The sequence below is a fragment of the Mercenaria mercenaria genome, chromosome 19 (assembly GCF_021730395.1).
Source record: "Mercenaria mercenaria strain notata chromosome 19, MADL_Memer_1, whole genome shotgun sequence".
Classification (NCBI taxonomy): Eukaryota; Metazoa; Mollusca; class Bivalvia; order Venerida; family Veneridae; genus Mercenaria; species Mercenaria mercenaria.
Window position 1 is genome coordinate 18,741,037 of NC_069379.1, and position 288,358 is coordinate 19,029,394.

Consider the following 288,358-nt stretch of genomic DNA (forward strand, 5'->3'; position numbering starts at 1 on the left):
TTATATGTTCTGTATATGTACTTTGTATATGTTGTCATTAAAAGGAAGGAATAAAATATGTTTAAATCAAATCAAATCAATAATGTTGAGTAAGTTGTGATCTTGGGATGTTCTTTTCCTATTGATAAAGCATGATGTTATCATTAGTCATTCTCAAAGTATTAGATAAAACTTTATACTTGCTATAAATTTATATGGACCAGTGACACTTTAAACAATTATAACAACGGATGATATATTGGTAACACTATATAGAGCCTGTCAAAATGTTTTTCTGTTACATGAGTCTGTGTGTTAACGGCTACGTATTACGTTAAACGTTGTGTTTTGTGTTTATTAACAAACACATAGCAGATTGTGTTGATCCTGTTTGGATAAGTCAGAGAGAATTTCTATTGTTCCACACATAATTAATCATTTGTTTTGTTTCTATTTTAAGTAAATAAATGGATTTAGGAATTTTTCAGGGAAACATAGTTGAATTATGCTTTTAGCAATTAGTATCGGTGGGTTGTCCGGCGTCCATCGTCCGTCGTCCATTGCGCATCGTCCATCATCAACATTTCATATAGATGGCTTCTTCTCAGAAACTACATATCAGATATCCACCAAACTTGGTCTGTAGCATCCTTACATTGACTTCTTTCAAAAAGCAGGAAATGGTTTTGGCCCACTGCACACATGGAACACTGTTACTAAAAATAGATATACATTTAAATGGCTTCTTCTCAGGAACCAATGTTTGCACTGTATGCAAACTAGGTCTGTATCATCTTTCAAACATCAGGAGATAGTTCCGTGCCAATGCACATAGGGACTGTTGTTACTAAGTTTTAAAAGTAGACAAACCGTTGAATAACTTCTAATGAGGAACCAGTGTATGCATTGTCTCCAAACTTTGTCTGAGGCTTCACAACATTGACCTCTGTCTAAAAACAGGAAATAATTCATTGCACACTTAAGTACAATACTGTACTACAGTACTTCAGTAAATACAGTTGCCATTGTATGCTATGGTGCATACAGTATACTACAGTAGAATAACGAAGATCCCTAACTCAATGGTCGAGGTCACACTTGGAGGTCAAAGGTCAGTAGTGTTTTTTTTCTGTATGATCAATAACTAGATGAAGGGATTCTAATATCACTTAGCACTCATGTTTTCCATAATGAGACAACTTAGGTTTAAAAATATCAACTTCTTTATCACTGTTGAATGAAATTTACATGGAAATTTAGGTTGTAAAATACAGAAAATCATGAGAGGTAATTTATGCTTAAGATCTGACATTTACCTCAATAACTCAAACATTTGTAAAAAGATGATGTATATGAAAATTTTAGATTTCAACAGGAAATATCCTTTGCTTCTCTTAATATCATTGACATAAGAGTTAATGTTTTAAAAGATGATAGTGTTTATTTTAGAAATGGTCCCATGTAATTCAGTTTTGAAAGTCTCTGTGCATTTAAAACTATTTTATTATATAATTGGTGGGACGTAAATGAATAAATAAATCTTCTAATAGTTAATAGTAAAATTTTGATACTTAATAATTAAGTTAAAGTTTTTAACATTTTAGTACTAAATTTTAAAATTTAACATTAGAATGTTCAGATTTAGATTTTAATATTTAATATCTAAATTCTAAGAGTTCATTATTAAATTTTAATATTTAAGATTTAAATTTGGCGATTTAAAAGACTTTACTTATAAGGTTGATACATTCATTAAGGGGCACTCCTGCAGATGCTAAATGCGAAGAAAAACAACACGAACAAACATGGTTGTAAACGGTATTGCGTTTTAGCTCAACCTCAAGTCCTCCCGGTGTGCTTTAAGGGTAATAATTGATTGTCGTCGTTCAAAGCCAGTCAGTTGGTTCGTGAACTTTTTCTATGAACATTTTTTTTTCTCTCGTCAATGTCAGGTTTAAACATTACGTATTAACACATATTGATCAATATATGATAAAAATATCTGTAAAAAGACCCTTTGGAAGCAAATAATGCGACTAAGTATTAGTACATGTTAAGCAGGGGGTGATTTGTATGATCTTCGTGAATTGCAGATAAATGATTTATATTTGACTTTGCAAATATATTACAGACATACAGTGCAACAAGAAAGAGGCCAGAAAAAAAGAGTATAAGACACAAGTTAAATGATTGACATACAGAGATGGAAAGTAAAGTACCATGTAGGTATAAAGGCAACGAAGACGAAAGTGGAGTGATTTCGACATTAAAATGTAGAGAGCAGAAGGACTCAAACTGCTGCTTACTGTTTCCAGATGACAAACATTTTCAGTGGATTTAAAGATGACATATGTTTGACTTTAGACTGAAACATGTTTTATTATCTATAAAGTGCCATGGAAACCATATTCTCCGGGAGAACTACGTTCCAACGTAAGTCAAGTCTCATCGATATCATGTGACATACCTCAACGATGAAGCTACGGTATCGCTTCGAATGACCTTGTTGATTCACTTATTATGTGTAATTAAGCATATATTTTACGTTTTCATAACTGAAAAGATAAGTTTGATGTGTAGAAGATATATTAGCTATTTGCAGCATTTTGCAAGACATAGTTACAAATACACTTATGTAAGCTACATAAATGTTGCAAGGCCGCAACGATAACATACATTATGTGACAACGTCTCACATACAGTGTTGCAAAGTCTCAGCATCATAATTACCATTTGAACTTGTAGAATATTTATTACACTTATTGGATAGCACGTACATGCGTACGCCGGTAATCAATACTGTATAGATAATCAGGATCGTATAGCATTACTTCAAGAACTTTCCACATAAATTAGCTATTTCGTAACAAATGTTTTCGACACCATGTGCAGGCGTATTGCTCATTTGTTCGCATATAATAATTATTATTACGCCGTGCAAATGTATGCCTATAAGGAACCTGAGACGTCATAACTCGTAACCATACAAGGCGCAAGTGCCCTCAGGACGGATATTCCTGTTGAGTTCGTAAACACATAACTGATTTTTTTCTTGCATATCGTATAAAAAATAGCGTTTCATTCTGACAGATCATTTTTGTTGCATGCCGTATTTTACAAATAACAACAGAAATTTAAAAGCAATTAGAAACACTTTATTTGCAGTACTCATTCTTATGGCAGAGAATGCACCCACAGCGCGGGAAATGAACGTCCGTAAGCCGAAGTTACATTCAAGTGAAGCACAATAACAAAGTTCCACTTTAGTTTTATCGTTTAAAGCGTAACGGTATGTTCTTTCCGTAAAATAACGTATTTCAGACCGACAAAAATACTACATGTAAATAGGACGAAGAGAAGGTCTTAAGGTACATGATATTGTCTAAGTTCACATATACAATACCATATAATATCAAAGCAGCACAAGTTGTCATAACCAGCGCGAGAGCCATCGCATGGGGTGCCAGATGGGTTTTGCAGGCATTGGTAAAGTAGACGGAAAGGCCAGTCCGGTGTATTTTTCCTTATTACGTATCTGAAATTATTTCAATTGAGTTTCAATGGACTGCGATCGTGCAATATTTTTCCTTACTATATACGTTACTATAAATATTAACAAAAGGCCGTTTAAAACGGTCATTACGGCTTCTGTTTATGTATCCATAATGGCGCAGTGCGCCTCTAGCGCCATAACCATAACGGCCCCGGGTAACCAGAACGTCAACGCGTTTTGTTGTTGAGGCCATGAAGCAACATTATTTATGGCGATTGAAAGGTCGCTGAATCAGATCGATTGTCAAATATTGATGGCATTGTTGATAAAAAAGCAAAACAAATAATTCTTTCAGGTGATTGGAAAATATATAAAATGAAAATACCAAAATAGATATGAAGTGAACGTATATGATAAAAAAATAACGGCTGGTTGTGCCTTCTAGCCGCAATGACACACCTAGTTTCATAATGGTCCTCGGAATAAAGCCCTTGGGCGATTATAACACTAGACGTGCCATTATGGCAAGAAAGCACAACCCAGACGTATATTAACTTCGTAGCAATTCTTCATGAAATGATTTTCTTTTCAACCCTAAATTATGCTTTATGTAAGAAAGTACAGCTATCAAGGCATTTGATTTTATACAACATGTAGCCTTTTATCCAAATGGTATAGAAACAGAAAAACCCCAGTAAATGCTTGAACAAATGAAAAATGCACTTTAAACTTTTCTTACACGATTATATGTGTAATAAACAGGTAAATAGATGGGAGAACGGTGTCTTTTAGTGATAATGGCCCTAAAAGAAAATAATAGCCCTCGGGCTATTATCACCTTGGCAGGGCCATTATTACTGAAAGGCACCACTCTCCCATATATTAAAACTGTACATATTGCGGACAACGCTTTCATATCGGAGAGTAATGTTTTCTAAACGTTTAAATGGAAAGAATTGCGTGATGTCCATGACGTCAACGCGCACGTTGCGACGTCTATTTGACGTTTCAACTTGCGGAAAATATGAATGCGCGTCAGCTTGATTTATTTATTAGATTTTCGGAGAAATTCTTCTCGTAGTTTTCCTGTTTTTCGTACCAGAAAGAAAATTTAGACATAAAGTAATTACTTGATAGTAGGTACGTAATAAAAACGTTATCAATTTTGTATGTGGATACATGTATATGCACTCGTTCTTTCGCGGATAATATTGCTGCTGCAGAACAAGTCCATTATATCCACATACAAAGTCAATAACCTATAAATATTGACGTTTTAGTTTTATTTCGGGTGCGTGTCTTCAATTGTGACGTCTGTTTGAATAATACACACGTAGTAATTATATATATTTTTTTAGATTTACATCGATAAATAAGCATTCATTCTTCATAAAGTCGCGCAATATTTTTCTATTTCCGCCGCAGGACGCGTGCATATACCTAGATACAAATCTAATAACCTACGATTACATGCTTACTTGAGGTTTCTTAGTTGCGTCCTGTGCTTCAAAAGAATCTTTTTACAGACCTAATAATAATTAAGGTGTGCGCATGCAATAGTATAAGTCAACTCCGCGCTACCCCGTACATATTGCTAGTAAGATGTCTTGGGGAAACCGTCAAATGATAACATGTAAAAGAAACGGATAAAAAATACTAGTAGATATATACATACTTTGAACCAAATCTGATTTTCAGTCATAGACTTACTGGTACATTTCACTCGAATATAAGTAATGTTTAGCCGCAAGACTTCGATGAGTGTCAGTAACGCTTACCAATGTCGCGTTTAGAGTTAGTATCATCATCGGTTAGAATGAGGAACATGATATTAAATAAATATTGCCTGTTTATGATAAAGCAGTTGCAGTAATATATTTCTAAGATTATAACTGGCATTGCCTTTAATCGATCATAGTTTATTTAGTTTATTGTCTCATCCAATATACATGTTAACATCACAATATACAACTATGGCACATATTATATTACATGTTAATGGCTGTTCAATACTGAACTATATGAGACAGTAATAAAAAAAAAAAATAACAAATTAAAAGTCTATATATATCACAAAATTATATATATTATTATTATCTATTACATTCATGATGATGACCAGAACCATATCAGGCACCCAACTGGCAACCGAAAATGTATAGTATTAAAACATTATCAAATGAGGTGTCCTGATACAGACCTGGCCAGCATCCTAAATGTAAAGGTGTATTTAGCATGAGATCATTACAAAAATTGAAACAAAATTGCAAATTTACAAAATAAAAGTTATCATTGACTGTCAGTAAGTATTGCTGTTGAAAAATGTAGTATATTTGTTTTATTCTGGAAAATAGCAAAATGCTTCTATTTTCTAAATAACAGACAATTGTTTTTAAAATTTAAATGTTTTGATAAATTTATGCAATTACTTTTAGAATCTGAATACATGTTCAAGTCAAGACATAAGTAAATATCATAAAAGTAATTGCTATATATGAAAATAATATAAGCCGTGTCATATTGAGCGATACGGTAACCAGAAGTCGTTGAGATATGTCACATGATATCGTGGAGACATGACTTACGTTGGAACGTAGTTCTCCCGGAGTGTTTCATGCCTAAAACACGCAGTTCAGTAAATGTGTACCATTGATATTAAATAAGTGTTAATTTATCTTCCATTGTGTATCAGTCACATTTTTTCAAAACATCTTATCTTAGAAAAACAACGTGTAGTTTATAGTTATTTCAACGTTACACAAAAAGCCTGGTGAAGTTCCGTTTAGATTATAAAACCATTCTGATTGGCTGTTGTGAAAATGTATGTCAATCGACGTGTTCGCTAAAATGTGAAAATGTAGCATAAATGTGTAAAATGAATAAAATAAACAGAACAAATACAGACCGATGTACGATTTCAAATTAAAGATCATATACAAGATGAATTTCATTCATCATTTCGAGTTTTAGTGTAAAATTGTGATTTTTTTTTTTAATTCTGTTTTTGTTTGTTTACATTTCGCCAAACATGTGCACACTGTCGTGACCTCTAGGCCGGATGTTCATTAGGGAAGGTCAAGCAAGTTTTTTTCTGTAACGCTGACGAAAGCATAAACTATGTTGATAATCTCAGCAATATGGAATATTGAGACAATATGACTGGTGCACGATGGAAGATAAATTATCGCTTGTTCAATATACTAGGTACCCATCCGCCGAACTGCGCGTTGAAGTTGAGAATTGTACGGTTGAAGCGGGTTAGAATACTTTCCTGTTCATGACCATGGTTCTTATAGAATACCTAGGGGTAAGGTATAACACGTACGGAGGCATTTTCTTTCTGATCTGGTGCCAGTGGGTAAGCCTTAGACCAACAGTCCTAAAATTTGGTATGGATATTCTTCATCACTAGTAAACCGTTCATGTTTAGCTTAGGGTTAGGAGATAAATGTTCATTATGAATTTACATATTAGAAGATCCTTGCCCGTCCAATTACCAGACAATGTTTTTGTTTAAAAAATGATAAAAAAGAGATTCCATACACACAAGAGGTTTAACCAGTTATGGCAATAAATTGATAAGATTATTATTATTGAGGTCAGACTTTGTAACTGTTTAACAGTACTTCAAGCCTATAATCAGTTCCGGTCTTGTGCTCCTGTTCTCTTGCTTCCAGTTCAGTATCCTCAACAACGTTATATCCGCTGGTTTTATGGTACTTTTTCAATACAAGAAACTGTCCAACCCAACCATGATTATGTCTAAAAATGTTGTAGAATGTATGTGTTTACACTTTCTCTTCCGCGATCTGTGCACCATACTCCGGTGATAAACTGTAACTTGAAACCATGTCAATGTAACACTTGCTATCGTCTTCGGGTTATTTTAGTAGAACCAACAACATTGCTATAAGCTTTTCTTAATTCTATACTTTCTGGGTTAAGCTTTTTTCAGCAGCTTCTCGCCATGCGATATGTTTCGGTATCCTTAGTCTTTTGTGATTAACTGTTATTCTTTCTCTGTGGCGTTTTCCGCATGGTCTAATGTACTATATGTGACTTAGCTCCGAATGAAGATGTTATCTCTCTGTATATGCTTAACTAACAAAGATCTTAACAGAGGTTATGCCGGCAGAGTAGAAGTTAAACTCTTTCTGCATGTTCAAGCCTTCATGAAAGTAACTCATGATCAGTTCCAGTCTTGTGTTTTCGTTCTCTTGCTGAACTGGCGGTAGCAAAAATTCTTACAAGAGAGTCACTTTAACTGGATGGTCCAAGTCGATGGTAGCAACTTCTAAATAAACTAGTTCGTTAATATCGCTTGCAGTTGCCCCTAGAAACTTGGAAATAACAAATAAGTGATAACAAATAAGTAATAACAACTAGATGCCCACGGGCAACATGTCGAGCCCGCCAGCTGTCAAAAGACTAGGAGTTGCACATGACACCCTGTCTCATTGAGGAAAACATTTATGCCAAATGAAAAATGATTGCAAAAAGTTACAATAAAAGTTATTTATAGTAACAACAAAGGGAAGTAAATCTTTAAAAAAATCTAAGTCCACACAAAAATCCTTAGCAATAGAGATAGGTCAAAATACACCTCAAAATTGGATGTAACATGCATATTGTACTACAGAAAAGTGATCTTTTTTCCCCTACGATCAGTGATAAAAAAGTTACAATATAAGCTATTTGTAGTAACAACAGAGGGAAGTAATTCTAGGTTTCTGCACATGACAATCCGTCTCATGATGGTGAACAACTGTGCCAAGTTACATACCCCCCCCCCCCACCTGCATGAAAAAGAAATGCTCTGGACAAAGTCATTTTTGTATCTGATATTTGACCTCTAAGTGTGACCTTGACCTTAGATCTAGGGTACTGGTTCTTGCGTATGACACTCCGTCACATGGTTGTAAATATTTGTGCCAAGTTACATCAAAGTCCCTCCATGCATAAAGAAGAAATGCTCCGGATAAAGTCATTATTGATTTTAACCTTCGACTTCCAAGTGTGACCTTGACCTTTGAGAAAGGAACCTGCGGATTGCGCATGACACTCCGTCTCACTGAGGTTAACATTCATGCCAAATATAAACAAATATAAACGAGATTCCTAATGCATGTCAAAGTCATGGTCCGGACAAACAAATCCAGACGGACGGACAGACGCACGGACGCACGCAGCCCTGTGGACAACTATGTCTTCGCTTCCGCAAGAGGGCTCGACAAAAATGTCAAAAAAAGTAATTAAATGTCCATGAAGGGCTTCCATACTAGTAGTACATACTCTGACTTTATGGTTATGTTTGTCCATATGAAACGCATTTCAGCATAGTACGAAGCAAGCAGTGTTAGACATTTCATTGCTTACGAGGGATGTTCGAAATGAATTGCTTATTTCTATCTGGAGACTTCAAATTTCAAGTTAGCTCAAAAGGGCTCATTTGATGCCCTCGAAGTACTCCCCGTGGCTAGAAATGCAAAGTTTCAGCCGATGTATCCACTTTTTGAAGGCGTCACGGTACGCTGATTTGGGCACAGTAATAAGGTACTGATGAATGGCAGATCCAAGTGCCTATCGGGACTGGTATTTCCGCCCAGCAAGGAATGATTTCAATTTCGGAAACAAAAAGAAATCACATGGGGCAAGGTCTGGGGAATACGGGGGCTGAGGCAAAACAGTTACTTCTTCTTTATTCAAAAACGCCGTAACTATTGCGGAGGTATGAGCGGGGGCATCTTAATTTTTGTCGTATTTTTATGCATTTGTAAAACGCCATTGAATATGTTTTGCGTAAAAATAGGCGTTTAATCAAATAAAACAGTTTCAGTTTTTTTTATTGTCATGTAGAAGACGGACATGTTTAAAACCAGTGGCAGGGCGTCGTTTCTGATAATACTTTTTCAGTTTTTTTCAGTACTACGTCTTTGTAGTACTTTCCGGTGATGCTTTTGCCCTTTTTCACCTGCACTTTTATTGCGACTCCTTCACCAGAGAAGAAGATTGCATACAAAACCTTCTTTGCACTCAAAGAACGTTTGGCAATTATTGGGCGTTTGCTGTGTTTAGTGGCCCAGATCTTATTGCTAACCTTTCTGACGGGCTCAAAATAATGGACCCAGGTTTCATCACCTGTGACGACATTGGCAAACTGCTTTTTGTCATATTTTGGAAACATTTGAAGCAGCTTTTTGGCCACTTTAACCCGTTGCCTCTTTTGCTCATCAGTCAACAGATGTGGCACCCATCTAGCAGAAATCTTTCTGACTTTCAAATGCTTCTTCAAAATAAGGTGAACCGTTGATAGTGATATGCCTACCTTTCGTGCAATATCACGAACTGTAAATCTGGCATCTCCTTCAATGATTTCCTTTATTTTGGAAACGATTTCTTTACGAGATGCAGATTTTGGCCTACCTGATTTCGGTGCATTTTTGATGGACTCTACACCAGACTCAAATTTCTTTTTCCACCGCCGAACTGTGTCATAAGACACACAAGAAGGTCCATAAGCAGTAGAAAGTTCAGTCATCAGCTGCTTCAAAGAACAACCAAGTTTTGAGCGAGCTTTGATGTAAGCCCGTATTTCATCTTTCTTGTCGACACTTCTACCAACCATTTTTACTACTGTAGTCAATGATTGCGTGTATTCAAACGGCAAATTTTATGTCTTACACTTAGTCTAACATGTACATTTATACACCTTTGTGTAGGTATTGAATAACCCTATACAGGTAGGTATTGGTTTTTATCGTGCCCCACGTGGATATCGAGCTAGAGGACAAAAAGCAATTCATATCGAACACTCCTCGTAAAGTGGGCCAAAAAATTAAATGACTGCTGTCATTACATTACACTGCAGAAAAATAGATAGTAGATATAATTACTACAGTAATAATTCAATGCATTTGTACTAATTGTCTTCAATCTGATAACCTGAAGCTACTTTATCAATTACTTGCGACTCCAATAGCAGTCGATGTGGTTGTTTGACAATAGTTACGTTCGTGTCGGCTCCCACAAGGTATTTAAAAGTAGATAGTAATCTGCAATAAGATATGTTGGAGACATAGCAAGAAAAAAATCAAAGCAAGATTTCGCAGTAGGGGAATTTTTGACATTCAAACTATTGAATACCATACAAAAATCAAATTGTTACACTCAGATGTCTGTGTAAAGCTTGATTCGCTCACAATGTCATTTTGATATGAATTAAAAATAACAATAACCCCCACTTCCCCGCAAAAAAGAACACATGTTTATATAGACATATGTATGAGACCCTAAATGTACACAAACACACATAAATTCCTTTCTTTAAATGATGACTTATAGAGCTAGAATAGAATATAAAAAAGTAAAACTAGATTTACCATAACGACCGTCACGTTGCATGACGTGAAATCTAAAATTGAGTGTTTATGATTGTTTTCCATTAATATTTAATGTATAGACGGCATTGCATTAGCATCAAGTACGATTCTACCTGGCTTTTGCTTTATGTCGTTGTACCATCCTCATATCATAGGCATGTAAAAGTATGAGAAATGTATAATATGCAATTCCGACATTTCCTGTATGCATACACTCAACATTTTTTAATTGTTCACTTTGTTTTTGTTTATACCACAGTCACACATACGGCGCGGATAGCTACGTTTAGATACGGATAGAAACGTAGTAATCCGTATCGACCCGTGCCTGAGCCGTACCGATTGGTACGGACTGATACGGATTACTACATTAAGGTACGGCTCAGGTACGGATCGATACGAATCGATACGGGTTACTACGTTTTTCTACCCGTGGCTAGACGTAGCTATCCGCGCCGTATGTGTGACTGGGGTATTACACAACAGCGGAAAAAATAATTCTTCCGATAATAAAAACTGTTATTCACTTTAGAGAATGTTGCTTACTATTCGATGTTGGATATCAAATTTTGCTTATTGGGTCTGATTGCGACAATGTTCAGTTGAGCTTAAAAGTTAAGATTTTCAAATCGTACCTTATAAATGTGCATGCACTGAGATTGTAGTGACAGACTTAAAAGTTTCCGGCATACTAAAAGATAGTTGGGAAATATTTATATGAAACCATTTGTTTAACCGTTTGTTGTTAAATATTTTGGAAATACCTGGACATGCATTTACTTGTTTTCTTCATTTGGAGTGTTATGCCTCCTTTGATCCAAGCATCATGCAATACACAGAGCAGCTGTGAAAGGTGTGTAACAACGAGATCAGGATCAGGGTCATGCCGATGGTGTCCGGACACTAACACATGTCATACCCGTAGTTCAACACGTAATAACTGTAAAGAATGTTATTCTTACACAATATCAAATTTGTGTAACATCAAAGTTTTTTCGAGATGCAGTCGAAATCTGAAGCAATCAAACCGTGGGTTTAATGTGACAGAAGCGTACAACGCGTTGCTATTCTCAGCTGTTGCCTATACAGATGATCCGAAAGCTTGCATTAACAAACTGTTTCCTTCAAATGACCTACGACTTACTGAAATCGTAGGAACAATATCAGTTGAATGTGCTTGGTATTTCAAATACAAGGAGTGTTTCGCATACGTAGCCGTATCAAAAACGTTCAAGAGTATCATTGTTGCATTCCGAGGGACATCTAACTCTACCCAGTTGGTCGAAGAATTTGCCTCAACTTTTACTTTTAAAGTTTCATCTAAAATAGGTGGGTCAATTCTAAGTTACTTCAACAAAGTAAACACACTGATGTATGGTTGTTTGAAAAAATCTGTCGAAGATGCTTTAAGGAAACTACCTGGCTATAAAGTGTACATTGTCGGACATTCCCTTGGCGGTGCCTTGGCTTCGGTTGCCTCAGGAGAACTCCGTTATGACGGGGTTATAACTAATGCACAGATGACACTCTTCACTTTTGGCATGCCTCGGACTGGAAACGAGATATATGCTAAAAGGCATGACACTATATTATCGAAAAGTTTCAGAGTCGTTCACTACAACGATATCGTTAGTAGACTACCACTAATGAAATTAGGATATTTTCACCACCAGTTGGAAATATATTATAGAAAAGACATGAAACGGACATCTTCTTATATCGTATGTAATGACTATGAGGACATGGAATGTGTAAATAGTGTCTCTGCGTCATGGTCGTCAATAGAATATCATAAACATTACTACGGAATAGATGTTGGTTCGCACTGTGATTCTATAACAAAAAAACGTCGCAAAAGGTCCGACGAAGATTCCGACTTGAGACATCTTTTCAGGTCTGACAGATGTACCCGGATTAAAAGTGAAGATATTCCGGTAAGCAATGCAAAACCGCCCAGTAACATGACCGAACATATTCTGATGATTCTTTTAATGTTGCTGATTAAAAGCCAATAAAATTAATTTTGTTGGTGTGTGATGGGATCCTTAAGCAACATATTACGACATTGCCGAAAGGCAGAATATGGGGTGAATGATTTTGGGGGGAAAACAGATACGTTTCAAGATTTGAAACATGTTTTAGTGGCCCTTAAAGGTAAGGTAAATTGTCGACGTAAAGATTTTCAACAATGGCGTAAGAAATTATGAAATATATGCATACCATTTTCAAACTTTATTATAAGGACACCAAGATTTCTATAGAGAATACTATACGGTTCCATTCATATTATATTACGCAAATGATAATCATTTGTTTATTATTCTATGATAAAATATTTGATATTTACTACATAATTTTATGATCTTTTGGGTGAATGGAATACTAATTCAACCAGGTTTTCTTTCCTATTGAACACAGAAGATTAAAGCCTATTGCAATTAGAGAAACTGTTGAAGAATAGCATGGATCCTGACCAGACTGCGCAGGCTGGTCTGGATCCATGCTGGTCGCAAAGCCGCTATGTTGGTTATCCCATGGCACGGCTCATCTCTTAAATAAGCCTCGAAAAACTTGAAATTTGATTTGGAAATTGATCAGTTAAAACCGTTGACTGTACAATCATATTCTCAAGTTATTATAAAGTATTATGATGTTTGGGAAATATCTCCGTCAAGGTTTGAGAAATTATAGACTTCTCTATTATCCTATACCTTTTGTTTACATTGTTTAATTAATCTCCAGACTTGACGTTTCGTGTGAAAAAAAAAAAAACAACCAAAAAAAAAAAACAAAACATAATTTATAGTCTAAGTTTCATAGGTTGATAAATGTGCATAATAAAACACAACAATAGTCAGTTTGTTTGTAACAGAGGTGTTTGTCTCTTTTGTATGATTGTTTTTCTCTTAAATGGCTCCAAGTTATTGCTATTTTAAAATGTTTTGTTACATTTATTATATGCCTCGTTAGTGTTATTCAATGTTTCGTTATTTTTATTGTAAAAAGCATAATTGGTATTCGATATTGTTTTGTTATTGCTGTGATAAAGTTTACACTATTGATATAAAAAACCTTGAACATACAATAGTATAATATGGATATATATATTAGGCTAGCATGACATAGTCAATTGTACAATTGTACGAATTTGGCTGCAATACGTTTTGTATAATGTTGTTCTTTTGTTTCAATGTTTGAATTGTCAATACAATTGCGAATATAAATTTTGTGACATTAATTTTTATTACATTTAAAGAGGATCTCTATTTTTACATTTTAGCATCTTTCATTTTTTCGGAAATATCATCATTTTCAGGCTGTATGATATAGAATATGTGAGATCTTAAATTCTATACAAAATAGGCAGTGTAAAAATCTTTTTTTTTGTCAAATTCCAAATGTCGAAAAATTTTGGTGTTCGTGGCAACTGTAGCTACAATTTTTAGTCAATGTTAATTCTTTTCTCAAATAATATGGATCTTTCAATATATTTTAATTCTTCAAAGGGTAACCGAGTTATTATTGAACAGTTTATATGTAACATTGGGCATATTTCGATTGCCATAAGCATGGGAGTCTCTTGCAGTGCGCGGATACCAGCGTCTGTGTGCATGGGGTTTCATGGGATACATAAAATACATATAATGTATTGCCGGTCTTCCTTAGAAAAAAAAATGCAGTACATGAAAGAAAGTGTGCACTTAGTTATATATTTTTTCTCGGTTATTTTCATGTAAACTTATAATGTTTGGTACCAAAATTTAAATCAGTTCGTAAACAAATTGGTGTGCATTTTAGATTTTGAGTTATACCTGAGAGTTAATGTATGAAAAAATGAAACGAAAACGTCGGGTAATTTTTTGAAATATTTAAACTTTAAACACTTTCTTTTGGAACTGAGTATACTTTTGCATTAATTTTACTTTTTCACATTTAGTCCCATATCATTTACTAAATAATTGTCAATGTTTCGTTATTTTTATTGTAAAAAGCATAATTGGTATTCGATATTGTTTTGTTATTGCTGTGATAAAGTTTACACTATTGATATAAACAAAAACACGAACATACAATAATATAATATGAATATATATATATTAGGCTAGCATGACATGGTCAGTTGTACAATTGTACGAATTTGGCTGCAATACGTTTTGTATAATGTTGTTCTTTTGTTTCAATGTTTGAATTGTCAATACAATTGCGAATATAAATTTTGTGACATTAATTTTTATTATATTTAAAGAGGATCTCTATTTTTACATTTTAGCATCTTTCATTTTTCCGAAATATCATTATTTTCAGGCTGTATGATATAGAGATCGTTGTGCTATATTAAGAAGGATGACATTATTCAGTAATTTGCGTAACCAGATCCCTTCATAAATTGTAGTATTTTTGCATTTTTACTTTTTCACATTTAGTTCCATATCATTTACTAAATAATTGTTATACCATATTAACAAAATAAAGTAGCAGAAATGCTTAATGTATTTTTTTATCTATTACCCCTTTTACAGATGTACCTTTTCGTGTTTATCTGATCAAATTGACTCGTCTGTCGAATAGGGAAATCAGCATGGTTTTCTTTGTCTTATTTAGGCTGAAACCACTATCATACTGAATGACACTACCTAAAGACGGACTGTTCTATTACGAAAACATTGCTGACCTGGAAAGAAACCGAAATATACCAAAATCTCGGAATTGGTTCATGCAGTCGCCTTTGTCGTGGATTTTTGACGTTTGGGAAAACCGACAAAAATACTATAATTTCAATTTCTCGTTCTAAAAATTAGGTTTTGGTATTCGAAAAAAAACGTCAGCGAAATAGAATTTAAATATAACGATTGCTGTTTGCATAGTCTGAAATTGTAAATAAAAGGTATATGCTTGCAACTCCATGGAAGGTAATATAAGTTAAATGGTAAAAATGTGTAAGTGATTTTCACAAAGTCACCAGATAACGCCATTGTTTTTTGTTGCATTCTGTGTCGTTTACAACCGGAAAAATTTGAGTCTAGGTTAAGATTGTTACCATTCTTACCCGGGCTGCATTGTCTTATTTGGTTTTCAACTACCGTACTTACTCTAGTATAGACAATAGTGTTAGCTTAACCACTGGCATCAGACCAGAAAGTAAATGCCACTGTTCATGTTATACCCTAACCCTAGCATGTAAAATGACTCCATAATACGATAATTATGGCATGTAAAATGATTCCACAATTTACGATATCAATGACATGTAAATTGACTCCACAATACGATATTAATGGCATGTAAAACGACTCCATGATACGATATTAATGGCGTGTAAAACCACTCCAAAATACGATATTAATGGCATGTAAAACAACTCCACAATACGATATCAAATGCATGTAAAACGACTCCATAATACGATATCAATGGCATGTAAAATGTCTCCATAATACGATATTACTGGCATGTAAAACAAATCCACAATACGATATCAATGACATTTAAAACTACTCCATAATACAATATCTATGGCATGTAAAACGAGTCCATAATACAAAATTAATGTCAAGTAAATCGACTTCGTCATACGGTATTAACGCATGTTAAACGACTCCATTGATTGAAAACCCCATGATTCAATATAAATGGCATGTAAAACAAATACGATTTTAATGTAAGATACGATATTAATGACATATGAAACGACCTCATGTTAAACGACTCCAATATATACAATATAAGTCATATAAAGAGAAATTAAAAACTTTAAGAAGAAGAAATAACACGAATTTAATTTTTGAAAATAGTTTTATTGGTGGACAAAAGTAATTCTAGTTCATCAAAATTCTTTGTAATAACTCATCCCTTCGCATTCTCGTCTGGAAAGCAAAAATAAACAACATATATTACATGTAATTGAATTATGAACAAACGCACGGACACCTGTAAAAACAAAAACGAAAAGAAAAAAAAAGCAAAGGAAGAATTTAGTTTCGAGCTGTTTCAGGTCTAGAGTGTTTGTTACATTTTTCGATGAAGACAATTTCTCGTTTTTTTGAAGGAATTTCGCTTTTTCACAAGTGTGGCAACGTTAAATGTCGCAACGCCGCTAAATGTCGCAACCACCGTTAAATGTCGCAAGGTTGACGTTAAATGTCGCAACTACCGCTAAATGTCGCAAAATCGTCTGCCGATAAATGTCGCACCCTTAACGTTAAATGTCGCAAAAATTTGCCCACCGTTATATGTCGCAACACCAACCCTAAATGTCGCAATTCCTATTTGACACTATGACTATCAATTCCTTGTGTATATTTACTTTTTGGAGGGAAGAAAAATTAGCAGGTTTATGTAATACATATAATTATCTTAATGATAAGTGCTGTTACATATAGCAACAAGAGGGCTTTGTCGGTCCTAGATCGCTCACCTGAGTTCCACACCTTGCTTGAACAGTCACACAAGAAAAATATTTGTGAAATTATTTTGTAATAGGGCCAGTATTTTAGGACAGAAATATTCTGAAGTTTTTTCTAACTAAATACGATTTGGTAATAGTATTGTATGTTTGTGGGGGTTGGGTATGGGTGGGGAACGGGGTAAATAACGACACAGAAATCTAAGACAAGACACAAACACACAGCACCAAGACAATTAATAGAACATATAAATATTTACATGTTTGAAGGGTCGTGGGGTGGGGGGGGGGCGTGAGTGGGGGTTATGTGTGGGTAGGCGGAAAAGTAGGATAATGAGGGGAATGAGACTAAACCAAACAATTTTAAGAGACTAAAAGTAAAAAAAATATCAAAATTCCCGCTTTACCTGAAAGAATGTACAGAGGGACACATAGGATCTTTCTCCGCCATTGAAGCTTGATAGTCACCTTATGGTTTTAAATGTAATCCTCAAAACAAAGAAAGAGAACCCATGGCTGATTAATAGAAAATCTTCGTTTTCTACAGCTAGTACAAAACACAGTCTTCGTGTCGCGTAAACATCCTGTTGTGTAACAGGCCTGGATTGTTGCCCGAGCCGATTCCTCCACCCCAAACCCGACATTTGTTGGCTTACTAGTGACTTATACTCATCAAAGTTGCACCCAACTATTTTGGAAATAATATTTTCTCAAAATGTAGACCCAAAACGCCCCAGAGGCGAACATTTTATACTTATATTTCAAAATTCCCCAGGGGAAGAACCCTTGACCCCTTAATATGGGGGGAGTATCCCTCCAGGATCTTAAAATTAAGAAAAAATGCACCAGAGGCAACCAGTTTATACATGTTTTTCAAACTTTCCCGGGGAGAGACCCTGAGCCCTCGAAAATGACAGGGATAACCCCTCCCATACACCGAAATTTTGAACAAAAAATGCAATAAAAGTCCTCATTCTATACTTGTATTTCAAAATTGTCCATGGGAAAAGACCCTAACCACCTAAAATAAGGGGAGTGCCCCTCAAGTACGTACCTAAAAATAGACAAAAATATACCAACATTTCATACCTGTATATAAAAACACTTTCCCACAAATACGGACAGAGGAACCCCGTACCTACCGCACGTCGCCGGTGACGCTTTAGTTTAAAACTGGTGCCCTCTCTCCCCCCCCCCCCCCCCCCCCCCCCCCCCCCCCCCCAATCCCCACCTCCTATCCTCGATCAAAAATTTCTGGCCTCCGGCCTGTTGTGTAACGAAATTCAGGTCGACTAAAGACATGCGATACAATGCGCGACAATACGGAGCCCGAGCTTAATGTCCATGAGCTAAACAGGACTCCATAGAATTGCATAGTTCAGCCCTGAAATAAATCTAGTACTGTGGCGAGTACCACGTTAGTGCTTAAACCTTTACATATGAAATATAACGTATGTATGGTGCGGTGCCACTGAAAAGCAAACGTGCAGATTAGAGTGAAAGGTCAAATCAGCCCTTCCCAAATCAAGCATGCATTACCCAGTCTTATCTCTAAGTTGTAAAGACTGTTTAACTTATCTTATTTTGCTGTGCGACATTTAGCGTTGGTGTTGCGACATATAACGGTGGGCAAACTTTTGCGACATTTAACGTTAAAGATGCGACATTTAGCGGCAGACGATTTTGCGACATTTAGCGGTGGTTGCGACATTTAACGTCAACCCTACGACATTTAATGGTGGTTGCGAAATTTAGCGGCGTTGCGACATTTAACGTTGCCACAACGAGTTCCATTGTATAGATGATAGCTGGTAATTTTTTACGCATTTTTACAATGTGGTCTTTGGCCGAGCCAGCTTAATAGAGATTTGAGTCAAAGCACATTCTGTTTACGGCTATCATTCAAACAGAAACTGACATTGACTGAAAACAAAATTAGTGCGTTACGTTATTACCAAACGCCACGGTCCATTGCATATCAAATACGTAATATGCTAATATAATTAGATATAAACAAACATATTTGACATACAGTTTTGATCAATGAGGTAAACACAATATCACGAAAACATTTGCTTCTTATTAACATTTAGCATGCTGGCGGCAACTGATTCTGCCTTTGAGACCAGTGCAGACCATGATCAGACTGCACGAATGTTTGCTATTCAGTCAGTATATTTTCAGTGAACACCCCTTCAAATAATAAAAGGTATTGCCCGAATTGAATGATGGACCAGTCCATTTTAGAAATTTAACGGGCTAAAGATTAAAGGGACAACATTCAATGAACATTAACATTTCATATTTGTTTAAAACAGAAAGCAATTGATTTTTTAAGCAGATATTTTTACGTGTGTCATATTCAATACAGTTAAATTTCTTATAACCAATCATATTACATTTGTGCCTTTCCACATTGAATTATTAAACTCAGTTGTAAAAAATAATAAAATGCCTGACAATGCCTCTGTTGCATTTTATTATTTGATCCGCACCATGAGAAAACCAACATAGTGCATTTGCGACCAGCATGGATCCAAACCAGACTGCGTGGATCAGGATTCATGCTGTTCGCTTTCAAAGCCTATTGCAATGAGAGAAACCATTAGCGAACAGCATGGATCCTGAACAGACTGCGCGGATGCACAGCCTGGTCTGGATCCATGCTGGTCGCAGAGCTACTATGTTTGTTTTCTCATGGCGCGTATAATAAATTCAATATGAAAACACACAAAATGTATCCTCTATTTACTATTTTATAAATATAACTGATACTTTCACTGTGGAATTGACGTAAACCTTCATTCATCATGATTGAAAAAAACAACAACAACAACAACAAAACAACAACATGTAGTAATAGTACTAAAAACTCACCGCAGTGGTAGATATTGGGCTACAGGTTGGTAGACTAGACACCTTTGTGGTACATTTATCATTACAGAAGTTCTGGCATAAATCCTTCACTGAAGGGTCATTGCAAATGCAGATTTCTGTATGCAATAGCTCACATATCATTTCATTGGCCACAGGATCGCCACATTGGTTAACCGTGACGGGCGATGGTTTATCTGTATGACAAAATTCACAGAAAAGCAGTGACGGGCAATAGTTTGTCTGTATGTTAGAATGTACAGTTAAGCAGTGACGGACAATAGTTTGTCTGAATGTTAGAATGTACAATCAAGCAGTGACGGGCAATAGTTTTTCTGAATGTTAGAATGTGCAGTTTAGCAGTGACGGGCGATAGTTTGTCTGAATGATAATATGCAAAGATTAGCAGTGACGGGCAATTATTTGTCTGAATGTTAGAATGCACAGTTTAGCAGTGACGGGCAATAATTTGTGTGAATGATACAAAACACATATTATAAATGACGGGAAATAGTTTTGATAAAGTACATTGGTTAAACGTGGTGAGAACTGTTTATTTCTTAACTATAAAACACGTCGGCTGAACGTGACGGACATTGTATTGATTCAACAATAGAACATTGTCAAGTATGAACGCTGTCTTGTTAGATCTCTGTCAAGCATGAACGTTGCCAAGTATGAAAACTGTTAAGTAAGAAGGCAGTCAAGATTGAAGGCTCTCAAGTATGAACGCTGTCATGTTAGTACTCTGTCAAGATTTAGTATAAACGTTGTCAGTCTTTTTATTTGACAACATTTTTACTTGACAGCGTGCTTATTTAGCAACATTAATGCTCGAAAACGTTCTTATTTGACAGCTTTCTTATATGATAGCGTTCTTATCTGACAGCGTTCATATTTGACAACTATCTTATCCGACAATTATTCGCACGACATAGTTGAGTATCTTACTGGATAATTATTCGCACGAAAGATACTTTTATCACAAAATAAAACTTTAATTTGCACAAAAAGTAATGAGATTAAAAAAATACTCACGCGCACATTTCCCACATGTTTTTCTACAATACTGAATTGCATAACCTTCCCGTCCACAAAACAGCTTTTGTGCTTCTGGACTTGTACAATTCAAGTAGTCCCAACAGGTGTCTTAATAAAACAAGCGTTAGATGTATCAATGTATCATCGATACAGTTTGTTTCATGTTAGATTTAAAATATCATATAAAATTGTGAAATGTGTCAATACAGTTTAACGTTGATAAACAGCCCATACTCTCCGATCCTGCAGTTGGTTTGTCAAAAACAAGGTAACAAAAGAAGCATCAACAGATTATAATACTCAGCATTATCATTATTATCGTTATCAGCAGCATTTTCACCAGCGTCACACTAGCATCAGCAGCATGAGTATCACCAGCAGCAGCAACAGAAACTTCATCATCATCTCTATCTTCAGTATTGTCAAAACTTTGTTATCATCATCATCATCATCATCATCTTCGTTTTCTTCTTCGTCGTCGTTGTCATCAGCATCACCATCATCATCATCATCATCATCTCCATCATCACTATCATCATCTTCATCTTCAACTGCATCATGAGCAAGACCAATCGCAATATCGAGAAAAAACACTAAACAATTAAAACAACAACTTACCACACATATTGCATGACCTTGGACAAAATCTCCACGCAAATTTGTTGTCGTGACAAAGTGCCTTGAGTATTGTAGGGTCGATACAGGCCCTGGAAGCTACATCATCCTGACAACTATCTGTGAATATTGACAAATAATTAGCCCGACTGATTAGCCCGCCTTCTCCCCTCCCCACACTCCGCCCCGCACCCACCCACACCCAAAGTATTGACGCTAGCCGAGCATCTTTCTTTATTGTTGTACAGCTGTTGCTGTAGCAATGAAATTGACTGACCCTAAAGCGCAATATTCTAATCTCATAATGTAGCATTGGCTACGATTGTTACATTCGTCATGTATTTATTGAATATTCGCACTTTACCGGACATTGCTGAACATTGAAAGCGCGACTTTTAACGTTTGCTACGCCAACACCGCCGTTAATTAATTTTTTTAGTTTCATATATAAACAACTTCAAGTATGCAAATGCCCCTGTCTGTAAGGTCATTCTCATACTAAGGATTCAAACATCGTCTCAAATCGTTTCAACTTTGATTTGTATGGAGCTTATTTAACTGGCTGAAATGTTTACTGTTTACAAGTTTATGTGTACCCTATTTTTCGTGTCTATGGGGTCGCTGTTTTACCTCCTTATGCGTTCACTGTTTACCTATCTATGTGTACACTATTTTACATGTTTATGTGTTCACTGTTTTATCTGCTTATGTGTTCGCTGTTTTACCTAGTTTACGTGTATAGGTGTTCACAAACTTACCTGTACGAGTTGTCGTGGCAATCATTGGTGTAGTATGTACACTAAGCTGATCTACAAAATACATTATATAGTTCAAACAGGATATGAGTCAACAAACCGGTAACACTAAATTGGCAGCCATTCTGTCGAATAAACAAAAACTTTGTGAATAAAGTATGAAGATAAACCTTTACATGAATAAGTTATGCAATTAAGCTTTCACGTTATTAGTTGTATGCTATTATATAGTTGCGAAGAGACCGCATTCATAAATATAAAAAGCCGGATCATATCTCTTTTAATGAAGAAAGTCGCATACACGTACACCACTGTCCTCAGTAAATGTACACCACTTTCCTCAGTACAAGTGCACCGCTTTCCTCAGTACTCACCACAAAGACCACATGACCTCGGACAGATAGTCAAAGCTGTTTGCCGATCTCTGCAAACCTCCCTCAGTATGTCCGGGTCCAAACAACCTACCGCCTGCGGCTCATCTTGACACGAACCTTAGTGTGATACTTTCGAGAATTATTCAATAACTTATGTAAGTTAAATAAGAGCCAACACAAGTGATATAGTGTTAGTAATCCAATTAATAACCTTGGTGAAATAAACGTTACGTAGCATTATTAGGTAGCAGAGCCGTAATGCCAATTTCCACATTATGTTTCCTTTGATTGCGATTTCGGCATTCTCTGGATGTTATGGTTGAGCTGTATTTACTTCCAAAACATTCCGAATGTGTATAATGATTCATCAAGAGAAATGCATCTGTACCAAAATAAGTCGAACAGTTTGAGTGGTTATTACATTGTCAAACTCTTACGCAGTCATCCCCATTGCCGATACGCTCAATGAGAGAGTAGTGACAATGGAGGTCACATTGAAGGAGTTTACAATGAGATCGTAGCGGCAAGGGAGATCACTACGTATGAGTCTGCAATGAGAGCGAAACGGCAAGGGAGATCACTACGTGGGAGTTTGCAACGAGGGCGAAACGGCAAGAGATCACTACGTAGGAGTCTGCGATGAGAGCGTAGCGGTAAGGATGGTCACAGCGTAGGAGTCTGCGATGAGGACGTAGCGGCAAGCGTGGTCACTGCGTAGGCGTCTGCGATGAGAGCATAGCGGCAAGCGTGGCCACTGCGAGGAGTCTGCAATGAGAGCGTAGCGGCAAGCGCGGTTACTGCGTAGGAGTCTGCGATGAGAGCGTAGCGGCAAGGGTGGTCACTACGTAGGAGTAAACGATGAGAATGTAGCTGCAAGGGCGGTCACTGCGCAGGAGTTTGCAATGAGAGCGTAGCGGCATGCGCGGTCACTACGCAGGAGTCTGCGATGAGAGTGTAGCTGCAAGGGCGGTCACTGCGTAGGAGTTTGCTATGAGAGCGTAGCGGCAAGAGCGGTCACTGTGTAGAAGTCTGCAATGGGGCGTAGCGGCAAGGGCAGTCACTAAGTAGGAGTCTACAATGAGAGCATAGCGGCAAGGGAGATCAATGCGTAGGAGACTGCTATAAGAGCAAAACGGCAAGGACGGTCACTGTGTAGGAGTCTGCGATGATAGCGTAGCAGCAAGGGCGGTCACTACGTAGGAGTCTACACTGAGAGCGTAGCGGCAAGGGTAGTTACAGCGCAGGAGTTTGTGATGAGAGCGTAGCGATAACAGCGATCACTGCGTAGGAGTTTGCAATGAAAGCGTAGCAGCAAGGGAGATCACTGCATAGAGTGCAGTGGCAAGGGAGATAACTGCATAAGAGTTTGCAATGAGAGCATAGCGAAAAGGGAGATCACAGCGTACTAGTCTGATTCATTGATATCATACGTCTTACATGAAATTATGAGCTTCCGTCAACCCGCATAAAAGAATCAGATAATATCAGATCGTATTCATATACTGGGGAAGCTTGAACACTGTTCATTATGAAGTGTTACACCCGCAATAAAATGTATAAAACTTGCTTCTTCCGATAACCTGTCTTAACCGACATCTTCACTTAATACATGTCGATGACGGTTAACACGAGTTCTACTGTAGTACCTTGGGGTGTTGTGGAGACAGGCATAATTGTTGTTGTTGTTGTTGCTGCTGCTGTGAAAAAAAAATGAAATACAGATAAACAAGGCTGATCATGAAAGAAAATAATAGGACCATAACCTACGTAATATTTTCATAGTTATACAAAGCGCACGCAATACATAACATACAATTTTAGCATCCCATGACATACTTATGTAAACATATATTCTAAAAATTCCGTGACTATCATGTTTACCTTGACATGTCCCCAGACGTGTCTTTAAGATACTCCAAGGCAAGTTCTTACAAATCGCGTCTGTTCCTGTCTGACAGCAAGCCTCGGCCAGTTTCTCGTATCCTGTAACGCACGTGATGAAGCATGCGGCAAATTGCTCCAGAGAAATCCATGCTGTTGTCATAAATTTTAAACAATATACATGTATATCAATTTTCAAATGTCGACGTAGCCCAGTCGGCATACATTTATTTGGTAGAGTGGGTTCAATATGTCAATGCCAGATAGACAACTGAAAAGAGTAAATATCCTAAATATTTATTATAGATGCAAATAATGTTAGCTCAGTAACATGTAACTAAATCACTACAATGACCAGGTATCATGTGTAATGAAGCGTTACACATAGTATCCGAGCATTGGAGATTTAGTTACGGGTGACAGGTTAGTAATTGTTAATGATGAATAGGAGACCAAAGAGCAAGGTTTTGAGAAAATAATGGACCGACATATAGGGCAAGTATAGGATTTAAACTGTTATTCGTGATTTTAGACTATTGGTTTATCATTGGTGATTACACGTTGATATAGAACGCTGATAATAACAAAATATCAGTTAAGTGGGTGTACTGTTAAAATGGCGTCCTATGACACAAACTCGAACTCTTTTAAAGTCAAATGTACGCTTAATGTACGCAGTTGTTTATAAGAACTTTCCAATAACTCGAAACATTGAGATACATAACTTTAGGTACCTTATACGTAACACTTATAGTAAAAATTACGTCACATTACAAGTAGAAATTGTAAAAAGCTTCGGGCGTTTGTCGTATAAGTATTTCGTTCAGAATTCAGAAAGCAAAGTAAATACTCATGCATGCATTTCATTTCCACATGAAGTCTGTTTGTTTGTTTTGGGTTTAACGCCGTTATCATCAGTATTTCAGTATTATCATGTGTAACGGCGGGCAGTTAACCCAATCAGTGTTCCAGGATTCTGTACCAGTACAAACCTGTTCTCCACAAGTAACTACCAACTTCCCCACATGAACCAGAGGTGGAGGACGAATGATTTCAGACACAATGTCTTTTATCAAATCGTCATGGAGAACATACGCCTCGTACAAGGCCTGAACTCACGACCCCGAGATCCATAGATATGCGCTCTCCAGCAGGCGGGCTATTCACATGAAGAGTTACTTATGACTGAATCATTTACCTGACTTTGAAACCCCTGTTGACGCCGAATCTGGAAAGATTGAAATACACATGTACGTACAGTGTAAACGTCACTCATATATTTAGATTTTCAGAGAATAAGAGCGCAATAAAATCCTCTGATCCACACTTTGAACAAAGCCTCTACACGACCTATATTAAAGACCCGAGTATATCAGCCGACCATTAGCAATTTTAGCATATCAGTTTAACGTTTTACATATAAATTTCTAAATATGTATACTCGACGTAAAGTTAATTTCTTTTATAAATTAACTGGCTTCTTATCGAATTTTACATTGGCTCTTTCTTAAAACACTTTCTATAAAATTAAGTACATATTCAAGTGAACGTAGAGATACCGTTACAAGTTCCTAGCTGTATTTTCAACGTGTCCCACGGTAGATTGGCACATACCGCATCTAAACCGGTATCACAGCACACCTGTGTCAGTTTCTCGTACCCTGGCACACATGTCAATGCACAGGCTGAAAACTGCTCTAACGTTCCCCAGCCTGAAAAGTGACACAACATATAGACCTAATAGATGTACAGCGTTTTGGTTTTCATAGAAATGTTTGCCAATGCAAATGGCAGAATTACTTAGTAGCCGGACTATGACATAAAGGGGAAGAACTCTATACATTAGTTAAACTCACGTACCACAAACTTTAATGAAGAAAAAAAACCCATATATTCTAATATGCTTGTCTCTGTTAAAACACTCTTACGCTAGAATGACGTGACGTTAACGTGCGATGACGTCAAAGTTTTGTTGCGACCCAAGAAAGAGCGTTTCTATATTTTATCTACTGTTTCGGATTAAGGGCATATTAGAATCGAAACAATTATAGCAAAACCGTGTTTTAATGCTATTTATACACTCGGGAGGTAATACGTCGTACAAATAATTTCACTCGGGCTGCGCCCTCGTGAAATTATTACGCCCGACGTATAACCGCCCATCATGCATAAATAGTGTTAAAACACTCTTTTGCTATACATTATTTCTTAATTAAATATAAAAATCTATAGAATAATTATAATACAATTTTTTCTTAATTCATTCAAATTTATTATTGCTATTATAATTACTTATTTTTATTATTATCAAAATAGCTTCTTAGAAAAAATACTTTACCGTCAAAATAATAATAAACTACATAATTTCTTCCTCCGTGCGAAAACACATCAACTTATTCTATTTCAGCATCCTTCGGCATTCTTGCTTATTCATACCAACCGGAGAGTACGAAATTGAACGGAAAATGCCGAGAGTCATTACGGGTCTAATACTTATACTTACTCTTTGGGGAGCTTGGATCCATTATAAAGCGCTTTTTAGGCAAGTCTTGTCTATTTTCTATAAAATACAAAAACTATATGTGATTCTCTTGGGGATTTAAGTCACGTCAAAAACATCTGAGCCAAAAACTATGACAACAGTCCAGCTTTACGTACACAGGAAGTCCCTGGATGAAACCCACCCACTGGACATTATTTACAGCATGGACGCTTACCTCGGTAGAACCACCGAATTTTCAACATAAAAATCATAATTACATAACTAAAAGTAATAGTAATCAAATGTTATTAGTACAATGAAGATAATGATAAATACTTTCACTAGAAATGAGCAGAAATGTGCACCTTTCACTAGAAATATTCCGAAATGTGCACCTTTCACTAGAAATGTTCTACTTTAACAAGAAATGTTCACCTTCCACTAGAAATATTTTACAATTACGTAGATCTTTTCGAAATGTTCACCTTTCACTAGAAATGTTCTACTATAACTAGAAATGTGCACCTTTCACTAGAAATGTTCACATTTCACTAGAAATGTTCTACTATAACAAGAAATGTTTACCTTTCACTAGAAATGTTCTACTATAACTAGAAATGTTAACCTTTCACTAGAAATGTTCTACTATAACAAGAAATGTTCACCTTTCACTAGAAACATTTTACAAAAACGTAGATCTTTTCGAAATGTTCACCTTTCACTAGAAATGTTCTACTATAATTAGAAATGTTCACCTTTAACGTACAAATGTTCACCGTTCACTAGAAATATAGAATATTTTTCACTTTGTTTTTCATTTCAAAAATCTTAACATATCCGCTTCCAGTACAGTAGAAATTCGAAAATTCTAGTAAAAAGGTGATTATTTCTAGTTATAGTACAATATTTCTAGTGAACGTTGAACATTTGTACGTTAAAGTGGAATATTTCTAGTTACAGTAGAACATTTCTAGTGAAAAGGTGATCATTTCTAGTTATAGTACAATTAAGTATTTACTTAAGTAATTATTGTCTGTGTAAAGGTAAAGAGATCTAATTTAGGTCATAAATGTTGACGGTTACCATAGCGATTTTTCAGATGTCCGCTAGTTTCCGCAGCTGCTATTACAAGCACAACGATGGAAAGTGTAAAGAAGTTTGCAGTAAAAATGTTGGATTTTGGAGACATACTGTAGTTTTTTCTGATGATAAATCTGTAAATGAGAATTAGAAAGGGGCCGTTTCATTAGAAAGCCTGTATAAATGATTACAAATAAAAACAATTTTAATAACTTAATATCAACTGAAAATGTCGCGGAATTGTCGCATGTCGGGGTAATTTATTTAGGGCGACACACGACATTAAACGCGACGCACGACAACGAGCAACGACACACGGCAGTCTATCGTGCAAATGTCGCGGAATGTCGAAATGTTGCATGGCCAGGTATGTTCATTGTCGAGTGTCGTGTCGTGTGTCGCGTTGAAAATCGTGTGTTGTGTCGTGTGTTGCGTTGATTGTCGTGTGTCGCTCTCAGTAAATAACCTCGACAATTCCGCGACATTTGCGCGATAGACTGTCGTGTCGTTGCTCGTTGTCGTATGTCGCGTTGAATGTCGTGTGTCTTGGTTAAGCAATTTAAGTCGACAGTTCCACGACATTTGCGCGATATAATGTCGAGTGTCGTTGTACATTATCGTGTGTCGCGTTCTCAGTGCGACACACGACACAACACACGGCATACAACGAGACACACGACATGACACACGACATTCAACGCGACACTCGATAATCAACAACGACACTCAATTTTTACTGCAATATGTTTTGCCAAAACGTACCGCGACAATGAGACATTCAAATGTTAAAATGCCGTGTGTCGCTGTACATTGTCGTCCGTAGCGTTGCAATGTCGTGCATCGTGTCGTGTGTAGCACTGACATTCATTGTGGCACTAACCGGATTCCGTAGAAAGCAGTTATCGAACGTACATTGTATAACAAATCCCCATATAAAATAAATGCGTTGAATTTACACAGTAGCAGCAGCAATACAACAAAAGCTTGTAATACCTTTACTTTAAACAAAGACATGTTTAATGAACTATTCAAATAGAACTTGCCTTTCAATAAATTGCTGTTCCATTCCAAATAGATAAACAGTAAATGTGATATGATAAGATTTATAGCCATGTATGTATATTTCGTGTTCAGATAAGACTTTATACATTTATATGAAAGTTGAAAAGGAAAAAAATCTCTCTAAGCAGTGAAGAGAACCGGTGTTACAAACGAAAACATATATCCGAAAAGACCTCTGAATATCCGAGGCAAAATAACACAACACAACACAACAAAACAAAACAACAACTGTTTTTTTACAACAATAAAAAAACAACACAGCAACAACAACAGAGTTTAACAGGACTTTTCCGCCTCATTACATATTACAAAGTATGGAAGCAACATCTCGCCTCATTACATGTTACAAAGTATGGAAGCAACATTTCGCCTCATTACATGTTACAAAGCATGGAAGCAACATTCCGCCTCATTACATGTTACAAAGTATGGAAGCAAGATCTCGCCTCATTACATGTTACAAAGTATGGAAGCAAGATCTCGCCTCATTACATGTTACAAAGCATGGAAGCAACATTCCGCCTCATTACATGTTACAAAGCATGGAAGCAACATTCCGCCTCATTACATGTTACAAAGCATGGAAGTAACATCACGCCTCATTACATGTTACAAAGCATGGAAGCAACATTCCGCCTCATTACATGTTACAAAGTATGGAAGCAAGATCTCGCCATTTTACATGTTACAAAGTATGGAAGTAACATCACGCTTCATTACATTTTACAAAGTATGGAAGCAACATCTCGCCTCATTACATGTTACAAAACATGGAAGCAACATTCCGCCTCAATACATGTTACAAAGTATGGAAGCAACATCTCATCTCATTACATGTTACAAAGTATGGAAACAACATTCCGCCTCATTACATGTTACAAAGTATGGAATAACATTTCGCCTCATTACATGTTACAAAGTATGGAAGCAACATCTCGCCTCATTACATGTTACAAAGCATGGAAGCAACATTCCGCCTCATTACATGTTACAAAGTATGGAAGCAAGATCTCGCCATTTTACATGTTACAAAGTATGGAAGTAACATCACGCTTCATTACATTTTACAAAGTATGGAAGCAACATCTCGCCTCATTACATGTTACAAAGTATGGAATAACATTTCGCCATTTCTTTTATATTGGCTTGATAGATCGTCAAAGCAATTGTAAGCTTGTTAGACGTATACAAGAAATCACATATTCTTGCTACTTGCCTTGAAATTGTTTCATTCACGAAGTATAAGACTTTACAGAAAGTATTTTCTTTTTCCAGTACATTTGTATCTTTATGCCTACGGGACCAAATGTTTATTCACGAAGTTTAACCTTGCTTACAACTCATTAATTTATTGATAGATCATTCATTACTCTTAGTCACCATTAATTTACATTGATGTTTACTGAGATATTTCACCTTGACCTTCAAACACTCTGCACCAAATTTTCCAATTTTGAACATAACGATTTCATTTCTTTATGGATCCCTTTTTATAACAACATGCCTTCAAATTCATATTTTTCGAAGATAAACCCTTACCAAATTTATACATTAAGGTATTAAACACATAATAGAGTACCTCCTTTTGAAGAATATTCAATTCCTACCATAAACCTACTATGACCGAAAATTTTCAGGTGTGTGTGTGTTGTGGGGGGGGGGGGGAGGTAGTTGAAAATTCCGGCTCTCCCAAAGGTATTGTCAAGTCCCGTCCCGAAAACACGTGAACGAAATATCATCATAAGTCGAGAATTCGAGATAGTGGGCTATTTCTTGTTATTCTATACCTATTTTATCTATCCAATCGCGAACGTTTATTTGCAACACGTGACCGTACAATATATTACGGTATTTGGATGCACGTGCGTACAAAAATCCTGTATTTTCTGTATTTGGACGCACGCGCGTACAAAAAATCCTGTATTTTCTGTATTTGGACGGTTCAGCAGTCCCATGTTAAACATACGATAAAGCCCGAAACGTGTGAAAATGTTCCGAATGTAAATCGGATGAAGTAGACGCTCTATGTACAGAGTTTGATTATGCGTCTTGAAATCTGGATTTAATTTGAGGTTTTTTTTTGTTTACAACACACAAAAACGATTCAAGGGATAACAATGCTATCTGATTTAGATATTAAAACGTTCGTTAATAATCAAAAACTTAAAAATACAGTAAAAAGGATCATCAGATGTTGGAATATTTGAAAAGTCGCTTAAAGTATACGTTCCGGACGAAACCTAGAAATTGGTATCAGCCCTGACTGTCTGAATAGCTACCTCAGCAGTTTTTATTTAACGGTTAAGAAACAAAATGGAGAAGATTATGAATGGCTACGGACAGGCGGTCAGCATCCAAAACATGTCTGCTCTATAATTCAGTTTTCGTCGGATCTTCACCAAACTTGCTGACATTACATGTGGGCATTACATCTCGGCCAGTTTCGATAACCAGCCAAATTGTACCAGACACTCTTTGATTATAGTCCTTGAATCACTCGTAAAACGGGGAATTTAGCCTTGTCCGCTCTTTTAAGTCGAACAGTTTTCATCCGATCTTCATCAAACTTGCTGACAATATTTGTGGGCATAATATCTCGGCCAAGTATTATTATCACCTAAATCGCCAAATGGCTGTTGTAGGGAGGTTGCACCATATACTTTTTTAATGATGATACGCAGAAAAAACAACATTCAATGAATTGCGTATATTACGTATGAAGTGAAATAAATATAGAATAAAAAGGTTATTTAAGGCCTAACATTGTTCTGTATAATATATATTTGCACTCATACCAAGCTGGGAAAAACTAGAACATTGAAATAAAGGGCAAAAAATGCAGATTACTTCACGAGGTTATAAAATTTCGTTAAATAACGATAAAAATACGTTTTTAATGTTTGAAATATGTTTTCCTATACAAATCTATAGTAAAACTGTTGATCGATAAACGTTATCGGGTCCGCGATCCGTGTATATTCAAGGGAGACTACTTTTGCCGAAACAACTGGTCAATGTATTGGAATGTCGGCCATGAAGGCAGGAATACAATATTCAGTAGAACATTTTTAATTTAAACTATTATTATAGTAAGATAAAATAGATATAGAATAAAAAGGTTATTTAACATTGTACTGTACAATACGAGATATATTTGGACTCGTACCCAGCTGAGAAAACCATATTGAACTCGCCTAGCGGCTCGTCCAATATGGTTTTCTCAGCTGGGTACTCGTCCAAATATATCTCCGTATTGTACAGAACAATGTTAAACAAGGCAATTCATTGATGCAAGCATCAAAGACGCCGCCAAGTGTTGTGTCTGAAGTACATTTATTGCAATATGAGAAATCACCTAATCATTACTTTATTAGTCTGACTGGCTACAAGTTATCAACATTAGCACATAAAACAATATATGTTATAAACTGTTTAAAACATGAAGAATAAACATGATAGAAAAGTTTTACCATGCAATACAAATCCTCTACCTGCAATGACATTAACATTGCGAGTAGGTGGTCCCTTTACATACAAAATTAAAGTAATTATTTCACTAACTAAGGTCATCTCCTGTGAAAAGTTCTTATATGCAGGAGCGTGTGTATGAAGTTTCACAGAAATGCAGTTTGTTGGGAAATGAGGAAATGTTGAAATTATTTCAAAGTTGTGGTTCACAGAAACCATTATTTTTATTATCATGTAATGTAATGAGTGTTTTCTATTTACTGATGAAGTTTTATGGACCTTAGTCACCTACATTATAGATTTCAGAATGCAGATTATACACAGCAATTTACTGTTTCCCTTGACAAAAACAATCAAAAAATTTGTCCAAGAAAAGAATGATATAACATAAATAATCTCTATATTGCCCCTATTCACAAAGCATGAATCTTTCTTATATACTTTTGAATATCATAGAATTCATTTTTTTTTTCGGACGAACGATAAACTTGAAGTCCTCGTTGAACTGTAAGGTTACTAGGAGTATGTCAGTGTCTAGTTCAAATCTAATATTACAAGAAATTTAGAAAGCATAATAACCCACTGCCAAAGTGTAGAAAATATTTTAATGAAAATGTTTTTTTTTTTATTTTTATTTTTTTGTCAGGAATGGACAAATACAAAAACTATCTATTAAATTAAAAACAAAAAAGGAAAAAAAGAAGCAAGTAACAAGATATAATAAAACCAGAGCAACTGACTAGTCATATAAGATCAATGAACATATAAATTCAACAAGGAATTCTATTTTAAAGTCACTGATGCTTTGATAAGTTATGGTCCCATGGCTTTTGATATTTCGATCTAACCACATTTAAAGAAGTATTAACTTGTCACTGACAAATTCGGCCAAGTGCTCTTTAGCCTATTGCACACCTTAGTTGACAGTGTATATCTGTAAACAATGAGTAGATCTATATGACACATAAGAGAAAAAAAAGAAAGAAAAAAGAAAAAAAAATAGAAATAGGAATTTGCAAAAGTGTGCGCATTCTGAAATTACATCAATGCACCTATCAACAAAGAAAATAAGACAAAAAGGTTAAAAATAAGTTAACAGCGGCACTTCCTTCGTTCATTTCAACATATCTATGCTTATTGATTCCTTTATTTACTTTGTAAATACGTTTTTTTTCCAAGGAATTTTTATGCAGGCAATTGTAATTTTCCATAATTTTTTTTTAATATTCTCTTCGAAGTTGTAAAATACACGAACGCTCCCTTGTCCAGGCGATTCACGCTTTACAGTATGGTATATCTCCGGTGTGTTCTATTTATAGAAAATGAGATAGGTAAGTAGGTCATGCTAAGAATAGAAATAGAAAACTTGACTTACAGAGTAACCTCCCTTATCAATAAATCGGATCAACATTTTTGACGAAATTGTAAATAAAAAAATATGTTCTGCTCTACAAATAAGGAGAGGAAAGACAGATAGCATTGTTTTAAATAACATAATAAGTTGCATTACATACATTTTTTATGTTTTCTTTTTGCCATTTTTTGTTTATTCACTAAAATGTATTGTGCAATATCGTTGATCCTTTTACAAACTATTCACTGTGTTCAGTTTATCACTCCAAAACTATTCATTACCATCTTTACAGGGTCCGAAATAAAAGTGTATCCCATATACTCGACACCGCCTTCAGGGCGGCGTCGAATAACCTAATATTAATGAACACAGTGGTCTATATGAAAGAAGTGATCAATCCTGTTCTGTTTGTACATTTAACAATTTACTGTAACAATTATAATTATATCAATAAAATACTGTTTAAACCAAGTGATGAATTCTGCATGGAAACAAGCTAATATTTGTCACAATGAAGAGATAAAAATATGATATATCTCATTTAGAATTTACCACACACACTATTATATCTGGATAATATATTTTACCAAATATATTACAATCATTACACAATTTCAGTGAAGCAGAACTTGACTGAGAAATGCGTCCCTTCTCTTTCGCCTCTGAAAAATAGAACAACACGTAGAATATAGACTGGATATACATTGTATATGTGTATTGGATGATATTATGTTATGTAATTACCAGGCTCCAGTGAAGCCCATAATTTTCATTTTCACTATAGCCCTGAGGCGTTGGCAGTGACAGGTTACATATTTAAGGAGTATTATATATAATTATTATTAAATCTATATTTACGGTCTTTTCCATTGGTCTAGATGTAGTCACATGATCAATGATAAAAAGTCGTACTGACACAAAGGCGTAGCCAAATACACGTATTGACCTCCAGCTGTGACGTCATAAATTTTTGACATCAAAACAATGCGACGTCAAACACAATAGACTACGAAAAATGATATAGATATTTGTATTGAATTTTTTTACTTACAAGTAGGCTGGATTTAATTATAAAATAATTGTTGACTTTTAGGTTCGGTCTAGGTCGATAAAAGCGATATCGACCGAGGCTGCGCCCTCGGTCGATATCGCTTTTATCAGGTCGATAAATCCACATATCGACCGAACCAAAAGCAGTAATTGTACAATATCTGATTTATTGATATAAATATTTATATAAACATTACATATAAAGTCAAAGTTATATAGCAAGACCACGTTACTGAGAGCCAAGAAGTTGTACTTATAGAGTGTGATCTTTATATGCAAGTAAAAGTGGTCTTTGTATGAAAGCGGCCTTTTTATGCAAGCGGTCTTTGTATGAAAGTGGTCTTTGTATGAAAGCGGCCTTTTTATGCAAGCGGTCTTTGTATGAAAGCGGCCTTTTTATGCCAGCCGTCTTTGTATGCAAGTAGCCTTTACAGCAAATGGCTTTTTTATGCAAACGGTCCTTGTACGAAAGAGATATTTTTTTATGACAGTAGTTTTTTATGCAAGCGGTCCTTGTATAAAATTGGTATTTTTATGACAGTGGTCTTTTGATGCAAGAGGTCTTTGTATGAAAAAGGTCTTTATAGCAAGTGGTCATTTTATGCAAGCGGTCTTTGTATGAAAGTGTTCTTTATATCAAGTTGCTTTTGATGCAAGCGGTCTTTGTATGAAAGTGTTCTTTATATCAAGTTGCTTTTGATGCAAGCGGTCTTTGTATGAAAGTGTTCTTTATATCAAGTTGCTTTTGATGCAAGCGGTCTTTGTATGAAAGTGTTCTTTATATCAAGTTGCTTTTGATGCAAGCGGTCTTTGTATGAAAGTGTTCTTTATATCAAGTTGCTTTTGATGCAAGCGGTCTTTGTATGAAAGTGTTCTTTATAGCAAGTGGCCCTTTTATGCAAGCGGTCCTTGTATGAAAGTGGTCTTTGTATGTCAGAAGTCTTTTCATGCAAGCGGTCTTTGTATGAAGGTGGTCTTTATAGCTTGTGGTCTTTTTAAGCAAGAGGTCTTTACATGCAATAGTATTGGGCGTGGGCAGTGTTGCATATTCCATTACTGCTCGCGAACAGACGCAATTAAACCGAGTCTGCAATTTTCACTGTTTGCCTGTCCTCGATGCTTCCGAGAGATCTATTTTCCAGATTTTATTTACATGCAAAAGGTCTTTACATGTAGGCGATCTTTTTATGCAAATGATCTTTATTGACAGGTTCATACATATGAACTCGTATGAATTGGTTTACTTTCAGGTAGTGTTGAACACAAAAATGACAAGGATTTCATTCATGCGTGGACGAGTTTGCTTGAATTATCAGATATTGGAACTATTTAAATACAATGTATAAGCGATTTTATAGAAAGACCAATAGTAGTACTAGCAATGTGGCACTCACAGCCGGTATGCAGTTGGAACCAGCAAAGGGATGGTGCGCGCACTTGTTGTCACAATAGTTTCTACAGATAGGTCGCACATCCGGGTCATTACAAACACATATTTCTGTCTGCAAAAGTTCACAGACAAGCTCACTTGCCACTGGATCTCCGCATCTGTTGTGCTGTACATCCACAGGATTATCTGAAATAAGGAAATAATATTTCAAACTAAAGTTTCTGAGTCATCTTCAGTCTATCTTTTTGATTTTGCTGCTTCGCTCTTCATTCAGGTATCATAGGCTGGATTCCCGCCAGACTGTAATGAAAGTCAAATGTACCGTATATTTTCGCTTATAAGACGTACTCGCTTATAAGACGTCGGACATGCAATCTGGGGTTTCATTTTCTTTTAATTTCCCTGTAGTACACACTTATAAGATGCTCCCCCTCTCTGAACAGGAAATATGACTCCTAATAATGCGTCTTATAAGCGAAAATATACGGTAAAGGTTGGGAGCAGGTAATTCCTGTTATACGGAGATGAGATATAAGTAAAAAATTTCATTAAAGTCTTAAACTTTAAGATAAAAGTAAAAGTAAAAGCAAAACAAAACAGTTGTTACACAGTATCAATATCAGTAGTTAGGCTCTCGTTCATCTGCAAGCCCAATGGCAGTCACTTTGTCTGCCTGTCCGTGTCCGAACACCCTATATTTCCGAACTCTAATTTTGTAACGCCTGAATTAATTTTATTTTAACTTGGCACAGACACTTATCATAACATTGCCAGCAGCAGTTCATCTTATCTTTAAGTTGATGTCAAGATCAGACGGGGTAAATAAGATCATAAAATATGGTCACATTTGATCTATTTGCCCTGATCTGATTTTATTTACTAACATGGCATATAAATAATCAAACATATAACATAACATTGTGATGTTCAGATTTCAGAATCGGTTTTCCAGTAAAGGCTGGAAAAAAGGCCAGAGGAATCTACACCTTTTTGGACACCTTCCAGTTCGGACCATAACTTTGTTACCCCTATTCTAAAATAGGTACTTTCTACCTTTATTTGAAGAGTACTCGGGGGCGATAAGTTCAATGTACAAAGCCTTATTCTGTCTTTAACCTCAAGGTCAGGACGGGTTATAACAGGCTTTCTTTATTACTTTTTCTTGTCCAGGTCATGACTTTGTTTTTACCTAAATTTTGTATATCATTGTCGTGGCAATGCATATAATTCATTGATCCTTAAGGTCAAGGTCAGGAAGGATTAAAATAGATTTTGAAATATTGCATAATACTGAGTAACTTTCGTATCCTTTAAGGGTTTTGTTTACACTTGTAAGAAGTATTCGTCAAAATATTGTGGTATGTATTGCATCGAATCCGTCCTGTTGACTTCAGAGTCAACGTCGAGTCATAGATACTGCACTTTTTTGTCTGGACCATAATTTTGCTACCCCTATACTTATTTTAAACACAGTACATAATTGACAACATTATGATGTGTGACACCTAGAGCTTTTCTATCTTTAGAGTACTCTATCCTAACTATACGTTAGATGCGAGATATTTTAATTGAATTCCACGGTCAAGATATTGTCCCAATTTTCCACATAATAATCGTTATTTAGACGGTTTGTTGTCGGCAAACAGCAGTATCTGGGAGGTGACAAGGCTAAACTCCACTAAATCCTGCTGTTCTTTATTTCATATAAAATCCACTTACTTTATAACGGTTTTTCGACATTTTCTATTTTTTAGATTTTCACAGATTATATTCCCAGAAAGAACTACTTCAGAAAAACAAAAAGAAAAGGGGGTGTTAACTTTTATATAAGAAGACTACAGTTCGTTAAATACAACCCGCTGAATTTACTCCTTTTCGCTTCTTTAAATTTCTCTTTCCGAGACATCAAATTTTTACGCCGCCAGTTTTTACCTAGCAAGCGATGGGAACATGCCGTTTTCGATAGATTGCTAAGTGATAAATAATGAAACGCGGTAGAGTAAAAGGAAACACGATGCTATTGAGAAAGGGCACGAGGAAATTGAGAAAGATTAGCACTGTTTGTATTTGGATACATTTGATTTGGTAGTGATCTGCCACAAGAGACAGGGAAGGCGAAAACTCAACTTTAAAAGAAGACTTAACTAACGGTCACATTTCCCACATGTCTTCCTGCAATACTGTATAGCGTATTCCTCTCTTCCACAGAAAAGCGTCTGCGCTCCATGTGTGGTGCAGTTGAGGTAGTCCCAACAAGTGTCTGAAAAGAACAGAAATCCACAGCATCAAAACTAAAACGATAAAATTATATCCACAGAAAGTGTTCAACAAAACAAAACAACACAACTGGCCCTGTGTTCACAAACATAAAATTTTTAAGACTATTCCTGGACCTTTGGTGGCGTGGTGTCTTTTTAATGGTTTACAAGAGATCCAGCTTATGTTGGCGTTTGTGAGCGTTACACGTGTTGCATGATTCATTTCCTACCGTGAACAGACTCAAAAGAAATCAAATCCTAACCTTTTCAAACTGATAGAATGGTAAAGAGTGCTTTTTCCCTTTATCGGCCCAGTATATTGAACACAGTATTTTGAAGATCTACATTATCAATTATGCACAAGGGCGCTCAGGTAAAGAAAACTACGCTAAGTTTTTTTTTCATAAATGGCTTGAAAACTTTTAGAAAAAGATATGGAAGTATATTCACTGGAGTCCTGTTTTAGTTTGCGCATGCGCATCAATACCCACCACACAGACCACATGACCTCCGACCTAGACTCCATGCCATTGTTTTCTCCTTACAGACTTCCCGCAGAGTGTACTGGTCTCCACATCCAATTCCATTAACATCATCCTGGCATGTATCTGCGAAATGCAATATCAAGCCGTGCAATATTTGATGCAATATGTAATCTTCTAGCGACATTGGCATAAGAATTAAATGATAACGTATGCATATACTTAATGTACTGGACCCGTGATGAGAATCGGCATTTTCCGGTTGTTACGAATTCTCCGTATGCTATTTCGGCATTTTCCGTCCGATAACGAATTATCGGTTTGCTATTTCGGCATTTTCCAGTTCATTACGAATTCTCCGTATGCTATTTCGGCATTTTCCGCTTGATTACGAATTCTCCGTATGCTATTTTGGCATTTTTTGTTTGATTACGAAATTCTCCCTATGCTATTTCGGCATTTCCCGTTTGATTACGAATTCTCCGTATGTTTCTTTTTTCGGCATTTTCCGGTTGTTACGAATACACAATATTCCGTTACGTAAAGGCCGAAGGATGCTCAGATAGCATACGAGGAAATGTCATCACTCTGAAATGTACGAATGTGATAATGGGTCTGCTACCTTAAACAAGTAAGAGCGTTAAATTAAATGTATATTACAGTAAAAATTGCTGATCTTTCTGCAGGTTTTCGTGCTAAAAATAGTGCTAATATACTGTGTGACGAATGTAAAAAGTCTCCCTATATATTTAGTCAATATTTCCATAAAAATTGTTTTCTAGGGTATCACTTATGGGAGAAGTTACTTTAAATGTATACTTAATTGATCTTTTCCCTTGTTTTTATGCTCACACTACTAGTGAGCGAGTCAGTTGACTGCTGTAAAACGTTACTCTGTAATTCAATCAATATTGTTATAGTTTCACCATAACAGATTCTTGTCCAGGCGTTTAATTTCCTGCAACATTGCTAATCTTATTGGTTCTTTTCCGATGCTTTTATGCTCAAAATAGTGTTATTTGTGCCGTGCGGCGTTTGTAAAATTATGACGTGTTTATGCTCACTGAAGTATTATTTTATGCTCATAGTAGATTTGGTTTATGCCCACTATAGTATTGTTTATGCTCACTGAAATATTATTTTATGCTCACAGTAGATTTTGTTTATGCTCAGAATAGTATTATTTTATGCTCACAGTAGATTTGGTTTATGCCCACTATAGTATTGTTTATGCTCACAGTAGATTTTGTTTATGCTCAGAATAGTTTTATTTTATGCTCACAGTAGATTTTGTTTATGCTCAGAATAGTATTATTTTAAGCTCACAGTAGATTTGGTTTATGCCCACTATAGTATTGTTTATGCTCACAGTAGATTTGGTTAATGCCCACTATAGTATTGTTTATGCTCACTGAAGGATTGTTTATGCTCACTGAAGGATGGGTTTATGCTCACAAAAGTATCGTTTTATGCTCACAATAGTATTGATTTATGCTCACATTAATATTGTTTGAGGTCAGTAGTATAATGCATAAGGTTTGAAATAGCACACACTTAATACATAGTATACTATAGCAACAAAAATTGGAAGTCTTTTAACAATCGATCATTTTATGAATTAATGACAACCAGTGAGTTAATTTATCAAAATGCCACCGTTACTATATTTCTAAAGTTAAAATATAATATTAAAAAATATGACACGTTAAATAATTCAAAATACTGTCTCAAAATTAGCGTGAAATATTCGGTTCATTTCAATCATGGTCAAGTATCTCAAAAATAAGCACACGGACCTATACATTTTATATCACCACATTATAGGTCATATGTTTATTTACAACTTTGAGAAGTTTTATCAAAATCTACATTGTAGAAAAGATTCGTATTCAGGAAAATATTATGAAAATGATGATTTCCCCATAGACTCCCATTATGAAAAATTGCGTGAGGTCCAAATTTTTCAAATCAGTCTAGCAAATAATCAAGCACACGACCCTATCTTTTTTATTTGCTGAATGTTCTAGGTATATTCTGAAGTTTTGAAAAATCGGAGTTTTATCAAATTTTACATTGCAGAAAAAATTTCAATCCAAACGTGCAGAACTGCCTTAAATTACGAATGTAACTGTATAAACAATAAGAATTTATAAACTTAGTAAAAACAAATACATCTGATGAGGATTTTTAACATCTGAAGCAAGTACAGTTGGAAGTTGGTATCTCATGCAGATTCCAAGGGATGAAACGTCTTACATCTAGATAAAGGACTTGAAAATGTCCTTGAGATAGCCAGAATTTTGAACAAAATATTTAATATAAGTGCGTCAAATTTAAAAAAAAAAACGCCTTCAAAATTCGGATATCCAAACATACTTTTATATTCAGGTTATAACATTGTCTTCATTGATCTATACCGCTTAAAGCTGCTCGCCCTCAGTTTGGTCGAAAAATAAAAAAAATTCTCAAAAGCAACATTTTTGTAATAAGAATATAAAACAAGAGCTGTCCGTAGACAGCGCGCTCGACTTTTCTCAGCGCTTGACTCTGAATTTGAGCTTTGCCAGTAAAAAAAATTACCAAGTTAAAAAGGGGCATAACTCTGTTAAAATTCAAACTAAAGTTATGAGAACTGTATCTCCTGGTGAGGACTTTGATAGTAAATAACTATTTTGAGTTTCAAGTCAAAAGCTTTAATAGTAACAGAGATATCTGACTTTATCAAAAACTTTAACCAAAAATTCTAAGTTAAAAAGGGGCATAATTCTGTCAAAATTCAAATCAGAGTTATGGGAATTGTTTCTCCTGGTGTAGACTTTGATAGTAAATAACTATTTTAAGTTTCAAGTCAATAGATTTGACAGTAACAGAGATATTTGACTTTATCAAAAACTTTAACAAAAAATTCTTAGTTAAAAAGGGGCATAATTCTGTCAAAATTCAAACAGAGTTATGGGGATTGTTTCTCCTGGTGTAGACTTTGATAGTAAATAACTATTTTAAGTTTCAAGTCAATAGCTTTGATAGTAACAGAGATATTTGACTTTATCAAAAACTTTAACAAAAAATTCTAAGTTAAAAAGGGGCATAATTCTGTCAAAATTCAATCAGAGTTATGGGGATTATTTCTTCTGGTGTAGACTTTGATAGTAAATAACTACTTTAAGTTTCAAGTCAATAGCTTTGATAGTATCAGAGATATTTGACTTTATCAAAAACTTTAACCAACGCCGACGCCGACACCGACGCCGACGCCGACGCTGGGGCGAGTGCAATAGCTCTACATTTTCTTCGAAAAGTCGAGCTAATAAAAAGGTATAATCAACAAATTAAGCGAAAATCTACGTATCGTTTTGAGAAAATGGTTCATGAAAACAAGTTTATGGATTCACAGCACTATATGGCTATATTGAAAAATAATAAACCGTTTGCAACGCTTTACTTTTTCCTACATAACCGTATAGTGTAGTAAATCCATAAACCTTTGTGCGGGTGAGCAGCTTTAAAGGCTGACAAGAAGACTTAACCTAATTATAACCACGAACAAATGATTTGCAGTTGAACCTGCCTTGGTGGTCACCTGTAATAAGCGACAACTTGCCTCAAAGAGCCAGCCAGATAACTTCCCGAATTCACTTTGTTTTCTAATTTGAACTTGTCTTAAGTTATTCGTTTAATTCAATGTTTTACATTAACTTGTCCGTTAAATGATCTTTTCCCTCCTTATGTTATCATAAAATCGACTTTAAGATATCTAACAATATGCCGTATCTTTGGCATTTAATGATATCATAAATTCGAATTTAAGATCTGCTAAATTAAATGACATAAAAAAACCTCAATTAACTCAATTTAGTGATATCGAATTATGATGTTCATATTTTTAATTAATGGCCGTTAAAATTCGTTTTGAAATATTAAAATAACACTATTGATAACAGGTACTTGAATAAAGACTCCTAAAATTCATTTTGAAATATAAAAACACTATTGATATCATGTTATTCAATTAAAGATATAATTATGTGGTATCTTTAGATGCAAATAATGATATCCACAAACAATTAAATATCAAATAAGATTTTACGATATTCACAAAATAAAGTAATAATATATAGATGTGTGATTATCCTTATAATATATGAATTTAGGATATTACGAAACAGTATTTAAATAGTAATACGGCACCCGATGAAGAAATCATCGATAGAAATATTCGTACCTCTTTTAATTAAAGGGAAAGGCTATGTCGTTCTTATGTTAATTCCGTCTGCTAGAATACCTTGAGTCATTTAAAGAAGTGAAAGAATTTTCAAAATTGGCTTTAAAATTAGAAAGTTATGAGCATTTAAATATTTAATCAAATTGGCGGCCATTTTGTTTCCATGGCAACAAAAACAAAATGTCGGATTTATTAAATTTCTAAATACATATCTGAACTCTGTTTACTTATCATAACACAATAATACATGTTTTTACCGGGACATGAAACTTCCGTACAGAGTCCAACGTTATACCCAATTCCACCTTGACTGGTCATACAATCTTGCTCTAGTCCTGTTGAGCAGTTCCTCACACGCCTCTGAAAACATGAACCACCCTGTACGTTGCATTCCCAAACACCCCATTGCATCCAGTATGGTGCTGACGTTGATGATGTTGTTATTGTTGACGTCATTGTAAATAACGGGATTGGTGAAGTCATTTTAACTGAATCTGGAAAATACATTTTTCGTTCAGTTCGTTAAGAAATGAAATTGGTGATGCCATCACTAACGTTGATCAAAATTAAGTAGATTTTTCTAACGTTTCCCGAGATTATTCTTAAAGTAATCAAATTCGTATCGAAGCAGGCATAGCTGCTATCAAAATTTCCTCTTCTCTGAAGCTAGAACAGTTTTGAACAAACTGAAATGTTAAATAAAAGTGTACATTGACTTGTTCCAAACAAAACTTGAAAAGTCAAAGAAATGTCAACGCACAGTATAACAACAAATGTATAAATGTACTCCGACAAGTTCCGCGTCGTTTACATACCGTGACATGTTCCTAAATGATTTTTTAATAAAGCCCACGGCAAGTTTGAACAGACCACGTCCATGCCTGTCTGACAACACACCTCAGTCAACTTCTCATATCCAGGCACACACGTGAGAGAACAGGCAGCAAACTGTTCTAAAGAAGTCCACACTGTAATCAAAACATTCATTTAAGCACTTAAGAAAGCGGACCAGTATTGACATTCTGATCTTCCCGTATAACTACGTAATTCCGCTACGCAAAGGAGCAGTCTTCGTAGGCAAATGTAGCAGAAAGCGCACACGACTCTCCGCCAAATCCGGACAATGCCGAAATCGCTTACGGAGAATACGGAAATTGCCGAACGTCATTACGAGTCCACTACCTTACTAGCTATAGACGGCTGTTGTTGTGCTGATATTTCAAATTTAGCATATTCAGCTTTGGACAGAACAAATGGCAAATCGTTATTTAAGTTTTTCGAACAAATTAAGAACCTTTTTTGTGGCTATATTCTCTAAAACATTTCAGTTTTCATTTGATCATTTATTTCAGCTCATTTACATTTAAAAATTGAATACTGCTTAAACCGGTGCTAGGGAGCGTGGGCAGTGTTGCGTTTTCCAATACTGCTTATAAACAGACTCATTCAAACCGAGTCTGCAATTTTCACTCTTTGTCTTGTTCTCGGTGCTTCCGAGGGATCTACTTCTCAGACTTTATTTACTTCACAATAGCGGGTATTAAGTGTTGTGTGGCTGCCTTAAAAAGTCGCCCCGACTGCATCTCAGTGTTGTTATATTTTCTGGTCCTTCGGGATCATATATGTTAACCCATTTAGATTTGAAGATGGTTCCATTACTGCTCATGAAGAGACTCAATCAAACCGAGTCTGCAATTTTCACTGTTTGCCTTTTTCTCGGTGCTTCCGAGGGGTCTGTTTTTCAGATTTTATGCATTCCGTGTTGTGAATTTTAGGAAACATCTTGATGGGGATAAAGGGTGAGGTTGGAACTTCCCACAGGGTTTTTGTCAATAGCCGCTCCTAGGCGGTGCCCTAATTAAAAGTAAAGTAAAGTAAATTGTTTGTTTATGATTGTTTCAACCCTACTGAAAGGGCCTGTCAAGTTGGCTCATGAGAAACCTATACATTGAACAGCATTACTTCCCGATTCCTGTTTTTTAATGGCAAGAACCAGGCAGGTAGGCAATCGGTAACCATTACTTAACTAGCTGGTGGTCTCTCTTCAGTATCAAGACTTAGATTTAAGATTTATTTATAATTTATGGCATCTAATATGCATGTGGATAAAACAAAGTGAAATAATGAAACAGTCACAAATCAATATTGTACAAAATACCCGGTATTGTGCAAAATGTTGTACAAAATGCGGTACAATGTCTGACTAAGAAAAAATGAATTGGACCAACCACTAAAATAACTAAAGATGAATGGGAGACAACTCAAAAACTACTTATGCAGAAATAATGACAGAGTATACTCCCCCAAATATTGCCTATTAATTAACCTAATTAATATTTTCTATTGGCAACAAATGGTTCATAGTTCTAAATTTACACAAAAAACAAAGACAAATATCAAACAGGGAATGCCACGTACCAAAATCGCAGCCTCCCAAAAACGAAACCTACAGCACGCAGACGTGCACACCACAAACACACACACACATACACGTGCACACACACAAAGCCAACACAAAAAGCCAACAAACGAGGACAAAACGAACAAACAAACGAACACACACACATACACAAAGCCTACACAAGAGGACAAAACGAACAAACAAAGGAACACAGTGGGGCACCGCCTTGGAACGGTCAGTGGCAAAAACACCACTGGGGAGCTTAAACCGGTTTATGGTGCGCACCCAACCTCACTCTTACCCCCACCATGTTCCAAAGACACGGGGCAGTGTAAATAAAAGTAATCCCCTCCAGGTGAATCTCTAACACACGTAATGGAAACAAAAAGGCATGGCATGTAAAACACAAAAATGCTCGTGTATAAAAATATAAAAAGCAAACCTTTAGAACCAAAAACGTATGTACTCAATGCCTTTTCAGAAGACAGAGCAACAAGAGAAACACCCTTAAGGGCCCGACGAAACAGGCCAGAAGACAGATATCAAAACAGTTCAGTCCTGGTAGGATTTAAAAACTGCTTATCATAGAGTCCTCCCCCTCTTTCGTCACCCACAATCAAAGAGGGAAGCGTAGTATCCAACTGTAAACGGGTTGAACACTAAACATGCGGTATGTCTCAAAACAGTTGGGTCGTAACCTCTTTTAATAAAACGTTTTATAATTTTACCAAATACATTTGGAAAATTACCATGACCCAAGATCTTACGAAGTTTGTAAACCACATCCCCATAAAAAAACGGGTTTAGAAATACCTTCTCGCAGAAGTGTCTTTAAATTACTATTGAATTTTAAAACTAAATCAGAATTACGATAGTAAAATTTAGCAAAATATTTACGCAATTTGTAATAATGGTAGCCTTGCTGAAGAAGTTTACTTGTAATATATAGATTACGTTCATTGAAATGCTTGACATGACTACACGCTCTGGCAAACCGAATTAATTGAGAAATATATACCCCATAAGATGTAGCCTGAGGTACATCCCCATCCAATAAAAAGGAAAGGGCTTTACAAACTTCGTCACAGGTCTACTTGTATGATGTTTAATAATATTGCTAGTAAAAAAGCTTTATCAAAACTGCAAGCGAGAAATGTAGCATTCTCTCTGGCAAAAGTCTTTTGAATTAGGGCAGTTAGTTTGTCATTTATTAAGTTATGTGGTAAAGTGGTATACAAAGTAGAAAAATCGTATGTACGGACTGTAGATACCTTGTAAGTATTAATTTTAAACTTATCCAGGATTTCGCCAGAATTTTTAATCGACCAAAATAAATGTTTACCAGAGTTTTCATATACTTTGTCGCAGTATCTTTCCACGTGGGCTTTCACAGCAGTTAGACATGATGTTAATAGTTTTGAAATATTTGTAGTTGTACAAGAGCTTGAATTAGCGACGAAGCGGGCTTTATATGGTTGTTTATGCAATTTAGGAATCCAGTACATGGTTGGTAGTTTAATTTGTTGATCGTCTATACAAACTTAAATTAGAAACTTCAGTGATGTGATCAGTGACTAAATTATTTTCAACAGAAGGACTCAATGTATAAGTTTTAGTGCTATTTAGTTCGTTTTGTAAAACATTAATATAATGTAGGCGTCAAATGATGATAATATTGTTGGCCGCCTTGTCTGCTGGAACTAAGACATACTTAGAATGAAATTCTTGGATTTCCTTTTTCAAATGTCTTAAAGTAAACTTGGGTTTTGGTGGAAGTAGGTGTTCATTAGTTTGATAAAATTTTATTCGAGAATCAACAATGTTAAAAATATTTCGTTTCCAAGACGTTTAAGCATTGGGATCAGCATACTTACTTAAATTAGAAGGTAATATATCAAGATACTCCTCAAAACCAAATTCTTTTTTATAAGTACGATAGACTAAACATTTTGGCGAAGTGACAACACTATCATGCCAATTTTGCAAAAAGTGATCTTTTAACCTACTTTTCACAGTTGTTTTGAAACAATTAATATCTATGTACCTAGCATGAAAATATTCAGACATTCCAAGTTCATCAAGTGTATCTTTTACAAACGAAATCCAAGAAGAAGTGTGAGTACCATTCATATGCAAATAGAAAACTGTATCGTACAACAATTTACAAATCTTGTCACTACCTGAATTAATTACTTTACACCAATATCAAAATACACGAGCCTTAGCTTGTAATGCTAAATGCTGTAAACCCAGCTCGCCATAAATCATACAGTTAGGAGTTGTAGCCGAAGTTGAAATTACTCTATAATACTTATCCGCTCCGTACCCCAAACCTCACTACCGTATAATAGTATTGGAACAACAACAGTATTAAACAAATGTATCTGAATTGAAACAGGCAAGCCGAGTTTGCGGCTTTTCTGGATAACTGAAAACATGGCTCTACGTGCCTGATCGACTAGCTCGCATCCCGATTGCGGGACAGAGGCCATTAGGCCACCACAGCTCGGTGTAGCTCAGTACAAGTAATGACGTACCTTTAAATAGATTCAGTCATTTAAAAGGAATGAAAAAAAAGAGTATTGTGTACTGCTACAAAAATCCGTTCACTGTTATATTTTTTTTATGACACAAAATTTCTTTACAAATATACTGTAAGTGTTAATATACCTGCAGGAGCTGGGGTCACAAGTAAACCTGAAGAAAAGTCGAAATGAACAATATACAGTCAAACTCGCTTTATACGAACTCATCCGGACCTAAGAAATATGTTCGTATCAAACGAAATTCGTATTAATGAATGTATGACCAGATAATTTGTCCGAGCAATTTGGGTAGTATCACCGGTATCATCGGTGAATAGATTCCAATATTATGATACATGAAAGATGTTAATAGTTTTAAACTGATTAAGTTAATTCATTCAGATAACATTGAAATTACTCAAGAAAAGTCATACTTAAACAGGTAAAACTGTATTAATTTAAATTTTAATGTGCGGTCGAGGTCAAGAGCACCAAATTATATCCACCGCCAACATTGAAGCTTGTACTATATAACAAGCATTCTAAGAGTTATAAAAGTTTGTATATTTTGGAAGACACATCCTACCTGTATCGACAAGAGAACGTCAATAATGTGTTTAAAATTATTTACACCTCTTTAAATCTTGACCTGTTAATTGATTAAATTATTTTATATTGACATGATACATAAAGGACCGAGTGTTTGTTTGTGAATAGGTGTGAACTACTCCATTGTCCAATTACCAAGCGGCACACGCTTGACCATATTATTATTTTCAACACATTTTATAACGGCCCTGACTTCTAAAATTAATTCGCATCAAAAGATGGAAAAGTATAATATTTAAGCTTATTGGGACTTCCAAAATGTGTTCGTATCTACCGATTATTCGTATCAAGCGAGTTCGCTATTACCGAAATGCTTTTACAAAGAAAATAGAAGGACTCGGCCGGGGAATTCGGACTTTGTTCGTTTAATCCGAAAATTCGTATCAAGCGAGTTCGTATTAAGTGGACTCGACTGTATGTTTTGTAGTTTAATCAAGATAAATGGTTTAAGTATTAAAAGGCTCAAAATCAGAATATTTTACAAAACATATCTTAAAGGTATTTTATCAAAAGTGCATACTTTAAACTGTTCATATGTTTATGCGCATATAAATAAAAAAGTATGTTCTCGCTTTTTAATTTATTATTAATTACCTCAAAGCAAGCTGTAACACGACCAGTAACGCAAGATAAAATTTTTGACCGGAAATGTTGGATTCTTCTCCGCTTGTATAGTGGGTGACATTTCAATCATAGTGATTGGCTTAAACTGAATAGACAAATCAAAGGAGATCAATTTGTAAATTCCCCGCGAAATTAATGGTTTCTTCCGTAATAAATAGTATAAGACAGAAAGGAACCCTAATACCTGGGCATGACCCAAGGCGGGGTTTCAGCAGATTCCATGGTAAGTTTAAACAAACTGCGTCAATGCCTGTCTTACAACATGTTTCCGCCAGTTTTTCAAATCCGGATACACAAGTGAGATAACATGAGGCAAATTGTTCTAATGATATATTTGCTGAAATACAAACTAATGGATTATTATTATTAATCAAATTGACATCAGCTACAAAACACAGTAATTTAGCAAAGTCGAAATATACAAACCTTTGGGTAAAGTACAATATATACAGTAGAATCAACTGTTTTGCGTAACATGCGTATATATAAATCATAATTAAAATCTGTAATATACTTTCCTGTTTTTGCGTGAGAGGACCCCCCTCCCACCCCCCCACCCCTCGCACCCAGCCTCACTTTGTACAGCTAAAACTAGACAACACTTATTACATGCATATAAAGTTATTGTAAAAAGACATCATATATTAACGGTTAGCCCCACATTTGAGGAACAAAAATTAAACACCAAATCATAGTATTATTATATATAAGTCCTTCGCATGTATATCTCAAAAATACCTTTTTCTTTTACTCAATGACAGGTCATTGAGATATACCAGTATTATTTTTAAATGAGAAACGTTCAAATAAAGATATACATATGAAAGAACCTGTATTTATTTACGAGAAGAAAATAAAACAATTACAAGTATACTTATGAAACAATGATATCACATTCATACATTATAAGAAAACAATAAAAGAGCTTACAAGCAGACGATGTTTGGTCTAGTAGGAAACGTCTCTCAAACGAAATCTTACCATCTAAAACAGAAAATTCTCCCAAAATTATTAGACATTCGCATGGAAATTTTATTATTTTGAGGTAATGCTAAAATCATCAAGTGAAAATTTTGCTGACACAGAATTCGATATCAATTTATGTTTGAAAATGAACGGAAAAAAACAACAAAACAAACAAAAACAGTTAAAAATGTCACGGAATTGAAGAAAGATGACTTTGACTTTATATCAGCATTGTCACAGATATTTTTATTTTCTCATTTGATCATTTACTGAGCTACTTTACAAAATATACATGTCAAAAGGGTTTCACCATTGACCACACTCTCAAAACTCAGCTCCAACACATTTTGATAAGAACTTAATATTCAACCCGAAGTGTAAACTAATTTTTAAGGTCATCTATTAAGGTCGCCTATATCTTAAGTCGTTTTTAATCGACCGAAGTCGGTTTTCATCGATTCATGTCGAACAAACTTGCGCCAGAGACAATATGGACGGGGCAGTTAAATATTAAAAAAGAAAGAAACTGAGAGACATACCGTATATCTTCGCTTATTAGACGCACTCGCTTATAAGACGTCGGGTTTCTTTTTCATTTAATTTCCTTGTAGTATACGCTTATAAGATACTCCCCACTCTCTGAACTGGAAATATGACTCCAAATAATGCGTCTTATAAGCAAAAATATACGGTACACAAACAAACTAAGGAAAAAGGGTAAGATTTTACCTTCAGTTTTTGGTACAATTTGCGCAACATTTTGAACAGCCAGAATGTATAGTAGAATCCACACATCTAAATACACAGTTAAAACACTGATTTTATTTGGTCACAACAATAATAAGAAAAGTCGCAGAAAAAAGTTTTTCTTAATATATTTATTCGAAACGCTTATCTAGTAAATTTGATAAAACTTCTATTAGAAGTCACCAAGTGACTCAGTTATTATATCTGGTCCATTTAGAGCACTGAATACACAGTTCCACCTCAGTAGACTATTGGGACGTGAGGATTGTTGCAAATTTCATTTAAATAGTCAACAGTCCAGTAAAAATTTAAGGAAAAATAAAAATTCAAGATACATTTAATTAGCAGGTTTATCAAAATCACGCTTTTTGTTTTCTTACAAATGTACCAAATAGTAAACAAAGGTTTAACATGGTTCGAACCTATATATGCAGGCGGTAACCCTCAAGAGTCTTGTATGCATTATTCACGCCAAGAATACACTTATAAATTTGAATATTTTCCACAAAACTATAAGTGTCCCTTTCCCTTGAAATCTAGGCTGTTTAGACAAGAAAAATTTGAGCGCCGCTGTGCGAAAACCAGCATTGAGACCAGTACGGATCCACATCAGCCTGAACATTCATGCTGTCTCATCTTGAAAAAAATATTACCACCGTTGGAGTTCTTTGCAATGATGTATAACATTCATGGTATTGTCTTAATATTTACAAAAGACGAAGAATTGTTACAGTAAAAATAGTTCACACAATAATTGCATATTACATTTGATTGAGACATTATCTCAAGGTCATATCAAAGATATTTAATCGAAATAGAAGAATAAATGTTACACAATACCTCTGCTCCATATATAGGCCATTATTAAATCTATTCTTCTACTCGTTAAACTCTATACGCAATTTTTTGCATATAATGATAAGATTTAATAGTGTTCTAACTTATATGTACTTTGATATACGTATGTACATGCATATTGTGTACTACAACTGATTACTCATTTGTACACAATCTATTCGTCTTGTTACGCATGTTTGAAGCAAGGAATAGATTCTACAAGTACGAAAGTTGCTCATACTGAAGAATTGGATAAAAATCGATACTGGTTTATTAAGATTAACGCTATACACTGTTGTCTCCCTTCAACCGTCTAGGCCGAACACCACTAAATGCACCCCCTATATAATTCTATATAAACCACACTTCAAAACCAGCTTTGCAAATCTATTTTCTGAAATATCAGGTCTTGGCAGCCTACCATCTTTCAAAAGCTAAATGTTAGTGCAACAAAAAATCAAAAGAAAATATGGTGTTAACTTTTATATAAGAAAACTGTGACCAGCTGAAAACTCACCATCCAAAATACAGCAACTTTTACACCGGTTCCAGCTTGTTGACAGTGGTATTCCTGCACCACTTCCTGTTTTCATAATGGACAATTAAACTTACCCAAAGTGAATTTATGTCATCTACACAACCTATATTACTTGTAACAATCAACATCAGTGGCATCAATCAATGTCCAATGAAAATAATTAAAAACATTTCACTATATTTTAATTGGGTCTACTTGTGACTAGACACTGTATTTGGTAGTGATCAGCCTCTGGTGCAAGATGCATCTGAAGGAAACTCCGTGCCAAACAAAGCAGTGTATGTAGTACTGATAGAATAGGTGCTGGTGTCTTTGCTGTAGATCCCAGGCAAACAGACAGTATGATGGGGTTTCATGTCAGGGTTTGATATCTTATTCGTGTGTTTGTAAAAGTTACAATTTCTGTTTTTGAATGTTAAACTATAAAGACATTAAAAAATTAAGAATTATAAGTATTTATAAAATACACGTCCTAGGATGACGATAAGTTACTCCAAAAACGAATTTTAAAGAAATAGTATGTAAATTACCAAGGACGTAAATATCTTTTCAAAAAACTGCAAAAGTATATGGATCACCATTTTTATTATTTAATGTAATGTACACGTAAAACAGAACGGCTCGGACAATTTACGCCTTCAAGCATCCCAGGTTTTTGTCATTTGTACCATTAAACAATTTCATATGAAAGGTCCTCTTATGAAATTTTGTTGGAAGATAAAATCAGTATGTCCTAAATCACAAATTGGTTGCGCGATTACAAAACGCGTCAAACATTTGCGCAGCTACTGCCAATATCATTACGCAAATTACGCAAAGGGTAATTATTGCAACACACTAAACAAATTATTTGGATACGCTTACATTTAAAACAATAATGGTAAGCTATCAATACGTGCTTTAGAAATGCACATTCACATGTTTTAGAGTTTATAGATCTCTCTGGCGCATTCCTCAAACAAGTGATGCCTGACAAACATTGCTCTTATGAACCTTAATTTTCTCGTTGTTTATTTAAATTTGATGTCTTTATTATGTGCCAGGCCAGACAAAAAGATGAAAATTAAAAATTTCGCAATTCGAAAGCACAACATCATCGTTTACGATATACATTGCACTGACTATAGGTTTACAACACACTAAATATCTGTTCCTTTTTTATTCTGTATATTTCCAAAGGCCGCTGAACACAACAGAATCCATTTTAAATGCATGTAACTTGTATTTTCTTGAAGAATATTGCCAGTACTGAATACAAATCGAAAGTTAGAGTCATGTTTGATGTAAGAAAAATATTTTTCAGTCAAACTGTAAAATAAGCTAAAATTGAGATCCCAAATTGTAGTGGTGGTGTATGCTATTATTTCACTATGGAAACGATGGGTTTTATGTGATTTTAGCAAAAAATGCAAAGAAAATAAGTGAAATAGCAGACAAAAAACAAAAACAAAAAAAAACTGAGGACTACTATTTTTTGCGCCATTTTCCTGTTTCGTGTTTGTATGCCAAAAGTGCACCAACGAAATACTCAGAGCGGAGAATAAAGTGCAAATTCATAGCTTTCAAGTTTTCTATATGCCATTCAGTGTATCCTGAGAACATTTTACAAGGGGATATCTGTTTCCGTGTAATGGCGAAATAATCAAGACGTTATATTTTCACGACCACGCTGAAAGTTGAACGGTGTTGAAATCACGAAATTGTGATGAGGAAATTCTGAATGGTGAAAGTCGAAATCACGATGGTGAAAATACGAAGCTAAGGTAATGAAAACACGAAATCGCGAAACCACGATGGAGAAAACGCGATATCATTTCTCGTTTTCACCACATTGTGGTGTTTCGTATTGTACCATTGCACATCGAAAGTTGGACTTTTGCCTTTCTGTTTCGCATGTGAGATGCAATTTCAATACAACAAACGGGATACTCATACAAAGAAATTATGGTGATGGTTTATGTATCAATGGGTATTGACTATATGTAGATTTTATGCGAAATATGTAGTCGAAAGTCGAAGCTGCAATGATAAAAGTCGAAAATACTGGATGAGATTCGAAAGCACGATCATTCTCGATATCGACATTATGGATAAAATCCCGTTTTCCGGTATTAACCACCAATAAACGCCCGTTCCCGGTTTTACGGTGAGGGGGTATCAGCCATTACGTTATATGGCGGGAGTGTTTAGATTATCCTTTTTTTTCAAGTTTTAAACAAAGAAAATGAATAAAAAAGTGTTGCAGATTATCATTAAACATTGTTGTAATTAAGATGTAGCTAAAAATATCCTCAAAGTTTACTTTATTTTTGAAATTTTATCTTTTATTTTACACTGCCGCTTCCCGGCTCGATACCGAAAGTGTGTAATTATTCGCATTTTTCAAGGTAAACAGATTATTTTTGAAAAAAAAGATGTTGCCGATGTCGTAAAATAGTATTTCCGCTGTGAGAAAGTAAGAATTTTCCTAAATCCTTATCTTCTGGCAAAAATAATCGCTAATATTTTACTCGGTCTTTATATCGGTTAATCTCGCCAGCCCCACTGACCCTATTTACGGAAATACCGGAAAACGGGATTTATCCTTAATGTCGATATGGTCAATTGTGGAAGTTGAAAGCATGATGCTGATAAGTCGAAACTACATAATTAAAAGTCGAAACTGCGATATGAAGGTAGAAAGCATGATAATGGTAAAAGTGCAGAATTTGTCGTAATTTATTGTCGTAGATTCTCGATTTCAACATAATAATTTTGCCTTTCACTATCGTGATTTTAACATCATCGTAGATTCGTGGATCACCATGATAGTAATTTTGCCTTTCACTATCGTAATTTTTACATCGTCGTAGATTCGTGGATCACCATTGTAATTTTGCCTTTCTTTATCGCGAGTTGAATAACGTCTTAGATTTAAGAAATAATTTAAACGGTAATAGGTCTTGCCGCAGAGTTCAGTTCGGGCGTAAATTATTGCGAATTATTCAGCAAAGCGAATAACTAACTCAGTATGTGTGTAAACTAATCAACACGTTTGTGCAATGTGACATTTCGTTTAAAAGTTGTTGTAAAGAAAAATATTTCATGAAATTTGAAAGCGCTATTTCTTAATGCGTACATGACGCTAAATATTACGTTGACTAGTTTTTCTAAGCATAGCCACGAAGAGAGAGTGAATTATTCACAAACCATGTCTATGGTATTTATTTGTAAGAATAAGATTTACATTTTGATGCCGTATGTTTGTTTTTCTATCATTAGAATGTAAAATTGTTGATTACTGTTTTCAGTTATAAGAAAGGTATTTTATATACTAATAACTTAAATGTTCTGTTAATAATATTTCTCTCTTTTTAGCCATCGCTGGGGATGGATAATTGAGCCGTGTCATGGGAAAACCAACATAGTGACTTTGCGACCAGCATGGATCCAGACCAGCCTGCGCATCCGCAGATCCATGCTGGTCGCAAAGCCACTATGTTGGTTTTCCCATGGTACGTCTCAATTTTTCTTTCGATGGAATCAAACTTTACCTTATATAGTTTATTTCTTTGCAGTTTTCGGCGGGGCAAATGAAATTAGGTTATTTCCAATACACATGTTAAGCTGTTGTTATAGTATATGCATTTTAAACATTATCTTACATTGCCATGACAAATCTTTGAACAAAGTCGCGACCTTTTCTCACTAAACTGTGTTGTAGTTTTCATTTATACTGATAATTTGGTTGTAGTGGGTGTAACAGACAAAATATGGTCGGACAGTAGTATAAGAAACGGGGGTTCTGGGACAGTTTAACAACATTTTTGACCCTCACCCTCAGTCCAAACCAACCAATGCCGACCAATTAAAAAACTAAAAGAACAAAACAAAAAACAACAGGTTTGATAGTACTTTATGAAAACCTTTAGTAAAATATAATCAAACACTTCTGCCAAATTTCTGCCAAAATCCTGCCATGAAGGCAGCAAAGTGGCAGTTGCTGCCACCTTGGCAAACTTTTGGCAAAACTTTGGCAAAGTTATTTAATATATTTAAATTTGATAAAATACTTATATTTAAATTTCTGCCAAATTTCTTCCACGAAGGCAACAATGTGGCAGTGCCTGCCAACTTGACAAACTTTTGGCAAACTTTTGACAGATTATTTTAATTGATAAAATGTAAAGATATTTAAAATTATTTAAAATTATTTTTAATTATTTTCAATTAGTAACTACATTATTAGTCTTTAAATAATTTGAAAAAAAAACAACATATAATATATACATGAGTTTACAGAATAAAATATATTGTTTGAAAGAAAGAAAATTTACTGATAATAATGGCCGCCAATTTTAATTTGCCACGCCAATATGTGGCAAAAACAGCAAGTACTTCTGTACATGCTATCTTAATTTTTTTTTCGCAACAGTAAAGAACTTCAAATTCTCATGCACGCCATACTTTTCAAATTGATTTTATGTCACCAACAAAGCAGCAGTCAACGTAAAATACTTAAATTTCCCATGGGAACATGTGATAAATTTTCCCATGGGAAGGTGGATTTCCCATGGGAAATATATCCGTTTCTTAAAATGATAAACCATTATCTTTGAAACTTATTCTACACCAGGCACATCATAACATGACTTTGGAAAAAGTTATTTGTCATTTTATTATTTTACAGATTTTCCCATGGGAAACTGTTCCCATATTTTGGCCATGGGAGGAAGTTCCTACGGGAATAATTTCCTATGGGAAGACTTTTAAATTATTCCCATGGGAAATGTTTCCTACGGGATATATTTCCCATGGGAAGTATTTCCAACGGAAATGAATTCCGGTGGGAATATTTAATATAAAATCAGTCATGTGTATAATTTTCAACAGAAAAATACTCAATAAGAATCTGAATATTCTAAACTGAATAATACCTTTTTAGATATGGAAGTCGTCGATAATATCGTTTAGATTGGCATCAAATGGGAAATAGAGTATATCAAATGGGAAATAGAGTATGGTCATCGTTCTGTCTCATGACGCTACTTGATCAAATAGCTCCTGCAATAGCTCCTGCGATGGTACTAGAGTGTTTTTCTAATCATATTCATTATGCATATTTCCTATAACCCCTTTTTGTATTTAGCATACAATAGAAACACTGTGAAACTACAGAAAAAAAAAACATCAACAACAAAAAACAACTAACATAGGCTCTGTTGAGTATTAACCTTCATAAACTCTTGTTCAAATTATTTTGATCGTAATAGTGGCGGAGTCTGCACTGTGACAGGGTCATGCAACAGCACAATCAGTCACGATTAAAACAAATCCACATTAATGTTGGTTTGCTGTCATTATCACATATCAAAATATAAGTATTTATATTTATACGCAGATGGTGTACTGAATTAAATCTAAAAAGAAATTGCTAATTTAAAATCTTCTATTAAATATGTATTGCTATTATAATCTGATACATACTTATTTCGTTCGTAAAAGTACTACGTTTGTAGTGTGCGGTCAGTTATTTTTTTATCTCTAAATACCACGGAGTACTTTTTTCTGAGATTCAAATTATTATTTGTATCGAAAATAATTCTAATTCTAAATATTTACACTCAATAAAGAATCAATGTATTCCTAACATCGAGGCTTCCGAATCAGTCTTGAGTTCTTACATATTTATAAGAAACGAAGCTCAGCAAATTCGGCCGAGTTTTGGTAGCGACAAAATGCGTTGCAAGGGTACATATGATAAGTTAAGGATCATGGGGTTAAACGTATTTTGGTAGTTTTTTTTTTACAACAGGGGCTGTGCTCATTTTTACATAATGAACAAAAGAGAGAGATAAAAGGAGGGAATGTCTTCTATAAAAATGGTGGGGGAGGGGATTTGGAGTTCCCTGCCGAGATATAATTTTCGTATAAAAACAGCCAAAATGTAGATTCCTGGGCGTTTGAAATGGGCCTCATACGACGCTTCCTATGCAATAACATTGTATTATTTTGTTGTTTTAATGTGCTATTGTTGTCGGAGGGATAACCCACCGAGAGTTTTAAAGCACAAAAATGTTGAATTCCGTAAAACGAAGTATAACTGTGAGAATGGCATGTGGGTCCTCCACCTAGGTTTGGTTTTTAAAACATCCCACATAAACATAAATGGTGAATTCTGTGCGTGTTTTATGGGTCTTAGATAAATATTTCTTACACACCGGACTGGCGTTTCCGGTGATTTCACCCATGCCGGCAAAACCTATCTGGCACCCCCATGCCAGATGAGTCTCGTGCTGTTAATGACAACCAGTGGTTGATAATATATTGTTTATGTAAAATACGAAAAAAGCAGGTACCTTGATAGTTTCTCTCCATTCCTAAGAACTTTTGCGGAAAGCTCATTATTCATACTTTGATAAAACGTCGGACTATATGAAATGTCAAAATCGTAAAATATTGAAGTCCGACGTTTATTTATAGACCATTTTCTCCAGCTGTCCGATTCCAACTACGCTTTCAGTGAAAAATTATGCTAATCCGCCATACCCTTGTAAATTTAACACAAAGAAGGTTTCCTTATATACACTTAAATAAAAATATCATAATCACTTTACCCTTGCCATGAATTAAAATAAATCCATTTTTTTTTGTTTCTTAAATGTCACAAAATATCTTTCCTCCCTCCGCCACTCATGAGAATACCACTGCTTATTCCGTACATGTGTAAACACAATTAATAGTATCACGAGAATCCCGGGCTAACGAAAGTCCATTATTACGAAGGCGAGAAACCCGAGAAAAACGCAGTCGTGCATTATGAGAAATCTTAGAAAAACTGTTTCAACACTTTCAGTGAAAGCTAGGGCTTAAAAATATCTGATCTTGAACAGGGACGAATACCCGGTCAACCAAGGGCAAATAACTGTGGTCTTGTGCTTTTTTTACACCATTATGGCCCTGAAATAAATTAAACTTGACGGCAGAAATATGTTAAAACAACAAAGATACGGTAATGGGAAGGGTGGGAGGGAATTTATGTAAACGATCTGTCCTCTACGGATTTCAGATAAAGAATGTACTTGTCACTGCACTAAATTTGCCCATGAAAAACCCGTGGGATTAAAACTTGTCAGACTAGTATTTAAAGTGATACGGCTATAAATACAAATACAGGTGTAGATAAGCAGTGAGGCGTTATGTTAAGCAAGACAATACCCACCAAAATTAAAAGTATTTATTTCTTAAGAGAAGATAAATTTACTTGATTTCTTGATAGCTCGCTTTGTAACTCACAATCGCCATTAATTTACATTGGTGTATACCGAGATATTACCTTGACCATCAAACACTCTGTACCAAAATTTCCAGTGTTGAACATAACGATTTCATTTCTTTATGGATCCCTTTCATAAGAACAAGCCTTCAAAGTTTTTCTAGGTTAAACACTTACCAAATTTATCCATTAAGGTATTAGACCAATAATAAAATACCTCCTTTTGAAGTGTATTCAATTTCTACTACCTACTTAGACTGAAATTTTTCAGGGTTGTGGGGGTGGGGGGGGGGGGGGGGGGTGTAGGCATAGGTTCAAAATCCTGGCTCTTTCGAAGATACTGTCAAGCACCGTCCCTAAAACATGTGAACGAAATATCATTTTAAGTCAAATTTCGGTATTCTCGAAGTTAAACGCCCGACCCCTTAGAATTTTAGATAGTGGGGTATTTCTTGTTATTAATGAACACAGTGGTCTATATGAAACACGCTAATATATGTCACAATGAAGAGATGGTACCATGGTTACCTTTTTAGGTTGTACCACACACACACACTATCATATCTGGATAATATATTTTACCAAGAATGTAAATATGGTACAATCAATGCACAATTTCAGTGAAGCAGAACTTGACTGAGGAATGCGTCCCTTCTCTTCCGCTTCTGAAAAGTAGAATAACATGCAGAATATAGACTGGATATATGGGCCGCGCCATGAGAAAACTAACTTAATGCATTTGGATCAGGATCCTTGCTGTTCGCTTTCAAAGCCTATTGCAATTAGAGAAACCGTCAGCATGGATCCTGTCCAGACTGCGCGGATGGTCGCAAAGTCACTGTGCTGGTTTTCACATGGCACAGCTCATATATATTAGATGATAATATGCCATGTAATTACCAGGCTCTAGTTAAGCCTATTATTTTGCATTTTCACTAAAGCCCTGATGCGTTGGCAGTGACAGGTTACATAATTACGAACTATTATATATAAATACCAGATTCATTGATAGAAATGTTTATAAAAACACCACATATATAATGGAATCTCTATAGGAAAAACACGTTATTCAGAGCCAAAAAGTTGTACTTATAGCATGTGATCTTTATAACATATGCAACTGGTGTTTGCATGCAAGCATTTTTATATGCAAGCAATCTTTGTATGAAAGCGGTATTTTTATGCAAGCGGTCCTTGCATGAAAGTTGTCTTTTTATGGCAATGTTTTTTATGCAAGCAGTCTTTGTATGAAAGTGGTCTTATTATGACAGTAGTCTTCTTTATGCAAGAGGTCTTTGTATGAACGTTGTCCTTACAGCAAGTGGCAATTTTATGCAAACGGTGTTTGAATAAAAGTGGTCTTTGCATGAAATCTGCCTTTTAATGCAAGCGGTCTTTGTATGAAAGTGGACTTTGTATGAAACCGACCTTTTAATGCAAGCGGTCCTTGTAGAAAGTAATCTTTTTATGACAGTTTTCTTTTTATGCAAATGGTACATGAAAGTGGACTTTTTATGACAGAGTTCTTTTTATGTAACAGATATTTGTTTGAAAGTGGACTTTTTATGCAGGTCTTTGTATGAGAGTGGTCTTTATAGCAAGTGGTCATTTTATGCGAGATGTCATTGCATGTAAGTAGTCTTTATATAACAAGTGACCTTTTTATGCAAGCGGTCCTTGTATGAAAGTTGTCTTTATAGCAAGTGACCTTTTTATGCAAGCGATCTTTGTATGAAAGTTGTCTTTATAGCAAGTGACTTTTTTATGCAAGTGATCTTTGTATGAAAGTTGTCTTTATAGCAAGTGACCTTTTTATGTAAGCGATCTTTGTATGAAAGCTGTCTTTATAGCAAACGAGCTTTTTACGCAAGTGGTTTTTACATGCAAATGGTACTTATTGAGAGGTTCATACATAATTATGTACTCGCACGGATTAGTTTACTTTCAGGTAGTGTTGAACACAAAAAAAAAATGACAAGGATTTCATTCAGGCGTGAACGAGTTTGCTTGAATTATCAGATATTGGAACTATTTAGATATAAGCGGCTTTATAGAAAAACCAGTAGTAGTCTAATACACTAAAACTAGTAATGTGACACTCACAGCCGGTATGCAGTCTGAACCAGCAAAGGGATGGTCCGCGCACTTGTTGTCGCAATAGTTTCTACAGACAGGCCGCACATCAAGGTCATTACAAACACATATTTCTGCCTGCAAAAGTTCACATACAAGCTCACTTGCCACTGGATCTCCGCATTTGTTCAGATGTACATCCACAGGCTTATCTGAAATAAGCAAATAATATTCCAAACTAAAGTTTCTGTGACATCTTCAATTTATCCTTTTGACTTTACTGCTTCTTTTTTCATTCAAGTATAATACGCTGGATCCCCACTCCATCGACTGTAATGAAAGTCAAGCGCAAAGGCTGGAAACATGTACTTCCGGTTATACGGAGATGAGCTATAAGTAAACAAAATCTTTAAAATCTTTTAAAAGCTTTAAGACATAAGTAAAAGCAAAACAAAACAGTTGTATCAGTATTAGTAGTAAGGCCCTCTCTCATCGGCAAGCCCTATAGTAGTCATTTTGTCTGCCTGTCCGTGTTCGAGCACCCTATTTTTTCGAACTCTAATTTTGTAACGCATGAATTGATTTTATTCTAACTTGGCACAGATACTTATCATAACACTGACAGCAGCAGTTCATCTTGTCTTTAAGTTGATGTAAAGATCAGGCTGGGTAAAAAAGATAATAAATTATGGTCACATTTGATCTATTTGCCCTGATCTATTTTTATTTAAACATAGTATATAAATAATCAAATATATAACATAACATTGTGATGTTCATATTTCAGAATCGGTGTTCCAATTAAAGGCCAGGAGAGAGGCAAGAGGATTCTACCAATCTGCACCTTTTCGGACACTTCCAGTTCTTAAGTTGATATCAAGATCAGGCGGGGTAAAAAGTTAAAATTTTAAATATGGTCACATTTGATCTATTTGCCCTGATCTGATTTTATTTACACTTGGTATATAAATTAAGCATACTAGTAACATGTTCAGATTTCAGAATACGGTTTCCAGTAAAGGCCAGAAGAAAGGTCAGAGGAATCTACCAATCTGCACCTTTTCGGACACCTTCCAGTTTGGACCAAACCTTTTATACTCCTATTCTATAATACACCGGAAATGCTGATAGCGTATTTTATACCTTTATTTGAAGAGTACTCGCAGGCGATAAGTTCAGTTCTGTCTTCAGCTTCTATCTTTATTACTTTTTCTTGTCCAGGTCATGACTTTGTTTTTATCTAAATTTTGTGAGCCCGCCCGCTTAGCTCAGTAGGTAAGAGCGTTGGTCTACGGACCGCGGGGTCGCGAGTTCGATCCTCGGGCTGGGCGTATGTTCTTCGTGACTATTTGATAAACGACATTGTGTCTGAAATCATTAGTCCTCCACCTCTGATAATTCATGTGGGGAAGTTGGCAGTTACTTGCGGAGAACAGGTTTGTACTGGTACAGAATCCAGGAACACTGGTTAGGTTAACTGCCCGCCGTTACATGACTGAAATACTGTTGAAAAACGGCGTTAAACCCAAAACAAACAAACAAACAAAATCTAAATTTTGTATAGCATTGCCTTGGCAATGCAAATAATTCATTGATCCTTAAGGTCAAAGTCAGAAAGGATTAAAACCGCCTCGATAGCCTAGTGGCTGAGCGTCCGCTTGGAGTGCAGGAGGTCGTGGGTTCGATCTATCTTTCGAGCCCACTATCCTAACTACGTTAGATGAGAAATATTTTAACTAAATTCCACGGTCATGATATTGTCCTAATTTTCTACCACTTGATAAACATTAGGTCGATGGCTGTGTCTTCGATAAACAGCTGTACCTGAGAGATGACAAGACAAACTAAATCCGATTGTTCTTTATTTCATATAAAAACCACTTTCTTTATAATGGTTTTTCGACATTTTCTATTTTTTTCCAGATTTTCAGGGACTCATTTTCCCATTAAGAACTATACCGCTACTTTAGAAAAACAAAAAAGAAAAGGGGGTCTTAAATTTTATATAAGAAAACTACAGTTCATTAAATACAACCAAATAAATCTACTTCTTTTCGCTTTTTTCAATTTCTCTTTCCGAGACATCAAATTCTTACGCCGCCATTTTTTTATCAGCATGCGATAGGACCATGCCGTTTTCGAAAAAAATGCTAAATGACAAATACTAAAACGCGATAGAGTTAAAGAAAATAAGATGCTATTGAGAAAGGGCAGGAGGAAATGGAGAAAGATTAGCACCAATCATTTTGGACTACATTTGATTTGGTATTGTTCTGCCATAAGTGACAGAGAAGATGAAAATTCAACGTAATAGGAACCCAGCCTGCATTCTATATAGGCCCGATATCAAACCGACGTCGTTGTCTATAACGGCCCGATATCGGCTTCAATTTCGGCTGAAAATAGGAATGATGTCGGCCCGACGTCGGCAGACGATATCGGGCCAACATCATAACGACATCGGTCCGACATCGGCAAACGATATTTGGCCAAAATCAAAATGATATCGGCCCGATATTGGCAGATCATATCGTTGTCGCGAAATAGTGTGACACGCAGTGCTTCATCAGTTTTCTTCAAAATATACACCATAAATTCTCAGAGTAATTTACTTGAGAACAGATGTGTCATGCATCATGTGTATGATGGTTATTTGATTTTATTGAAATAATATTTTTCACAACTATTATACTACATGTTTCATAGTGTTACGTAATTTTTCTGTATATTCTTAACACCATTAAAATTGTTCAGTTAGAATTTTAAACATATTTATATTTTCAGTTTTTTTTGTAAATATAAATATTCCTACGGCGGCATTCTACATAAAATAAAAATGCATCTTAATTATAACCTCACTTTATTACGTACAAAATTTTGATAAATACCGTCTACAAATTTTGTTTTAGAACCTAGTTTGATTAATTCTAGCATACATCATATTTGTTTAATGAATTAGCACACATGAACAAGTAGATTACTTTTTCACGTTTATCAATAATATTTTGAAAAATATAGCTATATTAGAGAATCCAATATCGGCCCGATATCAATCCGACCTAAGAAATAGTTACACTGATTGATGTCGATCTACCGATATCAATATTTTGCGGCAGTTCAACGGTCCGATCTCGGCGATCTATGATCATTTTGTGTCGATTCGCCGTAAAACCTAACTCACTCACTCACAACGGCCCGACTTCGGCCCTACATCGGCACATTTTGCCGACATTATACCTATATCGGGCCGATATAGTCATGCTGGCTGGGAAGATATGACTTACGATCACATTTTCCACATGTCTGTCTGCAATACTGTACTGCGTATTCCTCTCTTCCACAGAAAAGCTTCTGTGCTCCAGGTGTAGAGCAGTTGAGGTAGTCCCAACAAGTGTCTGAAAAGACAGAAAAGTTACAGCATCAAAACTAAACGTAACAAGAGTGCCAAAATGTCACAATATACGCCCGTCACAGCAAATTTCTTTACACTAGCACCTGTATTTGCAAATGGAATTTTAATTTTGTGGTAGCAATTATTGTAATTCTTTTGTTTTTCTAAATCCAAATAAAAACTCCTTACCAGGTAGAGATACCTTAAAATACACCTAAAATTTGGAAGTAGCATATATGTTGTACCACAGAAAAGTGGTCTTGGTTTTTCCCTACGGTCAATTATAAAAAGTTACAATATAAGTTATTTATAGTAACAACTATGGGAAGTTAATCTTCACCCCCCCCCCCCCCCCCCCCCACCCCACCAAAAAAAAAATTGTAAGTCCACACAAAAATCCTTACCAGGTAGAGGTAGGTCAAAATACACCTCAGAATTGGATGCAACATGCATGTTGTACTACAGAAAAGTGGTCTCGGTTTTTCCCTACGACTAGTAATGAAAAAGTTACAAGACAGGGTATTTATAATAACAACAAAGGGAAGTAATTTTAAAGAAGGGACCTCTGTGCATGACACTTCGTCTCATGGTAGTGTACAATTGTGCCAAGTTACATCAAAATCCCTCCATGCATGAAGAAGAAATGCTTCGGACAAAGTAATTCTTGTATCTGACCTTTGGCCCCTAAATGTGACCTTGACCTTAGACCTAGGGACCTGGTTCTTGCGCAAGACACTCCATCCCCTGGTGGTGAACATGTGTGCCAAGTTATATCAAAATCCCTCCATGCATGAAGAAGAAATGCTCCGGACAAAGTTTTCATTCTTGTATCCTTTGACCTCTAAGCGTGACATTGACCTTAGACCTAGGGACATTGTTCTTACGCATGACACTCCGTCTCATGATGGTGAACAATTGTGACAAGTTAAATCAAAATCTCTCCATGCATGAAGAAGATATGCTCCGGACAAATTCATTCTTTAATTTGACATTTGATCTCTAAGTGCGACCTTGACCTTAGACCTAGGGACCTGGTTTCTGCGCATGACACTCTGTCTCATGATGGTGAACAACTGTGCCAAGTTTCATCAAAATCCCTCCATGCATAAGGAAAATATGCTCCGGACAAAGTCATTCTTGAATTTGACCTTTGATCTCAAAGTGTGACCTTGACCTTAGACCTAGGGACCTGGTTCTTGCGCATGACACTCCGTCTCATGATGGTGAACAACTGTGCCAAGTTTCATCAAAGTCCCTCCATGCATGAAGAAGAAATGCTCCGGACAAAGTCTGTGGACGCCGCCCGCCCGCCAGGGGCGTTCCCATAATACGTCCCGTTTTTCAAACGGGCGTATAAAAATTCTAAAATTATATCCACCGAAACAACACGAGTTCCAGCTTATGTCGGTGTTCGTGAGCGTAACATGTGTTGCAGGATTCATTTCCTACCGTGAACAGACACAAAAGAAATCAAGTCCAAATATTTCTAACTGAAAGAATGGTTTAAATAGAGTGTTTTTCCCTTTATCGGTCTGGTATATTGAACACGGTATTTTCAAGATCTACATTATCAATTATGTACCAAGACGCTCAGGTAAAGAAAACTACACCATTATCTTTTTCATGAATGGTTTGGAAGCTTTAAGGGAAAGATATGGAAGTATAGAGTCCTGTTTTAATCTGCGCATGCGGTATCAATACCCACCACAAAGACCGCAAGACCTCCTACATAAACTCCATGCTGCTGTCTTCTCCCTACAGATTTCAGTAAGAATGTCCTTATCTCCACATCCAACGGAATTATGGTTATCCTGGCACGTATCTGCGAAATACAATATCAAGCCATGCAATATTTGATGCAATATGTATACATGATACAGCGCGTGTAAATATTTTATGTACTGTGCCCAAATTGAGACTTGATTACAATTTTTTCCGTTTACTATTTCGGCATTTTCTGGGTGAATTTTCCGTATGCTATTTCGGTATTTTTTTTTGTTGATTGCGAATTTACCGTATGCTATTTCGGTATTTTTCTTGTTGATTGCGATTTATCCGTATGTTATTTCGGTATTTTTCTTGTTGATTGCAAATTTTCCGTATGCTATTTTGGTATTTTTCTTGTTGATTACGAATTTTCCGTATGCTATTTCGGTACTTTTCTTGTTGATTGCGAATTTTCCGTATGCTATTTCTTTATTTTCCGGTTGATTGCGAATGCTATTTCGGTATTTTTCTTGTTGATTACGAATTTTCCGTATGTTATGTCGGTACTTTTTCTTGTTGATTGCGAATTTTCCTTATGCTATTTCGGTATTTTCCGGTTGATTGCGAATTTTCCGTATGCTATTTCGGTATTTTTCTTGTCGATTGCAAATTTTCCGTATGCTATTTCGGTATTTTTCTTGTTGATCGCGAATTTTCCGTATGCTATTTCAGTATTTTTCTTGTTGATTGCGAATTTTCCGTATGCTATTTTGGTATTTTTCTTGTTGATTGCGAATTTTCAGTATGCTATTTCGCTATTTTCCGGTTGATTAGTAATTCTCCGTATGCTTCTTATGCATTTGTCGCTTGTTACGAACTCTCTGTATGTTATTGTGGTATTTTCCGGATGTTACAAATTCTCCGTATGCTTTTTCGGCATTTTCCGTTCGATTACGACTTCTCCGTATCCTATTTCGGTATTCTTCCGGTTGTTACGAAGTCTCCGTATGGTATTTTGGTATTTTCCGGTTGTAACGAAATATCCGTATGCTATTTTGGCATTCTTCCGGTTGTTACGAAGTCTCCGTATGGTATTTTGGTACTTTCCGGTTATTACGAATTATCCGTATGCTATTTTGGTATTCTTCCGGTTGTTACGATGTCTCTGTGTGCTATTTCGATATTCTTCCGGTCGTTACGAACCTCCGTATGCTCTTTCGGCATTTTCCGCTTGTTACGAATATACAATCTTCTATTAAAATAGCATATGAGGAAATGTTATCACACAGAGCGTTCAATTAAATGTATATTTCAGTAAACATTGCTGTCGGATCTCTCTTAAAAATAGTGCTAATATACTGTGCGACGAATGTAAAAAGCCTCTCTATATATTTAGTCAATATTCTTTTAATAACCGTTTTCTAGGGTATTGTTTAACCATCTTGATGTATTCTTAATCGATCTTTTTCTTTGTGTTCAGGCTCACAATAGTAGCGAGTGTGCAATCAGACTGCTGTACAATGTCAATCCGAAATTCAATTAGTATTGTTATAGTTTCGCCATAACAGATTCTAGGAATTTAGTTCTAATTCAGCCAGGCATCGTTCCTGTATAGCAGCTATTCTTATTGGTTCTTTGCCCTTGCCTTTATGCTCAAAACAGTGTTATTTGTGCCGTGCGGCGATTGTAAAAAGTAAAGCATGTTTTTAAGGGTTTCTTTACAAGAGGTTATGTTCCTGGACAATTGCTATATCTGCTGGATCTTAATCCTTGTGTTATGGTCACAGTAGAATTGATTTATGCTCGCCGAAGGATTGTTTTATGCTCGCTGAAGTATTGTTTATGCTCACAGTAAAATTTTCTATGCGCGCTGAAGGATTGTTTTATGCTCGCTTAAGTATTGTTTATGCTCACAGTAAATTTTTTTTATGCTCGCTGAAGTATTGCTTTATGCTCAGAATAGTATTATTTTGTGCTCACTATAGTATTGTTTATGCTCACTGAAGGATTGTCTTATGTTTACAGTTGCATTGTGTAAGTCGTATGACACCTGTAGAAGTATTCCCGTTTTATTCAAACAATATAATTATTATAGTTCCATCATTTACTTAACAAATCATCAAGGCCTTCGAATGGTTTATCGCCTTATTTACAACAGTTCACAGTTTAGATGCGTAGGAATTGAAGCACGAGGGCGTTAGCCCGAGTGGTTAAATACTGAAGCATCTGAACGATAAACCGTGGTAAATTAGATAAAGAAGAAGGCCTTGATTGTTTTCATTCTGACATACTCATTGATATACGGTATTTTTATAAATATTATGCTGGACGCGAGGAATAATGCATTTGACGTCATGCGGCAATTTGACGTCATAACTGACGTTATATTGCGCTCTTACCAGTCCGCGCGTCAACCGTTGTTTTTCACAGAATATACATTGCTTTATTTTCTTCTTTGTTTAACTGGAAATCAAACTGAGCCATGTTAGAATGCTGGTTTTCAAGGGTTTCAGTTTTTGGAAAACAATTCAAACTAATATCTATTCTGCCATGACCCCATTTATTTACGTTAGAATGACGTCACGTTAACGTGCGGTGACGTCACTGTTTTTGTTGCGACCAAGAAAGCGTACTGTAATACGTCGTACAAATAATTTCACTCGGGCTACGCCCTTGTGAAATTATTAAGCCCGACGTATAACCAACCATCGTGCATAAATAGTGTTAAAACACTCTTTTGCTTTAAATTATTTCTTAAACAAAAGATATCAGGGATCAGTAATTCAAAACAGTACAACTATATCGTATACCTAGGAATAAGGTTAGGTTTAGTGCAAAAGGTTTGAAATAGTACACACTTTATACACAGTCTAATGTATACTATCAAGAATGGAAATCTTTTAACAATCAGTTTTATTTAATTTACGAATGCAACTGTATAAACAATAAGAATTTATAAACGTTGTAAATTCAAATACATTTGAAGAGGAGTTTCAACATCTGAAGTAAATACAGTTGAATCTCGTATCTTGATTTTCAAGCGATCGAGCCTGTTACTTCGTGATAGCCGAAATTCGACTTAAAATAAATGTTTGTACCTGTTTTCGGGACGGAACTTGAAAATGTTTTTAGATAGCTAGAATTTTTAGATAAGCGATTTTGAGATATCGAGTTCCAACGTTATCTAAAGACAAAACATTTAATTGAAGGATAGGCATCGGATATTTTAGACGAGAGTAAATCGCCTTACCTGTTAGTGTCGTAGATTGCACTGTTACAGTCGTTGTTGTAAAAAAATCTGTAATAAGAAATTTGTCGTTAACTAGTGCTGTTATTAATGTAAAATTTTGGGTAAAACATCATTCAAATGTTTTGCTTGATTCTCATAAAAATATTTACAAAAGCTGTGTCAAGATTTTAATCGCCATACAAATATCATATGATTTTCCCTTCATTTGAGATGTTATCATGAAATCGAATTCAAGATGTATAATAATAGGCCTTACTTTTTACCTTTAATGATATCATAAATTTGAATCTAAGATCTGAAAAATTGATTAAATAACATAAAAAACTCGATTTAGTGATATAGAGAATAATAGGTTAGTGCCGTAGATGAGAAAGTTTATCTGACGAGGTGGAGGAGGTTATCGGGTGAGCCGAAGGCACTAACCTATTATTCTATTTATCTTGTCATTACTTCATTTTCCGATATTTGGCAATTTATTTTACAAAAATAAGTGTGCGACAACCGCTTTAATGACGTCATATTGGTAATGACGTCACTTATATAATGACGTGATTACCGGCAAAATCGCAATAACTTCTTCGTTTTTGAATAAAAACTCATTATTTGACCACTCATTTTCTTAGTTCGGACATTTCCAACACAATGATGATGGTTTCGTTGCAAAATTTCTTATGACAACAATATCGATCATAAGGTCACATGATCAACTGACCGTATATCACTGGTCACATGATCAACTGACGGTATATCAAGAAAGATATACGGCACCCTGATATCGGGTCGAAAATACTGCAAGTGACAGGATAAATCGCAATATCGATTTATTTTATGATATCCATATGTTTAATTAATGATCGCTAAAATTCGTTATGAAACATAAAACTCACTATTGATATTATGTAATTGAATACTTAAATTCACTCTGAAGTAAAAAAAAAAACACTATTGATGTCATATAATTTAAAGCAACATGCCTCCAGATTGTTCGACAACCAAAAAAAAAAATTTTTTTTTTTTAAATAGATCTATCTTGAATTAAATGCTATATTTCTTAAGAAGGCTTTTAAACTTAATTACTGACAAACTTTATGTTACGGAAACACATGAGAATTTGCTGTTATTACTACTTTTTACGATGAAAATTGAAAAGCGTTTGTCACGCTTTTACTCCTGGTAAACTGTCTCGATTATAAATATCTATATTTTTGGGTATTTACCGGGACATGAAACTTCTGTACAGAGTCCAACGTTATACCCAATTCCACCTTGACTGTTCTTACAATCTTGCTCTAACCCTGTTGAACAGTTCCTCTCACGCTTCTGAAAACATGAACCACTCTGTTCTTTGCATTCCCAAACACCCCATTGCATCCAGTATGGTGATGGCGTTGATGACGTTGTTATTGTTGACGTCATAGTAAATAACGGGATAGGTGAAGTCATTTTAGCTGAATCTGGAAAATAGACATTTCGTCCAGTTTGTTAAGAAATGAAATTGATGATGCAACCACTTCTGTTGATCAAAATTAAGTAGACTGTTCTAACGTCTTTCGAGATTATTCTTAAAGTAATCAAATTCGTATCGATGCATGCATTGCTGCTATCAAAATTTTCTCTACTCTAAGGCTAGAACAGTTTTCAACAAACTGAAATGTTAGCCTGTGACTAAATACAGAGTTGGTGCGCCTGTGATATATTACAGACTCCGATTAACTAAATTTGAACAAAAATATCTTAAATGTATATATTTTGTAACTATGGTGATACTACCCCTAACCTTTAGTCATTATATTATGCATATCATACACTAAATGCATGCGACATGCAAAACAAATAAAAAAAAATTGTAATTTTGCCGCGCGCTCCAATTGATAATATGCACCAGCTCTGCAATGAGAAACACCCGAAATGTTAACATAAAAGTGTACGTTGACGTGTTCCAAACAGAACTTAAGAAGTCAAAGAAATGCCAACACACTGTATAGCAACCTTATGTATAAATGTACCCCGACAAGTTTCGCGTCGTTTAGATACCGTGACATGTTCCTAAATAATAAGAATTATTCTCCATTAAAGAATAGTCGACCTACTGTATAATAACCTTATGTATAAATAATATTCCGACAAGTTCGGCGTCGTTTACATACCGTGACATGTTCCTAAATGATTCTTCAACAAGGCCCACGGCAAGTTTGAACAGACCACGTCCATGCCTGTCTGACAACACACCTCAGTCAACTTCTCATATCCAGGCACACACGTGAGAGAACAGGCAGCAAATTGCTCTAGAGAAGTCCATACTGTAATAAGATATACTTTGAGGACTAGTATTGACATTCGGAATTTTTCGTGACATTCGGAACTTTCCGTATAACTACGTATTTCTGCTACGTAAAGGAGCAGTCTTCGTAGGCAAATGTAGTAGAAAGCGCACACGACTTTCCGCCAAATCCGGACAATGACGAAATCGTTTACGGATAATACGTAAATTGCCGAATGTAATTACGGGTCCACTACCTTAATAACTATAGTCGGCTGTTGTTGTGCTGATGTTTCAAATTTAGCATTTTCAGTTTTGGGCAGAACAAACGGCAAATCGTTATGGAAGTTTTTCGAACAACTTAAGAAGCTTTTGTGGTTATATTCTCTAAAACATTTCAGTGTTCATTTGATCATTTATTTCAGCTCATTTACATTTGAAGATTGAATACTGCTTAATCCGGTGCTAGGAGGCGTGGGCAGTGTTGCATTTTCCATTACTGCTCATGAACAGACTCGATCAAACTGATTCTACTATTTTCACTGTTTGCCTTGTTCTCGGTGCTTCCGAGAGATCTACTTTTCAGATCTTAAGCATTTCGTCTTGTGAATTTTAGGAAAGATCTTGATGGGGATAAAGTAGGTCAGTAGGCCAAGGTCACAGTCAAATGACCCCTAATCACTTGGGATCATCATGTAATTATAATTAAGCAGTCTAGGAAATATGATCTGATAATATTTGAAGTATTTATTCCTATATAAGTTTTTAGACCTACTGACCCAGTTTCAAACTTGACCTAGATATCATCAAGGTGAACATTCTGACCAATATTCATGAAGATCCATTTAAAAGTATAGCCTCTAGAGAGGTCAAAAGGTTTCCCTATTTTAGACCTACTGACCTAGTTTTTGACCGCATGTAACCTAGATTCAAACTTGACCTAGATATCATCAAGGTTAACATTTTGACCAATTTTCATGAAGATCCATTGACAAATATGGCCTCTAGGGAGGTCACAAGTATTTTCTATTTTTAGAACTACTGACCTAGTTTTGGACCGCACATGATCCAGTTTCTAACTTGACCTAGATATCATCAAGATAAACATTCTGACCAAATTTCATAAAGATCCCATGAAAAATGTGACCTCTAGAGTGGTCACAAGTACAAGTTTACGCACGGACGACGGACGCCGCGCGATTACAAAAGCTCACCTTGTCACTTTGTGAAAAATAGTTCCCTGTTTTATGACACAAAATCTCTTTATAAATATACTGTAAGTGTTAATATACCTGCAGGAGCTGGGGCTACAAGCAAACCTGAAGAAAAGTCGAAATGAACAATATATGTTTGTATTTTTATCAAGAAATATGCTTTAAGTATTAAAAGGCTTAAAATCAGAATATTTTACAAAACATATCTTAAAGGTACTTTATCAAGATTGCATACTTAGAAATATTCATATGATTATGTGCATATAAATAAAGAAGTATGTTCTCGCTTTTTAATCTATTAATAATTACCTGAAAGCAGTAATACGACCAATAACACACGATACAATTTTTGACCGGAAGTGTTAGGTTCTTCTCGGCTTGTGTAGTGGGCGACATTTCAATCATAGCGATTGGCTTAAACTGAATAGACAAATTTTTAAATTCCCACGAAGTCAATGGTTTCCTCCGTAATAAAAATAATACAAAACAAAAAGAAAACCTAATACCTGGGCATGACCCAAGACGAGGTTTCAGCAGATTCCATGGTAAGTTTAAACAAACTGCGTCAATGCCTGTCTTACAACATGTTTCCGCCAGTTTTTCAAATCCGGATACACAAGTGAGATAACATGAGGCAAATTGTTCTAATGACATATTTGCTGAAACATATTTTACAAACTAATGTATTATTATTAATAATCAAATTGACATCAGCTACAAAACACATATATTTAGCAAAGTCGAAATATACAAACCTTTGGGCAAAGTACAGTATATGTAGTGGAATAAACTGTTTTGCGTAACATGCGTATATGTATATAAAGCATAATTAAAATCTGTAATGTATATTCCTGTTTTTGTGTGAGAGGAACCCCCTCGCACCAACTCTCACTTTGTACAGCTAAAACTAGACAATACTTATTACATGCATAAAGTTTTTGTAAAAAGACATCATACATTAACGGTTAGCCCCACATTTGAGAAAAAAATCAAACAACACCAAATCATAGCATTATTATATATACGTCCTTCGCATGTGAATCTCCACAATACCCCTTTTCTATTCAACGACAGGTCATTGAGATATACCAGTATTATCTTTAATTGAGAAACGTTCAAGTAAAGATATAGATATGAAAGAACTTGCATTTACTTGTGTGAAGAAAATAAAACAATTACAAGTATTTGAATCAATGATATTACATTCATACATTTTAAGAATACAATAAAAGAACTTACAAGCAGATGAAGTTTGGTCTAGTAGGAAACGTCTCTCAAACAAAATCTTACCACCTAAAACAGAAAATTCTCCCAAAATTATCGGACATACGACGAATGCTGGCATGAAAATTTTATTATTTTGATGTAATGCTAAAATCATTGAGTGAAAATTTTATTGACACAGAATTCGATATCAATTTATGTTTGAAAATGAACGAAAAAACAAACAAACAACAAAAACAAAACACTAAAAACAAACAAAAGCAGTGAAACATGTCACTGCATTGAATAAAGATGACTTTAAGGTATTAAATCACTAAAAGTAATGTTTACAAAATGGCCTTTGCTTGGTATATTCTGAAAGGTAATCGTGTTTTGCACTATTTTGCAGTTTTTAAACAACTTTTACCGTTCCGTTTTTTTAATATAAATTTTGTATAACTTATTGTATCTCCTCAAGCTCAAGTAGAGACAAATTTCAAAGTGATAGCCACTATCCAAAACGTTTGCAGAGAACTCATTCTACCATTAATTTTAATAAAAGAAACATCACAAACTATTGGTAAACACTTATAAAACACAAAACAAAAATGTCAATACCATTTTTTCTATGTCGCCTCAAGTAAACGGATTTAACGAGACAGAATTCATACTTCAACATTGAAAAAATAAGGTCGAATGCTTTGTTTCTGTTTTGACCACACTCTCAAAACACAGTTCTAACACATTTTGATAGGGATTAACATTCAACCCGAAGTGTAAACTAACTTTTAAGGTCATTTATTAAAATCACTTATATCTTCTGTCGCTTTTAATCGACTGAAATCGGTTTTCATCGATTCATGTCGAACAAACTTACGCAAGAGACAATGGACGGGGCAGTTAAATATAAAAAAGAAAGAAACAGATAGACTTACTGTATATCTTCGCTTATTAGATGCACTCGCTTATAAGACGTCGCGTTTCTTTTTCTTTTCATTTCCTTATAGTATACGCTTATATGATACTCCCCACTCTCTGAACTGGAAATATGACTCCAAATAATGCGTCTTATTAGCGAAAATATACGGTGCTCAAATAATCTAAGGAAAAGAGTAAGATTTTACCTTCAGTTTCTGGTACCATTTGCGCAACATTTTGAACAGCCAGACTGCACAGTAGAATCCACAGATCTAAATACAGTTAAAACACTGATTTTACTTGGAAAAAAACAATAATAAAAAAGTCGCAGAAAAAACGTTTTCTTAATATATTTATTCAAAAGGCTTATCTAGTAAATTTGGTAAAACTTCCATTAGAAGTCGCCAAGTGACTCAGTTATTATAACTGGTCCACTGGGAGCACTGAATACACAGTTCCGCCTAAGTCAACAGGTCAAGTAAACATTTTCAGGAAAAATAAAAATTCAAGATACATTTAATTAGCAGTTTAGTCAAAATCACGCGTTTCGTCCCCCTTACAAATGTCCCAAATGGTAAACAAAGGTTTCCAGTTGTTTAAACAGTCTGGGTGGGGAATGGTTTCACCCTTAGGTGTACAAAATTTATCCCATTGACGCTGCTCGAATTCTTCATTGTCCTGGATTTTTTTGCGAACTTAAATCTCCAGGTCCAAGCTTAAATGTCCCTTTCACACGCTCTATCAACTCGGATTTAACTCCAGACACATTCTGTCGGTGATTTACTAAACAACGTTTCAACTCAATGACTTTAAATTGTCCCAAGCTGTCACTTTTTTGCACATACTTCATTGATATCTTTGTTGATGTCCGACATTTTGAACTGGTTTAATCCTCGAAAGTAACAGGTGCTCGTTTTTGCGAAGGGAGGTAATTCAGTTATCGTAAAGGACATTATATGCAACCTCAGATGTTGTTTTCTATTCGTATATATACAATTGAAAGTAAGTATCTCAAATTTTAAGGGATCGAGTGGTTTACTTCGAGATAACCGAAATTCAACTTAAAATGATACTTTGTTCACGTGGTTTCGAAACATTACTTGGAAAAGTCTTCAAGATAGCCGGAATGTTTGAATAAGCGAGTTCGAGGTATCGAGTTTAAACAGTATTCCTATCCCTAAATACCAACAAAGGATTGTTTTGCATGATGAACCAGAAGGTAACCCTCAGTTGTCATATATGCATTATTCGAGCCTAAACATACATATCAATTGGAATATTTTCCACAAGACTAGGTGTCCTTTTTCCTCGAAATCTAGGCTTTATAGACAAAGAACATCTGAGCGCCGCTGTGCGAAAACCAGCATTGGGACCAGTACGGATCCACATCAGCCTGCATATCCATGCCATCTAATCTTGATCCATATTGTTCGCTTTTCAGTTATTGAAAATTTAAAAATATTCTTATCACCACCGTTGGAGTTCTTTGCAATGATGTTTAACATTCATAGTGTTGTCTAATATTAACAAAAGACAAAGAATTGTTATAGTAAAGATGGTTCACACAGTAACTGCATATTACATTTGACTGAGACATATTCTAAAGGTCATGTCAAACATATTTTAATCGAAATAGAACTAACGTTACACAATACCTCTGCTCCAGATATAGGCCATTATTAAATCTATTTTTCCACTCGTTAAACTCTATACGCAATTTTTGGCATATAATGATAAGATTTAATAATGTTCTAACGTATATGTACCTTGATAAACGTATGAGCCGCGCCATGAGAAAACCAACATATTGCATTTGCAACCAACATGGATCCATGCTGTTCGCTATCGGTTTCTCTAATCGCATTAGGCTTTGAGAGCGATGTACAGCCTGGACTGGATCCATGCTGGTCTCAAATGCACTATGTTGGTTTTCTCATGGTGCGACTCGTATGTATATTGTACACTACAACTGATTACACAGTTGTATACAATCTATTTGTCTTGTTACGCATGTTTGAATTGTTTTGTGTTGGGTTTAACGCCGTTTTTCTACAACATTTCAATCATGTAACGGCGGGCAATTAACCTAACCAGTGTTCCTAGATTCTGTACCAGTACAAACCTGTTCTCCGCAAGTAACTGCCAACTTCCCCTCATGAATCAGAGGTGGAGGACTAATGATTTTAGACACAATATCGTTTACCAAATAGTCACGCCCTGCCCGAGGATCAAACTCACGGCCCCGTATCTTTTTAAAAACTGCAAAAATGTATGGGCCATCTTTTTTATTATTTAATGATATATATACACGCAAAACAGAACGGCTTGGAAAATTTACGCCTTCAAGCATGCCAAAATTTTGTTACTTATACCATTAAACAATTTTATATGAAAGATCATCTTACGAAATTTTGTTGGAAGATAAAATCACAAATTGGTTATTTGCGCTATTCGAGATTGGTTATTTGCGCTATTTGAGATTGGTTATATGCGCTATACCAGATTGGTTATTTGCGTCAAATATTTGCACAGATACTGCCAATATCGTTACACAAACTAGAGAAGCTTTTGAGAAAAGCGCATGTCTCCCACAACTGCCACTATGAAAAATGTCTAGTTTCTCTAGATGGTTTAGACGAGTGGATCCAATTAGATGGTCTGGACGAGTGGATCCAATCAGTAATTCAAGGGCCATTAATCGAAAGTGCCTGGATGGATTTGTCTAGTTATCAAACTTGGCTAAGGTCTTATGGCCAAACATATTTTGTTCAAGTTTGGTGAAGAAGATCGGATGAAAAATGACCGACTTAGAGAGCGGACAAGAGTAAAAATGCGGATTTTTCGGTAATTCAAGGGCCATAACTCCAGAATGCCTAGACTGATTTGGTTAGTTATCGGACTTGGCCGAGGTCTTACGGTCAAACACATTTTGTTAAAGTTTGATGAAGATCGGATGAGAAATCTTCGACTTAGAGAGAGGACAAGAGTAAAAAGGCGAATTTCGTAATTCAAGAGCCGTAACTCAAAAATGCCTTAACCGATTTGGCTAGTTAACGAACTTGGCCGAGGTCACATAGTCAAACACATTTTGCTCAAGTTTTGTAAAGATCGGATGAGAAATGATTGACTTAGAGTGCGGACAAGAGTAAAATGGCCAATATTTTGGTAATTCAAGGGCCATAACCCCAATACGCCTGGACCGATTTGGCTAGTTATCGAACTTGGTCAAGGTCTTATGGTCAGACATATTTTATTTAAGTAATATAAGTTTGGTGAAAATCGGATTAGAAATGTTCGACTTAGAGTGCGGACAAGCTTTGTGACACACACACACACACACACGCACACACACACACACATACGCACACACACACAGACTGGAGTACATCAATATATCTCCCACACCACTGTGTTGTGGCAGACATAATTACGCAAAGGGTAATTATTGCAAAACAAAGAAAATATTTGGATACGCTTATATTTAAAACAATAATGGTAAGCCATCAATACGTGCTTTATAAATGCACATTCACAAGTATTAGATTTATTGATCTTTCTGGTGCATTCATGAAACAAATGATGCCTGACAAAAATTGCTTGCTTTTCTGCTCTTATGAAACTTGACTTTTCTCGTTTGTGTGTGTGTGTGTGTGTTTTATTACAAAACACCAGGGTAAAAGTATAAAAGGCAGACAAGCTCAGAAAATGTCTACTTTTCAGCTGAACACAGTGCTGTGAACAACAGAAAACTGATACATTTTTTCTAAATATCTCTACTTTTATTGAACTTTTTTTATTTTTTGAAATTTGGAACATATGTTCTCTAGTATGACAGAATTCAGTATGTAAAATTTTGTAAATTTTTATCAAGTAATTACTGCCTTTCTGAAAAAAAGTTTTTTGTTGTCTGCTAGAAATTCAAATTTACATCTACTTGCTAAAGCCAGCCCACATAAAGGTTATGACCTCCTTTTCAGCCAATAACAGAATAGGGAAGTTTACATGAGTAACATCTTTATCTGACAGATGGCGGGAGATGAAAAAAATAACTCCATTCAGCATTTAGATAAAGAAAAGAAATAAAATCTTCTGCTTTTTCTATAAACAAGCTAGATTTACTCCATAAATGATAATTCACTTTCTGATTTAACCTTCAAAATGTTGAGCACATATTATATCACATTGTTCACATATTCTACATTTGTTCCACTCAATTATTAAGAGTTATAATCCCCAGCATCCCTGTATTGCACACATTACAGTAATTAGCTACGCCACCTGAAAGCTGTAGATAAAAGTGATTTATATCTAGTTCCCAAAACATTGGTTGACCCATTAGGTTAGAAGGTTATTTGACTTCCTTCAGTATTAACCTACTTCAAACAAATGAACAGCAACTGTATAATTTGAAACTGTTACAGTTAAAATATATAGCTCTTACAACCAGATGAGTATTTTTGGTATACTGAAATAAGTACTAGTAAAATTAGCAGGTCTGATTACTCTGAGTACCCTACTTTATAAAATGGGTGTATTCTGGTCAATGTGATAAGCTGAACTAAAACATTCCTAGGATATTTAGTCACCAGGTGTATGTGTTTAGTGCAGTTTGTTAGTATTTACATGCATATTAAATATGGATATCAGAGCCAGTAGTTTCAAAATTCAATTTCTGGGAGACGTAAAAACAAATATTCAAACATTCATTATGTAATACACATACTAACATATATTGTTATAACTCTGAGAGATTCAAAAATTCTATGGAATATGTTTCAAAGAATTGTGTAAGTAAGCAAAAATATTTCCACTGAAATGCTAATTCCTGTGTACCATTGCTCTGATACTGATACAAAAGCAAAGTTAAGTTTAAACGTCTTAGCTTCATCCAGTCATGTAAATTATTAGTATTTCAACAATGGAAAATATTTGTAGATACCCTTGTAGATACATAGGCTTTTTAATTTGTAGATGAGTATTTACTACAATTTATTCAGATCTGAAAAATATACAAAAGCACACGTGGCTCTGTTTACTAGAGATAAAGTTTCAGTGTTATCGCCCATCATCTGTCAGATAAGCCCAGCCTACTCTCTAAATATGCTTAATGGCTTTACCACCGCAATATCAGCCAGGTAGGACCCGGCGTTTAAGTTGATGCCATTATTATGTGGGAGGCCAGACATTAAAATGAAAATTTGAAATTTTGCAAAACGAAAGGACAAAATCGTCATTTACGACATACATTGCACTGACTATAGATTACAACACACTAAAATCTGTTCTTCTTTATTCTGTATAAAACTGACATACATGTTGTATTTCCAATGACAGCAGCACACACAGGACCCATTTTAAATTGCTGTAACTTATATTTTCTTGAAGAATATTGTCAGTGCTGAATAAAAATCAAAAGTAAAGTTGGAGTCTGTTTGATGCAAGAAAAATATTTTCAGTCAAACAAACAAACTGCAAAATAAGCCAAACAAGAGGGCCAAAATGACCCTAGGTTGCTCACATGAGAAGCACACCATAACAGGGTAAACACGTTTGACCTAGTGATTTCATGAAAACAAATATTCTGACCAATTTTTATTAAGATTAAACCAAAAATATGGTCTCATGAGTGTACACAGGTATTTTCTTTTAATTGACTTAGTGACCTAGTTTTTGAACCAACATGACCCAAATTTGTGCTTGTTCATGATTCTATAAAAACAAACAATCTGATTAAGTTTGGGGAATATTTATGCAAACAGGTGGCTTCTAAAGTGTATGCAAGCTTTCCATTTAATTTGATTTAGTGACCTAGTTTTTGGCCCTACGTGACCTATATTCGAAATCACGTCTAAGACTTTATGACAGAAAACATTCTGACCAAATTTTATGAAGATAGAATAAAAAATGTTAGCTTATTTTTTGATCTGCCTGGTGACCTAGTTTTAAACCCACATGACCCAGATAAAAATTATTCTGAGATTTCATGCAGACAAACATTCTGACAAAGTTTCATGCACTTATAATGAAAAATGCAGCCCTTATTGCCTACACAAGGATTTTCTTTTATTTTAACGGGTGACCTATTTCTTTTTTACCCCGGATGACACAGATTCGAAATTGGGCAAAATATCATCGTAATAAACATTTTGACCAAATTTCATGAAGATATTGTCATAAACATAGCCTGTAAAGTGTTATCAATCTTTCTATTTGATAAGACTGGATGACCTTTTTCGTGGCCCAACATGACCCACATTCAAATCTGACATAGAGGTCATCAAGATAAACATTATGATCAAATGTCATGGAAATCCAGCGTAAAATGAAGTCTTTAATGCAAATACACGGTTTTCTTTGATTTGACCTTGCGACTTAGTTTTTGACCCCAGAATACCCATATTCGAACTTGACCTAGATTTTGTCAAAACAATCATTCCGACTAAATTTTATGAATATCCACTGTAAAATGCAGCCCCTATTGCGTACACAAGCTTTTTCTTTAATTTGATTGTGACCTAGTTTTTGATCCCAGATAACCCATATTCAAACTGGATCTGGATTTCATCCAGAAAAACATTCTGATCAAATATAATGTTGATCTTGTGTAACATGCAATCCCGATTGCATACACAAGGTTTTTCTTTGATTTGATCTAACGACCTATGTTTTGACCCCAGATAACCCTTATTCAAACTTGACCTAGATTTTATCAAGGCAATCATTCTGACCAAATTTCATGAAGATCAATTAAAAAGTACAGCCTCGATCGAATACACAAGCTAAATGTTGACAGACAACAGACAGATGACAAGCGCCGGCCATCGAGCGATCACAATACCGCTAAAATGAGACCTAAATTATAGTGGTGGTGTATGATCTTAGTTTCCATGAAACGTTCTGTCATGTGGTTATTTCATTAAGAAAACGCTGATTTAAATGTGATTTTAGCATAAAAATTCCAAAGAAAATAAGGACAATTGCTCTACAGAGAAAATAAAAAGACTGAGGACTACCATTTTTCTATTTAGTGTCTGTATGCCAAAAGCGCATCACAAATACTCCGCGCTTGCGGGCGCGGAGAATAAAGTATAATTTCATAAAGCTAAAGTTTTCTATATGCCATTCTGTGAATTCAGAAAACATTTTACAAGAGTTTTCTATATGTCATTCAGTGAATTCAGAGAAAAGTTTTATAAGAGTTTTCTATATGTCATTCAGTGAATTCAGAGAACATTTTAAATGAGTTTTCTATACGCCATTCAGTGAATTCAGAGAACATTTTAAAAGAGTTTTCTATATGAGATTCAGTAAATTCAGAGAATATTTTACAAGAGTTTTCTATATGCCATTCAGTGAATTCAGAGAACATTTTACAAGAGTTTTCTATATGCCATTCAGTGAATTCAGAGAACATTTTACGAGAATTTCTATATGTCATTCAATGAATTTAGAGAACATTTTACAAGAGTTTTCTATATGAGATTCAGTGAATTCAGAGAACATTTTACAAGAGTTTTCTATATGCCATTCAGTGAAATCAGAGAACATTTTACAAAAGTTTTCTACATGCCAGTCAGTGAATTCAGAGAACATTTTAAAAGATTTTTTATATATGAGATTCAGTGAATTCAGAGAACATTTTCAAGAGTTTTCTATATGCATTCAGTGAATTCAGAGAACATTTTACAAGAGTTTTCTATATGAGATTCAATGAATTCAGAGAACATTTTACAAAAGTTTTTTTTTATATGCCATTTAGTGAATTCAGAGAACATTTTACAAGAGTTTACTATATGAGATTCAGTGAATTCAGAGAACATTTTACAAGAGGATAACTGTTTCTGTGTAAGGTCGAAATATGCAAGATGTTATATTTTCACGACCATGCTGAAAGTTGAACGGTGTTGAAATTACGAAACTGCGATGAGGAAATTCGAAATGGTGAAAGTCGAAATCACGATGGTGAAATTACGAAGCTACGGTGATGAAAACACAAAATCACGAAACTACGATGGAGAAAAACGCGGTATAATTTCTCGTTTTCACCATGGTGTTCCGATTTTAATCATTGCACATCGCAAGTTCGACTTTAATCATTGTGGTTTTGTCTTCCTGTTGCGCATGTATGATGCGATTTCAATACAATAAAGGAGATACTCATACACAGAAATTATGGTGATGGTATATGTATCAATGGGAATTGATCATATGTAGATTTTATGCGAAATAATTAGTCAAAAGTCCAAGCCACGATGATAAATATCGAAACAACATGATGAGGGTCGAAACTACTTGATGCGATTCGAAAGCACGATCATGGTGAAAGTTGAAACCATAATGATGAAAGTTGAAACTACATGATTAAAAGTCAAAACAGCGATATGAAGGCCGAAAGCACGATCACGGTAAAAGTACAAAATTTGTCGTGATTTATTGTCGCAGTTTCTTGGTTTCACCATCATAATTTTGCCTTTCACAAACGCGATTTGGACAACGTCGTAGATTCGTGGATCACCATCGTATGCCTTTCCCTATCGTAATTTTAACATCGTCGTAGATCTGTGGATTACGATCGTATGCCTTTCACTATTAAGATTTTAACAGCGTCGTAGATTCGTGGATCACCATAGTAATTTTGTCTTTTACTATCGCGATTTGGACATCGTCGTAGATTCGTGGTTTCACCATCGTATGCCTTTCACTATCGCCAAACATTATTCACATTCAATGTTTATGGTATTTTTTGTTAGAATATGAACTACCTGGTAGCGACAGTCTTTTCGTTGTTTTTGTTTTGGTTTGTGGCCGCAACAGACGATCTCTATATTTCTAATAAGAGTCAAACTCCAGGTTCGAAAACTACTTTTCCGTCTCAGATTAGTCTGAAATTGAATTTTTAAAACAATTTTTACTAAATTTCAAGTCTGAATTTGAATTCAGGCTAGCCGCCAAGACTAAAGAGTCACCTCAAATTAGTCACTGACTTAACATAAAATTTTAAACATTCAGTTTAGATATACATTAATTTTGTACATGACAAATTCGTTATCAAATTCAGCTGAGATTGAACATGTTTTGCGAACATGAGGCTAGATCGTTAGTTTCTTTAAAAATGCCCATTATTTTGTATCTTCACAAACATACTAGCACCGAGAGAAAGCGTGGTGTAGGAAGCTGATGGATTATGGAAACAACCAGTAGCATTAGAAAGTTTACTGATACTGATTAATAATGAGGATAACAGTGATTCTAAATTGGCCAGCAACATCACGTTAACAAGTTCAGTGATAGCATAATACCGGACATTTTTTGTTGGATTTAACGTCGCACCGACACATGATAGGTCATATGGCGACTTTCCAACTGTAATGGTGAAGGAAGACACGAGGTGCCCCTCCGTTCATTATTTCATCACGAGCGGGCACCATGGTAGAACCACCTACCTTCCGTATGCCAGCTGGATGGCTTCCTCACATGAAGAATTACAGGTGACCACAAGAAATATATAATAAATACAAATAAGTTCAATTAAATAACTAAAAAAAGCCACACCTAACACCATTACTATCATAGCTTGGAAATATCTTTTACTAAATTGATTACAATAATTACACAATTTCAGTGAAGCACAACTTGACTGAGAAATGCGTCCCTTCTCTTCCGCCCCTGAAAGTAGAAACCTGGCTAGATAACACACTTCCTAATACGAAATGATAAGTCTTGAACTGGAAATATGACTCCTAATAATGCGTCTTATAAGCGAAAATATACAGCAGCAAGTCATTAATGCAGACCAAGGTCAGCCTGTACGTCCGTGCATACTGATTATGGTCTGCACCGTTCGTTATTCATTCAGTAAGTTTTTAGTGAATACCTCTTTGAATAATAAATGTGGTACAGCACAAGATGAATGGTGGATCAGTTCATTTAAGAAATTTAGCAGGGTAAAGATTTAATACTTTCAAAAAGTTTTCTAGCTTTCGTATCTTTGGGTAGTGACTTTTATTGTGCAATGTAATTGATTTCTGCCAGCGACAACAATAAAAGGCCAATTACTCCGGGAAAATACAGATACTAAATGGGAAATGGCGCGAAATAAAAGAAGTCGCAAAATGGTGGATTCAAACAGTTCTCGGTCTTTTTGCTGAACTAGTAAAAAATCTCTTCACTAAAATGTCAAATGAATTAATACAGTTGTATAAACAATTACAAAGGGACAATATTAAAAATGATTTAGTTCTAGTACTTTCCTCTCCTGTTATCTTAACGGAGGTAACCAATTACACCAAAACACTACTGATTCGAAAAATCGAAAAACACACATAGCGGAAAGTGAAGTTTCAATCCATTCCCTTTGGTTGTTACTGAGATACCAGATTACGTGCGAAAAATAAAAACAATTACCTTTTCGGAAATAGGACGTACAGAACTTTGTAAAAGTGCAATACAGAGTTATGGAACTTTTGTGTTGCATATCTGATCATCAAGGTAAACACATGTTTGAGGATTTAGTGATAACAGGCCTATCAGCTTACATACAAAACATAACTTTCAGAAGCACCTTCGTTCGAGGATTAAAATACACGTACAATTTGATGATCTCAAGCCTTGTGTTCTGGTGTTATTATGCGGAAATTATCTTGCTTACAGATGGACCATTATGTCCATCTTTGCACTTAGTACGACAGTGACCATGACCTTTAACCATGAAAGGTCGAAATCAAGGGGTTCATAATGGTGAATGTGCACTGTGCACTAACGGTCACTGTGATCTTACCCGTTGACCTAAATAGCCTTATAAGGTAGATAATCTCCAATGTTATTGGGTTCAATCAGTCAAAGTTCAAGGTAACAGTGGCCTGAACCTTTAAAACGATTTAGGCCAATAACAAGAGAACCACTTGACCCAGAACTTTACAGCATAATTAGGACAATGAAGTAGATGACTCCTTTTGTTTAATAGGCCAATCTGCAAGGTCACAGGGGTCTGAACTTTGAAAATGATCTTCACTGAATAAACTGAAAATCACGTGACAAAGAACCGTCATACGTAATAGCATGCAAAGGAAGTAAATGAACCTTATTGTTTCTGGGATCTTTAAGTCAAAATTCAAGGGCGCATGCATCTGAACACTGAAAACTATTATTCACGGTGCATTTATTTGAGAACAACCTGTAGAGTTTATACAGCATGATTGGGCTAATGAAGTCTATGGTCCCTATTATTTTCAAATAAATGGAAGGAAACGGTTTGATAAACCGAACGGAACGACGGACCAACCGACCGACCGAACGACCGAGGCGAAAGACAGGTGCAAAGTAATATACCTCCGCTTCTCCGAAGGGGGGGGGGGGGGGGGGGGGGGGCATTGTAAATGTTATCTTACAGTTAATTTCTGTATCCGAATAGCATGAGAAATCCATCCTGTTGTTTCAGACACCTGACCCTAATAAGGGCCATTTACACCGTTGTTATTAGCCGAGGATTTTTCCAATGAGCATAATTGCGCATACCAAAATTTTACATATTTTAAGTAATGCTAGATTATTTCATCCGTGACCGATCGTTTAACCGATAATAATTATTTTCAACTCAAATTAATAAGTTAAATATTTGTTTTACGTAAAATTAACTAAGTCGACTGAAACTCACAGCAGGTATGCAGTCGGAACCAGCATAGGGATGGTCCTTGCACTTGTTGTCGCAATAACTTCCGCAGAGTGCTCGAACATCCGGGTCGTTACAAATGCATATTTCCGTCTGTAAAAGTTCACAAAACAGTTCACTGACAACAGGATCTCCGCATTTGTTTAACTGTACATCAACTGGCTTGTCTGAAATCAATAAAGAAACAAGGTTAAGTAAAGGAAATAGTCCATTAAGTTGCAGACTTTGTTTGGATCGTAAATAAACATGTGAAATACATACAATATATACAAAAGGCAAAAGTAACTAATGCACTAGTATGTTAAAGGCAAAGACACCAAGAAAGGCATTTAAAGATATCCAGTCTTATACATTTGTACTTTTTTAAAATTGCATTTGCCACCAGTATACTGATATTTATCATACGTAAAAAGTGCTCCCTTTCACCATATTAGATTTCAAGTTTCTATGGCAACCATTAATTTGAGAAAAAAAAACAGTAACCTTACGTAATGCCCATTATATCAGATTATGACATGGTTTGATTTTATCGCCAGTTTAACAAAGAAGATCAATCTCTGTATATTCTACGATAAACAACGGTTGACGCGCAGACCGGTAAGAGAGCAGTTTGATGTCAATTATGACCTCTAAATGCCACATGACGTCCTATTCATTACAACTCAAATAAAAGAAGCTTAGAAACAATTTAAAGATAAATTTCACATAACATTTAAGAATGAAAATAATTAATGCTTTCTGTGATTTGTCATCTAATTTACCACGGTTCATCGTTCAGACGCTTAGATATTAAAGCACTCGGGCTAACGCTATCGTGGTTTAATTCTTGCGCATCTGAACTCTGAATAGTGTGAATTTGACAACAGACTTCTCGAAGGCCTTGATACATAGTTAAACAGAATATCTGATTACTTACGATCACATTTCCCACATGTCTGTCTGCAATACTGTAGAGCATATTCGTCTCTACCACAGAACAACTGCTGTGCTCCTGGTGTGGAACAGTTGAGGTAGTCCCAACAAGTGTCTGAAAAGAAAAGAAATCAACAGTATCAAAACTGAAACGATGAAATTATATCCACCAAAAGTACAACTAGTCACAAACATATTTAAGACAATTCCTAGACATTTGGTGGCATGGGGTCCATTTAATGTTTAAGAGTTCCAGCTTATGTCGGTGTTAGTGAGTGTCACATGTGTTGCATGATTCATTTCCTACAGGGACACATCTGTGCGCATGCGCAAATATTGTTTTGCTCCAGCGCTTTCTATATTTCCAACGGATCTTTCATGAAATTAAAAAGGTGAAAAAATGCACAAAAACGTATAGCCTGTCACAGTATCAGCAAGTACAAAGGAATCTAAACTAACATTTTATGCTTAGATTCTGAAGTAGGCAATCATGACTGCTGAGCATAATCAATGATACAGTTCTGGTCACTGGCACCAGACAAGAAAGAATTTGCAATTGTACAATTTATACCATACCCGTAGGTTCTCTGTGGGAACCACTGTACCGTATGCGAAAATATACTAGTCCATTTAAACCGCGCATTCCTAACCTTAAACGCGCAGTTCGGAAAATAGATACTATGCACATTCAACAATTGGTAATTTATCTTATACAGTGCACCAGTCATATGCTCTTTATGTCTTGTATCTGAAACGATATTTCAATGTAATTCCCAACTTTTTAAATCTGAACTTGAAGAATTGATACAGAATGTTTCTTCCCATTATTGGCTCAGTATATTGACGATCTACAGCAGGACGCTTAGGTAAAGAAAGCTACACCATTAGTTTTCATAAATGGTTTGCAAAAACTATGGAAGTATAGTCACTTTGGAGGTCTGTTTTAATTTGCGCATACGCAACAATACATACCACACAGACCGCATGACCTCCGACATAGACTCCATGCCGCTGGTTTCGCCTTATAGACCTCCCACAGAACGTCGTGGTCACCACATCCAGTCGATGTAGGATCATCGTGACATTTATCTGCGAAATACAAATGCGAGCCTTGCAATATTTGTTGTAATATGCAACATTATACGGTTTTGCACATTAGAGTTTAACTGATAAATTATGCATATATTTAATATATTGGACCAATAATGCTAATCTGCATTTTTCGTTCGATTACGAATTCTCGTTATTTCGGCATTTTCCGGCTGGTAACAAATTCTCCGTATGTTATTTCGGCCCGTATGTTATTTCGGCATTTTCCAGTTTAGTTTAAACATATCTTATTTTTTTCTAATTAGATGAAGTTACATAGTCAAATACATGTGAAAAATACATTTGTGAAACGTTGGATTGGAGAACAGGTAAATGCTTATATTAATTTCTTTCCATGGTGGGGTTGGCCTAACTATCATTGCACTTTTTCGACCAGAAAGTAATGTAAGTTAGTGAAAGTAGTTATTGATTGAAACCTTCGCAAAAAAGATTTATACCATTACGTTTACCGCAACAACTATTATAATAAATTTATCATTGTTATTCAATTCTGTAAGGTAGACTAGGAGACTAGGAGATAAAAAGAAACAAAATAGTGCGATTTTGTATGGGTCATGATGTCACGCAAAGGACAAAGGGAATGCAGAAACCACCAAATATGTCCCCGTCATGTGTCACATCTTTTAGTTGCCGCTATGTAGCTTTGACACGTAGGAAGATTACTTTGTTGGTTTCGTATGCAAGATGCTCGTCTCCATGAAGAAGATTATTGAGTGTGATACCACATGGGAGGTCAGATAAGTACCGTTGACATGGGAGGTGAAACCTCGGACACTAAAGGAGAAAATGAAGCGGAGTTCGACTGCACCACGTTCACAGAGAGGTGATTCAACAATATTCTATGATGAAGCTCAAAGTTTAGAGAACTGCATCCGAGTCGTAAGCGAGTATGCTGAATTTGGTACTTATGTACCCCGATGTTAAAGAGTGATTTGGAGCTATTCTTACAAATGGAAAGTTTGTTTTTAAATTCAGAAAAAGAGGAGGCGTTTTGGACATCAGAAGAGAGCGCGTTCCACTGACGGATTGTTGTGGGCAAAAGAGAACTGGGTGTTTGTATGGATCAAAGGTATGCTGTGAATCGAACAGAGATGGTAAAATTGAATATTATGGCTAGGAATGAGATTTCGTAGATACATAGGAGTGAAGTTGTTTTTCATCTTATAAAACTGTATTAGCCGATATTTTCTTCTCCGTTCAGACAAAGTTTCCCAGTTTAATTCTTTCAAGAGACGTTCTGAGTTGCAATATTGCGCATCCAGTTTGATTACGAATTCTCCGTATGCTATATTTCGGCATTTTCCAGTTTATTTCGAAGTTTTCGTATGCTCTTTCGGCATTTTCCGGTTCATTATTAATTCTCCGTATGCTGTTTCCCTATTTCCCTGTTGATACGAACTCTTCATATGCTATTTCGGCATTCTCCAGTTTGATTACGAATTCTCCGTATGCTATTTTGGCATTTTCCGGCTGTTAGGAATTCTCCGTAATACTACGCTAATTTTGGCATTTTCCGGCTGTTACGAATTCTCCATATGCTATTTCGCCTTTTTGCGGTTAGTAACGAATTCTTCGTATTTCAGCCTTTTGCAGTTTATTACGAATAAACCATGTTTTTTTTCGGCATTTTCAGGCCGTTAGGAATTCTCCGTATGTTATCTTTGGCATTTTCCGGCCGGCGTTAGGAATTCTCCGTATATTATTTTCGGCATTTTCCGGCTGTTAGGAATTTTCCGTATGCTATTTTCGGCATTTTCCGGCTGTTACGAATTCTCCGTATACTACGTCGGCACTTTCCAGTTGATTACGAATTTTCCGTATGTTATTTCGGCATTTTGCAGTTTATTACGACTTCTCCGTATACCATTTCGGCTTTTTCCGGTTGTTAGGAATTCTCCGTATGTCATTTCGGCATTTTGCAGTTTATTACGAATTCTCCGTATGCTATGTTGGCATTCTCCGGTCAGTAACGAATTCTCCATATGTTTTTTCGGCCTTTAACAGTTGATTACGAATTCTCCGTATGCTATTTCGGCATTTTGCAGTTGATTACGATATCTCTGTATGTTATTTCTAAATTTTTCGGTTGTTACGAATTTTCCGTATGCTATTTCGGCATTTTCCGGTGAGTAACGAATTTTCGGCATTTTTCAGTTGATTACGATATCTCTGTAAGCTATTTCGGCTTTTTCCGGCTGTTAGGAATTCTCCGTACGTTATTTTCGGCATTGTCCGGCTGTTACAAATTCTCTGTATGCTATTTTGATACTTCCGGTTAGTAACGAATTTTCCGTATGCTATTTCGGCCTTCAGCAGTTTATTACGAATTCTCCGTGTGCTATTTCGGCATTTTCCGGTAAGTAACGAATTCTCCATATGTTATTTCGGGCTTTTGCAGTTTATTACGAGATCTTTGTATGCTATTTCGGCATTTTCCCGTTATTACGAATTCTCCGTTTGTTATTTCGAACTTTTGCTGTTTATTACAAATTCTTCGTATGCTATTTCGGCATTTTCCGGTTATTACGAATTCTCCGTTTGTTATTTCGGCCTTTTGCAGTTTATTACGAATTCTTCGTATGTTATTTCAGCATTTTCCGGCTTTTACGAATTCTCCGTATATCATTTCGGCCTTTTGCAGTTTATTACGAATTCTCCGTATGCTATTTCGGCATTTTCCGGTTAGTAACGAATTCTCCGTATGTTCTTTCGGCATTTTGCAGTTGATTGCGAATTCATCGTATGCTATTTCGGCATTTTCCGGTTGTTACGAAGTCTCCGTATGCTATCTCGGCATTTTCCGCTTGTTACGAATATACAATCTTCTACTGAAATAGCAAAGAAGGCGTTTAATTAAAAGTATATTAGAGTAAACATACTGTATGATCTTTCTGCATGTTTTCATGCTAAAAATAGTGCTAACATACTGTGTGACGAATGTAAAAAGCCTCTACGTATAATTAGTAAATATGCTTTTTAAAACTGTTTTCTAGGGATTGTTTAGAGGTTTTGTTCTTGATCTATAATTAATCGATACCTAATCGATCTTTTTCTTTGTGTTTATGCTCACAATGGTAGTGAGTGAGCAATCAGACGGCTGTACAATGTCACTCCGTAATTCAATTAGTGTTGTTATAGTTTCGCCATAACAGATTCTCTTCCCAGGATTTTAGTTCTAATTCAGCAAGGCACCGTTCTTGCATAGTGGCTTCTCTTATGCTCACAGTAGTATGGCTATATGCTCAGAATAGTATTTGTTTATGCTCACTATAGCATTGTTTATGCTCACTGAAGGATTGTCTTATTTCACAGTTGTATTGTGTAAGTCGTATGACAGCTGTAGAAGTATCCCCATTTTATTCAAACAATATTGTTAAAGTTCCATCATTTACTGCTGGTTTTCAGTTTTTGGAAAACAATTCAAACCCTTAAATCTATTCTACCATTTATTTTCCTATTAAACAAAGAAGACTGAATCTGTGTGTTATTATGCATTCTAATATGAGCCGCGCCATAAGAAAACCAACATAATGCGTTTGCGACCAGCATGGATCCAGACCTGCCTGTGCAGTCTGGTCAGGATCCATGCTGTTCGTTTTCAAAGCCTATTGCAATTAGAGAAACTGTTAGCGAACAGCATGGATCCTGACCAGACTGCACGGATGCAAAACCACTATGTTGGTTTTCTCACGGTGCGGCTCATATGTTTTTCTCTATTAAGACACTCCTACGCTAGAATGACGTCACATATATTTTATCTAAAGTTTTAGATTAAGGGCATATTAGAATCAAAATAATGTATCGAAAAAGACTGTAATACGTCGTACAAATAATTGTGTGCCTTCGTGAAATTATTACGCCCAACATATAACCGCCCATCGTGCATAAATAGTGTTAAACATTCCTTTGCTTTAAATTTTTTCTTAAACAAAAGATATCAGGGATCAGAAATTCAAAACAGTACAAGTATATCGTATACCTGAGAATAAGGTTATGTTTAGTGCATACGGTTTGAAATAATAGACCCAGTGATTTTTGTTTTGAAAAAGTAAAGATGCCTACGCCCGCTGAATTGGGAAAATAAGCGCGATAATACCCTAAAATAGGAAAATCAGAAATGTGTTTAATTTCAATACTAACTGATATAAACCTATACAGTACTACCTGAATGTTTTTGAAAGGTTAACATTTTTTTTTCAAAAACCACATTTGGATTTAAAAACATGAAACTTAAGGTTGGTAAAATTAATTAAGACACCAGTACAAATTATAAAATTTGTGTATTCTTCAATGTTCAGTTCATTCCCTTGAGATTTGAAAACGTCCGAAATTTGTACTATCCGAAAATAGGTACATTCGCGCCAATTTTGATCTCCAATTTTTCAAAAACTAGAAATGAATGAAATGATAAACTGACATAATGAAACATGTTTAAACAGATTTAAGTCCATATTTCTCTTTAAAATGTTTTGTTTGTCATGTGTTTTCGCGACGGTAACCTTGATGCAATTTAGATCTCAAAAAGGACGTTTCTGTTGCAATTTCTGCCAATTTCATATTAGATATCGCGGATCTAACACCCGTCTATAAGCTCTTAAATTTTGGAAGTAAATTTCTTCGATTTGAGGGGGAAAACACCTGTTTTAGGGGAAAATGACGGTTTTGTTTTGGGAAAAATAGCCTATTTTGGCAAGGAAAACTGCCGAAATTCGACAAAGAAAAATCACTGAAGCCTACACACTTAATACACAGTATAATGTGTACTAGCCCTACAAAAAATGGAAGTATTTTAACAATCAGCTTTAATTTACGAGTGTAATTGTATAAACAATAAGAATTTATAAACGTAGTGAATTCAATTACATCTGAAGAGGAGTTTCAACATCAGAAGCAAATACAGTTGAAAACTCGGTATCTCGATTTCCAAGGGATCGAACCTTTTACCTCGTGATAACTGAAATTCGACTTAAAATGATAATGTTTGCACCTGTTTTGTGACCGAACTTAAACATGTTTTGAGATAGCGAGTGTTTTTAGATAAGCGATTTGGAGTTTCAGCATTATCAAAATATTTCAGTGAAGGATATGCATTGGATGTTATTAGACGAGAGTAAATCGCCTTACCTGTTGGTGTCGTAGATTGCACTGTTACAGTCGTTGTTGTGAAAAGATCTGTAATAAGAAATTTGTCGTAAACTAGTGTTCTTATTAATGTAAAATTTAGGTAAAACATCATTCAAATGTTTTGCATGGTTCTCATATAAATATTTACAAAAGCTGTGTCAAGATTTTAGTCGCCATACTAACATTAATCAAACTTTAAGATACAAATTTTATTTAAAGTCGGTGTTAAATATACAGACAACATTAGCTATGTATAGCTATTGACCGACCGACTTTAGTCATATGATTTTCCCTTCTATTGTTATCATTATATCGAATTTAAGATGTCTAATAATAGGTCTTACTTTTTTACCTTTTAATGATATCATAAATTTAAATCTAAGATCTGCAAAATTGATTAAATAACATAAAAAAATCGCTATCAAAATGATGAAATATGGATGCCTGGTAAGTACATATATTTTTTGTATCATTTGAAAGTGTCTGTTGATTAAAATCAAGTAGACTGTTCTAACGTCTTTCGAGATTTTTCTTAAAGTTAATTAATCAAATTCGTATCGATGCATGCATTGCTGCTATCAAACTTTCCTCTGCTCTAAAGCCAAAAAAGTCAAAGAAATGAAGACGCTCTGTATAACAACCTTATGTATAAATGTACTGCGACAAGTTCCGCGTCGTTTACATACCGTGACATGTTCCTAAATGATTCTTTAACAAAGCCCACGGCAAATTTGAACAGATCGCGTCCATGCCTGTCTGACAACACACCTCAGTCAACTTCTCATATCCAGGCACACACGTGAGAGAACAGGCAGCAAATTGTTCCAGAGAGGTCCACACTGTAATAAAATATCTCAAGTAAGTGGACCAGTATTAACATACGGAACTTTTCGTATAAGGTCTAAAAAGTACTTTGTTTCCGGTAACATGCTAAAACTATTAGGGTAAGTAGGTCGGATTTTTTTTGATATTTGTTTTTATTATGTGAGACTTTTCGGAAATTATTTTTGTGTCAAAAAATGAAAACAAAAAGGGGGTTATGCCTTTAGAGCATCAGTTAGTTGATTTCTAACGTCACTTACAATGTTTAAAGCTTTACACATTTTTGTTAAAATATTCTCCAAGGTATATTCAGCTTTGGACAGAACAAATGGCGAATTATTATTGAAGATTTTCGAACAACTTATGATCCTTTCTGTGGTTAAGTTCTTATATATATATTCTCTTAAGCATTTCGTGTTGTGTATTTTAGGAAACGTCTTGCATTGATAACTCTTGTAACTTTAGAATTTGATGGGGATAAAGGGTGAGGTTGGAACTTCCCACTGAGGGTTTTTGTCGATAGCCGTTCCAAAGAAGTGCCATAATATGTTCCTTGTGTCATCTACGACTTCTTTCTATTTTGCGTCCATATCTACCATGTGTGCATCTTTACATACATTATTATATGGTCCGGTATACACGAGGAGGCTTCTTCTTTAGATTGAGACGTATATTGGAACTTTGTTTTCGTTTTTAATTATACTGATGAAACACTGTCGCATGCGGACATCGACCTAACACAGCCAATGGGTATATGGATACCTCCCCACTCACCTCGGACAATACCCACCCCTGCTGAATTTGGCCAAGGTGGACAAAATCCCCCGTCCCTTTTCTTGTTTCCAAATTATATTAAAATTTTTGCTTATACCGTTTATAATTGATAATCAACATCTTAAATATGGTATTTGTTTTATTTTTGTTCATTTTTGTTTAATCTTGAAGTGTTAATCAACCAAATTAACGGGGTCTTTTGTCCGCCTCGGTCACATTGAACAAGGAGGATTTTGGCCTGCGGAATTTTGTTCCACATTCTAGCCAATGTTAATATCTCTGCAAAATGTAATTGTGTAGCTCAATACAAGCAATGACAAAACGTACAAAACGTACCTTTAAATAGAATCAGTCATTTTCAAAAGGAATGAAAAAAAGTGTATTGTGTACTGCTACAAAAACTCTTTATAAAAATACTGTAAGTGTTAATATACCTGCAGGAGCTGGAGTTACTAGCATACCTGAAGAAAAGTCGAAAAGAACAATATATGTTTGTAGTTTAATCGAGAAAGATGCGTTATGTATTTTCAGTGCATGAAACTGTGATCCAAGTCCTAAAATCAGCATAATTTTACCAAACATATCATAAACTTTCAGGTACTTCATCAAAAGTACATACTGTTAAATATCCATATGATGTTTCTGAACCTATACATAAAGAAGTTCTGTTCTCGCTTTTTGATTTATCATTAATTACATCAAAGCAGTAACACGACCAATAACACAAGATACAATTTTTGACCGGAAATTTTGGATTCTTCTACTCTTGTCTAGTGGGCGACATTTCCATCAGAGTGGTTGGCTTAAACTAAATAGACATATCAAAGGAGATAAATTTGTAAATCCCCGCGAAATCAATAGTTTTCTCCGTAATGAAATATAAGACAGAAAGAAAACCTAATACCTGGGCATGACCCAAGACGAGGTTTCAGCAAATTCCATGGTAAGTTTGAACAAACTGAAATGAATACTCAACACAGTGCCAGCTGGACATTTACCTCTGGCTGGATATTCTTCTTATAAATTTGAATATCCAACTCAGTGCAAGCTGGATATTTACCACTGGCTAGATATTCGTCTTATAAATTTGAATACCAAACTCAGAGCTAGCTAAATAAATAGATAAATTTGTAAATCCCCGCGAAATCAATAGTTTTCTCCGTAATGAAATATAAGACAGAAAGAAAACTATAATACCTGGGCATGACCCAAGACGAGGTTTCAGCAGATTCCATGGTAAGTTTGAACAAACTGCGTCAATGCCTGTCTTACAACATGTTTCCGTCAGTTTTTTAAAGCCAGATACACACGTGAGATAACATGAGGCAAATTGTTCTAATGATATGTTTGCTGAAATATGAATTAAGCATTATTGATCAAATCGACATTACAACAAAAGCCTCTATTTTGCAAAAACGACATATACAAGCCTTTGTCAATAAACAATATATAAAAATCCTCTGGCTGGATATTCGTGTTTCATATTTGAATACCCAGCTCAGAGCTAGCTGGGTATACAATGCTGGCTGTGTATTCAGTTTATTTATGTGTCGTAAATACCCAACTCATAGATATCTGTGTACTCACCTCTGGCTGGGTATTCATCTTTTGTAATTTGAATACACAACTCAGAGCTAGCTGTATATTTACGTCTGGCTATTTATTCGTCTTTTGTAATATGAATACCAAACTCAGAGCTATCTGTGTATTCACCTCTGGCTGGGTATCCGTCTTTTGTAATTTGAATACCCAACTCAGAGCTAGCTGTGTATTTACCTCTGGCTGGGTATCCGTCTTTTGTAATTTGAATACCCAACTCAGAGCCAGCTGTGTATTTACCTCTGGCTGGATATTCGTCTTAGGTAGTTTGAATACCAAACTCAGAGCCAGCTGTGTATTTACCTCTGGCTGGGTATTTGAATACCCAACTCAGAGCTAGCTGTGTATTTACCTTTGGCTGGGTATTCGTCTTAGACAATCTGAATACTCAACACAGTGCCAGCTGGACATTTACCTCTGGCTGGATATTCTTCTTATTAATTTGAATATCCAACTCAGTGCAAGCTGGATATTTACCACTGGCTAGATATTCGTCTTATAAATTTGAATACCCAACTCAGAGCTAGCTTGGTATTCTATCCTAGCTGTGTATTCAATTTCTTATGTGTCGTGAATATCCAACTCAGAGCTAGCTGTGTATTTACCTCTGACTGGATATTGATCTTTGGTAATTTGAATGCTCAACTCAGAGCTAGTCGGATATTCACCTCTGGCTTGATACTTGTCTTATACATTTGAAAATCCAACTCAGAGCTAACTGGGTATTGAATAATGGCTGTGTATTCAGTTTTCTTATGTGTTGTGAATACTCAACTTACAGCTAGCTGGATATTCTTAGGCTGGATATTCGTCTTATATATTTGTATACTCAACTCAGAGCTAGCTTGGTACTCAATGCTTGCTGTGTATTCAGTTTCCTTATGTGTTTGAATATCCAACTCAGAGCTTGCTGTGTATTCACCTCTTGCTGGATATTCGTCTTAGGTAATTTGAATACGCAAATCAGAGCTAGCTGTGTATTTTTTCCTGTCTGTATTTTCAGTTTTCCTATGTGTCCTGAATATCCAAGCAAGCTGTGGCTGGAAGATGGGTATTGGAAGTTGGATATTCCATATCTACTTATGTTCTAATTCCCAGCCAGCTGTCAGTTGGGTATTCAAACTATTAAACGCTAGAACCAAATCAGAGGTGAATATCCAGCCAGCATAAAATACCCAGCTAGTTCTGAGCTGGATATTCACGACACATAAGGACACAAATTATACAGCCAGGATTGAATACCCTGCTAGCTCTGAGTTGGATATTTAAATATTAAAGACGAACATTCAACTAGAGGTGAATATCCAACTAGCACTGAGTTGGGTATTCAAATATAAAAGACGAATATCTTACCAGAGGTGAATATCCAGCTTGCACTGAGATGGGAATTCAAATATAAAAGACGAATGTCCAACCATCAGTGAATATCCAGCTAGCACTGAGTTGGATATTCAAATATAAATGACGAATATCCAGTCATTGGTAAATACCCAGCTAGCTCTGAGTTGGGTATTCAAATATAAAAGACGAATATCCATTCAGATGTAAATACACAGCTAGCTCTGAGCTGTATATTCACGACACATAAGGAAATTTTAATACAGCCAGGACTGAATACACAGCTACCACTGAGTCGGGTATTCAAATATAAAAGACGAATACCCAGCTAATGGTGAATACTCAACTAGCTCTGAGTTGAATATTCATGACACATAAGGAAACTGAGTATACAGCTAAGGTTGAATACCCAGCTAGCTTTGAGCTGGATATTCAAATATAAAAGACGAATATCCAGCAATAGGTGAATACACAGCTAGCTCTGCGTTGGATATTCAGAACACATAAAGAAACTGAAATATACAGCCAGGATTGAATACCCAGCTAGGTCTGAGTTGGGTATTCAAATATAAAAGACGAATATCTAGTCGTAGGTGAATATCCAGCTAGCTCTCAGTTGGGTTTCAAATATTAAAGACGAATATCCAGCCAGAGGTGAATATCTAGCAAGCTCTGAGTTGGGTATTCAAATTACTTAAGACGAATATCCAGCGAGAGATGAATAAACATCTAGCTCTGAGATGGATATTCAAGGCACATAAGAAAAGTGAATACACAACCAGGATTGAATACCCAGTTAGCTCTGATTTGGGTATTTAAATAAAAAGGACGAATATCCAGCCAGAAGCGAATACCCAACTAGATCTGAGTTGGACATTCACGACACAATAGAAAACTGAATACATAGCCAGCATTGAGCTAATTCTGTGTTGTGTATTTAAATTACTTCAGACGAACATCAAGCCAGAGGTAAATACCAAGCTAGATCTGAGCTGGATATTCACGACATATAAGAAAACTGAATACACAGCCAGAATTAAATACTCAGTTAATTCTGAGTTGTGTATTCAAATTACTTCAGACGAATATCCGACCAGAGGCGAATGCACCACTAGTTCTGAGTTGGAAATTCAAATTACCTGAGACGAATATCCAGCCAGAGAAGAATACACAGCTAGCTCTGAGTTTGATATTCACGACAAATAAGGAAACTGAACACACAGCCAGGGTTGAATACCCAGCTAGCTCTGAGTAAGTTTTTTGAGACGAACATCCACCCAGAGGTATATATCCAGCTAGCAATGAGTTGGGAATTCAAATATATCAGCCGAATATCCAGCAAGAGGTGAACACCCAGATAGTATTCTGAGCTAGCTGGATATTCACCTTTGGCTGGATATTCATCTTTTATATTTGAATACCCTACTCAGAGCTAGCTAGATATCACCTCTGGCTAGATATTCGTCTTTTATATTTGAATGCTAGCTGGGTAATCAATGCTGGCTGGATATTCGTTTTTGTAATTTGAATACCCAACTCAGAGCTAGCTGGGTATTAAATCCTGGCTGTGTTTCAGTTTTGTAATGCGTTTTGAATATCCAATTTAGAGCTAGCTGGGTATTCACCTCTGGCTTGATGTTCGTCTGAAGTAATTATAAAAACCAACTCACAGCTAGCTAGATATTCACCTCTGGCTGGATATTCGTCTTATTTATTTAAATACAATACTCAGAGCTTGCTGGATATTCACCTATGGCTGGAGTTTCGTCTCATATTTGAATACCCAACTCAGTACTAGCTGATATTCACCTCTGGTTGGATATTCGTCTTATTTATTTGAACACCAAGCTAAGAGCTAGCTGTGCATTCAGTCCTGGCTGTGTATCCAGTTTCCTTATGTGTCGTGAATAGCTAACTCAGAGCTAGCTGAGTATTCTCCTCTGGCTGTAAATTCGTCTTTTATATTTGAATACCCAACTCAGAGCTGGATGGATATTCACCTATGGCTAGAGGTTCGTCTCATATTTAAACACACAACTCAGTACTAGCTGAATATTCACCTCCAGTTGGATATTCGTCTTATTTATTTGAATACCCAACTTAGAGCTGGCTGGATATTCACCTTTGGCCTGACATTCGTCTTTTATATTTGAATATCCAACTCAGAGCTAGCTCGGTATTCAATCCTGGTTGTATATTCAGTTTCCTTATGTATGGTGAATATCCAGCTCAGTGCTAGCTATGCATATACCTATAGCTGGATATTCGTTTTAGGTTTTTTGAATATCCAACTCAGAGTTAGCAGGATATTTAGTCCTGGCTGTGTATTCATCTTAGGTAACTTGAATTTCTAGCTCAAAGCTAGCTGGATATTCACCTCTAGCTGGATATTCGTCTTTTATATTTGAATACCCAACTCAAGGCTAGCCGGATATTCATCTCTGGCTGGATATTCGTTTTTATACTTGAATACCCAACTCAGAGCTTGCTGGATATTCCTCTCTGGCTGGATATTCGTCTTTTATATTTGAATATGCAACTCTAGGCTAGCTGGTTAGTCCTGGCTGTATATTCAGTTTCCTTATGTGTCATGAATATCCAACTCAGAGCTAGCTGGGTATTCAATGCTGGGTGGATATTCGTCTTAGGTAATTTAAATACCCAACTCAGAGCTAAATGTGTATCCACCTGTGACTGGATATTAGCGTTAGATTGTATGAATACCCATCTCAGAGCTGGCTGGGCATTTGAGCGTAACTAGATATTGAATATCCAACTCCCAATATCCATCTTCGAGCCAACTTCACAGACCTCGTACATTATACCTTCACTTTCTGATAAAATTTGCGCAACATTTTGACCAGCCAGAAAGCATAGTAGAATCCACACATCTAAAACACAGTTAGAACACTAATTTCACTTCAACAAAACAAGAATTAGAAAAGTCACGTAGAACAGTAGACTTTATATACTGTATAAGTGGGTATTCTCGCGGGTCAAAAAGTTTCGCGAGCGGAAATATTCGCGTATCGCCGAAAATTGAAATGTTAAAGCCAAATTTGTTCATCTTTACTTGACTATAATGACGTACCTTGGTGAACGTGGAAATTTAGGATTGCTGACATTTTCACGAACTTCTTGAATTCGCGGATATTTCCACGTCGTGAAGTTTTCCGCTCATACACTACTTATTCCAAATGATTATTCAAAAGATTAGATTAACCCTTTGTTAGAAGTCGCCCAGTGACTCAGTTGTTATATCTAGTCCACTGGGAGTACCGAGTCCGCACGCCCGCACAGTTCAGCGTAAGTTGATTCTTGGCACGTGAGAATTGTTGCACATTGAACAGATCATATCTAAATTTTCAAGAAAAATAAAAACTCAAGATACATTTATTCAACAGTTTCATGTCTTTATGAACGTAAAAATATATGGCAAAAATTCAGTTTTCCCATTGTAAAAATCAAGGGAATTCACAATTTTGAAAATTATTTCAATTTTGGAATTTTATAATTGTTCTGAATGTGTTACGTGTAAGGGTTACAATTGCTTGTTACTTAAAATACTTACGGTAACAGAAAAACAAACCAGCAACTATTAACAAAACCAAACTTTATTATGAGTAGTAACAATTCAAATACATGTGCATCTAAAACCTTGAGAATGCTTACTATCCGTAAAGTTCTATTTTGATATACAAGAAAAGTTCAAATCTTGTCCTGGTCAAACACATTCCAATTAGTATTGATTTCAAATTTCTCTCACAATCGAAACTGTACTTAGTATATCTAAAGAATATAAATACTCCCTTTAAAGATGTTATTTTATAAATCCACAATGTTAATGTATATCCATCAAATATTTAAAATCCAAACTGCTACCAAGAAATACAGGTAAGTTTTTTTTTATTAGACTTTATTGTAGGTTCTACCCTGCCCTCACACACCATTCTGTTTAAAGCATCATGGAAGGTTGTAGCGCTTGTATGTATCACCAAGATTAAAAGTGAAGATTCTGGAAGAACCAAGAATATCCCATGCTTTAAAATAACTTTAACATCCTGTTGATGGAACCATCATAGAATATAAATAATTAATTGATATACATGATGTCTCAAAACCAGCTTTGCAGTAAACAATTAGTTATCAGCATAAAAAAAAATATCCGCAAATTCAAGAAATTCGAGAAAATATCAGCCAGCCTAAATTTCCACGTTCACCAAGGCACGTCATGTACATAACAGTTGGAAAATTTCAGCGTAACTGAGACTGCTGAAAGACCTGTGAGGTACATATACTGGTTTACTATCGTCCAATAATTTAAAAATGAAACGTCTTTCATTTAAATTGCGTCTCTTTGGGTTCATAGATTGCAAAAAGCTGGTTTTCAGCTTGTTAATGTATTTGCAATTTCCTGTACAAAAACCAAGGTAAAAACCTACATGGGAGTCAAAAGCTTCTGTCTTTTTCGTTGATTTAACCTTTACCCTGCTAAATTTCTAAAATGGACTGGTCCGTCATTCAGTTTGGGCAGTATTATTTGAAGGGGTGTTCACTGAAAATTTACTGACTGAATAGCGAACAGTGCATACCATGATCAGACTGCACGGATGTGCAGGCTAATCTTGGTCTGCACTGGACGCAAAGGCAGAATCACTTGCCGCCAGCAGGCTAAAGATTAAACATAAATTCTATGGTTAAATGTTGTTATTGAATAGTTGCTTTGGGCTGGTTGAAAAAATATGTAGGTAAACCCGTAAGATTCAATGACACATCAGCTGACTGATTGGTGAAAAATACGTTGCCTTGGGTCATGAAAATATCTTTAAAATCTTAAAATATAGTGCTTTTTGTGCAGTATGTGGTATCTTTTAGCAGTCCTGGTAAATGTTTGATTTTAATGTTTCAAATTAGTTAAAGGTCCAATACTAAGGAAAGTGAACATTTTAATTTCTTTTAAAAAGCACAGAACTATTTCATTTTATTGGAAAATGAAAGTTGGTATGTAGAAATTCGAAATAAATCGCAGTATATGTACAATTATTTTTCTATGAAGTATGAAGAAAGTTAAAAAGACCTTGGGGTCATTCTGTCGATTCATTGAAATTTCAACATAATACACATACATTTCTTTGAGTTCCAAAGACCTTCTGTAAATTTTGACCTGCCAATCTTCATTATTTAGTGTCGTGCAGAAGTCTATGCACTGGCTATGAAAAAATTGCTAACTCACTTTCCCTTAGTAATGGACCTTGAAATACGTATAAGTTGGAATTTCATCACTAAATGCAATGCACAATTAAGGGCAGAAAACTGCTGTCGAGGAATATTTCAAAGTATAAAAAGAATGAATCGACTATACCCATACTGAAACGGTATTTTTGTGTCTGAAAAGCTATTCAAGAGGAAAAATGATACATCATGGGTCAATAGATATTACAAGGACGTCCTATAAAGTTATTTCTTACAATGTACGCTAATGGGAAATTCAATAAAAGAGTCTGACCCTTCCGTAATACCGAGTGTTTAGGGGATCCGGGGTATGTACCTGGAAACTTTTTAGTAAGTGGCAAATATACCTCAAATGGTGCAACTTGGTGTATATTTGGTATATTAATACAACTGATAGTTTTCCAATCGGAGCTTGCCAAACATTTTGACCAAAATGACTGCTGTCACGAATGTCAAAAATGAATAGTTGCTAGACACTTTTAGAGGTAGGGGCACCAATTGCGCCACCCCTTTGACCCCTTGAAACTATACATATAGCATATCGTGCGCTATTCAAAGAATGTACTGTTTTAGCATGAAAAGTGTACGGTAGCTAAAGGGAGCCATAATGCAGACATCTTCGTTTTCTTTATTACCTTGTGTTTTCGTAGATACCGTCGTGGTTGTTGTGAAAAATTCTGAAATAAGACAAAAATTCTAAGGAAGCTGACCCATAATGGCAATCGACAATTTACATGAGATAACGTGAGATTACGGAACCTCCTTACAATATTTTGGTTTTCTCCGACAGGAAAATGCCAAAGTTGCATACGGAAAATTTATTATCGCATGGAAACTGCCAACATTCATTACGGCTCATTACCTTAAACAAGTTGAATAAACGATTAAAATTGTTGGAAAAAATATTCATGCACATTCTCATCATAGTTTACTTCATTTGAGATAAAAATCTGCCAACTTATCAAAAATATTTTATAAAAATCATTACTATATATCCTTTAATTAGTGAAAACATCGAAAGGCTTTTCAATGAATCACGATCAAAGAGTACCCAATTTATTCTTAGCTACTCGTTTGAAGATAAACACGTTTATTCTCAATTATATCTTATTTGCTATGACATTGACTTAATCTTAAAACATGTTTGAAGACAGATCATAGAAGAACTGTTGATCAATACATCATAATAATATAAAATGTTGACTTTACCAATATTCAAAAGCATTTTATTTCCAAACGCGTACTTCATACACTTTCCGCACTACGACCCGAGTATCGTTACAAAGTCATGTATATTCTCTGGTCCTTTTAGGATCACGGGTTCCACTTTTATAAGAGCCATTGCTAGGGCCGTGACGGATGCAATTTTCATAACATCTCATGAACAGACCGAGCATTTTATTTCCAAACGCGTACTTCATACACTTTCCGCACTAGGACCCGAGTATCGTTACAAAGTCATATGTATTCTCTGGTCACGGATCACGGGGTCTATTTAACATTAGCTATTTATCGAAGAATAGAGTTCCACTTTTAAAAAAGCCATTGCCAGGGCCATGACGGATGCAACTTTCATAACATCTCATGAACAGACCGAGATAAACCGTTTCTGCTATTATTTTACTGCTCCTGAAGATTTTGTAGATTTTATACCTTATTTAATTCATATAATGAAACTCAGTTTTGCCGCTTGCCTCTGCAGAATTGCTGAATGGTTTAAAATTTGGAAGTCTGTATAGATATATTTAGGAAGGTAAACTACAATTCTCGATACTCTTCATACAGACATCCGATTTACACATGACTGCAGTCATGAACAGCTTCGATTTTTAGACGTTCTTGTGAAGGTCGTGGTTCAAAAATTAGAAACCGACAAATTTAGTTTATCCTACGGATAGCAAACAGTATCTACTTTTTACATCGTGTCACCCGAAGCACACAAAGCTTAACATTCCATTCTGTATGGCCAGGAGATTGTGTACAATAATTTCAAGAGACGAGTTATTACACGAACGACTCGGTGAATTAAAGGATGTTCTACTTCACCAGAAGTACCCTGAAACAGTTACCGACGTAGGAATATCTAAAGCTCTATAAATTGATAAAACTGATCTAAGATTCAACAAGGAGAGGAGGACAGACGATAATATCATTCCTTACGTCTCCACTTTCAATCCTCACAATCCTGAAATGCTCACAGTCATAATGAATAACCTCCCTGTTTTAAAGGCAGACAACAGACTCAGAGAAATATTCAATCAGTTTAAATTCATTAAAAGTAAACGACAACCGTTGAATTTGAAAAAAGTTCTCACAAAAGCGCACTTTGAAGAACAGCCAACCGTACCTAGCATAAAAAATGTCAAAGACCAAAATGCGGTCTCTGCAGATATATTAACGAAGGAAACGAATTTTCTTTCAACAATGGGAAAGTATTCAAAACAAGATTAAGTGCATCATGTACTGTGAAAAATGTGGGTTATGTTATGAAATGCAGTGGCTGCGGGCTGGAGTATATAAGCGAAACAGGAGATAACTTGCGACACCGAATAACTGTTCATAATCAACAGATCAAAGAGTCGCGATTGCGATTGCGATTTTTAAATGTTAGTTAACATTTGGCCACCTGTCCTAAAGTCGAGCCGAAATATTCTATTTTCCCTCTTTATAAAATGCAGACAGAAAACACAAATTTAAAGAGATTGGAAGAACAATATTTTATAAGGATATTTAATCCCGTACCGAACAGAAGCAGATAACGTTACGTTTACAACAGTCTCGTTTTAGACGTCACTGATTGGACGTCCGATTTAACGTCAAAGAGTAACGTCGCCTTATTTTGTCAAGTAACCAAGCAACGTCATTCTTGAGAATCACTTACGGGTGAAACCGGTCGAATGACTTTCTCTATTTATCTACTTATTTTGAGATCAATTACAAGAAAATTAAATTCACGATAATTCAAAGACATTATTCCTAACATTCTTTCAACCGTTTCTCCGTGGTTGCGATAATATTTACTTTGGATATGAATGTACTTACCTGGACATGAAACTTCCGTACAGAGTCCAACGTTATACCCAATTCCACCTTGACTGGTCTTACAATCTTGCTCTAATCCCGTTGAGCAGTTCCTTAAGCGTTTCTGAAAGCAGGATCCGCTCTGTTCCTTGCATCCCCAAACACCCCATGGTAACCAGTAAGGTGAAGGTGTGGTTGTTGGCGTCGTAGTGGTTGGAGTCGTGGAAGGCGGTGTCGTGGTTGACGGTGTTGATGTTGTTGCAGCAGATGTCATTGGTGACGTCATAGTAGGTGACGTAATTGTAGTTTGAATTGTTGTCTGTGTTGTTTGTATAGGAGTAGCTATTGCTTGTACTGTGGACGTGGCAGGACCAACAGTTGTACGACTATACAGTAAACCTTAGAAAACGGAATGAAATATAAAGTCCACAGTCTGATTTATGCAACAGTTTTGGAAATCTGAAAAACTATATACTAGAGCTATTAAATCTATTTCTTTCTCGTTAGAAACACTTAATACTTTTTATTGTTTATTGTACGTTACGTATGTCTAGCCGCTTAACACTCACATGAGATCAAATTCAGTCATTGACAAATAATGTTTAACCTCATATGAAACAGATACACCCTTTGCTATTGAATATATTCTGTGAAAGAGTACAGCAATGAAGCACGGTTGCTTTTTTTTCTAGATTACTCGGGAGTATTTTTACCTTTTTCTTACGCTTAGTCACTGATATCAACATTCATTTTTTCGATAATTATCTATATTTGAACCTGTTCTGTGAAAATGACGGGCAAGGAATGCCTGGTAACAGGTTGGTTATATATGAAAGCCATGATCAAGCCTTTCATAACGCTGAACGTACATTTAAAATCGGACCGATATTGAAAAATATATGTTTGAAATTTTACAAAGACAATGGCTGATCATGAAAGCAGCCACATAAGTGTGTGTATGACGTTATTTACACTGACGAATTCAATATTAATTTTAGCAAATAACCTTTTATATAAATTAATTTCCTAGTGTTCCTTCAGTTTAAAATGTAAAACTTGGTAGATCCATTCATAATATTTGGAAAAATAAGAACAATTATTTTACAGAATAAGGTATTAAATAATGTCAATAAATGTCCAGAAACTTAAAAGTACCCCATTTTGTTTAACGTTTCCATGGAAACAAAATGGCTGCCATTTTAATCAAATATTGAAGTATTCATAACCTTATCATTTTTAGCCGATTTTGAAAATTATTTCACTTACTGGACTGACCTTAGACGTTCTAGCAGGCAGAATTTACATAACAACAACGTTACCTTAACTTTAACTTCTAACTTTCTGGCGGCAAGTGATTCTACCTTAGCGACCAGTGCAGACCAAGATCAGCCGGCACTGCTGATCATGGTCTGCAATGTTCGCTATTCAGTCAGTAAGTTTTCAGTAAACACCCTTTGAATAATGAATGGTACTTCCCAAACTGAATGATAGTCCATTTTAGAAATTTAGCAAGGTTAAGGTTAGGATTTACTTACTGCATAACTGACATGTTTTAGGGCATAGATTTAGAGCGCCATCAGTGTCAGCACATATAATAAATTGAAGTATGTCACAGTTTGCATCCGGGTTGTCAACGCAAATGTCTGAAAATTCGTCAAGGTATTAGTAACAGTGACATCACAGATAACGGTCTAATATTTGGTTATTTACAGATGACTTAAAGATTATCATAAAGTCAACAGACTAAAGTGTACATTCGGCGTACATAAATGTCTGAAAATTATGTTATGTAAGTAGCAACAATGACGTTACAGATAACTGACACTTATGTAGCATCCAACAAGGAATTTCACGCCAAAGCCAAGCTATCATGTAACATTTATAAGCCACAATGACAACACAGATAGTGGACAACTACATATATGTATTTTGTTTTGATTATAAAACGCATTATTAGGAGTTATATTTCCAGTTCAAGACTGGGGAGCATCTTATAAGCGTGTTCTACAAGGAAATTTAAAGGAAAAGAAACCCCATACAGCATGACCGATTTTGAGGTGCGTCTGCTAAGCGAGTGCGTCTTATAAGCGAATGTATATGCATTCAATTAAGACTTAATAAAAATATCTGAAAATAAAGCTGTAATATAAACACTGATGACGACATAGATAATGAACAGATATGCTAGTATGTCGCTGAGATGTTTACACAAATATATGAAATAGATGTGTTGTAAAATAGACAGCAATGACGTTATAGATAGTAGAGATATTTCAGTTTGCATCCAGTATATCAATACAAATAGCTGTAAATTATGTTGAAATATAGATATCAGTGACATCGTAGATAAAGAAAATAATAATCTGACACTGGGTTTAGATGCAAATGGGAGTATCCGGTACAAGGGTTACTGTTTTTGGTGGTAAAGAGGCCCTGTCGCGTTACCATTATAACAGTTATCAAAGAACATCAATGACGTCATATATAGTAAAGATATACTCCAGTCTGAATCCAAGATATTAGCACACAATAGTGCTGAAACATAGACACCAGTGACGTCACTGATGAAGAATATAAAAATCTGACACTGGCTGTAGATGCAAATAGGAATATCCGGTACGAGGGTTTCTGTTTAAGGTGGTAACGAGACTCTGCTGAGTTGCCGCTAAAACAGATATCCGAGGTTCGGATATTTTATATATAAATTTTTATATTGATTCAATTCAGTTATTTAAATATGTATACACTACCTGCAGGAGGATCCACACTTTTAGGGGGAAGCAGTCCAAATTCTGAAAAAATACATTAGTATATCCACGTTGTAATGCTAAAATGTCCATGTAGAGTATACGATTGGATATAACATCTATAAATGTTTGTTTGTCGTTTATTTCAATCCACGTATTAATTGCACACAAACAATCATGGCTTTCCATAGAATGCAGTTTTCAAAATATCTGTTTTGTTATAATTCACGCTCTGTGGCAAGAGTCACTTTTTACATCTCAGTTATTATACTGCCTGTAAATAAATAAAAAATCAATTCTTAAAATAAATTCGGTGTTATAGTATAATGCTACCAATTTTCTCATATTTTCTCTGCTGACTTTGGAATTGGAAAAATCTTTTTCGTACGACATGCGCGATTTATCTAATATTGTGTCCAATATTGCACAGCTGAATAAATACTATAATGTCTTGTTAATACGTACTCCATATATTAAAGTGTATGAAACAAAAGTTCTGTGCACGTTTTGTTAACACTAACTTCACACAATAAGGTGTTTGAAACATAATGTACTGTGCACATTACTTGTTCTTCTTACAAAGTCACTGCGTTTATTACTTGTTTTTGTTTTATACTTACTGCACATATTACATGTTTTTGGACACAAGGTGGCGCTAGTGTACTCGTACTTGCACACATACTGCTGTACTAAAGCACAGCTTGTCTCCGGATCATCCCTACAGTCATCTAAAATTACATACAAAGGATTTATTTTTTCCTGCATTTAGAAATAATAATTTCACCTAAAAGCTCATAACGCATTATTGTTCCTTCTCTTGAGAAGGAATATCTTAATTCGGCAAGTCACACTTGTCTGAGCTATTGATATCGAAAGCTGTAGTAATTACAAGCTGGTCATTAAACTTCGTGACCTTAGAAATAACCTCTGACGTTAAACTATTCTTTCTCATTTGAGGCTCTGAATGAACGCGTTCCATGGATTGCATAATACTTAACCTGAGGATACGGTGCCCCTAAAGTGACATGTTACACACTTTTTTTCCAATTAGGTAATGTGACACTTTTTTTATTTCGTTTAAACGAAATGATTTCGTTTAAACGAAATAACTTATTTCATTTAAACGAAATAACTTATTTCGTTTAAACGAAATCATTTCGTTTAAACGAAATAATCATTTATATCAATAATTAATAATAAATTAATAATCAAATAATTAAACGAAATGATTTCGTTTAAACGAAATGATTTCGTTGAAACGAAATGATTTCGTTGAAACGAAATAAGTTATTTCGTTTAAACGAAATGATTTCGTTTAAACGAAATAACTTATTTCGTTTTAACGAAATGATTATTTCGTTTAAACGAAATAACTATTTCGTTTAAACGAAATGATTTCGTTTAAACGAAATAACTTATTTCGTTTAAACGAAATGATTTCGTTTAAAGGAAATAAAAAAGTGTCACATTACCTAATTGGAAAAAAAGTGTGTAACATGTCACTTTAGGGGCACCGTACGAGGATGACTGATTGATTTTTTATTTCCTCCATTCTTGAAGAACATAACATATGTACATTCAGTCGACCAGATAGACATATATCAGCAAATTTAAATGTAAACAACCAAATATTATCGTTACCTTCAAATGCATGGTTAATATGTGAAAACAAACCCCATTGCGACCCTCTAATTATGCGCAACAAATTCACACATCGAATCATAATGGACTGACCGGGTCAGTGTCTTATTGCCTTATTTACTCGACTGAAAGGGGTAACAGATTTAATTTGTTGTTGGATTTAACAATTTATGTTAGATAACTAGCGTAAATACTTACCTGACATTTTTTTGGCAGTATAAAAAGAGACATTGCAACCAAAATTTTACAAGATGATCATTTTATATTTATATAGATGTGCCCTAGAAGGAACTTTTGCTATGCTTTAATTTGTTTAATATGTGGCTTCCACACGTTTGTTACGAACATATATGTCTATTTGCTAAATCCTATTTTCTATAATTGTATTCTCATAATTATTATACATAATTATTATTATGTATTTGCCAGAGGGTTAAATATTGACTAACATGGCATAAATTGTTATTGAATCCATTGTTTATGATATTAAACATAATATGAAATAAGGCAAAGCCTCAAAACGAGCTCGAAGAAATCAGATTTAGCTAAAAATATATGCATCATTTATATGTAACAAAGAAACTATTCATTACTTAAAAGAATTCGCGAGAACCTTAGGCTATTCACTTGAAAATAGTCTACATTTAGTGTCATCATACCTGTAACAGCGAATATCATACGTTGCAAAATTTATGGGATGCCGGTGTCACGGTGACGTCATTACCTATTTGCCGCGTTCCCGTGGCTTTATGCTTATTAATGAAAATGTTCTTTTTTTCAAACAACTGGAAATCTTTCTTGCATTATTTTTGAGTGATAAATAATTTTCAGCAATCGAATGAAGTTCTGTATTCACTGCGGAATGAAGTATTTCCTGTGATCACCTGTCCGCTAGGGTACGCTTTTTAGCAACTTCCGATGAAACTTTTCAAATCAGTCACCAAGTGTGAAAGTATACTTGTGTTACCGTTAAGCTCGAATCTCGAGCAGGCCCTTCGTCTCTGCTCTTCGAGCTCGCTATTAAGAATATGAAGATATTTGTGAAGATGTTACTTACGCGTGCACTGCGGTACATCACAATTTTGCAGCACACCATTTACATAACACTGTGGTGTACCGGAATCTTTCGGGTCGCGGCAATAGTTTTTAGCATCTGCTACAGTTTCATTCAGAAATTTGACGAGAGTGTCTCCGGTTTGAGAAACGTAGTCTGTCCATGACGAGCACGTGTTATTATCTTTATCAATAGCAACGTACCCTGCATATTGTACACTCTGGCTCGGATAAAAACATTCTGAAAAAAAAAACAAACAAACAAAAAAAAAACAACAAAAAACAAACAAACGAAAAACGATTCAAAGAAAAATTAAACTCTTCCTTATCGTTTTGAAAGACGTAATGTAGCGGACCCCTATAATGACACTCGGCAATTTCCGTGAGATTACGTACTCTCGTTAGGCCACTCAGCATTCTTCAGACGTAAAATGCTGAGAAAGCCAAAACTGTATGTGGAGCACACGTCATTTCCCCACTGTCATTACAGGTCCACCTTAACAAGCCATGACTTTATCAATAAAACTAAAAAAACAAAAAAAAAAAAAAAAAGAAAAAAAATTTGGGTCAAACAATGAAAGAAACATATATTATTTTATGCTTTTCAATGAAATACTGAAATTTATCGGTGAAATAAAATTGATTTATTTTATGTTTTTCGGTGGTTTATCGAAATATAACGGTGAATTATATCCTGATAAACTCACTGGCCACTCAGTGAAAATTATCAAATCTGATACCCGGATCAACGTCAAAAAGTTTACCGAGCGTACTGAAAGCCGGAAACAATATGACGATGACGTCGTTAAAATGACGTCATCTTTGCGATGCTTCCTGATAAAATTTCCCGCAAATTTCGACATTTTATTGAAATAAACACAACAAAAGTAGAGTTTTAGACATAAAATAAACAGAAAAATTGTTGGTATCGATGTAATATCACGGTAATTTCACTCGTGAACACCAAAAGTTGTTATTTTCACTCGTGGCTGCACCACTCGTGAAAATATCACTTTTGGTGCCCACTCGGTGAAATTATAACGTGATATTACACCGAAACCAACAATTATCCTCTATATGTTCACTGTTTCAAACAGTGAAAATATCATTTTTATTTTTCACTGGTACGGAAACTACACTTGAATGCGAAAGAATATGAATTAGAATCTATAAATAATGGAAAACTTCATGAAAAATATACTTCAGTAAAGACAAAGATATAAATTAATATTTACAGGATCATGAAGATATACCTTCCATCATTAAATAATCTAAAAGAAGCCTGGAAACGTCATAGGACTATTTGAAAGTTATACGCTATAGATATCGTGACGTCATGAAATTATGACGTCATGATGCGATGCACTTGACGCTGCGCGGGTAAAATTGACATAATTTGTTTAAAACCATTGAAAATACATAAAATAAAAAGAAAATTTGTTTGTTTGAATGTAAGATTGAAATATATTTCACTCGTGAACACAATAATTTACATTTTCACTCGTGGCTGCGCCACTCGTGAAAATATTTAATTATAGTGTTCACTCGGTGAAATATATTTCGATCTTACACTGAAACAAACAAATATCCTCTATATACATATGGGTTGTTCCATGAGATATCTTGTATTTGTGACATGATATAGATATATCAAGTACATGTAATATAAAATACTGGAAAATCATTGTTTTTCTTATGTTCATACAGAAACTAAAAACAAATATATCGTAATACAAGTATCTAAGGTAAATTAAATTCTACCATAGTTTACAAATAAATGTTATTTGTGTTGTCATTGCAACGGAAATTCCAAATCATTGTAATTTTTGAAATAGAGATTTAGTATATACATAATTTATTTAAGGTCGATTGTGAAGGAAGTTCTACATGTTATATTGATCACTCTCGACGCCTCATTCGTGATACAATCCATCGCCATGAGGGCATGAGAGAAGAGGCCAGTTTCCCTTTTAATGCTGAGCGCAAGCAAGTAAGCTACTGGTACCATTTTTTCACGTCTTTGGTATGACGCGGTCAGGGATCGAACCCACGACCTCCCGCACTTGAAGCGGATGCAATACCACTAAGTTATCGAAGCGGTTAAAATAGAGAGGATTATTACTTCAGATTTGAAAGGTAAAAGAATGTTCTTTATGAATATTTTGTTGTTTCAATTTTGATTTCTTGTCACTAATACAGGTTTTCCCGTGGAATGGCCCTATTATATGAAACAACCTTTAAATAACTTAAAGTAAAATATCATGACATGTATTGTTTCATAAATATATAAATTTGCTAAACAATATTCATCACGCTGAAGTGATTATGTCACAACACCGTTTAAAGGTTTCGCAGTATATAACAAATTCTAACACGATCCGATTCATTTTCCTGTTTAACAAAGAAGGCTGGAAACAGTAAATTATTATACAACAATTCACTGTTCTGACGCCACAATAATTACGTCATAGCGTCAAGCGGCATAGCGGCGCGCTGGAAAAGAAACCGATTAAAAACGGGCAAACATTTAATGAATGCCGTCAAGGATGTACTTTAAATTCCTTGGTAACGTGTTAGAATCGAAATAATATATCTAATTTAGTGATTTGCTATTGAATAAAATCATTGTTTGTCGTTCAGATGCGTATCATTAGATCTATATCGCTCGGGCTGCGTCTTCGTGATATAATTCCTTCGCATCTAAACTGCAAACTATGATTTATTCAGCGACAAATCACTAAATGAGATATATTATTTCTTAAACAACATATTGTTTTTGTAAATAAACAGCATCTTGACCAACAAATAATCTGTCCAATATATGTTTTATCATTCTGTCCAACATAGTTCACCGGGTCCAATCGTTACCTTGAAAAACCGGATCAGTAACGTTTGATCTCGGATCGAATGGAGCGGTTTTGGTGATTTTGGGTAAGAAAATTATATTTTTCTGTTATTTGAAAATCATTGTCAAGGACGGCACAAAGCGCAAGATGTGCTCCGAGTATTACGAAATACTCGTTGCTATTCATTTTCCGGCAGATCTAAGCACTTTTTTCAATTACCTTTGAAAACCATACGAAAATAGCAGGTAAACAATGCCGCAACTCAGAAAAGGCATTATTTCAGTACGTTCTTCAGCAAAAACTCTAAATTACCACTTCCGCGATATCACTGACACATTCCTGTATCATGTTTTATCATAAATGATGAATTATATCTCTTGAATGACCAGTATAAGGCGATTCATGACCGTGCCGGTCAGTAACGCAGAAGACACAAGATCAGCGACTGCAAAATACAGTAACATAGGAGCTTCGGAGTTTTCTCATGTGTTCATTTTTATTTATTTACAAGGGAAACAAACCTTTATTCATTGTATTTATCTATCAAAACAGTGATAACTAGTGGCAACACTAAGAAGAATAACACGATCAAAAAGATGTTTGATGTTTCACCCTTATAAGAGTCATGTCACCATATGTTGCTACCAAATTGAAGTATATGGAAATTGAATAGATGAACAAACAGGATGTCTCCAATTTATGCAGTACTGATTTTTATGGTATACAATTATGCTGGTTCTAATAAAAAAGCTGCAGTATGATTTATTACGTCTGTTACACTGGAGAGTTTTGTCTTTGTGTCTTTTCATATGTCCCTTCAGGTTTGATTTTGTTAAGCATGTTTGATACCATACTATGTAGCATGAAGCCTTAATAAAGAAAGGATAATGCAACGACTCAGCCTATTTCTTTGCTTGCATTTAGAACCCTATAGTTCCGGTAATTATAACCCTACCACGGATATCATTAACTCTTTTTCAATTCACCTTTACCTGCTATTTTCGTATGGTTTTCCGAAGTAACTGAGAAATGTGCTTAGATTTGCTAGAAAACAAATAGCAATGAGTGTTCCATAATGTTCAAGGCTCATCTTGCACTGTATTCCGTCTCTGACAATAATTTCTAAATAACTGAAAAAGACAATTTTCTTACCAAAACCGCTCCATTTGATCCGAGATCATGCGTTACTGATCCGGTTTTTCAAGATAACAATTGGACTCGGTGGAGTTGAATACTTAAAATATTCTAAATGAGTTGTCCCCTTTTAAATAAGAATGCCATTTGTAGAGAACTGAAGGTAAACAATTGTCAAAAACGATGTTATACCTAGTTATGTAAAGTCTAAATAATCGAACGATTTAAAAATGGTGAGTTTTTAAACGCGCTGAACTGTCCAGAAGTGTGGCTCCTTCATGCAATCCCTTTCCGGAATTCAATAAATATATGCGTATATACTGACAATGGTTTGTAGAATAATATAGGCCCTAAATGTTTTATATGCTGTTAAGCAATGCTTTTTTTCTATGATCTGATGACGTTCGAACATTTTTCTCCGAAACATGGACCTATATCTTGTATCATTTGGTAAAACATCTTGAGCATAGCTGAATTACTAAAACGGTGTTTCAGTAAAAGTAACAAGGCATGATTAACCGGGAAAAACGTGCAAAAAAATTTATTCACGTCTCATACCTTGGCAATATGGAACAGGACAAAATTCCCAGTCAAAAGTATTCGATGTAAAACACCATGGGAAACCACGACCTGAAGTGGAAAATGAATTTTTAATTTGGAGAATTTAAAACGTACGTAGATCTAGCAGTCCGTCAATAATTTAGTCACAACATTCAATGCATTTATTTTATACAATAATATACTGTATTTAAAAAATGAAATAAATAAATACCGTCCAGGTCCCTGCACATGTTCCTGGCAACAGTGATAGAGATGTCTGGGAATCCTTGGAGACTCGGGTCTAAGTCAACCCAATTCTTACATGTTTTACCAGTAACAGTGGTAGCGAAAGAACCCATGTACTTTGTACTATCGTAGAAACAATCTAAAAATAGATGGAATATCACGTGACCAGAATAATCTCTAAACATGAAAAAATATAATAACGTTTTACAAAATATCTTAAAATTGCTAACTTCTGTAAATTTTAAGAGAGTGGGAGAAAATCATGCAGCGCTAATCTGGTAGGCAATATTTTAAAAACAAGAGGGCCATGAAGGCCCTGTATTGCTCACCTGACCTATTGACTTAAAGATCATCAAGATAGTTTCATTAAGATATGGTCATAAATGTGGCCTCTAAAGTGTTAACTAACTTTTCCTTTGATTTGACCCGGTGACCTAGGTTTTGACCACACGTAACCCAAATTCAAACCTGACCTAAATATCATCAAGATTAACATTCTGACTAAGTTTCATGAAGATACAGTTATAAATGTGGCCTCTAGAGTGTTAACAAGCTTTTCCTTTAATTTGACCCGGTGACCTAGTTTTTTACCTCACCTGACCCAGATTTGAACATGACCTACAAATCATCAAGATTAACATTCTGACCAAGCTTCATTAAGATATGGTCATAAATGTGGCCTCTAGTGTGTTAACTAGCTTTTCATTTGATTTGACCCGGTGACTTAGTTTTTGACCCTACATAAACCAGATTTAATTCGGACTTTGAGATCATCATGATTAATATTCTGACAAAGTTTCATGAAGATACAGTCATAAATGTCGCCTCTACAGTGCTTACAAGCTTTTCCTTTGATTTGACCTGGTGACCTAGTTTTTGGCTCCAGATGACCCAATATCGAACACATCCAAAATTTTATTGAGGGTAGCATTCTGACCTAATGAGCTAATAATTAAAGAATGCCATTGTTAAAGTATATTTTCATTAAATCGGATTAATCAAAACATGTGTAATAAAGACAGCAAGCTATAATTAGGTTAAAATAATCCACTTAAAAATAATTACAATTACATCTGAGTTTTCCCTATAACATGGCTACGCATCTGTACCGCAAACATTACGCGAGACGACATATGTATCGTATCTGTACTCCAGGTCTAACACGCCTAAATGTTAATTTCATATATTCTTTATAAAATTGACAAAGTTTACAGAGCTGCCATAATCCGTTAGACCCATTTCAGAGGGAAAAATATCTTACCTCATTTTAAATAATTATCCTATTAGAGTAAACTGACTTAAAAGTAGGGGTCATGAATGTTCTGAGGAAGATCGAAACTGGCACATTTGCTAACTGTAAAATCACACCAAAGTCACACCGCTGGTATAAGAATTTATACTTAAACTGAGTTTTGCTTCACCAGCTAAATCTTTATCATTCTTTTTTGTTCTGAGAAAATGTAAAAATACTTCCAGAATGAAATTTAAACAAAAATAGTCTTAATTTAGGTCGCTGTAGCCAGCCCGAGTGCAAAATTAGCGTTCAATAATCTATCCACCATATTACAAGATGGCTCCTGCACTTGTTCCTTGAGTATAGTTAGGCCTCAACCTTGGCCTTTCCAAAGTTCGGAAAAATGCTGTTTTCTACTACTACTAAAACAAAAAACCAGGAAAATTTGCCGTTTTTCAAACGAAAGATTTGATCACATAGCTTTTATATAGGTATAGAAGTCTGAGTAACAGTGCATGCCATTTTCGGTGTGTATGTGCATGCAGTTTGCGGTCCAGGTGCGTAGCAAAAAGAATCGAGTACAGATGTTGCGTGTTTGCCGATAAAATCAAATCATTATGTTTGAAACAAAAAAGAAAACAAACAAACAAACAAACAACCCCCACCCACCAAAAAAAAAAAAAAAAAAAAAAAAAAAAAAAAACCCAACAACATTTGTCTGATATATGTACCTGTTGATTGAACTTGAGGTGTTGTCACTTTAGTTGGCGTCGGCACTGATGTATCTGGAGTTTGATGTTTTAAAATTACACATTAAGAAAAGGATCTTACATTTTTTGCAAATAACCGAGATCGACAAAAAAAGTGGAGGTGTATAATAAAAGGGTCATTATAACAGTAGCTAGATCTGGGATTTTGTATTCTGCTCTTGTTGATTTTGTTAAGTTGGATCATGTAATCCTAGATCAAGCCACTATTATAACAACCATATTGTGATGTAGACAAAGACTTTTAGTGCATGCGTCTATCCACTGATATAATTGAGCCGTGCCACGAGAAAACCAACATAGTGGCTTTGCGACCAGCATGGATCCAGACCAGCCTGCGCATCCGCGCAGTCTGGTCAGGATCCATACTGTTCGCTAACAGTTTCTCCAATTCCAATAGGCTTTAAAAGCGAACAGCATGGAGCCTGACCAGACTGCGCGGATGCGCAGGCTGGTCTGGATCCATGCTGGTCGCAAACCCACTATGTTGGTTTTCTCATGGCACGGCTCATATAAGCTATCTGACTATATTTGAATATGTACTTAGCAATAGGCAATTGAAATATATTGTTTAGCAGTTCGCATTTAACAATTTGCATTATTTTATGATTTTCAAGGAAATACTGAAATTTATCAGGGAAATAAAATTGATATTTTCACTGTTTCAAACAGTAAAAATATCATTTTTATTTTTCGCTGGTGCGGAACTACACTTGAATGCGAAAGAATATGAATTATGAATAATAGAAAATTCCATGCAAAATATACTTCAGTAAAGATATAGATGTACATAAATATTTACAGGATCATAAAGACATAAATTCCATTATTACAGAATCTAAAAGAAGTCTAAAAATGTCATAGAACTGTTTGACAGTTATACACCATAATTATGACGTCCTGATTCTATGCACGTGACGCTGCGCGGGTGAAATGACAAACCATTGAAAATACATAAAATAAAAAGAAAATTTGTTTGTTTCAATGTAAGATCGAAACATATTTCACTCGTGAACACTATAATTTACATTTTTCATCTCATTATAGTGTTCAGTCGGTGAAATATATTTCGATCTTACACTGAAACAAACAAATATCCTCTATTTCTCTTACCTAATGCAAATGCGTTTGACATTGTACATAAGCGTTTGGCAAAAAGCATTTGGCACTACCTATATGTAATTAAGCATTTTGCAATTAACATAGCGCAGAGACCTTCAATCGAAAACAGATCCTTTATAAATCACGTCGGACAAAGAAATTCACGTGATTGTAGAAATTCACGTGATTGTTTTTAAACCTTAAAGGTACTTTGAAAGTGTACAGCACAACCAAACAAAATGATAATGGACTTTGTCAACTTTTCAGCGTGTTTTTTTTTTTTTTTGTGCAGAACGGTTGCTTTACACACTTTTCGCTGCTAGCATGCGTTCTACATGAAGTATTATTTTTTAATGTTGACATAAGCAAGGTTGGTGGCAAAGATCGCAGATGGCACAAGAGCACAGTTATTTGCCTTTAGTTGACGATGTTGAAGCGGTTACGCATAAAATAGTTCCTCTGTTTGATGGTGAATATTAATGAAGTTTTGAGCGAAAGACCTGCAATAAATGGCATAATTGAATAGCGGACATATGAAATAGTAGGTACATATACAATATCACAGAATGAGAATGATATAATATGCATAACATGACTTTTTGATAGGTTTAATTTTGCCTATTTGCGGCAATTTAGAGAGTGTTCTTCACACGCATGTAATTTAAAATTGGTTCAAGATGGTGGAAAAAAGAGCCGGTGTGGGGTGAAATAAGTGGATCCATAAAAAAGGTTGACAGAAGGTCATGTGCGCATGCGCAAACCTATATATATAGCTAATTGGCGGAGCGCTTAATATAGCCTGAGGGTACATCTCAAAATCTAAATTGACTATTTCACGATTGATAAAACGGCCAGTAGCTAATAAATCTCCCCTGGATTCATGACAGTTGTTTAAGCTTCAGTGTAAAAATTGGACTAATATACTAAGTATGACTGACTAAAACCCAAAGGTGGAAGTAGGCTGAAATATCTGAAGATATCCTCGTAATGTCTAAAAAGGTTTCTGGGTTTTCCAGGTTATATATTACCAATATAGACATTTTTCGACATTGTATTTTACATACGTCTTTGTGGCTGAGTGGTCTAGGAGGCTGGCATTTTGCATGGAATTTATAGCAGATTTGATATCAAACAATGGTGAGTTTGCTCAGTGGGTATTAATTGTCCATTAAGAGCTATATTGGAAAGTATTTAAATGTCATTTCTTTTTATTGTCTGAGAATGGCATTCGGCTGGAATATACAAGTACAAATAATATACATGTACACACATAAGAGGACGAAAGATTTCAGACACAATGTCTTTTATCAAATCGTCACGGAGAACATACGCCTCCGTGGGCCCGAACTCACGACCCCGAGCTGAGGAATGGGTAGATATAAAATGAATCTTCTGGGAAATTAGTGGAGATGATATATTTTAGACACAGCTGGGAAATCGATATACATAGCATGAATCTCATGGAGAATAATGGACACAGTATATATGAAACAAAGCTGAGGATATGGTAGACTTAATTAGAATCTTCTTGGAAATAAGCGGACATGATATATATGAGACACGGCTGAATAAATGGTAGATAAACATGTAATAAGAATCTCGTGGGAAATAAGTGGACACTATCTTTATATGACACAGCTGAGGAATTGGTAGATAAATTTAAGAATCATACGAGAAATAAGTGGGCAGAATTCATATGAGACACAGCTGACGAAATGGTAGACATAGTAAGAATCCTCAAGGAAAGAAGTGGACATATAAGGAAATGGTAACATAATAAGACCCACCTTTGAAATAAGCGGACATATATGTGAGCTGACGAATTGGTAGACATAATAAGAATCCACTAGGAAATAATTGGACAAGAGATATTTGAGAAACAACCGGCGAATTGGTAGACATGATAAGAATCACCTGGGGTATAAGTGGGCATATGAGACACAGCTGAGGAATTGGTAGACATACTAGTAATAAGAATCTTCTGGGAAATAACTGGACGTGATATATATGAGACACCGCTGGGAAATTGGTAGAGTCTGACATAGTAAGAATCTCCTTGGGGTTAAGTGGACACAATATATTTGAAACACAGCTGAGGAAATGGTAGACAAAAATGAGAATCTACTGAGAAATAAATGGATACGATATATATGAGACACGGCTAAGTCATTGTAAACAGACATCATATATTAATGGTTAGCCCCACATTTGAGAAAAAATATCAAACAATACCAAATCATAGTATTATTATATATAAGTCCTTCGCATGTATATATCTCCAAAATACCTTTTTTTACTCAACGACAGGTCATTGGGATATATACCAGAATTATTTTTAAATGAGAAATGGTCGAATAAAGATATACAAATGAAAGAACCTGTATTTACTTGTGAGAAGAAAATAAAACAATTACAAGTACAAACCTGTCTATAAAGACCACCCTTCGGAGAGCCAAAATGTGGTCTTTATTTGGAGGTGGTCTTTATTTACAGGTAAAAATACACTGTAAATGCTAAAACGGGAAACAAAACATGTGGTCTTAATAGCCAGGTGGTCTCTGTTCAGAGATGGTCTTTAACACAGGTTTGACTGTATATGAAAATAATGGTATCACATTCATACGTTATAAGAATACAATAAAAGAGCTTACAAGCAGATGATGTTTGGTCTAGTAGGAAACGTCTCTCAAACGAAGTCTTACCATCTAAAACAGAAAATTCTCCCAAAATTATTAGACATCCGCATGGAAATTTTATTATTTTGAGGTAATGCTAAAATCATCGCGTGAAAATTTTGTTGACACAGAATTCGATATCAATTTATGTTTGAAAACGAACGAAAAAAAAAACCCCCAACAAAACAAACAAAAACGGTAAAAAATGTCACGGAATTGAAGAAAGATGACTTTGTTCACTTTATATCAGCATTGTCATAGACATTTTTATTTTCTCATTGATTCTTTACTGAGCTACTTTACAAAATATACATGTCAAGAGGGTTTCACCATTGACCACACCCTCAACACTCTCAACACTCAGCTCTAACACATTTTGATAGGGATTAACAATCAACCCGAAGTGTAAACTAATTTTTAAGGTCATTTGTTATCTTAAGTCGCTTTTAATCGACTGAAGTCGGTTTCCATCGATTCATGTCGAACAAACTTACGCCAGAGACAATATGGACTGGGCAGTTAAATATTAAAAAAGAAAGAAACTGAGAGACTTACCGTACACAAACAATCTAAGGAAAAAGGGTAAGATTTTACCTTCAGTTTCTGGTACAATTTGCGCAACATTTTGAACAGCCAGAATGTATAGTAGAATCCACACATCTAAATACACAGTTAAAACACTGATTTTACTTGGACACAACAATAATAAGAAAAGTCGCAGAAAAAAAAAGTTTTCTTAATATATTTATTCGAAACGCTTATCTAGTAAATTTGATAAAACTTCCATTAGAAGTCGCCAAGTGACTCAGTTATTATATCTTGTCCACTGGGAGCACTGAATACACAGTTCCGCCTAAGTACATGTAGACTATTGGGACGTGAGAGTTGTTGCAAATTTCATTGAAATAGTCAACAGATCCAGTAAAAATTTTCAGGAAAAATAAAAATTCAAGATACATTTAATTAGCAGGTTTATCAAACTCACGCTTTTTAATTTCTTACAAATGTACCAAATAGTAAACAAAGGTTTCACATGGTTCAAACCTATATATGCAACCTCAGATGTTCTTTTCTATTCGTAATTTAGGATATACAGTTGAAAGTCGGTATCACAAATTCCAAGGGATCGAGCGGTGTACTTCGAGACAACCGAAATTCACTTTAAAATGATATTTCGTTCACGTGGTTTCGGAACATTATTTGAAAATGTCTTCGAGATAGCCGAAATGTTTGAATAAGCGAGTTCGAGATATCGAGATTAAACTGTATTGCTATCCCTAAATGCCAACAAAGGATCGTTTGCATTATACGCCAAACGGTAACCCTCAAGATTCTTGTATGCATTATTCACGCCAAAAATACTCTTATAAATTTGAATATTTTCCACAAAACTAGGTGTCCCTTTTCCTTGAAATCAAAGAACATTTGAGCGCCGCTGTGCGAAAACCAGCAGGACTTTGCAACCAGAATGGATCCACATCAGCCTGCACATTCGTGCCGTCTCATCTTGATCCACATTGTTCGCTTATCAGTTATTGAAAATTTGAAAAAAATTCATTACCACCGTTGGAGTTCTTTGCAATGATGTATAACATTCATGGTATTGTCTTAATATTTACAAAAGACAAAGAATTGTTACAGTAAAAACGGTTCACACAATAATTGCATATTACATTTGATTGAGGCATATTCTCAAGGTCATATCAAACATATTTTAATCGAAATAGAAGAACTAATGTTACACAATACCTCTGCTCCATATATAGGCCATTATTAAATCTGTTCTTCTACTCGTTAAACTCTATACGCAATTTTTGGCAGATAATGATAAGATTTAATAGTGTTCTAACTTATATGTACTTTGATATACGTATATACATGCATATTGTGTACTACAACCGATTACTCATTTATACACAATCTATTCGTCTTGTTACGCATGTTTGAAGCAAAGAATAGATTCTACAAGTACGAAAGTTGCTCATACTGAAGAATTGGATAAAAATCGATACTATTGTCTACCCTGGTTTATTGATTAACGCTATACACTGTTGTCTCCCTTCAACCGTCTAGGCTGGACACCACTAAATGCAGCCTCTATATAATTCTATATAAACCACACTTCAAAACCAGCTCTGCAAATCTATTTTCTAATATATCAGGTCTTGGCAGCCTACCATCTTTCAAAAGCTAAATGTTAGTGCAACAAAAATATCTAAAGAAAATATGGTGTTAACTTTTATATAAGAAAACTGCGACCAGCTAAAAACTCACCATCTAAAGTACAGCAACTTTTACACCGGTTCCGGCTTGTTGACAGTGGTATTCTTGCACCACTTCCTGTTTTCATAATTGACAATTAAACTTACCCACAGTGAATTTATGTCATCTACACAACCTATATTGCTTGTAACAATCAACATCAGTGGCATCAATCAATGTCCAATGAAACAAAAATAAGGGGAAACAATTGCACTATATTTTAATTGGGTCTACTTGTGACTAGACCTCGGAGGCTTACACTGTATTTGGTAGTGATCAGCCTCTAGTGCAAGATGCATCTAAAGGAAACTCCGTGCCAAACAAAGCAGTGTATGTAGTACTGATAGAATAGGTGCTGGTGTCTTCGTTGTAGATCCCAGGCAAACAGACAGTCTGATGGGGTTTCATGTCAGAGTTTGATATCTTATTCGTGTGTTTGTAAAAGTTACAATTTCTGTTTTTGAATGTTAAACTATGAAGACATTAAAAAGTTAAGAATTATAAGTATTTATAAATACAAGTCCTAGGATGACGATAAGTTACTCCAAAAACGAATTTTGAAGAAATAGTATGTAAATTACCAAGGACGTAAATATCTTTTAAAAAACTGCAAAAATATATGGACCACCATTTTTATTATTTAATGTACACGTAAAACAGAATGGCTCGAACTATTTACGCCTTCAAGCATGCCAGGTTTTTGTCATTTGTACCATTAAACAATTTTATATGAAAGGTCCTCTTACGAAATTTTGTTGGATGATAAAAATCAGTATGTCTTAAATCACAAATTGGTTATTTGCGCTGCGCGATTACAAGACGCACAGATTGGTTATTTGCGTCAAACATTTCAAATGCAGTTACTGCCAATATCATTACACAAATTACGCAAAGGGTAATTATTGCAACACACTAAACAAATTATTTAGATACGCTTACATTTAAAACAATAATGGTAAGCAATCAGTACGTGCTTTAGAAATGCATATGTATTCACATGAGTTTATGGATCTTTCTGGCGCATTCATCAAACAAGTGATGCCCGACAAAAATTGCTTGCTTTTCTGCTCTTTGAGTTCTTTCCTGTCTTATGAAACTTATTTTTCTCGTTTATGTATTTAAAGTTGATGCCATTATTATGTGCCAGGCCAGACATTAAAATGAAAATTTGAAATTTCGCAAATCGAAAGGACAAAATCGTCCTTTACGACAAACATTGTACTGACTATAGGTTACAACACACTAAAAGCTGTTCTTCTTTATTCTGTATAAAACTGACATACATGTTGTATTTCAAATGGCCGCAGCACACACCAGGACCCATTTAAATGTCTGTAACTTAAATTTTCCTGAAGAATATTATCAGTGCTGAATAAAAACTCAAAAAGTTGTGGTCATGTTTGATGCAAGAAAAATATTTTCAGTCAAACAAACAAACTGCAAAATAAGCTAAAAATGAGACTCTAAATTGTAGTGGTGGTGTATGATCTAAGTTTCCATGAAACATTTTGTCATGTGGTTATTTCATTATGAAAACGCTGATCTTAATGTGACTTTAGCAATAAAAATTGCAAAGAAAATAAGAAAAATAGCTCTACAGAGCAAAACACACACACACACACACACACACACACAAAAAAAAAAAAAAAAAAAAACAAACAAAAAAAAACCCCAAAAAAGTGAGGACTACCATTGTTTTTCGCGCCATTTTCCTATTTAGTGTTTGTATGCCAAAAGCGCATCAACGAAATACAACGAATAAAGTATAATTTCATAAAACTCAAGTTTTCTATATGCCATTCAGTGACATCAGAGAACATTTTACAAGAGGATATCTGTTTTGTTTCCGTATAAGGTCGAAATACGCAAGATGTTATAAGCCGCGCCATGAGAAAACCAACATAGTGGGTTTCCGACCAGCATGGATGCGCAGTCTGGTCAGGATCCATGTTGTTCGCTTTTGGTTTCTCTAATTGCAATAGGCTTTGAAAGCGAACAGCATGGATCCTGACCAGACTGCGCGGATGCGCAGGCTGGTCTGGATCCATGCTGGTCGCAAACCCACTATGCTGGTTTTCTCATGGCACGGCTTTTATATTTTCACGACCATGCTGAAAGTTGCACGATGGTACTTTTGTACTCTTATAACTTCTATGTACAGTTAGTATTTTTTCTGCCTTTACAGCCACCGCTGGTAATAATTGTTTTTCGCTAGATTTCAAATCTTACATTATTTATTAAATGTATTTTGTTTGATCCTTTGCAGTTTTCGTTGGGCAAATAAAATTAGGTTATTTTCAATATACATGTTTAGCTGCTTGTACTGTGCATTTTAAACATCATCTCAACTTGCCGAACGCCATGAGAAACCTTTAAATAAAGTCGCGGCCTTTTCCCACTAAGCTGTGTTGTAGTTTTCATTTTTACTGATAAGTTAGTTGTAGTGGGTATGACAGACGTATATGGCCGGACGCTAACTCATCTGCCAACGAAATGATGATATTGTCAGTTATTAGTAACTTTAACTATTGCTTTCTTTAAAAATGGCTGATGATTTTGTATCTTGTTTATGGCTGCTGTCATTCCCTGTTATATACGGTCCATTGATAAAATAAACATTTGTACATGACAAATTCATTATCAAACTCAGCTGAGATCGAATATGTTTTGCGAACGTGAGGCTAGGTCGTTAGTTTCTTTAAAAATGCCCATTATTTTGTATCTTCAAAAAACATACTGGCATCCAGAGAAAGCGTGGTGTTGGAAGCTGTTGGATCATTGAAAGCTATTAGCGGCAGAAAATAAGTTGATGCTGATTAAAAATGACGGTTACAGTGATTCTCAGTTGGCAATGTTACAAGCAACATCACGTTAACAAGGTCAGTTATGGCATAATACCGGACATGCGACCACAAGAAATATATAGCAAATACAAATAAGTTCAGTTAAATAACCACTCACGTTTGTTAGGACAGAACAATAGGACATATGGGTAACGCGACACACGTGCATTAAATTCACAACAAACACCATAATTATCATAGCTTGGAAATATCTTTTACCAAATAGATTACAATAATTACACAATTTCAGTGAAGCATAACTTGACTGAGAAATGCGTCCCTTCTCTTCCGCCTCTGAAAATAGAAAACTGGCTAGATAACACACTTTCTAAAACGAAATGATAAAATATGATTCCTTCACCTTTACAGGTTTAGCATGCTGGTGGCAAGTGATTAGTGCAGACCAAGACCAGCCTGTACGTCCGTGCAGACTGATCATGGTTTGCATTGTTCACTATTCATTCAGTAAATTTTTCAATGAATACCTCTTTGAATAATAAGTGGTACAGCCCAAGCTGAATGGTGGACCAGTCCATTTTAGAAATTTAACATGGTAAATGTTTAATACTTTCAAAGGTTTTCTAGTTTGCCGGAAGTACTTTCGTATTGGGAAGTGACTTCAATTGTGCCGTGTACTTAATTTCTGTCAGTGACAACAGCAAAAGGCAACTTACTGGTAAACACAGACACTAAATGGGAAATTGTACGAAATAAAGGAAGTCGCAAAATGGTGGATTCAAACAGTTCTCGATCTTTTTGCCGAACTAGTCTAAAATCTCTTCACTAAAATGTCAAATGAATTAATACAGTTGTATAAACAATATTAAAAGTTATTTAGTTACAGAATTTTCCTCTCCTGTTATCTTAACGGAGATAACCAATTATACCAAAACACTACTAAGTCGCAAAACAGCCATAGCGTAAAGTGAAGTTTCAATCCATTCCCTGTGGTTATTACTGAGATCTCAGATTGCGTACGAAACAAAAAAAAAATGCCTCGTCGGAAAAGGGACGTACAGAACTTTATAAAAGTGCAAAACAGAGTTATGGAACTTTTGTGTTACATGTCTGATCATCACAGTAAACAAGTGCGTGAAGTTTAAATATATTGTACGGTGCCCCTAAAGTGACATGTTACACACATTTTTTTCAATTAGGTAATGTGAGACTTTTTTTATTTCGTTTAAATCATTTCGTTTAAACGAAATGATTTCGTTTAAACGAAATAAAAAATAGTCTCACATTACCTAATTGGAAAAAAAGTGTGTAACATGTCACTTTAGGGGCACCGTAATATTGCTACCAGTGATAACAGACATATCAGCCTACATACAAAAACATAGCTTTCAGAGGATTTAAAACACTCGTACAATCTGACGATCACAGGTCAAAGCATTCTGGTGTTATTAAGCGGAAATTATCTTGCTTACAGAGGGACCATATGTGCATCTGAACACTTAATACGACAATGACCATAATCTTTATCTAAGAAAGGTCGAATTCAAGGGGTTCATGGTGAATGTGCTCTGTGCGCTAACGGTCATTGTGATCTTAACCTTTGACCCAAACAGCTTTATGAGGTAGACCACTTGACCCAGAACTTGATAGCATGATTAGGCCAATGAAGTAGATGATCCCTATTGCTTTTGGTTTAATAGGTCAAAAGGCAAGGTCACATGGGCCTGAACTTTGAAAATGGTTTCCACTCAATCAATTGAAAATCACTTGACAAAGAACAGTCATACTTAATAGCATGTAAACGAAGTAAATGGACCGTATTGTTTCTGGGGTCAGTAAGTCAAAGGCCAAGGGCACATGCATCTGAACATTGAAAAGTAATATTTACGGTGCAGTCACTTGAGAAAAACCTTCAAAGTTGATAGCATAATTGGGCTAATGAAGTCTATGGCCCCTACTGTTTTCTAGTAATGGAACGACAGACCAACTGACCGACCGACCGAGGCGACCAACAGGTGCAAAGTGATATACCTCCGCTTCTCTGAAGGGGGGCATTGTAACTGTTATCTCACAGTTAATTTCTCTATCCGAATTGCATGAGAATTCCTGTTGTTTCAGACACCTGACACTAATAAGGGCCATTTACACCGTTGTTTTTAGTCGAGGATTTTTCTGATGAGCACATGCGCGATTATCAAAATTTTACACATCTTAAGTAATGCTAGATAATTCCATTCGTGACCGGTCCTTAAAACGATAATAATTAGTTTCAACTCGAATAAATTAGTCAAAAATTTATATTACGTAAAATGAACTAAGTCGACTGAAACTCACAGCAGGTATGCAGTCAGAACCAAGATATGGATGGTCCGTGCATTTATTGTCGCAATATCTTCCACAGAGTGCTCGAACATCCGGGTCATTACAAATGCATATTTCCGTCTGTAAAAGTTCACAAACCAGTTCACTAGTAACGGGATCTCCGCATTTGTTTAACTGTACATCAACTGGCTTGTCTGAAATAAATAAAGAAACAAGGTTAAGAATGTATGATGCATGTAAAGGAAATAGTCCATTAAATTACAGGCTGAGTTTGGGTAACGGTAACAACCAGTCAACAAAATAAAAAGACCTTTTAAGACATCTAGTCTTATACATTTGTACTTTTTTTATTGCATCTGTCATATATAGTGAAATAAAAGATAAGGCGTAAAAAAGTGTTTGTTTCCGGTATCCCGACATACCATAAAGTTTTGGCCCGACCCTAAATGTTTTTATTGCCTTCGAGAATTGTTTTTTTCAACTTTTTAACAAAAAGTTACAAAACTGCACATTTTATGCTTTAAACATGGTCGATGATGTAAAAATTAACTTACTGATGCTCTAAAGGCATAACCCCCTATTTTGTATTAATGTTTTGACACAAAATTAATTTACGAAAAGTCCCACTTAATAACCCCCTCCCCCGAAAAAAATACCGACCTACCTACCCTAATTTGTTTTAGCATGTTATCGGAAACGAACATTGTGGTGCCCCTCTATCCAGAGTACTTTTTGTTGATATAAAATCTTTCCGGTAGTTCTTTTCGGTATTACGCACGTTTTTATCGCCACTGAGGGCGCCATGTTTGTTTTTTCTGAGTTTCAAGTTTTTGAGTCGAAATTCTCTTGTATAGCCGCTCATGGTGTAAGTTTTATAGTTACATTGTATAATTTGAAGCTGTTCTTTGTGACTGTAAAAATGTTTAAACCTGTCAAGCCATATAGCCTTTGATACAGGCGATTTTTATGACATGCTATTCGCACCTGAATTTTCTCGAACCATGTATTGTTGTTTTGTAAGTCGAACATCTTTATTAAAAGGTTGAATGTCAATATATACTGTTTCTACGCATATCATGTAATTGATTAGGACTTGTTAGACGTTAATATTGTCCTTTATATAATATATTTAACAATAAGTAATTTTCTTGTCCTGCTTTTTTAACGAATTGTAATTCTAATTTCAGTAATTTACCCGATGGCACGATATACATTAAAGAGCTTGAACAGTCAGTGTCTTCGTCTTGTCAATTGGGTTCGCTAGCTGCAAAGTACATCTTAGGGCAGCATAGTAAATTAACCGTGGCTTACGAGTGGATATAAGTAGTGAGTTCCAATGTCAACAAAAAGGCTTCGTAAATTAACAGAAAAGGCCATGTCATCTTACGAAGAAAAGGTACACAAGTTTGAACATAACTTTAAAACTTTGGTGCAGACATTGCTTGAATTATCAAAGCAAGATGTAACATTGTCTACATTACACAGTTTAGATAAAGAATTTACATCTGAAGTTGAAGATTTCGAAACATTATATCATGAGTTCTGTAAATACCTACAATTAAAACATACAGAAGAGAGTTTGAATCTATGTAAGTTAATTGAAGAGCAACATGAAATAACTATTCAGACAGTTACAGCTTTTAGGGACAAACTAACTAGTCTGAAACACCAGCAACCTGAACTTGAACAATCTGAGTTGTTTTCGCCGTGTCGTTCTAGAAGCAGTCGATCAAGTAGACATTCATCAGCGACCAGTAGATTACTTACTGAAAAATATGCGGAAGCTAAGGCAGCTATTGCCAGAGCAGAGTATGCTGAAAAGGAAGCAACATTGAAGAAGGAACGAGCTGACCTTGAAGAAAAGGAAAAGATTCTGAACGCTGCAAAAGCTAAGAGAATATCAGAGATAGCAACCGAGCTAGATGTGTTATCTCACAAAAAGATCGCGGCTGCAGCAATAGCTGAAGTGGAAGCTATTGAGAATATGAGTGAAGGAGGTAGTGGTAAAAGTGTGTTACAACAGTTACCAAAGCAAATGTTTGAAGAAAAGGTTGTAAACTTTGTAAGTTCTATGAATCAAGTTAAGAAAGAAGATGCCCGAGAAAGCATAGGGCCTTCACATACAGATAAAACTTCTCATGAAATTCCATTGGCAACCTACTTGCTAAGAAAAGATATTCTTATGAACAGACTTACATATTTTGATGACAGTTCAGAACAATATAATTCTTGGAAGAGTACATTCAAACAAGTTACTAGTGAGATAAATGCCAAACCGGCTGAAGAAATTGATCTTCTAATCAAATGGTTGGGAAGGGAATCAAGAAAACACGCACAAAACTTGAAGTCGGCTTACATCAGAGATCCTATAGCTGGATTACAGCAGATTTGGCACAGACTAGATGATAGATATGGGTCGCCAGAAGCAGTTCATAAGGCAGTTACAAGAAGGTTGGATACATTTCCAAAGTTAACAATGCATGATACTACAAAATGGTATGATTTAGCAGACTTGCTAATGGAAATTGCAGGCCTGAAGGATGATTCCGTATATTCAAGCACACTTGCATACTTCGATTCTTCAGTTGGAATGTCTCGTGTATTATGTAAACTGCCTCAAAACATACAAGAGCGATGGGCAGTGTTTGTAAATACATACAAAAAGAGGAAAGGAGTCGTATTTCCACCATTTCTTGTGTTTGTTGAATTCATTAGTGATCAGGCGAAAATTCGTAACGATCCTAGTCTACAACTTACAGTGCAGGTTCAACATAATCGCGGAGAAAATATGAAAACACCGGGAACCTAATTCGCGAAGAAAACAGATGCCGAATTATCACAGAAGAAAAATGTTACTCCTAGTGTTCTGTGTCTCATTCATAAATCTAGCAAGCATTCATTAAGTGATTGCTATGTGTTTAAGAAAAAATCACATGAAGAGAAAAGAAAATATCTGAAAGAAAACAAATTGTGTTTTAGGTGTTGTCAATCAAATCATGAAGCAAAATATTGTTCTGCTGCGGTAAAATGCGGCCATTGCAATAGTGTAAATCATATTACTGTTATGCATTATTTCCGTGATGATGGGGAGAAACAGGCTCCAGGAAAAAACAGTCAACAAGTAGATCAGGTCAACAACAGCTGTACAAACATTCATAGTCAAGCTTGTAAATCTTGTGCAAAAATTGTTCTAGTCAATGTTTATTTAGATAATAATGTTAACAATGTTGTTAAATGTTATGCCATAGTAGATGAGCAGAGTAACAAAACATTAGCAAAACCAGAATTGTTTGACAAATTGCATATTGATAGTATGGAATCTCATGAGTATCGCATAAACTCCTGTGGTGGTACCACTTACACTAGTGGTCGTAAAGTTAGCAATTGTTATGTTACATCCATTGATGGTTCTACCTGTTATAAATTGCCAACTGTTATTGAATGTGCTGACATACCTAATAACAAGTCAGAAATTTGTACACCTGATGATGTTAGGAATTTTTCACATTTGTCATGTATTTTTGACCAATTACCGCAATTTGATAGCAGTAGCGATATTCTCATTTTGTTGGGAAGAGATGTGATTGATGCACACCGTGTGTTAGAACAAATAGTTGGCCCATTAGGAACACCCTTTGCTCAGCGTATCGGCTTAGGTTGGGTTGTGGTTGGGGAGTTGTGTGTAGGGGATTTTCACACCCAAAACACTGTAAATGTAAACAAACTTCAACTTTTGGCCAATGGTAGACAGTCTTTATTTAAGCCTTGTGATTCTGTGTATGCAGTTGTTGACAACTGTTACAGTTATGACCCAGTATTTATTAGGAGAGTTGATGATAACCGACCTTCTCTGTCCGTTGAAGATAGGAAGTTTTTGCAGATAATGGATGATGGCATGCAAAAAGATGATAGTGGTCAGTGGTGTGCTCCCTTACCTTTTAAAAATCCTAGGGAACGTTTACCTGACAATCGAGACTTAGCTTTGAGAAGAGCACAGCTCTTGCATTCTAGTCTGCGTAGAAATCCTGCTAAGGAACAGCTACTTGTTGAGTTTATGTCTAAGATTTTTGATAAAGGTCACGCCGAGATTGCCCCACCCCTCTCCAAGGGTGAAGAATGCTGGTACTTGCCTGTGTTTGGTGTTTTTCATCCGAAAAAACCAAACCAAATCCGGGGTGTGTTTGATTCGTCAGCTCAGTTTGGGGGTATATCTTTGAACTCCGTCTTACTTAGTGGCCCAGATCTTACAAACAGTTTGTTAGGTGTGTTGATTAGATTCCGTAAGGAGCAAGTCCCTGTTACGGCAGATATAGAACAGATGTTCTATTGCTTTTCAGTTAATGAGAAACATAGGAATTTTTTGCGGTTCCTTTGGTACAAGGATAATGATCCGAACCAAAACTTGATAGATTATAGGATGTGTGTGCATGCATTTGGCAACACATCCTCACCTACCATTGCTACCTATGGTTTGCGTAAGTCGGTTGCGAATTCTGATCCAGACGTGCAAGACTTTGTGTCTAAAGACTTCTATGTGGATGATGGTCTTACATCTAAATCCACCCCTGGTCAGGTGGTTGATTTGATTAAGAGAACACAAAAAGACTTAGCAGCATGTGGTTTACGTCTGCACAAGATAGCCTCGAGTAGTGCTGATGTTATGAAATTGATAGATGTTGAAGATCTTGCAAAAGATATTAAATGTTTAGATTTTGATAAAGATGTTTTACCCATTCAGCGTAGCCTGGGGATGAATTGGGCTTTAGAAGTTGATAGCTTTACTTTCAGAATCGAGGCCTCTAGTCGTCCTCTCACAAGACGTGGCATTTTAGCTACCGTGAATAGTCTGTTTGATCCTTTGGGGTTTATGGCTCCTGTAACAGTCATTGGAAAGCTCATACTGAGACAGTTGATGTGTTTTGACAAGGATTGGGATGATCCAATACCTCCAGATATTAAGTCCAAGTTTTTATCTTGGAAGGAGTCCTTAGAAACCCTTAGTAACATCCAAATACCTAGACCCTACTTTAAAGTGTCTCTCGACAAGTTCACACACTTTGAGCTTCATATCTTTTCAGATGCTTCTGAATTAGCTATATCAGCTGTGGCATATATGGTTGGAGTGGGCCTTGGATGTAGAGACGCCAGTTTTGTTTTAGGAAAGTCTAAGGTTGCCCCTCAAGCAGGACACACAATCCCTAGACTAGAACTGTGTGCTGCTGTACTTGCAGTTGAGTTAGCAGATATTATAGTTGAGCACATAGGGATAACTATCTCAGAATTTAAGTTTTATACAGACAGTCGTATAGTTCTTGGTTACATTCATAATCAGTCCAGGCGCTTTTATACTTACGTAGCAAACCGAATTCAAAGGATTCATCGGTCTACCAAACCTCTTCAGTGGAGTTACATCTGTTCCTCTATAAACCCAGCTGACATTGGTAGCAGAGGTTTGAGCCCTGCACAGTTACAGCTTAGTACATGGTTTTCAGGACCTGCATTTCTGCGTAAAATTACAAAGGATTTACCAGAGTTCTTTCCCTTGTTACATCCTGAAGTTGATACAGAAATCCGCCCACAAGTAACTGCTTTAACGACAGTTACTTCTCCCGGCCTATCTTGCAGCTCCTGGTCAGACAGATTTGCACGGTTTTCTAGATGGAACAAACTTGTAATTGCTATTTCTTTTCTTAGATATGTGGCCCGTGCCCATCACATGAAACAGCCTGATAGTGATTTGCTTAATGCTCAAGTTCATTATAAAACCCCAGATTTTAGGAGACAATCTGAATTGTTCATTCTCCAGCAGGTACAAGGGGAAGTGTATGAGCAGGAGTTAGAATCTTTGCAAAACAACTGCCCAGTTCCTAAAAGTTCGCCACTGTACTCCCTTGACCCTTTTCTTGATAGTGATGGGTTGTTAAAAGTTGGTGGCAGGTTGCGGCGAAGTAGTTTATCTGACCATGAAAAACACCCCATTTTTTTGTCTGGAAAACACTCTGTTTCAAGACTTATAACTTCTCATTGCCATGAATTGGTGCAACACCAAGGTAGGCACTTTACAGAGGGTGCAGTTAGATCCAATGGTTACTGGATTACTGGGGGCAAGAGATTGGTTACTAGTGTTATTTTCCACTGTGTAAAATGCAAGAAATTAAGGGGGCATTTTGAAACCCAGAAAATGTCGGATCTTCCTTTAGATAGAATTGAAAGGTCTCCTCCATTTTCTCACGTAGGGATGGACGTGTTCGGCCCTTGGAATGTAGTTACAAGGAAGACCAGAGGTGGTCAAGCATGCTCTAAACGCTGGGCTGTCCTGTTTACGTGCTTAGCAATTCGGGCTGTGCATATTGAAGTTATAGAGGAGATGACATCTTCAGCCTTTATTAATGCTTTAAGGCGGTTCATGGCTATAAGGGGAAAAGTTAAGGTGTTCCGTTCCGATCGCGGAACAAATTTTGTGGGTGCCACAGATAGCCTTAAGATAGATGCTATAACTGTGGAAGATCAGGAGACTAGAAATTTCCTGTACAAATCTGGTAGTATTTGGTTATTCAATCCACCTCATAGTTCCCATTTTGGTGGATCTTGGGAACGTATGATTGGTATCTCACGAAGAATACTTGATTCCATGCTTAATAATGTTTCCAACCTCACTCATGATGTTTTGGTTACGGTGATGGCAGAGGTTTGTGCAATTATAAATGCACGTCCGATTGTACCCGTTTCTAATGATGTTGAAAATCCTTGTGTGTTGAGTCCATCTTCTCTTTTAACTCAAAAGTTTGTTAGTGAACAGGCATTGGGAGATATGGATATTAAATTATTATATAAGGATCAGTGGAAAAGGGTTCAATACCTCGCTGACCAGTTTTGGTTAAAATGGAAGCGGGACTATCTCCAAACCCTTCAGAAAAGGCAAAAATGGAATTGTGAACAGATTCCTGTAGAAGTTGGTGATGTTGTCCTTGTGAAGGACAAAACTCTAAACCGTAATCAGTGGCCGATTGCTCTTATTTCTCGGGTCTTTCCAAGTTCAGATGGCCTTGTTCGTAAGGCTGAGGTTGTTATGAACAAAGATGGAAAACGATCGACTTACCTTAGACCCATTGTTGACTTGGTGCTTCTTGTGAAAGCCAAAAATTAGGCATTCATTTTTTGACAGTATTTACTAATTCAGTGATGATGTCATAGTGATTAATCAGGATTGTTTTTTAAATTGTTGAGTCATGGTATAAAAAATAATGTTATTTTTCATGCTTAAACAGTTTAAGCCTAAAATGTGAATCTGTAGTAAGAAATGAATGTTTAATATCTTCCTAAAACATGCTATGTACATTAGGAATATGACTTCTTATATATATGTATGTGTGTATGTATATATATATATATACCTTTTTTTTTTTCTTTTTTTTTGTATGATATGTTCTCTTGTGTAAAAGGTTGTTATCTTGGATAATATATCTAATTAGTTAGAGTTGAGTGATATCTATGATATCAAGGGGGGAGTGTGGTGCCCCTCTATCCAGAGTACTTTTTGTTGATATAAAATCTTTCCGGTAGTTCTTTTCGGTATTACGCACGTTTTTATCGCCACTGAGGGCGCCATGTTTGTTTTTTCTGAGTTTCAAGTTTTTGAGTCGAAATTCTCTTGTATAGCCGCTCATGGTGTAAGTTTTATAGTTACATTGTATAATTTGAAGCTGTTCTTTGTGACTGTAAAAATGTTTAAACCTGTCAAGCCATATAGCCTTTGATACAGGCGATTTTTATGACATGCTATTCGCACCTGAATTTTCTCGAACCATGTATTGTTGTTTTGTAAGTCGAACATCTTTATTAAAAGGTTGAATGTCAATATATACTGTTTCTACGCATATCATGTAATTGATTAGGACTTGTTAGACGTTAATATTGTCCTTTATATAATATATTTAACAATAAGTAATTTTCTTGTCCTGCTTTTTTAACGAATTGTAATTCTAATTTCAGTAATTTACCCGATGGCACGATATACATTAAAGAGCTTGAACAGTCAGTGTCTTCGTCTTGTCAATTGGGTTCGCTAGCTGCAAAGTACATCTTAGGGCAGCATAAACATTTTTTACGCCTAGCTAATAGCAAGGAAAATGACACGATGGAATGAAACAGGTTTGGGCCAGTAAAGTCTAACGTGTATCCCCCACCCCTGAATAATTCTTCATACGAAACAAGTTGTATGCTAAGACCAACTGAGGGAGAATACAAACACTCCCTTTCACCATATATGATTTCAAGTTTCTATGGCAACCATTCATTTGAGAAAATAGAGTAACCTTACGTACATACTCTGTATATCAGATTCTAACATGGCTCAATTTGATTGACAGTTATACCACAGTCACACATACGGCGCGGATAGCTACGTTTAACTACGGATAAAAACGTAGTAATCCGTATCGAGCCGTACCTGAGCCGTACGGACTGGTACGGATTGATACGGGTTACTACTTTAAGGTACGGTATTAAGGAGGTAGGTTACCGTTTGTTATCAGGGTAAGTTCAAATTAGTTGAACCGCAGCAATTTTTTTGTATTTCGTGTAATATAATGTTTTAACTGCTACAATCTCAATTTCGTTTATCTCTGTCCCTTCGAGTAAATTTTTTATTAAGGTTTAAAGTACATGACCCTCCAAATGTATTTTATATTGAAAGAAGAAAAATACGAATATCTAACACTTTTCAGTGTATTTTGGCATAACTGATAATTTTATTAGTATGCGCGTTAGCTTTCTAATAAAAGCTTAAAATGTATATGTCGCGGGGCTCGTGTTTCCATGGTAACGCATTTTCTCTAATTTTTAAACAGCTATGTATGAAAACGGGGCTTTCGACGGCTTCAGTGCCATTCTGTTAAAGACCAACAGGGAATATTTGGGTAATATTATTAGCAAAATACCAAGCCCTTTACAAGGTACCTTAATTTTCTTAAAGTTTAAAGTAACCATGGCAACAGAGATGTTTAAAATACCTTATATCTTGATTTTTTTATCGTAATTTCTTATACAAAATATTAAATAAAAATATCTTTCTTGTTAGTGTAGCTTTAAAACATCTTATTTCTAAGGTAAGTAATATTTCCGTCTTATTTGCGTTTATTTAAATAAATTTCACAGCTTAAAATACTTACAGCAGTACCCCACATCTGTCATTTTTATGGAAAAATCGTTCTGCATGCTGCAATGATTCTCATGGATATTGTTGAAATGAAAATAAAAAGCCAAAACTGTGTTTCTTAAATAGACCAGTGTCAACGCTTTTTAATTTTATATTTAGATATATAGGTCACGGGATTCGTTTCCATGGTAACATCAATTTGATTTAAGAAACCACACTTTTCTACTGAAATTTGAGCAATTTTAGAGCTTAGATTTAGTATATAAGTAACAAATTATCAATGGAAACTGAAAAATAGGTATTACAAATCAAACTGCCCAATTTTTATTTGAAAATGGCCGTAATGGGTAACCTTTCACCCACCTATATTTCCAATAACACCAGTTACCATCATCCATTTTCTTACATTCCGCATAACATTTTAATATAACTACATAAAAGAAGCAAAATACTGATCATTTTTTAGAGAGAAAGACTCATAAAAAATATTTCAGCGAATAATGGCAGTTTAAAAAAGTTAAAATAAAGTACTACGTAAAAGCTATTAATTTTGCGCGGTAACTGACACGTAACGTCATGACGTCAATGACGTCATTTTACGGCAACAATGCTTTGAAGCGTTTCTGCGGCAAATTACTCATTATTTCTGCATTAATAAACCATTAAGCATCAAGTCGGAGACAGGTACATGATGTATTTTCAGAAGAATGGATATACAAACACATTTAGTTTGTCGCAAACGCCGTCGTAAATCGTTACGTTAGCTTCCGGTTGGGCATGCGCACATACAAATATTAAGGTAACCTACCTCCTTAAACAAAAAAGAAAGTCAAACTCTGCATATTCTGCGATAAACAACGGTTGACGCGCGGACCGGTAAAAGAGCATAATGACGTCAGTCATGACGTCAGAATACCGCATGACGTCCATTTCAGTACTACTCAAATAAATGAAGCCCAGCATAATTTTTACCAATATATTTCATTGAACATGTAAGAATGAAAATAATCAATGCCTTTCTGTGATTTCTCATCTAATTTACCACTGTTCATCGTTCAGATGCTTAGATATTAAACCACTCGGGCTAACGCCATCGTGGTTCAATTCTTATGCATCTGAACTCTGAACCGAATATCTGATTACTTACTACTACATTTTCCACATGTCTGTCTGCAGTACTGAAGAGCATATTCCTCTCTTCCACAGAACAAGTTCTGTGCTCCTGGTGTGGAACAGTTAAGATAGTCCCAACAAGTGTCTGAAAGAAAGGAAATCTACTGCTTTAAAACAAAAAGTTAAAAGTTTATTAACAGAAAAAAAAGAGAGCTAAACATTTATTATATGATAATAAGAAAGTAATTTCCATTTATCAAAATCAAAAGTCTAAAGTATATCAATCAAAAGTATTATTTTGTAATCTATATATAAACTAATTTCCATTGGTCAAAACTAAGTCAACAGAAAACATCGAATAAACCCAAAGCAAGCAAAAATGTTGATATTACGTTCTATTGATAAACTGATTTTTATTTGTTAAACCTAACTCAACAGAAAGTATCGAATAAAAACCAAAGCAAGCATAACTTTTATTTTATGTAAAGGTTAATAAATGGGAGAGCGGTGCCTTTTCAGTGTAAATGGCCCTGGCAAGGTGGTAATAGCCCGAAGGCTTTAGTTTGACTGTGCTACTTAAGATCTATTATTGTTTGTTGGTTTTGGGTTTAACGCCGTTTTTCAACAGTATTTCGGTTATATAAAGGCGGACAGTTAATCTAACCAGTGTTTCTGGATTCTGTACCAGTATAAACCTCTTATCCACAAGTAACTACCAACCCACCACATAAATCAGAGGCGGAGGACAAATGATTTCAGACACTATGTCTTCTATCAAATCGTCACGGAGAACATACGCCTCGCCCGGAGTTCGAACTCACGACCCCGCGATCCGTAGATCTGTGCTCTCCCTACTGATCTAAGCGATTGACATGTTATAGAGGATATTTATTTGATTTAATGTAAGATTATATAAATAACACATGGCAGTAAGGGTGTTATAGATTATTGTCAACCCGAAAAATATATTAACAAACAAGCCGATGCGCGTGCCTTTTTCTGCTCATCTGTCAACAGATGGGGAATCCATCTAGCACAGATCTTTCTCATTTTCAAATTACGTTTCAGAATTGTATGAGCTGCTCCTAATGAGATGTCAGCCATACTAGCTATTTGCCTAGTGGTGTATCTTGCATCAGTAGCAACTATTTCATTCACTCTAGCAACCATCTTGGCAGACGTTGCTGTTTTCGGCCGACGGCCATGTGGTCCATCTTCTGTTGAAACTAACCCACATTTGAATTTCTCAAACCAACGAATAACTGTCGAAAAAGACATTTCATTATGCCCATAAACAGAACATAGTTCATCAAAAATGTCTTTACACCCTCATGACCCTATGCCAAGAATACAACGATTCTAATATAGGACCGTATTTCAACGGCGTACGCTGACCTTCTTCCAACCATTTTTGTATTATATTAGTATACACGAGTAGGCAATGTTTATCGAGCGACAGACACAGCTAAAGTGATCTGATTTTAATGGGTGTTTTTTTTTTTTTTTTTTTGGTTGGGTTTAACGTCGCACTGACACAATTTTAGGTCATATGGCGACTTTCCAGCTTTGATGGTGGAGGAAGACCCCAGGAACCTCTCCGTGCATTATTTCATCACGAGCGGGCACCTGGGTAGAACCACCGACCTTCCGTAAGCCAGCTGAATGGCTTCCTCACATGAAGAATTCAACGCCCCGAGTGAGGCTCGAACCCACATCGATGAGGGGCAAGTGATTTGAAGTCAGCGACCTTAACCACTCGGCCACGGAGGCCCCCCTTTAATGGGTGTGGTATCAATGTAAAGCTAACTTGTTTATCTACACAATAACCTTAATTTCCTCGTGATTTTCGCATTATTGAGCGAGATAACGTTCTAGATGCATTCATATTTGAACAATCCTCGTATTCAAATTATTACCCGTGGATTATTCGAAAATGCGGATCGGCGTTTGTAGAAAAACTGTAAATAGTTCTAATACGTTTCCTGATTTATTTTACATGTTATTATGATAGAATGTAAATATCTATGATCCTGTTATTATTTTTATACATCAGATACCTTTACTGAAGAATATTTTGCAAGGAATTTTCATTTATTATTCATATTATTTCGCATTCAAGTGTAGTTTCGTACCAGTGAAAAATAAAAATGTTATTTTCACTGTTTGAAACGGTGAAAGTATCAATTTTATTTCACTGATTTTCAGTATTTCACTGAAGAGCATAAAATAAATAAGTGTAATCGCAAATATAATAATAAACACGTGTTTTCATAGTGGCTCTGGAAACATATACAGTTTGCAAAAAATATGGAATTTTTCAGCTGTGCTCGGTATCAAAACAACTGTTGCCACCGGCAAGAGAAACCGGCTATTTTTACCTACGCAATAACGTATTTTCAACTTCCGGTTCAAATGAGGAGACATTTCTTACATCTAGAAGTCACTATCTATTACAGCTCTCATAATAAAGTTTTAAAGTATAGACGTTATATAATTATACAACATTTCTTTTTATACTCAAATGAACTGTCTCCTTTCCGTTTGCGCATGCGCATCAATCAATACCTAGTGTTACGTACCACACAGTCCGCATGATCTTCGACAGAGGCTCCATGCCGCTGATTTTTCTTTACAAACTTCCGTCAAAATGTCCTTGTCTCCACAGCCAACTGATGTCGGGTCATCCTGACAGGGATCTGTGGAATACAATGGTGAATAATGGAATCTTTTTCAAGCTCTTGGTTTAGCTACCATATTACTATTTGGCTTATACGTAGTCAAGGTTTGACGTTTGTATTGAGTATCCGGCAAGTTGAATATAAGGTAAAAGCTAGTCTTCAATCCGTTTATTATGCTAATTTTGTGAGGTACATATACTGGTTTACTATCGTCCATTAATTTAAAAATGAAACGTCTTTCATTTAAATTGCGTCTCTTTGGGTTCATAGATTGCAAAAAGCTGTTTCTCAGCTTGTCAATGTATTTGAAATTGCCCGTACAGAAACCAAGGTAAAAAAACTACATGGGAGTCGAAAGCTTCTGTTTAAATGTTGTTTTTGAATAGCTGCTTTAGGCTGGTATGTAGGTAAACACGTAGGACTCAAAGACTCATCAGCTGCCTGACTGGTGAAAAATACGTTGCCTTGGATCATGAAAATATCTTTAAAATCTTGAAATATAATTGTTTTTGTGCAGTATGTAGTCATGATCTTATAGCAGTCCTGCTAAATATTTGATTTTAATGTTTGCAATTTAGTTAAATAAGTACTAGTGGAAATTTCATCACTAAATGCAATGCACAATTAAGGGCAGAAAACTGCTGTATTTCAAAGTAGAAAAAAGAATGGATCGACTAAACCCATATAGAAAGGATATTTTTATGACTGAAAGGCTATTCAAGAGGAAAAAACCGCCTCGGTAGCCTAGTGGTAGAGCGTCCGCTTCGAGAGCGGGAGGTCGTGGGTTCGATCCCCGGCCGCGTCATACATGTACCAAAGACGTAAAAAATGGTACTAGTAGCTTCCTCGTTTGGCGCTCAGCATTAAGAGGATAGTGCTAGGACTGGTCAGCCCGGTGTCAGTATAATGTGACTGGGTGGGGTATCATGCCACGTGTCTACGGCGTGATATTCCAGTGAGGCAGCACTATAAAGTTGGGCATTGTGCTCACTGCTACAAGTAGACACCGTCGTTTATATGACTGAAAAATTGTTGAAAAGACGTTAAACCCGAACACACACACACACAAGAGGAAAAATGATACATCATGGGTCAATAGATATTACGAGGACTACCTATAGAGTTACGAGTATTTCTTATATTGTACGCCAATGGGAAATTCAATATGAGAGTCTGACCCTTCCGTAATACCGACCTGCCGAGGCACTGAATAAACATTTTTCTCGTGCCCCATAAATTAAGTATTGAAATCAGGGTCACATCCAGGATTTCGGTTTGGGAAGTGCAGAGTGTTTAGGGGATTCGGGGCATGTTCCTAGAAAACTTTAGTAAGTGGCAAATATACCTCAAATGGTGCAACCGGGTGTATATTTGATATATTAATACAACTGATACATAGTTTTCCGATCGGATCTTGCCAAACATTTTGACCAAAATGACTACGAATGTCACGAATGTCACGAATGTCAAAATTCGAAAGACTTTAGGAGGTAGGGGCTCTTACTGAGCCACCCCTTTGATCCCTTGAAACTATACATAGATCATATCGTGCGCTATTCAAAGAATGTACTGTTTTAGCATGAAAATTATTGCGTATATTTTTGTTTATAAGACGCACTCGCTTATAAGACGCCGGTCATGCAATCTGAGTTTTCTTTTTCTTTTAATATCCTTGTAGTAAACGCTTTTAAGATGCTTCCCACTCTTTGAATTGGAAATATGACACTAACAATGCGTCTTATAAGCGAAAATATACGGTAGCTAAATGAAGTTTATTTGCTTAATTACCTTGTGTTGTCGTAGATATCGTCGTGGTAGTTGTGAAAAATTCTGAAATATAAAAAAAATCTTAAGTTAGTGGACCCGTAATGACACTCGACAATTTACGTAAGATAACGTAAGATAACGTGATATTACGTGAGATCACATAACCTCCTTACAATAATTCGGCTTTCTCCGGAAGGAAAAATGCCGAAATCGTACACGGGATAAATTCATTATCGCACGGAAACTGCCAACATTCATTTCGGCCCATTACCTTAAACAAGTTGAATAAACAATTAAAATTTTTGGAAAAATATTCGTGCACATTCTCATCATAGTTAACTTCATTTTAAACAAAAATCTGCCAGCTTATCAAAAAATCTCCTTAAGATGCTTACGAAAATGTGTATTGAATCATTATTATCCTTTAATTTATGAAAATACTGAAGGCCTTTTCAAACAAAATGTAACCGATTTATTCTTAGCTACTCGTTTGCAGATAAACACATTTTATTTTATGCAAACTGATGAAATACTGTGTTTTATCAGTGATATCATTCACTGTAAATGCCGATCTACTTGTACATTGTGTATAAAGTTTAAATTATTTGCTTAAAACAGGATGAAAATTGAAGTCGCACTTTGTTCTTTATAGTATATTTCTCGATTCAAATTATTTTACTTAATGAGAATTTCATAACGTTATGCAGCAAAAAAATAGAATAAAATGGAGCTTTAGGTCGTGTGCGTCTTTCTAACGTCACGACATGTATGACGTCTGTTTCTCGCGCTGTGATTAAAATTTGTTGCCAAATGCATATCTCTAGCATAAAGTTTGTTTGTTTTTCGTGAATATAGAATATCTCACTTCAAAGTGAGAAAATTTTCACATTTTCACTCGCGCTACGCGCTTATGAAAATATTTAAAGTTTTCTCACTTCTCAGTGAGATATATTCCATATTCACTCGAAACAAACAAATATCCCCTATTTTTCAACAATATATAATTTTTATGACATGCTTAATCTTAAAATCTCGTAAATTAGTGTATAGTGTATGTAGAGAAAATATAGTAGCTCTCTTTCTTTGTCGCAACGAAAACACTGACGTCAACCACGTTAACGTGACATCATTCTAGCACAAGACTGTTTGAAAAGATAAAAGCATATTAAATTGTGTAATTAATATGCCCCGGTCTTTCGCAGAATTGTATTTCTTGATACAAAACTAATAACCTAAAATTATTAGCCCGCTAATCAACATAAAGGTAGAATCTACATACAATGTATGAAGACAGATTTCAGAAGAACTGCTGATCAATACATGCTATAAATTGTTGACTTTACCAATATTCAAAAGCATTTTATTTCTAAAAGTGTAATAAAAAATAATATTTCCAGCGTTTACACTCTGCATATGACTGTCAACTTCTACACAAGCTACTGACAACTTCTCCGCAAGTGTAGTGATATGTTCTGATCCTTTTGGATCTTTAGGTCTATTTAAAATCAACTCTCTAGCGAAGAACAGAGTTCTATTTATAAAAATAAAATTTGTAAAAAGATCCTTTAGAAGCAAAGAATGCAACCAAGAATAATAATAGTAGACTCCGTTTGATTGAGTCTGTTCATGAGAGGTAATGAAATGTGCAACACCTCTCACGCCCCCTAGCACCGGCTTAAGCGGAACTCTATTACACATGTTGAATGGATTCCATGATCCCAAAGGACCAGAAAATATAACAACACTGAATCCAAGTACGGGGAGACTTTTTACAGCCGCCACACGGCACTTAAAGACTGCTGTTGTGATAGTTAATAAAATCTGTAAAAAGATCCTTAGGAAGCAAAGAATGCAACCAAGAATAATAATAGCAGACTCGGCCGTGACGGATGCAACTTTCATTATCTCTCACGAACAGACTCAGTAAAACAATTTCTGCTATCATTTTACTGCTTCCAAAGATTTTGTAGATTCTATTTAATTCATAGAATAAAACTCGGATTTGCCGCTTGCATCTGCAGAATAGCTGAATGGTTTGAAATTTGGAAGTCTATATACAACAATAATACATGTATTTACCGGGACATGAAACTTCCGTACAGAGTCCAACGTTATACCCTATTCCACCTTGACTGTTTTTACAATCTTGCTCTAATCCCGTTGAACAGTTCCTTAAGCGCTTCTGAAAGCAGGATCCGCTCTGTTCCTTGCATTCCCAAGCACCCCATGGTAACCAGTAAGGTGAAGGTGTGGTTGTTGGCGTCGTAGTCGTTGGAGTCGTGGAAGGCGGTGTCGTGGTTGACGGTGTTGATGTTGTTGCAGCAGATGTCATTGGTGACGTCATTCTTGATGTCATCATTGGTGACGTCATTGTAGTTTGAACTGTCGTCTGCGTTGTTTGTATAGGAGAAGTTATTGTTTGTACTGTAGAGGTGGCAGGACCAACAGTTGTACGACTATACAGTAAACCTTAGAAAACGGAATAAAATATAAAGTCCATAGTCTGATTGATGTAATTATACTGCAGTAGTTTTCGAAAATTGAAAAGATCTCAGTGTATTCTTTCAATTTCGTCTACGCCATTTACTAAAATCTATTTCTTTCGCGTTAGAAATCCTTAGCCTAAAGACGCTCGCTACAGTTTCCTATTTTTTACCAATAATAGATTTTGATGAAATGTTCTGTATTACAAGTTCAGGTTATGATGTATTATATTGAAAAATGAAATAAAAATACTATGTCACCAGCACTGTTGCAATTTTGTTTTTACCTAGATATGATGCTATTTTTAACATTTTTCAAAATCTCCTTACTCCTAAAATATATTTCAGTAAAGTACAATAACCAGCATAAATTTGATATCTCAGGATTTTTATAACGAAAACAATATATCTAGTGAAAACATGCTCAGATAAATCAAAAGAAATTGGCTTTATAAAAATAAAAAAGAATACTTGTTTAACAGACCTAAACGGTATTTTTTCATATTTTTGTCGATTTAAAGTTGGTATTTCTGCTACTTTATCGACTTGCAAATAATAGAATTAAATCAAACTCTGAACATACATTTGGTTATGTCTACATAATCTAAAACAAAAAGAAAAATGGTAGGTCACCATATTAGATTTGGCTTAAATCAAATTACAACGAGGTTTGGTGTGGCGGGAATCTATACAACGCAGGTTGGTACGAAATACATCATCAATTTTTATTTCAAACAAGGGCATATATTCAGCCAAACTCTTGACAGTATTCTGTATTTGTCCACAGCTTGAGGCAAAGATGGTTAACAAATGGACTAAACGGCCCTAGGTCGCTCATCTGAGGAACATCTGGAATAAACTCGCTGAAAGTGTGACTAAAGAAACTGTTTTGTTTTCCTGTATTTCTATAAGAAGAAATAAATCCGGCTGCTGCATCCTTTACCTTTAACATATTGATCTTAAGAGCAATAGGGCTTATCTACTCCATTTAGCCAATCATTCCACTAAGTTTGAAGAGTGCAGGTTAAAGGCTTCTCGACAAATTCTACGGAAACCCTTTCAGTGTTTGAGCAAGTGACCTAGAGATATACCAAATTATCAAATGGCAGATTTCTTAATAATCGGAGTTTTACGTGTTTCTGAAGTATTTTAATATCATAGAATGATGTAGGTTTCTGCCATTCTCCGAACAAAACCTACAGTTCACGAATACGGATGTACGGTATGGATACGGTACGGGTATTAGAAACAACCAAACTGGCACGGTGTTGGGGTAAATATCGACCTGTCCGAAAAAAACTACCGCGAGCGCCTTTAATAGTTTATATTATTTGGATTAGGTCTAGTCGTTTAACAAATTTACTCAAATAATGTTTTATCTCATATGAAACAGACATACCCTTTGCTACTGAATAGATTCTGTAAAAGTGTACAGAAATGAAGCACGGTTGTTTTTTTCTAGATCACCCGGGAAGTATTTTTACCTTTTACTTACGCTTACTTAGTGATATAAACATTCATTTTATCCCGATAATTATCTATTTTTAAATCTGTTTTGTGAACATGACGGACAAGAAATGCCTGGTAACAAGTTTGTTATAAAATTCATATGAAGGCCATGATCAAGCCTTTCAAAACGATGAAAGAATTTTTTAAAATCGGACCGACATGCCAGTTTGAAATTTTACGAGGACAGTGACAGATCAGGAAAGCAGTCATGTTAGTGTGTTTATGACGTTATTTGAACGCTGACAAATCAGATTTTTAGCAAATAACCGTTTAGGTAAATAAATATGCAAATAAGATCAAATATATGTCTAGAAACTTAAAAATTTGCCATTTTTTAACGTTTCCATGGAAACAAAATGGCTGCCATTTTAATCAAATATTGAAATATTCATAACTTCATCATTTTTAAGCCCATTTTGAAAATTATTTCATTTACTTGATTGACCTTAGGCGTTCTAGCAGGCATAATTTACATAACAACAACGTTACTTTAACTTTAACTTCTAACCTTCTGGCGGCAAGTGATTCTGCCTTAGCGACCAGTGCAGACCAAGATCAGCCGGCACTGCTGATCATTGTCTGCAATGTTCTCTATTCAGTCAATAATTTTTCAGTAAACGCCCTTTGAATAATGAATGGTACTACCCAAATTGAATGATAGACCAGTCCATTTTAGAAATTTAGCAAGGTGAAGGTTATAATCTACTTACTGCATAACTGGCAGGTTTTGGGGCAAAGTTTTAGCGCGCCATCAGTGTCAGCACATATAATAGATTGAAGTATGGCGCAGTTTGCATCCGGGTTGTCAACGCAAATGTCTGAAAATTCGTCAAGGTATTAGTAAGATTGACGTGACAGATAAACGTATAAATATTGCAAAGTTTATGGTGTTTGGTTATTTACAGATCATTTAAAGATAATCATAAAGTCAACAGACTAAAGTTTACTTTTGGCGTACACAAATGTCTGAAAATTATGTCATGTAAATAGCATGATATTACAGATAACTGACACTTATATAACGTCCAACAAGGAATTCCATGCAAAAACCAGATAAGCCACAATGACATTATAGATAATGGACAACTAGTCTACCGTATATTTTCACTTATTAAGCGCATTATTAGGAGTCATATTTTCAATTCAAAACTGTGGAGCATCTTATAAGATGGATATATCCGGTATATCTGGTACGAGGATTACTGGTTTTTTTTGGCAGTAAAGAGGCTCTGCCGCGTTACCCTACAAACAGTTATCAGAGAACATCAATGACGTCATAGATAGTAAAGTATATTCCAGTCCCAATCCAAGATATTAGCACACAATTATGCTGAAACATAGACACCAGTTACGTCATTGATAAAGAATAAACTAATTTGACACTGGTGCAGATGCAGATGCAGATGGAAATATACGGTACGAGGGTTACTGTTTTTGGTGGTAACGAGGCTCTGCTGAGTTGCCTCTAAAACAGTTACCCGAGGGTTGGAAATTTATTTATAAATTTTGTAATGATTCAATTCAGTTATTTTAATATATATACATTACCTGCAGGAGGATCCACACTTTTAGGGGGAAGTAGTCCAAATTCTGAAAATATACATATAATATATCCATTTGTAATGCTAAAATGTTCATGTAGAATGAAGTATTGGATATAACATATATAAATGTTTGTTTTTCGTTAATTCTACATATGGTGTTGGGTTTTAACGTCACAAGCGCTCAATTATAGGTCACATGGCGACTTTCCAGCTTTGTTTGTTTGAGGAAGACACCAACTTCCCCTAAGGACATTATTTCATTTTCGGCAGGCACTTAAATTTAACTACTGACCTTCTGTTATCCAGCCTCGAGTGAGGCTCGAACCCACATCGGTAATGGTCAAGTGATTTGAAGTCAACACAGGGTGTCAAGAGGTTTTTTTTTATTAACAGAGAAGTGATGTGACAAAAAACGGCGGACAATCACCGGTCTCGCGTGTAAAGAACGCACATTAGTTCAAACGTAATTTATATTGTGCGGTCATGTCTTTTTGCCCTACGTAGTGTGTGCATGTACGAAAATTGTCCCTGATTGCATCATTCATTCACGCATGCCTTATACTTTTACTTTTTTACTTATTAAATGAACACAGACAATCATGGCTTCCAAAGCATGTGGTGTTTTAAAAATCTGTCACTTTAAAAAGGGTCACTTTGTAGATCTCAGTTATTATTTCAGCATGTAATAAAAGATCAATTCTTAAAATAAATTCGGCGTTATAGTATAATTTTATTTGTCCGATTGTAGTCGCACTGGCCATAAGACCAATATGACAGAATTTGATTACTGATAATGTTTTTATTCAATTCCATATTGGACCACTCAATTTGACAATACCATATTGGCCCTGTTTCCTTGTATTGATACTGTTTTGTTTTTTTCAAACTGGTGCCAATTTTCTCATATTTTCTCTGCTGACCTTGGAATTGGATAAATCTTTTTCGTATGATTTGTGCAATTTGTCTTATATTGTGTCCAATATTGCATAGTTGAATAAATTCTATACACGAGCCGCACCATGAGAAAACCAACAAAGTGCATTTGGGACCAGCACCGATCGAGTTCAGACAGTCTGGTCAGGATCAATGCTATTCGCTAACGGTTTCTCTAATTGCAATAGGCTTTGAAAGCGAACAGCATGGATCCTGGCCAGATTGCGCGGATTGCTAGTCGCAAATGCACAATGTTGGTTTCTTCATGGTGCGACCCAATTATGCCTTCTTAATACTTACTATATATATATTAACAATTATTAACAATACAATAACCTCACACAATAAGGTGTTTGAAACATATGCACTGTGCACATTACTTGTTCTTCTTACAAATGTACTGCGTTTATTACTTGTTTTTGTTGTATACTTACTGCACATATTACATGTTTTGGGACACAAGGTGGCGCTAGTATATTCGTACTTGCACACATACTGCTGAACTAAAGCACAGTTTGTCTCCGGATCATCCCTACAGTCATCTAAAATTACATGTACAAAATGTATTTTTTTCCTGCATTTAGAAATAATAATTTCACTTATACGCTCATAATGCATTTATTTAAAATGTGGCTGTCACATGTATGTTACGACATATATATATATATGTCTATATGCTAATTCCTATTTTCTATAATTGTAACCTCATAATTATTATATTTGCCAAAGGTTTAAATATTGACTAACATAGTATAAACTAGAGATGCTTTTGAGAAAAGCGCATGTCTCCCACAACAGCCTTGTTTGTCCGGATTGTTCAGACAAATGGTTTTTATGAAAAATGACTTAGTCTAGTTTCTCTAGATGGTCTTGATGAATGGTGAAGATCGGATGAGAAATGTTCGACTTTTGAGTGCGGACAAGCTTTGTGACAGACAGACACACAGACACACAGACTAGAGTAAATCAGTATGACTCCCACACCACTGTGTGGTGGGAGACATAATTATTATTTAACCCTTTGTTAATGATATTAAACATATTAAGAATACGAAGATATTTCGTGAAGATGTTACTTACGCGTGCACTGCGGTACATCACAATTTTGCAGCACACCATTGACATAACACTGTGGTGTACCGGACTTTTTCGGGTCACGGCAATAGTTTTTAGCATCTGCTACAGAATCGTTCGGAAATTTGACGAGAGTATCTCCGGTTTGAGCTACATAGTCTGTCCATGACGAGCACGTGTCGTTATCTTTATCAATAGCAACGTACCCTGCGTACTGTACACTCTGGCTCGGATAAAAACATTCTGAAAAATAAATGAAAAATGATTCAAACGAGAATCAACCTCTTCTTTATCGTTTTGAAACACGTAATATAGCAGACCAATATAATGACACTCGGCATTTTCCGTGAGTTAACGTACTCTCGTTAGGCCACTCGGCATTCATCGGACGTAAAATGCTGAGAAAGCCAAAGTTGTATGTGGAGCATACGTCATTTCCCCACTGTCATCACAGGTCCATAAAATATAAAAAAAAAATATAACTGAATAAAATTCTTAATTTGGATCAAACAATGAAAGATAAATATAGAACATATATATCAAGCAACCCTCAAATAAGTTTAAAAGGTAATACTATGTATTATTTCATAAATATATAAATTTGCTGTACAAACTCTATTCCTACAATCCTCCTGAATTGATATTATCCTGAGCTGTAACATTTTATAGACGCGCCACAAAATAACTGTATTCTTTTGTGTTTCCATGATTATGGTAATATTAGTTACACTGCTTGTTGGTGACAGGATACGGGATATACGCTGTCGAGGAAATCCATATCAGGAGAGAGCGAAGTTCAACTTTTTCTCGACGATTACTTAAAATAATCGGAAAAAGTTGTCTCCATTTGAAAATGAATGCCATTTTTAAGGAAATAAAGATAAACAATTGCTGAAAACTGTGTTCCACTTTGTTATGCGAAATTTTACCACTCGCACGCTATTGTAAATGCATCAAAACGGACATGTGTAACTGTTCTTTGAAAATGTTGAGTTTTTAAAGGCGTTTAACTGTCCGGAAGTGGAGCTCCTTTAGGCAGTCCTTTTCCGGAATTCAATGTTTATATCAGTATACTGACACCTGTTTCGTAAAGTTATATACATGTTTTACATGCTGCTCAATTTTCATGTCAAACAACTCTTTCTTTCTATGATCTGGTGTTGTTTGATTTTTGTTTCTCAAGGCCTACTTCAAAACCTTAAAAGGATTTTGCTACCTGTTAAGTTTGCCGATAAAATTGGAGGGGGTGGGGAGGGGGTGGGGGGAAAGGTGTTTCCTACGCAGAAGTTGATTGGAAGGTAAAAATTTTGTCTGCATGTGACTTTGTGAAAATTATAAAGAAATACATACGCAGTATTTATATCGTTATTTAGCTTCAGACACCGAGAAATATTTTACGGAAAATATACGGAATATTCATGAGTGCCAGGTCTATAATATTGCATTAAATATACATTACAGTTTGAACTCATCTAATATTCTTTTCACGTGCTCATTATGGTATGATACATGTGCACGTGTGCAGGTATGGTATGTAAGTATTTATTTTGGTTACTAGCCCGCAGAGAACAATAGAAAAGTTGTGTAAAATATTATACTTTGTTTAAAAAACTAGAAGAGAATGACTGAATAAGTTTGCAGATAAAGTTATAAAAACAAATGAATTCAGGGATGGCCTAAATTGTCCACCTATTATCTTGTAGAATAGCTGTAGATTTTATCTGAAAATTTTTTAAGTAATTTATGCGGGAGGAAAAAGTAGGTCACTAAGCCGTGTTGGGTCTTAAATATCTGAATTACTGAAATGGTGTCTCCTACAATTATCAAGGCATTAACCCCGAGAAAAACGTGCACAAAATTTATTCAAGCCTCATACCTTGGCAATATGGAACTGGACAAAATTCCCAGTCAAAACTATTCGATGTAAAACACCATGGGAAACCACGACCTAAAATGAAAAATGAATATTAAATTTAGAGAGTTTAGAATCTATGTAAATCTAGCAGTCTGTCAATAATTTAGTCACCTCATTCCGTCCATTTGTTTTATAGAATAAGCATATATTGTAGTTCAAAAATGATATAAATAAATACCGTCCAGGTCCCGGCACTTGTTCCCGGCAACAGTGATAGAGATGTCTGGGAAACCTTGGAGACTCGGGTCTAGGTCAACCCAATTCTTACATGCTTTACCAGTAACAGTGGTAGCGAAAGAACCCATGTACTTTGTGCTATCGTAGAAACAATCTAAAAATAGATGGAATATCACGTGACCAGAATAATATCTAAACATGAAAAATGTAATAACGCTTTACAAAATATCTTAAAACTGCTAACTTCTGTATATTTTACGCTAATCTGGTAGGTACTATTTCAAAAATGATAAACGAATGCCATTGTTAAAGTACATTTTCTTTAAATGATTAATTAAAACATGTGTAATTAAGACAGCAAGCTGATAAGGTTAAAATAATCCATTAGAACCTGAACTTTCCTTATAACATGACTACGCATCTACACCGCAAACATTACGCGAGAAGACATATGAATCATTCAATAGCATGCATTGTACTCAAGGTCTAACACGCCTAAAACTATTTTCAATATATTCTTTATAAAATTGACAAAGTTTAAAAGCCTGCCATATTCAGTTAGACCAATTTCAGAGTAAAAAAAATCTTACCTCATTTTGAATAATTATCCCAAACTGACTTAAAATGTAGAGAAAAGTAGGGGTCATGAATAGGGAAGATTTTAACTGGCACATTTGCTAACTGTAAAATCACACCAAAATAACACCGCTGGTATCAGAATTTATACTAAAACTGAGTTTTGCTTCACCAAATAAATCTTTTTCTTTCTTTTTGTTCTGATAAAATGTAAAAAAAAACGTCCACAATGAAATTAAAACAAAAATAGTTTTAATTTAGGTCGCTGTGGCCAGCCCGAGTCCAAAATTAGCGCTGAATAACCTATCCACCATTTTCCTTGAGTATAGTTGGCACTCAACCTTGGCCTTCCAAAGCTCGAAAATGCTATATTTTTTTGCTACTACTAAACCAAAAACCAGGAAAAGTTGCCGTTTTTCAAACGAAAGGTTTTGTGCACTTTTCTTTTACATAGGCAGAAGTTTAAGTAACAGTGCATGACATAGTACGATATATCTTCGGCTTGTATGTCCATGCAGTCTGCGGTTCAGGTGCGTAGCAAAAAGAATCGAGTACCGATGTTACGTGTTTGACGATATTATCAAATGATTATGTTTGAAAAAACAACAACAACAATATTTGTCTGATATATGTACCTGTTGATTGAGCTTGAGGTGTTGTCACTTTAGTTGGCGTCGGCACTGATATACCTGGAATTTGATTTTTAACTGAGATCCACAAACAAAAAAGTGGAAGGTATATAATTAAAGGGTCATTTTAACAGTAGCTAGATCTGGGATTTTGTATTCTGCTCTCGTTGATTTTGTTTAGCTGGGTCACAAAATCCACTGAGCCGAATACAGCTTCCCAGATCAAGCTACTATTATAAGAACCCTATTGTAACGGAGGCCAATGACTTTTTTCATTTGAAAAGTTCGTATCAATAAGCATTTGGCATCTATTGTTTAGCATTTTGCAGTGAACAATTTGCATTTATCTTTTCCTAAATGCAGTTTGATAGTCAAGATTTGAAACTATTAATAAGCATTTGGCAAAAAGCATCTTGCACTACCTGTATGCCATTAAGCATTTTGCAATTAGCATAGCGCAACGACCTTCCATAGAAAACAGATCATTTATAAATCATTGCGGTCAAAGAAAGTCACGTGATGGTTAAAAAAACTTAGAGATCCTTTGAAAGTGTACAACACAACCAAACAAAATAATAACGGACTTTGTCAATTTTTTTCAGCGTTTTTGTACAGACCGATTGCTTTACATACTTTTCACTGCTAGCAAGGGTTCTACATGAACTATTATCTTTTTTATGTTGACATAAGCAAGGTTGATGGCAAAGTTCGCAGATAGCACATTAAGAGCACAGTTATTTGCCTTTAGTTGACAATGTTGAAGCGGTTACGCGTAAAATAGTTCCTCTGTTTGATGGTGAATATTAATGAAGTTTTGAGTGAAAGACCTGCAATAAATGGCATAATTGAATAGCGGAGATATGAAATAGTAGGTACATATACAATATCACAGAATGAGAAGATAGAATATGCATAATATGACTTTTTGAAACGGTTAATTTTGCCTATTAGCGGCCATTTAGAATATTCTGCATACGTACGCATGTAAATTGGTTCAAAATGGCGGAAAAAAGAGCCGGTCAATCGCTGGAATTTTTTTCTCTTAAATAGTTCTGTTGAGTGCCTGTATTTTGGGGGAATTTGGAATGCAGGCAAAACTGCAGAATCGTAACCGAAAGTAGCCGGGAGGGTTTAATGTGCGGAAAATGTCAAATATGCGACGGCTCTAGGGTAGCAGACAACCACTTACTGACTGTCCAATCCTAATTTTTTTCTGTGAATTCGCCAATTTCTGATAGAACTTTCTGAGAGAAAAAGTGAAGTATACAATACCTGAGCTGCCAGCTTGTGTGGAAGACGGTCTTGCTGTCACGTGGCCTGGGTTAACTGTTTAAATATGAATAAATGGTAATTTCTTCAAACTATTTAAAAGCGGCACACTCACGCTTTTTGGGGATTAAAAATGACCTCCTATCAGATTTTGTAAACTTTTTGTTTGTGGAAATTTATCACTTATATAAACTTATTACTGACAAATCACTTCGAAAGGAAACAACGAAACAAGAATCTAAAGTAAGAAAACCTTTTTGGGAATTTATGAAGTAATAAATCATTTCTCAGCATTCTACATAGAAATTGAATTACTTCTTGTTTTGTTATTTTTCATAAATAAATAACAGTAGTTACAAGTTCGTACATGAAAATGTAAATGAACATGTAGTAATTTTTGTTGCAGTAATGATGTGCATTGTAAAACGGCAGAAATCACGCGCGTTGTAAAATGGCAGTAATCATGCGCGTTTAAAATGGCAGTAATCATGCGCGTTGTAAAATGGCAGTAATCACGCGCGTTGTAAAATGGCAGTAATCTCGTGCGTTGTAAAATGGCAGCAATCACGTGCGTTTTAAAATTGCAGCAACTAGGTGCGTTGTAAAATGGCAGCAATCACGCACGTTGTAAAATGGCAATAATCTCACGCGTTGTAAAATGGCAGTAGTCACACGCGTTGTAAAATGGCAGTAGTCACGCGCGGTATTCAATGGCAGTTATCAGGCACGTTGTAAAATGGCAGTAATCACGCGCGTTGTAAAATGGCAGCAATCACGCGCGTTGTAAAATGCCAGTAATCACGAGCGCTGTAAAATGGCAGCTATCACGCGTGTTGTAAAATGAAAGTACGAAAACTTCAATAATCAAAACACATTTATAAATCAAAACGGACATTTCACTTACTACATGTTCCACAGAATTCTCTACAGGCGTAATGCGAGTATCGAGGTTCTTTGCATAAATCAGTGTTTTGGATAATAAGCAGAGGACATGCATCGGGGAACAGGTCTGTGCAGAAGTCCTTTCTTTCCGGGGGATTGACTAACTCCGATACCTCGATGCCTGAAACATTCACTTAGCGTTACTCTTCGATTATAATCAAGTTTGCCCTTCTATGTAAAAAACATTCTACATTTTACATGTACATTACACATATTTAGACTCCAAACGTTTGATTAATACTTTCCGCATGATATAATTGCCGGCTATAAGCGCTTAACTAACATGCGCTTCTTCATTTATTATATGCAGGCAAATCTTCAATGTTTTTTTTAGACAAAGATAGATATTACGCAACTTCCGGTATGGATTTACCTGGAGGGATAACTCCAGATTTATCACACAATTCTCTATTGCAGTTTCCGACGTCATCACTACAGCACTTGCTACAATATTTATCCATTCCAGTTGTGTCCATGACAAAACGCTTCTTACCGACCAAAGCAGGTCCCGAGTTTGACACTGGTGTTTTTGAACATGCCTTGAATTAAGAGAGTGACATATACAATCCAGTAATGGATCCATAATGAATATCGGTAATTTCCGTGTGCTTTGTCGTATTCTCCGTATAGAACTTCGGCATTTTCCGGCTTGTGACTATGTATGTGCTTCATTATATAGCAGCCGGAGAAAGCGTAAGAAACATAAGAGACTTTCGTAATCTGACGTAGATTGCCGATTGTACGTAATTACATGCTCATTAACTTAAGGCGATTTCGGCATTTTCCGACAACTATGAAAATCTATGTGTTTGTGATCGCTACGGATTCCTACAATCTGTAACCTCACGGAAAATGCCGAGTGACATTACGTGTCCGCTATCAAAAAGACAAACTGCAGGCTATTTCGTCATTGCGGACGCTTTGAAATAGAATTACATGAAATTAAACATGTTTTTTATTCACAGACGTACTCAAAACAACATGTGTCGGAATAAATCACAAAGTTTTACGGTAAATGATACAACATCAATGATTGCAAGTTCAGAAATATATAAAATGATTTGAATTTGCACTTCCTCTCAATTTGTGACAGTTCCTATACAATATTTAGTTGTCTGACACGTTCAGTCAATTAAGAAAGTGGAAAGTGTGTTATTTACTATGGAACGCCATAGCTGTCTTCTGAAAAATGAAAACGTGTTATTTACTAAGGAACGAAATAGATGTCTGCTGACAGATGAAAATGTTTTATATACTCACAAGACGTTAATATGCAGAACTTTAAAATATTAAAGATAGGGGTGTAGTTGAGGGGTGAGGTGGGGTGGAATTTAGGGTTACATGAATTTTTATGATCTATTTAGATAATGAGCAAAGTTGCGTATAGATAGTGTCAGTACTAAACCGTATTAGGCAATTCGGCTAGTTTACAGAAGGTTTGTGGTTCTATACAGGTGCCCATCCCTCCGTGATGAAATCATCTTAAATGGGCGCCTTAGGTCTTCTTCAACCATTAAAAACTGGACAGGTACCATACGTTAAACCCAACAAAAATCTTTACCGTATTGGATACACAACCCATTCTGTATCGATCTTCCCCATTCAAGTTGATAAACTCTGTATAGCAAAGCTAGAAGCAAATATATATACATTATTTGACACATCATTACAGACAAATTATAAATATAGCAAAAACAAAAAAAAAAAGAAGATTTTATATAGAATTACAACGTCTTGTTGTATCCTTATACTGATTATTGTTTTTAGTGATATTTGTCAAAATTTCAATATTGATTATCACAGTAGAGCGTTTAACTGAATCCATTGCATTTGATTACCTCCCTTTATGACTCTGGCTGTAAAAGTTCATGTGCAGTATTAAAAAGTAGCCCTTTTCTAACTATGTGATTATACAGAACATCTATTTGGACAGCTTTATCATCTGTTTTTAACATAATATTTAAAGCCTTACGGATGTTTAAAGACCATCGCCCTTGTTTTCAACTTGATGAAATGTGGTGTATCACTAAACCCCTTTTTATATAATAAAAATTTAATGCAAGACTAACCCCTTTGTATTTGATATGCATATAAGTTGGTCCCTTTTAAAAATGACCTTAGTGTAAACTATTAAAGCCTTACCTCCCCTGGATTACACAACACTAAATATTCGCAGTCAGACGGCTGAACAACATCCGGGCAACTCAAACAATATGTCTGATTAGTATGCGGAGCTATAAAATAAAGAAATATGAGCCATGCCATGGGAAAACCAACATAGTGGTTTTGCGACCAGCATGGATCCAGACCAGCCTGCGCATCCATGCAGTCTGGTCAGAATCCATGCTGTTCACTTTCAAAGCCTATTGCAATTAGAGAAACCGTTAGCGAACAGCATGGATTCTGACCAGACTGCGCATATGCACAGGCTGGTCTGGATCCATGCTGGTCACAAAGCCACTATGTTGGTTTTCTCATGGTGCGGCTCAATTATGATAATAATAATAACAATAACATAATCATTACTGAAATCATCATCGTTGTAATCACCACCACCACCACCATCATCATCATCATCATCATTATAATAATAATAATGATAATCACCATCGCATTATTATGTCATTGTCATCAACTTCATTGACGTCGCCGTTGTCGGCAATCATCATCACCATTACAAATTATGGAAATGACCATATAAATTCCATTTTTTTAATAACTTCGTGGTCATCATTTTTTTATAATATTTTATAGCAAGTGAGTTAAATAACTGAAATGATTAAATGTTTTTTAATTGTTTCATAGACTCTGTGGGGATCACATGATCAAAATAATCTCTAAACCAAAATAAATTTATGAATAATATTGGATAATATTGAAGTAATCTTTTTGCTGTAAATCTAAAATATAGCCTATCATATGACAATATAGATGTAACCTAGAACTACATAGATTTCAATCACAATCACCTTCTGATTATCTAGAACACTTCATGAAACTAAGACTTCTTATTTTCCTTAGTGTTTGTAATTACAGAATATCTATCATTATTGTCAACTACATAATAATTTTACAATTTTCATTAGACATATGTTAGGCTATGTTTGAATTCCATGTCTTATCATGGTAGGAAATTTGTTCATATTCTTCAAAATATAACTTTAGTTTAGAGATTATTTTGATATATATATAAAAGCAGAACTTACGTTGCACAGAGTTGTCACAAAGGTTTCTGTTGCAGTATCTAGAATTATTACAACACTTGTAACAGGTCGTCAGATCCGCTTCAGCTGTCTCATACACGCTTACTTCATCGACTGGATTTTCGTGCACGGGATTATCGTGCATGTTTGTTACATCGCCAAAACTGCCAATTTGCTCATTAACATCTTTTGTATACAAAACTGAACTTCTTTTCCCTGATAAACTTGCGCCTGTTCGGCATTTCTGAAAATGATAAACTGATCACAAATTGTGTACAATAAACACTGCATTACGTCTTTGGTTAGTTTAAGACATAATGGCACCAGAAAAGAGTGATGCTCAATAAATATACATCTGCTCAATATGGATTAGTCAGATTATATAAAAAAAAATTGCCGCCAGAACTGGTGTATTCTTGTTGAAATAACCCTGAACAATTCATCGAACGCGCATTTTACAGTCTAGGTGCTTGAAGAAAACGTTTTTGTTGTTAAAGACCTACCATGACCTAGTGACCTACTTTTTTCACCCACAAAAACTTCATGAAAATCATTCTTATAATACAGGTAATATACAGCTATACTACAAGTTTTTCAGGTGGACAATTTAGGCCCTTCCTGAATAAATGTCTTTAGACAACTTTATCTGCAAACTTATTCAGTCAATCTCTTTTCAGCATAGTTTCAAAAATACAGATTAATAATTGTCATACACTGTAGAAACAAAATGTGATTGAAATTTAACTAAATACACTGATTCTGTACATATTGCTTCAGTAATACAATAAAATGTTACGTTGGACATTACACACATTGTCTTGGCCTAGTATATGTCACTGTCAATTTGTAACTAAATACTTTTATATTTCTTTTCTGTTCATGCAAGTCATGTATAATTACCATCATGGAAATACAAAAGAATACAGTTTCTTTTGTGGTGCGTCTTTAAACGAAATAATATGATTTTGTTTAAATGGGATTAAGCGAAAATTAACTCCTAGTTAGATTTAAAGATTGAAGAGTTTATTTTTTCGCCCATATGTCTCAAACCGCACTTATATTTTCACATATTTGCTATCTTGACGACTTTAAATAATCTTATGTTTTATTATAAGGGACCTCTGTGGCCAAGTGGTTAAGGTCGCTGACTTCAAATCACTTGCCCCTCATCGATGTGGGTTCAAGCCTCACTCGGGGCGTTGAATTCTTCATGTGAGGAAGCCATCCAGCTGGCTTACGGAAGGTCGGTGGTTCTACCCAGGTGCCCGTTCGTGATGAAATAATGCACGGAGGGGCATCTGGGGTCTTCTTCCACCGTCAATGCCGGAAAGTCGCCATTTGACCTATAATTGTGTCGGTGCGACGTTAAACCCAACAAAATAAGTAAACAAATATGTTTTATTATATGAATAACAAACCTGTTCTGATGAACACCCTGAATTATAGACAATAACTCCCGATACCGTAACAACTTGTTCAACATAACACGACTGGAATAAATAATAAAAAATGTAGCAAAAAAAATATACAAACATATATCGAAAGAAATGTTGCTTTTATGTCCACTGGAACCAGTTCTAAAAACATATTCCAATAAAGTTAACACTTTTTTGGTAGAGCTCTATAAAATACTGCCGAAATATACAAAAAATGCGCTATTGAGACTGTGTATACGACGTTAAAAAATTGAGCCGCGCCACGAGAAAACCAACACAGTGCTTTCAAAGCCTATTGCAATTAGAGAAACTGTTAGCGAACAGCATGGATCCTGACCAGACTGTGCGGATGCCCAGGCTGGTCTGGATCAATGCTGGTCGCAAATGCACTATGTTGGTTTTCTCATGGTGCGGCTCAATTTTAATGACATTTTACATGTTTTATTATCTCCCTTATGTCTACCTTAGTTGTACAACCAAATATTGATTCTGAAGTAAAAATGTATCTGCAAATATACATTATTTTAGCTCATAAATGAGCTATCTATAGGAAATATAAAACACAAATCTGCGTATAAACTAAAATAAATGTAGAATTAACAAATCGCCTTTAAAAGCTCACAATGCCTTCGTTTATATTAAAGCCTATTGGAATTGAAGAAACTGTTAGCGAACAGCATGGATCCTGACCAGACTGCGCCGATGCGCAGGCTGGTCTGGATCCATGCTGGTCGCAAAGCCACTATGCTGGTTTTCTCATGGCACGGCTCAAATAAAAGTCAACAAAATGTTCAATACTGCTACATTCATTTATCTATACATGTATGTCATTGTTAAATATATTAAATTCAAACTGACTACATGAAAACAACAAAATATGCAAATAGGTCGGTCAAATGAGATTGATCAGCTTAAACAGGAAATCAAAGAAACCCATTTCTAAGAAAAAGTGGAACAAGCAGTAAGAATAATGAATGTACTGCTCGGAATATCTTAGAACTTGAAGTCTTTGTAGATACAAATTTAAATGAAGCACATCAATGCAGAACTTGAAAAAAAGCAAAAACAATGAGGTGTCTAGAATATATTCCTTACACAAGGGGTTCTTCAAAATAAGCAATTATTAAGCATGAGTCATAAACGTTTTTCTTTTTGATGAAAATACTTCCAGTGTTTTAGTGGTAGTGTACATTCATTCTACGTTTAACTATACATGTCAACTAATAATTTATCCCAGTACCTTGATGAGAAAGTTATTGCAACTACGCTGTCATGGCGGATAAATTATTAAAAAGAAGATATTTCACCTTCATAGACTAAAGAAGAATTGCAGAATTGTAACTAAGGAACTATTAAGTGTAGTACTTTAAATCTTATAATGCACATAAATATGTTAATTTGTTAACGTAATCTATATGTAGTAACTGTTCAGTATTTGAATGAAATTTGGGTAGTATACCTTTAAAACCTTTCGCTGAAGTTTTGCTTTACCGCCAAGAATCAGTAAATTATACATGTATATTTGGAATGAAAACAATGGGAGTATATTTTCATGAGCTACGTGTTATTAACTATTATGTAACCTTTCCTTGTAGAAAATGTATACATGTAATCCCTTTACCTCATGTGAGTTACATGTCACGACCCTGTCACAGTCCCAGGGGTGAGGCAGATTATCACATTGAAGACAGACAATGCTTTCCGACGCTACCGGAAGTACATTTATAAAAAGGACGATGAACCAGACTAAAAGAGAAAGAAACACGAAATGCGCGTGATTATAAAATGTAGCCACTTCACTAACACAGTAAGTATAAAATGTTAGGCTGAATATCACTAAAGTCTGTAAAACTTTTTAACTGCTGATATTTCTATGCTGAATGTACATAAGTCGTTTAAATAATTCATTCACCAAACTGCAGTTCTTTTTAAAAAATCAAAAATGAAATTATACATATGTTTTTAAAGATCAAAAACTTGAAACAAAAGTATACATGCATTATGTATTTATATAATAATAAACGATACTGAGTAACAATGATTTAAACTTACATTTTATTCCACATAGATTATTCTCTAGTATCTACCTATCGCTTACTTCATATTTTTATGTAATAAAAATGCATAAAAAGCGTTCTATTTACCTATTATGAACAATTTTTCGACATTTCTAAAGAGGAACATTTTTAATTCTCTGTCAATGGAGGTCAAACGTTATCTTGAAAAACGTGTCTCGTCATTTACAGCGGACAGATTTGGATACACTTCCTATGTTATATGCCTATGTTCCACTATCTCTACACTATTTTAAAATAGTTCCATTGATAAATCTCTAATTTAAAAAGGAATTAAGAGTGACCTTTAGTATTAATCGCAAATTGTTGCATTGGGACAGTACAGGTAGCTTATTTCATCGTGCAAGGCACGGTTTTGTTTCGGTAATGATGCTTATCGAAAATATCACATAATCTCGCGGTATTTTGTGAGTTTTTCTTGAACTTTGGCCTTTCTGGCAAAATAACTCTTTTTTTTTGGAAGTTAGTCGATGCTGGACAATTACGAGATATAAAATTTCAAACATTTCTGTTTCTCTGTTTCATGTTATAAATATTATACACCTTCAAAACATAATTATATACGTTCAATGTCTTATTTAAACAACTGCCATTACAATCTAATGTAGATCACTGGAGTCACGTTCAAAGACATACATATAATCTATTTGCACTGATTCTTACACCGAGTTCATGGTACTAGCCTGGTTCCCGACTGAGTGTGAGACTACCGGTCTACAATCATTTTTTTATGAAACGTAGAGAGTAAACACGGGAACAAGTCTAATTTCATAGTTCACAGATAAGATGAAAGATTTTCCGCTTATAGACCTGAATATGGCTGAACCGGTACAAATGACCTCACAGTTTTAAAGTTTTACAGTCATCTTCACATCATAAAGACTTGTGTCAAAATATAATTTCCAAGTTCAGTCTCGTAACTGTTTCTAAAATTTAAGTACCCGTCTGGAAATAAAGAAAGTACCCGTCTGAAATTTCAGTACCAGTCTAAAAATAAAGACGAAATATAACAACTTTTCTAAAATTTAAGTACCAGTCGGGAAACAAAGACGTAATGAAACAACTTTTCTAAAATTTAAGCAACAGTCTGGAAACCTAACAACTTTTCTAAAATTTAAGTACCAGTCTGGAAACAAAGACGTAATGAAACAAATTTTGAATAAAATTTAAGTACCAGTCTGGAAACCTAACAACTTTTCTAAAATTTAAGTACCAGTCTGGAAACAAAGACGTAATGAAACAAATTTTAAATAAAATTTAAGTACCAGTCTGGAAACCTAATAACTTTTCTAAAATTTAAGCACCAGTCTGGAAACAAAGACGTAATGCAACAAATTTTAAATAAAATTTAAGTACCAGTCTGGAAACCTAACAACTTTTCTAAAATTTAAGCACCAGGCTGGAAACAAAGACGTAATGCAACAAGGAAGTTCGCTAATAATTTAGCTATTAAAGACATCAATTCACAAAGCTTTGTCACTGAAAAACCTTAGAATAGCATTAAATTTGCAAAGAAACACCCTTAATAGTAAACATTATTTCAGCACTAAGGGCCATAACTCATGTTTCCTCAAGCAATGCAGGGCCATATTTTCTGACAACAATAAACACTACTTCCATGTTTTATTGTAATATTTCAAACTAAGTCCGGACGACCAGAAAATAAAACAAGAGGGCCACTGTGGCCCTGAGTCTCTCTCCTGATCTTGACTATCTGATCTTGAATATACTTACGACACACTGAATCATGAATGGTAATCTGTGTTTGGCATACCAAAGAACACATTCAAGGGAGAACCTTAAAATGAGTCTACATAAAGAGTTTGACGGCAATCCAGCTATCGGTTCATAAGAAAAAGACGTTTAAAGTTTTTAACTCTTATAATCCCTTAAAGGGGTCTAGTGCCTCATTTAATAATTGGAAGAGTGCCTCATAATGATGCTTCAGACCAAACTTGATGAAGATCAATCAAGAAGTCCATGAGAAGAAGTTGTTTGAATTTTTTTTTTAGCTTTATAATGGGCCAACTGTCTTTATTTGAACGATCTTGAGAAGGAGCCTTGCCAGAATAGTACAGACCAAGTTAAGTGTAATTCTGACTAGTAATTTTACATAAGATGTTTAAGTAATTGTAGACAACAGAAGCAGGATGAAGGACCATCCACCTATACTAGTAGCTCACCCTAAACCCTTGGTTCAGGTGAGCTAAAAACAGTACTCACGTAGGGTCATAAATCTCGTTTTCTACAAGCAATCTGTCTGAAACTTGCAGGCCCAGATTTCCCTTCAGCTGTTAACATTTCTACTCCATATTTATTGAAATCCTTCGAATCATGCCCGAGATATAAAATGGACTATAAAAATCCTAAAAACCAATCCTGGGATATGACACCGGACGGACGGACAAAGAAACACTGTACTTCAAATACAATTAAAAAGGGCAATGGATCTGGTCTGCCTTAACAAATCCGAAAGGAATTTGAAGGACTGCATTGCAAAACAAATTATATACAAGTTATTCTTTCTTATTTTTTTTATTTCTCTTTCCTCAAAGATAATGATAAAATCAAGCACAAAGATTCAATAAGAGAAGCCACATTTCCCTCAAACATATGTATAGATTCATGTCCCAAAGTTTACAGTCAGCACGTACTCATCTGTCTCAAAATTTACAGTCAGCACGTACTCATCTGTCTCAAAGTTTACAGTCGCGTGTCGCATTCATCTGTCTCAAAGTTTACAGTCGACACGCATTCATTTGTCTCAAAGTTTACAGTCGGCACGCATTCATCTGTCTCAAAGTTTACAAACGAATTTTCTGTAACTTGCATATCATTTATTTCAATGCAAGTGTTACAACTAAGATTACTGCTAATTTGTTTGTCTGAATAACTGGAAAACTATACAGTTTCAAGCAGAGATTATCAAACATTAATGTACATGATGTATGTAACACTAGAAGATATTACTCAATAAGTAAGTCATGAAAAAACTTTTATATTCTTTCCTCAAGGGATGTAAATCTGCATTATCCGCTAAATAAAAGGCTGATAAACTAACGTTGTTTCTGTCCTTAACACACATTGTATGATTTATAGGCCTAACTGTAGTAAAGGAACCAGCGTGGGGGCCATCTGGTCTATCGCGTAAAGGCGGAAAGGTTTTTGAGCACTAATTTTTCACTTGACATTTTGGTAGAATAAATGGGAGAGGAGGTTGTATTTGGTGAAGTGAAACTCAATTCTAGTACGAGTAGTACTTCCAGGTCACAGCAGTATGATTTTGATGTGATTTTACAATAAGCAAATGTGACAAGAGAAAACACGCTTAGAAGATACATGACCCATACTTTTCTTTTCATTTTATATCAGTTTTATCATAACTCTTTAAAATAAGGTAAGGATTTGTTCTCTAAAATGAGTCTAGCTATGTTTGGTAGCTCTTTAAAAAATGTCAGTTTTATATAGAATATATAGGGAATACTATTTAGTGTTGTGTAACCTTTATATGATATCAAATTTGAAAGCAAGAATAGTAAGGCTTACGTTTATAAAAATATATCATTAAAAATAAATTTTATTGTAGGAACAATAATGAACTTTATCAAAACTGGAATTCATACTAGTGAACATAAAATAAAACCCATCTAACTTAATGTATAAATCACAGGTCGCTCTGATAAGCCGTTGTGGCGGACGTTCCAGGAACCTTCTGTGGATGGTAGGATAAGGATTTATGTAATGAAAGCTAAACTATTACATTTCTCGAGATGGTCGACTTTGTTAATATAACATTGATTTAATAGCATCCTTTGCCAAATCGTACTGTAAGCATTAGAAGTTTCGATTATGTAACGGCTGGTAGTTAACCTAACCAGTGTTCCTTGATTCTGTACCAGTACAAACCTGTTCTTCGCAGTGGTGGAATATTTTTCTTCCCGTTTATCAATAAATAGTGTAAATTTACCTGTGTTGAAAGACCTTTTTTCAACAAGGACCATTACCTTCATTTGCCAAGGGTGGTCATGACATGCAAGTGTGACTGTATATAGCATGTGACACTATCAGTATCCGACATTTTGTCTGAAGAGGCTAAGTGACAGTCGTTTATTTTAAGGCTGAACACCACTAAATCCGGCTGTTCTTTATTTCATATAAAATCCTCTTACTTTATTACGGTTTTTCGACATTTTCTAGCATATCAGATTTTTGGAGACTTATATTCTCATAAAGAACTACCGGTATATCGCTACTATAGAAAAACAAAAAGAAAAAAGAAAAGGGGTGTTAACTTTTACTACAGTTCGTTAAATACAACCCGCTGAATTTACTACCTTTCGCTTCTTTAAATTTCTCTTTTCGAGACATTAAATTCTTACGCCGCCGTTTTTACTTAGCATGCGATAGGAACATGGCGATTTCGATAGAATGCCAAGTGATACACTCTGAAAAGCGGTAGAGTAAAAGAAAACACGTTGCTATTGAGAAAGGGCACGAGGAAAGGGAGAAAGATTAGCACTATTTATATTTGGACTACTTGTAATGTAGACAATATTTAACAATTAGCAACGTGAAATGTCACAGTATTCCCATTCTACATTTGGACGGGAGGAGAAACACCAGATGTTCCATTGTTCGCTTGTTGGGTTACGGCAATAATTTTCGGCTTCCGATAATGACGCTTCCGGAAGGTATGCAGCATCTATATTCCAATCGCCAATATGGTTATCCCACCTTTCGCAATCATAACCGGTGTCTGTAATGTTTTTCGTGCCAGCATAATCCCAGACATCATTTATGTAGCAATCTGTAATAAATATGAGCCGCGCCATGAGAAAACCAACATAGTGAATTTGCGACCTGCATGGATCCAGACCAGCCTGCGCATCCGCGCAGTCTGGTCAGGATCCATGCTGTTCGCTTTCAAAGGCTAATGCAGTTAGAGAAACTGTTAGCGAACAGCATGGATCCTGACCAGACTGCGCGGATGCGCAGGCTGGTCTGGATCCATGCTGGTCGCAAACGCACTATGTTGATTTTCTCATGGCACGGCTCATATTTAGATAAGTAAGTACTGACGATAGACCGAATTAAATTGCCTTATCATATTCTAAGGCATCGACAATGGACTCTTGACCAAATCTAGTTGTCTAGTACCTCTTGGCCGTAGGGAAATGAACTTGTGCCGTGAAATGGTACCGTATATTTTCGCTTATAAGATGCACTCGCTTATAAGACGCCGGACACGCTATCTGGGGTTTCTTTTTCTTTTAATTTCCCTGTAGCACACACTGATAAGATATCCCCCTCTCTGAACTGGAAATATGACTCCTGATAATGCGTCTTAAAAGCGAAAATATACAGTACATGTATATCGTTCCCACGACTTAGTTATCTCGTGGCCATGAGATATTATTTCATTCACAAGAGTTACTATCTGGTTGTCAGCCGCATATTCTGTACAATGCTTTAACGTATTATTCGCATATAAAACTTATATAAAATTGGTTTGAATTCTTGTAGTTGAGTTATTGGCATCACAGTAAATATAGAAACATTTTTGATAACCAGATATCTACACTCATGCGGTATTGTTTCCTTCTGAAAGTATAGTCTATTTTTGAAATAATATGAATTGGATGTAGTAGTGTCATAGGGAAGTGTAACGCTTAAAAGCTATAAAATATATTGACATGCAGAGATAGTACCAAAAAAAAAAAAAAAATCAAAATTACAATTTTTGAAAACTTGATCGTGGAATACCTCAAGTTCATAAAGATTAAGCTATATGCATCATTTTTCATTCAGAAAGGTTTTTAATAAAGTATTTAATCCAATCAAAACGGTCCTGCATTGGAAAGTGAAGCCAGTGAAAGCTAACTTTTCTGTGACTATCTATATCGGGACAGAGTATTTAGACATCTGTTTCCAAAATATAGTCTGCTTCAAAATTGATTATTTGATTATTGTTCAAAAAATGAATCATCTGTAATTTTAAAACATATTTTTTTCATAGAGTGAAATGGTACATTTGTATATTACGCCTGATAATTTACATGTACGGTATGGTCGAAGAAATGAAATCCACGAAAACTAGTCCACACAATTTCACTGTAAATCATACAAAAATGATTACCGTATATTTTCGCTTATAAGACGTCGGACATGCAACATGGGGTTTCATTTTCTTTTAATTTCCCAGTAGTACACACATATAAGATGCTCCCCACTCTCTAAACTGGAAATATGACTCCTAATAATGCGTCTTATAAGCGAAAATATACGGTAGAAACTATGCTGTTGAAATTATGGAACCATCTAATTGTTGAAAGATAACTATTCATTTTTTCAAATACATATATGAGCCGTGCCATGAGAAAACCAACATAGTGGCTTCGCGACCAACATGGATCCAGACCAGCCTGCGCATCCGCGCAGTCTGGTCCGGATCCTTGCTGTTCGCTAACAGTTTCTCCAATTCCAGTAGGCTTTAAAAGCGAACAGCATGGATCCTGACCAGACTGCGCGGACGCGCAGGCTGGTCTGGATCCATGCTGGTCGCACACCCACTATGTTGGTTTTCCCATGGCACGGCTCATATAATGTTCACATACCGACTGCTACACATGAAGCTGTCTCCCAACTGCCTGACGCTGTACAACTGATAGTGCTGGAACTAGACTGGAAGTTTGTATTACAGATCACCGACGCGGTATCCATGTACATTGTGCCAGAATGCAAGACGATGATTCCATTATCTATTACAGATGGTGGGTTTCCACAAGCTGACAAAAAATGAAACAAAAAAGTAGAAGTCGGTCATGTAGATGTAAGAGATTATATTTAGCTAACTGTTTAACCTTTAGCCTGCTGGCGTCAAGTGATTTTGCCTTTGCGACCAGTGCAGATCATGATCAGCCTGCACAGATCATGGTAAATTTTCAGTAAATTTTCAGTAAAACCCCCTTTGCATAATAAGTGGTATTGCCCAAAACGAATGATGGACCAGTCCATTTTAGAAATATAGCAGGGTAAGGGTTAATCCATCTAGTCCGTAAAAAGTCAAGATATAAACCATTAATCATTCTAAAGGCCTAAGTGTGTGATAGTAAGATCTTATTAATTTTCAAAATTTTCTTAATGATGTCAATTTTATGACCAAGAATGTATTTTTCACATTGCAAAAATCGGACAGAATCGCAATTCCGAAAAAGCTGTCTTTAGAAATTTTGCATTTTTTTTTTTTGCATGGACATGTTGCTTTTATACTAAGAAATGCTCAAAGTTTTATAACAATCCTTTCACAAATAAAATCGAAAATGATTTAAAAGAAAGATTTTGTTGAAAAATACAATTGAAAATACCCCCTTTGTCCATAAATTCAAAACTAATTAAGATATTTTTTAAAATTTTAAAAGTTTCTATACCAAGTTCGGTGCTCTTTAGACTGATGCATAATTCCAGTGATACTGAGAAATCTAGGAAAGAAAACTTGTTATTGAAATGTCACATTGTTTTGATAACTGATAAAAATCATCTGTGAAATAATGTCAAAAATGTACAATTTTTAATTTTAAAGGTGACTGTCTTAAATTATCAAGCTTTGTCATAAGAAAAAATGAAATTCTAAGGTGAACAAATAACTGTAAGCGGACGCAAACTTAAAACTGTATTAAGCTTGTTACATAGAAGATATTACACGAGTGTCTTTTCATATCGAATTTATTAAACGAGTTGAATAAAATGATAAAACGCGAGGCTCTGCCGAGCATTTTATCAATTTTATTCAACGAGTTTAATAAATTCAATGTGGAAAGTCACAAATGTAATATTCATTTTATCACATGTTAGCTTTTTTCTGTCGAAACATCAAAAATTCTACTTTCTTTTCCTATATAAATAAGTCAAATTGACCAACGTCTTCGATACTATAAATGACGTCGACGCCAAAGCTTTATTACACTAGTGTATTATCATTTTTATGTAATGGCTTTATTACACTGCCGCGACGTCAAACATGTGATAAAAATAGGTAAAGGCCCCGTGTTTCCTTTTTCACATTGTTGTGAACTTTCTAACCCGGTGGCCCTGTTTTCAATTTATTCTTAACACCGCTTTACAATTATGCAATATCTGATGTGTTGAATGGTAACACCCCTCCCACCCCCACCCATATGTACTTTGCTTCTGGAATTGAGGCGTCTTCTGTATCTTGCCCTATCCTCAAACTAAAAGATTGCTAAAACCTGTAATTATAAGCAGAACGAGACTGACTGTTGGGTCGACTCTAATTATTTTATTACTCCTTTTTTAGTTTCTATATTCAAAAACAAATTATGACTCGGAGAGATACATAACAGTCATGGTGTAAAGGTTTAATAAGACATAGCTTTAAAACAGGGGATTTTCGAGTTTCGATACATTTTCCAGCTTTGCATGAACTGATCACATAGCATTTGCTTAAATACAGCATATTAATTACAGCTTGAATGTAGAAATTATTTAAAGCAAAAGAGTGTTTTATCACTATTTATGCACGATGGGCGGTTATACGTCGGGCGTAATAATATCACGAGGGCGCAGCCCGAGTGAAATTATTTGTACGACGTATTACCGCCTGAGTGTATAAATAGTGTTAAAACACGGGTTTGCTATAAATTATTTCGATTCTAACATGCCCTTAATATAAAACAGTAGATAAATTATAGAAGCGCTCTTTCTTGGTCGCAACAAAAACATTGACGTCACCGCACGTTAACGTGACGTCATTCTAGCGTAAGAGTGTTTTATCAGCGGCAAGTATATCAGAATTAAGAAACAATATATCTCATCCAGTGATTATTTGTCGTTGAATAAATCATTGTTTGGAGTTTAGATGCGAAGGAATTATATGCGCCCTCGTGATATAATAATACGCATCTGAACGACAAACAATGATTTATTCAAGAGAAAATCACTAAATGAGATATATCATTTCGATTCTAACAAGTTACCAAGGATTTTAAGTACACCCTTGACGACATTCATTAAATATTTGCCCGTTTTCAATTGGTTTCTTTTCCAGCACGCCGGTATGCCGTTTGACGCTATGACGTAATAATTGTGACGTCAACACAGTGATTTGTTGTATAATAATTCACTGTTTTCAGCCTTCTTTGTTTAATAGGAAAATGAATCGGATCGTGTTAGAACCAAATTTCAAGCAGATCAGACGTCACTTAAACCTAAACTATCTGATAAAATTTTAATTTGATGAGGCAATGAATTAAAATTTTGAAAATTGCATTCTTCCTTAAGGAATTTGTACACACATATAAAGTTAACTTATCACATGTCTTGACATTTGAGTAACGGTGTTTTAACAGAAACAAGCATATTAGAATGTCAAATATCAACTGTCTAATTGTAATTTAAAAATGATAAGTGATATTTTTAATTGCGTAATGCAGAACAAAGTGACCGTTGATTGCATGGAACTAAATGTATCACTGACCATTTTGTAACTTTAATCTAATCATTTAAGAGTAAACATCTTTTGGTCCCCCGTTTACCTGACTGAAAGAACATGCTTTTACTTCAAAGCAGTTTAAAGCAAACTGGTAGAGCGTAAATGTTTCCAACTAATTGAATGTTACATTCACTATTTTGGAATATATAAATCATTAACGGCTGAAGGTAATAATTTGGCAATAAGCATTTATCATTTTGCTTTCAGTATTAAATATTTGGAATATAAAGTTCTTTATTTAGAATTTGTCATAAAAAGAGTTGGCTCTTAGAACTAAGTTTTTTTTTCATTAAGTATTTGGCATTGCGCGCCGGCCAGTTTAATTTAAATACAAACAAATAACCAGTTACATATTGGGTCACAGGTAACGGTCTCCCAACTGCCTGAAGTAGTACAACTGATTGTATCAACACTTCCTTTGTAGCCAGGATCGCAGGTCACTGTTGCTGTATTCTGATATATGGCACTACTATTCACAACTACGTTTCCATTAGATATGTTTGCAGGATTTCCGCAGGCTGAATAAGTATAGAATAAAAGGATTATTGTTGAAATATCACGTCTTACTACATACACATTTATAAACTCCGTTAAGTTAAAGATATTTTTTAATTAAATATTTTTTCATATTGACGTTCAAATTTCATATTGGGTGCATGACGTCATTTGTGACGTCAGTTTCACGCATGTCGTCGCGTTAAAAAGTTCTTTAACGATGATATTTTCAATTCTACTCAGGCTAAAGAACAAATTTATATCATTTATATAATAAGTATAAATGTAGTACGTGTATGCAATAAAAAGATCATTAGATTTGCACCGAGAAATATGCACTCGTTCTTTCGCGGAGTGATATTGCGCTCCTTAAAGTCGCGCAATATTTCCGCTGCAGAACTCGTGCATATTTCTCGATACAAATCTAATAACCTATAAATATTAACCTTTAGCCTGCTGGCGGGAGGTGATTCTGCCTTTGCGACCAGTGCAGACCAAGATCACATGGGCTGTACTGTTCGCTATTCAGTCAATAAATTTTCAGTGAACACCCCTTCGAATAATAAATGGTACTGCCAAAATTGAATGATGAACCAGTACTTTTTAGAAATAAAGCAGGGTAAAGGTCAAATAAAATGTAATTATTTCTTAAATGGTGTTTGATTTAACAATTATACAACATGTCAGTAATATGTTGATTGCAAATATCCGGCATGTGATACGATTTCTGTCAAACGTCATTTGTACAATACTTTTATTTTGAAACGGAAATTGGAATTTCAAGCGTCTGTTTGTATAATCGATCCATATTGTAGATACATATCAACAATATATCGCTAACTTCGGGCTTTTTAATATACTATTTAAACAGGACAATGAACAAATTATGAGTGATGTTAAATCAATACTTTACCATTAAAATTAAAAAAAAACTGGTTTCACATCTTTGATTTTTCTTTTGTGTTTTTTCGATTTTGTTGTTTTATCTAAAAAGAACTTATAGTTCACATAACATTTTTCCATTTGTCTGTAATTTTTTGAAATATGTTTTTGTTTAATTTGAAAACAAGTAAATATATAGAAAAGAGGTACCGGTATCGCAAGGAATTGTTTTTCTAAAGCCCTCAGTATCCGCTGTCAACATAAAAGGGGCATATTGAATTTCATATAATGATTCACAATACAAAAAAAACACTCTTGGTTCGAGCAGTAATAATTAACATTACTATTATTATTAAATATCAGATAAATATGACACATGTAATAACTATCATTATGGATGATTTCTATATTTTGTGGAAAGAAAGGAACATAAATTATGTTTGCTAAGCATGCATTTTTATCTACAAATTAATTATTGTAAAATAGTAAACATGCAAAGAGATAGAATTAAGCATGCAGTATTTATCTATAAATTAATTAATCCGCATTGTAAACATACACTGCGATAAAATCAAATAATGAAAAATATTATCAACAAAAAAAAGAAAAAAAAAAGGAATTACTTTGCTACGCAATTTCATGTTTTCTATTCTTAATAACATGTCGCAAAGCAATATCATCTGTTCAATTACAGTTGTAAACAAAATGTTTGAAAACCCGATATAACCGCGACAAGTTGACAAAGGATAAGATTGGCAATGGTGTTTGCACAAACGTATTTCTAGCATACTGTATAATTTTAGTTAAACGTTATAGATGTGTTGCAATTAAATGAATAATTATTCAATTCAATTCAATTCAATTCCACTGTTTATTTCGAAAAAAACCCAACATACAGAAAGTATTTAACAACGTTTATTGCCAATGCGAAATCTCTATGTCGGTATGAAACAATAACAAGCACGAATATAGGCATACGCGTATCAGGAACGCTACACGTATACAGTTGCAATCATTTTTTATAGCAAATGCTACATGAATATTCTTAGCTAACATATTAAAAATACATCTGTGACAATTGCTTAACAAAGCTATTAGGTCAATGACAGTACTAGTTTGGGAGACAAATATGAACGTGTAGTTCAACGCCCGTGACTATTTGTTATAACAAATGTCCCCATTTTGTGTAATAGAAGAATGAAACGTAAGAATACCGTTGGAGCAGTTGACAGTTGTACTCCATTGTCCATTGGTCAGGCAGACAGCAATCATGGCCCCATCAGATGCTTCATCGTCACATACATACTTAATCATTGCGCCAATTTCATTAGTATTGCCAAGTACCTGTCCATTCTCCGGAACTCTTGCTATTGGACACTCTACATTACATACAATATCACTTATAAAGTGTTTTAAATATATTAACCTTTCTATATATATGAATGTATTTTTTTAAATGTCTTAACACTTCGTTAAGTAAAGGTATCAGTAATGTATTATTTTAAATATCTTGACGCGCCGTTACATATACTTATACATTGTTTTAGATATCTTGGCGCTTTATTATGTAAAGTTATAACATATATATTGTTTCATTTGTTTTGACGTTTCGTTATATAAAGGTATTACTATTGGGACAATACACATCTTTCTGGAAGGTGATTTATGAAAATGTAACCGCGCAGAATTTAATCAGGAATAGATTGTCTCATAACTATTTCGTAATTATCTGCTGTACAATGGGGAATAATTTACCACCTCTGCCGTCAGTATCGTTATAAGACCGGAACATTTGGCCTACTCTATCACCACCTTTGAGGCAGCCGTGGACTTGATCACAAACTTACAAGTACTCATGTCTAGTAAAATAATTCAACATACTTTGAATATATGCCTATGACGCAGTAATTTACTACGAATAACTATCGGCTGCATACCTTTAACATATTTTTTACTTTACAGGAGGTTTGAATGCATAACTGTATATATCACCAAATCTCCGTATCATATTGATGATGTGGTTAGCCGAATCAAATCCTATATGTATTGAGTTTCTAACTACGCCAAGCTTCCCCTTAAACCGGCGCGTGCGTAATTTTCACACGCTTATGTAATTAGCGTCGGTATACGACAAACAAATTAAACAAAGTGACTTTCGTTCACTGCAATGCTTTAATGGGCTTTGATTAATACGAATAAAATTATTTAAAATAATTGAGCAATGTCTGTTTTTATTTTTTCTGCATAAAAACTGGAGATTCGATGTTAACTTTCATACTGCTTTAGCATGGCTGAATAACTTAGCAAAGGACCCGGAAACGGGGGGATAGCTAAGTCGGCTACTGGAAAGCAAGGAACAAAACGAAAATAAGATAAAAAAAAACTTTAGAAACAAAATATATAACGCCATCATCAAATGTGAAAAACTCAATCTCATGTGTTAGAACTATGTACAAATCTCTCTCCAAATTAGAGTTCAACAAACGTTCGGCGGTTTTATTAAAAAAAATTGTAAAACTGTATATTGTACATGACTCACTGTTATTATGAATAAACTGACGTATGCTTATTAGTTGTGTAGATTTCATGTGTCTATTTATAGCCTATGTCTACATGTGACGTCATTTAGAACTGTTTTCAAATATTTCTGTGTACATGTCCGTGAATTAATTGTTTGCGTTTTAACGTGTTTATATTTGAAAATATTTGCACTGGACTATGATTCATAAAGGTTTGCTATTCATATCTTCTTATTTGATGCTGTCTTCACCAAATTCTTATGATTATATATTAGTGTTTAATCTATGTTTTTTTTCGTATTTATGTCATGTTTGAAAATTAATAATAAAGACTATTTCAGCGTCTGTTTTTACAAATCATCGTATCATACACACATGGAGGTACAATATAACAATATATTACGATGTAAGGTTTGTAACACATCATGCCCTCGAATTCCCAAATTCAAAATGGCCGCCATTTGGATGGCTCGAACAACGGAAAACTCGAACTTATTTCAACGGGACTCTCGAGTTCGAGTTATCGAAGTTCGACTGTATTCAAGCGCTGTTAGCGCTTGTGCCATTTTTGGAATAGATTCTTTTCATACACTACTAACATAAATCACCTTCCATCAGTACTGTACTAGCAGTACTTTGATTTGTATTAAAGTCTGCAGGAGCCCGTGGGTATGTTTATGACCGGGGCCGAAGGTAGAGGTCACCAACATATCCCAATGGCTCATACATGTATGAACGGCATTCTTGAATAAGTAAAAGGATGACACGAAAACTAAAGGTTTTGTTTTCAAAGGAAGTGACATTCTGTTATTTTGTCAAATCTTGTTAAACAATACTATTTTTACCTTTAAAGACGCATGTTTGACTAAGTGTATCACACACCTTACCAACACCGCACACACCACAGGGATTCTGAGGAGAAACAACAATTATAAAATATTAACTATTATAACCGCCTCGATAGCCTAGTGGTAGAGCGTCCACTTTGAGTGCGGGAGGTCGTTGGTTCGATCCCTGGCGGCGTTATACCAAAGACGTGAAAAATGGTAACAGTAGTTCCCTTGCTTGACGCTCAGCATCAAAAGGGAAATTGGCCTCCTCTCTCATACCCTCGCGGCGATGGATTACATCATGAATGATATTCAATGGTGATTAATATAAGTTGTAGAACTTCATTCACAATCGACCTAAAATAAATGATGTATAAACTAATTCAAAGATATGAAATAGACCCACATCGATCGTTAGACTACTCCACTATTAGCTTTTATATAGCATTGTACATTACGGCGACGCCAACATTAAATCGCCGGCTATCTCGAAGATATTTTCAGGTCCTATCCCAAAATACGTGAACAGATGTGGTTCTGTACTTAAAATTACACTTATTACACATTATCCAAGGATGTGGTTCTGCACTTAAATTTTGAGAATTTCAAATTATCCTATGATATGTTTCTGTACTTAAATTGTGCAACTATAATTACAATTTATCCTAGGATGAGGTTCTGTACTTAAATTACACTAACTTACAATTTATCCTAGGATAATGTTCTGTACTTAATTTACTCTAATTACAAATTATCCTAGGACACGGTTCTGTACTTAAATTACTCTAATTACAACTTATCCTAGGAATCCAATGTGGTTCTGTACTTGAATTATACTGATTACAAATTATCACAGAATGTGATTTTGTGCAGATTGACATTGCGGCTATACTACATTGTGAGTATGAGATAAGTTCGATAATTTGACGCCTGTAACAGGGAGTTTGTGGGTAGTTCTAGCAAATCAAGCCTTTGAATAATGTGTTATTACCGAACCACTTGTGTGAACCTTTGTATCAAATGTACTGTAATATTCTGTTGTTTTAATTGCTTTCTCGTTCGACAACATATATGAATACAAAATCTAGTATTATGCTCAAAATTGAAACAACAATACTGCAAAATTGAGAGGTTGTGCTTACATGAAAATGAAACATTTTTATATTTCTATGCGAACGAACACATGCAAAAATATAATTCTTGTGGATATATTTCCTACTATAACTTTGAAACAAACACGAAGACCCATATTTCCCCAAACAATATTCAAATTAATTATATAACTGATACATATACATACCTGTAAGACATTAATATCAGACGCAGGAATAAAAATACAGCCTCTAGTTATAGTTTCACCTTCCTCCGCCACAGAAAGTAGTTCACACATGTGGAAAAGTCTTCTATAATTCAAAGCAGCACAGTGCTCCCGCAAACTACATTCCACAACGCACTGGGTGATGGACAGTGTTTGTAGAATTGCGAAAATTTCATTCTTGGAACCGCATCTGTTTTTAAAGTTTATGATGAATTCAAGTTTAACACCATCTTCATTCGTGTAAAATTCGGAAAATACGATTTGCAAGAATGTGAAATACAGAAAATGTGCATACATAGTCAGGTTAACTTTACTAATAATTCACTTCAAAAACTAGTCCGCCAATAAATCTAAACTCGTTGGATAACCCCAAACCCATACGCGTCTAGAAATCTATGCTGAAAAAGTGTTCTTCGAGATTGAGTACATAATGATATATCTCATAGTCTATTAATTAAAAACAAAAATTTATTTTAAGCAACTTTACATTAATAGAATAATTAATTATTATTAAAGATAATAGATTTTCGTTGCTATTAGTTATAACTTTTGATTTTCCAATAATTATGATTACTACATTTCTTCTTCCAATATTCAAATAAACATTCATGTCAGTGAAATTATATTTGATAAATCCTCTATTTATAACGTCCTCTGTTACATTCCAATAATCTGCTGCAAGAATAATTCCAATATTAAGTATTTCAAGCAATTTGATTGGTTTAGCGGATACGTTCACATAATGACGATCGGCAATTTCCGTACCATTTCGTTTTATTTCGGCATTCTTCGGCCATAAGTGTAGCTAATACAAGCATTGGTTTCCGTAATAACCGGAGAATGCCGAAATAACATACAGAGAAAACAAAATTGAACAGATATTACTGTCATTTCTTTTACGGCCGCAATCACTTAAGCGTATAATCATATACAGTCAAACCAGTATTTATCGGCCAATCAAAGTCAAGTGAACGACACAATATTAGAACAAAACGTCAATTACGGAAGATAGCTGACTGGCTGTTTAAGGCAGGTGGCTGCTTATTGCTGTGACAAAGCAGTATATATTGCAGAAGTACTATACAATTTTTGATAAAAGTGTGATAAATGAGATTTTTACACACGGATTCATAAACTCCGGTTAAATTGCACTGGAATCTTAATTACAGTTTGCCCTACTTTGTTATCCAATCAGAGGGCAAAGTTTTTAAAACTATTTGTAAAATATATCACATAAAATACGTTTTGCTTATTTTATGGCATAAAATATGTAACGTATTTTCTCTCGATAGTGTGAGGAACGTGACGGCATCGGCGTAACATAGGGGCGAGATTTATGCAAACACACAAACACAGAAATGAACTTTATTCAACATGGCTAAATATCCAGTGAAAACTGAAAAGAACGGCTGAACTAGTATATATCAAATGTAATTTAAATAAATGTCTGTCACTCTATCGAATTCGTTTTAAATAATCAACTAGACTGAAAAGGTGTGTAGCCCCAATTTAATGTCAACCTACCATAAGCAGTTCCACGAAAAGTTCACAAAATTAAGTCACGTAACAAATGAAATTTCTACTTAAATTTCCATCACAAATGTTTTACCAGTGTGTGTAACTATCATGACTTTCGAACACCTGCTGGTACGTTCACAGTTAATACAGATTCGCTTTTATTTGGTAATTCTGTGTTGGTGCTTTCCGGTTTCAACACAGTAGAAGTAACAGGTTTTTACAATCTGAAAAGTAGATCCCTCGGAAGCACCGAGAACAAGGCAAATAGTGAAAATTGCAGACTCGGTTTGATTGAGTCTGTTCATGGGCAGTAATGGAAAAAGCAACACTGCCCACGCCCCCTAGCACCGGCTTAAGCAGTATTCAATCTTCAAATCTAAATGAGTTAAAATCAATGATACAAGTCATGTTTGTTCTCTTTACTTTGCAAGTTTTTCAAGTCTGGTTTAGATTCACTCCATATCTATATCTATACAGTTCTCTCTATCTGTTCTTGGGGGCTTTAACTCACTTTGTCCCTCTGGTCAAATCGCAATGTGTCTGTACTAGTAGAGGATGAATTTCGCGCCCTGTGTGGCTACATTTGCTATATGTAAAACGCCTTTAAACGTGTTTATCATGAAAAGGGCGCTATATAAATCTGGTATAATAATAATAATAATAATGATACTAAAAAAATATAAAGATTGCTTTCATTTGAAAACCTATTATTTTAAATACGGATCATACGGCACATCACATTTCAAGGAATTGCGCTCTGTGTATCACCGAAGTTTCCACCGCCAGATGAATACATCTGCAAATTTCTCTAATTTATGCTTTGATACTTGTAATATGAGTAACTTTTGAGTTCGTATCAATCTTGGGTTAAAGGGCGGGCACGTTAGGCTAAGCTGGCATTCCTAATACGTGAACAAGCTCAGTCAAACAGATGGTTTTGATCATCAGCAAAAAACGTTAATAGTAAATTTGGTAAGGTTAAATCAGAATAGAAAATGATATGAATTAGAAAATGATTAAAAGTGGAATTCACACGAAAATGTTAAAATCTAAAGACTTGTCGTAAAAAAATAAGGGAGAAAAGAGCACGTTTATCAAAATTTTGTTTTGCTACACGTACATTTGTCCATCAAGTGGTAGGATAGTTTATGTTTCATTTTTCTGAATTGCAATATATTTTGTTTATTAATACTGACTTTATATTTTGATCATGTTAATAATGAGCGGAATAGATTCAGATACAACGAAATCTGATATAATCGAAACAAAATTTTGCTTAAAACATTATCGTTAAAAATTTCTTGTTTTACGAAGTCAATAACTGCTTTTTTCTTATTTTTTTTCCAAATCTACCTATATCAATAGTTTCAAGGAAACAACTTTTTAAAGTTTAGCAATAAATCAGAGTTTCGACTTCCTTGTATAAGAGATCATAGTGTTCACAATTACATTCTGTTCACATGTTGGCATACGTATGAAGAGTTTCGTATACATGATCATCACGGATAGTTTCATACTGATGTTCGTCACGTGTTAAATGCGAAATGTTGTAATCAGTCACATCGGCTCTTTGTCCATATGTGTAACTATAAGATTGTAAGCCGCTGCCATTTTCCGAGTTTCTTTTATTTGTCCCTCCTCTGTTAGGGACACTTTCAGATCTATCAACTTCTTGGCGCTGTCGTTGATTAGATAGTGTGATGTCTCTGACATTGCTTGCTGTATTAGAAATGGTTTGTCTTGCAGAGCTGGTTCTTGAAGCTGTATTCGTTGTTTGAGGCAAACGTTTTCTGAATAAAATCATAACACTCAATTACGCATGCACTATCATATAAAGAGAGATGCATGACCAAATTGTGTTTGTTTATAATTGTAGCAGAGAAAAGAGTATTTTCGAAATCGTTGTATTCGCCACTTACTTTGACATTCTTTTATGATAAGTCCTGATAAATTTCTAAAATGGACTGGTCCATCATTCTATTTTGGCAGTACCATTATTCAGTAGGGTTTTTACCGGAAATTTACTGACTGAAAATTGAACAGTGCAGACCAGCATGTGAAGGCTGATCTTGGTCAGCACTTGTCGCAATGGCAGAATTATTTGCAACCAGCATGCTGAAGGTTATGAAGACTTGCGAAACCATTACTGTCACTGGTCGAACTTTCCCTATCAAGGAATTATGAAAAACTGGGATGACGCTATATGAACTGAAATTGCATCGATTTGTGCTAGGCAAGTTCGTCTGCCTTTATTGTATATACGTTTTGAACGGATGCAGTGCAGATATTTTTTGCACCTGGAAAGTTTGTTAATTGATATTGATATTTTCAGATGATAACGGAATATTAAAGATTATTGAAGACATATGAGAATTATAACCCATTGTAACAAGTAAGAATGGGTTACATACACATCCTCTCCTTTATCGTGTCACCATTAAGTATGAGAGTAATAGGCTTCAATTCATAAAATCAACCTCTGTTTTCCCGGAAATGTAAATAATATGAATATATTTACATGAAATTACCTGCATATCCCAATAATAATAAATATACAAATAACTGCTATTCCCCCTAATGTACCGCATATTATATACATTGTTGTTTTGAAATCTGTAAAAGAAAAAGAATGATAAAGAACATTTCTATTAATGCAAAAAATGCCATAACAGTATTGCTTGATGAAAAATAATTCTATATTTGAATCTATAAGACAAGAGAATCGGAGTTTGAATCCGGAAGAAGGATGTTTTTTTTACACCTTTCATTCTTTAATATTTTGGGCGTTCTTGGAATTTCTTTGAAACTAATTAAAATACTTTAAAACTGACACTTTCAAACACATTGTCAAGCAAAAATAATTCAATACACAAATTGAACTACTATTTTTCTTTTTATTTACAGCTGTCGTGTTACTATTTTGCGTGTGCGCTGGGGGTGGAGGTTTGAGGGGGGGGGGGGGGGGGGGGGGGACTTGAGAAATACTTGAACATATCTTTTGCAGTTGTCATTACTTTATTTATCCGGGCCTTCTCCGTCGGATATCGTTCACTAGTGATAACAATAATTTTATTATTAAATTCGGCAAGGGCATGACTATTCCACGCTGTGAACTCCATAAGGCATAAACGTGTGATGTCAGGAAAATTCATTCCGAGGCCGAAATCGATCAACATTATTTCGGTGCTGAGTGAACATAGGGGTCTATTTCCAAGTTGAACCGTGCAATATATAAAGTTCTATATTTTTGTTTATTTCTTTATTTCTAGTGTCATGCAAGATTGAGCACAATGATTTTACATAGTTACACTTCCGCTCATAACCCATAGAAACCCATATGAATGGGTTCAGCAGTGGAGATATTTCCTCTGCGATGTATTTAATTTGTGGTTATGTTCGTTGTATTACTAAATCCTCTCCAGTTTGACTACCGTGTCTGTAAATATTTGTTTAGCCATTATTTTATGACCGAAATTCTTACATAGTCATTTGGATTAAAGTTACTATCTATTTCCTTCTCTTCTCCGGGTAAATTTTTCGTTTTCCGATTATTTTCATATATCTCTTCTGAAAGTCATGCAGAGAAAATATGTGTATGAAAATAATTGATAAAAGTAAAACTATCTGAATTCTCCTTATATTGTAAAGAAGACATTTCAACAGATTAGTAGGCAGTTTCAAAGAAGCACACGATACTTCCTTTCTACATTGACAAAAAGCTTATTTCATTGAGTAATGTGTTGCTTGTCCTTCATACACGTAAAGCGTAAGAGAGAAATACCTTAAACATATGGCAAAATATTGAGATATCATTCAAATATATTATTCGAATATGAACATCAGTATTTCATTTCTGAATAGATTTGTCAAGGCGTCTAGTTAAAAAAGTTTCTTTGACTGTAGTTCGGTGACCTTGATCAGATATTTTACTTTTTGGCACTCCTCGCTGTAGCCATGATAGACCATTTGGACCAGAATCATTTATTTTGAATGGAATGGTTCCGGCTTTATATAGATTCCACCGAATGCAGTCACAACTGCGGGAACCCTTTTATTAAACCTTCGACATTCCTATAGAACTTTGACCTTTGGCATTATACCACGTTGTCCGCTACATATCAAACTGTTCATTATGTAATCACTGAGTCATTTTAACTTATATTAAATCCGTCCTACCACTTCCTCCCCCTTTTCTATATTTTGCATAAATTCAAAATGTACGTATTGGATTTTTGAAGCAAACTCTCTATAATATTTTTTCCGTTACAGCTCCTTTTTGTTGTAGGCATACTTTGTAAATGCGTGGCTCTGTGACAATTTGTGGTGCTCTGTGCTTCCGAGAAATCTTACCTATTATTTTTTATTGGCCGAAGACCGATTTTAGTAAAAAAAAATGACCTAAAAAAATCAAAACACACGAGACTGACACTAGATACAGCATATGATTTCAGTTATAACGAATCTACATTTATATGCTTCATACTTTATTCAATACAATTGATAGAAAAAAGTGATGCAATAAGATACAAAAAGCATAAGTTTGAAGAAGTGTAATTTCAAAATGAAGTTTTAATCCATACTTGATTCATGGAGGTCATGGTCAATTTCCTGACAGTACTTTCCCTTTCGCCCCTTTTGACATCTGAAACATATACAACAATGAAAATGTAGATGCTTTACTGTGTTTCTAACAGTCAAAACCATGAAGGTACTGGACAGTAGAACAATATAGAAGAATTTTTCATTTCGTTCATTTAAATTAAATTGTATTTGTTAATGAATATTTGAAGCAAAGCATCTGTTATACCTTTCCACTAAAGATTTTTTTTGCGGTTGGCTTACTTTGAGATCTGTGACTCTTGCTGTGTTTGCTGTGACCAAAAAATTTTTTTTAAGCCAACACTGCATATAGTGTAGGATAATTTTCTTTGAACTAACCTGCATGTTTACCTTCTATTAGCGTAGTTCAATCGTCCGCTTGAATGTCCAAATACATTTTAAATGACCTGTGCACTTGGTATGTAGCCTCGTCTTTAAATAAGGCAGGTGTTTAAGGACAAATAATCCAGTTGTAGTTTTATTTACCTTCTCTACATATTTACGTCTTAGGGTAGTCTTCTGTATTGTGTTATTAGAGCATCATTTCACTTTTGAAATCTTATTTTATTCCCATCAGTAACTATGTAATTATTTACATATTATCTGGTTTGAAGCAAGGTTTATGAAAGGTTGCCACAAATAAAACTCACGAATATTTATGAACTTAAAAGGGCAGTTTAAATATACATAACACCCCTTGGTTTTCTAAACAATACAAGAGATTGAAACAACAAAATGTTTTGTCTATTATCTTGTAACTGGACAGTATCAGTATGTGTCGAAGTAGTCTGTTTCACTGATCTGTCTTATCGAATACAGAGTCAGAAACAACCCGATCACAAATGTACAGCGGGAATGCTAATCTAAAAATAGCCAGGCTTTCCCAAAAAGAAATGTAGCTCAATTTAAACCTTGGTATTGAATGCATGCAGTACATTGTCTTACTAATCCTTTCCATATCCAGTGAGTGAATTTACCTTAAAGTTTATAACTCAAGCAGTTATTTTCTCTAACACATTCAACGTTTTGGGTGTAAGGATACTGACTAGTGTGTTACTTGCTTTATTGCTTTTTACTTCTTGCAGCCGACAAAAAAGGATATAAAATAAAAGGAAATTCTGCGTGACGTTTACATCGATATATACACTCAGCCAATCAGCTATCCTTCACTAATTTTATACCTGGCGCGTCATAGTTCTTGGGTTGTATCAGTCGTTAATATGTAGTATTTAACGCGTGGAAGAGTCTAATAATTTACGTATATAGGAAAATAATTGGTGGTCCCTAACCTATAATTTTCATTAACATACGCATAACGTCATGACGTCCCTTTTCATGACACGTCAAAGTATGTCGCACTATCTGAATCGTATATATTAGTCAAGGAAAACAACAATAGAAACAATAGTTCAAAAAACAATATTAAAGTAAGTAAATATTGTGCACAAATGTATGTCTACAATAGTAAATCAAAGTCAATAAGATTCGATGAAACAATTGATTACGACTGCCATGAAAGCAAACACTAAAAGTACCAGTAATACCGGAAATGTTTGTAAAATATTCACGAAACAGCTAAAATATTTATTTCGAGAAGATAAAACAGTAATGTCAAATGAGTTACTGTATATTATACAGAGCCTTTGAATTGCGGGCTTGTGCATCAAACGTTTCCTTCGGCAACAAATATACTGAAGACAACAAAAGCATATTTCTAACAGACCAAATAACTTTAATATTTACAACATGCACTATTTTTCTGTTGATGTTAAAATAATTTGAAGAAAACTTCTCGTTACAATTTATGTGCGGCACTTACATTTTAAAACTTATAACCATGTACGCTTTTTGGGAGATTTATTTATCTTTTTTTCTTATAGCAGTTAGACAACTCAAAAAGGTTTATGGAATATATGCATTTCACGTTGGGTAATTACAGTGCACAAGTATGTGGAGTTTCAAATAAGTCCAAAATGCGTTTACTTAGATACAAGCTTACATGCAACGACTAACAAAACATTGCTAAAATAAAAACAATAGAAAGAAGCATTACTTAGAGGGAGTTTCAAAAAGTCATGGAAACTGAACATTGTATTTTAGATCATTCCAGAAGATGAGTGAGCAAACTTTTTCAATAAATGGTTACTAAGAAAAACACTAACATGCAATATGTGAACCAAACATTGGTGAGTCGAGGGAAGGACATATGATTGTGAAAAAGCAAGAAACAGTAGTCCAGTTCAGCTTCAAGCTTTTCACATGTTAACATACGCTTACGTCCGGATGGTTTCGTATAAATGATCATCACGTTGTTTCATACTGATGTTCGGCACTGCCTACTGAATGCAATCAGTCAAATCTGCTCCTTCACCATATGTGTAACTATATGATAGTACGCCCCTGTCATTTTCGCGTTTCTTTTATTTGTCTTATAAGGTACACAGATCTAGTAACTTCTTGGCGCTGTCCTTGGTGGCCTTTAACCTATATTAGAGCTCCAACATCACTTTTGTCGGTATCATAGGTAATGGTAATGGTCATATATCTGTTGGAAATGGTGTAAAAAATGTTTCCGTGCAAGAGTAAGCGTGAAATTTGAATATATTTTAAATCTTGGCCTCTTTTTTATAAACAGGTTTGTCCATTTTTATCCTTTGGACCAAACGGATTATTTTTATGACTGTAATGTCAGAGTCGGAGAATGATCAAAAGTAACAGACTTTATTTCTATTTTTACGGAATAAATCATATTTCAGCTTCCCAGCAAAACCAGTAAGCAGATAACTTAAAATTTCGCGGAAAATTGCAACAAATTGACAACAGGGTCTGAATCTTTGCATGTAAATCGACATTGGATGACCTTAGTGAACTGTCCATATCTTTCTTACAACTGAATATTTCTTGAGGAAACTGTATTTGATCATAGGAAAATATGATACGAACATTCATTTAAAGGTCAGAGACCACTAATTTCAAAACGTAAAGGGAATTTATTGGACTGGAAAAAAGATAAATGTTTACCTGGGAATGAGGTAATGCATGCACTTTCTGACTGGTCAGTCATTTAAACAAATATAAGATTTTTTTTTCAAACGAACTTCTCTCGCCATGCCAACGATATATACTAGGAGTCATCTAATTCACACGAAAATTCATTGAATACGTTACCACTTTACACAAGTTTTTCATCCGACATTTTGGTGAAACTAAAAAAAATATGGTCTCCAACCTCAAAGAAAAAAAGGGTCTCGTTTATTCTACTAGAAAAAGCACAATATCATATCAAATTCTTTTCAAACAGTTACTGTAACACTGCAAAATTTCATTAAAATTTTCATTTATTATTATCATACCACATTTATATAGCGCCCTCTTCATGATAAACACGTTCAAAGGCGCTTTACATATACCAAAGGCAGCCACACAGGGCGAAAAAAATGTATCCTTTACTAGTACAGACACAGAGAAATCTGACCAGGGTGAGATAAATCCAGAACAGATAGTGAGAAATCCTTTTAGGTACAGGTCAGTTCGGCTAAGTTATCTTAGCTCTTTGCGAATAGACATTCTGGTCAATTAACTTGTCTGGTGTAAAGAACTGATACACGCAAAGACGTCTTTTCTTGAAAGAACCAGTGCAGGCCTCTTAGTTTATTAGAGGCACTAAAGACCATCTAAAAAATTTCCAGTGCTCGGGTCGGGATTCAAAAACCGGACCTCTGGATTTGACAGTCAAGCGTGTTACCACAGATCCACCAGTCCCTCTAAAATTGAATAAGATGGAAAGAGCACTTTAATGTAAAAACCCATCATTTTAACTAGGGTTCATACGCCGCCTTTTCATGCCATTGCAATCTGTATATCATCGAATGTTCCAACGTCGTATAAATGCATCTGCGAGTTCTCTTAATTATGCTTTGATATTTGTAATATAAGAAAATCTCGAGCTCTGCTCTACTTAGGTTAGAGGGCTTGGACGTTAGGCTAAGCTTGCAGTCCTATTACCACCCACGAAGATGGTCAGTCAAAGATATGCTTTTGATCACCAACGAAAAACGTTAGTAAATGGGGTAAGGTCAATTCAGAATAGAAAATGACACGAATAAAAGAATAAAAAGATTAAAAGAAAGGCGGATGTCATACTAAATGTTTCATATATAGTAACAAAAAATAGTTTAGCCATAAACATGTTTATAAAGTTTTCGTTTGCTTCATATAATTTTTTCCAGTTACAAAAATGGCAAAAGCAGCATTTTTTCTGAATTGAAATATATTTTTTTCTTTATTAATCCTGACTCTTTACAATTTAATCTTGTTAATAAAAAGGGAAATAGCTTCGGATACAACGAAATTTGATGTACTGGAAACATGATTAAAACATTATCATTAAAACTTTCTTACTTCACGATGTAAAACACTGTTGCTTTTTTCATTTTTCAAATCTACCCGAATCGATAGTTTCAAGAAACAACATTTTTAAAATTCAGCAACAAAGCAGAGTTTCCGAGTTTCCACTTCATTTTATAAGAAATTATAGTGTTCACAGTTTCATACTGTTCACATGTTGGCATACGTATGAAGAGTTTCGTATATATGATCATCACGGATTGTTTCATACTGATGTTCGTCACGTGTTAAATGCGAAATGTTGTAATCAGTCAAATCTGCTCTTTGTCCATATCTGTAACTATTAGACTGTACACCCCTGCCCTTTTCCGCGTTTCTTTTATTTGTCTTTCCCCTTTGAGGGGCACCTTTAGATCTACCAGCTTTTTGGCCTTGTGGTTGATTAGACATTGGAATGTCTAAGACATTACTTACTGTATTAGAAATGGGGTGTCCTGCAGAGTTGGTTCTTGAAGGTGTATTCTTTATTTGAGGCAAGCGTTTTCTGAATAAAATCATAAAAATATAACCCACACACTTACAAATGCTTTGTCAAATAGAGATAAATGCATGACCAAATTGTGTTTGTTTATAAATGTAGCAGAGAAAGGAATATATTCGAAATCGTTGTATTCTCCATTTAATTTGACATTCATTTAATATGATAAAACTCTTAATCCGCAGACCAGTGTGTGAAGGTTGATCTTGGTCAGCATTGGTAGCAAGGGCAAAATCAGTTGCTACCATCAGGTTAAATGTTATGAAGTCTTGTGAAACCATTACTGTCACAGGTCGAACGTTTTCTACCAAGGAATTATAAAGAATTTTGTTTGTTTGATTTGGGTTTAGCGCCATTTTTCAACAGTATTTCAGTCATGTAACGGCGGGCAGTTAACCTAATCATTGCTCCTGGATTCTGTACCAGTACAAACCTGTTCTCCGCAAGTAACTGCCAACTTCCCCACATGAATCAGAGGCGGAGGACTAATGATTTCAGACACAATGTCTTTTATCAAATAGTCATGGAGAACATACGCCCCGCCCGAGGATCGAACTCGCGACCCCGCGATCCGTAAACCAACGCTCTTACCTACTGAGCTAAGCGGGCGGGCTATAAGGAGCTGGAATGACGCTGTATGAACTGAAGTTGCATGGATCTGTGTTCAAACTGAACAATAAGCAAAATTCGTCTGCCTTTATTGTATATACGTTTTGAACTGATGCATTGCAGTGTAACTTATTGATATTCTTTTACACCTAATTAATGTTTCTGGATCATAACGGAATATCACAGATGCTCCACTGGGCGGTATTGAAAACAGAAGAAAAAGTAGAACCATTAGCATTTTACATGCCAGAATTGGTTAGATACACAGCTTCGCCTTCATCGAGTCACAATTTATTAAGAGAGTAATATATATATATATCTATATAAGATTTTAAAATCAAACTGTCCTGGAAATGTAGATAATATGAATATATTTACATAAAATTACCTGCATATTCCAATAATTATGAATATACAAATTACTGCTGTTCCCCCTAATGTACCACATATTATATACATTGTTGTTTTGAAATCTGTAAAAGAAAATGTTATTTATTTATTTTGTTGGATTTAACGTCGCATCGACACAACTATAGGTCATATGGCGACTTTCCAGCTTTGATGATGGGGGAAGACCCAAGGTGTCCCTTCGTGCGTTACTTCATCATGAGCGAGCATCTTGGTAGAACCACCAACCTTCCGGAAGCCAGCTGGATGGCGATGAGGGGCAAATGATTCGAGTAAACGTTTCAGAGAAAATTAACAAGTGCCAAAAACTATTTATTTAATTATCATTTATTGACATTGTAGGAATGAATTGAAAATTACCTGTCGGAGGATTCGTATCGTCTGAAAAAGAAAATGTTTACACTTTCTTTACAATGAATAGTTTGAAAAAAAATCAATGATATTGAAAAAAAACTGCTGAATAAATGTTCGAATATATTGACTCATTGAAGTGTTTTAATGTTTCCGAATAAAAAGAAATGAGATTTTTGACTCTTTATAGATAGAATTCTAATCTTACATGTATCATAGATATAGTCCGTTTTAATAATATCCAATGCGTATATCTAAACCGCTCTTCAAACATTAAACTAGCTTTAACTTGTAAGTTAAGGGTGATACCTTTTACATTTGAAATCAGTTGCGGTTCAAGTTTAATAATAAATGATAATGGCGAAAAAGAAATAAACCTATCCTGATACATACCCACGAGGTAAAAAGACATTATTCATCAGGTAAATTATATCTGTAACTTTCAAATACATTGTCAAGCATAAAATTAATAATCTGATACACAAATTTAAATACTATTTTTTATTTACAGTTCTTAAAGAATATACAGGCCCCATGTGGTTCTAGGACGATCCGTGTATGAAAAGAACTGGAACAACTGTCTTACCTTTGCATGATCGTAAGAGGCAATTAATAGGGTTTTAACACTTGGTTTTGCTGTAACTCTGTGATTCCAGCAGGTATGCAAATTTTGATTCCAGCATTTTGGGGCAGCAGGGGTGACCAGGTGAGGGTACAAAATTTCACATATTAATTATAAATATTGATGGAAAATTAAAAATGATGAAAACAAAAATGGTTGGGGGATGGGGATGCGTGATCGGGGTGGTGGGCAAGATTGAGTGGAGAGTGAGGTGAAAGAATGGCACAACTTTGCATGCTGATAAATATTCATGGAAGGTTTGAAAAGAAATAATGATAAACTATGTTTTTTCTTTCTTGGGGGGTGTGGGGTGGGGGAGGGGGTGACCAAGGCAAGGGGGTGACCAGGTGGGTACAAAACTTCACATGTTTATAATAAATAGAAGTTTAATAAAATTCTACTAATTGGTTGGTTTGTCATGTACAAATGTGTAGAATTTTAAACAATTTAAGGGCAATAACTCTAAGGAAAATTGACCAATTGAAAAAAATAATATGACAGGCATTATTGAAGTATATTGGTTTATATCTATTTCAAGTTTCATAAAATTCTACCAACTTATTATTGAGAAATGGCTACAGACGTGGATTTTTCATTAAATCAAGGGGAATAACTCTAAGGGAAATTGACCAGTCAAAAAAAAACAACAAAAAAACTTGACGGGCATCATCGCAGTATGTTAATGCATGTTTATTTCAAGTTTCATGAAATTCTACCTGGTAGGTACTGAGAAATGGCTGCGGATGGACGGACGCACGGACTGACGGACGGACAACGCCATTTCAATACCCCCTCCCGATTTCATCGGCGGGAGATAACTAGGATAGCGCTCATTGACTTAGTCTAAATGAAAGTCTTAACTTTATGATATACCACAGTCACACATACGGCGCGGATAGCTACGTTTAGCTACGGATCTAAACGTAGTAATCCGTATCGATCCGTACCTGAGCCGTACGGACTGATACGGGTTACTACTTTAAGGTACGGCTCAGGTACGGATCGATACGGATTACTACGTTTCTATCCGTGGCTAGACGTAGCTGTCTGCGTCGTATGTGTGTCTGGGGTATTAAGTATTCTCCCTATAAAATTTCGGCATTCTTTCTTTTACAGAAAGCCATGCACTTTTTGAACTACACACTGTATTAATGCCGAATTGCCTAATGAGAATACGTAATCACCGAGTGCTGGGTTTAATTCAAAGTCTAGCGCAGTCATTTTTCAAAATTTCCATTTTATGAAGCAAATGTAAAGCGACAACGTAGTCCTTTCAAGGTACGCATGTCGTTACTTATGCCCATACAAAAAGCAGACGAAAAAAGACCAGATGGAAATTTGATACATGTATGTTTCGGAGAAATACCTGTTTCCGCTAATTGTACGACCTCGCAAGTTTTTCCCGTCCACCCATCACGGCACCTACAAATTGCGGAAGCTATCATTAACATAACTTTGTAAATATATGATCTAGGTACAAGTTGTCACAGTGTTTTTAAGGATTTGTTTTTCTGAAATAATGTATTTATTTTCAATAAGTAAGTCTCTGTGTCAGTGTTCGACCCATACAATTTCAGGAGAAAAAAAGACAAAAAAACAACAACAAAACAACAACGAAAATTTAATTCCATAATTTCTTTACATGTATACGTTACTTTAATGTGTATAGAATATTCTGAAAATTTCGTAAGGTTGACAATGACGAAGGATTATACATTTTTCAAATTCATAGCCCCAAATTAGCAGAAGTATATGGCCCAATATTACTTGAATAAACAAAATATGAAATACTCTTTTCGTTTTTGTTGGGTTCAAAGTTGCCCCGACACAATTATAGGTCATATGGCGACTTTTCTTCTTTGATGGTGATGAGACCCCTCCGTTTATTATTTCATAAGGGGCCACCGATTGATCCACTGACCCCCGAAGGCAGCGGATGGCTTCCTCACAGAAAATTCAAAACCCCCAAGTAAGGCTTTAACCCCCATTGGTAAGTGGCAATGGTCTATGCGCGACCTTAACCCTCAGCCAGGAGGCCCCCCTTTAAAATCATTACTCAGCTAAAAAAAAGTGGACCAATAAGCGGGGAAAACATTATACATGGTACTTTAATGCATAAATAGATAATTCATGACGAAAAAAAGAATAATTTTCGCCTTTTCCCTATTTTCAATTTAAGTTTCATATAAAGCAAAAGATAAGAGGTAAGGGTAGATTTCTCGGAAGCAGAGAGCACTAAAAGCACAGCCACAGAGCCACGCATTTGCATAGTAGGTCCACAACAAAAAGTAGCTGTAATGGAAAAATATTTCTGACGGGTTGCTTCAAACATCCAACAAGTACATATTAATTTATGCTAAATATAGAAGGAAAAAAGGAAATGATAAGAAGCAAACTTTGGCCGCGGGGGGGGGGGGGGGGGGGGGGGGGGGGGGGGGGGGGGAAGAACCCAAAGGGAAAAGTTGAACAAAGACGAATTTACAAAGGGAATGCCACGTTCCTTAATAACAGTCACACTACAACGTACACTACGATAGCGCAGACACTCGTGTACCAAAGATAAACATACAACCACGACCAACTGAATAACATAGAAAAACGAACAAGCAACACATAAGTAAACAGAAGGCCCAGTTATAGACTAACAAGCATACAAAGGCACCCACACAAGTAGGGAAAAAAAAAAAACAAAAAAAAAAACAAAAAAAAAAACAAAAACAAAAAAAAAACAATCGTGTACCGTGTTAGGATTCCGGTTGCCAAAACAAAGGGGAGCCACGAAAACTTACTCAAAGTAAACGGGGAGTGGATGCAAAAGTTGCGTAAATGCAAGGGAAAGGAGGGGCTATTTGGGAATTAAGAGGATAAAACGCTCACAACAAACAAGAAAATATACGCACCAGACAATACAAAATAGACAAAACAACCAGTTGAAAATAGGGGCACCGCCTTGGAACGGTCAGTAACTTATATAAAGGAATCTGGGGGTTTAAACGTGTTTAGGGCATGCCAACCTCGCACCACTTACCCTATCTTCAACAAGTTAGCCAACACAATGTAAATAAAATTCCCACTGAGAAAGGCTCTGACAGTAGTGCAAAAATAAAAGAAAAATGAAGCAAAACATAAAATTAAGGTAAATCTAAGGTATAATTACAACAAAGTACTCAACAACTTGTCTGAAGTCAGAGCAACAAGAGCCTTACTTTTAAGGTCACGACTAAGAAAACTGTAGGATAAAAATCAACTCCCTCCGTCCCTTGTATATAGGAGTTAGGAACAAGCACCCTGGAGTTTTTACACTTTATTAGTCACCGCAACATCAAATAGGAAAGCGTAGCAATTAACTGTAGAGGGGCCAATCACTAAACATGCACTGTGCTTCACAATTTTGGCATCGTATCCTCCTTTGATAAACTTTTAACCCATTTTACAAATATTTGATTAAAATAAGGGCTATATTTAATTTTCCGAACTTTATAAACTACATCTCCAGAGCATTCCGGGTGTGTAAGTCCAAGTGTTAAGTTTTTAGTGTTCGTGTTGTATTTTTCTAACAGTTTCGACGATCTGTAGTAAAATTTACTAAAAGTTTTCCGTAACGGTAACCCTGTTGTAACAATTTTGTGCATTTGCGGCCAGCATCCGCATCCGCGCAGTGTGGTCAGGATCCATGCTGTTCGCTAACAGTTTCCATAATTGCAATAGGCTTAAGCGAACAGCATTGATCCATACTCATCCCAAATGCACTATGTTGATTTTTTCCTGGTGCGGCTCATATCATGTTTTATACTTACCTGCACTCAAAATCGGTGTCCTCATCAATCATATGACATGAACCGTAATTCTGGCATGGATTTTCATTACAGGTATTTTTTGAAACTGAAAATTTATGATAAAGATGCATATTTAGATAACTGAAATTATAGTAATTGATCGAAAGTATTAAATACCAGAAATATGCCTAAAATACAACCGACTCACGTTTAAACAAGATATGGTAATAGTTTAACAGATTTTACAATGTGTTCAATTTGCCTTTTACTTCTATTCAGTTTTTAATTGAATTTTACCAGTAGAAGTTACTTGGAAAATAGATTTTAGTTTTGAGTGCTTTGTTGACAAATAAAACACTTTTTGGAGTTCAGATACGTGGATCAAAAATCGTGTTTTATTTGCAAACAAAGCACGCAAAAGTAAAATCTATTTCCATTATAAAACGTTCGAATTACACTAGGAAGGGATACTAATCTGGAATCCTTTTAAGGTGGAATAGCCAAAAGTAGGTAATTTTGCGTGTTCTTATCGACAAGACAATACACTGTAAAATCCTTCTTTGTTTATATAAAAGAAAATCTTAAAACTGTTACAATCTACGTTTTCCAACTGTCTAATATCAGCTTCTTTTCGAGCCATTTTGATACATTCATGGTCACACAACTACAATACATGTGATATAATAAATACCTACTATATGAATTTTTATGCCCCCGAAGAGAGGCATATAGTTTTTGAACCGTCTGTCAGTCTGTCGGTCTGTCAGTCTGTCCGCAATTTTCGTGTCCGGTCCATACCTTTGTCATTTTCAAATAACTTGGCATGAATGTGTACCACAGTAAGACGACGTGTCGCGCGCAAGACCCAGGTCCGTAGCTCAAAGGTCAAGGTCACACTTAGACGTTAAAGGTCATTTTTTATGATAGTGCATTCGTGTCCGGTCCATATCTTTGTCATCCATGGATGGATTTTCAAATAACTTGGCATGAATGTGTACCACAGTAAGACGACGTGTCGCGCGCAAGACCCAGGTCCGTAGCTCAAAGGTCAAGGTCACACTTAGACGTTAAAAGTCATTTTTTATGATAGTGCATTCGTGTCCGGTCCATATCTTTGTCATCCATGGATGGATTTTCAAATAACTTGGCATGAATGTGTACCACAGTAGGACGACGTATCACGCACAAGATCCAGGTCCGTAGCTCAAAGGTCAAGGTCACACTTAGACGTTAAAGGTCATATTTCATGATAGTGCATTGATGGGCGTGTCCGGTCCATATCTTTGTCAATCATGCATGGATTTTAAAATTATTGGGCATGAATGTGTACCACAGTAAGACGACGTGTCGCGCGCAAGACCCAGGTCCGTAGGTCAAAGGTTCTAAACTCTAACATCGGCCATAACTATTCATTCAAAGTGCCATCGGGGGCATGTGTCATCCTATGGAGACAGCTCTTGTTAATATAGATATTAAAGCACGTATTACCTTTGCATTCATAATCCGATTTGCGTGTGTAACCTTTCTTACATTCACAATTTAATGTGGCGTGGATGTATTGGCATTTTGTTGAATCAGGGTTGCATAAATTATTTTGTGGTATACTGCATAATCCATCAGTTTGCTTATCTGAAATACAGCAAAACACACAAAAAATAAGAATAAATTGTTGTAATATCCGACTCCAAGGCTCCTGGTTAGGATGAACATGATTTATATCCTGATAAAAATAAAATTTGATTAAATAATTCACCAGTTGTATTACACAAATGCAATTAATCATGATGGCATTTACATTATGGAATGTCTTTTCTCCTCTGGGTGTATCCAGCTTTGTTGAATACTCTAGAAAACTTCTATCCAGTATGCAAAAAAAAAAGTATTTTATACACCCATCAAAAGTGACTGATTCATTAATTTTGCAACATTGTTTTCGATTTGTTTTTATTAAAATTTAAATATATGCCATATTATAGAATATACTGAAATTCATATATTTATATTATTGAGTTCGAGCTCAAGTTGTTTTAGCAAATGTACCTACGCTTTTTTAACCATCTTAGAATGAAATGTTATATCTACTTCTTACGACCAGTTTAACTATACTATAATCTTTGCATCCAATACTGCATATATACAGTCTTTTAAGGTATTTTATAAAACATACTGTCAACAAAATATCATAAGTAGCAGATACGAACTTCATCATGAACAATTGTCATGTTGAGGTTAAAAAATCACATGATGTTAGTAGTTTCCGAAAATTTACAGGTCGTAATCGGTTATCAAGTAACAGTTTCAACATTTCTATATTTAGGACATAGATATATACGTACATCTTTGTAAATAACAATATTATATATAAGCTTAGTATAGATATATCTTAAATGATTTTGAAGTATTGGTACAAACTTTCTTCAAATACTACATCTTCTTCAAATATCACATTGAACGGTAGATCGACAGATATATCATTCTTCTCTGATTTGCATATTCCCTTTGGGCAACTTTCCTTCCTATAGTCTTGCCATGCAGTTGTAATGTTTACCGAGTCTAATGGTTCATCAAAATGCAAAACAAATTCAACAGCTAGGTTTTCAGATGTTTGCCTGAAAATTGGAATTAACCATTCAACAGTTACATAACGCTAGTCATAAATGCAAAAGATGGCTCTGGTTTGATTATATATCTTGTCAGGTACTCTGTTTTGGTGAAATCTCGACTGGAAAAGATGCAATACATTAAGCCGTTACAATCTTTGAAATAAGACATAATTTCACACTATAGTTTGTTAACGTTTGGACCCTATGTCCTTTATCAAAATCATCACGTCCTGGCCGAAATTTCACGAAAAATCTTAATTAGTAATTACTAAGTTAAGTCTGTTATTTTATAATCTTGCGGAACATTACGTTACCGTTATTTAATGTTGTTTTTTTCTGTAATAATGTATTTATAGCTAAATTCTACACGGTTTGTAGTATTTGTCTGCAGTACTTATTTCAATCATGCTAATATGATATTTCTATCAATTTAAGCACGATATTACAAACTGAAGTATATGGCGCCAGATGACCTTCAGCTTTTCCCGGAAGTAAAGAAAATGAAAGTACACATGTCGCATTTGCAATAGTCAAACAACGCGCAGGGTCACAATGTATACGCGTGGACTTCTTATTTTGCTAATGAGAAGTTAATTTTCAGCATTTTCTTACGTATGAAAAAACCTGGGATTTAGCACGACATAGCATAATAAGTATTGATTCTGCGAAGCGTGAAAGGGCCATCGGACGCTAATACGTTTTATTACGTTACGGCCGCGGAAAGGATACGTTTTACTGTCTTTTGCAAGACAGAGAAATAGTTTACTTCACAATTAATATGATCTTCAAATGTTATCGAAGTCATTGCAGTGCAAAATAAATAGAATGAACATTGACATTTATAATTTAAATTTAATCAGTATGTCGCACTACTTCATACGCAAGTATACAATAAATACGTTTGTATATTTCCTAAGCAAAACAACTTCTCCAAAATTTTTAACAAACTCGGTAGAAAACCACTAAACAATAGCACAGCCAAATATCTAAGCTCAGAGCATTAAGAAGACAAGAAGATTTATTTAATGTGTTTCATATATAAGTCTATGTAAAACAAGTGTACCATGGGAAGGGGTGCAATTATGGCTCCAGGGGCATGATTTGAAGAAGTGTGGCCGGGAACCACAACACAATGCTATACACAAAATATCTATGCTCCTTCGATAAGAATATTTTAAAAGTTTTTCCTTTTAGTTCAAACAAAACAAAGTTCTGCATGGATAGGAATCCTTTGGAGCAATTTGCCAAAGACGACCCAAGCAACATCTAGGCCAGGTTTCATCTTCTTCCACGGACTGAGTTCTGAGGAGATGTTGTTCGAAGAAAAGTGTGGACGGACCGGCGACGGACATAGTCGGACGTTGTGTAATCACAACAGCTCAGATCTGGTACCTCGTGCTCAGATAAGCAAATATAGGTTTCGTGGAGGGACTTAAATGAAAAAATTTAATATGTATGTTTAATATGTATGTTTATTCGCACTTTAACAGTAGAAAGCGTATTGACTCACCGTTTCTTCCTATCAGTACTGTCCTTTGAAATGGATATGATTTCGACGCGTACATTCTGCTCCGGATATTGCGATTCATAAGCATTTTTTATCTGTGAAATATTAAGAAAAAACATATTCATTCATCTTCTTTCAAAATGGAGTAACTGCCACTTTGAATACCAGTCTAATGCTTTTGCATAATTATGTAACATAATTTGTGTATAATTGATATTGTAGAATATAAAGACATTAAAGATCTTATTACCACATTTAGGTTCAGGTTTGAATGGTGGCTGATTTCTGCCATTTCGTGTTGGCGTGTTAGTGGGGTATAAACACGACAGCACGAAAGCTTTGTCGTGTCGGTGGGGCGAAAACACGACACTTTCGTGTCGGTGGGGCGAAAACACGACACTTTTTACGCGAAACCTCTACGTTTATCTAGAGGGTGCCGACACGACAAATTTATCTGTTGAGTTTTCGTGTTGGCAGGTATGAATATGTCGTGTTGGCGCCCTTTTTTGTCGTGTTTTCGCCCCACCGACACGAAAACACGAAAAATAACTTATTTGTCGGGTTTTCGCCCCGCCGACACAAAAACACGACAAACATCTATAAAACGTAGAGTTATTTTAAGCCAGTGAAAAAATACAACAACATTTTAGAAGCAATTTTCTTTCAATTCGAACGAACCGTCATTTCAGAATTTATTTATATTCACTAACGCTGCATTAGGAGATTTAATATGTAAGATATCAGTTATCGTTTAAGAAACAGACCCGGGTCAATTTTATCTGGGTAGGGGGATCGGCACCAGTAAAGTATGAAGTCGGCATCGGCGAGCAGAGTTTGGTTAAGTACGGAAGGGGGTTAGGTGGGTCAGAGCGTGTCCGCCTGGAAATGTTTAAAAATCTATGTGTAAAATAGTAACGCTGCTATAATTACTTGGGCCTCAATGAAGATTAACTTCCCTTGTAAATAAGGGTTTTTATATTATTATTATGATATTGTTCTTATAAAACTAAAAACGTATGACAGAGCACAAACTTATCATAGAATACTACACATACAATTAATTGATTGTAATTCTGTATTGTCGTCATTGGATTAATATCAAGTATATCAAACATTTAACCTGTATTTTTTTATTAATGGTGAAAGTAAAATCTGTCAAAAACACAGACGTTTCAGATATGGTCTATCAAAAAAGTTATTATTAAAGCAAAAAATTGCTTTGATACCTTATCAGAAAATACATAAAATATAGGTAAAAAGTAAAAAGACAAAAGTAATAAGTTTAATATTCGACGTTCGTCTTTCAATATCTTTTAAGTAACAAAATATTATTCGCCCAAAATAAACATAGAATATAAGTATTCTGAAACTTATATTCTCTAGGTTTGTTTGCATATGTTTGCGTGCAGTAATGCTGTGTTTAGTTCAGTAATTGTTGTGCGCATATCTAACGGAAGACACCAAAACGAAAACACGACAAATAGGATATTTCTCGTTTTTTCTTGTCGGCGGGGCGAAAACACGAAACCTCGACAAAAGTAATAAGTTTAATATTCGACATTCGTCTTTCAATATCTGTTATGCAACAAAAATGTTATTCTCCCGAAATAAACATAGAATATAAGTATTCTGAAACTTATATTCTCTAGTTGTTTTTGGCATACGTTTGCGTGCAGTTATGCTGTGTTTAGTTCGTTTTTTCTTGTCGGCTGGGCGAAAACACGAAAACTCGACACAATTTTAATAATGTATTTGTCGTGTTTTCGTGTTGGCGGGGCTAAAACACGAAAACACGAACACTCGACAAATAATGTATTTGTCGTATTTTCGTGTCGGCGGAGCGAAACACGAAAACACTAAAGCACGACAAATAAATGGCGCCAACACGACATATTCATACCCGCCAACACGAAAACTTGACAAATAAATACGTCGTGTCGGTGCCCTCTAAATGTCGTTTTTTTCGTGTAAAATTGTCTTGTTTTCGTGCTGTTGTGTTTTCGCCCCGCCAACACACCAACACGAAATGGCAGCAATCAGCCATCATAAGTTTAAGTTGTATCCACATCAAGGAGAAACGTTTTGTTTTGTTTGGTATAGAATTCAGTTACTGTAACAGTGAAACACCGCTCGCTCGAGCATCGATGACCCGAGCACCCGGGCTCGCTCGAGCAATTTATGTGGTCCCGGCTGATTTCCTTCTATTTTCTAGTATGTGAAATTACCATGGCTGGGTCGAGCATCGAAAACTCGATCGCTCGAGCATGACACCTGGTCCCTGTGTATTAATTTACTCTTTGTTGCTTGGGTCGCTCGAAACCATGGATAACTCGAGCAATTTGCTCATCCCCTTGCGACCTCGAGCGAGCGGTGTTTCACTGTACATACAACAATGGCCAGTTTACACCACAGATGTTCCTTGACTGCTTGTCAGAATTACCCTGACTATCATGTAACTTACACCAACAAATTAAGAGGAGGAAGATCAACGAATCTCAGTCAGTCATTACAGAGATCACTTTCGAAATATTATTAAAAGTATTGTGTTCTTGGTATCTATTAACCTAACGATGTTTAAATAGATTGATTCCCTAAATATATGAATACCTGTGTCTCCAAATATACTTTCAGTTCATGATCTTTATTTTCTGCTGGACCAGTTACTGTTATACCTATCGTCGCAGTGTACACATATCCTCCTGAAATGTAATATTCAGTCTAGCATTTCCTATAATATATAATGAATAGTGTTTCGTTAGGACCACTGCGTTCTTTTTCTTCCCCCCAATTCACAGTGGTGAGCGTTGAAACAAGGACAATATAAACACAAAATTACAACGATGAAATTCGGATGTCCAAATCACGATCGTGGCAGACGAAATGACGATGATGAAAATAAAATACTACACGCTGATGAGAAACATTCCACAACGATGAAAATCCAGTTCGAGATTATTATTTTAATTTCCATCATCGTAGTTTCAATTTTTCGACTTTCATCATTTTTGGTTTTAGATAAACATATAGGCATGTATGGTTCATTGATGAAAACGATCATTAATGTAAACTACAATGAATAAAAATATATATATATTGTATATTGTAAGATAACGTTTTCTCTTGATTGCATATTATATTCAATGTTACAGAAGAATTATATACATTAATTTGGTTCTGTAAATGGAGAAGCATTTAAACTATATAACAAATATGTAGCTTGCAAGCACAAACACGTTATGATTAAAGGTAGAAGGTTACAGTGTGTTAACAAGCAGCTATCCTCGATATTTGCGTAGAGATACATTCATATACATGATGAAAGCATGGCCTAATATAAAAATAAATCAGGGACAATATGAAAAAAACTCAATACCTGATTCAGACATTCTGAAAGGCTTTATTGAGGGAGGCAACTGGGAGTTGAATATTAAGATTATCATTATTATCATTAATCAAGTTATCTGATGCTGGAATAATTATTTGTTCTGGTAATCGTATTGGTTCTCTAACAAATAACAAGGCCAATATGAAATCATCAGATAATAACATTATAATAGCTTCATCAAACGTTTACGTCACATTCTCGCATACCAGAGGTTTACCATGGTTCCTTGGTTGAACCGCAGGAATATTTTACCGATATCGTTTATTTGGTTACATTACAGGTAAAAAGTTCATCCAATCAGCGACGTTTCGCGTCAGATCTTCGCGAAGCAATCAAAACAGGCCGTGAAAAGCTCGGCCACATCGTATTCAATGCCGAGAAATGTAGTTAATTCTTAGCATCTAATCAGATGAATAAATCTTTATTAGTTGCAGTCCTGCAGTATCATCTTAATTCATACTAGCAAGTATGTTGAAAACATATTGTTTGAATTTTCAATTTGGCTTGCCGAATAATGGCGAAAATTGATTGGCTGAAACCACTCCCGGTAGTAATTACAAGAGCCTATGCTCAGCAAATAAACGGAAGAAATAAATCAGTCTTGGGAGTTTTGCAAAACTCTCATGGATGAGAATGCTACATCACTGAATACGTAATATCATATGCGATACTAATACTAACTTAAAGAGGTTTCCAAATTCTACCTGAACAAAGTATTGTAGTAGAATTGATGGTCTTAGGTTCCTTCCCCTCTGGGCAAATGCATGTCCATGATCCGTCTAGATTATTACAAACACCACCAATGCAAGACTCTTGGAGTTCACATTCGTTTATATCTGAAAATTGCAATTGTCATTTCAGCTGCGTATTAAACACATATCATTCATATAGATATCATAACTAAAATAATAAAATTATGAGTAATTGTTAATTGAGTCGTGCAATGAGAAAACCAACATAGTGGGTTTGCGACCAGCATGGATCCAAACCAGCCTGCGCATCCGCGCAGTCTGGTCAGGATCCTTGCTGTCCGCTAATGGTTTCTCACATTGCAAAAGGCTTTGAAAGCGAACAGCATGGATCCTGACCAGACTGCGCAGATGCGCAGGCTGGTCTGGATCCATGCTGGTCGCGAACCCTCTATGTTGGTTTTCCCATGGTGCGGCTCAATTAATGATGACAATTTGTTTCATGCTGTTGAAAAAGCACAAGTAGCTTGGGATGAGTTTCTATGCATAATCTTACATTATTCTCAAAGTGATGTAAATGAACACACTTGATGGCTTCTGACATTCCATCTCATCGACGAATTCAGCTCCATACCTAACACACTGCATGCCACCCTTACACGGTAGCATTGTGATAAGGCACCAAATAATGTATAGCGCATTAAATCGACAAGATTGAAGCTGAGTTTTTCACATAGCCTTTAAATGCTGAGAATTTTGACATTTGATACTCAAACATCCTTTAAATTAGCACAATCATGTTGAGATGACATGATATTATATGGACACGACTGTTTTTTTTTTTTCGTTTTTTCCATGCAACATTGTTTGCTTTTAAATAACATATAAAAAGTGCATATCTGTAGCTGATCCTAACTTCAAAAACGTTGACGTAAGCGTGTGTTGATTGTGTGGCGAGATGCCTCTATCAGGATGTTTGATGTAATTTAGTCAGCGCATACCTTATGATTCGTACCTAGAATAGTTAGACCCAATCATATTCGAACCGCCGATGATCCGTCATAATTCAATATTTTAGATGATAGACTAAATGAAATAAGCACTAATCTTTCATGAATTCCTAGAAAAGAAAGTTCTATCTACTGACACGGTAATTACGATAGTTTTAGGCTCTAATTACGGAAAATACACAAATTAAGGACAAATTACGCACTTCCATTATCAATGTACTAAGGAGCTTGATTTTGTCATAATCATTGAGCGCTCATTAATTACAATTGGATAAAAGCTTATAAATACCGGGACAGCGCCACGAAGAGATCAGAACCTGCCTGGCTACCGAGGAGTCAACAACGTCAAAGTAAATATATTATATGAATCTGCCAAGCTGCCGAGCGATAATAAATAAGAAATAATTACCATATACTATTGGGTTCTTGACCTCCTGTCATAGTCTGAGTTCTTACTCAAAACATTGCGTTTCGTTTAAGGGCCACGACGACAGGAACTTGACATCTAGTAGTATTTTGGTAAGATCTTAATGTATGGTATTCACCTCAGGCATTGTTTGTTGTGAATCTCCATACTACAAGATCCCATCCACTAATTTTGAGTGCTCATCATCAGTTAAATTGAGATAGATTGATTCACATTAATTATTGTATAGTTCACCAATCATTTTAATAATCATTTGTTTTCCAATCATTCGGCAAGGAAGCCCATAGGAAAATTGTATTATATTTAATGTACTGAGCTAGACCGTGCACGCTACAATTGTATACGTTCAAACACACTGGAACATGGGGACTCCGTGGCTTAGTAATTAGAGTAACTAACTTCGAATCCCTTGCCACTCACCGATGTGGGTTCGAGCCTCACTCGAGACATTAAATTCTGAATGTGCAAGGAATACATTAAGCTGGCTTACGGAAAGACGGTGGTTCTACCCAGGTGCCCGCCCGTGATAAAAAAAATGCACGGAAGGGCATCTGGGGTCTTCATCGACCATCAAAGCTGGAAAGTCGGTATATGACTAAAATGATGTCGGTGCGACGTTAAATTAACAAAACAAATGAAAAAAACCTTCCTTATGAGTGTTACGCAAAACTTATAATATAACATATTACTTATCTGAGGATATGAAATATCTTTTTAACAACACGTATTATACATGAAAAGATCAATTGATATTTACCTTCGCAAGTAATGATTGTTGCTTCATTATTTGAATCTCTTGTGTATCCTTTGTCACATTCGCAAGTCCAGTTACCCTGAGTGTTATTACAAGTGCCACCACAGTAGAAATAACTATCCGAACATTCGTCTATATCTGTTTGACATTTTAGCATATATTAATACGAGATGAATATTTTGCGTATGAATCACAGAGGCAAATTATTCTACGAACCTATTTAACAAGGTAATCGCCTTTTAACAGAAAAGTACAAATACAATATAGCCCTATTATAACTAAGTATTTAAATGCACAAACGAGCTCTTCTGCTTTGAATTATCTATATCTTTAAAAACAAAGGTTGCGTAACAGTGGTGTTCTTCACTGAACAATATACACAAATGTATTACTCTTCATTTATATTATGTAGCAAAGTGTTACCAGCGTTTGTATTATTACAAGAAAGCGTTTTCACAGAATAGGAACGCATTAATATTTGTTCTTTTCAAGTTCTATTTGTACAGGAAGAACAAAATTAAATGTGTGAAAGCAGAACATTATTCATTTAAGTTATACCTTCACAGACTATCACGTCTTCTGAATACACATGCCTTCGATATCCGAAATCAGGGCAACTGCAAGTCCATTTGCCATCTGTATTAAAGCATTTCCCTTCACCACCACAGGTATATTTAGGTGATTGACACTCGTCAATGTCTGGCATGAAAAATATCTACGTTTCAAATATACTCAAGACAGTTTATTTAAAGAGAATTTTTAATGAGGAAATACAGATACTCTATTTTATTTTGTGACGTTTGTAAGTTGACTGAACAAATGAACGAAACTCCATAATTTATGAAAGCCAATAACTGACAACTTGTGATATATCAAAGACATGTGATAACTCGTTGTGGTAGTTAAGTGAAATTTAATGCATTTCTTAAAGTGTATTTCGACAAATCATATAAAAAATGTACACTTTCATGTTTTTAATTTTTTACAATTTGGAGTCCTAACATTGGTGCACTTTTTATGTCATTATTTTGAAAAAAAAAAGAAGATTATGTAAAAATTAACCGTATGCAAGACAAAAGTGCTAACTGTTTAGCACTTAATAAATGTGGTATAATAGATTCCTGGAAAAAAATAATGCTCGTTGAATAACAACTAACAAGCATTATGATAGGTTTTCCAGATAAATGACTTAAGCCTTCACTTTCGCTTTAAAAATAATAAAACATGCAGAACTATCTTAAAAGCAATGAATTATTCCTATGATAGCATGCGTAAGTCATTAACTGGATTAGAAACATTGAATATGCAAGCAAGCAAGGCATCTTGATTATCAATTTTCGTGTAATATCATAATCTTCTACATAGGTGTAGTTCGAGAAAACTTCATAATTAGAAAATATTGTGGATTCGCAACATTTGACAATACTTTCTATCCGAAAATACTAGTTAAAACATTAAAACAGATCATAAAATTATGAAAGTCGGAAAACAGCCATTTGAATACCATCAATATAGTGAAATGACAGCCATTTTGGACACAATGATGCCATCATTCTTTCCTAATAAGGGCATTAATATATTTGGTAAACCAGTGAATATGAGCTACGAGAATATTATGATGTTAGTTATAACATAATATAAACATTAGTTTATGTGCAAACATGTATACCTTAAATCTAAGTTTCATGTTTAATTGTATTTAACATAAATTTGCCATAAATACAATGCCTTTATAACGACTGCATAGTCCCCTTTATGTAGGAATAAAATATAAACACAAATACTGTTGTTTTTTAATCGTAAAGTTAAATTCGAATCCGATATTTTACTTAATCTAATTTTGTGTAAAGAATGCAATGCCAATTCATGTGTACTCAAGTAATTATATTTTACCTTCGCACGACTTATTAGTTTCGTTGAAGATAAATCCTGCATCACATACACACGTATAATCACCTTGTACATTCTTACAATTTCCATGTCCAGAACAGTCAATTTCGTTTTCGGTGCATTCATCAATGTCTGCAAAATGACGAAAATTTCTGAATTGCTCCTTCAGTAGAGACATGGTTACTCACAGTTCAAATTCACATTATATAGAGGAATGTGGAAAATATCAGAAATGGAAGCTTGTTACATAAAAATAACAAATGATCAATAACAACAATAAAAATCACATTTAAATCCGATATTTTACTTAATCCAACTTTGTGTATAGAAATGCAATGCTTATATATTATTTTTTACATTAAGTAATTATTTTTTACCTTCGCACGACTTATTAGTTTCGTTGAAATTAAATCCTGTATCACATACACATGTATAACCGCCTGGCACATTCTTACAATTTCCATGTCCAGAACAGTCAATTTTGTTTTCGGCGCATTCATCAATGTCTAAATAAAGACAACATTTTTCTGAATCGCTCTATCCGTGGAGACATGGTTACTCTCAGTTCATATTCACATTATGTAGAACAATGTGGAAAAATATCAGAAATTATAGTCTAATTTATTAGATCAAAATAACAGCAAAAAAAAAAAAAAAAAAAAGAAACAGGAGATATTGTTTCGACTTTCATACTATATTTGAGACTAGCCCGCCCGCTTAGCTCAGTAGGGAGAGCGTTGGTCTACGGATCGCAGGGTCGCTGGTTCGATCCCCGGGCGGGGCGTATGTTCTCCGTGACGATTTGATAAAAGACATTGTGTCTGACATTATTCGTCCTCCACCTCTGATAATTCATGTGGGGAAGTTGGCAGTTCCTTGCGGAGAACAGGTTTGTATTAGTACAGAATCCAGGAACACTGGTTAGGTTAACTGCCCGCCGTTATATATATATATATATATTACCAGTTTATATATATATATATATATTTTTTTTTTACGCGGTAAAATCTAAAACAATAATAACGAAAAAACTATATAGAGGAAAATGTTTGTTTATTTTAACAAAAATATAAGTAACACATTTTAAAATCCAGCAAGAGAACAAGAAGTGGCTCCATAAGAAAATATACTATATTATTGCTTACCGACACACTGGTAAATTTTATTTGGTACTATTTCTTGAGGGTAATAACCATCCCCGCAAGTGCAATTCCATCCTCCTTTATAATTATGACATGTTCCAAAGTTGCATATGTAACTGTCTTTGTACTTACATTCGTCAATATCTTAAATAAAAGTGTCAACATTCATTAATATACAGAAAATGATGACGCGTCAAATACTTTTTTTGTGTAATATTATGTTTTCAGTTCTTTAACATTTACGAAACAGACAGATAGAATAAAACAAATGCTTTTATAACCTTTCCGCACCTGTAACATGATAAAACATATTAGCGTCTGATGGTCCTTTCACGCTTCCGTAGAATCAACATTTGAGCCGTGCCATGAGAAAACCAACATAGTGGGTTTGCGACCAGCATGGATCCAGACCAGCCTGCGCATCGGCGCAGTCTGGTCAGGATCCATGCTGTTCGCTTTTAAAGCCTATTGGAATTGGAGAAACTGTTAGCGAACTGCATGGATCCTGACCAGACTGCGCGGATGCGCAGGCTGGTCTGGATCCATGCTGGTTGCAAACCCACTATGTTGGTTATCTCATGGCACGGCTCATTTATTACACGAAATTCATTTTGAAAATAGTTCTGAAATGTCTAGGTCTGCAGCTCTTAAATATGGAAATGTCTTACACCCGAGGCTTACACTGACACTTTCATACAACATCAAAAAGGACCTTTTAAGTGATTTGACAAAGTTCTAAAAATCTCTATGTACCCTTGCTCCGTTACGGACCCCTTTGGGATTTGTGTTTATTTCGAGTTCAAATAATTTTTCGTAGATGAAAAGCTGTCATGTAAAGCCAAGATATTTTCAAATCGTTAGGAAATGCTGAAAATTGATTCCCAATTAGATAAAAAAGAAGTCCACGCGCATACATTTTGACGGGTTGACCCGTGGGCGTGACTCCTGACTACTGATCAATCCAAAGCCGGCTTTCATTTTCAAGTTTTGCATGTCTACTTTCATTTTCTTCTTCCGGAAATAGCTGAAGATCGCGTGACATAATTTTCTGTGTTGTCACAAACATATATATGCCTTGGCGAAATATAGACTGTTTGTCTCTGTTAAAACACGCTTATGCTAGGATGACGTCACGTGTGTGTTCGGGTTTGACGTCTTTTTCAACAATTTTTCTGTCATAGGATGACGTAACGTTTACCTGCGGTGACATCAAAGTTTTTGTTGCAACCAAGACAGAGCGTTACGTTATTTTATCTACTGCTTTAGATTAAAGGCATATTAGAATCGAACCCGATGGTTGACCTTTGCATTATAATACACATTGAGGCACAACCTATTATTGAAAACGAGTGTACGTAAAGCACGAAAAAAAGGAAATATAAATTTGTGTAAATATAAATTAGTGTATTGGAAAGTTTTAACTGATCAAATGTAAGTGTATACACTTTGATACTGCACTTTTAGTATACAAACTAATTCCATATAATTATACACGGCTACCCTAAGCACCCTTGATTTCTATAATGAAATAATCAATATGAATAATCAGCCTAAGGTCAACCATCGCGGGCAAGTTGCGACTACTACTATGCCCCGATAACTTGATATTTACAAACATGACTATGAATAGATTAAAATGGAACATAGAGAATTCAACACTTTTGTAACATGTTACAATTTAAATATTTCAAGATTTTGTAACAATTGCAAATTAGCTCAGTGGTAAAGCATATAGTCCATGTTCAACAGATCTTTTGCCGTGTGTGTTCGAAAGTCAGCATCGACATTAAATTCTTATTTCACTTTCGCTAAACATTTAGATTCCTTCATGAACTATGTGACAACACAACAGAGAAGTATCTTAAGCCGATATGGCAGATCAGAAAAGTTTAGCATTATATCAAAGATGATATTGACTAAATGCATGCATTTAGGCCATGCAAATAAACATACTGCTGTGTTATATAAAGGCATACATATAAATACAAACCTTCAAAGAAAGAAACAAAAATACGGGAACAAAAATGAAACCGAAAAAAAAAAACACAAAAAGAAAAAAAATGAAAAATGAAAAAACCCGCACGAGGATTCGAACCCACAAAATGATTTGCTTAATATATCCAATTGTTATCTGCGTTTTGCCCGCCTGAGCTATGTTGCACATATCTTGAAAATATATATAGGCATACAGACACTAAATAGAAAAATGGCGCGAAAAAAAATGGTAGTCGCATAATGGCGGATACAAATAGTCCTCAGTTTTTTCGCTGTGTAGAGCTATTTTCCTTATTTTCTTTGCAATTTTTTTGGTAAAATCACATGACAGATCTATGCTTGACATGAAGATAGCATTTTGATCATGAAATAACACCATGACAAAATTTTTCATGGAAACTTAGATCATACACCACCAGTATAATTTGGGGTCTCATTTTTTAGCTGATTTTGCAGTTTGTTTGTTTGACTGAAATTATTTTTCTTGCATCAAACATGACCCCCACTTTTCTTTTCATTTTTAGTTAGCACTGACAATATTCTTCAAGAAAATGTAAGTTACAGAAATTTAAAATGGGTCCTGATGTGTGCTGCGGTCATTGGAAATAGGTCAATTTTATATAGAATAAAGAACAACAACTATTTAGTGTGTTATAACCTGTATTATACAGGACTTGTCTGTAAAGCAATATTCTATAATAAAAAAGTCTTGATATTTGTCTGAAAGTTAATACGGGCCAACTCCGTCTGGGAGGAGAATCTGTACAATAAACATGGATCATAAATTAAAGAAATAGCCCAAGTTAATGATCGTGATGCATTCAAAAATATTTGAAATAAGATTGACAATTTAAACATATCTAAAGGAAGCTTTTTAGGTAGTAGTAATTTGTGGGTAACGGTCAAAGTACATTTCTTGTTTTCTGAAAAATGTTCTTCTTTTGCTAAATGTCGTTAATTCATATCAAATTAACAGTTAACATTTTATGCTTTTAAATAGGATAAGATATTTTGCATTGTACAAAGAATTGTCGACCTGACACTCTTTCATTCGTGTAAAACAGTCAGTTTCCTGGATTATACTTACATCCACAAGTATCTGACAACTTCTCACGTGAATCAGATGTTGAGGACAAGAACGACTTTAAACTATATAATATTTATTCAAATCGTTGCGATGTCAATTAAAACAGAGGCCTCTTAATTAGGTGTACTCATTACTGTCATTGTCTAGAAAACTGAAGGTTTTAATATCTTCTCGATGCGCGCAAATTTTTAGCACATTCCGTTGTGTCTTCTTTACGTGTGCCTGATCACGTTATATTATGATAGCATTTCTTGCGATAATGTAATGATAAATTTGTATCAATACTTTTATATACGGCAATGTTTATTAAGGTAGCAAATTAAAGAACTAAATAAACTTAAAGTTTCTTATGATAAATATGAAAAACAATAGCTGTCACTATTGGTGACAAATGCCCCGGAAGTAGGCCTCAGAATGCCACAATTGTTTGTGCAAAAGATCAAATATCATTTTGTGACCTTGACCTTGCCGTAAGAGGCCTCGGTCATAAACGTGACACATTTCCTATGTATGGTTAACATTTGTGTCAAATTATTTTCAAATCCTTGATAAATGGCAAAGTTATGGACAAGACAAGAAACGCCTTCGACTTCTAATCGGACCTTGACCTTGGAGCCAGGGGTCTGGATCCCGCGCATGACGCCTCATCTCATTATATGGAACAAGTAATTTCAAAATCTTTTCATCAATGGCAGAGTTATTCATGAGCTGGACAATAAACAAACCATGTTAACATATGACCTATAATTGTGAACTTGACCTTGGAGCTAGGGGTCTGTGTCTTGCTAATGGCACGTCGACTCAATATGAGACACATTTATGCCAAATAATTTCAAAATCCTTTAATGAATGGAAGAGTTATGAACCGGGCACGAAACATATCATGTTAACCTTTGACTTATAAGTGTGACCTTGACCTTTTGAGCTAGGGATACGGGTGTTGCGCATGACACACCGACTCATTATGATAAACATTTGTGCCAAGTTGTTTCAAAATCCCTTTATGGATGGCAGAGTTATGGACCGGACACGAAACAGATCATGTTAACCTTTGACCTTGGAGCTAGGGGTCTGGGTCTTGCGCATGACACGTCGTCCCAAGAATTTACCGGACGAACACACGCATGGACGCGCGGACGAACGGATAGACAGTGCAATTTTAAAATGCCCATTTTACGGGCAAAAAAACCCAACAAACTTATAAAATACCATTTTGCGTCAAATTCTGACTAACTTACTAGACACACATTGATGATATCAGAAAGAGACTAAAGTATAATCCTCCGAATATTTGCTAAATGTGCACGGATTTTTAATGAAAAACAAAATGTCATGTCCTAGATGCTGACAAATATATTTACAGGAGCGTAGCAAGTTGGACTTTTTGTTATATAAATAGTATCCGATAAATTGTAGCATATATTCTCTTGTTCCTTCTTCTAACTATTTGTTTGTAATCACACATACACGCTACAAACGTCCTTCGCAACGCTCGCTCGGTTCACAAATCCCTCACAGGTCTATAAGCACAATGCAGACCTATTTCTCGAACAGTAACTATTACATATAGGTTATTTGTCACCAACATCGGAAAAGACTTAATACCTTAAGTGACTACATATTAATGATTTATTTGCAAAGTGTATTCAATATCTTATTATTATTATTTTCATTATAACCGTTTGCTCCGAATTTTCAGTCTGTAATATTATTTAATTACTCGATACCTTCACAAGACTTCTTGAATCGAAGGAAAGCTTTGTAACCATACACATACAAAAAATCTGTAAAAAGATCCTTCGGAAGCAAAGAATGCAACCAAGAAGAATAATAGTAGACTCGATTTAATTGAGTCTGTTCATGAGAGATAATGTAATGTGCAACGCTCCCTAGCACCGGCTTAAGCCGAACTGTATTACACATATATTGAATGGACTCCATGATCCCAAAGGACCAGAAAATATAACGGCACTGAAAAACCACCAAACGTGTTGTTGCAAAATGTACTTGTTGTATCGCAGTCTGTTCGATTTGGTATCATGCATTAATCGTTTCCTTTATCCGAAATGAAACCTTTGAGCCGTGCCATGAGAAAACCAACATAGTGGGTGTGCGACCAGCATGGATCCAGACCAGCCTGCGCATCCGCGCAGTCTGGTCAGGATCCATGCTGTTCGCTAACAGTTTCTTCAATTCCAATAGGCTTTAAAAGCGAACAGCATGGAGCCTGACCAGACTGCGCGGATGCGCAGGCTGGTCTGGATCCATGCTGGTCGCAAACCCACTATGTTGATTTTCTCATGGCACGGCTCATTTGAGTTACAGGTCTATAATTTTCATGCGTGTGTTTCTTGACTACTTATGAATAAGTTTTTGTGAAAGTTCACTCATAATTTTGAACAGCCATCGGTTTTCGTCTTTAGACCTTTAGACAAGTCATTACTAAATTATGGAACGTGCACAGGAGTACCAGTCTTGCAGCACATACTGGTTGAATGCATTCGAAATATTCAGACTGCCTCTAGTCGACAAAAATGCATTTGTGAACGTTACCGGTCGAAAGTATGTTAGAACAAACGAGGAGAAATCACTTCTAGATCACGAGAAATGATAATAAAAATGATAATTTAACTAATTTTATTATATAAATGTAAAAAGATAAAACAAAAAGAGACTACGTAGAAAAGAGCTTGTGTATTCAAACTTTTGTTTTTATATGAAAGCGAACACTAATGCTTGAGCATTCTGAGTGTGGACATAAGAGTTTGTAACGAACACATACTTTGAACGCCTAAACTTGTGTGTAATTATTGTGAATATCTTACCATCATGTACATGAAGATCTGCCGATACTTGTACCTCTAAATTGGAAATTTCAGTTGGAGAGTTTTTTGATTTCATATATGACGAAAAAAGTGTTTTGCAAAGCTTTTGATATATGACTGGTGCTAAACCATCAAAATAGTGAACTACATAATTCATTTCATGTATCAAGCACTTGGTCCAACCTATCCTTTAATCAAGCTTGACTGAGATCTAAAGCTAAAATCATTCGGTTTATAACGTGTAGAATATTTTTGAGATCTATGGATTGTGGGGTCGCTAGTTCAATCCCTTGGCGAGGCATATGTTCTCCGTGACGATTTAATAAAAGACATCGTGACTCAAATCATTTGTCCTCTACCATTGATTTATGTGAAGAATTTGGCATTTACTTGCGGAGAACATGTATGTACTGGTACAGAATCAAGGAAACCTGGTTAGGTTATCTGTCCGCCGTTATATCCCAGTTACACATACGGCGCGTCTAGCCACGGGTGGAAACGTAGTAATCCGTTTTCATGATAGGGTTATATGACCCAGGGAAGTGCCTATGCCTTTAGTATCTTGAGCAATAAATTGGGTGCAATCGCTAATGTTATAGACTGGCTGAAATTCGATATAGAATGTCCTTTGTTAAGGACTATGCTATTTCGACAATGCAAAATTCGTATGTAAAACTGAGATTGTCGTAACAACGCGAGAAATGCACGGGGATCAAAAAGAAACTAATAATTATAAGAAAATGTATCTCCGAATAAATTATAAAGTATCAATGACACTCAAAAACATGTCCCAACAGTGCACTAGAAGAAAATGCATAGAAATTTTTGGGGTAAGTATTTGGTACCGTAAGTCTCTCATATATATACAATATATATATTCTTCAATCAAGGATATGTCAGTGTAAATGAGCTGAGCGTTAGCTTTCTAAGAAAACGCCGTTAAACTATGTTACACGAATCACACGTGCACCGCTCTTTTACAAAACTGTGTCCGCCATGTTTTCTTCAGTGAACGAAATAAAAGGAGTATTTTACCTTAGATTTCCTTATTGTAGAGTACGATTGACTTTCTAATCTAAATGAAACATCACTTTTTTATAACATCCCACTGTCCGATCTTTCTGATCACTTAACGATCACTCACAATTACAAAATAAAACCAACGTATCATCAAAATTATCACTTTACACGGCTTCATGGACATCACGGCCTACTAACATTAAATTTGTAATCATGCGCCAACCGAACAAATGATGAAAGATCGGTACTTTTTCAAAGACATGTTTTATTTCCTGTAATTTTCTGATATTCTAACCTTCAAACAACCGAATTGTATGCACAGAAATAACGAAACATTTATGCAATATAGCTTTTAGTATAAATTTTGGATCTATCTTTTTCCAGCCCAACAACAGACATGTATATGTCACAAACCCGGCCTGTCCTCGAAATCAGTGTCAAAGGTTACTAGAACATAAATACAATAAATAAACAACCGCTTACTATGTTCTTGTAAGTCCTGTAAGATGAAACGGCTCGTGTTTATACATTCATTATATTCCGTATCGGGAACATTGACAATCACAAGTCGATCCTTACCACGAACATGAAAACAGTTACTTTTATGCCTTTGTTTACATTTCAAAAGTAACTATTCACATATACGTTCAAGAACGTAAATTTCGTGCTTTCCGACCCACATGGTTGTGTAAACTTCTGTATTTAAAAGTATGGTGTATTCGGCAAACCATTTGTAACTTCCAACGTGGTAATGTCATTGTCAGTTATATTTTACGAAATTTAATTGAATATTTATGTTTTATACTTGCAAAAGAAAAACTTGATGGTCATGGTCGCTGGCTTCGAATTCCTCGCCCATCACCGACGTGGGATCAAAAACCCACTTGAGGTGTGAAACTTTTCACGTAAGGAAGCCATCCAACTGAGGTTAGTGTCTCGATCTAGGTACTAGTCTGAGCCTCAAAAATGTCTGGAGGGACCCCTGGACCTTTCACCACCAACAAAACCTGGGAAAAGTTCATTGTGTCGTTTCGGTGTTACTCACAATCAAACAAAATAAACATTGTTCCCGTTTTGTTTGTTTGTTTTTATATAAATGATATGCAAAAAGGTTTGTTTGTTTCAGTGTAACGTCAAAATATAATATTACAATTATATATCAACAGTGAATGCCACATGCATTATTTGTTCACGAGGGGTTATGCTTTAATCTTACAGGTAAAACAAATATATTCCTATTGTATAAAGGGTTAAGGTAAATATACATGTATATGTGTGTGTACTCGTGGAATTAAATGTTAAGTGTAAAAAGTATATATTCACAGTTCAAATCATCCATGCTAAATAATACGTACGATATGTTTGCTTTCTCACTGTCTAACATGTTCGAAATGATTTATTCGATTTGTATCATATAGTTCTAGTTTATTTTTCACCTTAAATTAAAGCAAACGTGTTCAATATAATTTTAAACAAACTCTGAAGTTTAGTAGGTTGTAGCATTCTCTAGGTCAATGGTATTTTTATTACCTTCTGTAGTCAGTCATTATCTATTGTGAAAAAAAACTCTTTTTAACCAAAGTGGAAAAATTCAGGTACTTGAAAATGCAGCTTTCTAAAGTTAGAATTCTCGATGTCATTTGTCAGACATACCTTGTAAATAAATAATATTATTACAAAATTAATACTGCTATTTCTTTTATTGCACTTTGCGGACTTATGATAAAGTTATTTATGTGCATCTGTTCACAACGAAGCACTGACCCTGAGGACTATGTATGGGAAAATATAAGAGTGAACTAAGTGTTGACTGAAAAAGGGCAACATTTATTTTGCCGAACAATACCTTAACAAATATATATTTTCACATATCTGGGCGAAAAATACCGCTTAACAAATATATATTTCACATATCTGGGCGAAAAATACCGCCATTGCAAAACAATACATTAAAAAAATATATATATTTTCACATGTCTGGGCAGAAAATACCGCCGAAAAATACCTTAACATTTATTTTCACATATCTGGGCCGAAACATACCGTCCTTAACAAATAGATATGTTCTCATATCTGAATGGAGTTACAGTCCAATACCATAACAAATAATATATTCACATATTAGGGCGGATATAACCGCCGAAAGCATATTAAGAAATGTAAATGAATTTGCATATTAAGAGAAATCTTTCAAAATTAGAAAATTGCACTTGAAAGAGGAGGCGGAATAGCATGTGGTGGTAAGATAAAACCAGAAATTAGCCAAAATAAAATTAAAGAAAGAAGCGTGCTATTCACTCTTGAATGCTGACGAAGAAGGAAGATGCCGTTTCACGATTGGTTCAACGGTATAAAAGGAATTCATTGATTGGCTTTTACCGTAGTATATAAATTAACATATTTCAGAATAGGACCGATTTGCTCCAAATGTACAACAATGACATAAATAATTTTATCTACCTATAAAATTCATATATATATATATGAACAGTACAATTCCTGTAAATGAGCACTACGTAAGCGCTCAGGCCCCTCTCGCACACCATACCTATAGTTCGGACTTCTTTAATGTGTAAAGGCATGTGCACAAAAATGACAAATTTTGCCAACACCTGGTAAATTGTAATGTGTTTTTTAGAAAAGTAATAAACGGAAATAGAAAAATAGCTCTCAGTTCATTTACACGGATAGTTTAGCTTTATTATGTATGTTATAGTTTTTCGCAGTTATGAACGATGACATAGAATACTTACCCCGAAAATTGTGACACGAACATACTGATAACTTTTCCCACTTTACTTTTTAAATTAAAGTAAGAGTTCAGCACTTCATGGTTTTGATGTATTGTCACATTGGAATAACGTTTGTTTTACAGTAACTTCGAAATTAATCAGAAATAATATCATGTACCCCACCCACCTAATTCATAATTTCAAAATAGCATAGGCCTTAAGGTATTAGGACTCTATTAGTAATGTTTAAAAAATGGCATTAGTGGGTATATTCTTACAGTTGACCGTGCTTCGCACTTAATTGCAAATTTTTAAAAACTTTTACCGTGCCGTTTTTTTTATAAATTCTGTGTAATTTACGGTATTTCCTCAAGTTCAAGTAGAGACACATTTCAAAGTGGTGACCTTTATCCAAAACAAGATTATATTATAAATTACATATATAGTGGACGCAACTTGACCCCGATGGTTGACCTTTGCATTATAATACATAATGAGGCACAACCTATTATTGAAAAGGAGTGTACGTAAAACACGAGCTGCACGAGAAAAAGGAAATATAATTTTGTGTAAATATAAATTAATGTATTGGAAAGTTTTAATTGATCAAATGTAAGTATATATACTTTGATACTGCACTGTAATCAAACTAATTCCATATAAATATACACGGCTCCCCTAAGCACCCTTGATTTCTATAATGAAATAACCGATATGAATAATCAGCCTAAGGTCAACCATCGCGGTCAAGTTGCGTCTACTATATTATGTTGCATTTAACATTATAATCAGATTCTCGGCCATTCCGTTCACCAGACGGCTCATCTAAGAGACGTTCTGTCTGACTATAAACGGACGTCTTAAAAATAGCGGTACGTTGTCACTAAGAAGCACTGATGTCACTTTCGCGCCTGAACTAAATGAACATCATAATTGTCAATAAAAATATAGGGCCAATGTAAATATCTTTGGTTGAATTACATGTAGAATAACATGTAGGTAACATTCAAAAGAAAAATATAGGTAAACATTACTAGAAAGACATGTCAGTAATGTCATATCAATAGTTTTTAAACAGTAAAATATAAAGAGTGCAGTCATTTGAAAGCCCACGTTTTGAATATGGATTATACACAGATTTTTATGGAATTGCCATCTGTGAATCATAGAAGGTTCCATCGCCGTATGAATACATCTGCGTGTTTCTATAAAATACACGTTTATACTTGTTATATGAGTAAATCATTATTTCTCCTCAACCTTTGTCTAGACGAGATCTGACGTGGACGTTAAGCTAAGCTTGAATTCCTTTACAGTCCATGAACATGCTTAATCAAACAGATGGTTTTGATCACCAGCAAAAAGGCGTAAGTAAATCTAGTAAGCTCAAAATGTTAAACCAAAATGCTAAAATCGAAAACCTTATCATAACAAGAAGTAATTGAGCTAAGAACATGTTATTAATAATTTGCTATGCTACGAATACAGTTTTTCCACTTAATCAAATGGGTTGATTTTCGAAGTAAAATTGTTTTCGAATTGCAATAACTTTATTAATAACGACTCTATATATTTAATCTTATTTATAATATTAAAATACTAGTAGCTGTATCCTAGTTTAATTTTCGAAGTAAACTTGTTTTCGAATTGCAATAACTTTACTTATACTGACTATATATTTGAGCCCGCCCGCTTAGCTCAGTAGGTAAGAGCGTTGGTGTGCGGATCGCGGGGTCGCGAGTTCGATCCTCGGGCAGGACGTATGTTTTCCGTGACTATTTAATAAACGACATTGTGTCTGCAATCATTAGTCCTCCACCTCTGATTCATGTGGGGAAGTTGGCAGTTACTTGCGGAGAATAGGTTTGTACTGGTACAGAATCCAGGAACACTGGTTAGGTTAACTGTCCGCCGTTACATGACTGAAATACTGTTGAAAAACGGCGTTAAACCCAAAACAAAGACTATATATTTGATCTTATCAGTAATATTGAAATAGCTTCGGATACAACGAAATAATATACTTGAAACTTGACCTGAAAGAATATTACAGTTAAAATTTCTTATTTTTCGACATTTACTCTTTTAAATTTATGTGAATCAATAGTTTCAAGAAATCATCTTTTTTTTACAAATTAATCAACAAATCAAAGTTTCAAGCTCCGTGTAAAGGTTACAGTATTCACATGTTTATATACGTATGAATAGTTTCGTACACGTGATCATCACGGATTGTTTCATACTGAAGTTCGTTACTGCCTATTGAATGCGAAGGGTTGTAATCTGACAAATATGTTTAACCATAAATGTTATATGGTTGTAAATGCATTTCATTTTCCGCATTTCTTTTTTTTTTGTTCTTCTCCTGTAAGGGACACTTAAAGGTCTACTAACTTCTTGGCGCTGTCGTTGATGCGAAGCTGTTATCAATAGAATGATTTGTATTGCAGCAGAATACTTGTATACTTTATGTCATAGAAAAATAGTCCTACTGGTAGGTTGTCACTTATTAAATCATTAAGGAATACGGGAAATATTTAAATTTTGTAACACGATATATAGTGGAACTAGTGGTGAAAAAACAAAAGGTAATAGGTAAGGGTATATTTCTCTGAAGCTCTGAATACTGAATACACAGCCTCAGAGCCACGTATTTGCAAAGTATGCCCGCAACAAAAAAGAAGCCGTAGTGGAAAAATATTGCAGACGGGTTGCTTCATAAATCTAACAAGTACACATAAATTCATACCAAATACAGATAGGGGGGGGGGGGGGGAAAGGGGTAAAAAAGGGATTGGGATGGGGTATTTGGGGAGGAAGCGGTAGGGGAAAGTAGAACAAGGATGAATATACAAAGGGAATGCTAGGTTCCTTAGTCACAGCTACACTACAACGTAAAACACAATAGCGCAGGCATTCATGTACCAAACACACAACCACAGCCAACTAACTAACACAGAAAAACAGACAAGTAAGATACAAGTTCACGGTAGGACATCGTTTTAGACTCACAAGCACACAAACGCACCCTGTAATCTATAGCAAATTAAAAGATAAAACGTTACCATCTATATCCCTTATTGCAGTCGTTCGTACACTGGTCAATACCAGAAGAATAATCATAAAATAAAATATACTATTCCAATATAGTGCGATCTTCCTTTCGTTCATATTCCTTAACATATTTGTCTTTAAAAGTCAACACTATTCTTGTTATGGAAGTTCAACAGAAAATGATAAGCAGTTCAAATAATCCAGTTTGCATCATTTGTATTTATTTTTCTGTTTCCTGTTAAAACATCATTGTAGTTAATGTTGTCCAAAGATGATCGGCAATTGTGTGCATATTTACAATGGTATCACCAAAACCAATTTCAGCACTGATAAAAAAGAGAATCAAAAATGCTCTTGACATATTTGTCAATAAAATACACACTGATCCGAGCTGATAAGTGAAGAATTTAATATCAATCTTATTAACAGACGTCATCGTACATAAGACCACCTGTATTAACATTTTTATCAAACGACCAATTTAAATCCCCCCGAGCGATAACTTTAGATGGCAGACATGTGTTTATATGCACTTAAACTCATTGAATGCATGTTTCAGTACGTTAGAAATGACAATAGGCAAAATACTTAAAACTTTTTTTATACTTAACTCATAATTATAGCACAGCATACACGGTAGTTATAGACGAATGCGTAATAGTATATATCTTGATTTTATCACAGTAGTTTCCGTGAATCATTTGAATATACTTATATTTTATATGATATATTTCACATAGACAAAGGCAAATGTGAATCTATAACAAGGACAATCTTTAAAAATGATTGTCGGCTAATTGTAGTAAGACAAGAAGTATATGAGGTTTGCAAATCGTGTCATTCTATCATCTATCTAACATTTTGCAAATAGCAAAACACCACACTTAACAATTTAAATGGTTCTCTTTAAAATGTTCACAAAGGTTTCCTAGATGTGCAATTTTGTTTCGTTTATTCAACGACAAATACAGCAGCGGTCTGGAAGGCACTTCTCTACATAGAAGACTCTAATCACACCTTTATTCATGTAATACGCAGACCGTATTCATCTCTTTCTGTAAATTGATATATGTTGGTATTTGAACAGGCTTTTATCATATTTATTAAACTTACTTATCAATAGATATATCAATATTCTTGCTAAATATACTGAGCGAAACTTAGCTTTAAAACTGTGAACAGCGTCGTTTACTCGTTTAGGATAAACGCTTTGTCTACATTTCACCCAGCGTAGCACAATCAGCAGAGTGAAACAAATTGACACTCTCGTCCAATCAGGCAGAGTGTTGCATAAATTGTTCATTTTGATAAATTATCTATAATGCGTTATCGATTAGTCTGATTTGCAAACTGAAATTATATTTACACGCACATATAAAGGCAATAGAAGATTTCCCGGAAGCTGACAGAGCACCAGAAACACAGCCAGAGAGTCATGCATTGCAGAGTAGGCCCACAACAAAAATAAACTGTAGCGGGAAAATAGAGCAGACGGGTTGTTTTAAACATCAAAGAAGTACTTTTTAATCATACATAAAATGGTAGGGTGTTTGGAGAAAGTGAAAAAAAGTAAAAAAAAAAAAAAACCAAAAAAAAAAAAAAAAACAGTGTCATTTATTGGTTTTGAGTTCAGAGCAGTCATCCGACCAATGAAGGACCTTGATGGCAGGTCTGTACGCAACCTGACGAGTAATCCTTAGAATCACAATATGTTGCGTTACAGTAAATGTCTAGCCCTTCATCATTTGTAAGATACTCAAAATCTTGAAAAACAAATCTCGTCTCATGTGTTGACTGCGAAATAATGTGTGTGTTGCCGTCTACTTCACATCTGAAATGATAAATAAAATAGTATACTTTAAAAACAATTAAAGAAGGAATAATTTAAATTTTTGTCTAAACTATCTACATGTATCATAATTCTTACACAACAAAATTCCATATAATAAGGTTATGAATAGAATAAATAAACATCCAGTTACCCATTATTTATCAAAACAACATCCATGTCACTTGTCGCATTGCTATTTGGTCTAGTAAAACACGTGTGAAGTCGCATTTTTGTATTCCAATCTGATATGGTCGTAGACACCTTGACGTATACGTCCTCTCCTACATGGACAATTCCGGTTCTTCCATTAATAGGGTGCTGAAAGTGTTGATCACTAAAAAGCTCCACAGTGACATTATAATGTTCAACGTATGTTGCATGATGTGTTTCAATGCCATGATGTAAATGTGATGTCCCCGTTCCCCCTTTGATAACATCACACTCTACAGCAAAAGTCCATATGTGTCGACGAATTAAAAACGGTATAACAGGATCAAAGATGACATAAAATAATTTATTGCTAAAGATGTGTGTAATGCCTGATGTCTGAAAAGAAAGGAGATGGTATATAACGTTGTAGTTTAATGTAAATTATTTCAAGTACGGTTCTCGCCCAAGAGAAATCAAGAAAGCATTGGACTGTCTTTAGATTCAAAATCCTGCCGTCCATGGCATTAAGTCTTAACATCATAGCTATCGCTCTCCTGAGTTAAAAAATAACACCTTTATACAAAGTATTAATCAATATTTATTTGACATCCTTTCCAAATTAATAGAAATTAGTTAGACATAACAAAAAGTAAATTTTATGCATAAGAATACTAATATACTAGTACGCGCTCACCATTTTTGTTGTTTTACAGCTACTAATATTATAGTTGAACTTTAGGATGGACCCTTCTAGTTTTCCGTGGCATTGTGATTCCCCTAAATATATGTCATGAGGTCTGATTCCGGGGTAACTTGTCTTTAACAGGTCAATATCCATGCTTATATCCCATTGTGAGCTATTGCACTTCACATTAACTGAATCTTCCAACTTGCCTGTAATGACACAAAATGCCACATAATGCACACAGTTTTTTGTTTTTGTTTATTTTATGTATGAAAATCAACATCTTTTCCGATGTTTATACACTGCATAATTCTATCTTCCGTTCCATGCAGTGCTGGGGCAATTTGTGTATAAAAGTTGGAATTGGACCACTGTCTTACCCTGCTGATAGTAAGAGGCGACATGTATCGTCGGTACACCTTGTTTTGATGTAGCTCTTTGATTCCAGAAGGTACAAAACAAATGTATTTCATACCTCAAATTTTTATTTCCAGCGACACTTGCTTTAGCAATATATTTGGACTTCTTATTGTTTAACATACCTGGCAGTTTACATGGTTCATTTTCAGAAGCATGAATATTCCCTGGTGCACATACGCATATGAATGCCCCCAATATGTTTATGCACATATCTCTGTTTCCACGAACCTATACTAACTAGAATGAAAACGACGGCAAGAAAACACTAAATTTACTTTCGAAAACGATATCTATCGCTGGAGGTAATTATTAATCCGACTTGATTCAAGTACGCCAGCGATGTGGCAGCCATTTTGTTATAATCAAAATTCATATCTGAAATGTACTTGCAGGATATGGAATATATCCTGTCTCCGCGTGACGTCTATTGACCAACAGAAATGCAAGAAACTTGTAGGGGGCAAGATAAAATAGAATATCGTACACGTGCGCTCTGGTATGTTTTTACTGCAATTCTGTTGTCGAAAGTGGTTGATCAGAAACAGAGTGAAAACGAGAAGGTTTTGGTGGAAGGTTTTGGTGAAGAAATCGTAGTACCGGGGTAGCACTTTCAATCTGATATAGGTTTCGAATCATGTGCATGATAGTTATATAATATATCGAATAAAAATCTTACACCCTGATTTATAACTTTTGTTTACCTTTCCACGTTCACCTTCGAGCTTGTAAATGAAGAAACGCGATTATGTGTTCGGGCACAAATAAACTAACTTATTCATTTTTACCTACCTTCACAAGTTTGTTGTTTTGGAGTCATTACTTGACGTCTTCCATTCGGACACGGAGCACATGGCCAGCTATCTGATAGTCGGTAGGCCGTCGCATTGCATAAATCATTTTGGTAGCATGTAATATTTGGACATGTATTTTGTATCAATTCGCAGTACAATCCGGTAGCATATTCTGGACAATTACATGATGCCTTTTTTACATTATCTGAAAACAAGATTCACATTATTCAAACCTCTTATAACATGGTTTTATACTATACTTTTTTATCTTGAATTATTGACCACCCTAATAGCCTAGTGGTAGAATGTCCGCTTCGAGTGCGGTAGGTCATTGGTTCGATCCTCGGTCGCGTCATACCTAAGACATGAAAATAATAACAGTAGCACCCTTGCTTGACGCTCGGCATTAAATGGGAAACTGAATTCTCTTCTCTCATACCCCCGATGCGATGGATTCCATCAGGAATAAGCTGTCTACAGTGATTAATATAAGTTGTAGAACTTGTGTCATTATTGACTAAAAATAAATTAGTATGAACTAAATTATTGAAAAACGTAAACATTAATTAATACAGAGCAGAAAATGACATACATTACCTGTAGAATTTGAATTAGACGTAATAGAAGAGCATTGTCCCGGTTCTTCACATCCACAGTAATTGATAGTTACTATACTTTTTGCTAGAGCATTTAAACTATCTATAACGATGAATGTTATATCTGTGTTTATATACCTTAAACCAGTGCCAACTGTCCATGTAAATATACCATTTTCTGTAATTGAAAGATAACTATTGACGAAGCACATGTACAGTGTACAACAAACGTGAACGCAAATGAAATAGTAAGTATAGACTCGAAGGAACCTACAACGAAACCAAAGTGATAGTAATTCAGACTTGGTTTGATTGAGACTGGGTTGAGCAAAACGCAGTAATAGCACATGTTAAAACATACTAAAATTTATGAACATCCGCAAATATTTTATATAGCGGTTCGTAGGCCCTTCAATGATACACTTGAGTGAAATTCCATAAAAAGCAGCATATGATCCCTAGTTAAGATAATTGACGAGAAAGCAATTGCAAAAACTAAACAAACTTAGAGAGGGGATCATTCTGGAGTGCTGATGAGCTCTGAAAAAAGTAAAGGGGGAGAAGTGTAGTGGTTGTAGGGCTATAGGCCACTTCCAACAGCCTTGGTATTTTCTCTCCCAGGGTTTACCTTAGCCCTGGCTGAATGTAGAGGGAAACCTTTTACTGTTTTCACACGGAACAAAACGTTGCTTAATGACAAAAAAGAAAAAGTGGAATTAAATAAAGTTTAATTATTATACAACTTTATGACATTTAGTTATAAACGGCTTATATAGGCATTTGTACGAGGGCTCTTCAAAAATAACATATACTTTTACTCCAGCTTTTATATACTTTAATAAAGCAAAACAAGAAATATACCATCATAATTTGCAATTTTACTACTAACTGCACAGCACATTTGACGTGATTATGGCTAGGCAAACAGGAGTTACGCCTCCTCGAAAACAGTCACTTACACGGACCCGGCGATCATATTTCAATGACGTTTACGACGTCGTGCTTTCATTGTATTGCTTTCATTAAGTTTGCATTAATTCATATTTGTAAATTTCTTTTATAATTTTTCATGAGCGATACTTAAGTCACAATAAGTTGTTTGGTTAGAATACCAAAAATGTATGAACACTTATGCAACGTATCTCGGACAGGGTACTCAACGTGAGCATTGGCGTTAATGTCCATTTGCAGAATTTCCGTTTTCTCCCTCCGTCTATGCTGTCTTTAAGCTATTCTGGACCATATGAGAATTGTTTGTACAACTTGAAGATAAAGACACAGATGACTGAACATTGCTCTGACGTCTGCTTCATTAGTTTATGAATTTCAGTTGCTCTTCGCCAAAATTTCTCCAAAACTAAACAACTGTCTTATTATCTATGCGAGTCGATGACGCCATTATATGCATTATATACAGTAATACTCATTTAAACGTTGTTTTCCTCCGCCTGCTACGTCAGAATGACGCCATACTCTAGGTGCAGTTGCCCTGACGTGTTGCTGCACTTTGACGTATTTTGGGGCAAACAAGTGTACTATTAGTGCGAACATTAGCGACCGAATTCAAATCACGACAGATCAAAAAGCGATTGCGCCTGTTATGCGTAGCTATGGTAATAAAACGTTCAACGCACTTTGCCTAATATCAGCAAAAATGTTACAAAAAATGTATGACCAAATTACAGAAGGATTACGAATTACAATGATATATTTCACTTTGCTATTCACACAATACGCGACATTTGACAGCAAAAGTCTATGTTATTTTTGAACAGCCCTCATATTGTAACTAGTATTGCAACTAACACATATAAAAGTTTAAAGAAATTCATACACTTGTCATAACTGAATAATTCATATTATACCCATCACGATTTTATAAAATTACATTCTCTAAATGTATGTAATTGTATGTATACAAATATGAATATAACCACTGGTATAAGACGAGAAGGAAAATATCAAATATGGTAGTTTTACATTATACTCTATCCTATGTTTAGTATAAAACATGGCCATGAATGAGATAAACACTAACCTAGTTTGTTCATATATTTCTATGTTTAAAAGAGGACATGGACACATGTGAGCTATACATAATGAAAAATTGATTGTTTATTTTGAATTGGACAAAAGTAACTTTAATTCAGAAAAAATTCTACGTAATTTATGTGTTTTTAAACGGCAGATAGGTCCCTACAAAACCTTCGTGACCTTCATTTGAGAGTATCATGGTCGTATGCACAGGAAAAATAATTTAAACGATATATTTTCAGTATTCATTGTTTAACAAAAAAAACAAAGGTCAATGCTAAGTTTTTGTTTTGTTTACTTAATATAGAAAATTAATATTGCACATTCATATTGCATATACACATTTTAGCGCACACGTGTAGTTGAAACGACGCTTAACTCACCTCTTTACATCAGCCAATTAGAATCTCTGTTGTCATCTTAACCGGGTGTTAACAATGGTACTTTGTGCTAGAAAAATAGCTAATCTTGACAAAAACATAAAATACGGGGAATTTCTCTGCCGTAAGCAAATCTGGGAAAAAGTGACTAGTGCACGATTCAACATATATCTGAAAAAGGGCTACTGAAAAGGACTTGTTATCCTCCATTATGATTATATTTTGTACTATACAAATACAGGTAAAGAGAGACAGGGTATGACGTAATCATAGTACCATTTGTTTTTTCTTTTGATGAAAACATGCCAACAAATGCATACACATAGGTTGGGAAAACGTTATAGAGCTAAGCTGATAAATATATCCTTATTGTTCATTATTCATTCATCACTCACATCCACAGTTAACTAAATACAATATTGGTTAAATGATTATTAATTCTGCGCGAACTATATTTCTGTATTACCAAATATATACTCTGATGTCGGCAGTTTCGTCTGAACTTCAAGTGTAAGGTCTTGCTGTTTAGTAAGGTCATCAGTGACGAAGTCCGTCAGATTTATCGACCAGATGGAACCTTTTTTATACTGTACAGTTATATCATGTGGGAATCTGTCCGAAAATTCTGGAGCTTTGTTGTCTGAAATAGTTGAACAAATGTTTGGCAAATCAAATTTGTATCCTTCATTTACTACGAAACAGTGAAATGTGCAACATTTGACTGAAAACTTCAAATTACTGGGTAGTCTGATAAGAACACTTTTATAATGCTCTTCTATCTATTGAAAATATTTTAATTGTTAAAAGAAGATGTTATATCATTATAGTCAGTGGCTAAAGCACAACATAAATTTTGATTATCAAACATCTTATTTGTATTTAAACTCCTTAATTTGAAATGTTCCTAAACAACTGAGCCGTAAACAAGACATTATAATCCCCTAAAATATATGTAAAGTCGCCATATCAGTTAGTTCGATTAAGGTAGTTTTGTACGTTCGGATCAAGCATTCTTTGTACAATGTAACAAACCAAGATTTTTCAAAATTTCAAAATATACACGTGTGCTCGAGATTTTGCTTTACTGAGTCGTACAAAATGACCTCACTAAAGTGTTCATAGCGAGAGTCTATGGGGAGTCATAATTTTGATAACATTTCCTAATTTTCACGAATAATTTTTTTCTACACTGTAGATTTTAATGAAACTTCCCACAAACTTTGATACAATATGACCTATATTATGTTTGATCTGTGTACTCATTTGTTTTAGATATTTGGCCATGATTAAAGAAATCCGCGCATTTCAAGCTAATTCTATTTTTTTTTTTAAATTATTTAACCTGTCAGATGTTTTGATATTCTACATAAACGTTAGAAAGACAGTAACGTTGCATTTGCAATAAATATAAACAGCGGTTGTCCTTAGTTCATAAATGATGTTCATTCTCGTACGTCGATTCCAGACTTTACGTTTTCCGGATAAATGACGTTACTCCATAACTCCCGGTTTATCAAACGTGCATATTTACCTATACATAATGCAAATTATTAAATATTTTATTACGCAGTATATCCCACTTGTGTCGTGTTGCATTTGTTTCTTTCATTACTGCTACTCCAAAACTGTAATCCCCTGTCCTTGCTATCGTGAGCAAACACTGCTCGTTAGGTTCATTGTTCCAGTAATTCCTGCATGTGTTGTTGAAAAGTGTGATATTTTCTATAGTATATACCTCGAATAATGCCGTTAGATTTCCCACCAAATCTTCAAGAAATTTTGGGCGTGTATGGTATTTGTTATGTGATGTAAAGTTTCCTCCGGTATGCTCATATTTGAAAATACTTTCTGAATCGTTTTGTAGAGCCCCTGAAACGTCACAAAACTTTGAGTTCTCATGCTGCCAGTTTGAGAAACATATGAGAACGTTTGCACCATACACATACCTAAGTCTAAGAAAGTGAAAGTCTTAGATTAATGAAATTTCTAATTATAATAAACTATTTGTATGTGCTTAATTTGTTAAATCACTTCGAGGTAAAGAAATAAAATTAAACTCATCTTTAATGCACATTTAGTCAATGTCGGTATTTTGGAATTATTTGTTAAAAATAAATCAAAGTGTTGTATGATGTTACATGAAATTCGAACAGTTTATGAAGACACATTATCAAGAGTTTGTAATTAAATCTGTCGAATAGTAGTTTATGCTATTTCAAAGATATAGATATTAGCCTACATGTTTAATAGCATCACTTAAAGCAGGTTTAAACAAGTACAACAAAACTTACAAGATTCCGAAAAATCAAACAACACAGAGGCAGATGCGTTTGCAGCTACTCTTGACTTATTTCGCATTATGTAGAAACCGTTTTCTAGGTGCCCTGAAAGCCCAGTTAAGTTTTTCCTAATAACTTCTTTTGAAGAAGGGGTAATACGTATACTCAAAAGATTATCAGTTCCGAAAATAATCTGAAATCATGAAAGAGAATGATAAGTCTAAATGGCAATATACATCTCATTTAAACTGGAATTTAACCGACACATTTACAACCTGTCTGATGAACTGTAGAACGCAAACTAGATTATATTTTAATAACTTTTTTATCTTAACCACCAGATAGAGCCAGTGTAATGAAGTATTTCGACCCCCATAGAATAATGACCCCCGGTCATTATTCTATAGAAAAAATGACCCCCCGGTCATAGTATTATGACCTCCAGATCATAGTTCTACGACTCCCCCACGTGAAGTAAACTGAACCTCACGAAGAATATTGACTCCCATAGAAAAACGACCCCCGGTCATTTGGTCAAATTTAGTGATAACTAAGTATCTAAGGCCTAATTGCTGCACTTTATGCCCCCACTCGGGGGAGGGGGGGGGGCATATAGATTTGCCCTTGTCCGTCCGTCCGTCCTTCCGTTTGACCATTAGCCCTAGATGCCATCACTTGACACAGAAATCAGAGCATTCCGCAACGGGAATGGTGATTCTATTTCTAGACGCTGTATCTTGGTGTATACAATAACAATTCACAATACGTTCACAAAACACACCAGTGTCAATAATTCCTGCAAACTTCGGTATGAAGTAATTCTTCAGAAGAAAACTGCACAAGAAACTGCTAGCATAGAACTTAGTATTAATAGAAGTTGCAATACTTAGCAGTGGCAGTAAAGTACGGTAGCGGCAACAATAGAAAGTAGTAGTAGTAGTAGTAGTAGTAGTAGTAGTAGTGGCAGTGGTAGTGGCTGTGGCAGTAGCAGCCGCAGCAGCAGCAGCAGAGGAATAAGTGACAGCAACAACAGCAGCAGGAGAAGAAGAGGTAGATGTACAAGACGTATTAGTGGAAGCAGGTATAGTAGTATCAGTAGTAGCAGTTGTAGTAGTAGTAGTAGTAGAAGTAGTAGTAGTAGTAGAAGAAGAAGAAGAAGTACATGTAGTAACAGCAATAGAAGTAGCGGCACCAGTAGTAGTAGTACAATCAAAATGTTAATGTTGGCAATGGAGGGTATTAGAGTTGTAGATCTAGTAAAATTGTCCGTTAGGTTTGGTGGGGATCACTTTTTAATAGATATTATCGTCGAAAGTCTTTTTAGGAGCCGGTGTTTTACACGGAAAGAGTAACTTTTTTTTAAATAGAATAATGTCCGGGAATCGATATTGTATGAGAGTTCGAATGTAGTAATTTCGGCAGTGAGAATATTACATGGAAGGAGTCACTTTTTCTATAGAATAATAACCGGGGTCGTTATTCTATGAGATTCGAAGGGAGTCATCTTTAGGGAGTCAGTATTTTACTTGGAGGGATCAGTTTTTCTATAGAATAATGACCGGGTGGTCGTTATTCTATAGAGTTTTCAAAGGGAGTCAGTTTTTTATAAGGGGAGTCAATATTTTACAGGAAAGGAGTCACATTTTCTATAGAATAATGACCGGGGGGTCGTTATTCTATGGGGGTCGAAATACTTCATTACCGGCACTAAAGTAATACCGTTGTACAAAGCCAGAAATACTTCAACTTTGGTGAAAGCTTCATAAAATGGATGAAACTTTTTAAAATGATGATTCAAGTGTAGTGATTAATAACTGTTAATGTCCAAGACTTTTCGAATCGAAAGAGGCGTAAGACAAGAATGTTCACTGTCATCTCTGCTATGTATGATTTGTATTGAAATATTAAACAACTATATTGCGAAAGACAAATTAATAAAAAAGTACACAAATAAATGGGCAAGAGTTTAAACAGTCACTCTTTGCAGACGATGCAACCGTTGATTATAGCAGAACAGTAACTTCTATTGAACGATAAATCAGCGTTATTACAAGATTCGGAAATGTGTCGGGCCTAAAGTTAAAACACTGATAAATCTGCTGTTTTAAAAGATTGGTCGTTAAAAGCATAAATGTTGAAATTAAACATAGAAATAGATTTATTTGGACATCGGACTAGGAATGGTCTCTTTCGACGACTATGAAAATAACATTGATAATAATCTTGAATCTAAGACAAATAAGTTAAAAAACTGTCGAAAACAACAGCAACATTATAGAAAATTAGCACTCCTTGGCAAAGTAAAAGCTATAAAGATCTTTGCTCTACCGAAATAAATATATACCCGCTCACAGTGCTACCAACATCCTCAGATAGCAAAATTAGTGAAATAATAAAAGCAATGTTTGAATTTATATGGAATGCTTAACCAGAGAGAATCAAAAGAGATACCTTAACAATTAATTCATTATAAAATTCATTATAAAAACGAAAGAGAAGTAAATCATCTATAACGAAATCAGCAAATAAATACTTTTATGAAATACAAATGAAAACAAAAGGAAAAAATGAAAAATGAAGCTAAATGGGAAAGTGTTTTGGATAAAAAAGAAATACAGTAGGAAAATGTCTACCGACAAGTATTCAAATCAACCATAGACCCAAACTGAGAAGTTTTCAGTACAAATATAGTCACCGTCTAATTTCCACCAATAAGTATCTATTTAAGATAAAATAAATCAGTTCAAGTATATGCTATGTTTGTAACATGTATGTAGAAAGTTTTTTGTTTTGGAAATGCCAATGTGTAATAGATTAACTAAGTACCCCAAAGTCTTTAACATCTCAGTACACTTTAATTCAAAAATAGTCTGTTTTAGTCTTATAGTAACCGGAAAAAAGAATAGACAGTTAATAAACTTTCTAATCTTTTTAATGAAATCTTATATGTTATAAAAGAAAAGTTTGCCTGTCTTTGATAATTTTAATTGACATCTGCAACTACAGAACAGGAAATATCCACAATGCATAATAAATTAGAACACAGGCTTTAAATGATGAGCTGTTGACAGTATTGAACAGTCTTAAAACATTTTAGGTGGAGCTAAATCACTAGCACGTGTAAGTGCAACAATAAGTCAAAGAAGAGGGAGTTTTTATTAATGGAACGAAAGTAAAATTTAGCATTTTTAAACGATTTGTTATCAAATATAGACAGTACAAAATAACTATGACGTTGTGAATGCAATTTCGTGTTTCTCTGAAAAATGTAATTTCATGTTTTTTAATATATTTCAATATATAAACAAATTATCCTTACCCTTAATCTGTATAACCACATTCAATGTTACATTAAATAAACCCTGTCATATACAGAGTTTATCCTTGATTCGCTACAGAGATATCTTTAAAATTACATTAGTGTGCTGACCAGTGAGAAAGAGCATAGATAATAAACTGAAAAACATATAGTGCCGGCTAAACTTTATACAACTGTCTTTCTATAGAAATGTCTTTTATACAAACTACAGGAGCCGGGCCGGGATTTGAAGCCGATGCCTTGGCAAACCGATAGAGTCTTCTCAAATTCTTGACCATCAGGTAAGCACAAGAGGGTGTGTGTAGATTGATGGATCGTGGGGTTGTGAGTTCGAACCTGGCGAGATTTATTTTCTCCGTGACGATTTGATAAAGACATTGTGTCTGAAAATCTTTTCTAACTCTCATGTGGAAAAATTGACAGTTACTTGAGAATGTTGATAATGGTACAGTCGTTAGTTTAACTACCAGCTAGCCGGTATATTTCTGAAATAGTAATGAAATACTTTTGAAATACAGCGCTAACCCAAACAAGTAAAATAAACTTCTCTGAACACTTTCTGTCGTCTTATCCTGATGCGCATACTTGTATTATAAATACAGCTTAAGGCAAAGTTATAATCAAATCAATCGGATATATATAACAACATGTGGGGCCTTCGTGACCAAGTGGTTAAGGTCGCTGACTTCACATCAATTGAACCTCATCGATGTGGGTTCGAGCCTCACCCGGGGCGTTGAATTCTTTAAGTGAGGAAGCCAAACAGCTGCCTTATGGAAGGTCGGTGGTTCAACCCAGGTGCCCGCCCGTGATGAAATAATGCACGGGGGTGGGGGGCGGGGCACCTTGGGTCTACCTCCACCATCAAAGCTGGAAAGTCGCCATATGACCTATAATTGTGTCAGCGTGACGTTAAACCCAATGAAATAAATAAATAGATAACATGTGTGCTCAGTATATTCAGCATAAAATACTTTTCTTATCAGCATGCTTGTTTGTTTGTTTGTTTGTTTTGGGTTTAACGCCGTTTTTCAACAGTATTTCAGTCATGTAACGGCGGGCAGTTAAGCTAAACAGTGTTCCTGGATTCTGTACCAGTACAAACCTGTTCTCCGCAAGTAACTGCCAACTTCCCCAAATGAAACAGAGGTGGAGGACTAATGATTTCAGACACAATGTCGTTTATCAAATAGTCACAGAGAACATGCGCCCCGCCCGAGGATCGAACTCGCGACCCCACGATCCGTAGACCAACGCTCTTACCTACTGAGCTAAGCGGGCGGGCGTCCTTATCAGCATGTACTCACCTGTTTGACATAGTTACCAAAACCACATTTTTGGACTATAATTTGTCCACCGCCTGCTAGAACTAAACAGCTATATTGTTTAGGCATTTCACAGGGATATGGTCTACCGTGTCCTTTAAGAGATGATGCGTTACAAATCTCATTATATGTGCCGTTTCGGTAGAAGCGTATGTCATTTGCACCTCTATCATAGTGTAGTTCTATCTGTTCGCCATTTTGTTTATCCTGTTTTATGAAGTTATGTATTTAATAATAATTAAACACATCTAATATTCTTCTATCAGAATTAACTTAATACAGTGAAAGTATATTCTTCAACAATTGATATAAAGTGATGTATTCTTTTACATTTTTTTACATACTTAGTATTCAAATATAACTGGGCAAACAAAGCAAGAAAAAGTCTAAGTTATGTGTCTTCAGAATCACCACGTACAACAGGCAATCGGTTTCAAAGACGTTTGATAAGTTTGTTTGCAGGTAATGACTAAAGAAACCTCTCAAGGAAAAAGTATTGTTGTTATATGTCAGATAACAGAAAACCCGAATGCGTTATATTTTTTGGACAAACATACGAGCATGACACTATTTTGTGTATAAAACTGACTTATATGTAGATATATAAATATGTATAATGAGCTGTTTTATCTCCGGTCGCACATACAATATCTGTTAAAACTTCTCTTAAATCGTAAGATTTTATAAACGTTTCAATGCTTTGTTTTCAGGTTGACATTTATTAATTTTAATGGTTAAATGCTAATAGTATATGTTTTATTTAATACAATATGGTATTTTGTCACTAAAACTAGAGTTTGTCATGCCGGAAAGTTATTATACTGGTATTGTCTGTTCTTACAAGTTGAAAATGCAGTAAGTGTCATGTTGACATGTATTTACAAAGCTTACAGAACCTTCTATTTCGATGTTTTTATTTTCAAACTTGCTTCTTGTCCGCACATACGCTTTGTATGTTGTATTGGACATCCATGCTTGTGAAGTTTGCTTCCTTCCCTTCCCCCCACACTTTCTTCCTCATTCCCCTTCCTTTCCCCCAATTCACTGTCGATGGGTATTTCGAAGCACACTTTCTTTTATTTTTTCATTTCTGGTTGCTCTTTTTTCCCGAGACCTGTTTTGCATTCTGACTGAAATGATGTCTTAAAATGATATATATCTAACAAGTAATTATTCAAGCCTTAGAATTATAGGACATTGTTAAGCAAAAGAAGTTGAAATAGTGTTCATGATGATTGACTTACAAACAATGCAAAAGCTGTAAACATCGTTAAATCCTTGTTTCCTTTCACGATGTACCCCGTCCTAGCTTGTATCTCGAATTTGCTGAAATAATAGCAAAATAACTGTATAATTATTTCTTCCCTGGCATATACATCAAATCTGCTGACGCAAAGCTTCTTGCAAATATCTTTTAACAACATAATAAATACGTTTGTTTACAAAAGCAGATCTGTTGTTAATAACCTACATGACAAAACAAGAATGACAATATATGAATTAGAACCCAATAAAAGCAAAATATTGGTACCTAAAGTTTTTTGAGTCAGAATGCCATAGCAACAAGACCAACTACGTCAGTATGTTACCATTATAATCTCTACATATCATGTCGGGTGCGTAGTCTCGTTGCGTATAAAAAGTTCATGAACAGTGATATTTCCATTTCACTAACATCACATATCAAATTAATGTTTTTATAATATACAACGGTTGTCATTCGCTAACTTTTTATTTAATTTAATTTATTAAATCGAAATCATTAAGCTACATTCATAATTAAATGCCATCAAGTCGATTGTTTAAAAATCGTCCAGTATCTATGTGGTATACAGATTTATACTGTGTTCAGCTATTATAAAGCTAATACTATTTGTCAGATAAAAGGATATTATTTTATGCTAACTGATGAAATACTGAAAAATATCAGTGAGATTGTCTCATTGCCAAACTTCTTTTTTTTTCAGATAAAATTATTTCCTCTGAAATATATTTTTAATGAACTCCCTTGTTGCCTTTATAATTACTGGTATTCTATTATTATTCTTACATTCAAGCCATACAAGAGTCATGTACTGCTAAACAATCCTATATAGGACAAGCTTGCAATAATAAAATTTGCAAAAGAAATAACAGCACTGATCCAGAAGTGTTACCTTGGTTGCTTGGCCTTGCCGTTAATGTAGCTATAGATACGTCTTTCCTCTACTTTTAATCGGTTTATCACTATCGTATGGTAGATTTTACTGGAGACAGCACATTTAGTTGGTTGTTGTCTTAGTTTATTATCACAAGACATCAACTCAACCTTACGTAATATGCCAGCATTTTCGTCGAACTTCTTTCCCAGCCAGCCACCTAGACCAATATTTCCACTAAATCCATGATGATATTTAATTCTGCAGCTTTATTTTCCAAGAACTTTCGGATATTCCTGTTGTTTACGTTTTTCGTGTTTTTTTTTATCTGACCTTCAGCGTTTGTAAGCAAAGCAAACTTCCGGTTATTCAATGAACTGACGGCATTGACATTGATTGTGCATTTTTTAACAAACATTTTTGAATGTAGGTTTTGTTTTCAAAAACAAAATGCAGTCGTGTTGATTTCACGGACCTTATCACCAATATTCGATATCAATGTGCCTGAGTGTCCATGGTAATTTAGCGGATGCATCATATGTAACACGGTAGCCTAAATAAATCCTACTATCATCATGAAATATTGGTATTATTTGAACATGTAAGCATGTAATAAACAGAAAATTGTTGCTCTTCACCAATTATCATAAAATAAAAAAGAAAATTTGTTTGTTTTCAGTTTGATATCGAAATATATCTTCACCGATAAGGGAGACAATTCTGATATTTTCACACAGGCTTCGTGAAAATATTAAATTGTCTCCCGTATCGGTGAATATATATTTTAATATCACACTGCAAACAAACAAGTATCCTCTATGTACTGTTAATTGTCTGGTAGATAAGAAAAATGCATATGTAATAAAAAGATTATTAGCTTTGCACCAAGAAATATGTACTGTGTCTGGTCCTTGCGCGGATAAATATTGCGCGATTTCTGGAGAGCAAGATTTCCGCTGCAGAGCTCGTGCATATTTCACGATACACAGCTAATACCCTATAAATATTCAAAGTATCATGTATCGAAGCCAATAAGATAATAAAAGTAAAATATATAAATACTTCATTACACATGCTATTACTGTTAATGTTGTTTTGACTTTACGCTTCAAAATCAAGTTGAAATATTTCATTCGTCAAATTGTGTATCTATTTCGCTTTTAACATATTTCGATATTTAAAAACTGTTACTCAAAATAAATTTTACACACATTTACAAAAAAGATGAACATAAAATAAAACATACAGAACATATATAGTATGCTGATATGATATGCTGATCTCCTAAAGGTAAAATAAACAAAAGTGCATCACTTACGTGTTATCAGTGAGAAACACGTATTCCCCGTGACCATTGAAATCATAGCTATTTCCATCTATTGTTTCGATCCTAGGATCACCCGAAGATGTCACTAAAATAATTTATTGAGATGCTTGTACACTATCAAAACAATTAATTATATAAATGAACCACGAGTTTTATCTTAATTTGAATTATTTATCTCATTACACACAATTCCTTTTTGTCTGTTGTTTCATGTCCACCAAACGCCTTAAGATATTAACAAATCCTTAGCCTATATCTACAGTGAGATCATTTCCATCAGACTGATCAATTTCTTGAGCGTTAGCTTATTTATTTAAATGCCACTATAAAGATAATTTTGAATGCTAGTAAACAGAGATTTTAAGTTATTAGTTAAAGTTATACACGTTTTGATATAAACATGAAATTGAAATCTGACCTCTGAGATGGTCAAGATTTTAGCCTTAAACATCCAGTCATTACGTGGTAAGCACATCTCGGCAATTTTACGAATAATATTTTGTGTGTATGAAACTTGCAGCAGAACACTATTTTGATATCTCAGTGATTTTCTTCTTTGCCTCTTTGTAAAACAATTGATCCAATGGTGACCCTAAATATGGAGCCTCGTTTTAGTTATAACTTATAAGCTCGAAAACAGCACAAACCTTGGTGCAGCAGTCGAAGTGTCCATAATAGCTCCGAGACAGATAGGAATTGGGATCAGGTATCCGACTTATACATGTACAAACTCGTTTTGGCCTCTAGCGACAATTTTGGGGAAAGGACGAGTAAAAGTGGTTATTTAATTTGAACTCAAATGGGACGAATGATAAGAATTGGAAAGTTATAGGTACTTACACACTTAAAAATATTTTTATAATTCTTGAAGCTGAACATATTTCATTTTTAGATTTAAAATAAGTATAAAACCATAATTCTAACCTTCTGACGGTGGAAGATATGCACTGCAATTTTCAGGTGGATTGATTTCATAGAATGATTGGCATGGATGTTTATATATAGTTGAATCGTTTCCGCAACAATCTTGATGAGCTTTTCCAATGACTTCTTCTTTTGTCTCAAGTATAAGATATCCAGCTGATGAACCTCCAGTTATCAGGTTACCATTTTCACTTAAAATGTAATGAAGATAGGTTAAAACAATTATGATAAACGCAAACTTCACAAATTATTTGCTGTGACCTATTTAAGATTTGGTTCGGGATTAAGTTAATTCTATCAAAGGGTTTTTATATTCTGCTGTTGTGGCACTAGCTGTTTAACCATTATGAGCCTACATTTTACAAACAGCATCCTATATATGATTGCATATCACATTGGTCAAATTTAATATGCATAAATCTATTAAACATATGTTTCATAGAATATAAAATCTGTAAAAAGATCCTTTGGAACCAAGAATAATAATAGCAGACTCAGTTTGACTGAGTCTGTTCATGAGAGGTTATAAAATGTGCAACATCTCTCACGCCCCCTAGCACCGGCTTAGGCAGAACTCTATTATACATATGTTGAATGGGCTCCATGATCCCAAAGAACCTGTTTTTGATAAATTTCAAAAATAAACAGTAAGTAAGAAATACTTATAGATTCAACGAAAATTGTATTTTAGTACTATTTGTTAATTTTCTAACTTGCATCTAACAATTTTGCGAGCCGTTTAAACGTAGCAAAATAAATGAAATAAATTATGTTACCTATAGCAACACATTTCTTTTGCACCTTCTCGAAAGAACCACTGTTTGTAACAATTTTCAATTTTCTCAAAAGTATTATCGAGAATAATTTTCTGTTCAATACAAGGGCACGGCTCTGCTCCTCTGCGACCAGATGCTATAAGATTCTGCAGCTCATTATCAGAAGTAAATTTTCGACAATAATCCTGTCTTTCGGTATCTGGAAAATGTAACATAAATCGTCTAGTCTCCGATGTCTACATTTGCTAAACAAAATTTCAGTAAACAACAAAAATGATTGTGCAATAGAAATACTAATACCTACCACTATTTGGGAATCACCCGTCGCAGATTAGTTTTTGTTTTGTTTTTTGGTTATCAAAAATGTTTTAAGTTGAACTAATCTCCAGACACGCAGTCAAAAGTTGTTCTTCTTCCAGCATTTAATGTAACATTATGCTGGTATGTGAATGATATTCTTTGCATAGATTGTACTTTTTTTTGCTTAAATGGACGGATTTATTTATCTCCGGTGACTAGATAAATAGAAAAATGTAACTCCGATACTGTTGCATCTTTCGTCGTTTATATCTCTACTCTTTGATATTGAGACAAAACAAAATATGGTGAGAGAGATGATTTGTGCAAATATTGTTGCAGATGTTACTATCTTTATTCGGATTAGATTTTGGAATCCATCAATGATCTGAAAACACTAGGTATGATATGCACTGTCTTTGTACATTTGTACACATATTGAAATTGTAAACATGCATACATACGCAGCTGTAGGGATTTGTCTTATATATCTACGTTTCTAAAGCCCGACCTTTTGAACCTTTGTTCTTCTTTATACGCAAAATATAATTAAGACTTTTTATGCAATTTTATCAAATATACAGATCACAATCATACACTCGAACGTGTACAAATTCAGATATTAATCAAGGTTCGTAAAGAAATGATGACTGTATAATTGTGTGACATATGACTGGACAAGAAATAAGGTGCTAAAGTGTCATCATAATGAAATATGTATTTATGTCATATATCGACCAACAGGCTCAGCCCATCCTTTAATTTAGCTTGAGTGATATCTTAAGGCATAAACATGAAGATATGAAGAAGCTCGAGTGTATTTCATTTTTGACAAATCAAGGGCACAGTTCACTTTATCTATTGGTTTAACTTCATTACTAATATCAGTTTCATAATTGAGGAATAAATTCCAAAATGTCTGCACAATCGAAAATGATCAACATTATAAAGGTAATCTTTAGGAGACGAAAATAGATGCGCACAGTAAAGACCATTCATCACCTAAACCATATTTTAAGAACTCAATAGGAAGAATCTGGGCAATAAACTATTAATACACGTTTTCTGTCTTGCTATAAGCGTTGCAGAATGATAACGTTTTTAACGGATTCAAAATTTATCAATTGTTCAAATGACATACAGGTCAATGAACATATATGAACGTTGGAAAAGTGTCCAACTGTAAGCTGAACACCTCTCGTACATAGTTAGCATTACAATATTGATATGTTCTCCGAAAGTAATAACGGCAATCCTGAATCAGAGTTGGACATAAGAATGAATAAATATATAGAAAGACCTAAACTACATGCATAATATTTCCCATTTCATATTTTGTAAAAGAATTGTTTTTGTCTTATTAACTCCGTAATCAACATCCCAAATACATTTATCAAATATAAACTATAGATAACGCGACACAATTGGATAACTCGAAATCTTTGAAATTGCTGTACAATGTTGTTGAAAAGAAAATACTTCCTCTTGGAAGTAAATGTTGTAAATCTTTACCTATAAATGAAGATAATGGACTCACATTCAAACACACGTGCTTTTACATGAATACATATATTTAAAAGATGTAAAATGCATTTACAGGAATGTGTTTAATAATTTTATAATTTCTACTTAGTTTGCATTGTTTGTTTTCTGTTTAACGCCGGTTTTTTTTTTTCAACAGTATTTCACTCATGTAACGGCGGGCAGTTAACCTAACCATTGTTCCTGGAGTCTGTATTTAATTTAGTACAAACCTATTCTCCGCAAGTAACTGCCAACTTCCCCACATGAATTATCAGTGGTGGAGGACGAATTATTTCAGACAAAATGCCTTTTATCAAATCGTCACGGAGAAAATATGCCTCGCCCGGGGATCAAACTCGCGAACCTGCGATCCATAGACCAAAGCTCTCCCTACTGAGCTAAGCGGGGGCGCTAGATTTATACTTAGTATCTCTGTCAATTTGAAAAGAAATTAAGTTATATAACAGCGATCTGATTGCTCTCCCGAATTGCTGAAAAACAGTGTGGCATGTTAATATTCTCTTAATGCATTTAATTTTTGTATCCCCGAGCAAATAGCTATTTAACTGCACGTCCGTTTGTCCGTCTGTCAGTATGCTTCTACTATGATCTTCACCAGGGGAATTATTTTCCATTTTGAAAACCCAGTACCTTTCATTTATATTAAATGATTCTAGTTATATAACAAATCTTTCCAAATAATGCAAAGACTGTTTCTAACAATATTTAACTCTAAAAAAAAGATGTGTAGCGCTGCAACATTGGTTTTTGTAAATAACTCGATGAAAGAAACGACCTTAAAAGTGGACAATTTCTGTCGATTTTTTTCGGTTTTTGAACCGACTCTATAAACGTCGGATCCTTTTAACAATTTCTGAAAATATTTATCAAATTTTTAAAGAAATACAGATATAAAAAAAATACAGATATAAAGATCTCATATTAACTTAATTATTGATACAGTTTATAAATCTTTCGTCAAAGATAGAAAAATAACTGGGCAAGATAATAAGCTTTCGTTCAATACTGAACAAATGGATATCATTCGCGAATGCAGTCTTTCAACTTGAAACATGTTGATATCCTGTGTATTTCTACTAGTTCTCCTCGGAATATGTGCATATCATATGCGTATGCATTTGCTCAACTTTAAACACATGTAGATATCATATGTGTATACACACGTTCACGTTAAAACATGTAGATATAATATACGTATACACTCGTTTAACCTGAAACAGGTACACGTGTAAATATTATATATGTATGTGCTAGTTCTCCTTTAAACATGTGGATATCATATACGTAGGCACTCTTTCTACTAGAAACATGCGGATATCATATGCGTTCTGACAACTTCAAATATGTGGATACATATGTGTATGCACTCATTCAACTTGAAACATGTAGATATCATAAGCTGAAAAAATATTCTCAAAGACAATAATAAACAAGAGTCTTTCTCACCGATGTTTCTGCCTACTGCTTCACCAAGCAACATGACATATATTAGAAATACCGTCATTCGAGTCATATTCCCTTCGAAAAGTCCAAACTTGTTTGCTTTAGTTTCCATAAATGTTATTCGGAACAAACCGTCAATGGGACTTTAATGGATACCGAACAATAAAGGCTATGTTGAAAACTTTTACATAATATTAAAACGTCAAAACATTTTTAAACAAATATGGATAACTATGAGATGTGATAGCTGATAATTTTGGCCGTTATCACGGAATAGTGTAATGTATGCCACTCTTCAATCAGATAACGATATTATGGTCGATATTCTAAATGAACAGCAATGTTGAACAAGGTTCACAAATTTATATTATATCTGATAAATGACTTATATCGCATGTATAATTTTTAACTGATGTTTAACTGACTTCAAAAATTTGAGTGAGTCTATTCGATAGCATAATTTGTTGAAATTTTAGTATGTTTTTATTAAATTTTTTTATACATATACTTAAAATTTCAAGCAAAATTAATTTTTTAAGTAACTTTTGAGATACTGTTAAACTAACAAAAACAGTTGTTTTTGTTCAGTACATTTATGTAGTAATAATGAGCTCGAAATGCAGGCCCGCCGACAAGCTAACGTGCATATATTTCCAAATTATAGTAGGAAATAGGAAGTGTACACGCCGTTGCAAGCAAGACAATTGCTAAGCTTTGTAATAAAGAAAGACAGCATTTGGAAGCTAAATGCGATTAAAGATGATTTATCAATTCTCCGGCTTAAATAAAAACAATGAAACAAGTTTGCCATTATTCATAAAAATTATCAACACGAAGCAAAACTGGCATATATCTATTGCATTTGGTCACACTTAAAATTCGCATCAATGCGTATGGATACTGATATAAAATGTTGATCCCATATTGCTCCGTTGTCAGTGGTAACTAGGCACAGTAATTTTACTATAAATGAATTAAGATTTGCTGAGTTCTCTAAATATTATTTTTTGGTTTAGTTTTATTGATATTGTATGTGAAATAATTGCAGGTAAATATCTGTCAAAGAAGAGACAGGTACACATTACTAGAAAAACACAATGTCATGTCAGTGCTTTTCATACATTTACAATCGGAAATATCAAGAAAATGGAAGTAGCGCTTTCATTTGAAAACCCATATCTAACTAGGAATCATGCTCCGTTTTTCATGCAGTTGCACTCTTTGTATCATCGAATCATCGAAGGTTCTACTGCCTTATGAAAACATCTGTGATTTTCTTTTATTTTTTTGATACTTGTAATATGAGAAAATCTTGAGTGCTCAGTCAAACAGATGGTTTCGATCACCAGCTTAAAACGTTTGTAAATGTGGTAAGGTCAAATCATAATAGAAAAAGATATTGGTAAAAAAGTAATAATAAGTAGAATGTCACACTAAATGCTTTACCTCTGGTTAGAAGGCGAGCGGACATTAAGAATGCATTCCTTTTACCGTCCATGAACTTGCCCAGTCAAACAAATGGTTTTAATCAACAGCAAAAAAAAAAAAAAAAAAAAAAAACAGTTAGAAAATGAAATGAGGACAAATCAGAAATGAAAATGATATGAAGACAAAAAAAATCAAAAATGGAATGTCACACTAAAATCGAAAGATTTATCGTAACAAAAATTAATTGAGCTAACAGCACGTTTATCAAATTTTTGTTTTGCTACACTGACATTTTCCACTTATCAAAATGGCCTTTCATTTTCGAAGTATCATTTTTTTTCTGGATTGAAATAATTTTCTTCATTAATACTGGCTCTTCATTTTGATCTTGTTAATACATGTAATTAAGATAAATAGCTTCGGATACAACGAAGTCTGATATACTGGAAAAAAACACTGTTTTTTTATCTTTTATTTGTTTCTTTTATCAACCTGAATCAATAGTTTCAAGAAAACAACTATTTAAAAATTAAGCAACAAAGCCACAAATCCACTTCCTTGTATAAAAGATTATAGTGTTCGTAAATTACACTCTGTTCACATGTTGACATACGTATGAAGAGTTTCGTATACGTGATCATCACGGATTGTTTCATACTGATGTTCCTCACGTGTTACATGCGAACTGTTGTAATCAGTCAAATCTGCTCTTTGTCCATATGTGTAATTATAAGATTGTAAGCCCCTCGCATTGTCCGCGTTTCTTTTATTCATTCCACCTCTGTTAGGGGCACTTTCAGATCTATCAACTTCTTGGCGCTGTCGCTGATTAGATAGAGGGATGTCTTTGACACTGCTTGCTGTATTAGAAATGGTTTGTCTTGCAGAGCTGTTTCTTGAAGATATATTCTGTGGCGAAGGCAGCCGTTTTCTGAAAACAATTGTAGAAATGAACCCATTACATATGCTTTATCATGTTTGAAACAGATCCATGACCAGTATTTCATTCATAAATGTAGCTTAGCATCAAATATTTGTCGAGATCACAATATTTGCTAATAATAATAACAAAAAAAAAAAAAAAGACGCAATGCCACCATATAAACTAAATGCGACGTCAAACTGAACAATACAAAAACTTCTGCTTAATTGTCGTATTTACCTTTCTGAACTTACATAATTATACTATCTTTTCTAGATCGGCGATATATTTCCAGTTTGTGTCGATTCGCCGTAAAAACAACTCACTCACTTTGTTTTTGATCTGCACACTGGGTTAATTGAAGTTTGCATGCAGTAATGCTTCGCCGAACAATACTGTACGTACAAGAGAGGAGGCAGAAAACTACTGAAAACTGCATGAATCAGTATGTGTTACATATACAGTAATGTCTTTACATTGTCACACTTAAAACAGTGTTAAATAAGCCTCTATATAGAAATCGTAAACTTCACTCATCTTTGCTTGAAAACAAAAGTGAAATGAAAATGTGTCCATGAAATTACCTGCATATCCCGATAATTATACATATACAAATTAATGCTATTCCCCCTAGTGTTCCGCATATTACATACAATGTTGTTTTAAATTCTGCAAAAGAAGAAAATGATCAAAAGGAACATTTCTTTAAGTAATCATTTTTACCGACATGCTATTCTAAACTGAGATCATTTTATTATTTTCGATGCTCCTGTAAAATGGTCATATTATGTTTTACCTAGAACCAGAAGAACAATTGTGAATTAAATCCAGTGTAGGTATATTGCTACGAGGTTCACCAAATATATCAATCGCTCTTTAGAGCAAATAGTGTTAAAACATAATATCAAAGTATCATTTATTGACATTGAATTGTATGCCAAACAATCTAATCGATCAACCTTTTGTTCCATCAATACGTTAAACAATTACATACGATTTGCAAATATTAAGTCCTGCGAGTACAAGGATAATTTATAATTCCCTCATAGCCTTTAAATATCTAAATATTATTAAAGTTTTACCGAGAATTAAGAGCGCATTTAATATAGAGAATATGTTTGATACCCGTTTCAATTTCCACTCAATTTTGTAATTTTACGAAACTTTCAAAATCTTATATGATTTTGGTAACAGAATAAAACACTTCTTTAGAATAGCTGCAGACAACTTGACTTAACAACTTTGTGTATATATATATATATATATATATATAGTCAGCGTCATTGATATAGTTTTCGATTTGAAAATGCGATATGATACGGGGAAAACATGCAGAAACAAGAGCTCTGCCAAGTGGACAATATAAAAAAGCTGGGAAAGGTTTTTTTTTTTTTTTTTAAGCTTGCTGACTACTTTATCTCTTGCTTTTGTAACATATATTGTAATCACATGTTATTTGTTGAATAAATTATTGTTTAAACCATGCGGGGCAGTATATGCCCGAAAAGTTATATCAGGAGACAGCAACTGTTTTTTCGTTTTTTCGTAAGGGGTTTCGGGTTATAATGTATATCATTGCAGTCTGCAGATTATCTCAGCACCACCTTCCTACTTCCTAGTTTGCAAGTTTCAAGTAAATATCTTTAATATATTTGCAGCTATGCTCTGAACATGGAATATGAAGGGCTTTTTGGCCTTGACCTTTGACCTAGAGTGTTTGCACTTGACACTTTGTCTCATCACTACCTACATGCCAAATTTGAAGACAACTCTGGCCACGAAAAAGGGGAAATTATGCTTGAATATTTCTTGGTTGCATTCTATGCTTTTAATAGCAATTTTAAATGCCGTGCGGCGACGGTAAAAATCTACCCGTACACGGTTTCAGTGTTGTTATATTTTCTAGTCCTTTGGAATCATAGTGTCCGTTCAATAGCTGTATAACAGAATTCTGCTTCAGCCAGTGCTAAGAGGACGTGAGGGGTGTTGCACTTTCCGTTACCTCCCACAGTCAGACTCAGTGTAATCGTCTTACTGATTTTTTAAGATACCTTTTCGTTCACACTAAATACCTTTGATAGAAAAAGTTATAGAGTAGAATATAACTTATTCATTCCAAAGTGAAATTGCAGTCTATACGTACTTGATTCTATGAAGACGTGATCAATCTCCTGACAGTACTTTCCCTTTCGACTCTCCTGACATCTGCAAAATATACAAGTTAACTTCAAAAACATGTGAAAAAACTACATTATTGTTTAGTTCTTGTTATATCGAATTCGGATGATCTTTATACGGATGTAATAACATTTGATTTGACCACAAGAAAGGTTAAGTCAGCAAGAGATCATTTTAGGTCGCATTCAGGCGGTGTTTGAAAGAAAGTTTAATTTTCAGCGTATCTGACATTTGGCCTCTAAGTATGACCTTGAACTTAGACTGGGGCCCAGGTTTAGTGCATGACATGTTGTCTCATCCAGGGAAATATTTGTTCCGACAGATATTTAAATCCTGACTTGCAGGACAAAGTTATAGCCCGGATAGGAAAAAGATCTTACTGACATTTGATCTCAAAATGTGACCTTGGTTCTGGGTGTTGCGCATGACACAACGTCTCATTATGGGAAACGTTTATGCCAAATAATATTGTAACCTCGTGATGGATGACAGAGGTCTGGACCGGACAGAAAAAAAACAACCTATTAACGTTTGACCTCCAAATATTGACTTTGGCCTTTGAGCTAGAGGTCTGGGTTTTGCACATGCCATGTTGTTTTATTTAATCCCTTCATGGATGGTAGAGTTATGGACCGGACAGGAAAGCAGCCCTGTTGACATTTGACCCACACTTGTGACCTTGAGCTTTAAGCCTGGGGTCCGGGTTTTGTGTATGACACGACCTCTGATCAAGGGAACATGGTGCAAAGTGATATTTAAAATCCATTCATTAATGACAGAGTTATGGACCGGGCTCGAACGGACGAAATGACAGAATGACGGAAAAGTGCATTCCTATAGTCCTCGAAACTGATTTTCAATCAATAGGGGACTAATAAATATTGGCGAAAGTTTCTGACCTATTAAACAAACGTATTTCGTATCAGTCTGATCTTTACCTCCATTGCTTCAATACAATAGAGAATAACGTCCCTTAATCCAATAGGCAATAACGTTCCTCAACCCAATAGGGATTATCGTTCCTTGATCAAATAAGGTATTATTATGAGACAAATAGCTGTGTATTTAAATTTCGAAATGGACGTGCATATGTAGATCATTTACAAATAACACATATACAGTACTAGTGCAGTCAAATCATGTATTGGATCATATAAAGCTAATGGACGACAAAATGTTATACAAACGTTAGACACCGAAGGTTATTAGATTTAAATATGTAAATCCGATATAATATATGTAAGTTACCCGCAGATATAGCCGTCCTCGTTGTCATAATGCTTACATGTTGATGTGAAATAGCATTTCGAAAGGCTACATGGATCTACAACAATAGATGAGTGAACAGGCAATATAATCTCTAAGACTTTAAGTATATGAAATACGCTCCTGCTATAAGAAAATGTCGGTTGTTCATCTAAATGTATCTCAACATGTGTATAGTTATCTCGCCTTCTACATGTTTCTTGCATTTCTATATATCAATACACGTCACGAGAAGACAGGATATGTTCCATATTCTGCTTGTTATATTCTGCTAGTAATTTTCCGATATGTATTTGATTACAATAAAATGGCGGCTGCCGCTTCGCTGACGTATATAATTGGATCAAGTAAAATTATTAAACCCAGGTATAGATATCGTTTCCGAGATTAAATTTAGTGTTTAATTGCCGTTTTTATCGTCTTGCTCAGTTGAAATTCGTGACGTTAGCCAAAAGAATTTATCAGGAAACTGAACGAATCCTTAAATTTGATGATTTTCGAATGGAGCATAAAGATTTTGTGTTTTCTTCTCAAAACCAGTACATAACCTGTATAAATGATCTTTTGTGTTTTATGATATAGTCAAAATACAAATTATTTTGCATTTTATGGCTTGTGTTAATCAACTTTTAAATTAAACAATACGTTATGTCATAAGCCAAACGTATTATGGTTTGCACTGTAAATAGCTTTGTTGATATACAGAAAGTGTCGATTATCGCATTACCAGTCAGTTGGATAGTATTTAGTATTTATCTTTGTCATTTTATTCGATTTGTCTAATTACGATATATGCAGCAAGCATTGCATTATAGAATAGTGCACAAGATAAGGATTTTGTTTATTAGTGATGTCAACATTCAAAAACATAGATTTAAAGGATTGTCGGCAAGATAAAAATCTTTACACAGCTTGTTGAGGACAAGATACAGAGAACTCTCATCTGGTATGGAGTTCCACGACAGCGTATATACCGTATCCTGTCGTCAACAAGCAGTGTAACTTATAATGTTTCACAATTCTTACATTACAACGCCTGGGCTTATGTAAATTTCAAGCTAAGTATTTCTTTTACTGTAGTTGCTGATAAGCCTTTATCATGTATAAACCAACGTTACAACGTTGATATTTTCTTCTTTAATCTTTGCTTTTATTGCTTAGTAATATTTCTTTCACATCTGTACCAAACAGATGTAGAAGTACAAGTCTATTGACATATACCTATGCATTCTTTTTTACCAGGTGTAGTTTCTATCGCTTTCAGTCCTCTTTTGCACGAGCATTCCCATGACCCTGCAGTATTGTGACAAGTCGTTCCGTTTGGACAAGCTTCACCGATATTGTTGCATTCATTTATATCTGTTAAAATGTACATTTTTAACACATTACATGATTATACATATTTAATTGTATTATAATTAGGATTGTTTAATCAAATATCCATATGTGTGGAAAGATAATTCGCTATATCTACTTAAATTTACAAAAAAGTGTTTAAGATTATGGTTTAAAGGGAAAGTATATTATCATCGAGCTCATATGATAATGATATACTCTTAAAATATTTTCAGTTTAAATGTCTTAAGTACGCATAAATGATATTAAATTGTGAAATTGCTGAGTTAGGGTATTGTTATGATAACTATATGTTTTCTTATCTCTCATTTCAAGCTGCACCTCAGCGACATATTACTGTGCTATTTGCAATTATAACTATAGTGTAACTGTAGGCAGGTAAATTAGCACAATATTACATAGTAATCATTTAGCCTAGGTAAATTGACCGTGATAAAATTTGATAATATCGCACTTAATTAAAAATAAAGTTTGGATGTCTTAAAGCTCATCTCACATTCACATACCTATACAAAGTAACGAATTTTCACCAGGAGGTTTAGTGTATCCTTTGCTACAGTTACACTGTAGCTGTCCTTTTGCACTGGAACATGTGGATGTCACCTTATCACACACGTTGATTTTTGTCTCACATATTGCATCTTGGTCCTTAGTCTCTATTCCAGATAACAGTATTGGATATCCATCTATGTGGTCTTTACAAATAAATATCTGTTTTTTACAGTTTTCCCGCTTGTAAACTTTCTCAACGCGTTCTAACTGATCTTGAGTTTTGACTTCAGTAGTGTGAATAATATATTCGGCGGTAATCTCATGATGAATGAGAAGAGACCTTTTCTTTCTATAAACAATAATTATGTGTTTCAATTAAAAAGACCGCTAAACAGTTTTTACAATAAGAATGGTTTTGTTTTAGTTTTGTTTTCATTTTAACCATACACATTGGAATTAAAAACATACGTATGCTTATTTCGACGAGTTGAACGTCATATATTCTGCTTTCATTGCCATGCGGCTGTCAATGTATTCAAAAATTTTCTTAGATCTTCGTGTAATTTGTTTCATGGCTTGATATATATTTTTTATACAACAGTAATTGAACAGTAACATACTTAATTTATAAAAAAAATGGAAAGCAAGAAAATTCAATCAACACAGATTTAACAAGAATGCTGTAAATCTACTATATATTCGTATGGTCACCTAACAGAATCAGGAAGGCCGTTAATCTTTATCATTTCTATCCACACATTTGTATCGTTGAATGTTTCTAAATACATATCCAGAATCTGAAATAAGAAGCAAGGGTGTTTTTAAATGGTATGTAATTGTTGGTGCGAACATTTAAGGTGGAATGCGCCCCAATTTGTTTGGCCGAATTTCGTCCTGAAATCTATACTGTATAAAATTCAGGATATATGTGATTCAGTTCCGGTTTGACTTTGTCGCCATATTGTTCGCGTTTCTTTGCTATTGTGTCAGAAAAATGGCCCCTGACGTCACTTTTCGTGCAAAGCCCAGTTCCGAATGCTTTCGGCATTTTTCCTTCCCTGCGCTCTGAATGTCATATTAATCAAAAAATAATAATGTTCACTATGCATTCAGAAAGTATTACTCAATGGTATAAAATTCAGCGAAATGAAATTGACGCTTAGGACGCCAGAGACGATATTGTGACGTCAAAATGGAAAAACTCACATCAAATTTTACTATAAATTTTGCGTTAAAATTCAGTTTATAAAAAATCGCCTCGATAAAAAATGTATAACTTTGGTATGTTGTTTCGCAGTGTGTGTACGTCTAGTAGACACATAAATACTTAGGGGTCACCGACTTCAATATTTCGATATTTGACGATATTAAACCCCTACCCCATTAAGAAATGACACGCTTAATCGTCATTCATTTAACAAAATAAGCTAAAAAGTATGGAAGCCAAGAAATAAATTATCTGCATCGGGCCAGCAGTTTTGCTTATTAATAATTGTAATAAAAAGACACTGTCTCAAGAAAAAATTTTGCGTCTGACCAGCTGCAATACATTATCGTCATCTGAAGATCTTTCATTCTGGAATAAAGTGTATTCGCTAGACTAGCTGGACTAGCTACCCTGCCTTACTATGACCTCACTGTCTTTGTCTCTTTGTCTCTCTCGTGCGGAAGGTCGCGACTTTGATTGCTAGTCGTTTACCAAGGATATGAAAAAAATGATACCAGTTGCTCAGCATTATTGAACAGACTCTTCTCTCAGCTCGTAATCTCGCATGAATGAGATGTGGAGATTGATGTCTAAATCTATTAGAATTTGTTTCATGATTCACAATAAATTAATCCGTGTAAAAATGTTAATTTCATATCAGATATAGGATCTGGTATACTATTTTCGTACTGATTATACATTTGAAATGGAGCAACAGTCTGACATGCGTCGATAAATATTTCTGGTAAAATCAGGCAAACCCTCATATCATAAAATTACGTTTGAACGAACTTTCTAAATGTTTAAAACATGTTAAAGTACCTATTTTCACGAAATTAAATCGTCAAAATACTAGATTTTTTTTACAAATTTAAGTTAGCATTTTGCATGTGACTGTGAAGGTTAGTAACAGAAAAGACAACTATTCTTCAAGCTTTGAATTTGCATTTTGAAAACATCAATAGGAAATAAGCAATGGATAGTAAAAAGTGGATATTGTCCATAAGTATTGACCTGGCCCGCATGAATATTCCGTATATTTCCGTAATTTAATTCTCGGTGCCCGAACCTAAATAGAAATGTTACTGCGTAAATATTCTTGATAACTTAAAAAAAGTATCGCATGTGCAAGTAGCTGCGGGGACAAAACGATTAGCCATCAATCTCGGGGTTGTGGTCCTCAGTCTGACATCTTTTTTTTCAAATTTTATCTCCAAATTTTACAGGACGGAAAATTGACACACTTATTTATTCATTTTTTATGGTTCATTCATTGAAAGAAATACACTTATTAGAAGAGAAAACAATTAAAATTCGTGAAAATTGTTGCAAAAGATATTGTAAGAGTAAAAGCAAATACGGTAACACTACATTACATCGAATTAAAAATATGGTCAAAGGTAATTTCGAACCTGTCGTAACGTGCGTGGAAGTCAGATGGTTAACTATAAAGGTTATTTTATGTAATTATAGATCTTTTCAGGATACAATATTGCGTAAAGTAACGAAACGCCCGAACATATTAGCGAAGTATAATGAGTGCCAGGTCAATAGTTACGGACAATAATATAAGATATACATTTTGTCAAAGGTGTTTCCTTTCACTGGTGCATGGCATCTGCAGTTCAGATAGAAAATATCGTGAACATTTCTTAAATAAATTCATCTCGTTTTTCAACACAAACGTGAGTTGTGTAAGTTGAAACACATTCTTTTTATCTCGTACGTCATATAGCCTCAAACCATGTGGAGGTAAAAACACATAAAAATCAGACGAAACGTAACTGCTATATCAGGTCATAATCTTTCATTAGTAAAAAGTTTGCAAAATGCTAATCGGACATATCCGTTAACAGAAGTAGCTTATGTTAGTATTAGACATTTTACCCTTAAATATACTTATATGAATCATGTACTACTAATGCGTGCAAAAAGAGCAGTTTAATGATATTGACTGGAATTTATTTGTAATGCTGATCCAGATACCAACCAGGGACCTCTTACACCTAAGGTGGACACCTTACCACGTCACTATGGTTACAATTAGAAAGTTGTGAACAGAACGTGTAGGGCATTCCACATTTCCATATTTTCAATATGTGCATTTATTCGTACTTTAACCCTACTTCTTAAATGTTTTTATTACCTTTTTCTTGGTAGCTATTTCTAACCTTCCAACATCTGTGACTCTACCGGTTAATGTAAAACTCATTGAAGCAACATACTGGTACTCCCCTGTCAGGACAAATGATCGTTTCACAAATAAATGGTCTATAGTGACAATAGCTTTATTTACAAAGACATCGAATGCAAAATACTTCAAGTTAAAACTCAATGTAAACAAAAGTAATTGGTTACAAATCGTATGAAACATGTAAAACTCACGGAAGCAACATACTGGTACTCCCCTGTCAAGACAAATGATCGTTTCGTTTTACAAATAAATGGTCTATAGTGACAATAGCTTTATTTACAAAGACATCGAATGCAAAATACTTCAAGTTAAAACTCAATGTAAACAAAGTAATTGGTTATAAAAATAGTATGAAACATGTAAAACTTACGGAAGCAACATGGTATTCCCCTATCAAGACAAATGATCTTTTCACAAATAAATGGTCTATAGTGATAATAGCTTTATTTACAAAGACATCGAATGCCAAATACTTTCTGTTAAAACTTAATGTAAACAAAAGTAATTGGTTACAAATCGAATTAAACATGTTTTACCAGTACAAACTTTGCTAGTTTCGTTCAACTCTTTCTCTTTTAGTCCTTCTCTGCATATGCATTTCCAACTTCCAACAGTGTTAACACAGCCTGACGCGTGTAAACACGCCACACTGACATCCAGACACTCATTAATATCTTAAATAAAACATTTAAAATCAATCCACAAAAATGTAATTACAGTATTAGGGCAGTCTAAAACATGGGACTTAAACACACTTAATGCAAGTTATTCCTAATTTATGAACTGCCGTTTGTTCAAAATTATCGTCGTTTCCTTTTTTAATCCCCCGCCGTGGCGGAGGGATTATAGGAATGGTCTGCGTCCGTCCTTCCGTCCGTCCGTGCCCGCGAAATGATGGTTAAGTGACTGCATAACGGTACTTTCTCTTTGATGTCATTCATTCCGTTCTGTTTATGTGACTATTTTTCTTTTTATGTGACTGTTAGAACAATAGAGAGAACAATGGGGGAGTCACATAAAGACCGTTTCGTTAGAACTTCCGTCCCCCGTCCGTAACAAAATCGTGTCCGGTCCATATCTCCTAAACCCCTTGAAGGATTTTCATGAAATTTTGGTCAAATGATCACCTCATTAAGACGATGTGCAGAACCCATGAGTCAACCTTGCCGGTTCAAGGTCAAGGTCACAACTCAAGGTCAAAGGTTTGAGCCTGCCATTTTGTGTCCGCTCTATATCTCCTAAACCCCTTGAAGGAATTTCATCAAACTTGGGTCAAATGATCACCTCATCAAGACGATGTGCAGAACCCATAAGTCAGCCATGCCGGCTCAAGGTCAAGGTCACAACTTAGGGTCAAAGGTTTGAGCCTTCCATTTTGTGTCCGCTCTATATCTCTTAAACCCCTTGAAGGAATTTTATAAAACTTGGGTCAAACGATCACCTCATCAAGACGATGTGCAGAACCCATGAGTCAGCCATGCCAGCTCAAGGTCAAGGTCACAACTTAGGGTCAAAGGTTTGAGCCTTCCATTTTGTGTCCGCTCTATATCTCCTAAACCCCTTGCAGGATTTTCATCAAACTTGGGTCAAACGATCACCTCATCAAAGCGATGTGCAGAACTTATGAGTCAGCCATGTCGGCTCAAGGTCAAGATCACAACTGAAGGTCAAAGGTTTGAGCCTTCCATTTCGTGTCCACTCTATATCTCCTAAACCCCTTGAAGGAATTTTATAAAACTTGGGTCAAATGATCAACTCATCCGAACGATGTGCAGAAATTATGAGTCAACCATGCCAGCTCGAGGTCAAGGTCACAACTAAGGGTCGAAGGTTTGAGCCTTCCATTTGGTGTCCACTCTGTATCTCCTTAACCCCTTGAAGGAATTTCATCAAACTTGGGTCAAATGATCACCTCATCAAGAACTCATGAGTCAGCCATGTTAACTCAAGGTCAAGGTCACAGCTGAAGGTCAAAGGTTTCAGCTCTGTATCTCCTAAACCCTTTGAAAGATTTTCATGAAACTTTGGTCAAATGATCACCTCATCAAGACGTTGTGCAGAATTCATGAGTCAGCCATGTCAGTTCAAGGTCAAGGTCACAGCTAAAATCAAAGGTTTACCCTTTCACTATCCATAGCAGTGGCGGGGGATTTAGCTGTCTTTCAGACTGCCTTGTTTACATTTTTGTAGCGTCTTCGTACCAACGAAGAAGAGCCTAAATTAGCCGCACAGGTGTATGTATAAAAGCCATCATATGTCGTAATCTGGGGCTTCACCAGTGTCTCAATTTTGAAGAATAATTTTAAGAAAAAATTTATGTCATTTGCTACATCACAATCCGTTTATTACCTCAAAGGTTCGTTATACTTAGACCGCGTCCAAGACTTATACATTTGAAATGGAGCAACAGTCTGACATGCGTAATATATACCTTTACATATTATATGTCTAGAACCAAATTCGGCAGATTCATTCGTGTAGCCTGCAGGACAGTCGCAATACCAGCCACCAGGTATGTTAATGCATTCTCCACCATGACAGGAATAGTCATTATCTGTACACTCATTAATGTCTGCAATTTTTCAACAACAAAACAACAAATGTAACAGTTTTGTGAGATTAGTAAAACAAATCTCATTCTGAGCTATTTGTAGTAATAAAGCAATCAAACGTCTTTCCCATTTGTAGGATATGTTTTTTGCGTACAATAAATATTTCCATACAATTAGTTATTCGTGTTATATATATGTCATGATGCTAGTAAATAGACAGGTAGTTCTTTCCTCCCTGTATTAAACAGATCCTAAGTGATATCAATAAAAACAGATTTACCTTCACAGGTTCTTAGATGTTCAGTAATTTTTCTTGCTTTGAAACCAATTTGGCATGAACATTCCCAGCTTCCGACTGTATTCAAACAGTATGAAGAATTATTTTCCCCGTAACAAGTGTAATGTTCAGACCAACTGCATTCGTTTATATCTAGAAAAATAATGTTATAAAGACAATGTACATTTTACTTGATAATAATTGTATATTATAAGTTTTCATCATTTAATCATTTACGTACTTTTCAAGAATTCAAAATAAGAATATCAAAGGTTAAAACATGTCTTAGCAATGCATATCAATAAACAGGACTCGCCTTATATGATATTATTATACGACTCCGTCCTTATCTAGAAAAGTAGGAAAACACATAGTGGTTCGCCACTCATTCATATAGCAACGCGAACCGCTTTAATTTCAGTTTTTCCTAACCATATGTTTAGATAAAAATTAATTCATTTAAACGATATACATTGTCTAATGACGGTGACAGTAACAACCAACCGTACAACGCATGCTTTATATGAACACCACTGATAAAAACGGATTGCTCTACCTTTTTGAGTAGTTTAGACTTTTATGTATGTAGATCATCATAATCACATTACCTTCACATATAGCTTTATTTTCTTCGTAAAATATGGGCTCGTATCCAGCAAAACAAATGCATGTCCAGTTTCCAACATTATTAACACATATTCCACCATTGTAACACATGTACCCGTCAACTGAACATTCGTCTATATCTAAATATGTATCAAACTCTTATATTTGTCAATGAGTAATGGTAACCGTTAAAGATGTTGATGTTTTAGCATTGAATACAAAATTGCACCACGATCGCTTTGCAAAACATCTATAAAACACATTTTTACAAAGTCAATTATGATATACTGTTGTTACATGTACATAATTCCCAGTTGGAACAAAACATACACTTTCGAGTTATCCGCCATTGACATTACTGAAAACTTCTAACATTTTGTAATATTTCAAAAACAAAAGAAACATGCAACTTTCTGGGTTTTTTTCATATTTTTGCAATAATGTTGTTTTTGTTGTAATTAACGATGAATACAATTTATGTATGCATTTTCGAAAACATCAACGGTAATTATTTCTCGTTGAAAATAAGAGTCTCAATATTATACATAGCTGGAAAAATAACACCTGTTTTGGTTTAGATTTTTCCTCTTTCAGTTTTTAAATTTAGTGCTTACTATCTAATCACGGTCCTCTATCTGTTATATATATTATATATAGCAATATTACTAAAGTGTTATCCACTTTTGATTATGAAATAGACATTAAATTGACTATCCTATGGAGAACAGGAAAGCAAAAAAAAAAAAAAAAAAAAAAAAAAAAAACAGTCAGTCAAAGTATATTTCGTTTGATTACATTTATAAAATAATTTCTATACAACCCTTTGGGGGTTATTTTCAACGAAAATGAAATTTTTAACAGCAAAACGATATACATTTTAAGGAATTTCCTTCATATGATAACACAAAAGTGTAAAGAAAACGTACTCTGCTCAAACGTACATAAAGTAAGACCAAAAGGAAACAACAAAATGATTCGATTATAAATGTATACAGAAACACATAAAGATGGAAAAATAACTAAAGGTCCGTAAAATAAATATGTGTTTGGAAGTTATAGTTTTGGGAATATGGACAAGATTCAATTTTATCATATACTAGTACATTCCTCTGAAGCCAATGCTAATGATGGGATCAGAACGAGTCGCCATTAGTTTGCGTCAAATACATTACAAACATCGTTTTACATATTTTATTATTTGATATTTATTAAACTTCTACATAGTATTATAATGTATAATTAAGAAATAATCAAGGCCTTCTAGTTGTTTATCGTCTAATTTACCATGGTTCAGAGTTCAGATGCGTAGGAATTAAACCACGGGGGCGTTAGCCCGAGTGGTTAAATACTGAAGCATCTTAAAGATGAACCGTGGTAATTTAGACGATAAATCACAAAAAGGCCTTGATGTTTTCTTTCTGATATGCTCATTGACATATTTTAATGAACTTCATTTACCCGAGGGTTAATGTATCAGACGTCATGCAGCAATTTGACGTCATAATGCTCTCTTACCGGTCCGGGCATCAACTGTCGTTCATCTCAGAATATACAGAGCTTGATTTCCTTCTTTATTTAACCGGAAATCGAATCGAGTCAAGTTAGAAAAATGAAATTATTCACGATATGAAGGATCTAGAAGTAGTACATGTGTAGCATATATTTAATTTACTACAAATCCATACATATTCTAATAATTTCAATAATTTAAAGAAAGAAACAATATATTCCAAACAGTGACTCGTAGTTGGATAAATCATTGTTTGGAGTTCAGCGGCGAAGGAATTATATCACGAGGGCGCAGCTCGAGTGATATAATGATATGCCTCTGAACAACAAATAATGATTTTATTCAAAAGCAAATCTTTGTTTAAGTTATATCACTTCAAGAATAATCCATTTCAAAGACACTACATTGTATAGTTATGCTGACACGTTTTATGTCACGAGGCATTTGTTTAGGTACATTACGATTATAACTCGAAAAACAATATTTCGTATATCATTTAAAATTTAAAGTACAATAACCGCATCTGACTAACACAGCCGTAAGGACATTTGATGAATTGATAAAATCAAGTGAATTAGCATAATGGTACGAAAGGCCGGTTGTGAAATCACGTTTCACTATTTCCATTTCCTATTAATTTGCTATGCTCTCCGATAAAGGTGAAGTGACAAATGTAAAAGTCGCATTTCTTATTTCTCATTTCTTATTATACACTGAAACATATAGAAAATATTAAATGAAAAGTAAGAGATGTGCAGTTCACATTTTACAGTTCTCATTTTTATATAAAAATTGAGGACTGTGAAGTCAGAAATGTGAAGTGTGGCCTGTAGAAGATAGTTGGATTATTGCTGAAATTACAAAAAAAAAAAAAAAAAAAAAAAAAAGAAAGAAAAGGATATATATCAATACCTGTACAATAATACGGATTTGTTGTTTCTTGATATCCAGGTTTACAAAGGCATTTGTATGTTCCATTAAAATTCCTGCAATATGTTGTTTTCATATCACACTTTGTCCTGCTTTCCATATCGCATATGTTGTATCCATTTGCTTAAATTTAAAGTTTTAAAGAATTAGATATGAATATCTGGCGTCTGGTTTGAAAAGATATCTTGGTCATGTCTTAGATGAGATGTAGTTAAACCTATAAAACAAATGCAGACATCATTTGAAACTATTCAGTGTACAAAAGGTCATATACAAAAATTGTCTCATAATGATTGATGTAACATCGGACTCATGATGATGTGGATTGCTCAAAAGCACTGACATGGGTTTATGCGCATGAACATGTTGTTTCCGGCTTGATGCAGTAGTGATTGAGTTTCTAAAGAAGTCGTTGGTGTGGAACTGAATAAAAGGCTTTTGTAGAGTGTAAAATAATTACTGTTTACATGCTTTGAGATAGCTTTCACATCGAGATCTGGCTAAACCATCTATTTCAAAGGGCACCTTAAACATACTCGATATCTCGAAATGTCCAATTAAGTTAAAGTAATGAATGCGAGCATATGAAAGTTAATGAATTATGTGTATAGTTTGCTGCTTTATATTTGTCACTCTTATTGAACTCTGGAGCTACAATGGCTTCTGTCCTGTAATTTCTAAAAGTCTAAATGGTATCATCCTTAAACATTTCATGAAACAGTTTGATGCTAGTGACTGATAAGGATGATAAGATCTTGCAAGCTTCTGCACCCTTCTGATCACCTAGCCAAAGCTAGCTAAACAGATGCCTGTGACAAAAGATGGATGACATGCAATTTGATGCAGAGGGGTGTGAAGTTGATTTTGATAGGAGAATATTTTCTTAACTGCTGTACGTACACAATCAAGTGTCGTCTCATTCCTTTGTAAATGCTTCGCACTGATTAGAACTGCTTAGAAAGAAGCTTGTCATGCATCCTTATAATGGTTACGTAATGATATCTGAATATTCAGTGTAAATACGTACCTTTATGTCTGGAATATTGCTTTGATCATTTAAATGTTTACTTCGTATTGAGTTTAACTTCGCACCGACACAATTATAGGTCATATGGCGATTTTCCAGCTTTGATGGTGGAGGAAGACCCCAGATACCTCTCCCTGCATTATTTCATCACGAGCGAGCACATGGGTAGAGCCAGCGACCTTCCGTAAGTCAGCTGGTTGACTTTTTCACTTGAGTAATTCAACTCCCGAAGTGGGACTCTAACCAACATTGGTAAGGGACAAGTAATTCGAAGTTAGTGACCTTATCCACTCGTCGACGGAGGCAGCTTGAATGTTTATAGTTAATTCAAACAGTGACATTCGGGGTTTTCTAAAATGTGTCCGAGGTTAAATAAGAATGACGTGGGAGTTTGGGTCCTTATTATATAGCCTTTGCTGCAAATTGCTGCAAACTGAGAATAACAATAGCTCTGTTGAGTTCGGAGTGAAGCTGTTATCAATAGATTTGTTTTGTAGTAGACTGAATATACTTTATGTCATAGAAAAAATTATCCTAAGAGTAGATTGTCACTTATCAAATTATTATCGAATATATGAAATATTTAGGATTTGTAACACGATATATAGTGAACTAGTGGTAAAATATCAAAGTTATTCTAAATTAAAAGATAAAACCTTACCATCTATATCCCTCACTGCAACCGTTCGTACACGGGTAAATACGAGAAGAATCATAAAGTAAAATTCACTTATCCAATGTAGTGAGTTCATCCTTTTGTTTATATTTCGTGACATGACTGTCTTTATAAGTCAACACCTGCTACTTATGTAAGTTTAACAGAATAATCAATTCAATTAATCCAGCATGCTTTATTAAAGGATTTTTGTTTTTATTTTTCCGTTGTAATTAATTATGTCCAGTGACAATTTGAAACTATGTGCGTATTTACGACGGTATCATAAAAACAAATTTCAGCATTGATAAAACATTGAATCGAAAAAGCCCTTGACATAGCTGTCAACAAAGCTACACTCTTATCAATAGCTGATCAGTAAAGAATTTAATATCGGTGTTATTTACAGTTGTCATTGTACATCAGACCACCTGTATTAGGCAACATTTATATCAAGCGACAACTCTAAATCCTCTTGAGCGTTATTACTATGAACAGCAAAAGAAACTATCCTGATGTATAACTGAGGTTTTGTTTAGAATTAAAAAACTTAAATTTATAAATTTGGCTTGTTTTCTTCATACCACATTACACTCTAAGAACCTCTCATGACAAATAAAAAAGTCAATCAATCGTAAAGACAGTAGTCTCACAATAGCAGTTTTGCACGAAATTCACGTGCGCGTGTAATTAATGATATTCTTTGTGGAATTTTATTGTCGTTGGAAAATATGATTGACTCACTCAAACACAACATAATGTTAAAAAGATATTTTTGGCTGCATTGAACGACTGAATCAAATTCAGAGCGAGCACGCAATTGGGATATTACAATGGAACTGTCGCGCAGAAGATATAGCGATAATTTCGTGCAAACTGACTGTACTGACTCCACGTGTTTTTTTTTTAATTCAACACGTGAAGTTCTTCAAGTGTAATTTAATACGAAGAAAACAAGTCAAATTTATAAATTAAAGTTGCTTTTTTTATTGAAATACCCCAGTTATACTTCTCGATAGTTTCTTTTGCTGTTCAGTATATATAAACACATCCAAATAAACGATTAAAAGAGCGAATGCGGTTGTCCAGTGGTAACACTCTTTGGCTATGCAATCTGTGGTCGTGAGTAAAAGCGCCCGCTCCTACAACTACATGTACTAGCATTGGAAGAGTCCCGTGTACGGATGCTTCACATCTGACACAATAAAGAACCAGGGACTGTTACTTAAGTTCGAGCATCTTCTGACTCTTGCGTTATATTCCCATTAACATTACTATTAGTCTGATAGAGGGGTTGCCCATATGGGCACACGGCGGCGAATTGAAATGAGCTTATAAATAAAACAAATAGAAACTACGCGACCTCAAATGGCTCAAATAGATAAAATTGTCTGCTAAAGTATCTATTAAACAACCGTGTACGAAACTGTTACAGTCAGTCTGCTCGTTTAAAATATATGCAATAAACCTTAGTAGTTGGGAACGTAAATGATTGTCGTAGCCGGCGAATAAGGAGATACTGTCAATATTATTTTACATTTTCAAACTTTGTTTCAAATAGTATACCAACGCTTGAGAATAATACTTTTCCAAATGATCTGAAAGACCTTTTGAATAATAAGAAATCACTATTTGTGCGATTCTAAATACAATGTCAACTATGTAGGAAATTCTCAAATATCAGTTGCGGTACCGTATTTAATCACATATATCACGATTATAGAAGTATACGATTTATATTCAATTTGCCAAAGGAGTTTTGTTTGTTTCGTGTAAGATCAACATATCTTTCACCGAGCAACATAGCTATGCCTTATGTTACAAGTTACATTTTTTTATCTTACATGTAAAACTGATGCTATGCTTCTTTACCTACGTTTAGTGTTGTTTCGTTTAATGCTTCTTCACATGACTTAGGTTCTTTGTTTTATCCCTGGTGCGGATTTTTATAACCTCGTGCACGGGTTAATGCCAGAAGAATAATCATAAAATAAAATTCACTATTCCAATATATTGAAATCTTCCTTTCGTTTATATTTCGTGACATGGCTGTCTTTAATAGTCAACACTATTCTTGTTATAGAAGTGCAACAAAATAATGATAAGCAGTTCAAATAATCCAATTTGCATCAAATGTATTTATTTTTCTGTTCCCTGTTAACGCTTAGCCTCACGTTGTGAGAAAAGAAAAAAAACGACACCAAATTATCAAAATCATAGAAAGAAAGAGTTGTTTCACATGAAAATTGAACAGCATGTAAAATATGTATATTACTCTACGAAACAAGTGTCAGTATACTGATATAAACATTGAATTCCGGAAAAGGGCTGCCTAAAGGGATCCCACTTCCGAACAATTAAACGCCTTTAAAAACTCACCATTTTCAGAAAACTGTTACATATGTTCGTTTTGATGCATTTGCAATTGCGTACGAGTGTTGAAATTTCACATAACTAGGTGGAACACAGTTTTCAGCAATTGTTTATTTTTATTTCTTTACAAATGGCATTCTTTTTCAATGGGTAAAACTTTTTCAGAATATTTTAAGTATCCGTCGTACGGGACAGTAACATGAACATGTAATGGTCAGGTAAAATACTGGTAAAGATGTTGTTCGTTTATCAAATATTTCTGTGTTTTGATGATATACTCATAAACCTTAAAACATTGTAGTTAATCTTGTCCAAAGTTGATCGGCAACTGTGTGCATATTTACAATGCTATCACGAAAACCAATTTCAGCATTGATAAAAAAAGAGAATCAAAAATGCTCTTGACATACTTGTTAATAAAACACACACTGATCCGAGCAGATAAGTGAAGAATTTCATATCAATCTTATTAACAGTTGTGATTGTACATAAGACCACCTGTATTAATGAGATATGAAACCAAAATTTGTAGTTCTGTTTGGTGCCATATAACCTATACTGTGTTGGTGCGCCGTAAAACCCAAATAAATAAATAAATAAATCGATAGATAAATAAATAAATAAATGTATTAGGCAATATTTTTATCAAGCGATCACTTTAAATACTCCCGAACGTTATTACTATATAAACACATCCAAATAAACGATTAAAAGAGCGGATGCAGTTGTCCGATGGTAACACTGTTTGGCTATGTAACCGGTGGTCGTGAGTTCAAGCACACGCTCCTACAATTAAAACTTACTAACATTGTTAAGAGTCCCGTGTTCTCGCACGATAAAAAAACATGGACCCTTATTGATATTGGAGCATCTTCTGAATCTTGCATTTTACTCCTACTTACATTACTATTAGTCTTATAGAGGGGTTACCCATATGGGTACCCGGTGGCGAATTTAAATACGCTTACAAATAAAACAAACGAAAACTACGCGACCTCTAATGACCCAAGTAGATAAAATTGTCTGATAAAATATCTATCAAACAACCGTGTACGACACTTGTACAATCAGCGGGCTCGTTTAAAATGTATCCAATATATACTTTATAGTTGAGAAAGTAAGTCATTGAATAACGAGATATTATAATTTATGTTTAGTGTTGTTTCGTTTCATGCTTCCTCACGTGACTTATGTGCTTCGTTTTATCTTGATTGGTGAGAACTTTATGAGCTTGTTTTTTTTTGTTACTCTTATTAATTCTATGCCTATCAAATGGTATTAATTAGAGCATACTGAGTACCTACTTCAATTACTTAAACCCCGTTACATTTGATCATGTAACCAATTACTCTCATTCTCGTGAGGGAGATATTTACAAAAAAAAATCTCGTTCAATTGATTCAATTTCAGGGGGAAAAACTAGCCAATATTCGTCAACTTACATTAAATGTAGCATGTTACTGATAAAAATGTTCTTCCAATTGACATTTAATTTCATTAATTGCGAATTTGAATAACCAATCACTTAATGTACTTTGGGAAATACAAAACTGAATTATCACAAAGCTCTAAGTACGGTAAATGTTTAATAATTTGTTAACTGAGAAAATTATAAAGTTTCCTATCATTTTTTGTTGTTTTTTCACCCGTCAGACATGATATGTTTTTATGATGGCATTTTAATTTACAAATTTCGAAATCAGAGATCTTGATCTTTTATAAGCCCCTGAACCAAGCTTATGTTACTTTAAAGTGAAATTAGAAGTCGCGGTAAACGGAAAAACGAAAACAATAGTTAGAAATAGTTAACTTATATACCTCATTTCATATTTTCCTATTTATTGAAATTCACGTCGTTCGGTGTAATGACCGCCGGTGGCGTTGTGTAAGGACCGTAATGATATTTGACAGTTTTCCGCAATACACTTTCCTGACAATGTTTTGGACTACAAAACTATCCGTTAATATGACACAAGTTGTAATTCATACGATATAATGATTCAAATAACACAAAAAAAAAATAACTGAACTTTGATCCATATGCAGTGTATGGAGAGGGCAACTGGCCAAGAATGCAAAATGTACTTAGCTCAAGCATTTTGGTCTGAGTGTACGTAAATTTGCATATGTACCTCTATGCTATGTATTAGTTGTCAAACAATACAAAAGAAAAATTTGGACTCAACTTGTATATTTATCAGAGAAGCACATTAAGGACTCAACGTATGTTGATGTGTGTTTCAGAGAAGCACAGTAATTAATGGTCGGTCATGTGTGTTTCAGAGAAGCACAGTTATTAATGGTCGGTCAATTTCCTGAATTGACCTGCAGTAAGACGTGCTTTAAGAAAGACGAAAACAGAGGAAATAAGATTTTCTGAGGGACATTAACTATTTATAAATCCAGCGCAGCAGGATCATATGTCCTTTGTAAAAATACTGATTGAACAGAAAGCATGGTTTAACAAAAAGTAATTAATTTAAATAATTAAATTAATTTAATTTGATTATCGTACTTTTTTGTTCCAAATAAGTTCGATGGTGTTAGATCTTCTTATAACAAAAAAATATTTTGTAAATTAATAATATCAATTAACATTAAGTCTCCCTTTATTATGTAAGGATATGATACAACAGAGGAAGGTTGGTCGTGCCATGTCTATATTCATGTCAACGGAACATTGGTTACCATTAAACCATATGAAGCATAATATTGTTATAAGCGGTTCGTCAGTCGACACTTGGGACATTGTATCTAACTGAGATTATTCTTTCATTGGATTTTGAATACGTTAAACACGAGAAAATATGAAATTCGTTTGGTTGAAATACGTTGTGATATTATTTGCGAATACCAAAGTAACAGTGTCAGACACGATTAGTGACACCAAAGCGCTGCTAACCACATTATTCACAACAAACACGTACAACAAGAAGATTCGTCCTCTGCAAAACCAAACAGAAGTGTTGAATATTGCCATCACCTTTCACATCAGTGGTAAGAAATACATGTTCTATTTTCACTTTGTTTGATGCTTGAAAGCATTTAGTATTGAGCAAATTTCGAAGAACTTTGTATGTATGCATATATACCTGCTTAATATATAATTAGGTACAAATATACTTCTCATTTGATGCTTCATTTGCCAAGAAAAACAATTATCTCACAGCAGTTCGTGAACATTTAACAATTTTTTCTAACCTTCTGAAACAAATCTATTTCTATTAATGCTTGAATGGTAGGCCATATTAAAGTTTCTTCTTGATCTTGATATATTTGGCTGATTGTTATGGCAAGTGTTTATACTAACGTATACGAGCACGTTAACACTTTTGTTCTTGCATTATGTCAATGTCAAAACTACATCACAGTTGGAACTGCTCAAGTGATATGTATTTTTAGAGTGTTCTACGGAGTGCGGATAATAAAAAATTTATGGCAGAAAATAGGAAGAGAAAATGAGATAAAGCGTACTCGTTTGTAATAGAACATTTTTCATTACGAGATAGAAATTTCAAACATATAATGATTGATCCCCAAAAAAGGTTTTACGTAGAAAAAAGTTAGCAAATTTCACTCACTGACTTTGTAATTAAAGCTATTTACTTATATATGAAAAAAGCTATTTACAGATCTATACTAAGTATATTGTTTTTAAAATTTTATCCTAATGATATTTTGTTACCAATCGAAATTGGAAATTTCTCTTTTATTGTGTGTGTGCAAGCAACAAAATCTGTAAAAAGATCCCTTAGAAGCATAAGATGCAGCCAAAAAAGAATAATTATAGCAGACTCGGTTTAACTGAATATGTTCATGAGAGGTAATAAAATGTGCAACACCTCTCACGCCCCTAGCACTGGTTTAAGTGGAACTCTATTACACATCTATTGAATGGACTTAATGATCCCAAAGGACCAGGAAATGTAACGACACTTAATCCAAGTACGGGGAGACTTTTTACAGCCGCCACACGGCACTTAAAGATTGCTGTGTTGTGATAGCTAATAAAATCTGTAAAAAGATCCCCTGAAAGCATAGAGTGCAACCAAAAAAGAATAATAGCATTAAATGCGAAGACCATTGTTTTTTATGTTTTAAGCAGCCTGCGCAAAAGCTTTCTTCCATTATTTACGTTAAAATCTATACAATGAAAAACTAAGTATGTTCCCTTTTGCTGATGAAGTAAATGTCAGTCTCCTTGGAAACACATAACAGAATAATCTAAAAAGACATTTTCGAAGTATAGACAGCGAGCAAGTAAAATGATATCGGAATCAGTATTATTGAGTCTGTTCATGAGAGGTAAAGAAATGTACAACACCACTTGCGTCCTGTAGCGCTAGCTTTTGGTCTCCATAATCCCAAAACAATCGAAAATATAAATAAAGACACCGAGTCTAAGAACATGGAGATGTTTTAATAAATGACGCTCAAAAAGCTTGAGTTTGATAAAGGAATCGTGTCTACAAGAAAGAAATTAAGTGAACACAATTGTTGGTTATTGAACAAATATTGTTTTATCATTTTAGACCACAAGGAATTACTCGTATTTGTATTATAACCAACACAAGCTGTCAAAGTTTATAACATTTGTAAGAGAAATAGAAGAACTAAAGCTGTAATTTCTACTGCCAATATACACATCTGTGGTCTTCTCTACATTACTTATATGCATATGCACATCAATGACTGCCACTGCCTGTCTATTTAAGACGACTTAAATAGACATTATTTTTATATTTGAAGTTAGTGTTTGCAATGCTCCTATTGGCCTGAATGAGGTAGAAAAATCGTTAAAATATTTAACATTACTAATTGCCCCACATAAATAGGTCCGTAAATTGGTAACACTTATTGTTCGAAGATTTACAGGGTCTGTTTCGTGTTCAGTTCACAATCATGTCATCATCCAAGGGAACTTGATATGACTTGGCGTATATGTTACAAACACTGAGGCAACTTGGTGCGGTAATGACCAGACCGAAAACCGGTATATGGGAGACGTTGGTAACTCTTTTACAATATCATGTTTTTATAAGGATACTTTCCTTAAATAGGTGTTTTGGTAGCTTAAACAGACACCGCGAATACCTGAGGTTACACGGAAAACGGAAAACCTATTTCGCCTACTATATTGCTGCCTCTTACTACACGCCGCCCACGGAGAGCGGTGTTTGCTGGAATGTTGGAAACATTTCTCACATAGTGAGACGTAGTTTGATTTAGGAGAAAGTATTTTGCTATATGTAATACAAACCCATCAGAAAAAGTAAATGATCCGTGCCATGACAAAACCAACATAGTGGGTTTGCGACCAGCATGGATCCAGACCAGCCTGCGCATCCGCGCAGTCTTGTCAGGACCCATGCTGTTCGCTTTTAAAGCCTACTGCAATTAGAGAAACCGTTAGCGAACAGCATGGATCCTGACCAGACTGCGCGGATGCGCAGGCTGGTCTGGATCCATGCTGGTCGCAAACCCACTATGTTGGTTTTTCCATGGCACGGCTCAAATGATGTATTGCTCGTCAAACCTTTACGTTCTTATTTAAAAAGTGATGAAGATGTTACATTATTTTTTTACATATATACATAATTATATGCTCATGTATATTTGCAACATGGTGTGATGTAGCAGATTTTGAAGAATTTATCGCATAATATAAGAAATATGTAAAATATATAATGCATTTACTCAGAAAAAAATACTGATTAGAGCATTTTACAACAGACGTTTTCTTGAATATAGCCCATGTAATTAAAGAAAAATAGCAGTATTCAAACTCTCGCAATGCTACGCTGTTAAAGGAAGGATTTACCTTTTGCAGTTTGCTTGATATTATTTTGCTGGTAGTGTTTTAGTATTGTTCGCAAACATATCCACCTATATATACAAAATGCTGAGAGGTGCATCAAATTGCTTTGAACGTAACTGTTGGCTAAAAAATTATTCTAGACTGTTTAAATACTGCATTTCAGTTACACTATTTTACTACTAGACAAGAATAAAAGTATTTTAATGAAACATTATTCTTTAACAAATAAAAAAAGACATTACCTAGAAGAACTCATTGATTTTCTTATCATAACAAAATGCGGCGTCACAGTATTCCTTGTTAACCTATTCAGACGAAAAATAAGAAAAAGATGTCATCATAGCTCCATATCACAATTTCAGTTAACTTTAATATTTCATTACAAAGTAATAGACATTTCTAACGTAAACGTAAATCGGAAACGGATTACTGAATCCGTAAATGTTATTTGCAAATAATGGTCTAAGGGAGATACTATTGCATTACTATTGGATGAAATTGTCTCCCATAGACCACAGATTAGCCTAAAATTTTACGGATTCAGTATTCTGTTTCGTAATTACGTTTACGTTAGCAAGGTCTAATAGGAAATTCATTGACCCATTTCTAATTCTAATTCTAATACGTCATTTGTTTTGTTTTTTAATCAATTATTCTTATCTTGAAGCAAGTGTTCAGAAACCATATGTTATTAAGAGTATTAATATTTTTTTTAGTGTCTTGATACATAGCTAATTTGATGTTATATTCAAGAGGCAATTACGTATAATGACTGATTCCTGTACAATTAATTGAATTGACTGATTGGAAAACAGAGCACCAACCACAACACCACAAGGCGCCGCCGAGTCATTGATACTTGTGCGGCAATAATTTTCAATGACTTTTCTTTACAAACTATTATCAAATAAAATATAATTTAAAATTATCGCTTAGTAAGTACCAGTAAGAAAGGGGCAGAAAAGAACATTGGTTAGGTAAAATGCCCCAGAAAAATAGCTGAACTAAAAGAGTCTCTTCAGCTGAAACAAAGACGGCTGGCGGCAAGCATTTCTGCCTTTGCGACCAGTGCAGATCAAGATCAGCCAGTACATCCATATATTTCCAGTGAACACCCCTTCGAACAATAAACGGTACTGCCCAGTTCAACATTCAATTTTGGCAGTACCAGTCTATTTAAGAAATTTAGCATGGTAAAGGTAAGACAACTTAAAACTTTAAAAAAATGAAACCTACATATACCAGCAAATCTGTAAACCATATTACTTATTAATGAATGAATAACGCTTTCTGTGTAAGTGAATAGATCATGCCTTGACATAGAAATCCTTATACTAATATGATTTTCAGCCATCACCCAATTCGATGAACATGAAGAGAGCTTGACCACAGCTGGGTTTCTCAGCGTCTCCTGGACAGATGAAATGCTAACCTGGACGCCTAGTGATTACAATGACATTAGTCGCATCATAATTGTAAGTATCTTTCATTTTTCCATTCGTAGTGTCTCCTTGAAAGATCTCTTGCTAACCTGAAAGCCTTACGATTACAAAGACGTTAATCGCACCGTTTTTTTGCAAATATTTAATTTTGTATTCAAATAAACGCAATATTCCAATAACCAGTATTCAGTGTAATCGACTGTTATATAGGTTTTCCCTGCGTGCAAGGATTCCTGGGGTTCAAAATGACGTTAATTGTAAGCGTTTAGTCTATATCTGCTGTCATACTGTTCACAGCCACTTCATTGATTTGGCAACCTTGTTTTTCTGGTTGGTTGTAAATTAAAGTAAGTGTATATTCTTTCATCTGGTAAATCTCACTCTCTCTATTTAATTTTTTATCTTTCATTTATAACAACCATGATGATGGGTAAAATCTTAATTGTCAGTGTTATAATATTAAGGATTCTCCCTATTTCTTATGTCTCCATGCAAAGCTGGTATAATTGCCATCTTAGAAAAATACATTGATTACATTTCTTACGTTTGCGGTTCGTTATCATTGAAATACATAGAGGAAAGATCTTGATTAATGATTACTTTCTATTGTAAATGATAGGTTGAACACAAATCTGGGAAGAGTCTTTTTATTATTTCAACATGTTATATACTGTAATAACACTACCAAACTTGACACTGTGCTGTTCCATAAAATCATAATATCAATACGTATTTTGCCAGTGGTTAATAGATTGGTATCAAATTTAATACAAAAAACCACATCAACTCAAAGTGAAATAAACATGATTACAGCCTTTTTTTGCATGTCATCAATCAATTATATTAAAACAGTGAATAATTAATAAATAATACTGTTTTCTCAAATATATTAATTGATTATCAATCATTATAATTACTTTTGATAATTAATCAGTGTCTGACACTTTTCACCGTGAAATGATCAAATGAGCCATGCCATGGGAAAACCAACATAGTGGGTATGCGACCAGCATGGATTCAGACCAGCCTGCGCATCCGCGCAGTCTGGTCAGGATCCATGCTGTTCGCTAATAGTTTCTCCAATTCCAATAGGTTTTAAAAGCGAACAGCATGGAGCCTGACCAGACTGCGCGGATGCGCAGGCTGGTCTGGATCCATGCTGGTCGCATACCCACTATGTTGGTTTTCTCATGGCACGGCTCAAATACATTTCTCTCTGATGTTTCAATTATTCACTGGAAAGTAATGCAAATGTTTACTTGGTCTTTGAATCAAATTAAACGTTTCTATGGTTTTGTATCAAATTTTGAATATTAGTTTCGCTCTTAAGTTCGCAAAATATTACCCAACGGATTGACTTGTGTTAAAGATTTAAAAATATGTTCTTTGGAGTTTACAATGGTGATAATTGTGCACTTTTTTGAAATACTAGAGAAAAGTTTCCAGTAGAAATATATTGTAATGTATTCGACCAAACATAGAGGTATTCCATAATGTGTTTATTTCATTAAGCAATCGCATTTTCAAACACTGTAGATTATGACTTTTACCCCCGTAACGATTTTGCAAATCAGAACGGACAAAGCACCGGGGAAAGATAACTTATGTAGTCACCGGCTGGACATTGCCGTTTCATAAAAAACACCATAAAACCTATCCAAGATCATGGTCTGTACTGTTTGCTATTCAGTCAGTAAATTTTCAATGAACACTCTTTTATATAGGAAGTGGTACTGCCCAAATTGAATGTTGAACCAGTTTATTTTAGAAAATCAGCAGGGTAAAGGTTAAAGTGGTTAGATTGTTGTTGCTTTGTTTAAGCTGACTGAATTGAGTAGGAATACAAAAATTAGTAGTGTCACTGAGTAAAGGTAAAGGTAAAGGTAAAGTTTCTTGTTTAACGTGGGTAGTCGACGAAAGTCCCCTCCTGGAATGGATGAAACAATTCATGTCCAGCCGAGCCCACGCAGGCGTCATTTTTACCTCCTCAATAACCAGTCTAGGCCGATACTACTGGAAACAGTACCAATCTAAGTAAGTTGTCCAGTACTGAACACTAGTCGGGATATCAGCCGCGACCAGGAATAGAACCCGGACCGCTGGCGTTGTAGTCCAACCTGCTAACCACTGCGCCACTGTCTCCCTGACTGCGTACTTGTACTATGTGATAAATCTATTCTATTGGCCGATAACCAGTCACATAGAAAGTGATATACACTGGAATCAGTGATATTCTTGTTAACAATTAGTCTTCAAAACAAACTCACGCGCTATACTAAATATAGAGATGTCAGACATCAGCCAATCATATCTGGTTTTCTTTAAATGCGTAATCCAATCAGCAGCTGCGTTACATTTCGATACAAAATGTGTATTGACTGTCTCTAAGGATTTGTTCCTATGAATAATCTAAAAAATATAAACAACACAGCTATTTTCTATGTGTAGTCACAATAAATCAGTTACTGTATGCTAATACCAGTAAATTTCCATCTGACTAAGGTTAGTATGTCAATAAACTTGGATATTTACCTCATCATCGTACAAAAACTGTTTAAGGATGTACGAGCGTTTTTGTCAGGATATGTTGATAATGAAAACTGTTTTTGTGAATATTTCTTTCTAACAAAAGTTTGGCCGAAAATAACTGCGAAATATGGCTAATCATTTAACCTAAAATCAGGTTCTACTTGTTGCGTGAATAAAATTGTACCCGTAGTTTTGGCAGGAATTTTGCCTTGATCTGACGTATGGTGCACAATGGGGTAGGGGTCAGTTATTTCAGATATATATTTAGGAATAACAGGTTTGGTTCTGATATTTATCTGACTGATATATATAATAACAAGCTACAACTGAATTAAAAGTTTTTTCAACATAGCACTTTATGTTATATATATGAAGTATCAATTGAAACAAAAAGGACTTAACATATCAAATTCACAGTTTTTTCTAAATATATATGCACGGTTACCACATTTTTCCTGTCCATTTTAAAGCATATTTGTGAGTCATTGAACCAGCAAAATATTTTTTCTATCTTCACAACATAATTTAAATACGTATTTCCATCGAAAAAATGTGGATGGGGAAATTGTGTCAACATTTGAAAATGAAGGAGATTTGTTAGAGACATCTATGCTTATATAATACTGATATTATTATGTATTCATAGTCACCTGTTATACCAGATATCTCTATAACATGAGGTGGGAGATCATATATTTTCAATTTTACTTATTTTCAGAAATAATTTAACACCGGGTGAAGAAAGTTTCCAGTATAGAATAGATTCGAGAGCAGTGGCCTGTGCTTTTTCTGCTCTTATATGACAAATTGTCTTAAAACCTAATGTTCTTCAAGGTCACAGAGTATGAAAAACGTATTAAGTGTAGAAAAAGATGATCGTAGATCCTTAAAATACTGGAACAATTCTGATTTTCAGCCTCAAGATGACATATGGAAGCCCGACATTTCGCTCCGTAATTCGTTCAACTCATTCAAAGGTCTTGGTTCTTCTTATTTTAACGCTTGGGTACTAAATAGCGGAGCAGTCCAATGGGAACCATTTCAGGTAATACAAATGTACATATATTTTGCTACAATAAATAAAACATATTGCAGCATGCTTGGTTTATACAAGCAATACTTGTACATTATTTTTAAATATTTGGAAATATTATATAAAAGGAAATTAAGAGGAAGTTTTTGGGATACAATGATCATTATAAGAGTAACCAAGAACATAATATGTAGTGTTTGCAATTCTTATTTCGAAGTATTAGGAACTGCTTCTCTTTTTTTTCTAATCTTACAAGAAATACATATGCCTTATTCTGCTTCTAACATTTTTCCATTTATTTATATCACATATATATTGACAGTCAACAATGTGCATGTATAAAAGACCTAATAGGTTACTCTTACCTCAAAAAAGTATTGGAACTCACGTCATCACACATCCATTAATTGTCCTGTTTTGATGACCGGAAATGTTTTGATAACTTTCAAGATTGATCGGGATTGATCTGGTGAAGATTATTTTTCAGGTGTTAAAGTCAACTTGTTCCGTAGATATCACCTATTTTCCTTATGATACACAGTCTTGCACGATGAAATTCATTGCATGGAGCTACACGGACACAGAGATAAATTTCCTTTCAAGTTCAGAAATTCAGAAAACTGACTACTCAGAGAGCTCAACGTGGGAGCTTGTTAGTTCATCGGCGACGGTTAACAACTTTAAAATACCAACGATAGTTTATACCCTAAAATTGCATAGGAAACCTCTCTTCTACGTGTTGAACATGATAATTCCGGTCATATTTCTTTCAGTTTTGAATATATTGACGTTCGCACTTCCGGTTAAATCCGGAGAAAGGGCATCTTATTCCGTTACGCTGTTCTTATCAATATCGGTTTTTCTAACAATCATAGCTTCTGAGTTTCCAAAGAATTCCGACGCTCTTTCCTATCTTGCCCTGTATCTTATTCTAATGACCAGCGTCAGCACAATTTTTGTCCTTGTGTCCGTCTTACAATTACGACTAGTAAACAGAGAAGAAGGGAAGGAAATAGTAGGTAGGTTTTACAAAATCCTTTACCGTTCCGTGCAGGTGTTGAGATGTAAGAAGTATAAAGGGTGCATTAGGAAGGTCCAAGACAACAAGCGTGTCGACGCCGGCGATTCCGCGGAACCGCAGGAACCGGAAGAACTGGAGGAAGTGATCACGTGGTCAGGTGTTGTTGATGCAATAGATTTTCTATGTTTCTGGCTCGGAAGCTTTGTAATTATAATTGTAACAATGACGATAATGCTTCTGTTGACGAATAATCCACAGAGGTAGTATCTGTCCTATTGTGAAACAATAACCAAACACATTGTTTTACAATTAAGCTTTGTGCACCTAACTGTTTACATTACTATCTTTGCCAGGCTGCTCAAAATATTTAACCGATTACACAAAAAGTGAATACGAGCGTGTACTCATGTGATGTCTTATAACTCGAGACATTTGGTTTTGTTACCAATTTTTGTACAATGTTACATAACTGATCGCCGCAACTAAGCCAACATTACTATCTTTGACAGGCTGCTCAATGTATTTAGCCAACATTACTATCTTTGACAGGCTGCTGAATGTATTTAGCCAACATTACTATCTTTGACAGGCTGCTCAATGTATTTAGCCAACATTACTATCTTTGACAGGCTACTCAATGTATTTAGCCGATTACACAAAAAGGGAAGAAGAGCACGTACTCATGTAATGTCTTATAACTCGAGAAATTTGATTATGTTACCAATTTCTGTACAATGTTACATAACTGATCGCCGCCTTAAGAGAATATTTTCTTTAGCGGTTTATTTTAAGAAACAAAGAAGCGTGGAGGATTCTAGGCAATGCACATTTGAGATAAAACCTCATGACGTTTAAATGTTACGAAAAGCTTTACATTAGCTTAAAATCTAGCATTCAAGTTTGTGCATCATCTGGTGCCTGAAATTCATGTTGTTGACACGTCGAATAATGAACACCAACATATTTTGGTTTGCATTGCATCATTATTGAAATAATATGATATTAAATAATTCTGCGTGGTTGGTCCATACAGCTGGCATAATTTTGTGGAGTTTCGAAAATGAAAATGTTTTCACAAGACGAGTATGTTTTCTTATTTCAACATAAAACCCCATAACTCTATTTATAATTTAGTAAACTCAAATTTAATAAAAAGAAAATAAGAGAAGAAGATATATTACGTCATTTTTGTTCAACGTGAAGAAGTATTAGAAAGAGGGAAAACTAGGCAGCGTGTTTTCTAACTTTGGCTAAACATTCCGGTTATTGAAAACAATTTTGATGTGTGTTGGTAGTGTGCACATTTGCGGTTTTTTTTGGAACGTGACTTCCTTGTTGGACATTTATCATTGTTTTTTTATTATGAAAATAATATTTATTATTTTTCTTTCATCTTGTTTATATATTTTTAGGTTTTCTAAACTTCTTTGTGATCATTACACTTTTGAATGGAAAACTTTTTAAAGTAGTTGGTAGCTATCACTTTTATTTTCGCTCATGACAGACGCCACGTGGAGTGTTCATAAAGTACTCGTATATAAATATGTAAGAACAAACAATGTATCCTCAAATTACGCTTCTTAGTGGCAGTTATACTTTGGATGTGTGTTTAAACTTTGTGATTTGCTGAAGGTAAGATAAGATAAGATAAGATATGTTTATTATAGTCTCGATCTGCATGAATACAAATATAATACAGTTACATTTACAAATAAAATATTCATGCAAACCTTTCTTAAAAGAAATTTGAGAGATTAGGAGAACAAACATTACAGAATTAAACTTTAAAAGTTTCATATTAATATTCTATCACTAAAACTTTTAAAAGTATTTTATACAATTCACAGTAAAATCTCCATCAACTAAAAGAACAATATATTGATATTACACATTATATACACACACATGCCTTTAGCCCTTGGAAACAGACAGAGTGCATCAGTGTATCAGGGACAAATTCTTAAATACTTGAAACATATGAGCCGTGCCATGAGAAAACCAGCATAGTGGGTTTGCGACTAGCATGGATCCAGACCAGCCTGCGCATCCGCGCAGTCTGGTCAGGCTCCATGCTGTTCGCTTTTAAAGCCTATTGGAATTGGAGAAACTGTTAGCGAACAGCATGGATCCTGACCAGACTGCGCGGATGCGCAGGCTGGTCTGGATCCATGCTGGTCGCAAAGCCACTATGTTGGTTTTCTCATGGCACGGCTCATATATTTCATGTAAGAAAATGTAAGGTATCTCACTTTCTTATACAGTGTATTTCAACTGTTCATTACACTCCAAATATAATTACATTTCTTTAAACAAGAATAAACAAAAAACAAAACTTCGTCGTGTTCTTTTTTAAATATTGAATTCATATCCCCTCGAAGTGAGACAGTTTTTACTTTCTCAGTCGTGCTACGCGCTCTTGAAAATACGAAAATTGTGTTACTTTTTATTGTGATTGTATCCTCTGTAAATAGTTGACATTATACATGTGACAAACAGCGTTAAACAAGTTGTATTTAATGCGACCTTTTAAATTCCAAGCGGCCTTGTTTTCTATATAGCTGACAAGAGCGACAATGTAATACCTTACGCCTAGTGCTTCATTTCATTTAGTAGTGTGCATATTTTATTAACTTCAACATTTTCCGTAATTAAATGTAAACGATTTTCATACAGGATACAAAATATAGTGTATTCTTTGTTATTTAATTAAGTTGGTATACATAGCATTAATTATAATTATAGCAATTTATATACCTGCAACAATTAATTTACTATGATCCCATCGTATTTGATCATGCCACAATAATACTTTACGAGTATGCTTATCTTTCCTACGGGGATGACGAATTCGATCGGAAACGCAGCGTCCAGGGATCTTTTAGTAAACTTAAACTTATTTAAAGCGGCCACAACTTTTAGGGGATACATTTCTTTCTCTCATAAGTTGTTTAAATCTTGGTGCTGTGAAAGTGACCACTGGTAAAATCTTATTGGCATATCAAATTTGCTAGACATCTTTTATTCAGGACTACTGTAACAGTAATATGCAGAAAGGAATTGATAATTTCAACGTTTTTGAGAAAATGAAGATTGCCGTTTATCTTGATCTTATACCAATATTTAGCTCTTACTTTACTCAATGTATCATATGAGCCGCGCCATATAAAAACCAACATAGTGCTTTTGCGAAAAGCATCCGCGCAGTCTGGTCAGGATCAATGCTGTTCGCTAACATTTTCTCACATTGCAGTAGGCTTTGAAAGCGAACAGCATGGATTCAGATCAGACTGCGCGGATTCTCATGGTGCGCGACTGATATATCATTTTCAGTCTCGCAAACATTCTGTGCTAAACCTGATGGAAAGGAACACGTTGAAAAATTTCAACCCCGCTTGTGAACGAGTTAAGTTCGACCTCGGTAAAAATAGCAAAATTGAAAACAGCTATTAACTATAATTAATTGCATGTTTTTGTATTTCCATGTCTATATTCATGTCAACGGAACATTGATAACCGCCATGTCATATATCCAGGTCTATTTATTTATCGGAGCATTAGTTACCGGCATGCAATATGATGCATAAATTATCGTTCATAACAGCGTTCATTATCAACACTCGGCTTGTCACTCTCATGTCTTCTAAGGCTTTGCATATTTTATGAGAATACAATTGAACTCGTTTGACTTACGTGTTTTGCGATATTTATTGCGACCATCATAGTAACATTGTAAGGTACGCTAAATGGCACTAAAGCGGTGTTAATCACATGTAATTCATTTAAAACAAACGCTTAAATCAGAAGTGACCAGACACAATTGTTGAAAATATCAGTCATCCTACACATTAGCATTAAGGAAATACGCTTTATATTTTAACATTGTTTATGTGGAATACTAATTACAACTCGCTCCACGATGATTTCATGATTTTAAAGTTTTTAAGTTTTTAAATAAGGATACATACCAAATAAGAAATGCCATTTTGCCAGAATGTAGTGATATATATTAAGTAATATGTTTATTAATTGATACTTTCAGTTTAAGGGGATGCCGCATGGGCTTACAGACTGTTACTGAAGAGGCTGTTTATGTCATCTGACTTAATGCCAATTTTTGTCTATAGAAAACTAGCAATTTATTTTCTTATTCTTTTTTCATATTGTTTATATTATTCTTTATTGTATAATATATAATCTACATTGACATCGAACCTTAGCAATTTGGGAACTATTTACTCTTTAATTTAGCATGCAAGTTATTTTCACATAAGAAATCCACATCTGCATCGCTTCCGCAACATATTTATCACAGATACGAAGAAACAATGTATACGATAAATGTATGTTAAAATCAGAGGAATAAAACAATTAAAAGTAAATACATTTTGAATACCAGGTATCTTACATTTGAATAAGGTAGCTTGTCTGTGCAATTGTCTACATGTTTGTACTTTCGTTTCTGTGTTCTTACCTAGTAAAGTGTTTAAGCAGATACGCTAGAACTTTATTGGTGTATTTCTCCATGGTACTATAGATGATATCATTTGTTGGTCTGTTCTGATTGGTCCAAATATAGGCAAAATACAAGCGCATATACCTAACTAACATATCACGCCACACTGGTATACGAAGATCTTCCTTCATGTTTATAACTTTGCAAAGTTTAACATTCATAAATACGGCCTATGATAGAAACCTAACAGTGAAAATGTCGAGGTGCCTTGTTCAAGGCTGTGTTCTTATCGTAGATATTAGTATTTCTTGCACAGCCTCTTAGAAATGAGGAAATGTATTTCTGATATGGTTCGACTTTGCACAAACCGTTTAAAATGGAATGGCAAAAAAGTAAAAGACCGGTATTTTCAGGTGAGTTCTTTAAGGAAAGTTCAAAGTACGTGTAAAATAACTGAATTCGTTGTAAACATATTGTGGTAAATTAAATCGGCTAAAATGATTGTACACCAATTGGCATTACAGCGACGAGAAGAAAAGCGTAGACATGAGTGTTGGAATATGAAGCGCAGATAATCTTCGTACGTGGTTTGAATAAAATTAAATATGGCTATGAATATTTGATTTATCATCTTTATATATTCGTAAAGTGTCACATTTTACTGATTAATAAGCAGGAAAAGTTGAAACAAACCCATTTAGTTTAAGTAAGCGGTGTTATTCCACTCACTGCGTTACTATAACGATCACTACTTGAAGTTCATTGCATCATAATCAAATATCCACCGAATCCCCGCCCTTCCTTTTCTATCTAATGAAATATACATGCATTTGAATCCAGAAAATAGGTCTACAACTGGTCGAAAAATTTAGAACATGTTTTAGCCGGGTGGTGTAATAAGATTATAATTTCATACGTAAGTAAAGCGATGTATCGGACAAGAAAATAATTTGTTCCATGCGTTTTATTAATGTGGGGAAGTTGTGATTTACTTGCGGAGAGCATGTTTATACTGGAAAGACATTTCCTGGTTTGGGTGTATAACTTGAAAACTTGATAAAGAGATTAAAACACAACAAAACATGCAATTTGGATGAAGTATAACGAATGACTTTTCTTTGGACTTTGGTCATCATTTCTGACTATTGGCCGGCAAACGATCCATAACATTTGTAAGTGTTTTATCGCATGAATCTGAAATAAATGTTCATTATTTTGTTTCTTCAGTTACGACTTAAATACAGGACAATATACTGTTGAACTTTAGAATAGTCAATGGAATAAATTATATGTCGATGAGTTAAATAAGGAGATATGATCCCTACACGGGATTGAAAAGAGCCCCCTTCATATTATGAAACTAACAGTCAAAATATATTTACCCCGTATTACGTGACACATCGCAGATCTTTTCCCATTCTCTCAAATATTACATTGCTTTCAGATTGCACTCGCATAATAAGTACGAGCTTAATTACAAAAGACAGAATTATAATTTTAACTGGTACATAGTGCGTTCATTTTATTAGAATAATTTGATTTTGACTGCATGGCGAAGTTTAAACAGCCTTGAATGCATCTGAAAAGTGTTCTACACTTTTATTTTTTTTCATTTTTTTCACCAATATTGCATTTCATATAGAGATATTGTTTGAAGCTATTAGAGTTAATAATGTACTAGTTATGTGACTCTCATTCTGATTCTGGGTAGATCACAAACAGCGCGTAACATTCGCACATGGGATATCATGCGGTTTATTAGTTAGGCGCGAGCGGCATTTTGCGCTCGTGTGACTATGCATAATTGGTAGTCGCTTTAATAGTCAGAACAGAACAGAGCAGAACTGAACATACCTTTATTAACTCGAAACTTTTAACACTAAACAGATATTTGAGTATACGATGCAAGAGATACATATAATTTATTCAATTTAACATGATATGGAGATATATTCAGTAAACCGGTAGATGGGATAATATTCGCTTTACTCAGAGAACTAGCTCTTTATGTGATAATATGGATACAGCGGGTGAATTCCACTATCTTTCAAAGTGTCCCTTTTTCTAAGAAGACAGAAAATGTGCTTGAAAATATACAATATTTATACTAGGCCAAATGTTCTTAAATATAAAGGTATTTTAGCAACAAATTATACATACCAGTAATCAAAACTTTGTAAATTTCTAATAATCTTATTGACACAAGTTGAACTAAGATATTAAAAATATCAAGTGTCTGTGTACATATGTATGCATATATGTGTATAATTAAGTACTGTATTTATGTCACTCTTAAATTCTATTAGGTCCGCTTTATCCCTCCTTGCCAAATTACTCTACTTTTTACTGTTTAAGTAATTAGCCGCTTTGCCTCTAGCATGAGTAATCAATTTTACACATGCTTGTGTTATAAACAATATACTAGACACTACTGCCAATCCTTTTCCTCCCTCACCAAATTAACTATTAATAGCCTTAGTCTAGTGGATGATTTATTGTTTACCCTTTTTCTTAGTGCCCAGAAAACAATAAACTCACCTCTTAGACAGAATTACGAATAATCCTATGAACAATATAATTGAGCCGCGCCATGAGAAAAGAAAATCAACGTAATGGGTTTGCGACCAGCATGGATCCATGCTGTTCGTTTTAAGGGCCTATTGCAATTACAGAAACCGTTAGCGAACAGTATCCTGACCGGATCCATGACTGGATCCATGCTGGTCGCAAGGCCACTATGTTGGTTTTCACATGGCGCAGCTCATATAAAATCATGTAGCCTTGAATCACATGGCACTTACGTGACTGAAGCGCACATATTGACACAGTAACTCGAGGTCAAAACTTTTAGTTTAATTCTATACAACTTAAAGTAGTATAGTCTTTTCTCGAAATTAGAATTCGGTCACAGTATCGGTTGTTTCAAAGATTATCATTAGTCTCGGGATAATTAAAGAAAAGTTCTCCATCCCCTTCATGCTCCTCTTACATGTACAATTACTATCTATATAAATTAAATATTGTAATTTAATCACCTGTTTTGTCTGGTATGCAAAGCCACAACCATGATAATACTGTACATGTTGTTATTACATGCATTTCGTACATGCTTATACCACCAACGTCATGTTGAAATGCATAAAGCATCTACATCTCTTGAATTGTATATTCAAACAACTGTTAGAAGGTTCGAATTAATAAATATGTATGTTCTGTTCTGTTCTGTTCGAAATAATTATCAAATGACTGAATGAACAAAACCAAAATAAAGCGGAGTATTTACCTTTCCTGAAACTGGTTCGTTCTACTTGGCAATGGTGTACAATTTATATCGAAATATTATTTTTTTATATAAGTAGGTCATCATGGCGTCATAAAACCAAAACAAATATACTGTTTGACACTTTAATGCTTTCCAATATTTAATAATTCAAACAGATTAAGTTCTTTAGCCGAATCCCTTTCTTTGAACCCCTTGGATAGCAGTTAATTCGAAAAAACGGCGGTAACTTTTGTTTATTATTTTTGCCTTATCATCATATTGACAAGAAGTGAGTTGTATGTGTTATCAATAGTTTAATCAAAAATAAGCCAAACATGAAAATCAAAATCCAGATGATAATGAACACATTGTAAGAGCTTGCGTTTTAGTAGAGTTATAAAATAACTTGGGTGTATTTTGCATAGTTTTCCAGTTTGGGTTGTTAAATGTATATCGCTCGATTTGCAATATATACAGCATAGTTTTCATACAACCATACTGATACAATTTGAAGATTTTTCTATGCGTTTGTTTAATGATTTACATAATTGATACAGGTTTCTTTGTGAATGCAGGTAAGTTTTCTTAAATAAAGAAAGTAAACTGTATTTGCTTTATCATCTTCTGAAAAGTCATGATCATCAAATGCAAATTGGTGTACTTTAAAAAGTTGTCCGATCCTCTTTCATCATCAACGCTGCCCATTTATTGCAAAAGGTACCCGTATCCATTCTGAAACAGATATGGAAAGAATAATCACAATATGATCAACCAGCTCTACATGCAGCTCCAATGCAGGTCCCTCTTCCAGTTACTTTCCGCTCTAGTTATATATTTTGTACATTTGACTGTTAGGATTTTGTCTTCCAGTATATATATTGGTTGCATTCTATGCTCCCAAAGGATCTTCATATTTTAATTGGGCCGATGGTCTAGTGGTAACATGCTTGACTGTCAATCCAGAGGTCCGGGGTTCGAATCCCGGTCCAGGCACTGGAAATTTCTGAGATGCTCTTGAGTGTCTCCCACCTAACTAGAGGCATGTACTGGTTCTTCCCAGGAAAGACGGCTTCGCGTGTATCGGTGCTATACACCGGGCACGTTAAAGAACCAGACTGTCTATTCGCAAAGAGCTAGGCTAAGTTAGCTGGACACGTCTGTATCTAAAACGTTCTCTCTGTCTGTTCTGGGGGCTTTATCTCACTCTGTCCCTCTGGTCAGATCGCTCTGTGTCTGTACTAGTAGAGGATGAATCTCGCGCCCTGTGTGGCTGCGTCTGCTATATGTAAAGCGCCTTTGAACGTGTTTATCATGAAAAGGGCGCTATATAAATCTGGTATAATAATAATAATAATAATTCTAATTTTACAATATGTTGACGAATAAAATGGGCAACAGCTAGTATTTTAGCTATATTTTACCTTGCACTACTTGCATGGACTGTATTGTTTGAATGTAGTTATTCCTGTTGGACTGGTGTCTTTTTTTTGTAATTACGAACACGCCAGAAACCCCCAT

General features: G+C 35.0%; 12 protein-coding genes across 28 annotated transcripts in view; 2 read left to right on the plus strand and 10 right to left on the minus strand.

Annotated features, from left to right (window-relative positions):
* The first annotated feature begins 11,654 nt into the window (after positions 1-11,654).
* On the plus strand, positions 11,655-12,866 carry LOC128550981 (lipase ZK262.3-like). The gene has a single exon (XM_053531205.1). The coding sequence runs from the start codon at positions 11,655-11,657 to the stop codon at positions 12,864-12,866; it is 1,212 nt and encodes a 403-aa protein (XP_053387180.1).
* A 3,759-nt stretch (positions 12,867-16,625) lies between these two features.
* Positions 16,626-27,367, minus strand: LOC123542466 (uncharacterized). 4 transcript variants are annotated; one of them, XM_053531439.1, is made up of 11 exons: positions 27,298-27,367; positions 26,354-26,506; positions 25,993-26,022; positions 24,795-24,947; positions 24,560-24,607; positions 22,914-23,030; positions 22,543-22,593; positions 21,788-21,904; positions 21,167-21,277; positions 20,132-20,325; positions 16,626-16,715 (listed from the first exon to the last, which is right to left on the minus strand). In XM_053531439.1, the coding sequence occupies exons 1-11, from the start codon at positions 27,317-27,319 to the stop codon at positions 16,668-16,670; spliced, it is 1,044 nt and encodes a 347-aa protein (XP_053387414.1). In that variant the 5' UTR covers positions 27,320-27,367; the 3' UTR covers positions 16,626-16,667. The 4 variants fall into 4 exon arrangements, with proteins under 4 accessions (XP_053387414.1, XP_053387413.1, XP_053387416.1 ...); XM_053531438.1 differs by having other exon boundaries at positions 24,560-24,610; XM_053531441.1 differs by lacking the exon at positions 22,914-23,030.
* A 7,434-nt stretch (positions 27,368-34,801) lies between these two features.
* LOC128551213 (uncharacterized) lies at positions 34,802-52,422 on the minus strand. Of its 2 annotated transcripts, XM_053531857.1 has the most exons (10): positions 52,355-52,422; positions 51,497-51,562; positions 50,732-50,785; positions 49,986-50,138; positions 48,714-48,740; positions 44,458-44,610; positions 39,430-39,546; positions 38,830-38,940; positions 36,685-36,866; positions 34,802-34,902 (listed from the first exon to the last, which is right to left on the minus strand). In XM_053531857.1, exons 1-10 carry the CDS (start codon positions 52,374-52,376, stop codon positions 34,855-34,857), a joined length of 933 nt encoding a protein of 310 aa, XP_053387832.1. In that variant the 5' UTR covers positions 52,377-52,422; the 3' UTR covers positions 34,802-34,854. The 2 variants fall into 2 exon arrangements, with proteins under 2 accessions (XP_053387832.1, XP_053387833.1); XM_053531858.1 differs by lacking the exon at positions 44,458-44,610.
* Positions 52,423-60,710: 8,288 nt separating this feature from the next.
* Positions 60,711-125,564, minus strand: LOC123542395 (integumentary mucin C.1-like). Of its 11 annotated transcripts, none has more exons than XM_053531846.1 (21): positions 125,494-125,563; positions 124,339-124,404; positions 123,721-123,774; positions 119,933-119,986; positions 117,954-118,106; positions 117,740-117,811; positions 113,206-113,442; positions 111,128-111,235; positions 110,511-110,552; positions 109,296-109,403; positions 107,782-108,159; positions 105,375-105,416; positions 74,546-74,698; positions 74,118-74,144; positions 72,713-72,865; positions 71,783-72,019; positions 70,566-70,613; positions 67,314-67,430; positions 65,502-65,612; positions 62,248-62,429; positions 60,711-60,809 (listed from the first exon to the last, which is right to left on the minus strand). In XM_053531846.1, exons 1-21 carry the CDS (start codon positions 125,513-125,515, stop codon positions 60,762-60,764), a joined length of 2,412 nt encoding a protein of 803 aa, XP_053387821.1. In that variant the 5' UTR covers positions 125,516-125,563; the 3' UTR covers positions 60,711-60,761. The 11 variants fall into 11 exon arrangements, with proteins under 11 accessions (XP_053387821.1, XP_053387820.1, XP_053387824.1 ...); XM_053531845.1 differs by lacking the exon at positions 74,546-74,698 and adding an exon at positions 97,768-97,920; XM_053531851.1 differs by lacking the exons at positions 60,711-60,809; positions 62,248-62,429; positions 65,502-65,612; ... (4 more) ...; positions 74,118-74,144; positions 74,546-74,698 and adding exons at positions 84,312-85,042; positions 85,773-85,826; positions 87,814-87,995; ... (4 more) ...; positions 97,005-97,031; positions 97,768-97,920 and having other exon boundaries at positions 125,494-125,561.
* A 3,477-nt stretch (positions 125,565-129,041) lies between these two features.
* Positions 129,042-165,955, minus strand: LOC123542394 (uncharacterized). The gene is made up of 22 exons (XM_053531859.1): positions 165,679-165,955; positions 165,156-165,280; positions 163,517-163,588; positions 162,102-162,342; positions 161,038-161,129; positions 160,457-160,525; positions 159,269-159,434; positions 158,858-159,016; positions 157,957-158,010; positions 156,691-156,744; positions 155,481-155,633; positions 155,264-155,335; positions 153,394-153,630; positions 152,748-152,855; positions 151,385-151,426; positions 150,547-150,654; positions 147,924-148,313; positions 145,866-145,907; positions 143,979-144,095; positions 141,434-141,544; positions 131,142-131,323; positions 129,042-129,143 (listed from the first exon to the last, which is right to left on the minus strand). Exons 1-22 carry the CDS (start codon positions 165,716-165,718, stop codon positions 129,096-129,098), a joined length of 2,682 nt encoding a protein of 893 aa, XP_053387834.1. The 5' UTR covers positions 165,719-165,955; the 3' UTR covers positions 129,042-129,095.
* LOC123557228 (uncharacterized) lies at positions 131,871-134,177 on the plus strand. The gene is made up of 2 exons (XM_053531860.1): positions 131,871-131,994; positions 132,317-134,177. The coding sequence occupies exon 2, from the start codon at positions 132,466-132,468 to the stop codon at positions 133,936-133,938; it is 1,473 nt and encodes a 490-aa protein (XP_053387835.1). The 5' UTR covers positions 131,871-131,994; positions 132,317-132,465; the 3' UTR covers positions 133,939-134,177.
* Positions 165,956-168,633: 2,678 nt separating the features above from the next.
* On the minus strand, positions 168,634-181,714 carry LOC123542997 (prothrombin-like). Its single transcript, XM_045329056.2, has 6 exons — positions 181,144-181,714; positions 179,859-179,925; positions 177,709-177,873; positions 175,468-175,635; positions 172,224-172,394; positions 168,634-170,416 (listed from the first exon to the last, which is right to left on the minus strand). The coding sequence occupies exons 1-6, from the start codon at positions 181,456-181,458 to the stop codon at positions 170,172-170,174; spliced, it is 1,131 nt and encodes a 376-aa protein (XP_045184991.2). The 5' UTR covers positions 181,459-181,714; the 3' UTR covers positions 168,634-170,171.
* Positions 181,715-190,432: 8,718 nt separating this feature from the next.
* Positions 190,433-225,688, minus strand: LOC123542945 (latent-transforming growth factor beta-binding protein 2-like). Of its 2 annotated transcripts, XM_053530906.1 has the most exons (16): positions 224,061-225,688; positions 211,340-211,480; positions 210,572-210,700; positions 210,198-210,326; positions 208,863-209,003; positions 208,308-208,442; positions 206,129-206,260; positions 204,647-204,738; positions 202,043-202,134; positions 200,342-200,538; positions 199,418-199,558; positions 197,951-198,035; positions 195,520-195,575; positions 193,541-193,561; positions 193,161-193,245; positions 190,434-192,169 (listed from the first exon to the last, which is right to left on the minus strand). In XM_053530906.1, the coding sequence occupies exons 1-16, from the start codon at positions 224,176-224,178 to the stop codon at positions 191,836-191,838; spliced, it is 2,028 nt and encodes a 675-aa protein (XP_053386881.1). In that variant the 5' UTR covers positions 224,179-225,688; the 3' UTR covers positions 190,434-191,835. The 2 variants fall into 2 exon arrangements, with proteins under 2 accessions (XP_053386883.1, XP_053386881.1); XM_053530908.1 differs by lacking the exon at positions 193,541-193,561 and having other exon boundaries at positions 190,433-192,169.
* LOC128550982 (deleted in malignant brain tumors 1 protein-like) lies at positions 225,688-230,391 on the minus strand. Its single transcript, XM_053531206.1, has 6 exons — positions 230,388-230,391; positions 228,524-228,700; positions 227,925-228,131; positions 226,725-226,924; positions 226,032-226,426; positions 225,688-225,880 (listed from the first exon to the last, which is right to left on the minus strand). The coding sequence occupies exons 1-6, from the start codon at positions 230,389-230,391 to the stop codon at positions 225,688-225,690; spliced, it is 1,176 nt and encodes a 391-aa protein (XP_053387181.1).
* An 827-nt stretch (positions 230,392-231,218) lies between these two features.
* LOC123541897 (mucin-like protein) lies at positions 231,219-246,550 on the minus strand. Its single transcript, XM_053530909.1, has 9 exons — positions 246,313-246,550; positions 243,025-243,223; positions 242,249-242,439; positions 241,316-241,409; positions 239,104-239,185; positions 237,842-238,066; positions 233,228-233,408; positions 232,503-232,805; positions 231,219-231,576 (listed from the first exon to the last, which is right to left on the minus strand). The coding sequence occupies exons 1-9, from the start codon at positions 246,419-246,421 to the stop codon at positions 231,386-231,388; spliced, it is 1,575 nt and encodes a 524-aa protein (XP_053386884.1). The 5' UTR covers positions 246,422-246,550; the 3' UTR covers positions 231,219-231,385.
* Positions 246,551-248,211: 1,661 nt separating this feature from the next.
* Positions 248,212-265,234, minus strand: LOC123542941 (fibrillin-1-like). Of its 2 annotated transcripts, XM_053531871.1 has the most exons (14): positions 264,916-265,230; positions 263,210-263,350; positions 260,790-260,927; positions 260,185-260,334; positions 259,784-259,924; positions 257,889-258,026; positions 257,305-257,393; positions 254,663-254,748; positions 253,966-254,300; positions 253,325-253,462; positions 252,086-252,161; positions 250,803-250,864; positions 249,244-249,328; positions 248,212-248,668 (listed from the first exon to the last, which is right to left on the minus strand). In XM_053531871.1, exons 1-14 carry the CDS (start codon positions 265,028-265,030, stop codon positions 248,335-248,337), a joined length of 2,028 nt encoding a protein of 675 aa, XP_053387846.1. In that variant the 5' UTR covers positions 265,031-265,230; the 3' UTR covers positions 248,212-248,334. The 2 variants fall into 2 exon arrangements, with proteins under 2 accessions (XP_053387846.1, XP_053387847.1); XM_053531872.1 differs by lacking the exon at positions 260,790-260,927 and having other exon boundaries at positions 264,916-265,234.
* Positions 265,235-286,969: 21,735 nt separating this feature from the next.
* Positions 286,970-288,358, minus strand: part of LOC123542868 (metalloproteinase inhibitor 2-like) — an 8,794-nt gene continuing 7,405 nt past the window's right edge. Inside the window, exon 6 of the mRNA XM_053530974.1 lies at positions 286,970-287,572. Within this exon, the coding sequence (XP_053386949.1) occupies positions 287,546-287,572 (27 nt within the window). The 3' untranslated portion in view covers positions 286,970-287,545. The remainder of the gene's footprint in view (positions 287,573-288,358) is intronic.

Bases quoted from the DNA above. Each gene is read 5' to 3' on its own strand.
- LOC123542395 (XM_053531846.1), bottom strand. From the start codon at position 125,515: ATGGCCTATATATGGAGCAGAG. The intron at 111,236-113,205 runs GTAAGTAACATC...ATGTAATTTTAG, and splicing joins TGATGTACCGCAGTGCACGC to ATGACTGTAGGGATGATCCG. The intron at 109,404-110,510 runs GTAGTGTATACA...ACGAATTTTCAG, and splicing joins AAGTGTGGATCCTCCTGCAG to ACATTTGCGTTGACAACCCG.
- LOC128550982 (XM_053531206.1), bottom strand. The intron at 226,925-227,924 runs GTAGGTAAAAAT...GTGTCATTACAG, and splicing joins AAAACAACAAACTTGTGAAG to GCAAGTTGGAAGATTCAGTT. The intron at 225,881-226,031 runs GTAACTGGATGT...TTATCATTTCAG, and splicing joins GTTGTTTTGATAAATAATGG to ATGTGAAGTAGACGGCAACA.
- LOC123542941 (XM_053531871.1), bottom strand. From the start codon at position 265,030: ATGTCACGAAATATAAACAAAAGGATGAACTCACTACATTGGATAAGT. The intron at 254,301-254,662 runs GTGACCATACGA...TATTGTTTATAG, and splicing joins GGCCTTCCTGATTCTGTTAG to AAAGAAAAGGTCTCTTCTCA. The intron at 250,865-252,085 runs GTAACTTACATA...TATATTTTGCAG, and splicing joins GAGGACGGCTATATCTGCGG to ATGTCAGGAGAGTCGAAAGG.
- LOC123542997 (XM_045329056.2), bottom strand. From the start codon at position 181,458: ATGTATGCACATTTTCTGTATTTCACATTCTTGCAAATCGTATTTTCC. The intron at 177,874-179,858 runs GTAAAAATAGTA...TATGTAATGTAG, and splicing joins TCAAACATGCGTCTTTAAAG to AGTGTCCAATAGCAAGAGTT. The intron at 170,417-172,223 runs GTATGTGAACAT...TATTTATTACAG, and splicing joins AGCTTCATGTGTAGCAGTCG to ATTGCTACATAAATGATGTC.
- LOC123542945 (XM_053530906.1), bottom strand. From the start codon at position 224,178: ATGTTAAGGAATATGAACGAAAGGAAGATCGCACTATATTGGAATAGT. The intron at 210,327-210,571 runs GTAAAAAATAAT...GTCATTTTGCAG, and splicing joins AACTAATAAGTCGTGCGAAG to ACATTGATGAATGCACCGAA. The intron at 193,246-193,540 runs GTAATTTTCAAT...TTTCTTTTACAG, and splicing joins CGATACGAATCCTCCGACAG to ATTTCAAAACAACAATGTAT.
- LOC123557228 (XM_053531860.1), top strand. From the start codon at position 132,466: ATGTCAACAAAAAGGCTTCGTAAATTAACAGAAAAGGCCATGTCATCT.
- LOC123542394 (XM_053531859.1), bottom strand. From the start codon at position 165,718: ATGTTCCTCTTTAGAAATGTCGAAAAATTGTTCATAATAG. The intron at 163,589-165,155 runs GTAAAGGGATTA...TATTTATTCCAG, and splicing joins TGACATGTAACTCACATGAG to TCGTGTTATGTTGAACAAGT. The intron at 158,011-158,857 runs GTAAGTGAAATG...ATATTTAAACAG, and splicing joins AGAATTCTGTGGAACATGTA to TTAACCCAGGCCACGTGACA.
- LOC128550981 (XM_053531205.1), top strand. From the start codon at position 11,655: ATGCCTCCTTTGATCCAAGCATCATGCAATACACAGAGCAGCTGTGAA.
- LOC123541897 (XM_053530909.1), bottom strand. From the start codon at position 246,421: ATGGAAACTAAAGCAAACAAGTTTGGACTTTTCGAAGGGAATATGACT. The intron at 243,224-246,312 runs GTGAGAAAGACT...TACATTTTCCAG, and splicing joins AGCAGTAGGCAGAAACATCG to ATACCGAAAGACAGGATTAT. The intron at 233,409-237,841 runs GTGAGTACATGC...TCATGATTTCAG, and splicing joins TTGGTAACTATGTCAAACAG to ATTATTTTCGGAACTGATAA.
- LOC128551213 (XM_053531857.1), bottom strand. From the start codon at position 52,376: ATGGCCTATATATGGAGCAGAG. The intron at 50,786-51,496 runs GTAAAATCTTAC...TTTCTGTTTTAG, and splicing joins AATTGTACCAAAAACTGAAG to ATGGTAAGATTTCGTTTGAG. The intron at 36,867-38,829 runs GTTAGTTAAGTC...TCCTTATTTCAG, and splicing joins GACATGTGGGAAATGTGACC to ATAATCCTGTGGATGTACAG.
- LOC123542466 (XM_053531438.1), bottom strand. From the start codon at position 27,319: ATGGATCCAAGCTCCCCAAAGA. The intron at 26,507-27,297 runs GTAAGTATAAGT...GTCACTTTTCAG, and splicing joins GGATCCAAGCTCCCCAAAGA to GCTGGGGAACGTTAGAGCAG. The intron at 20,326-21,166 runs GTGAGTATTTTT...TTTGTCATACAG, and splicing joins AACATGTGGGAAATGTGCGC to ATAAACCATCGCCCGTCACG.